At 45.0% G+C, this 288,358-nt stretch overlaps 3 protein-coding genes across 11 annotated transcripts in view; 1 reads left to right on the forward strand and 2 right to left on the reverse strand.

The window, feature by feature from the left end:
• Positions 1 to 452: 452 nt before the first annotated feature.
• On the reverse strand, positions 453 to 48,841 carry PCARE (photoreceptor cilium actin regulator). Its single transcript, XM_068232759.1, has 2 exons — positions 44,987 to 48,841; positions 453 to 3,621 (listed from the first exon to the last, which is right to left on the reverse strand). The coding sequence occupies exons 1-2, from the start codon at positions 48,631 to 48,633 to the stop codon at positions 3,498 to 3,500; spliced, it is 3,771 nt and encodes a 1,256-aa protein (XP_068088860.1). The 5' UTR covers positions 48,634 to 48,841; the 3' UTR covers positions 453 to 3,497.
• An 11,363-nt stretch (positions 48,842 to 60,204) lies between these two features.
• Positions 60,205 to 206,250, forward strand: CLIP4 (CAP-Gly domain containing linker protein family member 4). The gene is given in 16 exon segments (XM_068232760.1): positions 60,205 to 60,374; positions 95,955 to 96,109; positions 109,196 to 109,335; positions 111,031 to 111,109; positions 111,112 to 111,123; positions 111,456 to 111,617; positions 117,931 to 118,049; positions 126,939 to 127,175; positions 143,232 to 143,367; positions 144,994 to 145,140; positions 147,606 to 147,689; positions 164,026 to 164,160; positions 178,178 to 178,301; positions 179,168 to 179,232; positions 187,466 to 187,541; positions 199,243 to 206,250. Coding segments are annotated over 15 exon segments (1,980 nt in total). The 5' UTR covers positions 60,205 to 60,374; positions 95,955 to 95,970; the 3' UTR covers positions 199,568 to 206,250.
• A 36,318-nt stretch (positions 206,251 to 242,568) lies between these two features.
• Positions 242,569 to 288,358, reverse strand: part of ALK (ALK receptor tyrosine kinase) — a 942,963-nt gene continuing 897,173 nt past the window's right edge. For all 9 annotated transcript variants that reach the window (XM_068232762.1, XM_068232763.1, XM_068232765.1 and 6 more), the window contains 9 exons: positions 284,723 to 284,813; positions 277,448 to 277,512; positions 274,133 to 274,262; positions 266,983 to 267,080; positions 265,607 to 265,699; positions 264,721 to 264,822; positions 261,850 to 261,984; positions 259,122 to 259,212; positions 242,569 to 243,510 (listed from right to left, as the gene is read on the reverse strand). In XM_068232762.1, coding sequence (XP_068088863.1) covers positions 242,815 to 243,510; positions 259,122 to 259,212; positions 261,850 to 261,984; positions 264,721 to 264,822; positions 265,607 to 265,699; positions 266,983 to 267,080; positions 274,133 to 274,262; positions 277,448 to 277,512; positions 284,723 to 284,813 — 1,501 coding nt within the window. In that variant the 3' untranslated portion in view covers positions 242,569 to 242,814. The remainder of the gene's footprint in view (positions 243,511 to 259,121; positions 259,213 to 261,849; positions 261,985 to 264,720; positions 264,823 to 265,606; positions 265,700 to 266,982; positions 267,081 to 274,132; positions 274,263 to 277,447; positions 277,513 to 284,722; positions 284,814 to 288,358) is intronic.

Below are 288,358 nucleotides of genomic sequence, written 5' to 3' on the forward strand. Positions count from 1 at the left end.
ACATTTTTTTTTTTTCCCTTTTAGCCCATTTATCCCACAAAACCATCTCCAGCTACTTGGACTGAACATGCAATGGCTGGGTCACATCAGGAACATCAATGCGTCAAAACTCCTGAAAACAATTAGATGATAATAATTCTGGCTTGCATGCCAATTTAATCCAGCTTATACTTGATTACTTTAGAACAGAGGCGTCAAAGCAGATTGAAATGATTAAAAACGGCTTAAAAAGGGAGGTAGCAGTGGACTTACCTCTCTGACTAGATGTAGATAGTCAGCATCCAGTAGGAAAATTCTTTAATCATATACTCCAGAAAATGCAATGAGTTTCGTGGGCATTCACCTACTTTATCTGGCAATAAGTAGGAGCAACTGATTTGTAACTGTAAGGTGGCAAAAGCGCCTCCAGCTTAGAGTTACAAATCAGTTGCTCCTACTCATTGTCTGATGAAGCAGGTACATGCCCACGAAACGTGTTGCATTTTCTGGAGAATGTGATTAAAATAATCAAGTATTCCTAAGTCCATCCTTGGTGGAAGGGTGTTACCCCTATTTTTTTACTTCTACAGAGAGCGACATTTTAACCCGAGTGAGGTTGGGCTTAATCTCACCACCTGCCATTACAGGGTTGCCTTAGTGGTAACCAACCTTTGTGAGTACTCATTTCATCTATTACAAGAATTATCACCTGTGCTAGCATACTACACTATCAGGGGCTCTCAATTATATTTTATGTTTTTCAAGCTTAGACTTGGTCCAATTCAAATCGTCAAGGATTATATCTGATTGAACCAATTTCAAGGAAACAATCACATGGCATTGCTTCCTGTGAGAAAAAGCTTTCTACCCGCTTCTTATGGCCGCCACATCACTTTTGGAGGGGCATTTGTTTTACTAAAAGAAAATAGAAGCCTGTGCTTTAAAATGAGCTAATATTTTGCCTTAAAGTGAATGGGAACCGCATTTAAAAAAAAAAAGAAGCAAATACTTACCTAAGGAGAGGGAAGGCTCTGGGTCATATAGAACCTTCTGTCTCCGCTCTCGGTGCCCTCTATCCTGTGCTGGCTCCCCCCCATTTCAATCCACCACCGAAAGGGTATTTGGAAGTCTTCAGGAGCCGTGTCCTCCCGAAGACGTGCGGCTCCATACTGCACAGGCGTGAGCGTGCAAGAGAGCGTGCTTGTGCAGGCGCAGTACAGGGTCGCCCTTCTTCAGGAGCACTTGGGCTCGCCGAAGACTTCTGAAGCCTCCTTCGGCCGGGTAAAGCAGTATTTGACTAATTTAGCCAAATACTGCTACCGAGCGAGCCAGCAGTGGAACGAGGGAACCAGGAGAGCGGGAAGGCTCTATAGGACCCGGAGCCTTCCCTCTCCTTGGGTAAGTATCTGTCTCATTTTTTTAAATGCGGTTCCCATCCCATTCCCTTTAATGCTACTAAGGAGCACCAACAACGTCTAATGGTCGTCCAGTGCAAAAAGCTGTAAGTGGTTCTCATTTGCACATATCCAAACGGCTAGTTCCAGGAATTTGGAACCTCATTGGTATAATGGTCTCTTCTCAGCTATCACCTCTTTCAAGTACATGAAGAGCCAAGGTGAGGCGGCACAATGTCAATTCATTGTGTGTTGAGTGCTTGGCCTTGAAGGTTGTCAGCCACCAAATCAAAGATGGAATACAAATAATGGTCAGTACAACAAGGTACTCCGGTTAAATAGGCTACGGTTTACGTTTTTTTACTATTTTCTGTGCACCATCTTGGTGTGTTGACCATTACGTGGATTCCATGGTTTATGCCGTTTCGAATAAAGCGGACCCAAACCAAACATTTTTTTATTTCAAAATATTTAGTTGCACCACTCTGACGCATTTCAGCGCATGCTTTTCACCCTTCTCTTTGCATAACTAGGGTTATACAGGTGGCAGCCATTAGCAATTCCTCCTTTGCCGGACACCTCCTACTCCACCAGTCTGCCTTATTCTGTCCCGGCAATATGAAAGAAAGGGAGGGGTTCCTCCAATAAATGTAAAATATTTAATATTTGTCATCATGCAGCTAAAAAAGGCTGCTATTTATCATTATAAGTTAGAAAATAGATTTTATTTCTGAAATCTTGTATTTTTAATTTGGGTCCACTTTAACAAACCAAAGCCTATTTCATCGGACTACTTTGGTGTGCTGACAATTACGTGGCGAAGGAAGAAGCGCTGCATTTCACAGCTAGAGTGGACTGACTCGCTAACGGCACCTGTCCATCAAAACTTAAAGGGAACCCGAGGTGAGCGTGATATGGAGGCTGCCACATTTATTTCCTTTTAAACAATACCAGTCGCCTGGCAGTCCTTCTGATCCTCTGCCTCTAATACTTTTAGCCATGACCCTGAACAAGCATGCAGCAGATCAGGTTCTCTGACTCAGCTGAGTCAGGTTTTAGGCTAGGTCCACACTAGACACAGTTGCAGGACGGACACTGCAGTCCGGATCAGGGGAAGATTAGGGGAAGTACCCACTGTACTGCAAACTGATGAAAGTGCATCAGTTTTGCATCAGTTTCCGTTTCGGTTTTTCCCTGACAGAAAACGTCTCCATCAGTAGGAAGGAGTGGGAGGATTTTTTTGGGCCAATCATAAAGCTCAGGCTATCCGTTTTAACATCCGTTTTTTGCCTGTGGAGCTGGAGATGCGTTTTCTCATTGCTTTCACTACCCCTGCGTGTAACCGTGGTCCTGATCCGTTGCGTGAAAATGCAGCAGATCCGGACCTTCCGTTCAGGTTTTGAAAACGGGTCCCCGCAAACGCAGACGGATCCGTTTTTTACTTGGGTGAGGCTGGCTGCTATTTTGAACATTAGTATCCGGGACTCCGTTTTTCATCAGGTTTGAAAAACGCAGCCACGGATACGTTTCCGGACCTAGTGTGGACCAGGTCTAACTGGATTAGCCATATGCTTGTTCCAGGGATTTGACTCAGACACTACGCATGCCAGCAGTTCATGAGGAATGTCAGGCAACTGGTATTGTTTACAAGGAAATACATATGGCAGCCTTCATATCACTCTCACCTCGGGTTCCCTTTAATAACAAAGACTTGAATAAAGTATACAGGCAAGTCTTCTAGGCCTGTTTCCAGTCATTACTGGCGTGTATCAGGGCCACCCGACTCATCAAAATGGGATTGGTACCAATAGCTGGGCGATCTGGAACCCCAACTGTTGACACGTGAAATTCCAGGCAAGGTATTCTCAATGTCATTCGTTGTAAGCTTTCTAAAGAAGACCCACTAAGAAAGCACATGTGGCTGCCTCCTGTGACCTGCGATAATTGCACACCTTCAGATTCAGGTTGTGGTAGAAAGATGTCCATGTGACAGTAGGGATGACTCCTGGATGGCATTATGAGCCCGCTGATTCAGTTCCTGTATCCCCCAGACTCTGGCTCTTTACCACTTGTTAACAGTCGCTTTGCTTTCCACTATTGCCAGGGGAGTAGATGATTAGCGCGTCATTGAAGGCCTTGTCCCACCACGCACAGCTCGGAGGGGGAGACTCTCTGGCTGGAGGCTTTTGGATCAGCTAAGCCTGGGCTGCTCGCCGATTGGCTGTCTTTCTGCGTAGATTCGCTGGCCCTGAAACGAGAAAAGAGGCTTATGCTGAGACGTTAACGAGAAATGACTTTATTATGCTAAGCATGCTGCGATAATCGCTTTATTAGACATATACTGGGACACAACTAATCCTCAGACTGCTAAATTTATGCAAACGCTTCTTGATTTTGTTTTTTCCTCCAAGCCTAAAAAAAACATCCACCATTCATTTCAAGTAATCAATGGTTCACGAAAGAGAATCATTTTTTTGTTAACAATAAGAAAACGTAGCATTCCTCTGCATGAAACAACAAGGCGTGATCTGACTGCCAACCTTTCTTTTTACAGCAGACTGTCCCTGTACGGACATAGATGCTCAACACAACAATGATAAATCCACAGCTTTTGAAAATGAAGATACGAGGGTGTATCATAAAGTTTTAATTAGCACCCTTAAAAAGAAACCGTAACCAAGAATTGAACTTTATCCCAATCAGTAGCTGATACCCCCTTTCCCATGAAAAATCACTTCCTTTTCTCAAACGCATCATCAGTATAGGTGGTATTGTGGTGAAACCCCTCCAATAGGTTGATGTCAGGACCATGGTTTAAATTAGCCCCTTACCTCCCACACTCCCCAATAGTTACACAATCATTTTTTGTAAATATATATATATATATATATATATATATTTATATATATATATATATATATATAATTAAAAAGATACATAAATAGTTACCTTAGGGACTGAACTTTTTTAATATGTATATCAAAATGGTATATTATTATTATTTTTTAAATTATGGGCTGGTAATAAGTGATGGACGCAAGACTGAAAAAATGCACCTTTATTTAAATAAAATATCGGTGCCATACATTGTGATAGGGACATAATTAAAATGGTGTAATAGCCAGGACAAATGGGCAAATAAAATACATGGGTTTTATTTATGGTAGCATGTATTATTTTTAAACTATAATGGTCGAAAACTGAGAAATACAGATTTTTTTAATATTTCTATTAAAATGGATTTATAATAAAATAATTCTTAGCAAAATGTACCACCCACAAAAAGCCTAAATAGTGGCGGAAAAAAAACAAGATATAGATCAATTCATTATGATAAGTAGTGATAAAGTTATGAATGGGAGGTGAAAGTTGCTCGGATGCAGAAGGTTAAACAACACTGAAGTTGTTAAAGTGTACCTGAGATGGTAAAGAAAAAAATATATATATACATACCTGGGGCTTCCTCCAGTCCCCTCCAGCCTGATTGCTCCCACGCTATCCTCCTCAGCCAACTGGATCATCCACATTTGGCCCCGGAAAATCATCCAGCCGGGGCCAGCCGGTGCAGGTGCAGTCCTGCACCGCACGCTCCCCCGTCCCCGGGAGTGTGAGGGGGACGCAAGCACGGCCAGGCCATGCCTATGCAGTATGCCCCGGATAGGAGGACTTTCTGGGGCCAATTGCCGAGGATCCAGGCAGCACAGAAGGATGGCAAGGGAGGGATCAGCATTGAGGGGGTTGGAGGACACCCCAGGTATATATAATTTTGTTCTACTGCCCCATCTCAGGTTTACATTAAGCAATTTGTTCATTCTGAAGTGCTCTTCTGATTGATCTGAAGTGTGATTGTAATGTGAGGTCCTATTTCATAACTAACGCTTTCAAATAAGTATTAAATACCATGAAAATATGAGTAGACTAGCTGCATGTGCCTTATCAATATGAAACATTTTTAGAGGACCAGCTCTGACAACCAGCCTTACAGGAGCACAAATACAAATCACAGGGCCCCCCAGCAAAACTTTAATGTTTACAACCCTTCTTTTGCTGTTTCTTGGTGCCCCTCACATCCTTGGATGATGGATCCCATCCTACCATGGTCATATAACAAGTGTGGCCATCCGGATCTTCACACCCATAACAAGTGTAGCCACAAAAACACCTGATCTGGAGTATCAGAAACAGGGAAGGTTAGTAGATGGGCCTCGCACACCTCTAGGGCCCTCTTCAGTCGCAGAGGCTGTTCTCCTTTAGCTATGGCCCTGCAGCCAGGGGCATAACTAGATTTAGTAGGGCCCCCCTGCAAAAATGATAGCATAGGGCCCCCTTTGTCCCCGAACCCCACGAATTGGGAGCCGGCAAATGGCAGCAGAGAGTGTTCTGCAGTGAAGCAGCCTCTGGAAGCAGGAAATGATGACATACACTCCTGCACATGTTTTTGTGAGTGAATGGGGAGGTTTCTTTGCTAATTGGCTGCACTTGCAGTTGGAGAGAGGGAGGAGGAGGCCCCCCAAAACCTTAGGCCCCCCTGCGATGGCAGGGGTTGCAGGGGTGATTGCTACGCCCATGCCTGCAGCCTTATCGTACACAGCCAGAGATGGCAAGATGTAATCCGACAGCAAAGGATTATGGGAGCAGACATGAAAGGCTCTCCTTACTTGCCCTCAGGAACAGCTGAGATGAACTGCATTGCCATTATAAGTGCACTGACACAGCCTCGTACTGTAAAGCCTGGTACACACCATGCAATTTTCACTTCAGATCCTATTCGAGCTAGCTATTAGATTGATATTCAGATAGGACATCAATCACATTCAGAAGAAAGTTAGGATACCCACATATGCAATTTATTTAAAAATTTCAATCAGATCTCTGATTGTTCTGATATCAATCAAAAACGTATCAAAAGGACATACACATGGAACAATAGCCAGTATGTCGATTGATATTCTCCAACATGTCTCATCTGCTTCCGATCGAGAAACTGATCGATTTTGTGTGTTTGTTCACTTCAAGAGTGGTCAAGTAGTGTCTCCATCCCAGCTTGAAGTAATAAGATGAAAGTGGAAGATATCATAGGGGTGGTCGAATTATTCATAAAATAAAATTATTCAATATAGTGGATATAGCTAAATTATTTACAATCTCCTGAAGATCTCCTCCTGCTATTCTAAAAGGCAATTATTCACTAGAATTATCAAAGACAAGTTAAATATATTTTGCCTGCATATTTGTTTCAATAAAAACTACTGGAAATTAAAGTATTTCTGAACACATATACATTGATATTAAATGATAAGGTTACTGTGCAAAAGTATATGAAGCAATGAACATACTAATAATTACAAAGAGAAGTCATAAACTGTCTTTAAAAAAAACAATGCATACAGAATTCTTTATTACTTTTGGTATTTACGTATAAAGCTGTCTGCCAACGGCCGCTATGTATTTCCCCCGCAGAATATTCTGGCGTGCGCTGAGCTGCCGAATAGATCAGCTGTTTATTTTGTGACAAATCAACTGCTATCCTATTTGACAATAGACTTTTCTGACGGGGAAATACAGAGCGGCCGTTAGTAGACAGATCAGGTAAGTTCGATGCTGCGATTGGCAGGCTCATATACGCACATGTTCACTTTCAGTAATCGGGCGCCTGGCTGGTCATATGGCAATGGGAGTCGTAGCTGATCAGCTACTATATAGAACACAGAGTAGGGACACCAAGAGCCAAATATAGTGTAGTATGTATTGGTAGTTGAAATGAAGTATGATAGAGTAATAAGCTATACTCACAAAGCAGGCTTACCTCAAAGGCAACCACCTTATAGGCAGGAGGGGAGATTAGACCTGACCCCACTCAGGATTAAGAAGTTGCTCTCCGCAGATGAGGTAAAAAGGGGGTAACACCCCTCCACCAGGGGTGGACTTGACATATGTATGGATACAGAGGCGCCAAAAGGATAAAATAATCTAAAAAGTTTAAAACATGAGGAGGCAGTGGTGGACTTACCTCCTCCAAGAAGACACAAAAATTGCCAATGTGTTTGTCAAATACAACAAGTTTTTTTACATACTCCATGGGACAATGCAACACGTTTCACAGGTTTGATCCCGCTTCATCAGGCAACAACAACGGAGCAATAGGATATGTGGTCAGTAGAAGAGCCTGGCTCTTCTACTGACCACATATGCTATTGTTCTGTTGTTGCCTCCTCATGTTTTAAACTTTTTAGATAATTGTATCCTTTTGGTGCCTCTGTATCCATACTAAGCTACTATATAGAGTTTAATGGTTGTGGGCCTACATGAAAAGGGCGCCGGTAAAAAAGGGCGCCTGGTGGAGCCCATATATATACCAACTTCGGCTACAAAAAAGGCACCTGGTGTAGCCCATATAAACTTCGGCTACAAAAAAGACGCTTGTTGTAGCCCATATAAAAACTTCGGCTACAAAAAAAACAAGGCGGCTGGTGTAGCCCATATAAAAACTTCGGCTACAAAAAAACTCCGGGATGTGTTAATTACTATTCCCCCTCCAGGCCGCCATGGATAGTGGGGGAATGAAATAATTCGGCTTCCAGCGCTTGTAGCCCATATACAAACTTCGGCTACAAAAAAAAGTCAATAATATGGGCTACAGAGGGGCACCTTACTGTAGCCGGAAAAAATATGGGCTACAAAGGGGAGCCCGCTTGTAGCCGAAAACCTTGTAACCGAAAAAATATGGGCTACAAAGGGGAGCCCACTTGTAGCCTATATCAAAACTCGGGCGCCCTTTTCTACACCTTGTAGCCCATATTTCCAGAAATAACATTGATGTCTATGGCGGCGCCCTTTTCATACAGGCAGCTCGTGCGCCCTTTTCAACCGATCCCATGGTTGTAGCCAATAATTGTCAATCAGCTACAGCTACAAATTTTGGTTTGACGAAAATCCAGTTGGATCAATTGTGCCCATTAACAGAGAGTATTTATAACCAATCCAATCACAGCCGATCAGAATTATTTGATTGCTCGTACGATTTTTTGCTAGAAATTGGTCTGTTAGTGGTCACCGTAATGGTGGCCACTAATGACCCAATCTTTTTCATCCAATCTTACCATTTCTATGTAATAGAAGGATTCTATGTATTAGAAGCCTAACTCAATATATCCACTCAATTTACCCTTATACTACATTGATTTGGTAAAATTGGATGAAAAAGATTGGATCATTAGTGGCCACCATTAGACTAAAGGTGGCCACTAACAGTCCAATTTGTAGTGAAAAATCATTTGAGCGATCAGATAATTCTGATCGGAAGAAAAATGGTTCACTACACCATCAACGAACCAATCTTTGCTTCCTATCTATCACAACCAACAAGAAAATCCAAATTTTGATTTGATGAAAATCCAATCGAACGACTATTTTTATAATAGTTTGTAATCAATTGTTCCCATCAACGGAGATTATTTACAACCAATCCGATCACAATTTCTGAGCGCTCTAACGATTTTTCACTACAAATTGGACTGTTAATGGCCACCTTAATGAGTTCCACTGAGGAACAGTTCATATCATCACTTGACATGCACTGTGAATCACAGCAGAAAACAGCTCAGTGCTATATAAATGCATAATAATAAATAATATGTTTCTAATTAGTATGCCTGCCAGACTGTTAACGAACCAACCCTACTATTGCCACATAACACTGATTCTTTGCTCACTACACTGGTTATGCAAATCCATGTAAAATTTAGGTTCTAGCTATCTGAAGGATTTGTTGCAGCTGCACCACACCGGCCACTACCTCAGCTCAGTAGGATCTTATAATCCAGTCACTCCCATAGTACTCTAAACCTTTTAAACCAAAGCCTTCTGTCATGCTGCTCTGAACCAATGGAACTCACTACCATACCCAATCAGGACAGCTCCATCCGAGTTCAGCGACAGTTGGGCCTTGCAGACATTAGTCTTTGTTGCACACTGCTGAAAGGCCTCTGACAGTCATACACAATGAGCTTGGCCAAACTGCATGTGCTGTCCCACGGAAAGGAGAGCAAGAACCAAACAATTACATAAACAAAACACAACCCAGTCAATTGCTATGTGCCTAAGTAAACTCCAATGCAGAGTATGGGGGATGCCTATACACACAAACTGTCACAGAAGATTGATTTGTCCAGTAAAAGTTGTAATTAAAGTCTGTATGGCACATCATTTGCCAGTAGTATGATCGAGAGGAGCCCAGGTCCAAAATCTGCACTACAACCCTCAGGTTTGTAACCACAAAATTCACTGAAAACATGAGTCCTGCCTTAAAGCCGCTTAATGAATACTATGAAACAAGATGTTGTTAAAGGGAATCTGAAGTGAGAAGCTCAGATAATAGTTTCCTTCTAAATAATTTACATTGCCTGGTTGTCCCTGCAGATCCTCTGCCTCTATTCCTTATAGCCATAGACCCTGAACAAGCATGCAGATCAGGTGCTCTAAATGAAGTCTGACTGGATTAGCTGCATGCTTGTTTCATGTGTGTGATTCAGACACCACTGCAGCCAAAGAAGTCAGCAGGACTGCCAAGCAACTGGTATTATTTAAAAGGAAATAAATATGGCAGCCTCCATACCCCCCTCCTTTCAGATTCCCTTTAATGTGTACCTGAGATGAATGCTTAAAAGGATTTTTACTAACCTGGGCTCCTTCCAGCCCCCTGTAGTCTATCTGCTCACTCGCCCTATCCTCAATGGCGGTGCTGTCAGCCCTGTAAAGTCAGCTATTTGGCTCAGTTGCCTATTACAGCATGCACACCACTGATGGAGGAGGCGTGCAGCCCGGAACAGCGCATGCGCAGTGGTCTGCAACTCAGCTGGATCATGGATTTTCCAGCGGCACAAGATATGGGACTGGACAGCCACAGAGGGAGTAGATGGATTACAGTGGGCTGGAGGAAGCCTCATGTAAGTAAAAATCCTTTTATCCATTCATCTCAGGTTTATGTTAAAGGAACACTGGGCACCTGTTAATAACACAATTTGCACTTACCTGGGGCTTCCTCCAGCCCGCCATAGGTCACAAGATCCCCCGGCATCCTCCTGGCTCCTCTCCCGGTCCCGCTGGTGGTTCCATTAATCGGTGACTTTGGCTTGAAGTTGCCAGTATGAGTCCCCACCGTGCACGCTATGCGTCATCACTCCGGCCCGCGTGAAAATCCTCCGTACTCTAAACCGCGCCTGCGCAAGACTCTTAGGCCGGCATGATGACGTGTAGCGGCCAGCGTGATGACGCGTAGCGTGCACGGAGGGGACGCGTACTGGCAACTTCAGGCCAAAAGCCGCCTGCGAGACCTGGAGAGGAGCCGGGAGGATTACGGGGGACCTCGCAGCCCACAGTGGGCTGGAGGAAGCCCCAGGAAAGTGAAAATTGTGTTTTTAAAAGGTGCTCAGTGTCCCTTTAAATACAGCTTTGAAAAATATATTGAAAAGTTATATCAGCAGTGTGTAAAGCGTTAATATCCCATAAGTCAATATGCCCTTGTCGAGGTGTTGGCTGCTTCTCTCTGGCAAGGAATAAGATCTATCATCACAAGTTACAACAGGCTGCTGAGAAGAGAGAGGAGTGGTGCACACACAGCACGGATCCTGGAACTGAGTGCGACAACAAAAACAACATCCACTCTTCTCCAAGAATAATCCCTGTTCTTCATGAAGAAGAATAAACCCTCGCGGGGAGAGGCACACGCACCCACCTCGCAAGAAACGCCCAACGCCTATCACTGTTCACCAAAAACAAAAGTGTATTGAAGGAAGCACAAAAGCTTCAGCATTATTATTGTGCTTCAGAATAGCAGCTGTCAATTGTCGCTAATTCCCTGGACAATCACGGTTGTTTGTTTTTAATGGAAACTATCATGCATCTTCCGTGAGTACTTATTTTTAGTTGCTATAGCAAAGTTTATCCAAAAATAACTTATTAAAAATAAGTTTTCATGTTTGTGTGTGCTTGCCGTTCTATAGCTTTATGATGTTATTATAATGAGTCATAAGTCATCCTTCTGGTGGTTATTTGTACGCAGAATGCGTTTAAAATTTTACCTGTAAAGTACTTGTGCCGAAAATGGAGGGATGACCCCAAATCACTTGGTTTGGCAAGATGGGAGTATGCTGTGTTTGTGTCTTTTGTGTGGCTGAAGGACAAATATATTATATTGTACTGCTGCATCACCCCGATATTCAAACTGCAAAGGGGAAGGCACAGACAAAATCTCTGTGAGAAGATTGCAGCCTATAGCACAAATGTACTATTATGCAGAAAGTGGCTAGTGTCCGTGCTCCTGACAAATGATGGTCATGTCTAGCCTGGGGTACTCATGGAGAAGCATGTGATCAGTTTGGTCAGGTGAGGTGATAGATATGTAAGTCTCTGATTTGCTAGTCATGATCATGTACTCTGGGAGGAGAATTCCCAATGGCTAAACAGCCTAGGCTAAGCATCACTGGGAGGGTGGGGCTACATACCAATATATACTGTAGATAAAGAAGGTGTTTCTGATGCTGAAACCAGGAACATTACCGTAAAAGATTGTATCCTGAATTAATGTACTGCATTCTGCTATATGTAACTACACGGCCTATTTAAACATATATTAATATAGTTGGGCATGTATTTATTGGAAAAAAAATTTATCCAATAACATCTGCATGTAGCAAAAGTAAGTGAATCCTTAGGACTATGATGCAATAACAACCAATAGGGAGATGATGAGAGAGAGATGCTGATCAGACATATAAGACACAGGTCACTCATTATGGAAAACGTATTTGAAACCGCACATAGTGCTTCCCAAAGCACAATCGCAGTGCAGTGGGAGCAATGTGCATTTTACCACAGCGCTGAAAAAAAAAATACAGGCGCTGCTGCTTTTTTTCGCACATCACGTGCGATTCCCTATTGCCAAGTCAGCTGCTCTCAGCTGGTTGTTGGCCAGCAGTGCAGATTGGTCCATGGAAAGATGCTGCAGTTTTTCCACTCAAATGTGACCTCTGCCTACGCTCATACACATGTCCAAACAATCTGCCCAACTATCTTTCAGACATGGCCTCAATTCACGGAGCTTTATCAAACACTTTATCGAGCGTTGGATAATTTACCTCACGAGTAAAATCTAATTTTGAATTCACTAAGGTGTTATAGATTAACCAAATGTTTTATTAATAAAACGTTCAAGAAATCTACTTTACTCATGAGGTAAAGTATCAAACCTTCGATAAAGTGTTTGATGAAGATTAGTGAATTGAGGCCTTGGTCTGTTGGGCGTGTGTACGGCTGGCAAACAACCAGACGACCAACTGATAACAGGTTTTTTGCTAGATCCAACCAGTGGATTAACCTGCCCATCTATCATGCAAGTTGAAACAAGTGTACAAGTCTTTTGAACAACTTTATTGTTTTTCAATGCAGACATGTTGTGACGTTTGTATGTTGTAAAGTTTGTCATTTAGCTTGCACGCATAGTATTTAACCATTTCTGCTGCCCGGACGTGAAGCTCACGTCCGGGCGGCTGCTCTGCTGCGGTGCCGCACTTTCGCGCACTCCCACGCGAGATCGCAGGCGCGCCCCCGTGGTGTCCCCGTGTAGCCCTGGGATCTGTGAATGGGAACATGGTTCCCGATCACCGATCCGTGTCCCCAGCAGAAAAACCGAAGCGCTCTTACAAGAGGCTTCAGTCTACACGTAAAAATTTCCGCATCCCCCTTGTGCTTCCGCTTAGAGAGAAGCACAAGGAGGGACAAAAAAACTCATCTTGTCGCCAAATAGTAAAACTACATCTACATATTTTTTACATTACAATTTACACATATAATGATATTAAAAAATTAACTGTTTATTTCCCACACCAAAATTTTACTCAAATAAAATTTTAAATGGAAAAAAAAAAAATTACAATTAAAAAAAAAAAAAAAAGACATAAATAGTTACCTAAGGGTCTAAACTTTTTAAATATGCATTTGAAGGGAGTATACTACGAACATTTTTTAAATTATAAGCTTGTAAATAGTCATGGACGCAAAACGGAAAAAAATGCACCTTTATTTACAAATAAAATATTGGCACCATACATTGTGATAGGGACAAAATTTAAATGGTGTCATAACCGAGACAAACGGGCAAATAAAATACGTAGGTTTTAATTATGGTAGCGTGGATTATTTTAAAGCTATAATGGCCAAAAACTGAGAAATAAGGATTTTTTTCCATTTTTTCTTATAAATCCTGTTAAAATGCATTTATAAAAAAATAATGTAACAACCCAAAATGTACCACCCAAAGAAAGCCTAATTAGTGGCGGAAAAAGATATAGATCAATAAATTGCGAATTAATGGGAGGTGAAAATTGCTCTGATGCATAAGGTGAAAAATCCCCACAGGCTGAAATCGTTGAAGGGGTTCCGTGGGGGACAGTGTGTGTGTGTGTGTGGGGTTGAAAATAAAAACGCACACTTAACTGGGGCTTCTATCGGCTTCCTGCAGCTGTAATGACCCACGCCGTCCTCCAACGATGCTCCATTCCCCGCTGCCGGTCCCGGTCTGATATATAGTGCTCGCTCCTGCGCGCGTCATCGGGAGCTTTCTGCACAGGTGCAGTACAAAGTTTTCTTGTACTGCGCCTGCGCAGTAAGCTCCTAATGATGCGCACAGGAGTGAGCCCGCGCAGCCACAGTCTAATTAGACGGTGGATTAGAGCGGGACCAGCGGCGGGGAACAGAGCATCATTGGAGGATGGCGTGGGGCATTACAGCTGCAGGGGACCAATAGAAGTAAGTGTCTGTTTCTATTTTCAACACCCCCTCCCCCCACAGAACTCCTTTAAGTGGTGTGTGTGTGTGTGTGTGTGTGTGTGTGTGTGTGTGTGTGTGTGTGTGTGTGTGTGTGTGTGTGTGTGTGTGTGTGTGTGTGTGTGTGTGTGTGTGTGTGTGTGTGTGTGTTACCTGTTGTGTAAACAATTGCTGTTGGTCATCTTGTGCAGTTGGTTGGACGTGTGTATGAGCCTTAATACAGTTACAGATGTGTATCACAACCCAAACAAAGGGGGTGTCTGAGGCAGAGAGAGAGGTTTGGCAGGGCGAACAGGTTCGCAAACCAAATACACCATCCTCTTTTCTGTCACTGCTCTGATGTCACTGACCCCTGATCATAAAGAGCTGAATCGGTGGGCTAGGTTGGACTGGCCATCTAGCTCTCTACAGTCCAGGCAGTCACTGCCGTGGAAGCATAAAAAGCTGGGCGAGTCTGCCCAGAAAAGGATTAAGACAAAATGGATTCCTAGGCAACATAGCAGTTTTTGCCCACCACTGATGGTCACCTGGCTTTTTTTTTGTGAGATTGCCCTAGGCAACTTCCTAGGTTTACTTTGTGGGTGATCCGTCTCTGAGAATGCCCATCCAGCTCTCTATGGCCCGGAAGCTGTAATGTCAGCGCAGTGCCAGAAGAGAGGATGCGCGGATGGGTTGGCCAAAGCTCCAGGAGTTCAGGATGGGAGAAAGGAGGAAGAAGTAACCCAGGTCACCAGCCAGCAATATTGCGGTTTGGTGGGCAAATCCTCATTCGAGTCGGGATTTGCAGGTTCTCAAACCTCTGTTTGCTAGCTTGTGGGTTTGTAAGTCAGCCAGCACAAGTAGACCACTTCATCAGGTTTACCTGGCGAACCATACCTCGTCAGGTTCACACAACACTATTCTGTGAACCTCAACAGTTGTTGAAGCCCAATGCTAGTCTGAGTATCCCCTTGTAGTTGGAAAAGGATACAAGACTATTTCTAAACAGTTTGGACACCATTAACCGACCATCAAATGGAGGAAAATTTAGGCTGCTGTTACTAAACCCAGAAGTGGTCAACCATCAGACAACTCCACCTGCAAGCCGTGTAATAGTGTGAGAGCCTACAAAACAGTAACCTATATTCAGCTGAGGGCCTGGCTCACACTAATGGATGTCAATGTTCATGAATTCACACAATGTACAAAGGTACATTGCAGGCCTCAGATGAATTCCAATTCATATGGGGAATCGCAGACCAGGATGAAGATCCATCCAACCTCACAGAATCAAAAGCAGTATAGACAGATCCAGTCTGGACTCGACCCTTAAAGTGGGAACAATTCTCCAATCTTTCTTGTATATTTTTATTGTGGTTACACAGGATACAAGACCAGCACAACATTTTGGGGCACACGTCTATTGACAAGTGCTTGGCCAACTGGTGCACAGTTTACAAATATATAGATCATGGTAAAGCAGACACACCCACATCGACGATTAGTGGGTGGGCATAAACTTAGTTTAAAATATTAACTTTTTCAGAGTAGAGAACAGCATAGAGAACAGCAAAAATAAATTAATTACAGAAAACATTTTAGACTAAAGTCCTCGTTCAGGCCATTTGGTTATTGCAGCTCCAGCCTCTCCATCCACCACGCCTCTCGCCTAAGCAAGGTGATCATCTGATCCCTGCCGCCCTGACATTGCACTGCTGCGTACTGCATCTAGTCTGAACATCAAGACAAATAACATTTATATTGCACTTTCCTCCTGGTGGACTCAAAGTGCTTGAGCTGCAGCCACTAGGATGCGCTCATTAGGCAGTAGCACTGTTAGGGAGTCTAGCCCAAGGACTCCTTACTGAATAGGTGGTAGCTTACTGGACAGGAAGAGCAAAGATTCAAAATCTAGTCTCCTGTGTCAGAGGCAGAGCCCAGGGATCCAAGCAGCTCTTGGCTTCAAATAGCTGCAAGGGCTGCCATTGTTCAGAAGCTCAACCCCTGCTGTTTTACAACTGCTGTTATCCAGGCTAGGTGTGACATTCTTCAACTGTAACTGATGTTTTCTGTTTGAAGTACAATGGGGGTTTGTTTGTGGTCAATTAAGTCTAAAGAGGTGATTTCTTATCTGTTTTCACCATCTCCTGCTCAGGGACTGCAGGTCCAGGACCACGGACAAAGTGGCTAATTTAACTCTTAAGCAGGCCATACACTGGCCCGATTTGCGCCCGTTTCGACAGCAGATTCGATCACTGGGATCGAATCTGCTGCCAATCGTTCACGCTACACGCCGAATTTCGATCCATTTCGTCCGATCCCGTCGATCGTGCCGTGCGGAAAATAACCGTCGATCGCCCGCGGGTAAAGAGCGCATCGCTAGCGGCGTTCGAGTGCCCGACGACCGACGCAATAGAGCCCGCATACATTACCTGCTCCGCCGGCGCGACTGCAGTCTCCCGGTCACCGCTGCTCTGTCTGCGCTCTGGTCTCCAGGTCCGGCATGCCTCACTTCTTCTAGCCCGGCAGGAAGTTTAAACAGTAGAGGGCGCTCTACTGTTTAAACTTCCTGCCGGGCTAGAAGAAGTGAGGCATGCCGGACCTGGAGACCAGAGCGCAGACGGAGCAGCGGTGACCGGGAGACTGCAGTCGCGCCGGCGGAGCAGGTAATGTATGCGGGCGGGCGGGGGCAGCAGCAGCAGCAGTACCACCACAACAGATTGTGAACGGTTTCAGGCTGAAATCGGTTCACAATCTGTTTGCTGTAAAGGTAGCCATACGATCCCTCTCTGATCAGATTCGATCAGAGAGGGATCTATCTGTTGGTCGAATCTGATGGCAAATCGACCAGTGTATGGCTACCTTAAAGGTAGCCATACACTGGTCGATTTGCCATTAGATCGACCAGCTGACAGATCCCTAACTGATCGAATCTGATCAGAGAGGGATCGTATGGCTGCCTTTACTGCAAACAGATTGTGAATCGATTTCAGCCTGAAACCGATCACAATCTGTTAAGCTACTCCTGCCGCCTTTCCCCCCCCCCCCCCCCCCGTATACATTTCCTGATGCTGGCTCCCGGGCATCTTCTCCGCGCTGCACGGCTCTGTTCCGGCTCCATCCCGGCGCTTCCTGTGTCACTCCGTAACCAGGAAGTTCAAATAGAGCGCCCTCTATTTGAACTTCCTGGTCACGGAGTGACACAGGAAGCGCCGGGATGGAGCCGGAACAGAGCCGTGCAGCGCGGAGAAGATGCCCGGGAGCCAGCTTCAGGTAATGTATACCTGATCAGATCGTCCGCCGCTAGCGACGCGCTCCCTACCCGCGGGCGATCGAGGGTAATTTCCCGCACAGCGCGATCGGCGGGTGCGTTTACCGCGAACGATTGGCATCCCAGGATCGAATCTGCTGTCGAAACGGCCGCGAATCGGGCCAGTGTATGGCCACCTTTAGATGTAAAAAAATGAGGTAAACTTAAAGTTTTTTTTTAATAATAAACCACATTTTTAGAATGCATTTTTAATTTGCTATAGAGCTGCCCTGGGTGTTAAAAATGATGCCCGGTTCACTTTAACCATTACACTATCCAGCCACAGTCTATGCATGTTTGATGTTCTTGCTGATCACACCCCATACGCGTTGGCGAATTGCGCACGGCAATGTATTGTGTGAACGAGGCCTTAGGAATCCGGTGATATTATAGGTCACAACTCACAGCTAACTGGATCTTCTTTGTCTTACTAAAACTCAGGTGAGGAGTGCAAATGTTTAGCACCTAAAAGCAACATTTTATAATTTGCGGGCACTTTTACAGGATCACTTATTGTCTACAAACAATCTTTAGTCTTCTCGAATGCAAGCAATTCAGGCCCAAATAACGCCGCGCAGTATTTAGATCACCAGCAATACTATTAGTTGATTGGAGATGCCCTTGTTCCATGCATGAGGGACTTCAAAACGACTTTATGAAAGTCCCCTCTGATCTCCTATCCTGCCGTCGATGAAAATAGCCCACAAATACATCACGTTGATCTTCGGAGATGATTAAGTCATCGTCCCCAGACGCATCTTCCTTCCACCTCTCGCCCTCCAATCTCCTGATTGACTTTGAAAGCAAATTAGCCGAGCAATAAAATGGTCGCTCATTTTTACGGCAAGAGTTCCAGGTAGCATAAAGTTTGTCGGGAGCCAATACTTTGATTCACAAACGTACTAAAACGCTGTTGAGGAATGGGAGAGGCCAATACGTTTTTATTGTCTCATTTGCATATCAAAGCAACGGAGAGGCGGGTGGTCATTTGTCAAAATTATTGGCAGAGCTTAAAGGGAGGTCTCGGCTGTAAACAAAAGAGTGACGCTGATAAATAATAGCACATCAATAATTAGATGCCATTATTCACATCACTGCATAACAGGATATTCTCACAGAATAACTGATCAGCAGAATTTGCTTTTAAAGTGCACCTGAATGCAGAAATTCCTCTCTGGTCTAAAAGATAAGTAACAGCATAATAACCTTTAAAGAAAAACATTTACTTGTTACAGCTGATACAAATCCTGCAGTAAATCTGCAGTGCGTCTACTTCCTGCTTTTATGGAAGCAGACAAAGGGTTAACCTCCTGTGCTTACAAATTAGCTGCTCTACCAAGGCTGCCGAGATTCCTGATCTGACACAGCTGAGATATCAAATTACACTTGTAATTAGACACAGATGAGGAGGAATTCGACAGGCTAAACTCTCTAAATGGGTGGATTTCTTATGTTTTCCTTCTGTCCTGTGCAAGAGTTGAAGTCCTCTTTAAAGGAAACCAGAGACGCCAGAAAAAAGATTTTATACATACCTGGGGCTTCCTTCAGCCCCATACACACGGATCGCTCCCACGCCGCCGTCCACCGTTTCCTGTATCCGCCGGTACCGGGTCCCGTCACTTCCGGCGGACGCGGCCAATTGTCTGCATCACAGGGGCTCCCGGCATACCCTTATGTGTGCAGCTGCATACTGCGCAGCCGCATGCGTAAGGATATGGAGGGAGCCCCTGTTATGCGGACAATTGGCCGCGTCCGCCGGAAGTGACGGGACCCGGTACCGGCGGATCCAGGATGCGGAGGATGGCGGCGTGGGAGCGATCCAGGCTTATGGGGCTGGAAGAAGCCCCAGGTATGTATGAAATCTTTTATTATTTTTCCATCTCTGGCGTCTCTGGTTCCCTTTAAAGGGAAACTGAACCAAGTGAAATGATTTGAAATAAACATAGGATAACAACAATAACAATAATATTTATATAGCGCTTTTCTCCCTGGGGACTCAAAGCGCTGTGACCCTGCATTATGCAGTCTCAAAGGCTAGGGAAAAGAGGTGAGTTTTTAGCCTTTTTTTAAAGCTGTCCAGAGAAGGAGCCTCTCGTACTGATTGTGGAAGTGAGTTCCATAGAGTATGTATTTGCATATGAATGTTACATACTTGCCTCTCTGTCAGTTCCTCTCAGAAGCTCACCATTTTCTTCTAACAACGATTCATTCCAATTCCGACTAGATCTAGCCAGAAGCTGAAAGTTTAGGTTCCTTTTACACTTAGGTCTTGTTCACATCAGGGCAGTTTCTGTGCGCTTTTCACAGCGCATTGCCATGTGCGTTCAGCAACGTATTGATTTTCCCGTGTGAATAAATGCAGGGCTGTGGAGTCAGAGTCGGAGCAATTTTGGGTGCCTGGAGTCGGAGTTGGGAAAAATGCACCGACTCCGACTCCTAATGAATTTAAACTGTAATTAAAATAGAAAATATGATAAAATGTTCTATTTCTCAGATAATAGTCATCATAAATAATTTATACATACAGTAATAGCTGTGCTTAGTCCACAAACATGAAATAAACCAATCAAAATGAGTTACTTGTGCTGCTTCAATAAAGCAGTCCCCGTATTTTTAAAGTCAGATATACACATCTGATTGTGACTGTATATATGTGTACCCAGGAATCTGTTATATATACTAAATAACATCTATGCTGTAAGAATAAAGCCTGATGTGTAGCTGTGTCACTAATAGAGATGGTCAATAAGATGGAAATAATTCTGCGTTGATTCTGATTTATGCAAATGTATGCACTCTCTTTGCTCATGAAATCAAATAATTTCATGTTGGTAAAATTTGGTTTGGTGACTACAAATTAAATGGTACCTGAGAAGGATGAAAAGAAAAGTTTTATACATACCTGGGGCTTCTTCCAGCCCCCTTCAGGCTAATCAGTCCCTCGCTGTCCAGCTCCACCACCTGAATCTTCTGCTATGAGTCCTGGTAATTCAGCCAGTCAGCGGTGTCCGGCCGCATGCCGCTTCCACAGCCAGGAGCGTTCTGCACCTGCGCAATAGTGCTGCGCAGGTGTAGTACCCTCCCGGCGGCGGAGTGTGTGCATGCGCACTACGCCAGACTGGCTCAAGTACCTGGACTCATAGCAGAAGATCCAGGTGGCGGAGGAGGACAGCAAGGGACTGATTAGCCTGAAGGGGGCTGGAGGAAGCCCCAGGTATGTATAAAACTTTAATTTCATCTGTTTCAGGTTTACTTTGTTACACAGTAGTACTATATTTTACATATGCACTCTCCACAGAGCTGCAGGGAATCCACTGAGAATGTTGTGCACATTGAACACAGAGGTGTTGTCTACCACTAATAAACCTGGTTCATATTGTGCATGAAGAATGTGTAATAGAGGAAGAATCCCCTCATTCTCCTGCAGAGTACCTGCACATCACTCTTACATGTACCCACAGTTACATTGCCTAGGGCCTGATAGATGTTCTTTGTTCCGGCCCGTACCTTTTACAAGTACTCTTACCAAGGACTAGTTTTAGTCTGACTAAAGGGAATAAATATGGCAGTCTACATATGCTTCTCACTTCAGTTGTCTTTTAAAATTCCTAAGCGTTGGCAGTTAAGAGACGAATTTCATGTTACATACTTTCAATCAACAAGATTGTAATATGCAAATTAGAGGAGTCGGAGTCGAGGAGTCGGAGTCAGTGGAATCCTAAACTGACAAGTCGGAGTTGGTGGATTTTTGTACTGACTCCACAGCCCTGATTAAATGGAGCTGGTTCACAACTATGCGCTGCGCAGCGTTACAAAAACCTAGGGTTGCATGCATCTCTGTGCGTTGAGCTGTAAAGCGCACTTAAATGCAAGTGAATGGGTACGCTTTTTTAGCGCATAGAAGCGGATGCGTTTTTTACCCCTAATTGGAAAAAAAATACATTTACATATAAAAACAAAGCTTTATTGACAACTGCTACTGCTACAATAAGCAAAACGTGCTTTAAAGAAGCACAGCGCAACGCGAAGAAATGAGCACTAAAGCGCATGCGTTTTTTACCACGCGCTTTCACACGTTTCTCAGCGCAGCAGATGTGAACGAGGCCTTAATCAGTTGCTTTCAGCTATAACTGAAAGGACAACTGATTTCCAAAGTAATCCCCATGTTTTCCTATGGCTCAGTTCTCACTATTCAGGTTTTAACTGAAAGCTTTTTCACACTGCACTGCTATGGAGAAAAAAAAACAAAACACAACACATTCCAATGCATTAAGTGTAAAAGGGCACTCAGGGCCTTTTTTTCACCATAAAAGTTGTTATCAGTTATAACTGAAAGGACAGCTGATGTGCAAGGTAATATCCATGTTTCCCTAAGCCTCAATTTGGCAATATGACAGGTTAACGGAGTGCTGACCCGGAAGCTGTTACATGGTGATTGCCATTTTTAAAATGGAGGATGGAGAATTCCATCTATAACAGTGTACAAGAGGAAAGGAGAAACAGATTGATGAGTAGACTACGGTGGCGGTAAGTATGACGTGTTCATGTTTATTTTGACTTATATTTTTAAGTTCAGGTTTGTTTTAAGAAATGTTTTTCACTGATATGAGTAAAAACCGTAATCTCCCAACTCCAACATTAATAACAATCACTTTTTGCTGAGCCATCAATTTACGTAATTGTATCTCTCCGGTGGACAGGATTATGTAAACTGGGAAAGTTAAAAGGATTGGCATGACTGCACTTGCGCATCCCACTTGTTCCCATCCAGACATCAATCTAAACGCAGTCACGATATTGACACAAGCTCCTGTACTGCTCAATTGCTGGGCGTGTGGCTTCTACAAGCAGCAGACCTTGTTACATGCCTAAGAACATACAGAATGTTTACATCAATAAATCATGAGTTCAGTTTCCATGAAAAAATTACACAACTCCTTACAGATGAAAAGATTTCAGAGGAGTGACATATAGCAGCAGGGCTGCCGCCATACGCCCAAATTAGCAGGGGGGAAAACATGTAAGGCTTTGTTAGCAAAGTTGCATTTTATACCAGTAACTGAGGGAATGGTTATTGAACCTGAAACGGAAAGGGTACCAGATAAAGCAAACATCATAAAAATGGCAACATAAACTCCAAATAAACAGAGACTAAATGTAAACACAGCAAATAATAGGACAAGTCTTGACAGGTACACAAATGTATATAATACAAGAGATGTTGGCAAACAATGAGTTTGACTGCTCCTCTCCTAAGGTAACTAGATTGTGTATATTATGTTTAGGAGAAAGGCAAAAGAAGCCCTTAATAGGGTGGACCACCATACCCAGGGCAGGTGCCTACAGGCGCCTGATGAGGGAAAGGCGGCTCACTCCCCTAGCACCTCCCTCTTTCCCTATGCAGAGTCCTGAGCTTAGTGTAAATGATAGGTTACTCACCCAGGTCTCAGCATTACACTGACCAGACAGAGTCACCTCTAGCTACTTAACCTCTCTGGCGTTCAATTTCCCCAGGATTTCTGAGCAAAATTGATCCAATTAACTATAACCTTTTTTCCCCCTGTAACTTGCCAAAATGTGTCGAGCAAGGGTCTAGTATACAGTGCAGGAGAGTATTGACGTGTATGCACATCGATACTGTTCACAGTATGTGTTGTATGGACGTCTAGTTGCAAAAACAACCCAACACCCTGGACTGACTTCAAAAGTATCAGTGAGGAAGAGATCTCAGACATCCTCCGACGCCTCCGCCAGACAACCTGTGACCTGGACCCTGGACCAACTAAACATATGCTGAAATGCCCTGACCTGCTTGGTCCAGCATTTCACAAAATAGTAAATTGCTCTCTACCTCTCTAAAAGAAGGAATCATCAAGTCCCTTCTTAAAAAAACCTTCCATGGATCCAGATGCTATGAGCAGCTACATACCTGTCTCCAACCTCCCCTTCTTAGGTAAAGTTATTGAAAAGGCTGTTTATCTGCAACTTGAAACCAGGCTGTCCATAAACAACATCCTGGACCCTCGACAATATGGCTTTAAGAAACACCACAGCTGTGAAACAGCCCTTATCCAAGTCTGCAACGATATGCTCATGGCAAGGGACAGAGGGGAAGCTCCATCCTAATCTTGTTGGACCTCTCAGCGGCTTTTGATACAGTTGACCACGAAATCCTGCTTAACAGACTGCAGGAGTACTGTGGCATCAGTGGATCAGTCCTCCAGTGGTTCAGATCATTCCTGACTGACAGAACACAGAGAGTATCCGTAGGTCCTATAATGTCCAAACCTGCACCTCTACAATTTGGAGTGCCACAAGGATCAATCTTATCCCCTCTGCTGTTTGCAATCTACATGTTGCCACTCGGTACACTTATCCAACGACATGGCCTGACGTACCACTGCTACGCCGATGACACACAGCTATACCTGTCCTTCAAACCTGGTGGAACAGACCCTACCCCAAAAATAAACTCTTGCTTAGCTGAGCTACAGGCATGGATGAATGATAACTGGTTGAAACTGAATGCTGACAAAACTGAGGTCCTGTTTGTCCAAAGCCAGCACTCGCCATCAAAACAGCTCTATCCTAAAGCAACACCAATCAGGATTGGGAATTCAGACATAAACAGCTCCAACCTTGTGCGCAGCCTTGGCGTACTATTCGATGGGGAATTGAGTTTCAGAAACCAAATTTCATCTGTTGTTAAATCTTCCTACTTTCATCTGAAGAACATTGCAAAGATTAAACATCTGATTCCCCCAGAGGATCTTCCAATCCTAGTCCACGCCTTCATCACATCACGGCTGGACTACTGCAATGCCCTTTATGCTGGCCTCCCCAAAAAGGACCTGTGTCGCCTGCAATTAGTGCAGAATGCTGCTGCCAGATTGCTAACAAACCAGCCTCGCCACTGTCACATTAAACCGATCCTTCGCTCACTGCACTGGCTACTAGTAGAATGGAGAATACTCTTCAAGATTGGACTGCTGACATTCAAATCTCCTGCACAGCCTGGGCCCTGGATACATGAAGGACTTGCTGAAGCTGCACCACACCTCTCACAACCTCAGATCAGCAAGTTCTATAAACTTGGTCACTCCCAGAGTGCACCTCTAAAAATCTGGAGATAGAGCCTTCTGTCATGCTGCCCCTACTCTTTGGAACTCCCTGCCACACCCAGTAAAGACAGCACCATCCCTGGAGCTATTCAAATCCAGACTGAAAAGCCACCTGTTTAGCCTGGCATTTCCAGACTTATAAAATTCTTCCTCTGTACCACGATGGTCGAAGCCATGCTTATGCGCTTTGAGTCCCACGGGAGAAAAGCACTTTACAAATGTTATTTGTTGTTGTTGTTATTACCGTCAATACCGCTAGGGAGGTTGTAACTGAGGGTACCTCTGGCTATCTAATGCTAAGAGACACCTGTAGCTACCTATGATGGCCAAGGGAAGTAAGGGAGAAGTGATAACTGGGACAGCCAGCACACGTGTGGTTTGGTTTGTAGGTTCATGGAGGGTGAAATCTAGGATGCCAGGGCATCTGTGTCTATAGACTCCTTTGAGGTAACTCCAGGCTTGACCACATCCCAATCAAATACTAACTATATAATAAGAGGGATAATATAGTTCTCAGAATACCACAAAAGTAGATTACAGTAATTGGGGTAACTACAAGGAAGCAGCCCCTGCGACTGCAGGGGGGCCAGAGATGTGAGGGGATCCCCAACTACTAACCTTCCCTTCCTCCCATAGAGGGGGCTGTAAGAAAGGTTTTGTTTACTTTATTACATGAAAAATACAAAAAGTCTTTCTTGCTCAGAATTCAAACAATTATTCATGAAAATCAGAAAATGTAAATCATTCAATATAACAGGTTCTTCATAAAGCAGGTATAGTACAGTGTCTAGGCTTGAAGTAATTTGTATATTATGAAAGGACACCTGTGACTTTAATAAAAAACAAAAGAACCCCAGATACTTACCTCAGGAAGGGGAAGCCTCTGGATCCCAATGATGCCCCACAGCGACAATATTTACATGCACCTCCCTGCACAGGTGCACTAGTGAGCGACTTGCCATTTGGGCTCCAGCGGAAATAGCCAAGCCCAATCGGGTCTGCTCTACGCAGGTGTGGGCCATCTGTGCCTGTACAGTAGAGCGGACCCGATCAGGCTTGGCTATATCTGCAGGAGCTTGAGGGGACACTAATACTGTGCCTGAACGAGGCTCCCGACCAGAGGCGGGACAAGGTCCTCCAGCACCCAAGGCTGAGACACCAAAGTGCGCCCCTCTATCCCTCCCACCCCAGCCGTCACACACTGATTACTATGAAACTAAGAGGTGCCCCAGGGCCCTCAACCTCCCCAACACCTTAATATCTAGTTATCTGGCTTGCTGTCACTGCTATGTATCCCCTTTTCTTATTTATTTCTGCTTCAAACACAATTGGGAATGACAGCTGAATGAATTCTGCGCCCCTTCCTACACTGCGCCCTGAGGCTGGAGCCTCTCCAGCCTATGCCTCGGCCCGGCCCTGCCGGGGCCCTCTTCATTTTCTCCCAGCCATGGGCGACCACATTCACAGAGTGGCCATGCGTGAGTAAGGTCCGTGTATGCAGAGCCGGGACAAGGTCCTCCAGCACCCAAGGCTGAGACACCAAAGTGTGTCCCCCCATCCCTCCACCTCAGCCGTCACACACTGATTGCTATTAGACTTATGCTGGGTACACACGTTGCGATTTCCCGCTCGATCCGTGGGATCGATTTGATTATCTCCAACATGTTCGATCGGGTTTCGATGGATACAGCCGTCAATTTTGCATACTTAATATGCAAAATTGACGGCTGTATCCATCGAAACCCGATCGAACATGTTGGAGATAATCGAATCGATCCCGCAGATCGAGCAAGAAATCGCAACGTGTATCCAGCATTTAAGGCGGCCACACACCATACAATTTTTTAAATATCTGTTCAATTTAAAGAGAATCTGTACTCTAATATTCTTACAACAAAAAGCATACCATTCTATTCATTATTTTCTCCTGTGCCCCTCTGTGCTGTTTCTGCCACTCTCTGCTGCAATCCTGGCTTGTAATTAACAGTTTTAGGCAGTGTTTACAAACAAACTAACCAGCTTCTAATAGGCTCAGCTAAGCATAGTGTATGAGTCATTCAGAGTATGCAGGGGGCCTGCAGAGGGTGTGTATCGCTTCTACCAATCACAAGCAGCCCTGCACATTCCACACAATCAAGCTTTAGCCCGACAAACAGGACAGAGGAAAGATACATTGATTTATTACAGAGACAGTGCAGTTAGGAAAGACTGCAGTAAGCCAGAGCAGATTAGAACAGGCATAGGAACTTATAGGATAGAAGAACTAAGGCTGAAAAATTTGTTACAGAGTCTCTTTAAGAATTGCAATCAATTTTTCTGACTGATTGTAACATTTCAAAAATCTGACCAATGTACCACACACCTATGTTCAATTTTTCCCCAATTATGATAAAAAATGATTGGAAACTCTGACAAAATTGCTAGGGTGTGTATATTAATAAATTGACAATCCAACACACACCATACAATCTGTAGAAAGATTGAAGAAAAATATCTGGCATTCCGGATCAATAAAAATCGAAGAAAACGGGAAATCCGATCGGATTTTTCAATCGAATTAAAAAAAAAAAAAACTTTAAATTTTTTCGGGAGATCCGATTGTTTTTATCTAATTGCCGTAAAATCGAATCATTTTATTGTATCGTGTGTGGCCACCTTAAGAGGTGCCTCAGAGCCCCCAACCCCCATAACACCTTAATCTCTAGTTATCTGGCTTGCAGTCACTGGCATGTATCCCATTTCCTTATTTCTCTCTGCTTCCAATACAATAGGAGAATGATAGCTGAGTGAGTTGTGCACCCCCTCCTGCACTGCGCCCTGAGGCTAGAGCCTCTCTCACCTCTGCCTTGGCCTGGCCCTGCTCCCGACAAGTGGATCTTCATGGGTCCCAGTGCTGGACCCCCTCTGGTGAGGAGGATGGGGGAAGCCTCTTTAGGATCCAGAAGCTTCCCCCTCCCGAGGTAAGTACCCCCCAGGGGCACTTTTTTCCCTTCAGGTACACTGTAACCAAGGACTGAACTTCATCCCAATCAGTAGTTGATACCCCCTTTTACGAGAAATCTTTACTTTTTCTTGAATAAATCATCAGGGGGGTCTTATGGCTGATATTGTGGTAAAAACGCTCCCACAGTGTGATGTCCTGACCATGGTCCTGACAGTTTCCTGTCTGTGAACCTCATTGCATTCTGGGAAATAATGGATTTTTTTCCAGCTGCTAAGCAAGCAGCATCTCCCTCTGTGCATAGAACTCTCAGTAATGAACATTCTGCACAGATCACCTGGCAGAACTAAAGACGTCACCACCAGTGATACATTTCAGAATGTAAATCAGGGAGAGGAAAGATTTTACAAGGGGCAAACACTGACTAAATAATCTGTAAATGAATATCGAAAACAATAAGCAATTTTATTCATTATGTTATTTTCACCACAGTTCCTCTCTAAACTGTCCAAAGTTGATTGGAAGTTTATCGATCAGCTTTTGGGAGACAATAGATCATAAATAGATTTGACCAAAATGATGGAATATGCTGGATATGTTGACTTAATACTAAATACACACATATACATACATATATATATATATATATACTGTACATATATGATGCTCTGATTACTTTACAGACAGCAGGACATTTTTAGCATATGTGGGCTTATTTTGGGCAGTCTTAAGGTGGCCATACAGGATTCAGAAAAATCGAACCAATATACCATACACTTATTATCGATTTTTTCAAAAATATCAAACACACTGAATAAAAAATTTCATTTTCTACATTTTTTGATTTTGATTCCCCCCAAAATTATTTTCAATCTTATATGATCGTTCATTTTTTATTGAAAAATCTGGAAAAAGTGATTGACACTATACAATCAAATCGATTGATTTTCCATTTTTTTTTCTTTTTATAAAACCAAAATTGTATATGTAATTGAAAAGATTTATTTAGATCGGGAAAATTATTATTTTTTTAATTTGACTACATTTTTACCCTAAAGGTGCGTACACACATGCGACTATAGTCGTTTGGAACGATCGTTCCCCGATCATTACTAACGACGATCGTTACAAAAAAAGAGCCAACGACCATTAAGGCAAACGACGAACGAGACAAATCGCTACAACACAGAGTTCTGTCCTGGCGGATTTTTTTAACCGACGATCGTTTGCAAAAGTAGTACAACGTTACGAAACGGTCATTAGTTTATAAATGCACATGCGCACTTCCTATTATTGACAACAACGGACGTTTCAGCGATGTAACTTTCCTGAAATAAATGGTTGCGCCTCACTTTCAGCAAAATTAACAATGCCACACTTGCTCTTTGCTTTCTCGAAAGATGAGATGCCATTGCTGCACTGGTAACGTATACAAAACGTCAAACAACACCTAACCCAAATGCAGCAACCTCTAAAGTTAGGAAAATCCTTCTATAATGGTGCCTTTGCATCATTTTCTGAAATCTACCGAGCGTTCGGGTAACGTTCGTTATCGTCATATCCGTCGCATGACCCACGCACTTTCCTGTATACTTATTCCCTCTATATCCGGATTGTTCGTTAATGAACGATCAGATCGTTACACATATTCTGACCTGTCGTTAGCTCGTGTCGGTTGCCATCCAATTAAACGATTGTTCGTCGTTCAGTACGAACGATCGTAGTCGTATGTGTGTACGTAGCTTAAGATATGTGTCATCCTAAGGTAACTTCCTGGTCATCAGTTCAGTCTCTCACCTTGGTGTGACCGTAACTACACTTTTTCAAGATGTGTACATGCACAAGTGTGTTCGGACCCATCACACCCAGGCCTTATATACTGTGGTTGTCATTCTGCAACTTGACAGCCGATCGCTGTCATTGGCTGGCGGGGGGAGGGAGGGCAGGGAAAAATAATTAAAAAATACACACATTTATTTAAAAATGTTTTAAAAAACAAACAAACATGGCAGCAGCGATCAGAGCCCACTAACAGAAAGCTCTGTTGGCAGACAGAAAAGGGGGGGAGGGGAATCACTTTTGTGCTGAGTCGTACGGCCCTGCAGCGAGGCCTTAACACTGCAGTGGCCTGAATTGTAAAAAATAGCCCGGTCACTTGGGGGAGGGGAGGGGTGTAAGCCTATGGTCCTGAAGTGGTTAAGATTCCCCCATGAGGAGTTGGACTAATCCAAAACCAGTCAGCTCTCTGACTTCTGTCAGATTATTCTGGCCTACTATACATAACAGCAAAATAGGAAAAAAGTAACGTATAGTGCATTTTACTCTGGGACAAATGCACATTCTACATATGTGCAAACACATTTTAAATTAAATATATTTTCGAGATAGTTGCCCTTTAATTAGTGTACAGTTATAAGGGGTGATAATTAGGAGTTGCCTCTTCATTTTTATTTATTTAGTGGCCCAAAAGATTTTATACATTTATGTTTTAAAGGACAACTGAAGTGAGAGGTATATATGGAGGCTGCCATAAAGGGTGCTCGGATACCCTCAATCACAAATTTGACTCCGCCCATCTTACGAATTGACTCGTGATCACGAGTAGAAAGGGATATCCGACTCGAGTGCTGTTTTGAGTCGAATAACGACATGTAATCACGAGTCGGTATTTGTGACTGAAAACCCGCCGAATTTAACGGTTTATAGCAAAGCCGCCTTACATGTTAGAAACACCAAACACCAGATATGTTAAGAACAGTGGGAACAAGAGGAGCATTTTGTTTTTCAAAAAGACATTATAGTTTTTGAGAAAATCGATTTTAAAGTTTCAAAGGAAAAAAGTATACGTGTAAATGCGGTAAATACATTAACTGTCATTTACCGCATTTAAATGTATACTTTTTTCCTTTGAAAGGTTAAAATCGATTTTATCAAAAATGATAAGGTCTTTTTGACAAAAAAAATGTCCTCTTGTTCCCACTGTTCTTCTTAAAGGACTTACGAGGTGAAAATACACTTCTGAGAAAAACAATTATATCTATCCTACGTCTCCTAAAAATGACTTTGTTAGATATCCCACAGTTTTATTTTATATTTAAATCTAGTTTTTAAGTCTTTACTGTTTCATTGTCTCTGCTCAATGACACCTTCATTGAGTATGCCAGAGCTCAAATCTATGAATTATTGACCCTTTTTATCTCTTTCCTGCTCTTAAAAGCCATTTACTGACAGAAAAACGTTTTATGGCTGTAATTACTTATCAGTGAGGGTTATGCTATAGTCTGACCCGGTCCCGACCCAGACAGAAACTGTCACTTGCATACTTGATGTTTAACTTTCTCAGGCAGAGAAAGAAAAAAAGGAACACAGACTAGTTATTTTTGTGCACGGCACTGTACATACCCATGTCTATCTCATCATGTCACATTTCACCTCGTAAGTCCTTTAAAGAGACTCCGTAACAAAAATTGCATCCTGTTTTTTATCATCCTACAAGTTCCAAAAGCTATTCTAATGTGTTCTGGCTTACTGCAGCACTTTGTACTATCACAGTCTCTGTAATAAATCAACTTATCTCTCACTTGTCAGACTTGTCAGCCTGTGTCTGGAAGGCTGCCAAGTTCTTCAGTGTTGTGGTTCTGTGATGCATATCCCCCCTCCTGGCCCCTCTCTGCACACTGCTGTGTGTTATTTAGATTAGAGCAGCTTCTCTCTTCTCTCTTATCTTTTACAAGCTGGATAAATCGTCCTCTGAGCTGGCTGGGCTTTCACATAGTGAGGAATTACAGACAAGGGCAAAGCTGTTTGCAGGAAGAAAAGAGCAGCCTGAAACTTCAGTGCATGAGAGATGCAGGGGGAAAGAAACACACAAATGATCTCTTGAGATTCAAAAGGAATGCTGTATACAGCCTGCTTGTGTATGGATGTATTTTCTATGTATGGACATACTGTACATCAACCTACTTCCTGTTTTGGTGGCCATTTTGTTTGTTTATAAACAAACTTTTTAAAACTGTTTTTAACCACTTTAAATGCGGCGGGGAGCGGCGAAATTGTGACAGAGGGTAATAGGAGATGTCCCCTAACGCACTGGTATGTTTACTTTTGTGTGATTTTAACATTACAGATTCTCTTTAACATATCTGGCAAATTTGGTGTTTCTAGCATGTAAGGGGGCTTTGCTATTAACCGTTAAAATCGGCGGGTTTTTAATCACGAATACCGACTAGTGATCACGAGTAACTTGTGATCAGGAGTTGGGTAACGAGTGCAATCAGGAGTGCATTAGTGATCGGCATTCGTGTTCGAGAGCCGATCACTAATGCCGATTACGACCTCGTGATTGCAAAAAACTACTCGTGATCACAAGGTCGTGACGAGCATCTCTGTTTAAAGGGAACCAGAGACGAAGCACTCTTGTGTATTTTACCATATATATCAGTAAGAACATTAGAGAAAACACTTACCCTGCTCTCTGTTTCATCCTCACTGCTAAAAGTGTCTGTTATCAGCTGTGATAAGACTCCTGGACTGAGCATTCAGTCTGGCTTTGCAGGGAATAATTATAGCTGAGTCATTATAGCAGAGCCACAAGGGGGCAGGCTTGGGCTTGAAAAGACACCAGAGAAGACAGACTCAGCTATAATCTTTCCGTAGCAAAGCTAGATTGAGTGCTCAGTCAGGGATTCTTATCAGAGTTGATAACAGTCATATTAAACAGAGAACAATGAAACAAAGAGCAGATTAGGTGTTTACTGTCATGTTCCCACTGATTTATAAGGTAAAATACAAGAGGGTGCTTCATCCCTGGTTCTCTTTAAAGGTGGCCATACACTGGTCGATCTGCCAACAGATTCGACCAACAGACAGATCCCTCTCTGATCGAATCTGATCAGAGAGTGATCGTTTGGCTACCTTTACTGCAAACAGATTGTGAATCGATATCAGCCTGAAACCGATCACAATCTGTGTAGCTACCACTGCTGCCGCCCCCCCCCCCCCCCATACATTACCTGCTCCGGCCGGCACGAGACCCCGATGTCTTCTTCTCTGCTACGGCTACTGAACTTCCTGTCCAGGGGAAGTTTAAACAGTAATGGGTGCTCTACTGTTTAAACTTCCTGCCAGGACAGGAAGTTTTGTGTAGCTCTGGAGCCCGAAGCCGAGAAGAAGACCAGGGGACTCGCGCCGGCTGGAGCAGGTAATGTATTACCAATGTATTGCGTCAGTCGTCGGGCATTCGAACGCCGCTAACGACGCACTCCCGACCCGCCGGCGAGTGAGAAAAATCTTCCGCACGGATGGGTCGACGGGAATCGACGGGAACGATCGATTTTGGACGGAAATCGATCATTCTGTCAGCTGTGTGCGCGGCGATTTCACAGCAGGATTCTGTTGATCCTCTGCCTCTAATGCTTTTTAGCCATAGACCCTTAACAAGAATTATTGTCAGATCTGACAAGATTAGCTCCATTTGTGGTTCAGACACTACTGATGCTAGAATGATCAGCAGGACTGCCAGGAAACTGGTATTGCTTATAGGGAAAAATTATGGCAGCTTCCATATCCCTCTCACTTCAGTTATCCTTTAAATGTCTGATGAGCACAGGAAGTCTGTGCCCTGATTTTGCCTTCCTCATTGTACGTAAGAATGGCTTTTGGTTCCTCTGCAACATTTTTCTGCTTGCAGTTATCATTTAAACAGTTCTGGTGTGCAAATCAAACTAGTTACTATTGGCAACAAGCATAAATGTTTTCACAAGGCCCTCTCTCTCACTTGGACAGCGGGTGTATGGGAGCAGGAAGGGAAGCAGGAAATGTGTGTGCTCGGTAGCGGTGGAAGTTTGAGCATCACCATAGGGGCCCATTGACGTATCTGTAAAAATGTTATCTGTAAAAATGTCCCTTTAATTCACCAGCAAGCAAAACAATACTCAAAATAATTTTCATAGTACGTTCTCTCCTACGTTTTGGTACTTTTTCAGTTGCCAAGTGCTGAAAAGTTATTTTAACCAGTTTGTCCTCCTTGACGTAGTTCTACGTCAAGGAGGACATGTGCGCTCCTGCGGCCGATCGCACGCGTACATGCGCGCTCCCGACCGCGGATCGTTAGCCCAGGAATCAATGAATCGGGCCATGGTGCCCGATCACTGATTCCTCTCCGCCACAGAAAAAGCGACAGCTTCTCTCGTAAGTTTCGCTTTTTCTGCCGCGTATGTCCCTCTAAGCGTACATTGTACGCTTAGAGTGACGTCATGTAAAAAAACCCAAAAAGTAAAACTACATCTTAATTTAAAAAAATAAATAAAAATACACATATATTTACCCCAAACAAATACTATTTACATCCCACCCTCGCAAAAATACCCACATAAAATGTTTAATAATAAAAAAAAAAACATTACAATAAAAAAAAAAAAAAAAATTTACCTAAGGGTCTAAACTTTTTAAATACCTATGTAAAGATGAAATATTTCTATATTTTTTTTTATAAGCTTGTAAATAGTGATGGATGCAAAACGGAAAAAATGCTCTTTTATTTCCAAATAAAATATTGTCGCCATACATTGTGATAGGGACATAATTTAAATGGTGAAAAAAAACGGGACAAATGGGCAAATACAATACGTGGGTTTTAATTATAGAGGCATGTATTATTTTAAAACTATAATGGGCGAAAACTGAGAAATAATGAATTTTTTCAGTGTTTTTCTTATTCTTACTGTTAAAATGTATTTACAGTAAGGTAGCTCTTAACAAAATGTACCACCCAAAGAAAGCCTAATTGGTGGCGGAAAAAACAAGATATAGATCAGTTCATTGTGATAAGTAGTGATAAAGTTATAGGCTAATGAACGGGAGGTGAACATTGCTCGGATGCATAAAGTGAAAACGACTGAGGTTAAATAGATGATTAAACATTATCTCCAATGAGAAAACTCAGGAGAAAAAGTTAATTGCATATGGGCCATTGTGTGTTTTTAGAATCTGTGAATAAGACCAGTGGCGTTCCCACTATAGGGCGCAGGGGGTGTGGCGCACCGGGTGACAGACAGCCAGGGGGGTGTCGCCACGACCCCCCACAGCAGCAGAGCAGGAGGGGGAAGCAGCGCTAGAAGGAGGGGCAGTGGGGGCAGCGGTGGGGATGGGGGCAAATATCCCCCCCTCCCTCACCTGGGACCCCTCCTTCTGCCTCTCTCCCCCTCCATTTAGCGGTGGCAAGTGCCGGCTCGGCGGTGGGGAAACAAGCAGAGAATTACCCACCACTTCCGCGATCCAAGCGTTGGCAGCGTCATGTCGTCACAGATCTCCGCCTTCAAAGCCGCCCACTGTGCTTGCTGATTAGCGGAAGCACAGTGGGCGGCATTGAAGGCGGAGATCTGTGACGACATGACGCTGCCAGCGCTTGGAACGTGGAAGTGGTGAGTAATTCTGCGCATGTCTCCCCGCCGCCGAGCCCGTACTTGCCACAGCTAATCTATGGAGGGGGAGAGAGGCAGAAGGAGGGGTCCCAGGTGAGGGAGGGGGGGGGATATTTCCCCCCTCCCCACCGCTGCCCCTCCTTCTAGCGCTGCTTCCCCCCTCCTGGGGCATCTATACTGGGGGCAACTGTACTAGCTATACTGGGGGCAACTAAACTAGCTATACTGGGGGCAACTAAACTAGCTAACTAGCTAAACTGGGGGCAACTAAACTAGCTATACTGGGGGCAACTAAACTAGCTATACTGGGGGCAACTAAACTAGCTATACTGGGGGCAGCTATACTGGGGGCAGCTATACTAGCTATACTGGGGGCAACTATACTAGCTATACTGGGGGCAACTATACTAGCTATACTGGGGGCAACTATACTAGCTATACTGGGGGCAACTATACTGGGGGCAGCTATATTAGCTATACTGGGGGCAGCTATACTGGGGGCAACTAAACTAGCTATACTGGGGGCAACTAAACTAGCTATACTGGGGGGCAGCTATACTGGGGGCAATTATACCAGCTATACTGGGGGCAACTAAACTAGCTATACTGGGGGCAACTAAACTAGCTACACTGGGGGCAGCTATACTAGCTATACTGTGGGCAACTATACTAGCTATACTGGGGGCAACTATACCAGCTATACTGGGGGCAACTATACCAGCTATACTGGGGGCAACTATACCAGCTATACTGGGGGCAAGTATACTGGGGGCAGCTATACTAGCTATACTGGGGGCAACTAAACTAGCTATACTGGGGCAACTAAACTAGCTATACTGGGGGGCAGCTATACTGGGGGGCAATTATACCAGCTATACTGGGAGCAACTATATTAGCTATACCGGGGGCAACTATACTAGCTATACTAGGGGCAGCTATACTAGCTATACTTGGGGCAGCTATACTGGGGGCAACTATACTAACTATGCTGGGGGCAACTATACTAGCTATACTGGGGGCAGCTATACTAGCTATACTTGGGGCAGCTATACTAGCTATACTTGGGGCAGCTATACTGGGGGCAACTAAACTAGCTATACTGGGGGCAGCTATACTGGGGGCAACTATACTAGCTATACTGGGGGCAACTATACTAGCTATACTGGGGGCAACTATACTGGGGGCAGCTATACTAGCTATATTGGGGGCAGCTATACTGGGGGCAACTAAACTAGCTATACTGGGGGCAACTAAACTAGCTATACTGGGGGCAACTATACCAGCTATACTGGGGGCAACTAAACTAGCTATACTGGGGGAAACTAAACTTGCTATACTAGGGGCAGCTATACTAGCTATACTGTGGGCAACTATACTAGCTATACTGGGGGCAACTATACCAGCTATACTGGGGGCAACTATACCAGCTATACTGGGGGCAACTATACTGGGGGCAGCTATACTAGCTATACTGGGGGCAGCTATACTGGGGGCAACTAAACTAGCTATACTGGGGGGCAGCTATACTAGGGGCAACTATACTAGCTATACTGGGGGCAACTATACCAGCTATACTGGGGGCAACTATACCAGCTATACTGGGGGCAACTATACTAGCTATACTGGGGCAACTATACTAGCTATACTGGGGCAATTATACTAGCAACTATACTCACTTCATTAGGGGCAACTAGTTTCACTGGGGGCAACTATACTAGCTTCACTGGGGGCAGCTATACTGGGGTAAACTACTAGCTATACTGGGGCAACTATACTAGCTAATACTTTAAATTACAGTTAGCTCTGCCCTCATCCGGTCATGACCACGCCCATTTTTGCCACAAAGCACGTCACAGGTTGTGGCCACACCCATTTTTTTTAGGGGTGTGTGTGTCTTTTAATGCCCTAGGTACGCCACTGAATAGGACTATACTGAAGTACCGTATACACACAAACGTGGGTACTGCAATAGGTGACCAATTGATATACAGACAGGGGAACAAACCAAACCCCGCTTGAGTTAAAACAGTCACTCTTTGAGGGATGGGCTGGGGACACAACCCTCTAACAAGAAGAGTACAGATGCGTCAAAGGATATAAAATAGTTAAAAATGCTCTAAAAGAGGCAGTTGGTGGACTTCATGAATGTTAGTCACAGAAATATCCAAAATTAATTTATTCTTAAACAGGAACTTTAACCCAGGATTTAATCTAACCCCAAACAGTAGCCAATACCCCCTTTCAAATTAGAAATCTTTACCTTTTCTCCAATAGATCATCAGTGGGGTCTGTATGGCTGATATTGTGGTTAGTGATGAGCAGAAATTATGCTCGTGCGCATCGTAATTGTAATGCGAAATTTCGAGGGAATAGCATAATTAATTTTGTAGTTTATTGTTCCTAATCGTAATTACGCATGTAATCGTAATTTACACGTAATTTTGTGCCGAGTTTGGCGGTGAATAGCAAAGCCCCCATACATGCTATTGCTACCAAAATTGCTACATATGTTAAGAAGAATAGTGGGTACAAGTTACAAAAAGAATTGTTCAAAAAGACCTTGTAGTTTTTGAGAAAATCGATTTTAAATATACAAAAATAATTGTTTTTAAACTAATTTTTCTGGGTTTAAAAAACATTTTTCTTGGCATATTTAAAATCGATTTTCTCAAAAACTACAATGTCTTTTTGAAAAATTATTTTTTATTCTTGTATTCACTATTCTTCTTAACATATGTAGCAATTTTGGTAGCAATAGCATGTATGGGGGTTGTGCTATTCACTGCCACACTCGGCACAAAATTACATGTAAAATACGCGTATATTTATGTGCAATTACGAATGATTATACAAAGTCAACTGAATTACGAAATATGTAATTACATATATATGCGTAATTGTGAAAATGTACACGTAATTTTGCGTAATAGTAATTAGCAGATTATGACTAGGGTCCACCCCCCCCCCCCCCCCAGTGTGATGTCATGACTATGGTCCTCACAGTTTTCTGTCTGTGAACCTTGTTGCATTGTTGAAAACAATGGCTTTTTCCAACTGCCAAGCAAGCAGTATCTCCCTCTGTGTATAGAACTCTCAGTAACAAACATTCCGCACAGATCACATGACAGGACAAAAGATGTCACCACCTTTGATAAATTTCAGAATGTAAATCAGGAAGAGGAAAGGTTTTGCAAAGGGCAAACACTGACTAAATAATTTATAAATACTGTAAAAAATAAGCCATTTTATTCACAATGTTATATTCACTACAGTTCCTCTTTAAATTCATGAAGGAAAGACAAGGGATACTCAAAACTGTGTATATCCCCCCCCCCCTTTTTTTTTTTTTACCCTAAATTAAGGTCTACCACTACGGCTCAGTATTCTTCTTGTTTTGAAACTCTGACATTGAGGTGATATATGAATTCTGCTGCCATGACATTACTCTGAAGCAACCTTTATGCAATGCTGCACAACCCTAAAGTCAGATTTGCTACTGCAGAGATCTCTTTCATGGTGGCCATACATGGTACCATTTTTTCATACAATCTTACCATTTCTATGTAGTATAAGGGTAATTTAAGTGAATATACTGAAAGGATAATTTAGGCAGTTCCCTTATATTACATAGAAATGGTAAGATTGTATAAAAAATTGTACCATGTATGGCTACCATAAGGCTCCCTGCACACTGCAAATCCATTTTGCGATTCCGATTTGCAATTTCAATTTTACCTGAATGCAATCAACAGAAAAACGGAGGAAAAAACGCAGCATGCAGTAACTATTAAAAATCGGAATCGGATGTAAAAAACGATTAAAAATCAAAATCGGAATCGCATGCAGTGTACAGGGAGCCACAGTGTTTTTCTTTGTCATTAGAGATGGCCCGAAGGGTTCACCGGTGAATCGATTGGCGCAAACTTTGGTGGTTCGCGTTCCTGGCGAACCGCGAACTATATGCGAGTTCAACCCGCCCCCATACTACATCATTAGGCTCAATTTTGACCCTCTACATCACAGTCAGCAGACACAAAGTAGCCAATCAGGCTGCATTCCCTCCTGGAGCCCCCCACCTTATAAAAGGCAGGCAGCGTCGGCCATTTCCTTCACTCGTGTGGCTGTATTAATTAGAGAAGGGAGAGCTTGCTGCAGAGAGACATAGAGAACGCTTAGTTAGGCTCTTGTTAGCTTGCTCCTTGCTGATACTTATTGCTAAAAAGCACCTCTCAACAGCTCTTTTGAGAGCTAATCTTGTTCTTGTGATCTATTTTTTTTTCTGTGTCCCCCACTAACACTTGCATATACAGCCCTGTCAGTCAGTCGCAGCTGGCCCTTGTCTCCTTGCTAATTCCTACTGTGCCACTGCCAGGCCCAGCACATTCAGTGACTACCTTTTCACTGCACGTGTGTGACGGCAGCTACACATTTGTAATACCAATCACTGCATACCTGTTCATGTTTACTGCACCTGCGTGACAGAAGCACGCAGTGTTATATATCAGTCACTGCACCTGTTCACGGTACCTGTGTGTGTGACAGCTGCACATTTGTAATACCAATCACTGCACCTGCGTGACAGAAGCACGCAGTGTTATATACCAGTCACTGCACCTGTTCACGGTACCTGTGTGTGTGACAGCTGCACATTTGCAATACCAATCACTGCATACCTGTTCATGTTTACTGCAGCTGCGTGACAGAAGCATACAGTGTTCTATACCAGTCACTGCACCTGTTCACGGTACCTGTGTGTGTGACAGCTGCACATTGTATTGATACCAGTCACTGCATACCTGTTCAGTGCACCTACGTGACCGCACGCAGTGTTATATTATATACCAGTCACTTCATACCTGTTCACGGTACCTGTGTGTGTGACAGCTGCACATTTGTAATACCAGTCCGTGCATACCTGTTCACTGCAACTGTGTAACCGCACATTGTTGTACCAGCAGTCACTGCAACCTGTTCATTGCACCTGTGTAACCGCACATTGTATCAGTCAAGTCAGTGCATACCTTTCACTTCATCCCCCCCAATATGGACAAAACAAGAGGCAGGCCACCTGGCAGGTCTGTTCGATGTAGCGCTGTCGTGATTTTGTGCGGCCCTCGACCAAAGTACAGTGTTCAGAAGAAGGCACGTGCCATCAACCCCCAATATTGTCAGGACGTAGTTGACTATTTAACACAGAACACCTCATCTTCCTCACGGAAGTGTGACATATCTTTCTCCTCCTGCTCTGATTCTGGCACCCTACTTAACACTCCGTCGGCAGTCATCACCAAAGTGCCATCACCCCAGGGGGGCTCAGCGGTGTGGAAATTTTTTTGTGTGTCTGCCTCAGATGAGAGCAATGCCATCTGTACACTGAGCCGTGGAAAGACCAAGACCCGCGTAGGGACAACTACCTTACGAAGGCACATGATTACCAAAGCCCAAACTGCAATGGGATGACCACCTGAGGAAAAGATGCACAAAAAAGCAAAGCCACACACCGCAGTGTAAGATACCATCACGCAATTATTTATAAAAAAAGGCGATACCCAAACTGTACCGTGATGTTGAAAGGCAAGTGGTGTCATCTCTGGCACACAGCATTGGGTCAAGGGTCCATCTGACCACGGATGCATGGTCTGCAAAGAACGGTCAGGCCTGCCTGAAGACTAAGTCAGTCCCCACACACAGCATCTCTGCTTGCATGCCGTGTGACTGCCTGCCCCAAGACTAACTTGGTCCCCACACAGCATCTCTGCCTGCAGGCCGCTTGACTGCCTTCTCTGTCACCACCAACAGGGTCCAGGACTCCAGGTGGATTCCTGAATTTTTAAGGCCGCTGCTAGCAGCGGCCACTATAATAATTTTTCTGGTGCGTGTACATGCCTGCCTAATTTTTATGGCTGCACTGCGGCTGCAAAAACAAAACAAAAGGCATGTACATGTGCCAATTCCCCTTCGTGATCGTTACCTTGCCGCGGTGAAGGGGCTTGCGTATCACAATGAAGCAATGAACGGCTAAATGAGTATGTTGGGGGGCACACCTCACCCAAGAAGATAGAAAATAAGGTCGTTGCTTCATTGTGGACAGACCAAATTCGATCAACTGGACACTCAGTCACTGTTGTTCTGTCATTCAGCTACCCTTAGCCCGACACCATATGGGCTTGAAAACCGCCATTGCCTGCACTCTCGCCATGGTGCGCACCAGTCCAGCATGTTTGCGGTGCGTTACACAGTGAGTTTAGTCTGTCAGTGTGAAGCAGTACACTAATTACACTACCTGATTGATGTATACACATGCAATGTGATTTCTGCTCTTAAAACACTGCTGTGCGTCAAATCCTGATTTTTCCCCGGGACTTTTATCCCACTCCGCCATGCCGGGGCTAATTAACCATTTCAGCCCGCAGGTATTTTTCACTTTAAGCATCAGAGCAATTTTCACCTCCCATTCATTCACCAATAACTTTACCACTACTTATCACAATGAATTGATCTATATCTTGTTTTTTCCACCACCAATTAGGCTTTCCTTGGGTGGTACATTTTGCTAAAAATTATTTTTTCTAAATGCATCTTAACAGGAATATTAAGAAAAAAATGGAAACAAATCATTATTTCTCAGTTTTTGGCCATTATAGCTTTAAAATAATACATGCTACCATAATTAAACCTATGTATTTTATTTGCCCATTTGTCCCGGTTATTACACCATTTAAATTATGTCCCTATCACAATGTATGGCGCCAACATTTTATTTGGAAATAAAGGTGCACTTTTTCAGTTTTGCGTCCATCACTATTTACAAGCTTATAATTTTAAAAATGTTCGGACCAGGGTGTAGCAATAGGGGGTGCAGAGGTTGCGACCGCATTGGGGCCCTTGGGCCAGTGAGGCCCTCCCTCAACTGCAGTATTAGCTCTCTATTGGTCCTGTGCACATAATAATCCCTTCTATAGATACTTTGAATAGTGGTAATCATGAAACAACTGCTCCCCATTCCCTTCTAGCACCTCTGACGCTGTTGTTGCTATTTTTTGGTGCGCTGTATCAATTATGTATAGAGTGCTTGAGGGGGGCCCCGATGTAAAATTTGCATCGGTGCCCACAGCGCCTTAGCTACGTCACTGTGCACTGTTGCAATATACCCTCTTCACATGCATATTAAAAAAGTAGGTGACAATACTCTGAAGCAACCAGAGTAGGTAACTATTTATGTTTTTTTTCATAAAACATTTTATTTGGGTCATTTTTGGTGTGGGAGGTAAACAGTTAATTTTAAATGTAATAATGTGGGTTTATTTTATTAAAAAAGATGACCACAGTGAGATTTTTTTTTTTTTTAGTCCTGGAAGCGAAGAGCTTGCTTCCAGGAAGCATATAGAGGACAGTAAACTTTTTTTTTTGGGCAGAAATTTTTTTTCTGCCGGGGGCATAGATCAATGAAAGGGAACAATGTTCCCATTCTTTGATCTCCGGGCTACCGGGGGGCTGCACGGGCGGGAGCGCGCACCAGCTCTACAGCAGCTGCTTAGACGTGACAATCACGTCCAGGCGGTATAAATGGTTAAAGGATTCCCGAGGTGACATGATGAAATAGACATGGGTATGTACAGTGCCTAGCACACATATAACTATGCTGTGTTCCTTTTTTTTCCTTTCTCTTTCTGAAAGAAATTCCAACTGTAAAACACTTTCCTAGCAGAAAATGGCTTCTGAGAGCAGGAAAGAGATAAAAAGAATCAATAGTTCATAGATTTTAGCTCTGGCATACTTCCATGAATGTGTCATTGAGCAAAAAAAAATAAAAACTTAAAAAGTAGATTTTAACATAAAATAAAACTGAGAAATATCTTAAAAAGTCACTTTTAGGAGAAGGAAGATAGATACAATTGTTTATTTCATTAGTTTATTTTCGCCTTGGGTGTCCTTTAAGGAAAGTTCATTGGCTGTTGTCTGTGTCCTGGCGGTGGGGGGTTGCAGTTTGTTTCACTTCCTGTTCTTGGTGACCCTTTCACTCACTAAGACAATTTAGGGAAATCTCCCTAAGCAGAGTCATATGAATAGTAAAATGCCGGTAAGCACTTAAAGCAAACCTAAAGTGAGCAGGTTAGATAAATACCTATATAGAAGGAAGGTTGTGGATACCAAGGAGCCTTCCTGGTCCCCATCATTCTAGTGCTGTCTCTAGTTGACTGTGTCTTTGGTACTCCTCTGCAGTCTTCTGAAGTAGTGCATCCCAGAGTGTTTCCAAAGACAGGCGCATCTGTTCTGCGCATACGCAAGAGTTGACTTGCGCATGCTTAACATGACTATGCTAGTTTTCACAAGCAAAAGTACTTCCAAAGCCTGCATGAGGAGTGCCGAAGAGGTATTTGACTTTGCTGGAACGAAGGCACGGTCTGAGGACCAGGAAGGCTCTATGATAGCTATAGCCTTCCCTCGACTTAGGTAAATATCTTGCCTGAAGTTAGTTTAATTAAGTTGGGAATATTTTATCCAAGCAGGAACCATATTCATATATAATATATCCAACATTTCAGGAACGTATAGTAAATATGGGTCCAGACAAGGACTCGCACTAACATGCCAGTGATGTACACCATGCACATGTAATAGACACTGAAAACAATTTGCACCCTTTCTTCAAAGTGAAAACAATCTGCACCCTTCCTTGTAAGGGAATAAATAGGCTCAATTGAGAAGAGTGCTAAAGAGGTATGGTATGGTCCAGTTAAACAAAACATTTTGCCTTGCCTTGAATCTGCTTGAATGAAAATTTAGACAACTGAAATGCTTACTGTCCTTTAACTATTTGTATGATTCATTGATGCGGTCCAATTATCAGTTCAGAGCCCCCACTCCAGGCCTAGACTCGGGATAGTTCAAGTCTACTTACATAAATCTCTCAAACAAAATGCAGATATACTGTAAATAAAAGCATTACAGAACTACTCTGTGGCGTAGCTAGAGATCATTGGGGCCCTACAGCAAAACTTTCACGGGGCCCTCAGATGTAGGCACTCTTAAATAATGCCACCTGCTTCTACCTTATGGATATGAGTTAAGGTGGCCATACACTGGTCGATTTGCCATCAGATTCGACCAACAGATAGATCCCTCTCTGAGCGAATCTGATCACAGAGGGATTGTATGGCCACCTTTACTGCAAACAGATTGTGAATCGATTTCAGCATGAAAACGATCACAATCTGTGGAGCTACCGCCCCCCCCCCCCCCTCTCATACATTACCTGTTCCAGCCGGCGCGAGTCCCCGCTGTCTTCTTCTCCGCTCCGGATCCGCTCCGCTCACTGAACTTCCTGTCCATGGGAAGTTTAAACAGTAGAGGGCGCTCCACTGTTTAAACTTCCTGCCGGGACAGGAAGTTCTGTGTAGCTCTGGAGCCCGAAGCGGAGAAGAAACGGTCTGGAGCCCGAAGCGGAGAAGAAGACCAGGGGACTCGCGCCGGCTGGAGCAGGTAATGTATTACTGCTGTATTGCGCCGGTCGTCGGGCATGCGAACGCCGCTAACGACGCACTCCCGACCCGCCGGCGACTGAGAAAAATCTTCCGCACGGATGGGTCGACGGGAATCGACGGGAACGATCGATTTCGGACGGACATCAATCATTCTGTTATCGGTGTGCGCGGAGATTTCACAGTCGTTTCGATCACTATGATCGAAACGGCTGTATATCGGCGGGAAAATCGTTAGGTGTATGGGCCCCTTTAATTGGGCAATTTACATTCTCACGCAATCAACACTGCTCATAGTTCATGAGCACTGAGACAAAGTTTGAGGGTGGAGAAACACAAGAAAGTCAATGGTGAATACAATAAGTACCACCTGGGCCCCTTATGCTTCAGAGCCCCATAGCAGATGCTATGGCTGCTATGGCTATTGCTACGCCCCTGGAACTACTATCCCTTCCCCCTAGACATTTTTTTTACAAGAATTCCACTTTAACCAATTAATAATCTTTAGTTAATGGACAAGATAAGCTTATTTCTTACCCAGATTGTTGCTGGAGAGCAGATTCACTGAGAGAAGAAGTAGAGGCTGATGTTGGAAAGGTCGGAATACGTAGCTGGACCCTTGGCCTTCGGTCAGAATAACATCTTCGAACAAAAGGTTGAGGATTTGCTGCACTCATGGCAACTCTTCTCTGCTGGTCACTGCACTTGAGGCTTGATAAATTGTGTCTTAGTACAGAAACCGAAGCTGGCTTAGAAACAACGTCCAAACTATTTGTGCATGGTGGTGATGAAGGTTTTGCTTCAAATAAGGATGTAGATGATGGGCAAAATATTGATTGTGCATTGCCAATCATTTTTGGAGAAGATGGTGGGTCATCAGAACTGCGCCTTAATCCTCTATGCGAAAAGGATGGAGAATGTGGGGGAGAAGGTGTATAATGAGAAGGGGGACTAGGTTCCCGTCGGCTGCTTGGTGGACTTGGTACTTTACGCTGGCTAGGTGGACTTTGCTGTTTCCGTGTCTGAGGAGGACTTGGCAGGTTGCGCTGACTTGGTGGACTTTGTTCTCTTCGCAGTTGAGGAGGGCTTGGAAGCTTTCGTTGGGGTGGAGTACTTGAATTCTTGGTATGACTTGGGGGACTGGGCACCCGAGAACTTGTAGGACTGGTGTTTTTCTTAACTGGTGGGGGACTAGGCTGTACCTGAAAACGAGATTTCATTACAGCCCTATTCATTGGAGGGCTTGCTAATTTTCTTTCAATTGGTGGGGAGGAAGTCATGGCCCTGGTTGGGGAAGGTCTCCTCTGTGTCGTTGGACTTTTTTCATTTCGCTGTACTGTATGTGGACCTTGCTTTGCTTTCATTAATGATGAAGGACACTGCTCCCCAGAATCAGCACGAGGGACTGACTTCACTATTTCACCATCACTTGGGTTCTGTAAAGGGATTATTTTATGTGACTGTTTGTACAAGTGAGCCACCTCATCTATTTCATGTTTTCTCAAACAATCCAGTCCCTGCTCATTTTCTCTGTTTTGTTGGCCAGGCTGCAAAGAAAATTTTCTAATGCCGACAACTGACTCTTTTTTACTAGAAGTCTTAACCGTGGGCCTGTATGTTTCTGTACTATTTTTGTTTGGTAATAAGTCTTTAATAATTATTGATGCTTTTATTTTTGAAGTTGAGGGTGTATTCCTTATTGGACCAGGTAAAGTGTTCTCTTTTTCATAATCATCTCTTAGAAGCAAGTTAAAGGAATCATCCATGAGGATTTCAAGAGGCGGAGGAGGCAAGTTCTCCAAGTCCTCAACTCCTGATTCACTTGTTTCAGTCTTGTTAGGATCTTGAGATGAGAACGAGAGTAGAGAGGCGATATTTGTACTTGTAGTTGTTTGATTTGCATCGGCTTCTGATAAATTAGCAACTTTATTACTTAAAGGTGGTAATCCTCTATAGGCAGGAATTGTGGGAGGTAGAACAGGAACTCCAAATTTTCGAACACATCGAAGAGGCCCCAACATTTTCCCACTTGAGCTTTTGACTGTGACATCTTCTGGGCTAAATGCCTGAATAAGCTTCCGCACTGACTGCCTAGGAGAAATAATACCCTCTAACCTTGGCTGTACAAAAGCAGATTCGTCTTTGGTGTCCTCAGCATGTTTAGCGAATGCAACAGTTGTTTTATAGTCTTGGTAAATAGAGTCTTTGGCTGCATCATTATCCTGTTTCTTTAAAGAAATTTTTTCCTGACTAGGTAATATATTAAAACTTTTATCAAGGCAGGCCTTCAGTTTGTTGGTTGGAGTAGCACTTGAACCCAAACATCCTGTATGCACAAAGGATTTAATATTGCAGTTTTGTGATTGTTCTTTCTTTCTTGAGCCATCTGAAGAATAAAATTGTTCAAGCTTCTTGTTCAATTCCTTTTGTGTTCTCTGAAGTTCCAAGAGAGTGGGATCTTCAGCTTGACTTTTAAGTGATTCTGCAGACCTAGACCTTCTGTGCCTAGAGGTTCTCCTGTTGCTCCCATCTGCTGTACTAGGCCGTAACCCTTCTGAGTTCACTTCCTCTCTAGTCCACACATCACTGTTTGATTTGCCAGGGACAAATTTGATTTTTTCACTTATGGCTTCTTTCATCTTTAGTGACATTTCCTCATTTTCTGGATTTTCTATCCATTTGGGTGAGTGTTTATAGCCATACGTTCCTGCTGGAGAGGTTAGAGGCCTCTGAGGTAAGGTAATCTGACTTCCAAAACTGTTGTCTTCACTTGCCTCATAGCTGTCATCACTGCTTGTTGACTCTTCTGGGTCTTGATCGTGATTGCTATCTTGTTCTAGTGTTGCAGTGGTCCCCAGTGAGCTTGTGGAGAGGCTGCTGGTGAAGCTGATTTGCTTGCTAACTCTTGGATTTTCTGACTTTGTCCGAGACAGGTCATTATCTTTTTCTTTTCTGTCAGACCCAGTCTTCAAATCTCCAGAAGAATCTGCCACACTGCTTTTAAGTATTGATTGTTGTTGTGCTGTTATCCCTTCACTTCTAGCCAAACTCTGCTGTCGACATGTGTCAACACTTGCCCGTCTTTCCATTTTATCAGGAGTCCTCCATCCTCGCATGGATTCGTTGTCCCCCCCAAGTCCACTGTCCTCAGAATACAGAGTTATATCATTTGGCTGGGACTCTGTTGAACCAGTTGCAGAGTTTTCCAAGGCTTTAATAATTTTCAGCAGGTTTTCATCGTGGTGCTCTTTTTCCTTCAGCTTCTCCTGAAAACAGTTGACAGCTGACTGTAGAAAGCTGCAGATGTCCTGCAAGGCATTTGTGGTTAGAGTAGATACAGTGCAGTTTACAGATTGCATTCTGTTTACTGTATACTGTAGCAACTGTTGCAGTAAATCTGGATGTTCTGAAGGGTCATCTTTTCCGCATGGCCAAGTGAGGTTGCTCCCTGCGTCTCTCAGAAAATGTTCTCCATCTTTACCAATTTCTCCTAAACACTTGTTGATCTCATCAAATCTCAGGGCCATGAAGCTGGTCATCTGCTGCATGATAAGCTGGGTCTGTGCTGCCTGATTGGCCATAGATATGATACCATCATATTTTGAAAGATTGGGGTTCAAGAAGGCATAAGCGTCCTGATGAGCCTTAACCAGAATTTCTGGGAAGTCAACTTTCTTTTCTGTTTCTTGAAAAACAGTGTCATTGTGTTTTGCACCCCTGCTACGTTTTCCAGACTTACGGCTTTTTGACTTTCTGCCTCTCCTGGGATTGCCGTCTTGTTGTCCCTCTGGTTGCAGATCTCGTTCTGAGCCAGTGGAGCTGTACTTCCTAGCTGTTCTTTTCTTTTGGCGTGCCATGCTGACCGTTCCTTCATCAGTTGTTCTGTGAGTTTCTTTCCTTCTTTGGTCTTCTGAAAAAGACCCACTCCTGGAAACTCCACCACTGACATCTGAGTAAGCCTTCTCCCGATGATAAGTTTCATTTTCTGACTCTTGCAATCTGCTTGTCTGTTTAGGCTCACCACCGACATTTCGACAACTTTTATTTTCGTTACTAGCCGAAGGAACTGTAATTCCATTGGTATCCTGGCTGGGTGGAAGCAGGGCTTTGTTTCTCTTCAAAGGCTTAGCTGTGTTCTTTGCGAGAATTTGAACAATGCCATTATGAGAAGGTGTGCAGCCCATCCTGAGATTCTAAAACAAAAAGAAGGCTAGATTATAAGTAGACAGTCCATGAAGTATGCTTTTTCTTGTTGACCCTCCATCTTTCCTAGCTCTTTAGAGGTTGAAATCTTCAGTATCCTGTCCTCCTCTATAGCGGAATACTGTTTTCAGCAGTTTTGCAAGTCGGTATAGCAGCTCGACAGCATAAAGCTCTATGTGTTTCTCCCTACCATTGACAGATGTCAAGTGCAAATAGGATTTACAGCTTACTAGATTAACTATACTTTATCTGGAGAGCAACAATATATAATTGGAAGAAACACTCTGAGGCACAGGATTCCAACGCTTGTTGCTGGGAAGTGTTTCAGAAGGAGAAATCAAAGCGTGTCGCGTCACAACCTCAAAGGAAAACACAATTTATGTCTAATAAAACTGACATTTTCATAGGGATGCTTTGTTAAATGTTAAAATGAGGGATTTGTAACTTGAACACAAAGTCTTTCAGAGACCAGAGTAAATCATTTAAAAGGATGTGGTTGTTTATTTAGCATTATTGATTTTCCATGAATATTCAAAAATATAAATCAATAAAGGTACAAATCTTAGTTACGTTACAAATGATTACAAAAAATGAACAAATTGATTGTATGTCTGTATGTATGAAAGTATGTGTGTGTCTGTGAAGAGAAAATGGCAGAAAGACCCACTCCCGCCTAAAACTCCTTACATAAAGAAATGGGCTGGCCCCACAGTGTGTCCCAATGCTATCTATGATTGGTTTGTTCAAACAATGCTGTAGTCTCTATTTGCTGACTTCCATACCTAGCTGCTTCAGCTAACTCCTCATATATCACAAAGAGAGCACATGTTTCAATCCGGTTGAAACTGGTATTCCAACAGCCTCATTGTAACGCTATGGCTTGAGACATAATGGGATACAGCTGTCTTACCAACTTCTGACTGGGGGGGGATGGTTAGGCATAGAATTCCTGAGAGCAGGACTATAGAATTTCCACTCCAGCCTTGTACGCCTATGCTAGATAATAGAAGATTTCTTTCAATAAGTCTTATCAATATCACATATATAATTTATCTATAGCTTTGACATCTCAATCGCGTCACATCCAATATAGATAATTATTCTTCCCATCATAGCTGGGCCCAAGCCACTCAGAGAATCCTAATCATCACATATTTAGATTGCTCAGAGATTAAACCATCAAAACTACTTATTACATTTCCCCCTTTATAGAAGTAAAATCATATATTAAAATTACTTTCACTTCTATAAATACCTTTTATATATTTTAATCATTATCAAAATTTTTGTTAAAATATAACAGTCATATTCTGTCATCTTTCATTAATAATCACCTTCAAATTTTGCTACCTCTAAATTTTTAGACAAATTAATAACTTTTATTTAAACTAATTGCATGTATATGCTCTTCATACATCCCTTGTGTACGAACTCAGAGGAGAAAAAAAAAAAACCCTTAACCTCTTCCTTGCTAGACTTAACTTTAACAGCAACTTCTTCTGTACTCTCATGTGTAATTGAAACAGTGTGTGTTAACCCTTTCACATCCTGTTGTATAGGGAATTTTACCTTTGACAAAAACGGTAGATTCTTCTTAAAATTAAACTAATACCCTTAAACTAAACATGCAAGCATGATGACAAATCTAAACTTTGAATTTCATTACTTTTTCTTCCATTTTAAAATGATCATAAAACCCTGTTTATAAAAACAATCATAATAATGTATATAATTAACTGGATTACCTAATAATGTTACATAATAATCAGATGTATTGCCTTACAACTACTAATATCATTAAAATATTATTCATTCATCTTGGTGGAATTCATATCACTTATCCATCCCAAATCAATATGAATTAATGTATACCTGTATTCTTCAATTATGTCATACCTCCTTAAAAAGTTTGTATTACTGTTTGGAAATATCTATAAAATATGTGCAGTTTGAAGTTTCAAACATATCCTAATCAAATATGGTTTCCATTATTAATCAAAATCAAAAATATTAAATCATAAAAATGTGTCATTTAAGGACATAATACTGATGCAATGTGTATAATGATACCTTCTCATCATCTGATTTACATTAACAGTTTATTATGCTATCTAACTAGCCCTTTGCTTTCTGACAAGCCTTTTGCTTTCTGACAAGCCTTATTATCTTTAAATCAGATTTCAAAGTTTCTTAATACAACCCATTAATTATATCAATGATCTTTGCACCATCTAAAATTCCTTTTCTAATATTTTGATCAAACTCTCAAAATAACTTTGCATACCAGATATATTATGGAAACCCCTTTCTATCAAAAATATCAATTTCCAAACATTAATCAAAAATTTACCTTAATATTATTTTTAAAAATGAAAGGATCTATAAGCTATTGGATAAAAAAACTTTCCTTAAAAACCTTTTCTGTTCTTATCAATATTTTCCCTAAACTTTTCATTACTTCATGAAAATATCACATAAAATCTAATTCTGTTCTGTAACAAATAAAACAAACAATTAAACTCAAAACACCAAAAATGTCTTTTTCATGTGTGTCCAATTAAAAATTATATGTGTGTAAAGAGATTAGATTCTCAGTTCAGTTCATGAAAAGTGGGGAGGGAAAAGAAAAAAAAACTCTTCATGTCTTCAAGCACTTCTGTTCATTCCTTTATCAATGGAAGCATGGAATCTCCTCTCAATAGGCTCGTTAGCATGTGAAAGCCTCGTAATTTTCGCCATTTCTGCATGTGACCTTTTAGTCAATCAATCTTTAGAGATACATCTATAATTAGAAAAATATGGTATCAATGATCTTATTTCAAGAAAATAACTTTAAACTTTTGTTCCCCCTTTGAACAAACAAACTCATATGACATTGTCTAAATTGCAATCCTTTGATGAGGACACAAACCATGAACTTTAATAAATCTCGTTTATCTAATAAACATAACCTTAGACAAACCTGAGATAAAACCCAATAAAATAAAAAAAAAACACAATGTCATCTAAAAAATATCCTTCACACTTTAATTGTGAGGACAACAAAGTTATATTCTCTTATGTAAATGTGTAACAGCATGTTAATATGTGTGTGTGCGTTTATATAACATGCTAATCTCATGTGTATATGTCATTATTAGTATACCTGCTGTGTGTGTGTGCAAGTTGCAAGTAACTAAATGATACCCTTACATTTCTTTCACAATGATATCTCAAAAATGATCAATACATTATTTATAACAACTTCTGACGTATTTTTACTCATGCAGTTTGAGTGACAGCTAATGGCTTCAGATTACAGGACTCCAGCTGTTCTTAATTAACCCTACTCTCGCTTAACATAGATGCCACTGTTTCTCATACAAACAGAGGAAAGCATTTCCTAAACAGCTTCTGCTGAAACATTTCTATGTCACTAAAACTTAACTAGAAACCTTTCTTTAATTTTTACTTTAAAATGACCTCATCTTACTAAAATACATTGCAACTGATGTAACCAATTGCTAGTATCCAAAATAAACTCAAGGAAACATGAAATCCACTTTCCTATAAATAACTGATACTCGAATTACTTTTAAATCCAATATCCCATTCAATATTGTACCTCAATTTTCATCAATTTACAGAAAGGAAGGAAATCACCACCATCTCTGATTCTCTTCACATACTTCCCAGGAAACAAAATTTAATAATTAAGGAGATAGAATACATGTGTACACCAAATCATAAAAGGGGAATAAAAAACATTATCACATAAACACATATAGAATAAACAAACAATAACTTTTATCAGAGTTCTGCTTTAACCTGTTGTCCTTTAAACGTTTAATTTTTAAATTTCCTTGAATTTGAATATATTGTGTACAGTCTAAAATATCAGTGCATACATTACTGTATCAATAATCTACAGCAATGACCAAAATATACAATTTTATTTCAGATATTTGATACACCAACACCAAGTCCCTTGTATACCAATAATTTGAACTGGCACAACTGATTTCACACCTCTGACCGGAAAAGATATGAAACCACCTGTCACCATTCATCAATCATATTTTTATAAATTCCCATTTCTCCTCCGGTAAAGAAAAACAGATCTTTACAAAAAATAATGCATATATAAGTATAAGGATATACTTATTCATGACAAATCACTTATGGGACTGAGCATTCAGCACATATATATCCTGATCATATTTCCAATCATCACTCACATTAGACTGAACACACATATTGTCTTTTAAAATACCTTTACCTTATAAAGTGTCAAAATCATCTAAAAGTAATAACTATAGTCATGACCTACCAAATTTATTTATACCTTACAGATCAAATTCTCATGTGATTGATGCAATCGTTATTTGCAACAATTCAGCTTTATTTTAATCAAAATTAATTCAAATCTCTTTATTTCACAATAAACTCACTAAGAATAACCTCCTGACTAAACCTATAACTTAAAAAAACTTATTTTATCAACTTTTGTGTAAATCGATTGTCGAAATATATATCTGTCATCTATGGACACCAGCAATCACATCTTACTTATGAATGCTTACCCCTTATCACCATATCCTCATCAATCCTCTAATACAGAAACAGATATGTCTATCATTAAACTATGGTGATTAATTCTCCTATGCAACCTTATAATAAGCTCATTTTAATTAATTAATTTTTTTTTTTAATATCAATTATTATATTAATGACTATATTTATACTTTTTATCAAAACTCAAACCGAAAAAATAGGACAACAACTCTGAAACTTGAATGAAATTTTCATAACATATATAGCTTGCAATACAAATACTTTTATGTGACATCTGCAATGATTTTACACTCCTACTAGAATAGCTGTTATATGATACTACTGCTGCTGCAAAGAAAATGTCATTTTGGTAACCACACTTTTAAATACCCAGAAACATTTTTATTTTTCCTGGCTTTCAGGATTACTGCGCTTCTAATAAACCATTATTACAGATATATTTCCTTTTTATATAAACTGTCACTTATTCATGGTTTACACATTTTCTTTTACACAAGTGGCCAATTAGCATAAATACCAAAACCCTTACTTTACTTATAGAAGCTAATATGCTAAATCTACTCCTATGATCCAATTACACTATCAAAAGCTTCAATTTAAACCATTTTTTCCCAAATTTAGCTTGCAGCTCTGTGAACAAAAATATCTGCCTCTTTAAATAAACATCATTAAGGAAGTCTGCATCCTGTCTGCTACCACTAAAGCATTTTACATAGGAATGAGAAGAACATTCCTTTTGCCTGCTATTCATTTTAGCAACCTTTAAGTAACTATTTCCCTAACTAACTAACAAATATTCTTTATTTCTTTAACAACTTCGGACAACGCAATCTGACTCTTAAAACTTTTAACCAATTCAACAGGAAATAAAACATAGTCACCTTATGCAAACAGACTTCTGGTATCACCCACATCTTAAGGAGGACCATGATCTCCTCTCGTCTGGTCTCGTCTCTTGCTTCAGGCTCAATCGCAAAAAATAGTTTCAAAAATACCCAGCTTCCTTTCTCATTCCCCCGTTTTGAAACGAGCTTGTGATCTATGGCTGAGTTAATTCTTCATGAAACATTTACGACTGGTTGGCTAGCCAAAATGTTAAATGTTAAAATGAGGGATTTGTAACTTGAACACAAAGTCTTTCAGAGACCAGAGTAAATCATTTAAAAGGATGTGGTTGTTTATTTAGCATTATTGATTTTCCATGAATATTCAAAAATATAAATCAATAAAGGTACAAATCTTAGTTACGTTACAAATGATTACAAAAAATGAACAAATTGATTGTATGTCTGTATGTATGAAAGTATGTGTGTGTCTGTGAAGAGAAAATGGCAGAAAGACCCACTCCCGCCTAAAACTCCTTACATAAAGAAATGGGCTGGCCCCACAGTGTGTCCCAATGCTATCTATGATTGGTTTGTTCAAACAATGCTGTAGTCTCTATTTGCTGACTTCCATACCTAGCTGCTTCAGCTAACTCCTCATATATCACAAAGAGAGCACATGTTTCAATCCGGTTGAAACTGGTATTCCAACAGCCTCATTGTAACGCTATGGCTTGAGACATAATGGGATACAGCTGTCTTACCAACTTCTGACTGGGGGGGGATGGTTAGGCATAGAATTCCTGAGAGCAGGACTATAGAATTTCCACTCCAGCCTTGTACGCCTATGCTAGATAATAGAAGATTTCTTTCAATAAGTCTTATCAATATCACATATATAATTTATCTATAGCTTTGACATCTCAATCGCGTCACATCCAATATAGATAATTATTCTTCCCATCATAGCTGGGCCCAAGCCACTCAGAGAATCCTAATCATCACATATTTAGATTGCTCAGAGATTAAACCATCAAAACTACTTATTACATGCTTATAAAACAAAAGCAATTTACCGTCTTGATAGCTAGTGGGACTCCTCTTGATGCAAATAAATCTCTAAAGTCTAAAAGGTACCATTTGTGTTTTGAGCTGTGAGAATCATACAAACGAAATGTAGCGAAACTAAAAGTAGCCAATAACCAGCAAATAGGTCAGCATCGTTTTAAAATTCCTCATCATACACAAACAATACGACTTGAGATTTAGCTATAAAACAGAGCTCTGCAAAACGTCAAAGTAATGGACACGTAATAACATTTTTAGGTTATATTTTTTTAGACCCTCTTGTTGAAATATCCAACATGGTGATCACAAAAATAAAACAGAAAGCATGGTCACTATAAATCTTAATGAAAAGTGGTTAAATGACCTAACCTTGTAGTAATCCAATGTTCCCAAATTACTTTGGGGAGGATTTGAAACTTTTCTAAGGTAAAGGTTTGTTCACACGCCCAACAAGTCCACCTGATTGTAATTTGAATTTGGCCTGTTGGACGACAATTGGGCATGTGTACGCGTGGCAAATGACTAGGCAAGCGACTGATAACTGGCAGTTTGCCCAATCTATCTGATGGATCGCCTTGTACAACTGTCGGGCTGATACTGTGCTGATATTGTGCAGTTGGCCGAGTGTGAACAAATAGTTTTTGGGACGTGCGCCTGTTTTGAATGTGGCCATGTCATGCAGTTCGTTGTTTCGCTTACAAGCGCAGTATGTAACTGAGTTGGCTGTTTAGTTGCTTGTTGCATGGGAAATAGTAAATGCTTTGCCATACGGTAGGTCATGTTGTGATGTTGGTCGTGCACTTTGTTGGACATGTGTACGCACTTTAACCCCCTTGGTGGTCTGATTCTTTCTGGATTTTAGGGTCTAAAAGCGGTGCAATTTTTTAGCATGTTTTTAGACCATAAAGCCTGGAAAAAAAAATCACACCACAGGGAGATCTGCAGCAGCCCCAGCACCCACTCACCTTCCTGGGATCCAGCGCTGCAGTTCTCCCTCCGTCCTCCGGGTGGTGCTGTAACCCTATAATGAGATTGCCGACAGGGATCTCACCTGGGGGAAGCAGAGCCTCGGAGGAGAGGAAGAAGAATGGCGGCCGACATCGGGATCCCCCGGGAGGTGATATAAATGCCCGCTGCGCGCATTGCTTTGCATAGACCTCCTGGCGGCTACCACGAGTTCAGCTCGGAATAACCGCTCCTAGCTTTTTTTTTTCCCCCCCGAGCTGGACTTGTGATAGCCGCTAAGGAGGTTAAAAGAAGACCCTTTTATTTTATGTTTATAGTCCACCCTGGGTTATCGTAATCACTTAGGCCCCTTTTCCACAGGAGGCTGAAGGTAATTCATCCCCTTGGGCCTGGTTCACACTGGCATGGATGAAAAACTGATCCGTGTAAAAACCGATGGAACAGATCAGTTTTTAAATCAATTTTCCATCCATGACCCTCCGAGCGGTCAATGCGACGGACGCGTTGTTCTGGAAATATCGCTGCAGACCAAAACTTGCGGTCTGTTTGGCGGAACGAGCCAGGCGGATGGATCCATTTGGAAGGAGCAATGCAAACAGATTGATTAACTACTTAAGGACCATAGGTTTAAACCCCCCTAGTGAACAGGGTATTTTTTTACAATCTAGTGCTCTGCAGCTTTAAAAGCTCGCTGCAGAGCCATATAACTTCGCACACAAATCAATCTCCCCCCTTTTGTTGCCACCAACAGAGCTTTCTGTTGGTGGCATCTGATTGCTGCTGCAACCAGGGCCGAGCCTGGGCGGGTGCTGCGGGTGCAAGGCACCCAGGCGCCTGCCTCTGAGAGGCGCCGCCCCCGGCCCCGCTCTCCCCCTGTGGCCGCCGCCGCTTCAAGCTCCCTCCCTCTAGCCGCCGCGTCAGACCTCGATCAGGCGGGTGGGCGCTAGGACCTAGCACGCCGCACTGATATGCGGAAGTGACATCACTTCCGCATATAGAGCGGGTGCGTCCGGCGCCCTTTTCCTGGTCGGGTTGCCCGCTGATTGAGGTCTGACTGAAGCTGCTGAAAGGTGAGGGGGGAGCGGAGGAGGGAGCGGCGGCGGCGGGGCGCGCTCCTGTCACTCACTAGCTATCCTGGGCACAGATACCACCTGGCTACCTATCCTGGGCGCACATACCCCCTGGCTACCTATCCTGGGCGCACATACCCCCTGGCTACCTATCCTGGGTGCACATACCCCCTGGCTACCTATCCTGGGCGCACATACCCCCTGGCTACCTATCCTGGGCGCACATACCCCCTGGCTACCTATCCTGGGCGCACATACCCCCTGGCTACCTATCCTGGGCGCACATACCCCCTGGCTACCTATCCTGGGCACAGATACCACCTGGCTACCTATCCTGGGCGCACATACCCCCTGGCTACCTATCCTGGGCACAGATACCCCCTGGCTACCTATCCTGGGCACAGATACCACCTGGCTACCTATCCTGGGCGCACATACCCCCTGGCTACCTATCCTGGGCGCACATACCCCCTGGCTACCTATCCTGGGCGCACATACCCCCTGGCTACCTATCCTGGGCGCACATACCCCCTGGCTACCTATCCTGGGCGCACATACCCCCTGGCTACCTATCCTGGGCGCACATACCCCCTGGCTACCTATCCTGGGCGCACATACCCCCTGGCTACCTATCCTGGGCGCATATACCCCCTGGCTACCTATCCTGGGCGCATATACCCCCTGGCTACCTATCCTGGGCGCATATACCCCCTGGCTACCTATCCTGGGCGCATATACCCCCTGGCTACCTATCCTGGGCGCATATACCCCCTGGCTACCTATCCTGGGCGCATATACCCCCTGGCTACCTATCCTGGGGACATATATCCCTGGCTATATATTCTGGGGACACTGTCTGTTTGTCATTATGTGCATTTACTGGTGAAAATCTCTCTTATTATGTGCATTTGCTGGTGAAAAGCTGTCTTCTTATGTGCATTTGCTGGTGAAAAGCTGTCTTCTTATGTGCATTTGCTGGTGAAAAGCGGTCTCTTGTTATGTGCATTTGCTGGTGAAAAGCGGTCTCTTGTTATGTGCATTTGCTGGTGAAAAGCGGTCTCTTGTTATGTGCATTTGCTGGTGAAAAGCGGTCTCTTGTTATGTGCATTTGCTGGTGTAAAAAGCGGTCTCTTGTTATGTGCATTTGCTGGTGAAAAGCGGTCTCTTATGTGCATTTGCTGGTGAAAAGCGGTCTCTTGTTATGTGCATTTACATGGGGAAAAGCTGTCTCTTGTTATGTGCATTTACATGGGGAAAAGCTGTCTCTTATGTGCATTTAGTGGGGAAATTTTGTCAGTAAAAATAATCTTTTGTCAGTAAATTTTTAGGTATTTGTCAGTAAAAAAATAACGTGAAAGGTTGGCAACACTGGCAGGCTGCGCGGCGCAACGGGAAAGATACAGGCAGCCCACCTCACGCTTGGGCTTGGCGGGGGGAGGAGCCTACGACAGAGAGAGTAGGGTGGCCGCAGGCAGCCATAAATACGCAGTGTGTGACTGCGTCGCACTCGCAGAGCCTCTCAGCCTGAGTCAGTCCAGAGACTAGCAGACTCGCAGGAAGCCAAAGCCAGCCAGGAGCAAGCCCATGGAAGAGGGGTAGGAATGGGGTATCACATGCATGCGGAAAGAGGTGGAAGGTGTGGGTGTGATTAGGCAGGACACTGGTGTGGTTATGTGGTTGGGCGCGGTAAATTTAACCACTCCCATAGGCGCCAGAGAAAATCTTGCACCCAGGTGCCAGGCACCCCAGGCTCGCCCCTGGCTGCAACCTTTTTTTTATTACCATTAATTTAAACTTTTTTCTTTTTTATAAAAATTACATTTTTTTTATTCCTACCCTCCCTCCCGTGGAAAGCCAATCAGCGTGATCGTTCCTCAAAGGCATCAGCCTATAAGAGGCGATCGCTTGTAAGCCTTTGCTGGGGACAGCTCAGTGATAGAGCTGTCCCTCGTACAGCGCTGCTCTAGATCGCAGCGCTGTACAACCGTTAGAAACATTTAATTTTATCGTGGGCTAGCAGGCTGTCATTTAGCAGGGATGCGCGCACAATCCCTTGCTAAACACCCCCCAGGACTTGATGCCATTCGGCGTTACGCGATCCTGGGGGAGCCACCTTGCGGTCGCCGATCACGTTAGGCAGTTGTAAGGTGGTTAGCATAGGATCCATTCACCTCTGAGTCCGTTCCATTGCGGTCCACGTTTACACTTAATCAGTTGCTCTCCATTATAACTGAAAGGACAACTGATTTTCAAAATAATGCCCATGAAAGTGAATGGGTCAACTGCGCATTTTGGGAAAAAACATGTGTTCGCGGACCGCACTGGTCCACAACGCATGCAGTGTGAACATCAGACAGTGCAGTCTATGCACTTATGATGTCATGTGTGTCTGCCTCCCGCATGCGTTGCTGAAATACGAACGGCAACCAGTGGTGTGGCTAAAGAGCTGTGGGCCCCAATGCAAGTTATACATGGTGCCCCCCAAGCACTCTATATAGAATAATTGATAAGGCTTACCAAAATCTGCCAATGGCAACTACAGTGTCAGAGGTGCAAAAAAGGGAATAAGGAACAGTTTGTTAATGATTACCACTATTTAAAGCATCTATAGAAAGATTATTATGAGCACAGGAGCATACTGAAGTTGAGGGAGGGCCCTTATGCAGTCGCAACCTCTGCAAACCCTATTGCTACGCCCCTGACGGTAACGGGTGTAATGTGAACGAGGTCATACAAACTAATGCGAACTGTCAAAAACTAACAGGGCTCAATGAACCTTTTAAGTGTGAACCCAGCCTTACTGTCACATATATGATGTACAGCCCTCCATACTCTCCTCTGAGGTCTCTTTGCATGCAAGCTGTTTACATTCCTGTACCTGATACACTATATGCTACTCTCCTCTGAGTGTCCCCCCTCACATACACTATACAGCTGTATTCCTGTCACATCCACCCCCTTATACTCCCCTCTGACATACACATGCACACACAGCCCTATCCCTGGCATGCAGTATCCGCCCCGCCCCCCGCACTGTCTCAGTCCACACACACCACACGCAGCACGCAGGGATTCCAAGCGGGAAAGCCGCCGCCTGACACTGAGAGGACAAGATAAGGCAGCGATGATGAGTAGATGACGTCGTAGACGCGGGTCTGCCCACGCTGACGTCAGGGCGAGGGGGCGGCGCAGATTGGGGTTCGCTTCACAGACGGATGGGGAGCCCCGGAGACGCTGCGTGTGAGTGACGGTGGCCGGTGAGTGCTTAGGGCAAGGGGGGGAAGAGGTGCAGCGCACACATAGGGCCCGGTCACACTGAGGGGAGGCAGCGGAGCTCCCATAGTGCTGTCACCCCGCACTGACAGCAGCGCTCGTCCACACGTGTGTGTATGATATGTGTATGTGCATGATATGTGTATGTGCTGCTGTCATGTCATGTGTGCGCTGTATGCACGTGTGTCACATATCTATAGCAGGCAGCACAGTACCTGCGTGGTGAGGCGCATTGTCCTGCATGCCGGGCTCTATTGTCTGTGGAGCTCCTCCATCAGGTCTGTCTCTCTCTGTATAGTCTATGTGAAGCAGCTGGCCAGGCGTACGTTAAAAAGGGGCGCTGGGAAAAAAGGGCGCCGGGTTTTTAACGATAAGCATGGATAACGTTTAAAAATGTATTGTACTTTATTTCGTTTAAAAATAATGTTTTTTAAAGTTATAAATCATTAAATAATGTGCATTAAATCGGCAATTGTAAAAACGTTAATCTTTCGTTTAAATAGTGAAACGTATAATAACGTTTAAAAAAAAAATACTAAGTAACCCTCCCTGTACCTACCCCTAACCCCTAGACCCCCCTGTTGATGCCTAAACCTAAGACCCCCCCTGTTGGTGCCTAAGTAACCCTCCCTGTACCTACCCCTAACCCCTAGACCCCCCTGTTAGTGCCTAAACCTAAGACCCCCCTGTTGGTGCCTAAACCTAAGACCCCCCTGTTGGTGCCTAAACCTAAGACCCCCCTGTTGGTGCCTAAACCTAAGACCCCCCTGTTGGTGCCTAAACCTAAGACCCCCCTGTTGGTGCCTAAACCTAAGACCCCCCTGTTGGTGCCTAAACCTAAGACCCCCCCTGTTGGTGCCTAAACCTAAGACCCCCCCTGTTGGTGCCTAAACCTAAGACCCCCCCTGTTGGTGCCTAAACCTAAGACCCCCCCTGTTGGTGCCTAAACCTAAGACCCCCCCTGTTGGTGCCTAAACCTAAGACCCCCCCTGTTGGTGCCTAAACCTAAGACCCCCCCTGTTGGTGCCTAAACCTAAGACCCCCCCTTTTGGTGCCTAAACCTAAGACCCCCCCTTTTGGTGCCTAAACCTAAGACCCCCCTGTTGGTGCCTAAACCTAAGACCCCCCCTGTTGGTGCCTAAACCAGACCGTCGGGTCTGCTCTACTGCGCAGGCGCAAGTTTACGCGCCTGCGCAGTAGAGCGGACCCGACTGAGATCGGGTATTTCCGTCTACTTCGGAGCCGAAAGCAGCCACAGCGCCCCCGCTGGAGCCAGCAAAGGTAAATATTGAATTTACAGACAGGTCTGTCGCCGGCTGTTCGGAGGGCTGCAGCGAGACCCCTGTTGGACAGAGGACGGCGTGGGAAGCCTCATTAGGATCCGGAGGCTTCCCCCACCCGAGGTGAGTACCCCCCAGTGGATGTTTTTGATGTTACAGAGTCTTTTTAATTATCCGGGGCTTCCTCCAGCCCCCTAGTTTAAACAGATTTTTGCTGCTGTCAACCTGTTAAAGTGAACCTAAACCAAAGTGTAAAAAAAAAAAAAAAAAAAAAAAAAAAAAAAAAAAAAAAATTCACTTACCTGGGGCTTCTACCAGCCCCCTGCAGACGTCCTGTGCCTGCGCCGTCACTCACTGATCCTCCAGTCCACGGCAGCAGCGAGGTTTCATTTTCCCCTGACTAGCCAGTTGATGGCCACTGCACCTGCGTGGTCCTGGATACGCGTGTCCTCGTTCGCGCTCCCGTTGCCTGGAGCATCCTGCGCAGGTGCAGTATGAGATTTCTTCATTCGGCGCAAGCGCAGGATGCTCCCAGCGACAGTAGCCTGAATGAGGATGGGCGGAGTCAGGCCCGTGCTGTGGCCATCAACTGGCCAGTTGTGGAAAAACAAAACTTAACTGCTGCAGGGGACCGGATGATCAGTAAGTACCGGCGTGGGCACAGGACATCTGCAAGGGGCTGGTGGAAGCCCCAGGTAAATGAAACTTTTTTTTCTTTTTTTTTTCTTTTTTTACAGTCTGCAAGTGGCTGAGTTGCATACTACGGTGCATGTCCCAGCCAAGTGCCTTCTCTAGCAGGGCTGGTGTGGTTTAAGATTTTGCGACCCAACAGATTTTGCAACTTGCCATACAACGCATGCGCACTGTACAGATTGTTCATAACTGCTCATGCGTGGCTTTTATTGATCCCAGCTGTAATTATTTGCAACCTCTTGCACCGAACCAATATTTTGTAGTCTCTTTTTTTTTTTTTTTTGCCAGGTTTACAACTGAAGGGGCGTGGTTAAGGTAAGCTAGGGTTAAGCATGGGCAGGGGGGTTGTTCGGTTAAGGCATTGGTTTGGGGGGGGGGGGGAGGGGGAAATGGACAGGGTTAGGCATAGGTAAGGGAGTGTTCTTTGTCAGAATAAGGCCCAGTGCACACCGAGCGGTTTTTGGAGCGATCCGCCGGCCGCATCCGCCTATAAAAACGCTTGGCTAATGTATTGCAATGGGATGGTGCACACCGGCGGTTTGAGGTTTTTGCCAAGCCGCAAACGTGCCTCCTGCTGCGCGTTTGCGGTTTGCTAAAAAACCTCAAACCGCCGGTGTGCACCACACATTGAAATACAATAGCCAAGCGTTTTCACTGGCTGATGCGGCTGGTGGATCGCATACAAAATCCGCTTGGTGTGCACCCGGCCAAATATCTGCTCTCTGCTCCCAAAACCGCTAGCGTTTTGACTATCTGCTAGCGGTTTTGGTGTGCACTGGGCCTAAGGTTAGGTTGCTTTTTTTGATGCTAATAGCCAAGTCAGTGGTTAGGTTGCACTTTGATAGAAGTACCTATAAATTATTTAAACTGGTTGCAGAATCTGACAAAGTTGCAAAAATGTTCACCACACTGGGACATGCACAGTTCATATGGACATGTAAGTGTGTATGTGCAGAACACGCCTAGCTATGCAATATGTCAGCACACCAGTTTTCCAATATGTCACGCTCTTTATTGAGCCATAAAGTCCACGAGATTAGCCGACAATTGTTTCGGGGGCCTCGCAGGGTCCCCCTTTATCAAGGCATGTGGCTTGAGAAAAGAGGGACCCTGCAAGGCCCCCGAAACAATTCTTGGCTAATCTCATGGACTTTATGGTTCAATAAAGAGCATGACTTATTGGAAAACTGGTGTACTGATATATTGGATAATCTGGACTTTGCAGGTGGCATAGCCTATGCCACTATATCAAGCACCCAACTATACATATGGTGTGCCCACTCATTTCACACGTCACTCCCAGCTATGGGAACGTGATCGAGGAGGCACTCAGACCAGACCTTGCATGTGCAGTAGAAGATTTGGGAGGGGAGTGGGAAAACACAGTGGAAGCTGATACTTATGGTAAGCTGAAACAGCACATCTACTTTAGGGGAGCTAGCAGGAAACCTCATAGTTCTCCTATTACTGCACCCTCTTACAGCACCAAGCATTGTGATTGGCCAAGTATTGTGGGGGCGTACTATACGCCAGGGCTGTGGCGGGGCAATTTTGGGCACCCGGAGTCGGAGTTGGAGTCGTGGTTTCAGAAACTGAGGAGTTGGAGTCGCATTATTTTTGTACAAAATCCACAGCCATGTTAAGTATTAGACTAAGGAGTCGGAGTCTGAGCAATTTTGGGTACCCAGAGTCGTGGTTTCAGAAACTGAGGAGTCTGAGTCGGAGTTGGAGTCGGAAGATTTTTGTACTGACTCTGCTATAAGCTATTGGATACCTAGCAGTTTGAGAGGGTACTTTCCACCCAATCACGGTAGCTGAATTTCCCTATGAAGATTCCTGCTGGGTCCACTGAAGTAGACTAGTGCCGCTGAACGAAGCCTTAGATAAATAAGACAACTTTTGCCTGCACCTTTTAAAGCGTGCCAAACGTATATTGTTTGTTTTCAGGCCACCTCAAACACTTATCAGATCTGCCAAAAGTCTATTGCCTCTGTTGAAGGGGGGGGGGGGGGGGGGAGGGATGTATGGAGGCTAATATTTCCTTTTAAACAATGCACAATGCCTGGCTGTCCTGCTGATCCTCTGCCTCTAATCATTTTTAGCCATAGCCCCTGAACAAGCATATGCAGATCAGATGTTTCTGACAAATGCTTGTTTCAGGTGTGTCATCCAGACACGACTGCAGCCAAAGAGATCAGCAGAGCTGCCAGGCAACTGGTATTGTTTATAAGGAAATACATACGGCAGCCTCCATATCACTCTCACCTCAGGTTCCTTTGAAGGGTTATTAATCCAGTGCTATAAATTCCAGTGTTTATACAGTCTGTAAAGATGGCTATTGTGATGTTATAAATTCCAGGTTGCATGCATATTTAATGCAAATTATATGAACCTTGGAATTGGGCCAATAAAAATAAACTGTACATTTGTTTGACCCAGTTCCAAGCGGTGTACAATTAGCATTATATTTGCAGGCAATATGTAATTTGCATCTAATTGACCATCCCTAGCGGGAACTGAAGCCTGACAGCAGCGCTGCTCTCTCCGATGACTGAGTACAGGCTCATTTCCATGGACAGTTGATCTGTGAGCTCAGCAAGCAGTTACTGGGCAGCAGCAAGCAGTTTTTAGAGTTTGAGAGGCTTTTGACTGCCCATCAACTGCTCGTGGAAATGAGACCTAAGGGCCCTTTTCCACGGACTCTTGATAGGCAGTGAAATGCTTCTCAAACTCTCACAAATGCTTGCTGCTGCCTGGTAACTGCTCACTACTGCTTGCTGAGCAAACAGCTCAACTGCTCGTGGAGAAAGGCCCTAAAAATTGTACGTGGGTGTGGCAGACTAAAGCCTCGTACACACTTGATTAAAGTCGACTGAGGTAATAATAACCGCCTCAGCCGATAATCAAGTCCTGTGTACAGTGGCTCCTGATCAACGACACAGAAGCGATCCGCTCAGCGGACCAACTCGCCCCCTCGACCGATGAGTCCTTTGAAGTTGGCGCTCTCCCGCCTGCCACATGACGTCACCTGCACGCCGCTCCGCCGCCTCCCAGATAGCAACACAGCGCATCTTCAGCTACACAGCTGCCTCGCGTCTGTGCAGCCTGGTCCGGCGATATCTCTCAAGGGGATCGGGTCCCGATCTCCGACGGGCAAATTTGCTCAAAGGTATGTAGGCTCCTGACAGCAGAGAGGAGAAAGTGCATTCAACAGATTATCATCATGCTCTGTCTGTGAGCTGAATATACATAAACAGCTGTCAGTCCTACATTTTTACAGTATGCTGGGGGGGGGGGGGGGGGGATTGCTGTGCTATTACAAAACACACAGAAAATTGCTTCACAAATCACACAGCAATGCATTTTGTGTGCAGTACATAGACTTTTTTATTATATGGGATTTTAAGCAATACCAGTTGCCGGGCAGCCCTGCTGGTCTATTTCTCTGCAGTAGTATCTGAATAAAACCAGAAACAAGCATGCAGCTAGTCTTGTCAGATCTGACTTTAAAGTCTGAACCACTGAAACACCTGATCTGCTGTATGCTTGTTCAGGGGCTATGGCTAATAGTATTAGAGGCAGAGGATCAGCAGGGCTGCCAGGCAACTGGTATTGCTTAAAAGGAAATAAACATGACAGCCTCCATATTGCTCTCTCTTCAGTTCCCCTTTAAACTCAAAACAAGAATATTGGACTACAGCGCAGTCCAGTCTTAAGATTTTAGGGGGGTCGCTGTAAGGGCCCAGTGCATGTGCTTTGGACTGCATTTTGGGTCGCTTGGGATTGGGGAATTGCTATGCCACTGGCTTTCTCATACCAAATTCATGTTTCTGTACTTACAGAATCACAAACTGAATTGTGCTTAATTTCAGTGCAATTGCATATTGTTGTATTTAGCTATTATATGGGACCTTCCAAGTGCACCAAATATGCATAAAATAAAATCTTTCCTGATTGTCCTGTACTGTGTGCATTGGGAAGCAGTCCCAAAGGGGCCCATAGACATCAGCCACAGAGCAGGGGGGAATGCATATGGCCCGAATCTGTGAGTTGGAGTTTGACAAGCGTCATCCTAATGTTGCATATATGAAGACACCTTGCACACCACTGATCAATGGTTGCCATTGGAATACACCTTGACTCACTTGTCTACTGAAGGAGTGTTGCCATTTGTTCCTGCACTTGTTTGCCATGTATGAGGTTGTTTGCAGATGGAAAGGTGGGTGAGATTCTTTGATTATCCACAAATAAAAGATTGGACTCTATGGGCAGGTTAAAGTCTGTTCAGACGTCAGAAATGTGATGGACAAAACAGTAATTTGTGATTGTTTCGGCTGACAGTTGATGCCTTTAATGGTAGCCCCATCTGACTCACTGGTGACTGGCTGGCAGTTAATCACTGCTCCATTTTTTTTTCTTAGCAGTTTTGTCCCCAAGCAGTCGGGGAACTATTGCATCTATTCCCCTTTATGCTGGTAGCACACTTGTCCATGCAGAAAACCATACGGTTTTCTGGCATGTTTGTTTCTGAGGTGTTTTTATTTTTTTATTTCCCCCTCATTTGTGTTTTTCATGCTTTTGCATGCATGTTTCTCAGGCTCCATAGGAAAGCATTGTTTGCGAATTGCATACAGTATGCTGGGGGGGGGGGGGGGAGGGTGTTGGTGGTGGGGGGGAAATTGCTATGCCATTACAAACGCACAGTAAATTGCTTCACAAATCACACAGCAATGCATTTTGTGTGCAGTCCATAGACTTTTATTATATGGGATTTTGTGTGTGTTTTCCAGTATGCGGCAAAACGCATGTGGCTTTCTCATGAGTGTGCTGCAGAACGGATGCAGAAAGACTGAATCCAATGAATGCCTATGGCAAAATCTGCAGCAGAAAAATAGCATTTAGTGGAAACAGGCCCCCATAGATATTCATAGGAGTCAGTTTTTCTGCATCCAATCTGCGTGTAGTGGAAACAGGCCCTTACTAGGCAGCAGTGAGCAGTTATCAGCAGGGCTGTGATGTTGGAGTCGGGGCAATTTTGGGCACCCGGAGTTGTCGTAGTCATTGATTTCATAAACGTCGGAGTCGGATGATTTTTGTACAAAGTCCACAGCCCTGTTAGGTATTAGGCTAAGGAGTCGGAGCCATTTTAAGCACCCGGAGTCGGAGTTGGAGTCGTGGTTTCATAAACTGAGGAGTCGGAGTTGGAGTTGGAAGATTTTTGTCCCCACTCCACAGCCCTGGTTATCAGGCAGCAGTGAGCAGTTGTGAGAGTTTGAGAGGCATTTCACTGCCTATCAACTGTCTGTGGAAAAGAGGCCCTAGGCCCAGTGCACACCAAAAAGCGCTAGTGTAATCGTAAACGCTCAGCCCTTTTTGAAGTGTTGTTTCTAGGCATGTGCCTAGTGATTTTCTAATCCAGCCTAGAGATTTTTGGAGCGTTTTGATGTAGTTTTTTTTCAGGGCTGTGGAGGTGGTACAAAAATCATCCAATTCAACTCTGACTCCGACTCCTCAGTTTATGAAACCTTTGACTCCGGGTACCCAAAATGGCTCAGACTCGGACTCCTTAGTCTAATACTTACCAGGGCTGTGGATTTTCCTATACTTAACGCTGAGGCTGAATCGCCTCAGAAATCAGTAAAAATGCTGCAAGACCCAAGTTTGCGTTTGCGGGAAAAAACTAATCACGCTCTGGTGTGCACCACCCCATTGAAAAACATTAGCCAAGAGCTTTTCAAAGCGCAAGCATTTTTAAAAACGCTCAGAACCGCTCTTGGTGTGCACTAGCCCTTAGAGAGTCAACTGGAAGGCCAAAAATTCCCGCTTGCATTTAAATCCTTTTGCTAATTGTAAGTGGCCTTGAATTGGGCTTGTAAAAATCAACAAGAGCTGAGATTCCAAGCTGCGTTCAATTTGCGTAGGACCCAAAGCACATAAACTTGTCTCAGATCAGTACATTGTGATGTGTTACAAAGGAAACAGTTATGTGATCATAAATGCCAGACTAAACAGGTGGATTTCAGTTTTTTGAATGGGAACCGATCTCTAAAGTCAGATACTCGCCTAAGGAGAGGGAGGCTCTGGGTCCCATGGAGCATCCCCTCTCCTCTCCTGGTCCCCGCTGTTGTGCTGGCTCCCCCGTAGCGGTATTCGTCCGTTTCGGTCAAATACTGCAGTTTCCCCGCCGAAGGGAGGCTTCGGGAGCCGAGTGCTCCTGAAGACTGGCCGCTCTACACTGCGCGAGCGCTCTCTATGACTCATTCGCACGTGCGCAGTATGGAGCCGCCTGTCTTCGGGAGGACTCGGCTCCCAAAGAAGTCCCTGCGGCTGGGGATTTGAACGGGGGAGCCAGCGTAGCACCGAGGGCACCGGGAAAGGAGAGGGAAGGCTCATTAGGACCGAGCCTTCCATCTCCTTAGGTGAGTATCTGACTTTTTTTTATTTAATAATACAATACAATAACATTTCTATAGCGCTTTTCTCCCATAGGACTCAAAGCGCTTAGGCTCTCTCAGATTCAGTAATTAGTAGGATGAAGTATTCACACAACAAAAGTTATATTTCTGCAAATGCCAAACTGAACAGGTGGGTTTTCAGTCTGGATTTAAACACGTCCAGGGATGGAGCTGTCCTGATCTGTTGAGGTAAGGAGTTCCAAAACGTAGGGGCAGCATGACAGAAGGCTCTGGGACCAAAAGTTTCCAAGTGGACTCTGGGTATGACTAGATTATTAGAACCTGTTGATCTGAGAATGCGGGGATTGCTACGCAGCTGCAACATATCTTTCATGTATCCAGGGCCTAAATTATTCAGGGATTTAAATGTCAGTAGGCCGATCTTGAATAGGACCCTCCATTCTATAGGTAGCCAGTGAAGGGAGTGCAGGACTGGCGTTATGTGGCAGTGACGGGGTTGGTTGGTTAGCAGTCTGGCAGCAGTATTCTGTATCAGCTGTAGTCGGTACAAGACCTTTTTTGGAAGGCCAGTGTAGAGAGCATTGCAGTAGTCCAGTCGAGATGTGATGAAGGCGTGGACTAAGGTTGGCAGATCTTCTGGGGGTATGAGGTGCTTGATTTTTGCAATGTTCTTCAGGTGAAAATAGGATGATTTCACCACAGCAGAGATTTGAGTTCTAAAGTTTAAATCCCAATCAATTAGAACTCCCAGGCTACGCACATGATCAGAGCTGCGCAGATCCGTGCCTCCTATTCCCAGTGGTGAACACTGCAAGTTAAGTTGTTTTGTTATCATGCTCTGCCCTCCTATCAGAAGGACTTCAGTTTTGTCTGCATTTAGTTTCAGCCAGTTGTCATTCATCCATTGCTGTAGTTCACGTAAGCAGGCGTTTATAGTTAGAGTTGGGTCTGTCACACCAGGCTTGAAGGAAAGATATAGTTGAGTGTCGTCTGCATAGCAGTGGTATGTCAGGCCATGTTTTTGGATTAGTTTTCCCAGCGGTAACATGTAAATCGTGAAAAGCAGGGGAGAGAGGATTGAGCCCTGGGGCACCCCATACCTAAGTGATACAGGGGTGGACAGGAAGGGCCCCATAGACACTTTGTGGGTTCTGCCACTCAAGAAGGATTGGAACCACTGAAGAACTATGCCATCAATGCCGCAGTATTCCTGTAGCCTGTTTATCAAGATGTCATGGTCAACTGTATCAAAGGCTGCAGAAAGGTCTAGCAGTATGAGGATGGAGCACTCTCCTCTGTCTCTTGCCTTGAGCAGGTGGTTGCATATTTGGATGAGGGCTGTTTCAGTGCTGTGGTGTTTCCTGAAGCCAGACTGGAATGGGTCATAACTGTTGTTTTGTAGGATTTTGGCTTCTAACTGGAGGTAAACAGCTTTTTCAATTAGCTTGCCCAGAAAGGGAAGGTTAGAGACAGGTCTGTAGCTGGTCATTGCATCTGGGTCCAAGGAGGGTTTTTTGAGGAGAGGCCTGATGATTGCTTCCTTCAGTAAAGCAGGAAATATCCCTGATTTTAAGGAACAGTTAACAATTTTTAGGAATACCGGTACGAACAGGTCGGGGCAGTTCAACATGAACTGTGTTGGGCCAGGATCTAGGTCACAGGTAGTTAGGCGGACGTGAAGGAGGATGCTTGATGTGACTTCTTCATCAATTTCTTTGAAGTTTGACCAAGGTGTTACATTGTCTCTGCTAATGGTCTTCGGCGCTATATTAGGCTCAGATGCTGTAAGTTGGATGGCGGACCTTATAGCGGAGACTTTGTCTGTGAAGAAATGGGCAAATTGGTCACAGAGGTCCTTTGAAGACTCGATGTTAAGTTTTTGACATGCCGGGTTGCAGAGTTTTTTTCCACTGTGCGGAACAGTTGGGCTGGTTTGTTAACTGCATTTGCAATTTCTTGTGATAGAAAGGATGATTTTTTTCCCGTGATTACCTTTTGGTAGCTCTTCAAGTGGAGGATTAAGGCATGTTTGTCTTCTGGGGACTGAGATTTGCGCCACAGTCTCTCAAGTTTTCGGCCTTGTCTTTTCAGCTCTTTTATAGCGTTATCAAACCACTGTGCATGATGGTGTGGAGTAAGATATTTGGTGTGGGTTCCCATTAGTTTTAAACATGTCCAGGGTTGGAGCTGTCTTGATTAAGTTTATCAAGGCATACCACAAGGTAGGTGCAGCATGACAGAAGGCTTTGGCTCTAAAGGCTTTTAGTTGAACTTTGGGGGTGGTCAAGTTATTAATTCCTTTTGATCTCAGGTTGTGGGAGGTGCGACGTAGTTGCGACAAATCATTCAGGTATCTGGGGCCTAGGCTGCGTAGGGATTTGAATGTTAGCTGGCTAAATTTGGAAATGGTTTCTCCATTTTATGGGTAGCCAGTGTAGTGAGCAAAGGATTGGTGTGTTTGTGTCTTTTGTGGCAGCATTCTGTACTAGCTGCAGGCAGTGTATGTCTGTCTTTGGAAGGCCTGCATGGAGGGCATTGCAGTAATTCAGCCGTGATGTGATGAAGGCGTAAACCAGGGTTGGAAGATCCTCTGAAGGAATGAGGTGCTTTTTGCAATATTCCTTAGGTGAAATAAGGAATGTTTCACAACAGCTGAAATCTGATTCCTGAGGGCCGTTTCACACTAAGGCGGTGCGCACCCCACTGCAGCCTAATGTTAATCTATGAGGGAGTTCACACTCACAACGTTGCAGTACGCTGCACTTGAAGTGCCCTACATAACGCTTGTCCATACCTACGTTACCGCAGGGCTCCTGCGGTGACCAGCATCAAGCTGGAAGTCGTGTAAGTCTATGGTAACGCGCGTTCATTTTACAACCCCGCCGCAGTTTTCAACATCACGCATGCGTGGAAGCGTATTTTAGAAATACGCTTCCGCGCACATCATCGATTGCCAAACCGGAAGTGAGCGTCGCTTCCTGTTTTTGACCGGAAGCCGGACAGAGATTACCTCGTACTAAGGTGGTAATCCCTGAAGGCCTATTTTTGGCGGTGTGGCCGCTTCACCGCCGATCTGCTGTATGAAGCTGGCCTGAAGTTTAATTTCCCATCAATCAGTAAACCCAGGGTGCACACAGTGTTGGAGCTTGTAAGGTCTGAGTACTCTACCCTCAGTGGTGCTGACTGTGTCTGTAGCTGCTTTGCTGATAGACGCTGACCTCCAATGACAAGAACCTCAGTTTTGTCAGAGTTTAGTTTAAGCTATCTTATTGACCATCTCTTCTCCCTGTCCCTCCTCTGTAGTACTCAGCGTGCGTTGTAGGTGCTTCAGGCCAGGCAGCTGTGCAGTGTGGGAGCAGGACATACACATCCAGCTGCTGCTTATTAAGGTCCATTGTAGTGGAGTACAGTAATATATTTAGAGCATACACTATTCCAAAGAGAGGTGTATCCAAGTCTGTGAAAGAAATACTCACCCCGTGAATTGCTTGCTAAATACTGTATTTGTTCTTTTAGGCAAGGTTAACACTTGGGGGGGGAAACCTGGCATTTTTTTTCGTGTTAAAATGGGTATGCAAATTTTAAAACCTTTTGCGTGACGCACCTCCCCCTTCACCACCTAATGAAAGTCTTAAACTGAAAGGTCCTTAAAAAAAAAAAAAAGCCCCCTGCAGCTGACATGTTCCCACAACGTGACATACCGATCTTCCGTTACCCCGCTGCGGCTCACTTTCACTATTTGCAGGTGTTGTCCACTACTTCTGCGCAACCTGGGCCGCGCACATCCTCGTTCACGCTCCCATCGCCGGGAGTGTGCTGCATAGGCACAGTAGAGATTTTCTCGGACTGTGTGCAGGATACTCCTGCACCCGGGAACGCATATGATACACATGGCCAGGGCGCAGTGCACGTCGACGACATCGACTTCCACTAGACAAAAGTGAGCCGTTGCAGGGTAACGTAGGATCGGTATGTCAGGGCGTGGGCACAGGTCGGCTGCAGGGGTCTGGCGGCAGCCTAAGGTAAGTAAAACTTTTTTTTTTTTTTTTTTTTTTTTTTGACCTTTCAGTTCCGCTTTTAAGCGTTGAATTTTTAAAAGTGTGAACCCTGCCTTACTGTTTTGCACTGGCTTAGCTGTTCTGGATGTAAGCCTGGTTTCAGGGGCATAAAGAGATAATTTGCATATTCAGTAGGGATGCATTGTGGGAGACCACAGTTGATTGCTTAACGCTGAATTATTGCAAATACCTTCTGTTTCAAGAAGGCAAATTACAATTAGCATTGCTTTTTTGTAGGAGGGTTTTTTGGTGTATTTTAGCCCCTTATACTTTCCTAGTGGTTCTGGGTCATCATGAGCTATCTGGGTACAGTATTCCTTAGTACTGTCCCCAGCCCTATCCCATAGAGCCACATCAATCCCTACCATCATGTACTGATGAGGACCAGAAAGTCTGAAATAGGCTGTCTGCATATTGGGTAGATCTGGCTCTGTAAAACTTATAAGCTATAAAGCAGTGGCTCTGGATGTAAGCCTGGCTTCATGGGAAACCACAGTTGCTGGCTTAAAAGGACCCTGAGTACTTGTTAAAAATGAAATATTGACTTGCCTGGGGCTTCCTCCAGCCCACCGTAGGCCGCAGGGTCCCCTGGCTCCTCCCCCGGAAGCGGGAAGCAAGCCTGACGCCTTTGGGCCGAAGTCGTCTGATGACGGAGCCGCCAACGGGACCGGGAGAGGAGCCAGGAGGATGCCGGGGGGACCTGGAGGAAGCCTCAGGTAAGTCAATATTTTATTAACAAGTGCTCAGGCTCCCTTTTTAAAGCTGAATTATTACAAATGCCTTCTGTTTTAAAAAGGCAAATTACACTGAGCATTGCTATATCAGCTGATGCACTTTGAAAAACGAAGTGTGCGGTTTAATAGCATGAACTGAAAAGTATAACTGTAGCTCAGCTCCAGGTTACTTACCCCCCCCCCCCCCCCCCCCCCCCATTCCCCAAGATTCATGGGGTAGATTCCCTAAACTGCGGTAAGCAAAATAACATGCATAAAGTCTAAGGGCCCGTTTTCATTACACGTGGTGCGATGCGCCTACATAGACGCAAGTGAAAACTGTCCCTTAAAGCTGGGTTCCCAATACAGCGGATGCATAATGGTGACTACATGTTTGCACTGTTCAGTTCTGCATCCTGTGTTCTGTTCACACTTCCCAATTTTAGTTTGGGATTACTTTAAAATGTACCTGAGGCATCAGAAAGTTTAAAAAAGTAAATGCCTAAGGAGAGGGAAACCTCTGGATCCTATAGAGGCTTCCTAAGCCATCCTCTGGTCCCCTGTTGCCGAGCGCGGACCCCCTGTAGATTACAGACAAGGGCTTGTCTGTAATCAGTTTGGAGCCTTGATCTTCTTCAGGCATACTCTGCTTACTGCTTAGGCACGGCCGGAAAAGGAGCACGGCCTTGATGTTGGGGTCCCTTTGGGAAGCCAGAGGACATTGTGGGAAGCCTCCTATAGGATCCAGAGGCTCTTTTTATGTAAGTACTTTAACTTTGTGAAGCCTCATTTTCTCTTTAAGTGGTGTTATGCCACACAGCCCTCTGTACAAGTCCCTTTATCGCCTGACCCAGGGGAGATCTCACTGGTATTAGCTGCCAAAAATGGCCATTCTGTTTTTGTCTTTGGCCCTTTGAGACGGTTTAGTCACTAATGGACTAGGCAAAGTGCTTCTGCATGGAATCTGAAACGCCACTTGTTTATCTCTTTTGCCTGATCCTCAAGTTCAGTATAACAGCAAATGGATAGTTTGCTGAATTGATTTACCTTAAATTTATAGTTTCATATTCTGTGCGGCAAAGAGTATCTAGAATAAATCCGCTCCCAGCCTCCCAAACGTTCTGCTCTTTATTGTAGTTTTCAGTAGAGATGGTCACTGAGAAATGTAATAAAAATTATTTGCAGCTTGAACTAGGTCCGATCAAATGCACTTAAAGCAGACCCAAACCAAACATTTTTTTTTATTCAAAATATTTAGTTGCACCACTCTGACACATACAAAGATGAACAGTCCTTCAAGCCTATGAGCCATTTCAGTGCATGCTTTTCACCCTTCTCTTTTCATAACTAGTGCTATACAGGTGGCAGCCATTACTTCTGAGCTTAGTAGGTGGTTTTAGATCATGGATGTGTTTGTTATCAGGTACCCTTCCTCACAGGGGCGTCGTCTATGTGAAATCTCACACAAGCTGAGATCACCTCCCCTGTGACATCATCAGTAGCAGCCTGTGTTTTATTTTTGTTTTTTATCTCTTTCACCAGTCTGCCGGATTCTGTCCCGGCAATATGAAAGGAAGGGAGGGGTTCCTCCAATAAATGTAAAATATTTTATATCTGTCATCATGCAGCTGAAAAAAGGCTGCTATTTATTATTATAATTTAGAAAATAGATATTATTCCTGAAATCTTGTATTTTTAATTTGGGTCCACTTTAAAGGACACCTGAACTGAGAGGGATATGGAGGCTGTTTCCTTTAACCGCTCTGCGACTGCCTAACGCAGGATGGTGGCCGCAGAGTGGCTTCCTCGATCAGGCCAGGTGGCATGATCTTGCAAGGAACGAGATTAGATGGGAGCTTGCACGGGCGCCCGTTGGTAAACAGAGCCGGCACCAGTCATCAGGGCTGCCAGCCCGCGATCGTAATTTTTTTTTTTTTCTCAATTACATGGGGAAAATCATTTGTACAGCATTGCGATCTTCCACAGTGCTGTGTACAGGGGACAGCCTTGTCACTTAATCAAGTCAAGGAGTATAGGGTCTACCGGCACTACAAGACTTGTAGCCGTATCGCTAGAGGTAGGAAGTGACAGATATTCAAACGCCACCTTGATTAAAGGAACTGCGTGCTCATGATGTTGCTAGCAAGTACCGTATATACATCACAGATCATCAGAAGAAAGAAAAAGTTCCATCATGCGTATATCTATCTATCTCTCTCTCTCTCTCTCTTGCATTCAAAGAGGTAGGTACAAAAGTCATGTGCGGACAACTAGTGCTTTTATAATAATTGCATGAGATGGATGTCCTACCATATCAGAGGGTGGCGGTGGTGGGTGCAGGGCAAAAGCGGTAGCCTAAAGGCCGTTTCGCAATGCGGAGCTTCTTCCGTGGCTGATCCACCTTTTGTACCTACCTCTTTGAATGCAAGATATACAGGTCCTTCTAAAAAAATTAGCATATTGTGATAAAGTTCATTATTTTCTGTAATGTACTGATAAACAGACTTTCATATATTTTAGATTCATTACACACAACTGAAGTAGTTCAAGCCTTTTATTGTTTTAATATTGATGATTTTGGCATACAGCTCATGAAAACCCAAAATTCCTATCTCAAAAAATTAGCATATCATGAAAAGGTTCTCTAAACGAGCTATTAACCTAATAATCATCTGAATCAACTAATTAACTCTAAACACCTGCAAAAGATTCCTGAGGCTTTTAAAAACTCCCAGCCTGATTCATTACTCAAAACCGCAATCATGGGTAAGACTGCAGACCTGACTGCTGTCCAGAAGGCCATCATTGACACCCTCAAGCAAGAGGGTAAGACGCAGAGTCAATCTTCAAATCATTATGTTCAGTTATGCACTCAATACTTGGTCGGGAATACTTTTGCAGAAATGACTGCTTCAATGTGGCCTTGCATGGAGGCATTCAGCCTGTGGCACTGCTCAGGTGTTATGGAAGCCCAGGATGCTTCGATGGCGGACTTAAACTCATCTAGAGTGTTGGGTCTTGCGTCCCTCAACTTTCTCTTCACAATATCCCACAGATTCTCTATGGGGTTCAGGTCAGGAGAGTTGGCAGGCCAATTGAGCACAGTAATAACATGGTCAGATAACCATTTACCAGTGGTTTTGGCACTGTAAGCAGGTGACAGGTCGTGCTGAAAAATGAAATCTTCATCTCCATAAAGCTTTTCAGCAGATGAAAGCATGAAGTGCTCCAAAATCTCCTGATAGCTAGCTGCATTGACCCTGCCCTTGATAAAACACAGTGGACCAACACCAGCAGCTGACATGGCACCCCAGACCATCACTGACTGTGGGTACTTGACACTGGACTTCAGGCATTTTGGCATTTCCCTCTCCCCAGTCTTCCTCCAGACTCTGGCACCTTGATTTGGAATGCAAAAGTTGCTTTCATCCGAAAAAAGTACTTTGGACCACTGAGCAACAGTCCAGTGCTGCTTCTCTGTAGCCCAGGTCAGGCGCTTCTGCCGCTGTTTCTGGTTCAAAAGTGGCTTAACCTGGGGAATGCGGCACCTGTAGCCCATTTCCTGCACACGCCTGTACACGGTGGCTCTGGATGTTTCTACTCCAGACTCAGTCCACTGCTTCCGCAGGTCCCTCAAGGTCTGGAATTGGTCCTTCTCCACAATCTTCCTCAGGCTCCGGTCAGCTCTTCTCGTTGTGCAGCGTTTTCTGACACACTTTTTCCTTCCCACAGACTTCCCACTGAGGTGCCTTGATGCAGCACTCTGGGAACAGCCTATTTGTTCAGTAATGTCTTTCTGTGTCTTACCCTCTTGTTTGAGGGTGTCAATGATGGCCTTCTGGACAGCAGTCAGGTCGGCAGTCTTACCCATGATTACAGTTTTGAGTAATGAACCAGGCTGGGAGTTTTTAAAAGCCTCAGGAATCTTTGGCAGGTGTTTAGAGTTAATTAGTTGATTCAGATGCTTAGGTTAATAGCTCGTTTAGAGAACCTTTTCATGATATGCTAATTTTTTGGGATAGGAATTTTGGGTTTTCATGAGCTGTATGCTAAAATCATCAATCTTAAAACAATAAAGGGCTTGAACTACTTCAGTTGTGTGTAATGAATCTAAAATATATGAAAGTCTAATGTTTATCAGTACATTACAGAAAATAATGAACTTTATCACAATAGGCTAATTTTTTGAGAAGGTCCTGTATAAACATGTTGTGATTCATATCACACTGAAAACAGCCTTGTCACTTAACTGTCCCATGGAAGGGCTCACAATCTAATCCCTACCATAGACATATGTCTATGTATGTATCACATGGTGTATGTAACGAAGTCTAGGGGCAATTTAGGGAGGGAGGGAAATAATAATTACCGTATATACTTGCATACAAGCCGAATTTTTGACCCCCAAAAAGGGGGTCAAAAGTTGGGGGGTCGGCTTGTATGCGAGTCTCTATTGTGGTGGTGGTCCGCGGCGCCCCCTGCCCGCTCGCTCCCTCCCTCCCGCTCGCTCCCTCCCTCCGCGGCCGCTGCTGCTATTACCTCTTCAGCCGGCGTCCGCTTCCTCTACTGCGGGTGCCCCTCTCGCTCTGCTCGCCGTGTATCACAGCAGCAGAGCCGGGCGCGCTGCTGTGATACACGGCGAGCAGAGCGAGAGGGGCACCCGCAGTAGAGAAAGCGGCCGCCGGCTGAAGAGGTAATAGCAGCGGCGGCCGCCAAGGGAGCTGCGGGCGGGCGGCGGGCGGACGGGGGATCTGGCTAAACTGGGCACTATACTGGCTAAACTGGACACTTTACTGGCTATACTGGGCAGTTTACTAGCTATACTGGGCACTATACTGGCTAAACTGGGCACTATACTGGCTAAACTGGACACTTTACTGGCTATACTGGGCAGTTTACTAGCTATACTGGGCACTATACTGGCTAAACTGGGCACTATACTGGCTAAACTGGGCACTATACTGGCTAAACTGGGCACTATACTGGCTAAACTGGACACTATACTGGCTATACTGGGCAGTTTACTAGCTATACTGGGCATTATACTGGCTAAACTGGGCACTATACTGGCTAAACTGGACACTTTACTGGCTATACTGGGCATTATACTGGCTAAACTGGGCACTATACTGGCTAAACTGGGCACTATACTGGCTAAACTGGACACTTTACTGGCTATACTGGGCACTATACTGGCTAAACTGGGCACTATACTGGCTAAACTGGACACTTTACTGGCTATACTGGGCATTATACTGGCTAAACTGGGCACTATACTGGCTAAACTGGGCACTATACTGGCTAAACTGGGCACTATACTGGCTAAACTGGGCACTATACTGGCTAAACTGGGCACTATACTGGCTAAACTGGACACTTTACTGGCTATACTGGGCAGTACTGGCTATACTGGGCAGTTTACTAGCTATACTGGGCACTATACTGGCTAAACTGGGCACTATACTGGCTATACTGGGCACTATACTTGCTATACTGGACACTTTACTGGCTATACTGGGCATTATACTGGCTAAACTGGGCACTATACTTGCTATACTGGACACTTTACTGGCTAAACTGGGCACTATACTGGCTAAACTGGGCACTATACTGGCTAAACTGGGCACTATACTGGCTAAACTGGGCACTATACTGGCTAAACTGGGCACTATACTTGCTATACTGGACACTTTACTGGCTATACTGGGCAGTTTACTAGCTATACTGGGCACTATACTGGCTATACTGGGCACTATACTAGCTATACTGGGCACTTTACTAGCTATACTGAGGCACTACCTACCCATACTGGGCACTATACTAGCTATACTGGGACACACTGGGGGGATCATGCGGCCTGCACCAATCCAGCATTTCCTACCCCCGGCTTATATGGGGGTCAATCATTTTTCCCTGTTTTTTTAGGTAAAAGTTGGGGGGGTCGGCTTATATGCGGGTCGGCTTATATGCGAGTATATACGGTATTATTTATTATTATTTTTTTTTATATCTGGTATTTTTTTTAATTAACAATAAAAGAAAATGCAGCAGCAATTGGAGACCACCAAAAGAAAGCCCTATTGGTGAGAACAAAAGGGGGTAAAATTTAATTTGGTTGATAAAGTTGTATGGCTGAGCAATAAACTGTGTAAGTTGTGAAGTGCTGAATTGTAAAAAATTGCCCGGTCACTAGGGGGGTATAAACGTGGTTAAACAATACCAGTTGCTTGGCAGTTCTGCAGCTCTTTCTGGTCAGTAGTCTTTGAATCACATACCTGAAAACAAACCTGCAGCTAGTCCAGTCAGACAGTCAGAAACCTCTAACCTTCATTCTTGTTCAGGGGCTGTGGCAAAAGATTAGAGGCAGAGGATCAGCAGAATAGCCAGGCGACTGGTATTGTTCAAAATTAAATATGTCAGCCTCCATATACCTCTAACTTAAAGAGAACCCGAGGTGGGATTTAATTATGTTACTGGGGCACAGAGGCTGGCTGTGCACACTAAGACCAGCCTCCGTTGCCCCATGGTGTTCCTCCATGTCCCCCCTGCACGCCGCTATACCCCCTGCAGTGCTGGCCAGGGCTTTGGAGTCGGAGTCGGGGCAATTTTGGGCACCCGGAGTTGGAGTCAGAGTCGTGGTTTCAGAAACTGAGGAGTCTGAGTCGGGAGTCGGAGTTGCATGATTTTTGTACAAAATCCACAGCCCTGTTAAGTATTAGACTAAGGAGTCGGAGTCTGAGCAATTTTGGGTACCTGGAGTCGGAGTCGTGGTTTCAGAAACTGAGGAGTCGGAAGATTTTTGTACCGACTCCACAGCCCTGGTGCTGGCGACACACAGCGTGTCGCCAGCACAATGTTTACCTAAGCGCTGTCAGTCAGCGCCGCTCCCCCGCCTCCTCCGCATCGCCGCTACCCGCCCGCGTCACTTCCCTCCTATCAGCGGGAGGGAAGGGACACGGGCGGGTGCGCTGATGTGGGGGAGCGGCGCTGACAGACAGCGCTTAGGTAAACATTGTGCTGGCGACATGCTGCGTGTCGCCAGCACTGCAGGGGGTATATCGGCGCGCAGGGGGGTCCTGGAGGCACACCATGGGGCAACGGAGGCTGGTCTTAGTGTGCACAACCAGCCTCTGTGCCCCAGTAACATAGTTAAATCCCACCTCGGGTTCTCTTTAATGCTGGATACACACCATGCCTTTCCGCGTTCGATGCGGCCGTCGATACGCCAGTGTTCTCCCCAGAATTTTTTTCCAGCCGGGTGGCATGAAATAGTAGCCGGGTGGCATGAAAAAGTAGCCGGGTGGGGCGAGTTGAAAATGCAGGGCAACTGTGCTTACAGCATAGGAGGAGGTGAGCCAATGACAGCCGGGTGGTCACCAAATCTAGCCGGGTGGAGCACCCGGCAAAAACAGCCTGGGGAGAACACTGTACGCGTCGATTCGATTATTTCCGACATGTCCGATTCAAGCTTCGATGGATTGTTAGGTCGATTTGCCATACTTTACATGGCATTCGACCTAAAAATCATCGAAATTCGTTAGGAAATAATCGAATCGACGGCCGCGTGCGACGCGGAAACTCATGGTGTGTATCCAGCATAAGGTTCCCTTTAACCCAGGATTGAACTTCATCCCAATCAGTAGCTGATAACCCCCCCCCCCCCCTTTCTACACGAGAAATTTTACCTTTTCTCAGATAATTGTGGATGTCTGTGTGGCTGGTATTGGGGTGAAACACCTCCCACAGTGTGATGTCAGGACCACGGTCCTGGCAGTCTGCTGTCTGTGAATGTTGCATTGTGAGAATTCACTGTTTTTTCCAACTTCCAAGTAAACTAATATTCCATACAGATCACCTGGCACAACTAAGGATGTGGCCACTTGTTATGTCAGAATGTAAATCGGGGAGAGGAAAGATTTTATAATGGGCAAACGCTGAGTAAATAATCTATGAATGAAAATTGTAACAAATAAGCAATTGTATTCATTGTTATTTCATTACAGTTCCTCTTTAAATTATCTACACAATTTTCTTTTTTTGGACTTGAGATGTTCCTTATTGCATTAATGAAATACTGTAATGGGAAAAGGGGAGGGAAGAGTTGAACTTACCTGTGGCTTCTAATGGTTCCCCGCAGACGGTCTGTGCCTGCACAGCCACTCACCGATGCTCCGGTCCTCGCTGCCAGTTACTTCCAGAAATTGCGACTTTAAAGTTGCAGATCCACATGCCTTACATGCGCCGGTGCAGTTCGCTCCTGTGACGTCAGCAGGAGCAAAGAGAGGGCCGCGCAGTGACAGTGAAGTGGCGGCAGGGACCAGAGCGTCGGCAAGTGACTGCGTGGGCTCAGAACTTCTGCTGGGGACCATTAGAATCTTCAGATAAGTTCAACCAGTTTTCCCCCTGTGTCCCTACAGTAATCCTATGAGGGCCCATTCACACTCAAGCTTTTGAAAGCGCTAGTGTAATTAAACCTTATGGGCCCGTTCTTACTTGGGTGATTTGCGCAAATTTTTTTTATAACAAAATCTTCTTTAACATATCAGCCCTACCTAAACCGCTGCATCCCCACGGCTGTAATCTATCTAAATTAAACCCCCCCCCCCACTCTCCCTCCCTCTCCCCTGCAAAATCCTTGACTTTCCAGGTTGTGGATTTTGCTGCCCTCAACTCTTCGGTGTGAGGCAGAGCTATGAGCTGCAGCCCTGCCTCACACGCGTCTGTCAGCAGTGGATCTCCGCCTCTCCCCCACCCCTCTCAGCAAAGGAAGACTTGAGATAGGCGGGGGAGAGGCGGCGATCCGGGCTGACAGACACGCTGAGAGGCAGAGCTGCGGCTCATAGCTCTGCCTCTCACGGAAGCGCTGCCCGGATTGCCCCCCGGGGAGTTTGGGGGGATGCGGCGGTTTATGTAGGACTAATATATTGTGGATTTTGTAATAAAAAACTGATTTTTTAGAGACTTCAAAGTCTCTCTTTAAATGTCCTTTGACGTGATTATTTTATTATATTATTTAGTATTTATATAATGCTGACATCTAATGCAGCGCTGTATAGAGTATATTGCCACCTAACTATCCCTCAGAGGGGCTCACCATCTAATTCCTACCATAGTCGTATGTCTATGTATGTATCATGTAGTGTTTGTATCGTAGTCTAGAGCCAATTTTAGGGGGAAGCCAATTAACTTATCTGTATGTTTTTGGGATGTAGGAGGAAACTTGAGTACCCGGAGGAAACACACACAGACACAACATACAAACTCCATGCAGATTGTGCCCCGGGTGGGATTTGAACCAGGGTCCCAGTGCTGCAAGGCAAGAGCGCTAACCACTACACCACCGTGCTGCCCATGATGTTTTAAAGGAGAACTGTAGTGAGGGATATGGAGGCTGCATATTTATTTCCATTTAAGCAATACCAGTTGCCTGGCTGTCCTGCTGATCCTCTGCCTCTAATACTTTCAGCCATAGACCCTGAACAAGCATGCAGCAGATCAGGTGTTTTTGGAAATCTTGACAGATCTGACAAGATTAGCTGCATGCTTGTTTCTGGTGTGATTCAGACACTTCTTCAGCCAAATAGATCAGCAGGGCTGCCAGGCAACTGGTATTGCTTAACAGACAATAAATATGACAGCCTCCATATACCTCTCACTATGGTTCTCCTTTAAAGCAAATGTACATACGTGAGAATATGCGAGATGCTCAACTGAGACAGATGAGAATGATCTAGCAAAGGAGCTCCCTGTAGTTTTATAATTTAAGTTAGGTATTCGGTGGACTGCATGCCGCGTTTGTATTGGCTGCAGGTTATCTGTCCGCTCCTCGGCCTCCGTTTTTTATTGTAGAGCGAGTCATTTTGCAGACATCTGGGCCATGCTGTAATCATCTATATACAGAGTGTGATTAATCCATCCCAACCTCCGCTAAAGATGATCTCACTTCGGAGTATGGCATCCCATTATTACCCATCTGTTCCTGACACATGGCGTCTGACACAATGCAGCGGAGATATTATGCCACAGATTACGCCTCTGCCTTCTTACATTACGTCATGGTCCAGGCCCCATAACTTGCTGGGACATGTAGTTTATGAGGACCTACAGCTGAATACAAGCTTGTAGTAAACATGAACTTGTTACCCTGCAACGCTTGATCCCTCAGCTCACTGCATACTTATCCTGGGGCATTGGTTTAAAATACTGCAGGCAGAGGATCAGCAGGACAGCCAGGCAAGATGTATTGTTTAAAAGGATTTGGCTATGGCAGCCTCCATGTCCCTGTCTCTATGGGGTGACATTTAGGCCTGTTCCCCACTGGGCATCACTCCTGTGCTTGAAAGTGAATCCCAGGACGATATGCGGCGCGGTTTGTCTGGTGTTTGGAAACGCTGTTGTCAGGCTTGTCTGGTCAATGACTATAGGTCAGGCTGTATGCCCAGATGATTGACCTATAGCCCAGCCCGTAACACCTGCACAAAACTCCTACCTAATACAATTCTACAATACCCTGCAGGCAGATGTACCATACAGATTGACAGATAGTATTCACCAAGCAAAGAATAATGCCTAGTACACACCATACAATTTTCTGTAAGATTTTCTGTTAAGGCTCGTACACACGTCGGTTTTCACAAATGATCCGTCGTTTGGACTTCCAAATGACCGATCGTCAAATCCGCCAAGCGAATTGCTCAAGTCCAGTCTTATCAGCAGAACGACAGACTGTACACACGCCCGATTTGATGTCCAAACGACCGGTCGTTTGTGAAAATCTGACGTGTGTATGTACCTTTAGATTTACCTGCCAGATAATTTCCAACATGTTGGAAATTATCTATCTAACCATCTATCTGCCTAGCAATTAAGCATTGTTCTACTCAGCAGGAGATAACCAGAAGACAATGCACCAGAGATGATGACCAGTCTCTATAGAAAATAATCTAATTACAAAAAATCTAACAGAAAATTGTATGGTGTGTACTAGGCATAAGCAGTGTAAACTCAGATCTAGTCATGTGAGGCCTGGTGTTTGGAGACAGTCCAGATGATAGCCAGGGGATGACAGGCTGGTGGTAGATAGGTTGTAGGTAGTTACACACTTTCCTGAAGACGTGGTCAGTACAATCCGAGCCAGTCCAGGCAGAGTTCATAAGAATAGTCCTTTAAATGAGCAGTGGTCGATCCAGGCAGCAATCGGGGAATCCAGGAACAAGGCAGAGTCAGCAACGGGTAATCCAAACCGAGAATGTGGTCAGGAACAAACAGGAGTCTGCAACAGGAGATAAATCTGAAAATAAGCTTGGTCAAGATGCAGACAAAGTCGGCACAAAATCAGCAGTTGTGAGCGCAGTCTCAGCAACAAGCCTAGCAGAGACTATCGCAGGCGATGACAGAGGGCGCTCACCTAACTTTTATACTAGGACTAACCAATCAACTAAAAGGAATCCAAAAGCATTCAATCATCCTGCGGCGTGTCAGCAAGTCAGCTGACACGCCGTGCATACACGCTGTCGCTGTTTACAGCGGCGGAAAAAGTTAATCTTTATTGGTTCCATGTAAAAAATATGGCCAACGTTTCGGAGCCACGTAGGACCCCTTTATCAAGGCAATATTTGCTCGGAGGCAAAGATCTGTCTGCTGCTGTGCAAAAGTTCCTGCAAAGTAAGTGGGAGTCTGGCTCCTCTAATGCTGGGATTACACGATACGTTTTTTGCGTTCGATTTGGCGCACAATCTATTAGCCATTCGATTTTCTGCTTGATTCTCTTATCTTTTATCTTTTTTCCATTGACTTTTATAAGTAATCGAGTGGAACATCGGACATGTCGGAATTTTATCATCGAAGGCATCTATTGGAACGATTCTTACAAAAGTATCGTGTAATCCCAGCATAACACTCGCTGACAGCGATGTGTCTTCCATGAAACCCTTCCATCCTTCATTCTGGTGACCTTCTTTCAATCTCATATCCAGGCCATAATAATAGTTATAGTATTTCTATGGCACTTTTGAGTTCTGGGGACTCAAAGCCCTTGCGAGCTTCCTTTTGAAATTCTTCCACATCTTCTGCGCCATACTTCAAGCCTTGAAATCTTCAAACACGCGCTTGACTCATATCTGGCCTCTGTAAGCAGATGGACAAAGGCAGCAGCAAGAACACATCACCACTCAGCCAATGCGGAGGATGGATTCACACAAAAACACGCGTTCTTCTATAACCAAGCAGACAAACAATAATACATATCTCAATTAACACGTATCACTTACTGGGTACTGCATCAATGGTTAAAGGAAAAAGAAAGGAAGCATTAAAAACTTGGAATTCTTAAAGGATAACTAAAGTGAGAGGGGATATGGAGGCTGTCATATTAATTTCCTTTTTAACCATACCATTTGCCTGGCTTCCTGCTGATCTCTGACACAATTTAGTCAAAAAACCTGATCTGCATTGTTGATCAGGGTCTGTGGCTAAAAGAATCAAGAGGCAGAGGACCAGCAGAATAGCCAGGTAATCTGCATTGGAAATACTGTATATCTACAAGGAAATATGTCAGCCTTCATATTCCTCTCACTTCAGGTGTGCTTTAACCATGTATTACATTAATAGCTGCAAACCCTAACGGACATAAAATCATACCAGACATTCATAGAAATCCTAAAATTCATTTCAATTATTTTAGTGAACTGCATTTAACACAAATACCTTCAGTTTATTACTGCCTATAATAAGTACATTAAAATACCTTTTCAGAAAGTCCCTAAATAAGATAAATATTATAGGCACCCACACACATAAAATATACAGCTATGTAAATGCTACCCTTTGCTACAAAAACATATTACAGTAAATAGTATGACATTGCCCAGAAGCAGAAAATTAAGTGTATAAATTCAAAGCCCACAGACCACAATGTTGGCCCATGCTGACATAATGGCAGCTCTAAGTCGGGTCAGATTGGATGGTGGCGTTTCCAAGCTTTGGAGTGCTCTTTTGCCTTCGTCCCACACATGCTCACAGGGCTGTGGAGTTGGTCCAAAAATCCACCGACTCCGACTCCTCAGTTTAGGATTCCTCCGACTCCACGACTCCGACTCCTCTAATTTGCATATTACAATTTTGTTGATTAAAAGTATGTAACATGAAATTCGTCTCTTAACTGCCAACGCTTAGGAATTTTACAAGACAACTGAAGTGAGAAGGATATGTAGACTACTATATTTATTCCCTTTAGACTAAAACTAGTCCTTGGTAAGAGTACTTGTAAAAGGTACAAACCGGAACAAAGAACATCTATCAGGCCCTAGGCAATGTAAGTGTGGGTACATCTAAGAATGATGTGCAGGTGCTCTGCAGGGGAATAAGGTGATTCTTCCTCTATTACACATTCTTCATGCACAATCTGAACCAGGTTTATGGGCGATAGACAACACCTTTGTGTTCAATGTGCACAACATTCTCAGTGGATTCCCTGCAGCTCTGTGGGGAGTGCATATGTAGAGTATAGTACTACTGTGTAACAAAGTAAACCTGAGACAGATGAAATTAAAGTTTTATACATACCTGGGGCTTCCTCCAGCCGCCTTCAGGATAATCAGTCCCTCGTTGTCCTCCTCCACCACCTGGATCTTCTGCTATGAGTCCAAGTACTTGAGCCAGTCAGGCGTAGTGTGCATGCACACACTCCGCCGCCAGGAGCATACTACACCTGTGCAGCACTATTGCGCAGGTGCAGAATGTTCCTGGCTGTGGGAGCGGCATGCGGCCGGACAGCGCTGACTGGCTGAATTACCAGGACTCATAGCAGAAGATCCAGGAGGTGGAGGACAGCGAGGGACTGATTAGCCTGAAGGGGGCTGGAGGAAGCCCCAGGTATGTATAAAACTTTACTTTTCATCCGTCTCAGTTACCCTTTAATTTGTAATTACCAAACCAAATTTTAATAACATATCAAATTATTTGCTTTCATCAGCAAAGGGAGTGCATACATTTGCATAAATCAGCATCAATGCAGAATTATTTCCATCTCGTTGACCATCTCTATTAGTGACACAGCTACACATCAGGCTTTATTCTTACAGCATAGATGTTTTTTAGTATATATGTTACGGCCAGAACCCGAAGTTTGGCCACTTCGGGTTCTGGCCGGCCAATGCGCGAAGTGGCCGCTGCGCTGCGGCCAATGTTAGAAATGAATTGATTCCTCTGAGGTTAATGTATCTTCTGCGCCGCAGCGCAGCGGCCAAACGTATAACAACTTCGTTAATTTATTGCAATTCAGCCGGCGGCAATGTAACAATTCAAGCCGCCGGCTATTTCTCTGCCTCTCTCTCCTCCTCTTATGGGCAGCCGGCGGGGACATGCGTGTCCCCGAGAGTCGTTCGTGGCGCCAGGGCAGCAGAGCGGGGAGGCTGCAGACATCGCTTCTGCCAGCACCCGCTCTGCAAGAACGGCAGGATAACCCTGCCGCGACGAACGGCTCCGGAGGGGGGACACGCGTGTCCCCGCCGGCTGCCCATAGAAGAGCGAGAGAGGCGGGGGGAAGGAGGAGAGAGAGGCGGGGGGGGGGGGGGGGGGGAAAGGAGAGAGAGAGGCAGAGAAAAAGCCGGCGGCTTGAATTGTTACATTGCCGCCGGCGGAATTGCAATAAATTAACGAAGTTGTTATACGTTTGGCCGCTGCGCTGCGGCGCAGAAGATGCATTAACCTCAGAGGAATCAATCCATTTCTAACATTGGCCGCAGCGCAGCGGCCACTTCGCGCATTGGCCGGCCAGAACTAGAAGTGGCCAAACTTCGGGTTCTGGCCGTAACATATATGAGATTCCTGTGTACACATCATATATATACAGTCACAATCAGATATGTATATCTGACCTTAAAAATACGGGGACTGCTTTATTGAAGCAGCACAAGTAACTAATTTTGATTGGTTTATTTTATTTTTGTGGACTAAGCACAGCTATTACTGTATATATACTGTATATATACATTATTTTTAATGACTATTATCTTAGAAATAGAAAATTTTATCATATTTTCTATTTTAATTACAGTTACAAATTCATTAGGAGTCGGAGTCGGTGCATTTTTTCCCGACTCCGACTCCAGGCACCCAAAATTGCCCGACTCCATGACTCCGACTCCACGACTGGGACTCCACAGCCCTATGATGCTCAATAGGATTGAGGTCAAGGGACTGAGCTGGCCATGGAAGCAGGTTAATTTCTGACTGATGTTCCTCAAACCATTCATTATGAGACCGAGCGCGGTGGAGAGAGGCGTCTTTTCCTATTTTTTTTTTTTTAATTTTTTTTTGTGAGGCCAAAGGCACTCTTGATGGTCTCCTGCTGCTAAAGCCCTTCCTTTGCAAAGTTAGGCTTGTTGTGTGTTGGGATATGCATTGTGATGCACTTGCATTGAATTCAGCTGTAATGTGTAATGTTGCCCTTCTGTTGCTGTGGACTATCCGTGATATCTTTTTCGACCAGACTAGTCCTTATCGCTTGAAGTTTTTTTTTTTTTTTCGTTCTCAACTGCCACTTTCTAAACACCCGAGATACTGTTGGGTGAGAAAATCCTAAAAGAGTACTTGTTTTAGAGATCCTAGCATCAGCTGTCCTTTCACCGTCGAACATCCCTCATTCAAAGACACTTAAATCTTTCGTCTTACCCATTTTGACATTAATTTCCTCAATAGATAAATTTAAATTTCTTAAAGGAGTTATCAGCCAAGTTAATGAAAATGAGGTTTACTCACCTGGGGCTCTCTCCAGCCCCTTGCAGCCGACTGTCCCATGCTAACCACTCCGCTCCTCGCCGTTTCCCCGGTCTCAGTATTCAGGCCGACCGCAGGGTCGGCCTTACTGCGGCTGTGCGAAACGCTGCTGTCAATCACGGCGTAAGGCCGACTCCCGCGGTCGGCCTGAATACTGAGACGGGGGAACGGCGGGGAGCGGAGCAGTCGGCGTGAGACGGTCGGCTGCAAGGGGCTGGAGAGAGCCCCAGGTGAGTAAACCTCATTTTCATTAATTTGGCTGATAACTCCTTTAAAGAGAACCCGAGGTGTGTTTAGAGAATGTTATGTGCATACAGAGGCTGGATCTGCCTATACAGCCCAGCCTCTGTTGCTATCCCAAACCCCAGTAAGGTCCCCCTGCACTCTGCAATCCCTCATAAATCACAGCCGTACTGTGAGGCTGTGTTTACATCTGTAGTGTCAGTCTCAGCTGCTCCCCCGCCTCCTGCATAGCTCCGGTCCCTGCCCCCGTCCCTTCCCTCCAATCAGCAGGGAGGGAAGGGATGCAGGCGGGGACCGGAGTTCTGCAGGAGGCGGGGAGAGCAGCAGACTGACACTATAGAGATAAACACAGCCAGCTCTGACAAGCTGCTTGTCAGCAGCGCTGGCTGTGATTTATGAGGGATTGCAGAGTGCAGGGGGACTTTAGGGGGGTTTGGGATAGCAACAGAGGCTGGGCTGTATAGGCAGATCCAGCCTCTGTATGCAGATAATATTCTTTAAACCCACCTCGGGTTCTCTTTAAAGCGGAATGAAACCCAGCATTTCTTCTTTACTTTTTTTTGTTTGTTTTGTTACTAGAACAGCATTTAATAAGTTACACAGGACCTGTGCAGAGAAATCTGGACGCATCCGAAGTTGAGATAATGTTATCTTGTGTTTACTTAATTGTATCAAGTGAGGAATGTGACACATTCTCTGACTGTGCAGAAGCTCCTGGACACAGAGAGAGAGACACTGAAAGCATTTCTGTCTTCAATACAACATGAATATAAACCGTTATGAATAAAATGCAAAGGCAGCTCTAAAAGCAAAAACTGTACTTTTGGGAACTTGTAGTTTCTAAATGAATAATACTTATGCACAAATGCAAATATGCTAACGGTATGGCATATAAAAAGTAGAAAAACCTGTTTTTATTGAATATTATGTCAGGGTTTTATACCGCTTTAAGCTGAGCGTTCCTTATAGAAAATACATTAGGCAGGGTTCCTATTTAATGTTATATGTGTGTCCTGTCTGTCCATCCCAAAATAGTTTTCTGCTAATTTCCTTGCACCTGAAAATAGCAATCTACTCACCTAGCAGGTGACGCTCAGCCTCCAGCCTTGTTCCCCATCTTTATTGCAGCAGGTACTGCCAAAAAAATCTCCCACGCTGATGAGCAGGGCTATGGGAAAATGGCTACACAAGTAGACTTCAGTGCTGGGCTTCTGACGCCATTTTCCCATAGCCCTTGTGCTGTAATCCACAGACTTCCACAGCCTGGAGGTGAGCTGCAGCCGGGAAACTGGGGCAGTGTCTGTTGGATACCTCAGCGCCTGTTTATTTGCATGGGGGGCACAGAGGAGACTCAGAGACACCGTGCGGGCACGAGAGACACAGTGCGGGCATGAGAGACACAGTGTGTGCACAAAGAGGGAGAGGGGTACAGGCGGAACAAAGCTTGACTCCAAGGAAATCGTGAATCAAAGCAAAATAGCAATTTCAGACAGAAATCACTCAATTCAATTTTTTGCTAAAATCGTTCAGGCCTACTATGCAGGGCCTAAACTAAAGGTGCCCATACATCTAGCAATGATGGGCAGATTCTACCAAAAGACAGATCTCTCTGACCGAATCTGATTAGAGAGAGACCTGTCAGCTGCCCATATACCACAAGCCGATTCCTGATCAGTTTCAGCATGAATTCTTTTGTGTATATAGTGTATAATTGTACCCCCCTGTGTACATTTATACCTGTCCTAAGTCGTACCCATCTGTCTTCCGCTTCCCACTCCTCCATTTGCGCCTCACACACCGGGATTTGTGAAGTGCAAATGGAAAAGGAGGAAGCGGAAGACGGATGGGCACCGCAGGGTGTGCGACTTAGGACAGGTCATGTATAAATGCACACATTGGGGTACATTTATACACTAGGGGGGAAAAACGCCGGGGATTTCATCACTTGTTCCAATATCGCTCGTCGTCACAGCTGCGTATTAAAACGACCATGACGGCCTGACATATTGCAGTATGTCCGGTCAATACGGTTTCAGCTGCACCAGCGTTTTGATGCTTGTATTTGTTATATTGGATATGTCCTAAATAAAGCCTTGGAATCCTGGACAGGTGCGGACCGTCCTTTCCTGTATGTCCGGTCTATACATGCTACCAATGTCTGCTTTTAGGCGCACTGATTTTCAGATTTTTCATCTGATCCTATACAGGGCTGTGGAGTCGGCGTTTGAGTCGGAGTCGAGGGGTCGGGGCAATTTTGGGCACCCGGAGTTGGAGTCGGAGTCGTTGATTTCATAAACTGAGGTGTCGGAGTCAGGAGTCGGGAGTCGGGTGACTTTTGTACAAATCCCACAGCCCTGTTAAGTATTAGACTAAGAAGTCTGAGTCGGGGCCATTTTGGGTACCCGGAGTTGGAGTCGGAGTCGTGATTTCATAAACTAAGGAGTTGGAGTCAGAAGATTTTTGTACCGACTCCACAGCCCTGATTCTATAACATGGCTACAGTATTTAAAGCAGGGGCGCCTCTAGGCATAGGCAGTACAGGCCATTGCCTGGAGTGCCATTGGTCCTGGGGGGCGCCATATTGCTGGATTAAGCCCCACCCACAAATTAAGCCACACCCCTGGACTAAGCACCACCCCGTGAGTCTTCTTTTACTTGCTTCTGCTGCATCTACTTAGTGTAAGTTGCAGGCAGCTGCCACCTCTGTGCCTTGTGCATCCTTCTTTCCCCCTTTGTGCCTCCTTTTGTGCCTCCTTTTGTGCCTCCTTCTGTCTCCTTGTGCCTCCTTCTGTCCCCCTGTGCCACCTCTGCCTCCTTCTGTACCCCTTTGTGCCTCATTCTGTCCCCCATTTGCCTTTGTATGCTACCTTTGCCCCCCTGTTCCTCTTTCAGTCCCACTCTGCCCCTTCTGTCTTCCTGTGCCTCCTTCTGTCTCCCTTTGTGCCTCCTTCACTTTCCCTGTGGCTCTTCAGTCCCCATGTGCCACCTCTGTCCACTGCGCCCCTGTGCCTCCTTCTGTGCCCCTTTGTGCTTTATTCTGTCTCCCTGTGGCTCTTTCTGTCCCCACTGCCTCCTTCTGTCTCCCTGTGCCTCCCTATAGCCCCCTCTGCCGTCTTTTGTCCCCCTTTTGTGCCTGTTTCTGTCCCCATTTGTGCATACTTCTGTCCCCCTTTGTTCCTCCTACTGTCTCCCTGTGCTTCTTTCTGCCCTCCTTTGTGCTTTTTTTCTGTCCTCCATTGTGCCTCCTTCTGTCTCCTTTGTGCCCCCTTCTGTCCCCTGTGTGCCTCCTTCTTTCCTCCTGTGCCTCAATACATCCTTATTGTGCTACCTCCTGCCCCACTTTGTGCCTCCTTCTGCCCCACTTTTGTGCCTCCTTCGGGCCATCATGCCTTCTTCTTTCCCCTGTACCTCTTTCTGTCCTCCTTTGTGTCTTATTCTGTCCCCCATTGTGCTTCCTTTTGTCCCCCATTGTGCCTCATTCTGTCCCCTTGTGTGCCTCCTTCTGTCCCCTTGTGCCCTGCCTATGTGTATTTTCTGGTGAAACGCTGGTCGCATTGCTCATCTTCTGGTGAAATGCTGCTGCAATAAGTGTAATTTATCATGAAACGGTGCCGCATTACGTTATTTTCTGGTGAAACATTGCCGCATTACAATTAGTTTCCGGTGAAACGCTGCCACATTACGATTATTTTCTAGTGAAACGCTGCCACATTACCATTATTTCCTGGTAAAACGCTGTCGCATTATGATTATTTTCTTGGGGGGTGCCATGGGGAGCGGGGGGGGGGGGGGGGGGAGGGGAAGGGCGCCACAGGTTTTCTCGCCTTGAGTGACAAAATGGCTAGAGGCGCCCCTGATTTAAAGGAACACTGAATAGACAAAAAAAAAATACTGAACTTACCTGGGGCTTCCTCCAGGCCCATGTAGCCCGTGAGGTATCTCGGCATCCTCTTGGTCCCCTCTGTCTTCCCGCTGACTGCTCCGTTAACTGCTCGATCCGGTTTGGAGCTGTGCACAACTGCGCATGCACGGTCCACCTATGTGCCCGTTATAGCGGTGAGCGGTTTGCACAGTTCTCGAAATTATGTACCGCACATGCACAGAATGCTCACAACAGGCGCGCGATCGAGACGGTGGGTAGCACATGCGCAGTTGTGCATGACTCCTGGCTGCGCAAGTAACAGAGCTGCCAGTGGGTGAATGGAGGTAACTCAGAGGACATCGGGGGACCTCATGGACTGGGGGGGGGGGAGCTGGAGGAATCCCCAGGTAAGATCAGTATTGCATTTTTTACATCTGTAAAGTGTCATTTTAATATAAATGATGAAATTGGCTCCAAAACTCCGGTTTACTGGAATTTTTTTTTTTTTTGGGCTGTCTTCCTTCTGCCTCCTTCACTCTTTGTCAATCCGTTTTAATCCTCCTGCTGGCTATCGTCTGATTGCAGAGTGGTAGGATAGTCTGGCATATCATGTGACAAATAAGCGCTGGACTTGGCCTCATTACAGCGTTCTGACACTCCGCAGTCTTGTCAGGGAACACAATCCGCTCTGTTTATTACGTGAAACTCCTGGGCCCCCCTGTGGCCGAGACTTGTAACAGAATCTCATTGCAGGATCTTGTTACGATGATGTTTGTTGCCTGCGGCAAGTTTTTGACAAGTGATGACTACACAGATCTTCTGTTTATAGCAAGACAACAAAACCGTATTTTTGGCATCGTGCAGAACTCATACTGTGGCCTTCAGTTCTGTGTTGCTTTATTCAGTGGAAATTTTGATGAGCGACTTGATACCTGACATTTGACACTTACTGATTATTTTAGAATGTTTAAAAAAAATTGAAAATAACAGGAGGAAGAGTTTGTTGTTCTAAAACATTACTTATTAAAAAAGCCCGTCTTCCGGGACATTTCTTAATACAGATAGTCTCTGGTTAAAGAATGAGATTGGAACTGTAGGTTTATTCTTAACTTGAATGTGTACATATGTTGAAACACTGTGTCACCTGTGTCCCTTATTGCCCCTGTGCCTCCAGAGCTCCCCTCTGTGCCAGCTATGTCTCCTTGTCTCTTCTCTGAGCTGCTAGTGGGTGAGGCAGTGATCCTCTACACATCTATGACTAATTATAACCTTGTCTGAAAAGGTGGGTTTTAAGACCTCTTGGCTCAGAGCGTGACAAACTGTGGGAAAGAGTTCCAGGAGAGAGGTGACACTCTTCAGAAGTCTTGCATGAGAGACTGAGAGGAAATAACCAGGCTACACCACAGAAAGGTTTTATGAGAGGTGCAAAGGATCCGGGAGGGATGGTATCTGGAGATTAAGGAAGAAATGTACAGGAGGGGTAACGTTGAAGTGGATTTTTTTTTGGGGGGGGGGTAATTGGCAGCCAGTTGCAGGATTGGCAGAGAGGGGTGGCATCAGAGGAGAGCTGGATGAGATGGGCAGCAGAGGTAATTAGGGAATGGAGGTGCCAGTCTTGTTGTAGGGTGTTGCAGCTCTTTCTGCTCCTCAGCTCAGTACAGCTGTTTGCTAATGTTTACTAAATGTATCTAACAAAGGGATGTGAACAAAAGATGATGACAAACAAACCAAAAAATAATCTTTTGTGATGCGGCCAGAAGCTGTCCACTGAAGCAAGGAGCTTTCCACTAAAAAACAAAGTGCTGTGTTGAACTGTTTGGATGCTGTTTTTAGTGGTATTAGATTTTACACTGTAAATAATCTTTTAAATCAGAGGAAATGCTGCGTTTCATACCACTTTAACGTCCATCGGCCCGAAGCCGCCCACTATGGAAAACCGTCTGGCAGCGTACCTAGTGTGACCTGGCCCTTACTCAGGTTGATTCTCTAACTGATTAGCAAAAGCCAGCTATAAGTAATGACAGTCAGAGCAAGCGAAGGCAGTATTTCAGAGTGTTGGAGGAAACTTGTGCATACATTGTGATATCCTAGAAACTCCATTGGAACGGTATCGTGGTTTGGTCCAAACTCTAGAATCAAGTGTTGCTGTGTAGCCATAGCAGCTACTCTGCACCATACAGATGTTACACAACTAGGCAAGCATTTATACTATGCCTGGCACTTGTAAGAGATCATCCTGACCTTAAAATAGTTCCTGAAGTTGAATATTTAGTGAGGAAGCTGGAGGGAAGCGGGAGAGGCCAGAAGTGCTGAGTTTGCTGTCAGTTTGTGTGCTCATCCTGGAAACGCCGCAGGAGTGATGACAAGTGTACGGCACAGCTGCAGCCGGGAGGGGGTGTAGGCGGTGTTCTGCATTAGTGTTCGGTGAGAACCTTTATCTGAGAAGTGACTGTTGTGCAGATGTTTTATCATCATTTGTTGAAGAGTTCCTTGTGTGTGTTTCAGGTGGTTCACGTAGAAGATGACCATTGAGGACCTGTCGATCGGGTACCTTGAGGGACACTCCTTTCTGCTCCAGCACCGTTTTCAGGCTTGTTACGTGGACCCCAGCCGGCCGGTGACGTTCTCTGTAGCTGCAGCGCCAATGCCGACTGACTGTGGTGAGTATGGGAACCATCGCCAATAGGGTTATGGGAGTTACACCGAACAGCATCACTGTAACAAACAACTCCACCCAAAGTTTTTTCATTTGGGTTGTGTGACGGCAGCCATTGATCTTTTCTGAATTCTTAACCACTTCACCTTGAAGTAGTTTTCCCCTTAAAAAAACAGAGCAATTTTCACCTGTCAGCACTCCTTCCATTAATTTGCCTATAACTTTATTACTACTTATCACAATAAAAGCAATCTATATCTTGTTTTTTTCGCCAGCAATTAGGCTTTCTTTGGGGGTACTTTTTGCTAAGAATTATTTTATTGTAATAGTGTTTCATCAGGAAGAAATTGTTTTAAAATACATGCTAACGTAATTAAAACCCACACATTTTATTTGCCCATTTGTGACTGTTATTGCAACGTTTAAAATGTTTCCCTAGTACAATGAATGGCACCAATATTTCATTTGGAAATAAAGGTGCATTTTTTCAGTTTTGCGTCCATCCCTGATTATAAGCCCATAATTTATAACGTAATAGTAATATACCCTATTGACATACATATTAACAAAGTTAAAGAGACACTGAAGCGAAAAAAAACTGATATGATTTATATGTGTAGTACAGCTAAGAAATAAAACATTAAGATCAGATACATCAGTCTAATTGTTTCCAGTACAGGAAGAGTTAAGAAACTCCAGTTGTTATCTCTATACAAAAAAGCCATTATCTCTACCACTTTCAAAAGTAGTGGAGAGGGCTGTTTTCTGACTTTTTATTATCTCAACTGTTACTTAACTATTTACTTTTCCTCTGGCAGAGGAGAGTTCATTAGTTCACAGACTGCTCTGAAAGAATCATTTTGAATGCTGAGTGTTGAGTAATCTGCACATATTAGAGAATGATGCAATGTTAGAAAAAAACACTATATACCTGAAAATAAAAATATGAGAATATTTTCTTTGCTGCTAATCTTCTAGTAATTATTCATAGTACACAACCAATTCATTATATCATATATATTTTTTTCGCTTCAGTGTCTCTTTAAGTCCCTAAGTTAACTATTAACCACTTCCCGACCGCCTAACGCACAGAGGCGGCCGGGAAGTGGAGCCCTGAAGGACCGGCTCACCCACAGAGGCGGCGGTCCTTCTAAGGGCATGGGCGGAGCGATCGCGTCATCCGTGACGCGATCCTCCACCCGGGATCGTTACTCGGGCATTTTGTCTCCGCTCGCCGGCCACTTAGCAGAGCCGGCGAGCGGAGGAATCCGCATAATTGCCCAATCAGGGAGTATAAGGCACTTTGTTAGGTAAACAAAGTGCCTTATACGTGCTTCCTCCTCGCCTCGTGGTCTCATTGTTGCAGAGACCACTAGCGAGGAGGAAGCACATTGTAAGTAGCCAGCACACGTGTTTTTTTTGCCCACAGAGTCCCTGATCTCCCACCCCAGGCCTCATACCCCCCCTGATCACCCCAGCAGACCCCTGCCCAGCACCCTTGCACCCCTGCAAAACCCCCACCCCCCCACCTGCCACTAACTAGCGACGCTGCCCTTTAGTTTAGGTCCCTAACTGCCTCCTAATCACCCCTGATTCCCCACCCCCTACCTTTAGATCACCCCCAGACCCCATTCCAGACTACACCCCTGTATACTGTATACATCTGTATACAGCTACCTTATCCCCTGATCCCCCTCTGATCCCCCTCTGATCCCCCTCTGATCACCTGTCTATCACCTGTCCATCACCCCTTAGCACCCCCACCCATCAGAGCAGACCCTAACTGCCCCGCGGGGGTAACCGATCACCTGCCCAGGCCCTCGATTGCCCTCATACCCCCCTTCTGATTACATCCCCTGCTCTTTGTTTACATCTGTCCTCCCCAGCGATCACTAACTGATCTGCGATCAGTAACCCCCTGTGTCTGCCTCTCATCAGATCAGGACTCAGTCTGCCCCGTGCAGGCTCCTGATCAACCCCCCACCCCCTCAAATCGCCCTCAGACCCCCCCCCCCCCCCCTAATCACCGTCCAAGTGCATTGTATTTGACTGTGCTGCGCTTGTATTCGATTGTGCTGCGCTTGTATTCGATTGTGCTGTAATTGTATTTGATTGTCCCGTGATCGGCTTCGATTGCCCCGTGATTGTTTGATTGCCTGAGACCCCACTTCCTACCACACCCAACTCCACCCTCCCCCCCCCACCACCTTCCGAGTGCATCAGATTTGCTTGTGCTGTGATTGGAGTCGATTGTGCTGTAATTGTATTTGATTGTCCCGTGATCGACTTCGATTGCCCCGTGATTGTTTGATTGCCTGAGACCCCACTTCCCACCACACCCAACCCCCCCTCTCCCCCCCCCCCCCCCCCCACCTTCCGAGTGCATCAGATTTGCTTGTGCTGTGATTGGAGTCGATTGTGCTGTAATTGTATTTGATTGTCCCGTGATCGACTTCGATTGCCCCGTGATTGTTTGATTGCCTGAGACCCCACTTCCCGCCACACCCAATCCCACCCTCCCCCCATCACCTTCCGAGTGCATCAGATTTGATTGTGCTGTGATTGGATTCGATTGTGCTGTAATTGTATTTGATTGTCCCGTGATTGTTTGATTGCCTCTGAGACCCCACTTCCCACCAACCCCAATACCTCTCAAATACTCCCTTTTTGCTAGGTAGGTGCTCTTTTTTTCTGGGTAGTCTCGGAGGAAAACCCCATAAATTTAGTAATCCACAATGGCAAGAAGGGGGCTTTCCGATGATGAGGTATACAGGTACATGGACCAGTCGGATGAGTTCTTTTGGGAAGAATCATCCGTCGAATCTCCCGGGTCCGAATTTGAACCTGTAGAAAGCAGTGGTTCCTTGACCGAAAGTGATGACGAGGCTATGGTCCCGGCTAGAGCCAGGCGTACCAGACCCCAAGTCGTTAGACCGCAGGTGGCGCAGGATCCGCCTCAAGGGCAGCAGGGTGGTGCTAGCGCTGATGATAGTTTTCTTGGTGAGGCAGGCACCAGCAGCGCAGCATCTCCTGGACTACCTGAAACTGGTACGGTGGCAAGTGCAGTAGTACCCCCATCGCAGCCACCAAGAAGAAGACGGGCCCGTAGTACCCATAGACTCCCAGAGGTGCTGGCACAACCAGATTGGCAATCCCCTGATTCCGCCGCACCCGTAGTGCCCCCTTTCACCGCCCAGTCTGGAGTCCAGGTGGTGACAGCTCATCTAGGAACGGCCCTAGACTTTTTGCAGCTGTTCATCACCCAGGTTCTCCTGGACTTAATTGTGGTTGAGACCAACCGTAAAGCCACACAATTCATCACCGAGCACCCGGAGAGCATGTATGCCCAGCCTTTCGGGTGGAAACCAGTCCAAGTTTCCGACATTAAAATCTTTTTGGCCCTTATCCTTCACTTGGGACTAATGAAACAGAATGTACTGCGGTCGTATTGGTCTACGAACCCAGTAAATCATGTTCCCTTGTACCCTGCTGCCATGTCCAGGACACGATTTGAGTCCATCCTGCGCTTCCTGCACTTCAACGACGACAAAACCTGTCATGAAAAGGGCCACCCTGCTTATGACCGGCTCCACAAAATTCGGCCCCTCATAGACCACCTGTCATCAACATTTGCAGATGCTTATATCCCTGAACAGAACATCTGCGTAGACGAGTCCCTCTTACGCTTAACTGGGCGCCTTGGCATCAAACAGTACATCCCAAGCAAGCGCGCCCGGTATGGGGTGAAACTGTATAAGCTCTGTGAAAGGGCCACAGGCTATACATGTCGTTTTAGGGTCTATGAGGGAAAAGACTCAAAATTGGAGCCGGTCGGATGCCCTGACTACCTGGGGAGCAGGTTGTGTGGGACTTGGTGTCACCCTTGTTCCAGAAGGGGTACCATCTTTTTGTGGACAATTATTACACAAGTGTGGCCCTCTTTCAGCACTTAAAGTTAGAAGGAATCCGATGCTGTGGCACTGCGCGGCCTAGTCGCCAGGGCTTCCCCCAACGGCTCGTTACCACCAGACTTGAACGGGGGCAGAGGGCTGCCTTGCGTACTGAAGACCTGCTCGCGGTGAAATGGAGGGACAAGAGGGACGTTTACTTTCTGTCCACCATTCACACAGACACGACAGTCCAAATTCAACGGGCAACTAAGGTCAATGAAAAGCCCCTTGTCGTCCACGAATATAATGTCAACATGGGAGGGGTGGACTTCAATGACCAGAGGTTAGCACCCTATTTAATTTCCCGGAAAACAAGACGCTGGTATAAGAAAGTGTCTTTTTATCTGATTCAATTGGCAGTTTACAACAGCTTTGTTCTCTACAGTAAGGCTGGGAGAACTGGATCTTTCCTTCAATTTCAGGAACAGATCGTTCTGGACATCCTGTATCCAGGAGGTGCCAGCCCCCCCCCCCCCCCCCCCCAGATGCAACTAGCCGACTGCATGGAAGGCATTACGCCTATCAGCTTCCGTGTGCCCCAGGTCAACGCATCCGAAGAAAACGTTGCCGTGTCTGCAGCAGGGCTGGAACAAGGACTGACACCGTTTATTATTGTTCCCGCTGTCCTGACCAGCCTGGCCTATGTGTAGGGCCGTGTTTTGAGAGGTACCACGAGCAGGTACACTATTAGAACCTAGGGAACTCCAGACACAGGAGTAGGCACACACTCAGTGGTCTTTCGCACATTGTCGCAGGGAGAGGAGAGGTAAGCTTGAAAACCAAACGGGTAAGCATAAAAGTGGCAAGAAGGATCGGTTTCCATGCTTGATATTGCTGATCTGTCCTGGGTTGGCGATATAAGACGGCATGTTTGAATTTCCCTCGAGTGTGGACACCCCCGGTTTATATGTGATTTGGGCCTATGATGATGCTTTAATGCCACACAGAGTCCTCTCTATTGGCAGGCATATTGCTGTATCCTACAGGCATAATGCTGTATACTAAAGTTCTGAGGCCCAGTCACATAAGTTGGTGGCTCACCCTGAGTGCAGGGTGGCACGGGGTGTCTCTCTCCTGAGGTTATCACTGCCATTGATGTGGAGGAAGATCTGCCATTGATGTGGAGCAAGGTATGTTTGCCGTTCATTTTTCCTTTCAGCCCAGAGTGCATTACCCGTATACCCAATATAAGGAGTATAGCAGAAACTCCTAATACTGGCCATACATGTAATGATTGCAGAGACCCTAAAATGCCAGGACAGACTTCACAAATGACCCCATTTTGGAAAGAGGACACCCTAAAGTATTATGTGAGGTGCACGGTGAGTTCATAAAAGATTTTAGTTTTTGTCACAAGTTAGCAGAATTTTTTTTTTATTTTTTTTTCTAACAAAGTGTCATTTTCCGTTTACTTGTGACAAAAAATAAGATTTTCAATGACCTCACCATTACCCTCATGGAATACCTTGTTGTGTATTCTTTCCAAAATGGGGTCATTTGTGGGGTTTGTTAACTGTCCTGGCAAGTGGGCGGGGTGCTAAATTGTGAGCACCCCTGTAAAGCCTAAAGGTACTCATTGGACTCTGGGCCCCTTAGCGCAGTTAGGGTGCAAAAAAGTGCCACACATGTGGTATCGCCGTACTCGGGAGAAGTAGTACAATGTGTTTTGGGGTGTATTTTTACACATACCCATGCTGGGTGGGAGAAATACCTCTGTAAATGACAATCTTTTGATTTTTTTACACACAATTGTCCATTTACAGAGTTATTTCTCCCACCCAGCATGGGTATGTGTAAAAATACACCCCAAAACACATTGTACTACTTCTCCCGAGTACGGCAATACCACATGTGTGGCACTTTTTTGCACCCTAACTGCGCTAAAGGGCCCAAAGTCCAATGAGTACCTTTAGGATTTCACAGGTCATTTTGCGGAATTTGATTTCCAGACTACTCCTCACGGTTTAGGGCCCCTAAAATGCCAGGGCAGTATAGGAACCCCACAAATGACCCCATTTTAGAAAGAAGACACCCCAAGGTATTCCGTTAGGAGTATGGTGAGTTCATAGAAGATTTTATTTTTTGTCACAAGTTAGCGGAAAATTGATTTTTGTTTTTTTCACAAAGTGTCATTTTCCACTAACTTGTGACAAAAAATAAAATCTTCTATGAACTCACCATACTCCTAACGGAATACCTTGGGGTGTCTTCTTTCTAAAATGGGGTCATTTGTGGGGTTCCTATACTGCCCTGGCATTTTAGGGGCCCTAAACCGTGAGGAGTAGTCTGGAAATCAAATTCCGCAAAATGACCTGTGAAATCCTAAAGGTACTCATTGGACTTTGGGCCCTTTAGCGCAGTTAGGGTGCAAAAAAGTGCCACACATGTGGTATCGCCGTACTCGGGAGAAGTAGTACAATGTGTTTTGGGGTGTATTTTTACACATACCCATGCTGGGTGGGAGAAATACCTCTGTAAATGGACAATTATGTGTAAAAAAAATTAAAAAATTGTCATTTACAGAGATATTTCTCCCACCCAGCATGGGTATGTGTAAAAATACACCCCAAAACACATTATACTACTTCTCCTGAGTACGGCAATACCACATGTGTGGCACTTTTTTGCAGCCTAACTGCGCTAAGGGGTCCAAAGTCCAATGAGCACCTTTAGGCTTTACAGGGGTGCTTACAATTTAGCACCCCCCAAAATGTCAGGACAGTAAACACACCCCACAAATGACCCCATTTTGGAAAGTAGACCCTTCAAGGTATTCAGAGAGGGGCATGGTGAGTCTGTGGCAGATTTCATTTTTTTTTTGGTGCAAGTTAGAAGAAATGGAAACTTTTTTTTTTTTTTTTCTCACAAAGTGTCATTTCCGCTTACTTGTGACAAAAAAATAATATCTTCTATGAACTCACTATGCCTCTCAGTGAATACTTTGGGATGTCTTCTTTCCAAAATGGGGTCATTTGGGGGGTATTTATACTCTCCTGGAATTCTAGCCCCTCATGAAACATGACAGGGGGTCAGAAAAGTCATAGATGCTTGAAAATGGGAATATTCACTTTTTGCACCATAGTTTGTAAACGCCATAACTTTTACCCAAACCAATAAATATACGCTGAATGGGTTTTTTTTTAATCAAAAACATGTTTGTCCACATTTTTCGCGCTGCATGTATACAGAAATTTTACTTTATTTGAAAACTGTCAGCACAGAAAGTTGGCAAAAAATGATTTTTTAAAATTCATGTCTTTTTTGCTGAATATAATAAAAAGTAAAAATCGCAGGAGCAATCAAATAGCACCAAAAGAAAGCTTTATTAGTGACAAGAAAAGGAGCCAAAATTCATTTAGGTGGTAGGTTGTATGAGCGAGCAATAAACCGTGAAAGCTGCAGTGGTCTGAATGGAAAAAAAGTGGCCGGTCCTTAAGGGGTAGAAAGCCCTAGGTCCTCAAGTGGTTAATGTATTTTATTTTTTGCCAACTTTTGGGGAGTGTGGGAGGTCAGGGGTTAATTTATAAAGGAAACATGTGGTATAATGTCCTTTTTTATTGAAAAGAAAAAATAATGCTGATGTAATTTTACTATTTGGCCACAAGATGTCCACGCAGGTTTTTTCTGTATGTGTACAATTAGTACGTAACCCAGAAGCACTGCGTGGACGGGTTTTGTGAATGATGGCGCTGTCTAATAGCCGGTTGTGGTCATTCACACGGGGACTTAGATCAATGAATGAGAACTGTGTTCCCGAGCGGGAATGCACGGAGGGAGGGATGTAGTAGCTACTTCCCTGCACATAATTATGGCATTTAGCAGGGACGTAGTTAACCGTCCCGGGGGAGGGAAGTGGTTAACGGATACCCGAGATTACATGAGATAGACATGTATGTACAGTGCCTAGCACACAAATAACTGTTCCATTTTTTTTTCTCGGCCTGAAAGAGTTAAACATCAGGTATGTAAGTGGCAGTTCCTGTCCTGAGTCAGGACTGGGTCAGACTACAGTGTGACTCTCACTGATAAGAAATTACAGCTATAAAACACTTTCCTAGCGGAATTTACTATACAATCTGCTCATAGTATTCAATATCTGTTGAACCTAATACTACATGCAGATGATCAAAGTTAAAGCTGTGTACCAGGCTTAAGAGACACTGTAACATCAAAAGTTCCCCTGGGGGGTACTCACCTCGGGAGGGGGAAGCCTCAGGATCCCAATGAGGCTTTCCACGCCGTCCTCTGTCCCACGGGGGTCTCGCTGCAGCCCTCCGAACAGCGGCCCGACAGATCCGACAGCCTGTTCAATATTTACCTTTCCAGGCTTCAGTTGCGGCTTTCGGCTTCAAAGTAGACGGAAATGCGCAGGAGCAGACCCAACGGCGATCGGGTATTTCTGCCTATTTCGGAGCCGAGAGCCGCCACAGCGCCTGCGCAGGAGCCTGGAAGGTAAATATTTACATCGACGCTGTTCGGAGGGCTGCAGCGAGACCCCCGAGGGACAGAGGATGGTGTGGGAAGCCTCATTGAGACCCTGAGGCTTCCTCCTCCCGAGGGGAGTACCCCCAGGGGAACTTTTTAATGTTACAAGTTTTCTTTAAGTACTTTTTTTTTTTTTTTTTTCTAGTGTTGATGTTCGAATTTGCCATATAGAATTAAGAACACCAGGATACTGCCAAACACCACGCTTCAGCTTCATGGCGTGTTTCTTGTGGCACCGATGCTTCATTGTTCCAAAGTTGGTAACATATGAAATGCGCCGTGAAGCGTAAGTAAAGGCCCCCTGACCCTGTCCACATCTACTGCTATAAAAAAAACCTATATTGTTTTCCGCTGCAAAATGCTGTGTGAATTGATCACAACAACAGCCCCAAGTTGTGATGCAGGCCAGAGAACTCAGGAGCAGCAGTAGACACAATAGAGCCTGGCTTGTAATTCCCTAGGGCAGTGGTGTCAAACGCAATCATGTAAAGGGCCAAAATCTTAAAACATTGTCAAAGTTGCGGGCCAAATTCTTTATTTAAGAGCATCTGTAAGAAAAAAAAAATGTCCCATGGGTACTTACCTGGGGAGGGGTAAGCCTCTGGATTCTAATGAGGCTTCCCTCGTCCTCCTCCATCCCAGCGCTGTCAGCCGCCGAAGATGCGCCGGGGCTCCAGGATCATAACTATCCTGTGTGAGCCTTGCGCTGGCGCTCAGGTGGATATAGCCGAGCCCGATTGGATCCGCTGTACTGTACAGTAGAGTGGATCTGATTCGGCGTGTCTATGCCTGCCTGAGCCTGAAGGAAAACTGCGACTTGTTATGATCCTGGAGCACCGGCGCATCTTCAGCAGCTGGCAACGCTGGGATGAAGGATGACGGGGAAGCCTCATTGGCTTTCCCCTCCCCAGGTAAGCACCCATGGGGCAATTTTTTTTTTTTTTTTTGCTTACGGATCCTCTTTATTGAACAGTCTCAAATGAATGTAACTAGAGTGACCGTGGGTGCTCCTGCTGCTCCCTTCTGCAGAGTAACACAGTGGAACAGGTTTAAAGTGAACCTTAAGTCAGAAAAAAATGAGTTTTACTCACCTTGGGCTTCTACCAGCCCCTGCAGCAGTCCTGTGCCCTCGCAGCCACTCACTAATTCCTTTGGTCCCCTGCTGTCAGCTAGTTTCGTTTTTGCCGACAGGCCCGTCAGGACTGGCCATGCGTAGCTTTTTCCGCATTCCTGACTGTAATTAGCGCTATTGCGGGTCACAACGCGTACAAAAATACGCGTTGCCACATTACGAATGCATAGATATGTGGCAACGCGTATTTTTGTACGCGTTGCGGCCCGCAATAGCGCTAATTACAGTCAGGAATGCGTAAAAAGCTACGCATGGCCAGTCCTGACGGGCCTGTCGGCAAAAACGAAACTAGCTGGCAGCGGGGGACCAGAGGATTAGTGAGTGGCTGCGAGGGCACAGGACTGCTGCAGGGGGCTGGTAGAAGCCCCAGGTGAGTAAAACTCATTTTTTTTTTCTGACTTAAGTGTCTCTTTAAGATTTACCTGCTCCAGTGCTGCTTTGGGTCTCCTCTAATCTTCCTCATAGACACAATGTTTACGCTGGATACCTCTGGCTCTAAATGCAAGTCACATGATCGGGAGCTGGAGGAAATGAGTATGCAGCTGCTGGGAAGAAAAGAAGAGACTCGGATGTATTGCTGGAGCAGATAAATATTACACTGCTCTGCTATGTGGGGAAAGGCTGCCAGGCGGAAAGGTGTGTAGGTGCGTGTTTTATCAGCTTCTGGGGAAGGGGATTTGGATCCCAGGAAGGTGCCCCATGCTAATTTTGCAGGGGAGTCTTGTGGATTGTTGCTGCACCCAGGCTTAAACTGACAAAATTTCATTCAGAAACACCGTCACCAGTGTGCTCCTCCAGACTACTGTTCTTTTACTGCTTACAGTAGTGCACATTGAAGCTCTCAAGGGGCACATAAAACGACAAGGAGGGCCGCATTCGGCCCGTGGGCCTTGTGTTTGACGCCTGTGCTCTAGAGATATCTAGCTTTTAAACTCAGACATTGATTAATCTACCTCTATTCTGGCAAGGAAATCCTCAAATCTTGCACTGTTGGTTGGGTCTGATGGCGAGTGAGTGGCTGTTTCATACCCCACTTACTAATAGGGTTGCTGCAGTATGACGGTATACCGGGGTTTGTGCATGGTAATCATACCATGCACAATCTTGTTTTTACTGGTTTTCAAGGGGCGATGCGACGTAGCGGCGGGGATATGATGTAGCGGCAGGCACATAAACAATGGTGGGAATAAATAAATACTCCCTTGCCAGCAGGTCCAGCATGCTGTACTGGCTTCATTCTACTTCCTGTTCTTGCGTCCCATTTCTTTGAAACAGCACCCCCCAGACACTATTACAAGGAGATGATACGCAAGAACAGGAAGAAGAATGAAGCAGTACAGCGTGCAGGACCTGCCGGCAAGGGAGTATTTGTACCTCCTGGCTACCTGTGCTTCTGCCACCTACTACCGGCTACACCTATCCCTGGCTACCTATGCTGCAGCCACCTACTACCGGCTACACCTATCCCTGGCTACCTATGCTGTGGCCACCTACTACCGGCTACATCTATCCCTGGCTGCCTATGCTGCTGCCACCTACTACCAGCTACACCTATCCCTGGCTACCTATGCTGCGGCCACCTACTACTGGCTACACCTATCCCTGGCTACCTATGCTGCGGCCACCTACTACTGGCTACACCTATCCCTGGCTACCTATGCTGCGGCCACCTACTACCGGCTACATCTATCCCTGGCTACCTATGCTGCGGCCACCTACTACTGGCTACACCTATCCCTGGCTACCTATGCTGCGGCCACCTACTACCGGCTACATCTATCCCTGGCTACCTATGCTGCTGCCACCTACTACCGGCTACATCTATCCCTGGCTACCTATGCTGTGGCCACCTACTACCGGTTACATCTATCCCTGGCTACCTATGCTGCGGCCACCTACTACCGGTTACACCTATCCCTGGCTACCTATGCTGCGGCCACCTACTACAGGCTACATCTATCCCTGGCTACCTATGCTGCGGCAACCTACTACCGGCTACATCTATCCCTGGCTACCTATGCTGCGGCCACCTACTACTGGCTACATCTATCCCTGGCTACCTATGCTGCGGCCACCTACTACCGGCTACATCCATCCCTGACTACCTATGCTGCGGCCACCTACTACTGGCTACATCTATCCCTAGCCATCTACTACCGGCTACATCCATCCCTGGCTTCCTATGCTGCGACCACCTACTACTGGCAACATCTATCCCTGGCTACCTGTGCTGCGGCCACCTACTACCGGCTACATCTATCCCTGGCTACCTATGCTGCGGCCACCTACTACCGGTTACATCTATCCCTGGCTACCTATGCTGCGGCCACTTACTATCGGTTACATCTATCCCTGGCTACCTATGCTGCGGCCACCTACTACCGGTTACATCTATCCCTGGCTACCTATGCTGCGGCCACCTACTACCGGTTACATCTATCCCTGGCTACCTATGCTGCGGCCTCCTACTACCAGCTACACCTATACCTGGCTACCTATACTGTGACCACCTACTACTGGATACACCTATCCCTGGCTACCTCTGCTGCGGCCACCTACTACTGGCTACACCTATTCCTGGCTACCTATGCTGCAGCCACCTACTACCGGCTACATCTATCCCTGGCCATCTACTACCGGTTACATCTATCCCTGGCTACCTATGCTGCGGCCACCTACTACCGGTTACATCTATCCCTGGCTACCTATGCTGCGGCCACCTACTACCAGCTACACCTATCCCTGGCTACCTATACTGTGGCCACCTACTACTGGATACACCTATCCCTGGCTACCTATGCTGCGGCCACCTACTACTGGCTACACCTATCCCTGGCTACCTATGCTGCGGCCACCTACTACTGGCTACACCTATCCCTGGCTACCTATGCTGCAGCCACCTACTACTGGCTACACCTATCTCTAATGCCACTAGGACTTTTGCAGGAGCAAGGTGAGCCTTCTTACAGTTTTACCCGGCGCCCCAAATATCCCGGCGGCTTAATCATATTTATGCTAAGGGAGTGAGGCACATTATTTAATGTAGGGGGGGGGTCCAAATAATTTTATAATTCCGTATAATGTAATACCATCATACCGTCGTATTTTTTTTAGACTGTTAGCATACTGTATAATTTCATACCGTTGCAACCCTACTTACTAAGGTATGGAGTATTAGCCTTGATATTTAGGGCTAGTTCCCATTGCTTAGTTACGCAGCAGAATAAGGGCTCTTTTCCAGGGGCAGGTGAATTGGGTGCTCAGCAAGCAGTTACCAGTGTTTTCAACATCTCGTGAAAAAGAGCCGCAATTCTGCATGCCAACTCGCTGCCTATACAATGCCGTGGGCCTATTCAAAGTACTTCTTTTTAATGGATTGCATTATTTTAACTCTCTGCAGGTAGGCTTTGTATTAGTCTATGGCCAGTCTCCATTGCATTTCACACTCATAACTAGATTATTCAACTGACCACTGTGAATCCAGCCTTAGACTTTCTGTGTATTCTGTTTTTGTCTTTTACAGAATTCTCCTTTTTTGATCCGAACGATGCGTCATGTCAGGATATTTTGTTTGATCCGAACACCACAGTGTCAGAACTGTTTGCCATCTTGAGGCAATGGGTTCCCCAGGTCCAGCAGAGCATAGATGTCATTGGGAATGAGGTCAGTGCGGATCGTGTGTGTGTACAGTAGGAGGGTCTGTTTACAGTATGTGTATATACTTTTGGTTTGGTAGACAAGCAGCATTGTTGCTGTGCAAAAACTTCCATGATCTCTAGGCTCTCCAGACACCTCCAGGCTCCTTATTGCCTCAGTCCTCCCCTCCATCATGCCGCAGAAGAGTTTGTTGGGAATTTCGTTGGACGCATTCAGGCCATCCGTATGCTCGCCCGCACGTCTGTGTGTAGCAGCTGTCGCTGGGATTGACCTGGCCATGCACAGTTCCAATTGCTTGTAAACTGCACACAGCTGCGCACTGAGTGGACAGCACATGCGTCAGGTCCCAACTGGTCCCAGTTCCAGCTACAAACTGGGACTACGGTGGCAAAATGGAAAGGAGGCTGGACACAAAAAGGAGCCCAAATGTGTCTGGAGAGCCCATAGATCGAGGTAAGTAGGAATTTCAGATTTCTCAGGAATACATACTTTGAACTATTATAAGATTTTGGATAAGTATGCCTTTTTTTTTTTTTGTCTGATGAAATACAAGTCACCTTATTTATACAGCATTTTCTGAGGCTTAGTAGTCGTACAGCACACTTGAAGCAAACCTGAACTGAGAGTTATATGTAGGTTGCCGTATTTATTTCCTTTTAAACAATGCCAGTTGCCTGGCTGTCCTGCTAACCTCTTTGCCTGCAGTAATGCCTGAATCGCTCACTTGGAAGAAGCATGCAGCTAATTCAGTCAGTCTTCAGTCAGAGCAACTGAGCCTCATGCTTGTTCAGGGTCCATGAATAAACATATTTGAGGCAGGGAGTCAGCAGTACAGCCAGGCAATGTGCATTGGTTAAAAGGAAATAAATGTGTCAGCCTCCATATCGCTCACACCTCAGATTCCCTTTAACCTGCTCATACATTGGCCACTTACAGCCTGATATGCCATGTTGATTGACCTCAAGGTACACTGTATGCTCATGTCTAATCGAGTAAATGATCGTGTTGGGCATTAAAGTATACACACCATACTGATTGCCAGAAACAGATATCAAGCTCCTAATCGGTCTCTTGTTCTGGTCTACTTGAGTTGACCAAGTGAGAAACCTCATTGGGAAATTCCTCTAACATTATTGGTTGGCCAGAAACCTATAAAACGTTTGTTTTGAATAGGTTGTAGTAATTACGCCCATACTCTTCTGCCAATTTCAAAGCTTCAAGTTGTAGAGGGTGTTGTACTTGGAGAACTGTTTCCTTTGAGGTTTTCCTCAAGTAGACTAGCGCTGTATCTGTATCTGTTTCTCGATTGGAAGCAAATTGGACAGGCTGGAAAATATCAAATGAAACGCCAGTAGAAATATACGCAGGCCTCCTTATCCCTCTCACTTTAGGTGTCTTTTTAAACTGTCTCCAAAGATGGCCAGATTAGATTGTAGATGCAACTCACCTGATTGTGTGATAATCTCTCAGGTTTGTTCCCCTTGCAGGCACCTGAGGAATGGTGGGTAGACCCAACACTTTGTGCCCGTCAGTCTTGGTATATTTCCGTTATAGAAGCAGACAGAGCTTGTTGTCTGAGCCGTGCATTAGATGTTTTCCATGTAGACTTATCCTGACCAGCAGGTCGGAGAGGTTCAAATCGATCACCCTGCTTCTTCCATTTTATTTTTCTGACCCGAAATCACATTCTTCTTGTTGCAGATTTTGAAGAGGGGCTGTAATGTTAATGATCGAGATGGTCTGACGGACATGACTCTCCTGCATTATACCTGCAAGTCCGGGCGCAGGGCATCGGTGAGCACATCTCTTGTTTAGCTGACTGGCAGGAGCTACCACTGATGTCACCAGGAGTGCACGGTGCAGGCCCAGTTTGTCTGTGCCTGCATCATGCGCTCCTGGTGTCATCAGGTGAAGCGAGGACACGGCAACGCAGGCGCAGTGGTTTTCAGACTTTAAAGTCTGAAATCCCCCCCCCCCCCCACCCACAGTATCCCTTTAAAAAGGATTTTTTTTTTTTGCCTTCCTCTGGATCGACAGGGATATAGGAGGGTGTTGGCCAGTGTTGTACCTTTTTTTTTTTTTACTCAAATAACTATGTTCTTTGACATGTGTGGCTCCTCTCACAGGGGATGCAGAAACTGCCGCTAAGTTTGCCGCCTGCCTGATTGAAATAGGGGCAGATGTGAGCTTAAGAAGCCGCTGGACTAACATGAACGCATTGCACTACGCAGCCTACTTCGATGTTCCCGAGCTGATACACCTCATCCTGAAGGCCTCTAAGCCAAAAGGTAAGAGGTGGTCAAAGGAGTTATAGAAGCCTTGTCTCTCTTTAGTAATACTAGTTATTCAAACCACTTTTGAATTATCTGTTTTTGCTTGCCTATAACCTTCAGCTCTGTGTTACGTGGAGCAAGTTTAAATTAAGTTTAGGAAGGTGTTTTTACACTTTCTACTCTGTTACCACTGATAAGCAGCTTCTCCAAGGTAGAGCCCAGCTAGCCTATGGTCTTCATTGATAATACTGTTGTCCTTTGAGCTGGTAACCAAGCAACCTTGTGCTGTTTGAATGAGTCAGCGATAAGCAAAAGTCAGACTATTTCCTACAGGAAAATGTTCACTTTTCTGCAGCCTGTAACTTCTAAAGGACAAATGCTTTAATTTTTTTTCTTTAAAATACAAAGTATAACTTTAGCCATATACCCTTTGCTTTCCCCTTTTTTTTTTTTTTTTTTGATAATTGTATCAAACCTTTTGCCACACATTTCTGCTCTTCTGATATATGTATGTATGTATGTATGTATGTATGTATGTATGTATATATGTATAGGCGTGTGTATATATAATTCTCCCCCCCCCCCCCCCTTTTGGCTGTAATCAGTCGATTAACTCAATTTTGCAAGATGAAAATTTTGACTATTGGTGGCAGATCAGGAACTCGTTACTGGCAGCATTCAGTTCGATGGCCAACAAAGCTGCGCTCACCTGTCCACGTTGCGATTCTGGTCTCTTCTCTCCCCACTGGCTGCTTCTTCCGCTCTTCACTTCCATGTCTCCCAGGCGCCTGTATGAGGTCAAAAAACTTAGTGGCCTCTAAAGGTGGCCCTACACTGGTCGATTTGCCATCAGATCGACCAACAGATAGATCCCTCTCTGATCTGATCAGAGAGGGATTGTATGACTGCCTTTACTGCAAACAGATTGTGAATCGATTTCAGCATGAAACCGATTAACCATCTGTGGACCTGCTGCTGATGCCGCCCCCCTCGCCAGCTATACATTACCTGCTCCGGCTGGCGCGAGTCCCCTGCTCTCTGCAGTCTCTTCTCCGGTCTGGGCTCCTCCAGCTTCACATTACTTCCTGTTGGGGGACATTTAAACATTCTACTGGGCGCTCTACTGTTTAAACTTCCTGCCGGGACAGGAAGAAGTGAAGCCTGCTGGACTCGGAGCCCAGCGCGGAGACAGAGCAGCGGTGACCAGGGGACTCGTGCCGGCGGAACAGGTAATGTATTGCGTTGGTCATCGGGCATTTGAACGCCGCTTATCGATGCACTCCCGAACCGCCAGCGATCGAGCGAAATCTTCCACATGGACAGGAACGACTGGAACGATCTATTTCGGTCGGAAATTGATAGTTCGGTCAGCGTTTGTGCGGCGATTTCACAGTGATCGAATCTGCTGTATATCGGCGGGAAAATCGGTAAGTGTATGGGCCCCTTGAGTGTCACGGAAGGTAGGTGCCACAGTGCCCCTAGTGTTTTACCTCTGCATTGTGCCACACGTGCTCTGGGACTCGGGAGTGAAGAAGCAGCCAGCGGGGGGAGAAGAGACTGTGACTGCACGGCAGAGAGGTGAGCTTTGCCTACGCCACGGGTGTCAAACTCAAATACAAAGTGGGGCGAAATTGTACACTGGAACCTAGTTGCGGGCCAACCTCCATGTCTACTGGCCACATTCCTCCCTTATAAAGTTCCCAGGTGTCTAATGGACCCCCTTCAGCCCCTATAAAGTTCCCTGTTGTCTAGTGGTCCTCCCTCCACTATACAGTTCCTTGGTGTCTAGAAGCCCCCACCCTCCCCTATACAGTTCCCTAGTGTTTAGTTCAGGGATGCCCAATGGGTAGATCACATGGGACTTTATAGTAGATCTCAACCGCACTATGTTTTCGATTCTGTATGTACAATTCTGCTCCTAAAATTGTACATAGGTAGATAATTTTGACTTGCTAATTTAAGTAGCTCACAAGTCAAAGTGTGGGCACCTCTGGTTTAGTTATTTCCCCCATATGGCTTCCCTGGTGTTCTAGCGCATCACCTCCAATATAGCTTACCTGGTGGTCTAGAGTGGGCCAATCATAATGTAAAGTGGGGAAACAACTTGAGGGCCAAATTTAATGGCTTGGAGGGCTAGATTTGGCCCGCGGGCCGGAGTTTGACGTGTATGGCCAAACACAGCGACAGCATGGCAAAAGGTAGGAAGGAGAGGGGGGTTGGGAGATTTAATGCTGAAATTGTAAATCTGGGTACAGTGTGTGGAGAGATTCAAGCAGATAGATCCCTCTGTGATCAGATAATGATCAGAGAGGGTTTTATCTGCTTGCCATATTGACCAGTGTATTGACAGCTTCAGTTACTACCTTTTAAAGGGAACCTGTACTGAGTAAAATTATTTAAAAATAAACACATGAGGTAACTTCAAATGAACATTACATAGTTACCTTGCCATCACTTCCTCTCAGAAGCTCACCGTTTTCTTCTGACAATAATCCCTTCCAGTTCTGACAACATTTTGTCAGAACTGAAATATATCAGTTACTGTCAGTTACAGCTGAGAGGACAACTGATGTGCCAAGTAATGTCTGTTTCCTTATTGCTCAAGTGGACGATGTTACAGTTTAACAGTGTGCTGACCAGGAAGCTGTTATGGGGTAATGGCCATTTTCAAAATGGAGGACGGATAATTCCCTTGATCACAGTGGACAAATGGGACGTAGGAGAGGAGAAAAAGATTGGGGAGTAGCCTACACAGGAGGTAAGTATGACGTGTGTATGTGTAATTTGACTTTTAATTTTCAGTTCAGGTTTTCTTTAAACTCGCGTCCATAAATAACTGTTAACATCTCAACCTCGTTCTATAACTAATGCTGGATACACACCATGAGTTTCCGCGTCGAATGCGTCAATCGATACGCGTCGATTCGATTATTTCCGAGCATTTCCGAACGAATTTGGATAATTTTTAGGTCGATTGCCATGTAAAGTATGGCAAATCGACCTAACGATCCATCGAAGCTTGAATCGGACATGTCGGAAATAATCGAATCGACGTGTATCGACTGACACATCAAACGCGGAAACGCATGGTGTGTATCCAGCATAAGAAAGGTCCTCTTACCCAGGGGCATAAATTAAATAGGTTGGGGCCCCTCAGCACAGTTTGACAGGCTGCAGCCCCTCCCTGAACCCCAAACCACCCACTGCCTCCACTAGGGATGCTTACTGAGATGTAAACAATTTCGAGTTGATGCAGTATTGTGAAAATTTTATATGCAAATTTATGCAGCTTGAAAATGAACGAATCAAATTTTACCTCCGCAGGATTCTATTTTCAAGCTGTCTAAGTTTGCATACAAAATCTGCATAATTCTGCATCAACCCCAAATTATTTGCATCTAATTGACCATTCCTAGCCAACACCACTACTCAAAACAAATTCATAGGCTTGGAACCCACTAGCAGGAGGTTATTAAGTGCTTGTGATTTGAAAAGCTTTGCTAGTGTAATGCTATGGGTGTAATCCCACTTGAGCGATGTGATTTTATAAAGATCCCCCATAGCATTGCATTAGCAAGAGCTTTTTGGTTTGGGTGCACAAGGAGGAGTGGTCTGAAAGTAGCCTACTGAGATAAACATGCATTTATCTATAGTAATAATTATATTTACAACGTTCCTCTTTTTTAATGTTATTGTTGCAGGAGTTAATAACCCAGTGCAATAAATCTGTCTCTTTCCATCGCATTGGATTTCAGCTCTTTTCATTGCTGAGAGGGCAGAGTAGAGATGGCCAATAAGATGTCGATAACCCTGGCTTGGAAGCAAATATAATGAAAACTGTAGGCAACTGAGCCAAACTAATTCACTTCCTGTTGATTCTCATTGGCATAATTCCAAGCTGAGTACAATCTGCATCAAATTTGAATGCAAGGTGTAATTATTTGCATCCTCATTTTAGAGTTCAGTAAGCCATTGCACATTTCTGGGAACTGGCCAACTCTACAACAAGCAGGAGTAGAGATCAGGGGCATATCAGGTGTCGCGAGGGGGTTAGGGGGCACTGCTCCTGTACTTATAGGGAACCTAAACTGAGAAGAATATGGATTCATCCTTTTAAAATAATACCAGTTGCCTGACTCTCCTGCTGATCCTGTGTCTCTAATACTTTTAGCCACAGCCCCTGAACAAGCATACAGATGAGGTGCTCTGACTGAAGTCAGACTGGATTAGCTTCATGCTTGTTTTAGGTGTGTGATTCAGCCACTACTGCAGCCAAAGAGATCAACAGGGCTGCCAGGCAACTGGTATTGTTTAAAAGGAAACACCCATATCCCTCTCAGTTTAGGTTCCCATTAAAGTAAACCCAAGATGAGAAGTATATGGAGGCTGTCACATCTATTTCCTTTTTAACAAAACTAGTTGCCAGGGAGCCCTGCTGGTCTATTTGGCTGCAGTAGTGTCTGAATCACACACCAGAAACAAGCATGCAGCTAATCTGTCAGATCTGACAATAATGTCAGAAATAGCTGATCTGCTGCATGCTTGTTCAGGGGCTATGGCGGAAAGTATTAGAGGCAGAGGATCAGCAGGACAGCCAGGCAACTGGTATTGCTTGGAAGTTAATATGGCAGCCTTCATATTCCTCTCACCTCAGGTTCACTTTAAAGGACAACTGTAGCGAGAAGAATATGGAGGCTGTCATATTGATTTCCTTTGAAACATTACCAGTTGCCTGGCTATCTTGCTAATCCTCTGCCTATAATACTCCTAGCCATAGACCCTGAACAAGCATGCAGTAGATCCGGTGTTTCTGACATTGTCAGATCTGACAAGATTAGCTGCATGCTTGTTTCTGATGTAATTCAGATCCTACTGCAGCCAAATTGATCTGCATGACAGCCAGGCAACTGGTATTGCTTAAATGGAAATACATATGGCATCCTCCATATACCTCTCACTACAGTTCTCCTCTAAGAGGGATATGGAGGCTTCTATGTTTGTTTCTTTTTAAACAATGCACATTGCCTGGCTCATATGCAGATCCTCTGCCTCAAATATTTGCACAAACCTTGCACAAGCATGCATATCAGATGTTTCTGACTCAAGTGTGACAGAATTAGCCACATCCTTGTTTCAGGTGTGTGAGTCACACAGTACTGCAGCCAAAGAGATCACCAGGACAGCCAAGCAACTGGTATTGTTTAACTACTTGCCGACCGCTCCACGCCAAATGGCAGCCCCAGGACCGCTCCACGCCGATTGGCGTGAACGGCTCTCTATGGGGCTAGCAGGAGATCGCAGCGCTGTACTGGGGACAGCCGTGTGACACGGCTGTCCCCTCTGTTACTGCGGAAGTGATCCTGCCTATGACAGCCGATCATGCTGATTGGCTGGCGGGGGGGAAATAAAAAAATATATATATTATAAAAATAATAAAATAAATATTTATTTTAAAAAAATAAACACTGGGGGAACAATCAGACCCCACCATCAGAGAGCTCTGTTGGTGGGGAGAAAGGGGGGATCACTTGTGTGCTGTGTTGTGCGGCCCTGCAGCTTGGCCTTAAAGCTGCAGTGGCCAATTTCAACAAAAAATGGCATGGTCTTTAGGGGGGTTTAACACTCTGGTCCTCAAGTGGTTAAATGGAAATAAATATGGCAGCCTACATATACTACTCGCTTCAGGTTCCCTTTGAGATGCAGAGCGGCAGGGCAATACATTACCTGCATCTGGTGGGAGGGACAAATCTTCTTCAGCGTTACCAGCGCCATGCCCATCTTATAGGCCCAGCAGACGGGTTACTTCCCTGGTGGAAACTGATCTGCAAACCCACATTTTATTTTTCTATGTGTGTAATAGATAACAGGGACTTTCTGCCTTGATAAAGTCACTTCTTAAGATTCATTTATTTATCTACTCATTTTATTAAGGTCTTGAATGCGGCTGTAATTGCAGCACTGGAGTTGAGCAGTGAGGAGTCGGCTTTGATGCTTTAGTTTCAGAGGAAAGGCAGCGAGGGGGAATCTGCGAGGATTCTGGATTGAAAAGTTCAGACCTGTTTTGGTGCCCTCAGGCATCCTCTGAACTTTTTCAGCAATGCTCAGAGATTATTGTGATTCCCTCTATGCTCCGCCACGTTTAATGCTCAGCGTGGCTGCGTGTCAGAGAGGAGTCTCGCGCGGGTGGCCGCTGTGACCGGTTAAGTTTCCCCGCATGTTATCCGGCCAGGAATAAATGTTTTGTGGTTTTTCAGTGTGAAGAGATAAAGTTGACATTTTCCCTGGAATTTGCCCTCCAGCCCCTGTGTGACATCTCTGCTTCTTTCAGACGTGGATGCCACCTGCAGCGACTTTGATTTTGGAACGGCGTTGCACATCGCAGCCTCCAACCTCTGCATGGGAGCAGTGAGAGCCCTGCTGGAGAATCGTGCTAATCCTGTCTTCCGGGTGAGTGAGCACGCAGATGGAATAGTAAACGTTACCGCAGTAGATGGCGAGGAATATGCAGCGCTTATTTTTATGACCTTGTGACAACTTGTCCTTTTAGAATGTAGCTCCTTCATGATAAGTACCACAGAAGTGCATGCTGTGGTCTCCTGATTGTATGGATTCCTTCCCCCCTCCCCCCCCCCCCTTCCCTTTTTTGCAAATCATGCAGAAGAAACAAAGGTAAAACTTTCCTCTGTAATATGGAAAAGTACATAACTTTTACTAGGAATAAAAAGTTACGCCTAAAATACTTACAGCCCTGTTTCTAATGTCAATAGGACCCCAAGTGAAAAATGGTCAGTACAGAAAAGTAATTCAGTTTCCCATTCTCAGGACCCGACTGGTTTTGCCCTTCTGGCATCGTCAGGGGTATCTATGTCTTGAACTATTTTCGCGATCGAAATCGCGGCCGCGGCAATTTCGATCGCGAAAATAGCGAAAACTAAAAGGCGTAGGGCGACTATTTATGTATCATTGGAAAGAGGAGAAAGAACTTTAAAATATGCATTTTTCCATAGTTTCTGCACTGCTCGGAGTCCCTTTAAAGAGACACTGAAGCGAAAAAATATATATGATATATTGAATTGATTGTGTACTATGAATAATTACTAGAAGTTTAGCAGCAAAGAAAATATCCTCATATTTTTATTTTCAGGTATATAGTGTTTTTTCTAACATTGCATGATTCTCTAATATGTGCAGATTACACAACATTCAGCATTCAAAATGATTCTTTCAGAGCAGTCTGTGAACTGACCTCTCCTCTAGCAGAGAAAAAGTAATTAGTTCACTTACAGTTGAGATAATAAAAGTCAGATAACAGCCCTCTCCATGACTTTGAAAGTAGTAGAGCTTAATGGCTTTTTTGCATAGAGATAACAACTAGAGTTTCTTAAAGCTGGCCATACACTGGCCCGATTTACCGCCGTTTCAACAGCAGATTCGATCACTGGGATCGAATCTGCTGCCAATCGTTCGCGCTACACGCCGAATTTCGATTCATTTCGTCCGATCCCGTCGATCGCGCCGTGCGGAAAATTACCGTCGATCGCCCGCGGGTAAAGAGCGCATCGCTAGCGGCGTTCGAGTGCCCGACGACCGACGCAATAGAGAGGCAATACATTACCTGCTCCGCCGGCGCGACTGCCCCCGCTTGTCTCCGCTCTTCTCCGCTCTGGTCTCCGGCATGCCTTCACTTATTCCTGCCCGGCAGGAAGTTTAAACAGTAGAGGGCGCTCTACTGTTTAAACTTCCTGCCGGGCAGGAAGAAGTGAAGCATGCCGGGGCCGGAGACCAGAGCGGAGAAGAGCGGAGAGAGACCCGGGAGTCGCGCCGGCGGAGCAGGTAATGTATGGGGGGGGGGGGGGGGGAGCGGCGGCGGCAGCGGCAGCAGCACCACCAACACAACAGATTGTGATCGGTTTCAGGCTGAAATCGGTTCACAATCTGTTTGCAGTAAGGTAGCCATACGATCCCTCTCTGATCAGATTCGATCAGAGAGGGATCTATCTCTTGGTCGAATCTGATGGCAAATCGACCAGTGTATGGCCACCTTAACTCTTCCTGTACTGGAAACAATTAGACTGATATATGTGATCTTAATGTTTTATTTCTTAGCTGTACTACACATACAAATCATAATATCATCATTTTTTTTTCGCTTCAGTGTCTCTTTAAGTTGAATGAGTTAAACCTTTGGAAACCTTTTAATAAATAAATTGATAGTAGGGTTCATAAACATTAGTGGTTTGTAGAGATGGTCCCAGAGATGCTAACATTTCTAGATTGCATGCGGAGTTAGTGCAAGTCGTATGAGACTTGGGCTATTCCTATGCACTTCAAATTAATTTCGCCCACAGAGGTCGGAGTATGATTGGTGACCGTATGGGACTGACTCCTGTGCAGAGGTGTCACTAGCTTAGAGGCTAGCGAGTCTCCAGCTTCCCTGTATAGGGAACTCGGTCAATACAGAGCAGGAGATTTGGGCGCAGCCGGCGCCACCATAGACTGTCATAGGAATTACGGCTATAGCTTCGCACAGTGAGTAGCTTCGGCGCTGTCAGAAGACGGAGCTGTAGTCACTTTTAAAACACTGTAATTAGGCCATCAGCAATTGCTAGAAGCCGAATTACATCCTTACCCACCATCTACGTGGACCTGGAGGGGGTATAGTAATAAACGCCGCCAGGTCTTGTGCAGCAGCATATTAAAGCCATATATCGGCTGTATCCTGTGCCCAATTCTCCTGGTGGCGATTTCATACGTACGCCTAGTATAGGGTGAGGGGCAACAATGCAGTCAGTTGAATGTCAGTAAAGATACGCATGCCAGATTAAGGCAACATCAGAGGGGCTCCAGAACGGGTGCATGATTATTGCCTTTGGTGGTCTCTGAAGGTTCTTTGTACCGCAGCCGGAAAGTAACACTGCGCATTATAGCTGCGGTACGGCCGAAGGAAGAAAAAAATTACCATGCGACTTCTGGGAGTCACAGCGTAATGCAGTGCAGCTTGTGTGTTACTTCTGCAGCGCCCGGAGAACTTGCGCCACAACGCAAACAGTGTAGCTCATCGACTTTAAAGGCCACTGCAATGAGCTGCAGTGGGGGAGAGTCCCGGGACGTGGTAAGTGTAAAAGGGGCCTAAAGGGTACCTGAAGTGAGAGGGCTATTGAGGCTGACCTATTTATTTCAGTTTAAACAATACCAGTTGCCCTGGGAGTCGTGCTGATCCTCTGCCTGTAAGGCCTGATTCACACAGGCATTAAAAGCAGTCAGTTTAGCAAAACTAATCAGATCCTAACAGATGTGAATGGATCATTAATCAGTAGGATCTGCTCACCTGTTCCACCGAACAAAGTGCAAGTTTGCAGCTGCTGCGATTAATCCAGATCGATGGATACACTGCATTGATCGAATGCAAATGGGAGGGTCACGGATGAAAAACTGAAGGCCAATAAAAACTGATCCGTTCTTTACACAGATCAGTTTTTGATAAGAGCCCGAGGTGGGCTCATAAAAAAAAAAATGCTACCTGATCCAGGGGGCTGAACATATCAGGTAGCAGCTACAACTGGTGCACCCCGACACTCCTGTGGGCTGCATTGGCCCACTTTCACTTTGGTTACCTCTGGGTCACGACGCTGGAAAGAGAGATTGATTTTCTCCCAGCGTGCAGGGAGGTGGGGGAAGCAGCTGGGGGCGTGGCCAGGGAGAGAGGGCTGCCCAATGGCTGCTCTGGAAACCCTGCAGGAATGCCCCTGGCGGGCGTTTTGCACAGGGAATCCCTCTCCTCTGTTTACCCTCTGAGATGACGATAAATATGGTCACTATTTGTTTTGTGGGGGGGGGGGGGGGGAGGCAGTGATCGGCAGTGTGGGGACACAGAGGCATGTCATGAGGCAGAGAACATGCCTCTGTGTCCCGTTTGCTCCCCCAAGAAACCGACCTCAGTTTCTCTTTAAAGGAACCCTATCAAACCAAGTGTTCTAAAATTTGCAGAGGTATGAATCTCTGCAGTCTGACATGCTAAGAACAGTGTATTGAAGCAGAGTTATATGAAAACAAAAGCCTATCAGGTATCACACACAATTACAAATGTTTATGTTGCACATAAGATACATTTCCTCTGCTCTCTGTGAGAGAAAGCTTTGCCAGTCTCTGACTGAGCTCTCTGCACACACAGGCCCATATGCAATTCACATTTTCACCTGAGTTTTCTCCTAGGAGATAATTTTTCAACTTCAATTTAAAATAACTTTCCAGCACTTTTCAACTAAAAAAGTACCAAAAAGTTGGAGTAAAAGGACTATCAGAATTATTTTGTGTATGTTCTTGCTTTCTGGTAGCTTAAAAGGCATTTTATTGATAAGTTTGAAAATAACACCTAGGAGAAAACTCAGGAGAAAAAGTTAATTGCATATGGGCCACAGGATTAACAGATGCACTGCGAGGAAATACCCCCCCCCCCCCCAAATGGTTCACTCTGGGGTCAGAAATACAGCAGAATGTAAAAGGAATTAGATAACCATAAACAAAGAGATAAGGATTCATCAAATGTATACACCAGTACTTAGCAGCACTTCCCCAACATTTCCTATCTCAATTGAAAAAAACAAGTTAATTGATAGTGTTCCTTTAAGTTTGACTGGATTAGCTGTGTGGTTGTTTCAGGTGTGCAGGACTGCCAGGCAACAGGTATTGTTAAAAGGAAATAAATATGACAGCCTCCATATCCCTGTCACTACAGGTTTCCTTTAACTTTCATAAGTGCCATCGTAAACAGGGCCCTGAATCAGTAGATTTACAGAAGCTGGCCATACACTAGAAAATATTTAAGCAAACCGATTATAAGTTAATACTTCAGATACAAATGGTCAGCGAGATGCTAATAATTCTGAGTTGTTGCAAATATTTCATGCACACTATGCAATTTTGAATTTGGGCAGCCGGAAATCAGCAGAAAGTACATTTGAATGCAATTCCAAGCGGCATGCACTTTGCATGCTCATGTGAGCTTGTATTATTAGGATCTTCTTGTTCATCTCTAGTTACTACAGCTGCCACTAGAGGGCAGCATTAGTCAGCATGTGACATGTTCTCAGAGAAGATGCAGCTAGACCGCCTCCACTCTTCAAGAATGAAGACGAGAGCCACCAGGATTTCACACAACCCCTCCCACACAGGCAGTTACTACTTCAAGCTCCTCCCATTGGGCCGCTGCTACAGAACAGGGATGCTCTCTGACCTCATTCACGAGTGATTACTCGTGATTCAAATGAGGTTTAATTACAGCAGGTGTGCGTGGGGGTGAAAGGGTTATTTACCCATAAATCTGCGACCTCCCTGCACTCGAAAGCGGTCCATGCGTCCTATTACCGTAGTTGTGTCCAAAGCCTCGCTGCCATTACTTCCTCCTTCAAGCCCCTTTCAAGCACCCCTGTGCAGTACTGCTCCTTATATGGTAGTTGTTTTTGAGTTCTCCCCTTCTGTGTAAATCTCCCACGTGCAGGGGCATTTCTAGCCCTTTTGTCACACCAGGTAAGCAGTCCTGTGTCCGTCCACACACACACACACACACACACACACACACACACACACACACACACACACACACACACACACACACACACACACACACACACACACACACACACACACACACACACACACACACACACACACACCCCTAAAAATCATGTGCCATATAGGGTGGATGCATAATACAGGGAGTCCCTGAGATGCAAACAACTCGCTGTTCATGTCGCATTTTGTTGCTCACCCCCTTCCTGCACTACCCGACAGGAGGCACAAGGGGACAAAAGCAGGCACAAACACCTGTCGGGGCTTAGTTTGGGAGGTGAAGCTTAGTTTGGGGGCAGGGCCTAATCTGGGGCGTGGCATCCCCCAGGACTAATGGCACTCCAAGTAGTGGCCTGGAATGCCTATGCCTAAAACGTCCCTGCCCATATGTGTCATATGCGTTACTGCCATTGCCATGTGAACCACAAATCATTCCGGGTATGACAATTGTCGTACTTGGCTAATAAAGCAGATTCTGCTATGGACATGGCTATATCTCTATGAACAGATCTGCAAATAGAAAATATTCTTTGATCTGATTCCAAAGTTATCAGAGATGGAAAGGGGGAAAAAAGGCACAGGAGCCCTTGCGGATCATCGTTTTTCGTCCCCGCAGGGGGGCATGAAGATGCGGTTAATCGACCCTGAAAGTTGCATGTGGCTTCCAGGGTCGCCTAGAACGACGGGGTAAATATGCATCGGAACGCCGTGTTCGCATAAATGACGGTAAACGGCCGATATAAATACTCCCGTTCACTTGAATGGGAGCATTGTATCTGACGCCCGCGGTAATCGCCGCCAAGCGTCCGTGTAAACTGGCCCTGATTCAGACACTACTGCAGCCAAAGAGATCAGCACGACAGCCGGGCAACTGGTTTTGTTTAAAGGGATATAAATATGGCAGCCTCCATACACCTCTCACTTCAGGTGTCCTTTAAAGCGGATCCAAGATGAAAACCTAACTATAATAAGTAACTTGTCTATATATGTTATCTAAAGTGTAGATAGTTTACACAGCATATCTATCTGCAAACAGCTTCAACAGTTTATGAATATTTATTCCTGTGATACAATGAGGGCAGCCATGTTCTGTTTGTCACATTGTCACAGGCTGAGAGCTGGAGATGCTATCAGCTTGCCTGTGTGTAAATTCAGTCCCCTCTCCTCCTCCCCTCTGCCTCTGAAATCAATGGCTAGTAACACCTCCCCCCTCTCCCTGCCTAGACTGAGCTCCTGTAAGCTCTTGCTACTGTCTGAAAATGCCAAGGCACTGTGAAAAGCTGTGGGCGAGGCTTGTTTAGTTTATAGGGAATTGGAGTATTAAAACAAAACAAAAGTATTTGGCTTGAGGAATGCCCTATAATCTATATGAAAGGAACACAATTATGCAATGAGTAAAAGTTTCTCGGATCCACTTTAAGTTCCCTGACTGTTTGTACAGGGAGGATGATAAATCAACCCTATATACTGATGATAAATGGTGTCGAAGGGATGATTGTAACCGTTTGATCTCTCTCATCCCACTTACTCTACGGCTAAGAGTATTAGAGGCAGAGGATCAGCAGGACAGACAGGCAATGTGCATTGTTTACAAGGAAATAAAATGTCAGCCTCCATATCCCTTTTCTACCTGGACTTGCCTTGTGTCTCAGAAGTGCCTCGCCCAGAGCTGTGCATGTGTTCTGTGTGGTTTATCAGTGGTCTGATTAGAGTCAGTGTGTACCTTCGTGCGAACGCCTCAGTCAACAGGAAGCCTGAACAGGAAATTGCCTTCTGTCTGTACGTTGTCTTCATAAACTATGTGCTCTAATTCACATATCTAGATGAAATAACAGACTAAATGGCTGAAAAGGAAAAATGTATAAGTGAAGATGGAGATATGACCTGAGCTTGTCATCCTTATACTAGTGGCTGGAGAGTCTAGCAGTGGCTGGATAGTGCACTGGTTAAGGCCCCTGACTCTGACACAGGCGACCTGGGTTTGAATCTCAGCTCTTTCCGTTCAGTAAGCCAGCACCAGACAAGGAGTCTGCTGGGCAAACCACAGCCCGCGTATGTTGCAAACGAATTCCTCTCTCCCCCCTCTGCTCCATTGCAAAGTTGCAAGTGGGCGATAAGAGTGGGTTAAAACTCACCTGTTCGCTGATTTCTGATGTCGCATCTCCATGGCAACAGTGTGCCACGTGACATGCCATCGTATTACATGCTGGCCCAACCTAATGGCGTGTCATGTGATGTGTGTCGCATGACACCCTGTGGCCATGGAGACCCGACACAGGACGCGGTGAGTAGGTGAGAGTTAACCCTCCGTTTTCTTCAGCTCGCGTCTCTGCAGGGAAGAAAGTTTGCCCAGCCCTGGGCAAGACTCCCTAACACTGCTACTGCCTACAGAGCATGCCCTAGTGGCGCTTCGAGTCTGCCGGGAAAAAAACGTGATCTAAATATTATTTGTCTTGTCATAGGAGAAAGCTAAATTAGTCATGATTGATGTTGCCCTAACACCATCATTCCAAATTCATACATTTTAGGGTGCACTTATATTACCTGCCAGCCCTCCCCTTTCATTGGTGATGCAAGATCTAAATAAAATGATAGAGAAGCCGAAGTACTTTCGTTTTGCTTTTATCACTGCTCCTTATCCACAAATAGCAATACGGCTCTTCTTAGTGAACTCTCGACATTACACTGCTATCCACCCCGCAGGATTCTCCGCCCACCCCCATTGATTTCCCCCCCCCCTCCCCATGCGAGGATGGAGGAGAATGATGCCCTGCCGCACCTTCATATCCACCCACCTAGCTCAAGATAAACTATTAAAACAGGGCTGTCAAGCTCAAGTGTACAAAGTGGGCCAAAACTGAATGCTGGGACCAAGGCGCAGACCAACCTCAATGTCTAGTGGCCTCTTTACCTTATAAAGTTCCCTAGTGTTTTATGCCCTTCCACCTCCCTCCCCTACACAGTTCCTGGTGTTTAGTTGTCCTCCCTTCCTCCCCTATACACTTCTCTGGTGTCTAGTGGCCTTCTACATCCTCCATACGGTCCTGGTGTCTAGTGCTTCTCCTCCCTCCCCAATATGGCTTCCCTGGTGAGTTAGGGCTTCACCTCCAATATAGCTTCCTGGGCTATAGAGGGCTAAACATAATGCAAAGTGGGGAAACCTCTTGCAGGCCAAATTTTGATGGCTCTGCAGGGCAGAGTTGGCCCTCCGGCCAGAGTTTGGCATGTATGTACTAGAAGGGGCAGCAGAAGTCGTAACCCCAAAATGTATCTATTTAGGTTACTTTGTAATATTTTACATGTGTGTTATCTCAGCAAGGGAGAGAACACTGAATCGTATACATATTCATTCATATACGTCTGGGAGCCCTGTCCCTCAGTGCACAGCTTCCATAACCTGCTCCTTAGCATGGTGCATCCAATTAGATGGCACCGCAGAGAACACCTTTGAATGCAGCAGGAATTGTGAAGCACACAGAATAATCTTAGCAGTCAGAGGGCAATGGGGATAGCCATTTGGGTACAGAATGGCTGCATATTGATTTAGTCCACTTTAAAACATTTAGGCAATTGTGTTGGATTCTTTTGTGATTGTTTGTTTAAAATCCACGTGGGTGGCCAGCTGCTAGCAGTGACGGTTTAGTGGCTAGGATGGAGTTGGCTGTGGGACATAGCCACAGGCTGCCGGTTGTACAGAAATATTTGGAAGACTATTTTTCCTCCTTGACAAATTGGCTTTACTTTTTCTCACGATCTGTCGTCTCGCAGGACGATAAAGGACGCACGCCAGCGGACGTTGTTCCCGATCCCGTGGATATGCCTCTGGAAATGGCCGATGCTGCAGCCGTAGCCAAGGAAGTCAAACAGGTCCTCTTGGACAGCATGCCTGAGTCATGTGACCACTCGGCCGTCACCGCCCCCAGCCTAGACGCCGTGCTCAGAAGCACTCCCCGCCGCCCGGCTGCACTGAAGCTGGGAGACAGAGTCCTCATAGCCGGACAGAAGGTAATTACCATCCATCTGTTTCTTTATTACACTCTGTCAGTGTCCTGGTCTCACTTTAACCTGCAGAATTTAAACAAACCTGTCAGGTGCCGTTAATAAATTAGCGGCGTATTAAATAAAACTATCCTTGAGGCTATATCTGTTATAATTCATATTTAAATACTGATTTCTTTTGGCTGGTAAAAGGCTTTAAAAAGTAATTAAATGCAGGGCGGGGGGTTCCATCACAACAGTTAGTGTGTCACAGCCTGAATTTAAATGCATTTTCAGTGCAACTTCCCTCAGCTCATTCTATATAAAGAAAGGTGGACAGTTCCTTCCAGGCAGAGCCCATCCATTATCCTCCATTATTCCCCAAGAGGACTCTTATCAATTGGACCTGTCTGCAGTCAACTCTCCGAAAAATTCGGAGTCTGAATACTGACAAGTCGATTCCCACCTGTTTGGGGCTCCGTGAAGCTGGCCCCTCTACAATCAGAACAATCAAAAATTACATCACGCTTGGTTAGTGCTACGTCTGTGCCCATTTGTGCTGCAAAAATGAAGGTTTGTGCTGCTTTCGTTTAGAAGATAATGGCACTTATTTTCTCCAAAACAATAACATTACCCAGCCCCCATACAATAACCTACAGACATGAAATGTATGTTTGGATAGGACTGTGTCTATGCTTATTTGTGTGAAAGTGGAATGCGAAAGTTTGGGTAACCTTGTTAATCGTCATGATTTTTCCTTATAAATCGTTGGTTGTTATGATAAAAAAAGTCAGTTAAATATATCATATAGGAGACACACAGTGATATTTGAGAAGTGAAATGAAGTTTATTGGATTTGCAGAAAGTGTGTAATGATTGTTTAAATAAAATTAGACGTCCATAAATTTGGACACCGTTGTCGTGTTATGGAGTCCAGAACCTTTAGAACTAATTATTAAAACTCAAATTGGGTTGGTAAGCTCAGTGACCCTTGACCTACATACACAGATGAATCCAATTATGAGAGAGTATTTAAGGGAGTCAATTGTAAGTTTCCCTCCTTTTTTTTAAATTTACTTTTAATTTTCTCTGAAGAGTAGCAACGTGTGGGTCTCAAAACAACTCTCAAATGACCTAAAGACAAAGATTGTTCACATGCATGGATCAGGGCAAAGATGCAAAAAGCTGTCTCAGAGATTTCAGCTGTCTGTTTCCACAGTTAGGAACGTATTGAGGAAATTGAAGACCTAAGGCTCAAAGTGGCAGACCAAGAAAAATCTTGGATAAACAAAAGCGACAAATGGTGAGAACAGTCAGTTAACCCACAGACCAGCATCAAAGACCTAGAACATCCTGTTGCTGCAGATGGAGCCACTGTGCGTCGATCAACCATTCAGTGCACTTTACACAAGGAGATGCTGTATACAAGAGTGATGCAGAGGAAGCCTTTTCTCAGCCCACCGCACGAACAGAGCCGCTTGAGGCATGCTGAAGCACATTTTGACAAGCCAGCTTCATTTTGGACTAAGTTGCTGTGGACTGATGAATCTGAAATTGAGTTATTTGGGCATACAACAGGCGTTATGCATGGAGGAAAAACGCCACATTCCAAGAAAAACACCTGTTACCTACAGTAAAATATGGTGGTGGTGCTTCCATCATGCTGTGTGGCCAGTGCAGAGACTGGGAGTCTTGTCAAAGTTGAGGGACACATGGTTTCCACTCAGTATCAGCAGATTCTGGAGATCTATGTCCAGGAATCGGTGACAAAGCTGAAGCTGCCCAAGGGTTGGATCTTTCAACAAGACAACGATCCTAAACACTGCTCAAAATCCACTAAGGCATTCATGCAGAGGAACAAGTACAACTTTCTGGAATGGCCATCTCAGTCCCCAGACCTGAATATAATTGAAAATCCCAGCTGTCCATGCTCGGAAGCCATCAAACCTGAATGAGCTAGAGATGTTTTGTAAAGCGGAATGGTCCAAAATACCTTCAACCTGGATCCAGACTCTCATTGGAACCTACGGGAAGCGTTTAGAGGCTGTAATTTGTGCAAAAGGAGGATCTACTAAATATTGGTTTCATTTCTTTTTTGTGGTGCCCACATTTATGCACCTGCCGAATTTTGTTTAACCCTCCTGGCGGTTTGCAAAAAAATCGCCAGGGGGCAGCAAATCTTTTTTTTTAAATTTTTTTTTTTTTTTTTTTCATGTAGCGAGACAAAGTCTCGCTACATGATAGCCGCTGCTCAGCGGCATCCCCCCAGCCCCTCCGATCGCCGCCGGCGATCGGAGATCCGGAGATCCCGTTGAAAGAACGGGATCTCCTGGAGGGCTTCCCCCGTCGCCATGGCGACGGGCGGGATGACGTCACCGACGTCATCAACGTCGTGACGTCAGAGGGGACTCCGATCTGCCCCATAGCGCTGCCTGGCACTGATTGGCCAGGCAGCGCACGGGGTCTGGGGGGGGGGGCGGCCGCGGCGAGAGGAATTGCGGCGGATCGGCGGGTAGCGGCGGCGATCGGGCACTGCACGCAGCTAGCAAAGTGCTAGCTGCGTGCAGCAAAAAAAAAATTATGCAAATCGGCCCAGCGGGGCCTGAGCGGTGCCTTCCGGCGGCATAGCCCGAACTCAGTTCGGGCTTACCGCCAGGAAGGTTAAACAATTATTACACATGTTCTGTAAAATCAATAAACTTATTTTCACTTCTCAAATATCAATGTGTGTGTTTCCTATATGATATATTTAACTGACATATTTTTATTCTAACAAACAACAATTTATAATGGAAAATCATGATGATTAACCAGATTGCCCAAACTTTCGCATCCCGCTGTATCTTTTATACAGTAGTCTTTGAGATATTCAAGTTTTTTTAAAGGTCAAAAGTTTACGCAGCCTTTGCAATGTTGTTGTTGTTGGGGGGGGGGGGGGGGGCTGAGTGAACTTTTGACCTTTTATAAAAACTTGAATATCTCAAAAACTATTGAAGAATAGAGTGATGATTTTGTAGCACAAATAAGCACAGACACAGCACTACCCACCCATACCAGTTTCATGCCTGTAGGTTGTTGTATGGGGGCACAAACGTAGCACTAACCAGGCATGATGGAATTTTTTGTTGATTGTAGGGGAGTCCGCTTCACTGAGCTTTTGTTGGTTTCTGCGTTGCCAAAAACATACCGAATATGTCAACAGATCCACTGATAAAAAATAGTCTGTGCTTCCACTTGCTATATATTTTTTTTTAACTATAATTTTTATTGAAAAGAATTTTTGTGATACACGAATTCACACACATAGAAGCAAAATACGTAACATAAAATAACACATTATCACAATTAAAGAGTAAACTTAATGCTCAAAGATTGGCGTCAACATAATAATAACAACATAATAAATAAAATATGGCGTAGCAGGTTACATGTCCATATGAAGACAGAGTGAAAAAACATGTGGCTTATCATCTCAGTCAGAAGTAGGTAAATCAGCTTGAGGGTGGTTGGCCTAAGGGAAATCTTAACATCCAAGGATCCCAAATTTGATCAAAGATGAGCATAGTAGACTTGAGCGTATGAGTAATCTGCTCCATACGATAAATCCACCAGATTTTATGAAGCAGCCAGGATGAAGGGGGTATGGGACCTTTCCAATATTTAGCAATGAGACATCTATTGGCCACGCAAATTAAAGATACAAGCTTGTTCTGATGTGAATTGAGACCTGGGCAATCTCTACTTAACAGCGCAGTGCCAATATTTTTAGATACCGGAAAACCGAGTCAAGGTAATCTGGTGAAAGCAGTCATCCCAAGTCTTGGAGATAGCAGGGCAACTCCACCAACAATGAATCCTATCCGCATTACTTCCACTTGCTATTTTTAACCGATCTGCTGTGTACGTTGCGTTGCATGAAACGGAAAGTCCCGACCTGCAGCATTTTGTTAGGCAAGGCATACACTGCGGGTGGCGACAGAAGCAATGCAAGCTTATGGGAAGGGCTAATGTCCGTACCTACTAGATTCTATACCACATCCATTTTTCTGTCACTTCTGCCTTATGTCACAGTTCTCTGTCATCTTTTACATTCATCTGTATTTGTCGCCTGGGTCCCGCTGCCGCACGGATTGATGTCACCAACAAGCACCACAATACGATTGGGAGACCCGACAGCAGCCTAATAAACAGCTGAGGGCTCCCTATTGGACATGAAATGGGCCAATGGGAGTTCTCATAGATCTAGTGTCCATCCATTTGTGTATTTATAAAGCTGCATCTGTACATCTGATTCTTGAAGCTGTCACATAGGCCAAGGGTACCTGACCTTCCTGTAAACAAAGGTGTGTTTTTTTTTTTGTTTTTAAGATCTGGTAAGTCTGTACCTACAGCTTGTGTACTTACAGTAGCTTTACAAAGCCTAAAATCTGCTGTATGCCTGTAACTCCAGGCTCCAAAGTTTCTTAAATAGGCACTGTAGTGACACACAGAATGCAGTAAATTATTCAGGATAACCACTTTTATGGTAATTTTTCCTGGTTTCAGCATCACCCCTGCTGTATCTATGTATTGCTATATATTCTGGGTGTTTCAAGTCCTACCCCATAGCCATATTAATCTATGCCATGCATTGATGATGATCAATCAATCCGAAACAGTCTGTATGCATGTTTGATTGAGTCTCTGTACAAATAACAAGCTGACACATCATGGCATTCCAGCGGTTGTGGAGGTGTGTTTAAGCGGAACTGAAACTTAAAAAATAAGTGTTTCACTTACCTGGGGTTTCTGCCAGCCCCGTGCAGCCGACCTGTGCCCGCGCAGCCACTCACAGATGCTCTGTTCCCCCGCCACGGCTCACTTTCACTTTGAGCAGTTGAAGCGCAATGCGCGGACTGATTCGCATTGCTGAAAAGTGGACAGAAGTGCCTTTGTGTGTTCAGGCCCCCACTAATGGTTTCTGAGAGTGCTGCAGGACACAGACATGTCACTTAGTGCGTACGTGAGCTTAGCTTAGTGTATGACGTGTGCGGTGGCTGTAGAATCGGACAATTCATGTGAGGTCTAATGACCGGACATCTGAAGGCCGCTGACTGATGCCCTTCACAAACCGTGCACCTTAATGTTGCCGTCATCCATATCGCGCCTGCAATTTGCTGCCAGCGCTGCATTATTTCACTTTATTTTTTTGTGTGCTGATTGTCTTTTTGGCTTTTCTTGTTTTGTGATTGATGTGTTTTCATAAACTCTCAGCAATTAACATGTCAGCGTGTGACACGCAAATTATAGCGGAATATTTCTGGCCATCGTCATGATCTTGCGGGAGATGATGCATAATTTGCTGAAGGCAATTAAAGCAGATGATGATGGAGATGAGATGAATTGCTCCAGTAAATGGCGTGCAAAGGATTCGCAACACGTCTGTTACACAGAATGGCCAGCAGGGGGCTCCCTTGCTCGTCAGTTGAATTTTTTTTTCATTTCTGCTTGTATTGTTGTTCTACTGTCCTATCCACTTCCACTGATGGAAACTAAGGCAGGACAGTGTAACTGCAAGCATTCGGGCTCTTTCAGACAAATTGCTGGCAACAGATGTGTGTTACGCAAGCGCTACAGTGCAGGCATAACACAACGCACTCTGCACTTTGATGTGTTCATTTGTGTTCATAGCTTGAAGAATGGCTACATTACATGTTAGTTATCGCGCACCTTACCTAGAGATGCCATATAGAAAGTGTGCTAGAGCCAGGGCTGTGGAGTCTGCACAAAAATCATCCGACTCCTCAGTTTATGAAACCACGACTCACACTCCAGGTACCAAAAATTCTCTGACTCCTCAACTCCGACTCCACAGCCCTGGTTAGAACAGCATGTTCCATTACAACTCGGAGCTGTGAACAGGACCATACTATTGTTGGCTAAAAAATCTGACAGGCCAATTTCCCCCCACCCATCCCCCCCAAAATGTGCCCCCCCATCCCTTACAAAAAGTGCCAATGTCACCGCCTGTGCCTTGCAGTGTCCCGGCAGGTGCATAGTGTGCTGCGGAGAGTGCTTCAGCGTATGTAGCTACCCTGTACTTGCTCCAGCTTGCTTCCTCTAGTGTCCTGTGCAGCTTCTTAGCTGGCCACTAGAGCTCCAGGCTCACTGTCATGTGGCTGCAGCGAGGGCTCCAGGCTCACTGTCATGTGATTGCAGCGAGGGCTCCAGGCTCACTGTCATGTGACTGCAGCGAGGGCTCCAGGCTCACTGTCATGTGACTGCAGTGAGGGCTCCAGGCCCGCCGTCATGTGACTGCAATGATTCTGGAGCTCTATTGGCCAGTTCAAAAAGATGCTGGGAACACTAGAGGATGCCAGCTGGAGGAAGGACAAGTAGCTATAAGTACTGTAGCACACTTTGCATTACCCTCTGCATACGGGGACCTCCTCCCCCCCCCCCCCCCTCCCCCAGCATGTCACCTGTGCATAGTCCTCACTTCGGGTGTCTAAAAGTCGGCCTATCCACGGTGATGTGTGGCATTTTACATTGTGTGTGTGTGTGAGAGAGAGAGAGAGAGAGAGAGAGAGAATGGTGGATCTATTTTTGAAAACAACTGTCTGTCTGCGTCCAGGAGTTGCTGGTACATGAATTCTCCTCTGTCCTTTAGACCGACATATGAGGGCAGTCTGAGGGAAAACTTTTTGGCCTGCTTGGATGAGTTATGGGGCGTTGGAGAACGTGCTACTCTCCTCTGTCACAGTGTAATCTGATCTCACAGCAGCGGGCTGTAAATTGAACTTGAGGTTCTGCTGGCTGTTCAGAATTTGTAATCCACTGCAGGCAGCTGGGAATTATAAAATATTAATATGTAATATTAATGTCATATCTCATGAAAGCTGATTAGGGTAAAAAAAAAATTGAAATAATAAAGTGGAGTCGTGTTTAAGGTGTACCTCCGACCACAGAAATCAGCAACGTGGCCAGGCTAAAATCATGCAGCCTATTACCGGGGGGAGCTAGGCGGTTAGTATGAATAGTTACTGAGATTCTTAGTCTGAGTTCATGCAGATTTTATGTTCATTTTATGCAAATATATGCAGATAGGTAATGAATAAATTGAATGTAGAGACCATTCACACAAGGCATTAGCTGTGATCAGGGTAATGAGAGGGGCTAGTGCTAAAAGATGACAGCTCTGTGCCGTCATGTGATCAGGGTAATGGGAGGGTCCAACACTAAAGATGACAGCTCTGTGCTGTCATGTGATCAGGGTAATTGGAGGCGTTGGTACTAAATAAGTGACAACTATGCTGTAATGGGAGGGGCCAGTGTTAAAAGATGTCAGCAGTGTGCGGTCATGGGATCAAGGTAAAAGTGGAATTTTCTATACCCTTTTTTTGATATAAAAAAAAATGGTACTACTTGTTTTTTTATTTGTAATGCAGCCACTAAGTGGTTCAAAACGTGGGTAACCTGCCTGTGCTGCTTTAACCACATAAAAACGGTGTACATGCAACTATCGGACTATTTACAGCCCTAAATAGATGTATGTACGTCAGAAAAAGTTAGGCATTTGCTTGCTCCAGTGCAGATGAAAGGGGGAGAGGAATAGCATGTACTATACTGTACACAATGGCACCATATCTGGAGAGGCTACACCATCACAAAGACAGACCCTGAGTCTGTACCGTCTGAGCGCCCAAAGCCTGGAAATAGAGACAGGGCGGCACAGACAAACATGGAAGCCCCGGGAGGAGAGACTGTGCAGACAATGTGACCAGGAGGATGAGACTCACTTCCTGCTACACTGTAGCAAATACGCACCTGTGAGGACCGCGCGCTTCCAGAGACTCTCCGCCCACATTCAGGATTTTACTTCCACAGATGAGAGGAAACTACATCCTACTGGGGGAGGAGGAAACAACCGTGCAAATAACTGCCCGATATGTCACAGCCTGCCACCAACTGAAAGGAACATGATACCGCATGGACTGTATAACCCCATACTCCCCTCCCTATGGACTGTATACCCCCAATACCCCCTATGGACTGTATATCCCAGTCTCCCACACTGTCCCTTACACCCTCCACACACCTATGGACTATATACCCCAACCTCCTATAGCCTTCCCTTATTCCCACAATCCCCCTCCCCATGTTAATGTTTTGTTTTGCTTTGGCAATGCTAAATGTATTTGGTCCTGCCAATAAAGCATTTTTGGAATTGGATTACTGTGGAGAGGGGAGGAGCATGTACTGTACTATGGGCAGGGGGAGAGGAACAGCCTTTACAATGTGGAGGGGGGGGGGGGATGTACTGTACTATGGAGAGGGGGGAAGCAAGTAATGGACTACAGGAAGGGGGAGGGAAGGATGTTCTGTATTTTTAGAGAGGAAAATGGGAGAGGTGCACCATGTACTGTGCTATGGAAATGGGAGCAGCATGTACTGTACTATGCAGAGAAAATAAGAGGAGCAACATTTATGGTAATGGAGAACAAAGGGGGAGAGGAGCAGCATCAACTATATTATGGAGCAGAAAGTTGGAGAGGAGCAGCATGTAGTGTACTTTAGGGGGGGGGGGGGGGGGAGAGAAACAGCTCGTTCTATTCTATAGAGAGGATAGGAGCAGCATGTACTGTACTATGGGAGGGGTAGAGGAGCAGCTTGTACTGTACTATGGGAGGGAAAGAGGAGCAGCATGTACTGTACTATGGGAGGGGAAGAGGAGCAACGTGTACTGTACTATGGGAGGGGAAGAGGAGCAGCCTGTACTGTACTATGGGAGGGAAGAGGAGCAGCATGTACTGTACTATGGGAGGGGTAGAGGAGCAGCTTGTACTGTACTATGGGAGGGAAAGAGGAGCAGCATGTACTGTACTATGGGAGGGGAAGAGGAGCAACGTGTACTGTACTATGGGAGGGGAAGAGGAGCAGCCTGTACTGTACTATGGGAGGGAAGAGGAGCAGCATGTACTGTACTATGGGAGGGGTAGAGGAGCAGCTTGTACTGTACTATGGGAGGGGAAGAGGAGCAGCATGTACTGTACTATGGGAGGGTAAGAGGAGCAGCATGTACTGTACTATGGGAGGGGAAGAGGAGCAGCATGTACTGTACTATGGGAGGGGAAGAGGAGCAGCATGTACTGTACTATGGGAGGGGCAGAGGAGCAGCTTGTACTGTACTATGGGAGGGAAAGAGGAGCAGCATGTACTGTACTATGGGAGGGGAAGAGGAGCAGCATGTACTGTACTATGGGAGGGTAAGAGGAGCAGCATGTACTGTACTATGGGAGGGGAAGAGGAGCAGCATGTACTGTACTATGGGAGGGGAAGAGGAGCAGCTTGTACTGTACTATGGGAGGGAAAGAGGAGCAGCATGTACTGTACTGTGGGAGGGGAAGAGGAGCAGCTTGTACTGTACTATGGGAGGGAAAGAGGAGCAGCATGTACTGTACTGTGGGAGGGGAAGAGGAGCAACGTGTACTGTACTATGGGAGGGGAAGAGGAGCAGCCTGTACTGTACTATGGGAGGGAAGAGGAGCAGCATGTACTGTACTATGGGAGGGGTAGAGGAGCAGCATGTACTGTACTATGGGAGGGGAAGAGGAGCAGCATGTACTGTACTATGGGAGGGGAAGAGGAGCAGCATGTACTGTACTATGGGAGGGGTAGAGGAGCAGCTTGTACTGTACTATGGGAGGGGAAGAGGAGCAGCATGTACTGTACTATGGGAGGGTAAGAGGAGCAGCATGTACTGTACTATGGGAGGGGAAGAGGAGCAGCATGTACTGTACTATGGGAGGGTAAGAGGAGCAGCATGTACTGTACTATGGGAGGGGAAGAGGAGCAGCATGTACTGTACTATGGGAGGGGAAGAGGAGCAGCATGTACTGTACTATGGGAGGGGAAGAGGAGCAGCATGTACTGTACTATGGAGAGGGGAAGAGGAGCAGCATGTACTGTACTATGGGAGGGGAAGAGGAGCAGCATGTACTGTACTATGGGAGGGGAAGAGGAGCAGCATGTACTGTACTATGGGAGGGGAAGAGGAGCAGCATGTACTGTACTATGGGAGGGAAAGAGGAGCAGCCTGTACTGTACTATGGGAGGGGAAGAGGAGCAGCATGTACTGTGCTATGGGAGGGGAAGAGGAGCAGCATGTACTGTACTATGGAGAGGGGAAGAGGAGCAGCATGTACTGTACTATGGGAGGGGAAGAGGAGCAGCATGTACTGTACTATGGGAGGGGAAGAGGAGCAGCATGTACTGTACTATGGGAGGGGAAGAGGAGCAGCATGTACTGTACTATGGGAGGGGAAGAGGAGCAGCATGTACTGTGCTATGGGAGGGGAAGAGGAGCAGCATGTACTGTACTATGGAGAGGGGAAGATGAGCAGCATGTACTGTACTATGGGAGGGGAAGAGGAGCAGCATGTACTGTACTATGGGGAGGGGAAGAGGAGCAGCATGTACTGTACTATGGGAGGGGAAGAGGAGCAGCATGTACTGTACTATGGAAGGGGAAGAGGAGCAGCATGTACTGTACTATGGGAGGGAAAGAGGAGCAGCATGTACTGTACTATGGGAGGGGAAGAGGAGCAGCATGTACTGTGCTATGGGAGGGGAAGAGGAGCAGCATGTACTGTACTATGGAGAGGGGAAGAGGAACAGCATGTACTGTACTATGGGAGGGGAAGAGGAGCAGCATGTACTGTACTGTGAGAGGAGAAGAGGAGCAGCGTATACTGTACTAAGGGAGGGGAAGAGGAGCAGCATGTACTGTACTATGGGAGGGGAAGAGGAGCAGCATGTACTGTACTATGGGAGGGGAAGAGGAGCAGCCTGTACTGTACTATGGGAGGGGAAGAGGAGCAGCATGTACTGTACTATGGGAGGGGAAGAGGAGCAGCATGTACTGTACTATGGGAGGGGAAGAGGAGCAGCATGTACTGTACTATGGGAGGGAAAGAGGAGCAGCATGTACTGTACTATGGGAGGGGAAGAGGAGCAGCATGTACTGTACTATGGGAGGGAAAGAGGAGCAGCATGTACTGTACTATGGAGAGGGGAAGAGGAGCAGCATGTACTGTGCTATGGGAGGGGAAGAGGAGCAGCATGTACTGTACTATGGGAGGGGAAGAGGAGCAGCATGTACTGTGCTATGGGAGGGGAAGAGGAGCAGCATGTACTGTACTATGGAGAGGGGAAGATGAGCAGCATGTACTGTACTATGGGAGGGGAAGAGGAGCAGCATGTACTGTACTATGGGGAGGGGAAGAGGAGCAGCATGTACTGTACTATGGGAGGGGAAGAGGAGCAGCATGTACTGTACTATGGGAGGGGAAGAGGAGCAGCATGTACTGTACTATGGGAGGGAAAGAGGAGCAGCATGTACTGTACTATGGGAGGGGAAGAGGAGCAGCATGTACTGTGCTATGGGAGGGGAAGAGGAGCAGCATGTACTGTACTATGGAGAGGGGAAGAGGAACAGCATGTACTGTACTATGGGAGGGGAAGAGGAGCAGCATGTACTGTACTGTGAGAGGAGAAGAGGAGCAGCGTATACTGTACTAAGGGAGGGGAAGAGGAGCAGCATGTACTGTACTATGGGAGGGGAAGAGGAGCAGCATGTACTGTACTATGGGAGGGGAAGAGGAGCAGCCTGTACTGTACTATGGGAGGGGAAGAGGAGCAGCATGTACTGTACTATGGGAGGGGAAGAGGAGCAGCATGTACTGTACTATGGGAGGGGAAGAGGAGCAGCATGTACTGTACTATGGGAGGGGAAGAGGAGCAGCATGTACTGTACTATGGGAGGGAAAGAGGAGCAGCATGTACTGTACTATGGGAGGGGAAGAGGAGCAGCATGTACTGTGCTATGGGAGGGAAAGAGGAGCAGCATGTACTGTACTATGGAGAGGGGAAGAGGAGCAGCATGTACTGTGCTATGGGAGGGGAAGAGGAGCAGCATGTACTGTACTATGGGAGTGGAAGAGGAGCAGCATGTACTGTACTATGGGAGGGGTAGAGGAGCAGCCTGTACTGTACTATGGAGAGGGGAAGAGGAGCAGCATGTACTGTACTATGGGAGTAGAGGAGCAGCATGTACTGTACTATGGAGAGGGGAAGAGGAGCAGCATGTACTGTACTATGGAGAGGGGAAGAGGAGCAGCATGTACTGTGCTATGGGAGGGGAAGAGGAGCAGCATGTACTGTACTATGGGAAGGGAAGAGGAGCAACATGTACTGTACTATGGGAGGAGAAGAGGAGCAGCATGTACTGTGCTATGGGAGGGGAAGAGGAGCAACATGTACTGTACTATGGGAGGGGAAGAGGAGCAGCATGTACTGTACTATGGGAGGGGAAGAGGAGCAGCATGTACTGTACTATGGGAGGGGAAGAGGAGCAGCATGTACTGTGCTATGGGAGGGGAAGAGGAGCAGCATGTACTGTACTATGGAGAGGGGAAGATGAGCAGCATGTACTGTACTATGGGAGGGGAAGAGGAGCAGCATGTACTGTACTATGGGGAGGGGAAGAGGAGCAGCATGTACTGTACTATGGGAGGGGAAGAGGAGCAGCATGTACTGTACTATGGGAGGGGAAGAGGAGCAGCATGTACTGTACTATGGGAGGGAAAGAGGAGCAGCATGTACTGTACTATGGGAGGGGAAGAGGAGCAGCATGTACTGTGCTATGGGAGGGGAAGAGGAGCAGCATGTACTGTACTATGGAGAGGGGAAGAGGAACAGCATGTACTGTACTATGGGAGGGGAAGAGGAGCAGCATGTACTGTACTGTGAGAGGAGAAGAGGAGCAGCGTATACTGTACTAAGGGAGGGGAAGAGGAGCAGCATGTACTGTACTATGGGAGGGGAAGAGGAGCAGCATGTACTGTACTATGGGAGGGGAAGAGGAGCAGCCTGTACTGTACTATGGGAGGGGAAGAGGAGCAGCATGTACTGTACTATGGGAGGGGAAGAGGAGCAGCATGTACTGTACTATGGGAGGGGAAGAGGAGCAGCATGTACTGTACTATGGGAGGGGAAGAGGAGCAGCATGTACTGTACTATGGGAGGGAAAGAGGAGCAGCATGTACTGTACTATGGGAGGGGAAGAGGAGCAGCATGTACTGTACTATGGGAGGGAAAGAGGAGCAGCATGTACTGTACTATGGAGAGGGGAAGAGGAGCAGCATGTACTGTGCTATGGGAGGGGAAGAGGAGCAGCATGTACTGTACTATGGGAGTGGAAGAGGAGCAGCATGTACTGTACTATGGGAGGGGTAGAGGAGCAGCCTGTACTGTACTATGGAGAGGGGAAGAGGAGCAGCATGTACTGTACTATGGGAGTAGAGGAGCAGCATGTACTGTACTATGGAGAGGGGAAGAGGAGCAGCATGTACTGTACTATGGAGAGGGGAAGAGGAGCAGCATGTACTGTGCTATGGGAGGGGAAGAGGAGCAGCATGTACTGTACTATGGGAAGGGAAGAGGAGCAACATGTACTGTACTATGGGAGGAGAAGAGGAGCAGCATGTACTGTGCTATGGGAGGGGAAGAGGAGCAACATGTACTGTACTATGGGAGTAGAGGAGCAGCATGTACTGTGCTATGGGAGGGGAAGAGGGACAGCATGTACTGTACTATGGGAGTAGAGGAGCAGCATGTACTGTACTATGGAGAGGGGAAGAGGAGCAGCATGTACTGTACTATGGAGAGGGGAAGAGGAGCAGCATGTACTGTACTATGGGAGTAGAGGAGCAGCATGTACTGTACTATGGAGAGGGGAAGAGGAGCAGCATGTACTGTACTATGGAGAGGGGAAGAGGAGCAGCATGTACTGTACTATGGGAGGGGAAGAGGAGCAACGTGTACTGTACTATGGGAGGGGAAGAGGAGCAGCATGTACTGTGCTATGGGAGGGGAAGAGGAGCAGCATGTACTGTACTATGGGAGGGGAAGAGGAGCAGCATGTACTGTACTATGGGAGTAGAGGAGCAGCATGTACTGTGCTATGGGAGGGGAAGAGGAGCAGCATGTACTGTACTATGGGAGGGGAAGAGGAGCAACATGTACTGTGCTATGGGAGGGGAAGAGGAGCAGCCTGTACTGTACTATGGGAGGGGAAGAGGAGCAGCTTGTACTGTACTATGGGAGGGGAAGAGGAGCAGCCTGTCCTGTACTATGGGAGAAGAGGAGCAGCATGTACTGTGCTATGGGGAGTGGAAGGGGAGCAGCATGTACTGTACTATAGGAGGGGTAGAGGAACAACATGTACTGTACTATGGAAGGGGGAGAGGAGCAGCATGTACTGTACTGTGGAGAAGGAGAATGAAACCCTCACACTATGCAATCCATGGAAACCGCCAACACTATATTACAACTCACCCCAACAACCCCTACCCCAGCAGGTGAGACCTCAGCAGGCTTCGGGCATCAGTCAGTCAGTTCTTAAGTAACTGCATAGAGAGGCAGAATTCTCCAGACTTTAACGAGGATGTCGAATATGCCATATCCTGTCTTTAATGACGCTCTCCATTTTGCATTTTTGCAGAAAGTAATTTGGAAAGATGTGGAAATTTCTTGGCGTCTCTAATGTTTGATAATGTGAGCGGCCGTGCTCCTCTCCATATGCCCGGCCAGTGCATTAACCATACTTTGCATATCAGGCAAATTTCCTCTCCAGTCTCTCGCGCTGGCTGCCCGTCTTGCTCCAGCTGTCCGCGCCGTCTGGGCCTGGGGGCTGCGCGGTGTAATCGCACTCAGGGGATCGCTCTTTTCTTCACATAATGAGCCTCCCAGAAAAGCCACCAGCTCATGGATTCTGCTGCCGCGACAATCTCTATTTAATCTTCTGTAAATGGATTTACGTTGCGCGTAGATTAACCTCCGGGGTGCCAGAAGTGTGACAGGCGCGTACCCCAGCGAGCCATGGTCATCCTGTTCCAAGATGGACGCAGGGGTGGAGAGGCACCGTGGCGGAGCGGGAGCAATTAGGTTCCATAATAATTGCCGATCGGCTTGGTTGGACCCCCGGTGGAACTAAAAAGTTTTGCTGAAGTTGCACTGGATTTTATAGAGTGTTACTAGTTACAGATGGGGCAGTCTTGCTCTCTGTCGCCAAACAGAAATTCAGCAGTCTCTCACTTGGAATAGTCATTTTTTTCCTGATAATTTAATGCACAAAAATGCTGTGTGTCGCCTTGCCCCCATTCTTCCTCTAATCCCTAGATACTCTGCATTTGTTACACGTACTCCTTGGGGTACTGGGGGGGGTGCAAAGACGATAAATTATACTTTGATCTAAAGCTGAATACTCACCTAGTGACACAGGACAATGGATCACAGTCCCTGGGGATCTCGTTGCCGTGCACGCCAAATGTCGTTTGTGTGGTCGTGCGCCTGTACCGACGTTGCGAGATTGTGGAAACGATTGCTCGTTGTTCAAAAAAGTCAACAGTCATCAAAAATCATGTAGTGGGTATGGGCCTTCAGGGAGGAACTGTAGTGAAGAAATAATGTAATAAATAAAATTGGATTAAGCACTGTACAGAAGTGCTGCTTGGCTCCTGTTAGAAACTCTGTTCTTTGAAGCAGCTTAAGGTCAATACAAATTGTGCCTGGTGGCTGTAGTGGGCATGAGAACCAAAATACACCAGAAAACCTAACTAATGATGAGCAAAATGCATCATATAAATGATATACAGCAATACACTGTACAAAATCAGGGTACTAGGCCAGAAGCAGGTAACACAGGAACAGTCAGAACTCAGCATCATACAGAAGCCTTGTGATTAAATATTCTGGTAAAGGTTTATAGAAAAGGAGGTGCATAATTAATCCTCAGGCTAATGAGGAGCACCTGCTGATAGAGAGGTGTAAGTTCAGTGATTGCTTGGATCAGTTGTAATTCCCAGTTTCAACTGCGGCCGGTATCAGGACAAGCTCCTGAAACTGGGAATGAGTCCACTGTAGGTCACTTGCTGGTGAGTGGGACAAGCTCACTACAGACAAGGTACACACTGGCACCAGCATATGAAACCAGATATTGCACTGTTCCTGACAACACCTTTGCTTTCTCTTCCTTCTCTCTAGGTTGGCACTCTGAGGTTCTGCGGACAAACGCAGTTTGCGGCTGGCCAGTGGGCGGGAGTGGAGATAGACGAATCGGAAGGAAAGAATGATGGAAGTGTGGCCGGAGTGCAGTATTTTAAATGTCCAGCTAAACACGGTAAGAGTGTGTTTTGTCTGCTGGTTGGTCGATCTGCTGATGTTAGAGGGCCAGAAGGAGCCTGCATGATGCAGCAAAACCTGGACTAGGTTCTTTTAAGGAAACTTGTAGGGAAAGAATTGCCCTAAATAGGTATTTACCCGAGTAAAGGGAAACCTCTAGATAATCCAGATTCTTCCCTCATCTTCCTCCTCTTTGCTTTTCCAGCACTGAGTGTATGACCCTCGACAAGGGCTTGTAGACGGAGCTCGGCCACACTGCACAATCAGCTCTTGCCTGCGAACTAGCACAGAGCCGAACGGGCTTGGCTTCTTACGCTGAGCAGTGAGCCATTGTGCACCGCGCAGTGTGGCCGCCCTCGTAGAGGGATACTAGAAGGTCCCTGTGCTGGGATGGAGGAAGCCTCTAGAGGGTCTACTACAGGCTTACCCGCCTACCCAGGTAAATGTCTTTTTTGCCCATGTCATCGGGAGCATACTGCGCAGTACTTTCTACCAATCGAGGGTTGGCGATCCTTACAGGCTGCCAGCAGGACCCTGGAGAAGACCAGAGCCATGGCGAGTGACACAAATGACTTTTAGGGTCTGGAAGAAGCCCTAGGTAGGTAAAACCACATTCAATTTGTGGCCTGGAAGTCCTTTTAATCCTTAACCAACAATTTATTTAGTGGTTTGTAACTGCTCCAGGCCAGTTTTATTCATGTAGGTTGAGAATTTTGTTGGGTTTTCAATCTAGAAAGGCCACGAGAGATGGATAGCGGAGTAGTACACACAGGTATAGGCAGGGCATACATATAGAAGCACCACAAGGTAAATAGGGCACCAGATGTTGCCAATATTCTACTATTGCTTTACCTTACCCTAAACTACACACTTACAGCTCCCCCAACCTGCGCCTAACACATTCCATTCCACCACTACCTATGTTCAACACCAACTGCCCCTACCTGCCATTAACGCTGACCTATCCCCTACCTAAGTCTAATACTAACCTAGCCCTACCTACACCTAACACTTACCCCTACAGTGTTTTCCCCAGATTTTTTTTCCAGCTGGGTGGCATGAAAAAGTAGCCGGGTGGGGCAAGATGAGAGAATGCAGGGTCAGATCTTCTGTGTGAAACTCTTGCTTACAGCATAGGAGGAGGTGAGCTGATACCAGCCGTGTGGAGCCTGGGGAAAACACTGCCCTCCCCCCACAACTGTGCCTAACACTAACCTACGCCCTACATATGTCAAACAACACCCTACACCTAATACTAACCTCTCTTCTACCTATGCCTAACTATCTGTACAGCACTGGGGTCCCCAACTGCACCATAGCAATCATATACAAATGTTACAGACACACAGGCTAGTGATAATGGTATTGCACATTCCAACAAGTGATGAAATAGGGTAAGTATGGTATCATTTTAACCAGAATAAGCCAAATATATTTTTCACTTTGATGTTATAAGGGAACAGTGGTGCACCTGCAACCCCTGTGCGCTCCCGCGCAGCCGATGGACGCAGGGAAGATCATGATTTACACGGGTCTCTCGCGTATATTTGCAACACTGATATGAGTTCCTGAGCTGCATTTCTGAGAAGATAAAACACAAAAACGCTCTGTATACCCTCATCAGGTATTTTTGCGCCGCTGTCTAAGATCCGACGAGCCACAGAAACGATGAGGACTTTCATCAGAAGCTCATCCAACACCAAAACCTCCCCGACCATCAAATGTCCTCCCAAGATTGACCTGAGCCGCGTGACCTCCAAAATTAACACAGGTATGCCTGATCGCGGTGCTGTGCCTATTGTATAGATTCAGGAATGGCTCAGAACGGGAAAGGGGTTAGGATTCAAACCAGTACAGTATAATACATTAGTAAGAACGAAGCAGCACACAAGTAGAGTAATCGTGCTGTATTGAGTACTACAACCACAATAACAAACATTTGTAAAGCTCTTTTCTCCCGTAGGACTCAAAGCGCATAAGCATGGCTCAGACCAGTAATTGGTTGATTGATAAATTGTGGTACAGAGGAAGAATTATACAAGTCTGCAAATGCCAGGCTAAATAGGTGGCTCTCAGGGCTGGTAAACACCAGAGTGTTCTGGAGCATTTGTTAAAACGCTTGCAGGGGGAAAACCGCTTGGCTAATGAAAATGAATGGGTTGGTGCACACCAGAGCCGTTTACTTTTTTTTCCACAAACGCAAACTCGGGGCTGCAGCATTTTTTAGATTTCTGAGGCATTTCTGCCTCAATGTTAAAGTATAGGAAAGTGGAAAACCGCTCTGAAAGGCCAGATCAGAGCGGTTTTCCAGGCATTTTTGTTACAGAAGCTGTTCAGTAACAGCTGTACTGTAACAATATTTGAAATCTGCTACACAAAAATGCTCCAAAAACCGCTAGGCATGTTTAGAAAACCTCTCTAAACATGCCTATAATCGCTCTGAAATCTGCTTCAAAAACCTCTAGCATTTTGCAGATCTGCTAGAGGTTTTTGGTGTGCACTGGCCCTCAGTCTGCATTTTAATAACTCCAGGGATGGGGCGGTCTTTACTTGGGTGTGGCAGGGAGTTCTAAATATGTCCAAGGGAGTGCACTACTAGTTTGGGGTGGAGCTCTTAATCAGGTGCAACTTCCTTTCTGTTGCCAAGCCTTAAAGGACTGTAGGCTGTCATTCTACAACTTGAAGCCAGGCTCTCAGCAAACCTCCTAGACTCTCTACAGTCTGGCTAGAAAGAAACCCCACATCTTTGAAACAGCCCTCACCCAGGTCTGCAACAATCTGCTCATGAAAAAGGAACAGAGGGGCAATGCTCCATCCTGTTGGATCTCTCAGGAGCTTTTTGATACAGTTGACCATGAAATCTTGCTCAACAGATTGCATGAATACTGTGGTATCAGTGGTTCAGTCATCCAGTGGTTCAGATCCTTCTTGATTGACAGAACACAGATGGTGTCCCTAGGACCTGTCCTGTCCAACCCTGCACCTCTAAAATTTGAAGTGCCACAAGGCTCAATCCTATCCCCTGTTCTATTTACCATCTACATGATACCACTTGCTACAATTATCCAACAACATGGCCTAACCTACCAGTGCTATGCTGATGACACCAGCTCAGCTACTATATACTTGTTCTTCTAACCTGGTGGAACAGACCCTACTCCAAAATTTTTGCTTAGCTGAGCTACAAGAGTGGATGAATGGCAACTGGCTGAAACTGAATGCTGACAAAACTGAGTTCCTTGTATTCCAAGGCCAACGCTTGGCATCAAAACAGCTCTTCTCTAAATCAACACCAAAAAAGGATAGGGAATTCAGACATGAAAGATCTGACCTTGTCTGGAACCTTGATGTGCTAATCGATGGGGAATTGAGCTTTAGAAACCAAATCTTGGCTGTAGTCAAATAATTCCTACTCTCATCTGTGGAACATTGCCAAAATTAAACTTCTCATTCACAGCCTCAGATCAGCAGAATCCATAAACTTGGTCACTCCCAGAGCAAACCTCAAAACCTTTGGAGCCAGAGCTTTTCTATCATACTGCCTCTACCCTTTGGAATTCCCTACCACGCTCAGTCAAGACAGCCCCATCCCTGGAGATATTCAAATCCAGACTGAAAAGCCGACTGTTTAGCCTGGCGTTTGCGGACTTGTAGAATTCTTCCTCTGTACAAAAATGAACCCATCAACAAGTTTCTGGTCTGAGCCATGTCTATGAGCTTTGAATCCTACGGGAGAAAATGTTGTTGCTGTGATAAAAATAACATAATGAATGAAATGGCTTACCGTATTTTGTAGAATATGTGACGGGCACCGGGAATTTGGGCACCGCCATAGGCTGTTATGTGAATTATGGTTACTATAGTGGTGCTTAGAGGGTAATTTGGGTGCCGGCAAGAGACGGAGCCCAAATTACGAGAAATAAAATGCAATTCGACCGCCAGCAATAGCATGTCTAAAAATCTAAGTGGATTTGGAAAAGTCTGAAATACCGAATGCTGTATTTTACCGACCTGTTTATTTATTTAATTTATTTTTTACGGAACAGCCCTTAGTAAGTTGAGACCACAGAATACATACATTGCTGTGAAAAACAGGCACCAGTATTGTATACCTGGTTAAGTGTGTAAAAGGTGTACTGGTCCTCATTGCCATATGTCTTATAGCTCATTTCCTTGTTAAACGCATGCACATCACACCCGCTTGTCTTCAATCAATCTTATTTGCTTTCATTACAGGTCGTGCTGCATCTAAGAAAAGTCCCACATCTCCATCTGTACCGAATAATGAGGAAACTTTCAGTTCTACATCCACAAAGAAAGGTGATGCCTCCATAGCGTGTGCGAGAAATGCAGCGGCACACTGATTCAGAGATGGCGGAGTGCGCTGGCCCCGTGCACTTCCTGTGTGACGCTTGTGGGTCACATTGAGCGGGGAGATGGAAGAGTTTCTCTCTGCTCCACTGACCTATGACTGTGTTTTCCTCTATTTCCCAGAGGCCCATAGATCTTATCTAGTTTCTCCCTGTTATTAGAGAGATGCATTCCGATTGTCCACGATAAAAGCTCGTATCTGATCACGTAATCTCTTCAAAAAGGTTCGGGTAGAAACGTCTTCAGTCATGCAGCTTGAATATAGCTCATGTGAAGAAGTTTGGGTTCTTGGTAAAATGCAACTGAACTGACCTGCAAGGGTTATAACACTGAAGGCGCTCAGAGGTGCAAAGTTCATTGAACTCTCGGACTGTGGCAAAAGACCATCCTTTTGCGCTCAGACATGAAACCTCCAATGCTGGTTACACGCAATTCAGTTTCCTGTCCCATCAACGAGTAATCGGGACAATTATTTTTGACATGTTCAATCTGTTTCTGGTTGATAAAGGTATTGATTTTGCAAAGTTATTGGAAAATCAATCCCGTTATTGATTGGGAGCAGTTTGGACAGGAAGTTGTAGCATGTGTACATGTCCAATTTACCCCTCGATCGGATGGGAAATTAAATAGTGTGTATTAGCATTACTCAGACTTGACCCTGCACCTTTCTCAATTCTTAGCAATATTGTGTCTGCTTTAAGGTGGGCAATTTACTGGTTGATGTGGCCAACGGGATAGATCCCTCTCACATCATGATCTGACCAGAGAAGGATCCATATGATGGAATCCCTCCACAATCAACATAATACATTTCAGCATGAAATCCATTGAAAATCTGTGTGGGCTGCATGCCGGGCCCCCCATCTATATCTTCCACCCTGGGCCGCGCAGAGTGTAGGCAGCGGAGCTGTCCGCTGGTGTCTTTTCTACACTGGCTTTTCTAAACCTGTCCTTTGTCTTTTCTACCCCGCTGATCACTTCTCCCTCTTTGTTCTCTGCCTCGGGGGGAGCTTTGGGTCCTGTGTCTAAATTTTAGAGGCAGGGATGCTCTTAAATCTGATGAAATCCGAATGCCTATCATTCCGAATGCCTTTCATCTGGACTTCATCAAGGTAATTAAACACATGTGCGTGTGTGTGTTGGAGGGGTTAATCTTACTCATCAGACTTCTTCTTTGAACTGTCCCACGGCGCCTCCCACGATGCGTTCCAAGCCGCGGTCATGAGCTTACAAACACCACCTCCTTCCGGGTTGAAGGAGGAAGTGTTTGTAGTCACATGACGCGCTTGGAATGCATCGTGGAAGGGGCCATCAGACGGATCAAAGAAGATGTCTGATGGGTAAGATTAACCCCCCCCCCCCCCTTGCCCACCTGCACAAGTGCTTTAATTACCTTGATGAAGTCCGAATAAAAACTATTCGGATTTCATCCGGTGATCATCACTGCTAGAGGCCAACCAGCAGGGGTACCATGGCATGTACCTTACATGGCCAGTAGAGGCCTCTAGTATTTGAGATGTGGCACACTTGCAAACAGTTTTAAGTTGATGCAGGATTATGCTAATTTTATATGCAAATGTACGCAGCTTGAAAATGGACCAATCGAATTTTACCTCAACAGGATTGGATTTTGTTCATTTTCAAGCTATTTGCATACAACATTTGCATAATGCTGCATCAACTTGAAATGATTTGCATCTCATTGACCATCCCTAACACAGTGCTCCCTGGGAGAAGAGAAGGGGACAACCGCCTGCCAGTGGAAATGAGACACAGGAGAAAGCTTTGGTGGACAAGTGAATGATCTCTCCTTCTGCGTTGGTCATTGCAAATTGAAAGCCAGTGGTGGCGCTCTCCTGACCCAGCTGCCAATCGAGTGAAATCTTCCCTCGCGGACAACCGAACCCGAGAGGGGTATGGAGGCTGACCTATATGGTGTTCGAATTCGGGACCACGTGGTTTGGAACCCAACTAGCTGCCGTTTCAACACCAGACAGCAGAATGGGGTGCTCTACTTCCTCCTTCCAGCTGCTGTCCGGTGCTGAAATGATCTGCTTGCTTGTTCAGTGTCTATGACTAAAAGTATTAGAGGCAGTGGCAGGCTCTTTGAGTCCGCCAGGAGAAAAGCACATTATAAATGTTCTGTGTCTGTCTGGATCAGCCGGACAGCCAGGCAACCTGCATTGTTTCAAAGCAAACAAATATGGCAGCCCCTATGAGCCCAGGTCAGAGGAATACCGGGGTGAAAATAAACTGAGATAAACAATTGTACTTCCCTGATATCCCCCAGCTTTTTTTTAGGCTTACTTGATATAGCACCGCTGTATCCTGTATCTACACCCCTGTGTCCTTCAGCACCAGGCACGTAAATACACTTACTTCGCTGTTTAGAGCGGAACACTCTCACACCCACGTAAAGTAGATTTATTTGAGCTGCTGGCCCTTTTTATCTATCTCCTGCTCTCAGAAGCTTTTCTCGGAGGAGTTTTATGGCTGTAATTCCTAATCAGTGAGGGTTACAATAGTCAGGCTGGGACATGACTGGAGAGAAACTGCCACTTGCATACTTGAATGTTAACTATTTCATGTTTCTCATCAGTTTATTTTCACCTCAGTATTGCTTTAATAATGATATATGGTAACTTGTGTAGCACCGATTTTTGCAACTATTTCTAACAACGATAAAGTTGCATTTTTAAACCCCCAAATGTTCTTATTTATCAATGCTAGTGCAAAGGAAAGGAAAATGGATGCTAATGGCATATAGTACAGTTTCCATTGCACCTTTATTGATTATTGTATGTCCTAAAGTGTGTTAGTTATCCATTTTCCTGTATAAAGGAGATGTATGTTTTATAGCATCATTTTGTGATCCTCTTCTTCATTTCCATGCATGTGTGGCTCTCATTGTCCCGTCTAGATCCTCCTCCATTCTCTTTCGGATCCAGCAGCTTTTGCTCCTCTTCCTCCTCCTCATCCTCCTTCCTGGAAACCAAGCCACCCCTTCCATCAAATGTTCTGGACAGGTGGCGATATGCAGCGCAAAGGGCTGGTAATGATCCTAATTGAGTTTACTATTCTCTGCACTGGCACTTAGTGTTGCCATAGATCTGCCACTGTCTGCACTGGCACTTGGTGTTTCCTTAGGTATGTCACTGTCTACACTGGCATTTTGTGTTGCCTTGGGTCTGCACTTGTTGTTGCCTTAGGTATGTCACTGTCTGCACTGGCTCTTGGTGTTTCTGTGGATTTGCACTGGCACTTAATACTGTTGTAATTATGTCACTCTCTTCAATAGAATTTGGTGTTGCCGTAGGTATTTTACTGTCTGCACTGGCACTTGCTGTTGCAGTGGGTCTGCCACTGTCTGTGCTGGCAATTGGTGTTGCCATGGGTCTGTCACTGTCTGCACTGGCTCTTGGTGTTTCCTTGGATCTGCACTGGCACTTGATTCTGTCGTAATCATGTCACTCCCTTCAATGGCATTTGGTGTTGCCGTAGGTATTTCACTGTCTGCACTGGCACTTGGTGTTGCCAAAGATCTGCCACTGTCTACACTGTCTCTTAGTGTTTCCATGGATCTGCGCTGGCACTTGATATTCTTGCAAGTATGTTGCTCCCTTCTCTGGGACTTGGTGTTGCCTACATTGGCACTTTGTGTTGCTGGGGGTCCGCCACTTGGTGTTGCCATAGTTATGTCAGTGTCTGCAGTGGCACTTGGTGTTGCCATGGGTCTGTCGCTGTCTGCACTGGCACATGGTGTTGTCATGGGTGGTGACCTAAATTAATTTATCCGTTATTATTTGTATGCCTTAAATAGAATTGAAAAAAATTGTATTCCTATGTAAATTTATGTGAACATTTAATCATTCTCTACAGTAAATTTCCCTCCATAAACTTAATTGTATTACGCTTAACTAACACTGAAATCCTTGTTTCTTTCCATGAAACTACATCCTCCGCAGTAGCGCCTGTGTATTACCATTGATTACTCTTCTTCAGCGTGTGTTCCCGGGGGCCTGTGTGATAAGAACAGTTGGACTCCTGGGCACATTATTTGCCAAGGCACAAACACCTAAACGTAGCCTAAACTTAGGAATTTCATTTATATTTTTTTTTACATTCTCATGACTTTCTGTTGACAGGAAATTGTCAATGAGATGCAAATTTTGCCAACTTTTGTGCTAATCTCGCAGCTTGAAAATGGATCAGTCAGATCCACTGGCTTCACTCCATTGGTCAATTTTCAAGCTGCATAAAATCTGCATCAACTTGGAATTATTTGCACCTCTGTGCCCATCCATACCAAATAAATAAGTAAAACAAATACTTATTTTGCTTGATTTAAGCGGCTCTCCAGTTTTGATCATGTATCCTGAAAGGAGCTAAAGCCACTTTTCTATCTCTGCTTTTTTTTTTTTTTTTTACAACAGATTTGCATTAGTTAGCAATGCACAAAGTTGTGTATTCATGACAGTACACTTTTACTGGAGAAAAAAACTGTTAGGCTAGAAACCCACTAGGAGAGTTTTGTAAGCGTGAGTGATTTGAAAAAGCTCTTGGTAATGCAATGCTATGGGGGATTTTTATGAAATCACATCTCTCAAGTGGGATCACACCCATAGCATTACATTAGCTAGAGCTTTTCAAATCACAAAGCGCTCAGAAAAGCTCTCCTAGTGGGTTTCTAGCCTTAGACTATTTCCCACAGATCACCTAACTCCTCCCACGTCCTTCTGCTACTGTTAAGATGAACTCTTTTGTGGCTACCACTGCAGCAGTTACATAATTAAATCCTGTGCTGCAATGCCGGACGCAAAGTGTTACTCTGTAAGCAGCGGTGGTAGTAGCTGGACAAGGTGGTTCTGCGCTCCGTATTGAGAGCTGCTGACTAGGTGTGGAACACTCCCTCTCCTGCCAGCATCATGCTTTCTGGATGGATCTCGGGGTCATGTGACATGCTTTTCCAAATGGAATGTCTCTGGAATGGCTGCATCAAATCTGAAAATTGAGTAATGGCAAAGGCTCCTATACAGGGGACAGTATTTGTTCTGCATAGGAGCAGACTACTCAGAGTTGCTTTTTCAATCTCAAATGCGTTTTGCAATTTTCACTTTGTTGGTCTCAATAAAAACACAGGAAAAATGCAGCAAAACTACAGCTGCCTTTTTATAAAATCATAAATGCATTCCCTTGATTCCAATTGTAACTTTATTGTACTTGCTTTTGGAAAATTGCAAGCCTTTTCAAAAACAAAATGGAACGCAGCCGGTGTGAAAGGGCTTCACAATGAGTCAGCCATGGTCTGTGCTGGCCCTTAGTGTGATAGTGGGTCAGCTATGGGCTGTGCTGGTACGTGGTGTTATAGTGGATCAGCTGTGGGCTGTGCTGGCACTTGGTGTTATAGTGAGTCAGCTATGGGCTGTGCTGGCACTTGGTGTTATAGTGGATCAGCTATGGTCTGTGCTGGCACTTGGTGTTATAGTGGGTCAGCTATGGTCTGTACTGGCACTTGGTGTTATAGTGGATCAGCTATGGTCTGTGCTGGCACTTGGTGTTATAGTGAGTCAGCTATGGGCTGTGCTGGTACGTGGTGTTATAGTGGGTCAGCTATGGTCTGTACTGGCACTTGGTGTTATAGTGGATCAGCTATGGTCTGTACTGGCACTTGGTGTTATAGTGAGTCAGCTATGGTCTGTGCTGGTACGTGGTGTTATAGTGAGTGAGCTATGGGCTGTGCTGGCACTTGGTGTTATAGTGGATCAGCTATGGGCTGTGCTGGCCCTTAGTGTGATAGTGGGTCAGCTATGGGCTGTGCTGGTACGTGGTGTTATAGTGGGTTAGTTATGGTCTGTGCTGGCACTTGGTGTTATAGTCAGTGGATAGGCTATGGTCTGTGCTGGCACTTGGTGTTATAGTGGGTCAGCTATGGTCTGTGCTGGTACGTGGTGTTATAGTGGGTCAGCTATGGTCTGTGCTGGCACTTGGTTTTATAGTGGGTCAGCTATGGTCTGTGCTGGTACGTGGTGTTATAGTGGGTCAGCTATGGTCTGTGCTGGTACTTGGTGTTATAGTGAGTCAGCTATGGTCTGTGCTGGTACGTGGTGTTATAGTGGGTCAGCTATGGTCTGTGCTGGCACTTGGTGTTATAGTGGGTCAGCGATGGTCTAGCTGGCACTTGGTGTTATAGTGGGTCAGCTATGGTCTGTGCTGGTACTTGGTGTTATAGTGGGTCAGCTATGGTCTGTGCTGGTACGTGGTGTTATAGTGAGTCAGCTATGATCTGTGCTGGCACTTGGTGTTATAGTGGGTTAGCTATGGGCTGTGCTGGCACTTGGTGTTATAGTGGGTCAGCTATGGGCTGTGCTGGCACTTGGCGTTATAGTGGGTCAGCTATGGTCTGTGCTGCACTTGGTGTTATAGTGGGTTAGCTATGGTCTGTGCTGGTGCTTGGTGTTATAGTAGATAGGCTATGGTCTGTGCTGGCACTTGGTGTTATAGTGGGTCAGCTATGGTCTGTGCTGGTACGTGGTGTTCTAGTGGGTCAGCTATGGTCTGTGCTGGCACTTGGTGTTATAGTGGGTCAGCTATGGTCTGTGCTGGTACGTGGTGTTATAGTGGGTCAGCTATGGTCTGTGCTGGCACTTGGTGTTATAGTGGGTCAGCTATGGTCTGTGCTGGTACGTGGTGTTATAGTGGGTCAGCTATGGTCTGTGCTGGTACGTGGTGTTATGGTGAGTCAGCTATGGTCTGTGCTGGCACTTGGTGTTATAGTGGGTCAGCTATGGTCTAGCTGGCACTTGGTGTTATAGTGGGTCAGCTATGGTCTGTGCTGGTACGTGGTGTTATAGTGGGTCAGCTATGGTCTGTGCTGGCACTTGGTGTTATAGTGGGTCAGCTATGGTCTAGCTGGCACTTGGTGTTATAGTGGGTCAGCTATGGTCTGTGCTGGCACTTGGTGTTATAGTGGGTCAGCTATGGTCTAGCTGGCACTTGGTGTTATAGTGGGTCAGCTATGGTCTGTGCTGGTACTTGGTGTTATAGTGGGTCAGCTATGGTCTGTGCTGGTATGTGGTGTTATAGTGAGTCAGCTATGATCTGTGCTGGCACTTGGTGTTATAGTGGGTCAGCTGTGGTCTGTGCTGGCACTTGGTGTTATAGTGGGTTAGCTATGGGCTGTGCTGGCACTTGGTGTTATAGTGGGTCAGCTATGGGCTGTGCTGGCACTTGGTGTTATAGTGGGTCAGCTATGGTCTGTGCTGGCACTTGGTGTTATAGTGGGTCAGCTATGGTCTGTGCTGGCACTTGGTGTTATAGTGGGTCAGCTATGGTCTGTGCTGGCACTTGGTGTGATAGTGGGTCAGCTATGGGCTGTGCTGGCACTTGGTGTTATAGTGGGTCAGCTATGGTCTGTGCTGGCACTTGGTGTTATAGTGGGTCAGCTATGGTCTGTGCTGGCACTTGGTGTTATAGTGGGTTAGCTATGGGCTGTGCTGGCACTTGGTGTTATAGTGGGTCAGCTATGGGCTGTGCTGGCACTTGGTGTGATAGTGGGTCAGCTATGGGCTGTGCTGGTACGTGGTGTTATAGTGGGTTAGCTATGGTCTGTGCTGGCACTTGGTGTTATAGTGGATAGGCTATGGTCTGTGCTGGCACTTGGTGTTATAGTGGGTCAGCTATGGTCTGTGCTGGTACGTGGTGTTATAGTGGGTCAGCTATGGGCTGTGCTGGCACTTGGTGTTATAGTGGGTCAGCTATGGTCTGTGCTGGCACTTGGTGTTATAGTGGGTTAGCTATGGGCTGTGCTGGCACTTGGTGTTATAGTGGGTCAGCTATGGGCTGTGCTGGCACTTGGTGTTATAGTGGGTTAGCCATGGTCTGTGCTGGTACGTGGTGTTATAGTGGGTCAGCTATGGTCTGTGCTGGCACTTGGTGTTATAGTGGGTCAGCTATGGTCTGTGCTGGTACGTGGTGTTATAGTGGATCAGCTATGGTCTGTGCTGGTACGTGGTGTTATAGTGGATCAGCTATGGTCTGTGCTGGCAGTTGGTGTTATAGTGGGTCAGCTATGGTCTGTGCTGGCACTTGGTGTTATAGTGGATCAGCTATGGTCTGTGCTGGTATGTGGTGTTATAGTGGGTCAGCTATGGTCTGTGCTGGTACGTGGTGTTATAGTGGGTCAGCTATGGTCTGTGCTGGTACGTGGTGTTATAGTGGGTCAGCTATGGTCTGTGCTGGTACGTGGTGTTATGGTGAGTCAGCTATGGTCTGTGCTGGTACGTGGTGTTATAGTGGGTCAGCTATGGTCTGTGCTGGCACTTGGTGTTATAGTGGGTCAGCTATGGTCTAGCTGGCACTTGGTGTTATAGTGGGTCAGCTATGGTCTGTGCTGGCACTTGGTGTTATACTGGGTCAGCTATGGTCTAGCTGGCACTTGGTGTTATAGTGGGTCAGCTATGGTCTGTGCTGGTACTTGGTGTTATAGTGGGTCAGCTATGGTCTGTGCTGGTATGTGGTGTTATAGTGAGTCAGCTATGGTCTGTGCTGGTACGTGGTGTTATAGTGGGTCAGCTATGATCTGTGCTGGCACTTGGTGTTATAGTGGGTCAGCTGTGGTCTGTGCTGGCACTTGGTGTTATAGTGGGTTAGCTATGGGCTGTGCTGGCACTTGGTGTTATAGTGGGTCAGCTATGGGCTGTGCTGGCACTTGGTGTTATAGTGGGTCAGCTATGGTCTGTGCTGGCACTTGGTGTTATAGTGGGTCAGCTATGGTCTGTGCTGGCACTTGGTGTTATAGTGGGTCAGCTATGGTCTGTGCTGGCACTTGGTGTTATAGTGGGTCAGCTATGGTCTGTGCTGGCACTTGGTGTTATAGTGAGTCAGCTATGGGCTGTGCTGGCACTTGGTGTGATAGTGGGTCAGCTATGGGCTGTGCTGGTACGTGGTGTTATAGTGGGTTAGCTATGGTCTGTGCTGGCACTTGGTGTTATAGTGGATAGGCTATGGTCTGTGCTGGCACTTGGTGTTATAGTGGGTCAGCTATGGTCTGTGCTGGTACGTGGTGTTATAGTGGGTCAGCTATGGGCTGTGCTGGCACTTGGTGTTATAGTGGGTCAGCTATGGTCTGTGCTGGCACTTGGTGTTATAGTGGGTTAGCTATGGGCTGTGCTGGCACTTGGTGTTATAGTGGGTCAGCTATGGGCTGTGCTGGCACTTAGTGTTATAGTGGGTTAGCCATGGTCTGTGCTGGTACGTGGTGTTATAGTGGGTCAGCTATGGTCTGTGCTGGCACTTGGTGTTATAGTGGGTCAGCTATGGTCTGTGCTGGTACGTGGTGTTATAGTGGATCAGCTATGGTCTGTGCTGGTACGTGGTGTTATATTGGATCAGCTATGGTCTGTGCTGGCACTTGGTGTTATAGTGGGTCAGCTATGGTCTGTGCTGGTACTTGGTGTTATAGTGAGTCAGCTATGGTCTGTGCTGGCACTTGGTGTTCTAGTGGGTCAGCTATGGTCTGTGCTGGCAGTTGGTGTTATAGTGGGTCAGCTATGGTCTGTGCTGGCACTTGGTGTTATAGTGGATCAGCTATGGTCTGTGCTGGTATGTGGTGTTATAGTGGGTCAGCTATGGTCTGTGCTGGTACGTGGTGTTATAGTGGGTCAGCTATGGTCTGTGCTGGTACTTGGTGTTATAGTGAGTCAGCTATGGTCTGTGCTGGTACGTGGTGTTGTAGTGGGTCAGCTATGGTCTGTGCTGGCACTTGGTATTATAGTGGGTCAGCTATGGTCTGTGCTGGCACTTGGTGTTATAGTGGGTTAGCTATGGGCTGTGCTGGCACTTGGTGTTATAGTGAGTCAGCTATGGTCTGTGCTGGCACTTGGTGTTATAGTGGATCAGCTATGGGCTGTGCTGGCACTTGGTGTTATAGTGGGTCAGCTATGGTCTGTGCTGGCACTTGGTGTTATAGTGGGTTAGCTATGGGCTGTGCTGGCACTTGGTGTTATAGTGGGTCAGCTATGGGCTGTGCTGGCACTTGGTGTTATAGTGGATCAGCTATGGGCTGTGCTGGCACTTGGTGTTATAGTGGGTCAGCTATGGTCTGTGCTGGCACTTGGTGTTATAGTGGGTCAGATATGGTCTGTGCTGCACTTGGTGTTATAGTGGGTTAGCTATGGTCTGTGCTGGCACTTGGTGTTATAGTGGATAGGCTATGGTCTGTGCTGGCACTTGGTGTTATAGTGGGTCAGCTATGGTCTGTGCTGGTACGTGGTGTTACAGTGGGTCAGCTATGGTCTGTGCTGGTACGTGGTGTTATAGTGAGTCAGCTATGGTCTGTGCTGGTATGTGGTGTTATAGTGGGTCAGCTATGGTCTGTGCTGGCACTTGGTGTTTTAGTGGGTCAGCTATGGTCTAGCTGGCACTTGGTGTTATAGTGGGTCAGCTATGGTCTGTGCTGGTACTTGGTGTTATAGTGGGTCAGCTATGGTCTGTGCTGGTACGTGGTGTTATAGTGAGTCAGCTATGGTCTGTGCTGGTACGTGGTGTTATAGTGGGTCAGCTATGATCTGTGCTGGCACTTGGTGTTATAGTGGGTCAGCTATGGTCTGTGCTGGCACTTGTGTTATAGTGGATTAGCTATGGGCTGTGCTGGCACTTGGTGTTATAGTGGGTCAGCTATGGGCTGTGCTGGCACTTGGTGTTATAGTGGGTCAGCTATGGTCTGTGCTGGCACTTGGTGTTATAGTGGGTCAGCTATGGTCTGTGCTGGCACTTGGTGTTATAGTGGGTCAGCTATGGTCTGTGCTGGCACTTGGTGTTATAGTGGGTCAGCTATGGTCTGTGCTGGTACGTGGTATTATAGTGGATTAGCTATGGGCTGTGCTGGCACTTGGTGTTCTAGTGGGTCAGCCATGGTCTGTGCTGGCACTTGGTGTTCTAGTGGATCAGCTGTGGTCTGTGCTGGCACTTGGTGTTATAGTGGGTCAGCCATGGTCTGTGCTGGCACTTGGTGTTATAGTGGATCAGCTATGGGCTGTGCTGGCACTTGGTGTTATAGTGGATCAGCCATTGTCTGTGCTGGTATGTGGTGTTATAGTGAGTTAGCCATGGTCTGTGCTGGTACGTGGTGTTATAGTGGGTTAGCCATGGTCTGTGCTGGTATGTGGTGTTATAATGCGTCAGCTATGGTCTGTGCTGGCACTTGGTGTTATAATGGGTCAGCTATGGTCTGTGCTGGCACTTGGTGTTATAGTGGATCAGCTATGGTCTGTGCTGGCACTTGGTGTTATAGTGGATCAGCTATGGTCTGTGCTGGCACTTGGTGTTATAGTGGATCAGCTATGGTCTGTGCTGGTACGTGGTGTTATAGTGGGTCAGCTATGGTCTGTGCTGGTACGTGGTGTTATAGTGGGTTAGCTATGGTCTGTGCTGGCACTTGGTGTTATAGTGGGTCAGCTATGGTCTGTGCTGGTACTTGGTGTTATAGTGGATCAGCCATTGTCTGTGCTGGTACGTGGTGTTATAGTGAATCAGCCATTGTCTGTGCTGGTACGTGGTGTTATAGTGGGTCAGCTATGGTCTGTGCTGGCACTTGGTGTTATAGTGGGTCAGCTATGGGCTGTGCTGGCACTTGGTGTTATAGTGGGTCAGCTATGGGCTGTGCTGGCACTTGGTGTTATAGTGGATCAGCTATGGGCTGTGCTGGCACTTGGTGTTATAGTGGATCAGCTATTGGCTGTGCTGGCACTTGGTGTTATAGTAGGTCAGCTATGGTCTGTGCTGGTACGTGGTGTTATAGTGGGTCAGCTATGGTCTGTGCTGGCACTTTGTGTTATAGTGGATCAGCTATGGTCTGTGCTGGTACTTGGTGTTATAGTGGGTCAGCTATGGTCTGTGCTGGCACTTGGTGTTATAGTGGATCAGCTATGGTCTGTGCTGGCACTTGGTGTTATAGTGGGTCAGCTATGGTCTGTGCTGGCACTTGGTGTTATAGTGGCTCAGCCATGGTCTGTGCTGGTATGTGGTGTTATAGTGAGTCAGCTATGGTCTGTGCTGGCACTTGGTGTTATAGTGGCTCAGCCATGGTCTGTGCTGGTATGTGGTGTTATAGTGGATCAGCTATGGTCTGTGCTGGCACTTGGTGTTATAGTGGGTCAGCTATGGTCTGTGCTGGCACTTGGTGTTATAGTGGCTCAGCCATGGTCTGTGCTGGTATGTGGTGTTATAGTGAGTCAGCTATGGTCTGTGCTGGCACTTGGTGTTATAGTGGCTCAGCCATGGTCTGTGCTGGTATGTGGTGTTATAGTGGGTTAGCCATGGCCTGTGCTTGTATGTGGTGTTATAGTGGGTTAGCCATGGTCTGTGCTGGTATGTGGTGTTATAGTGGGTTAGCCATGGTCTGTGCTGGCACTTGGTGTTATAGTGAGTCAGCTATGGTCTGTGCTGGCTGGGTGCTGAGGGGTCAGAGGCAATTTTGGTTGCTCTCTTTCTGCACCTGCTAGTGTAAAGATCCTGCAGGGAAGGTAAGCTACAGCCAATTTATCCTTTCCGCTGATCGGATGTTGTGCTGCAGCCTCCCCTTTTCTAATGCTGTGCAGGAGCCGAACCATACAGTCATAGATGATGTTATGGTGGATTCGATGATTGCAGTGTAGAACTGCACCAAGTGAGTCAGCCATGGTCTGTGCTGGTACGTGGTGTTATAGTGGGTCAGCTATGGGCTGTGCTGGCACTTGGTGTTATAGTGGATCAGCTATGGTCTGTGCTGGCACTTGGTGTTATAGTGAGTCAGCTATGGTCTGTGCTGGCACTTGGTGTTATAGTGGGTCAGCTATGGTCTGTGCTGGCACTTGGTGTTATAGTGGGTCAGCTATGGTCTGTGCTGGCACTTGGTGTTATAGTGGGTTAGCCATGGTCTGTGCTGGTACGTGGTGTTATAGTGGGTCAGCTATGGTCTGTGCTGGCACTTGGTGTTATAGTGGATCAGCTATGGTCTGTGCTGGCACTTGGTGTTATAGTGGGTCAGCTATGGTCTGTGCTGGCACTTGGTGTTATAGTGGGTTAGCCATGGTCTGTGCTGGTACGTGGTGTTATAGTGGGTCAGCTATGGTCTGTGCTGGCACTTGGTGTTATAGTGGGTCAGCTATGGTCTGTGCTGGCACTTGGTGTTATAGTGGATCAGCTATGGTCTGTGCTGGCACTTGGTGTTATAGTGGATCAGCTATGGTCTGTGCTGGCACTTGGTGTTATAGTGGGTCAGCTATGGTCTGTGCTGGCACTTGGTGTTATAGTGGGTCAGCTATGGTCTGTGCTGGCACTTGGTGTTATAGTGGGTCAGCTATGGTCTGTGCTGGCACTTGGTGTTATAGTGGGTCAGCTATGGTCTGTGCTGGCACTTGGTGTTATAGTGGGTCAGCTATGGTCTGTGCTGGCACTTGGTGTTATAGTGGGTCAGCTATGGTCTGTGCTGGCACTTGGTGTTATAGTGGGTCAGCTATGGTCTGTGCTGGCACTTGGTGTTATAGTGGGTCAGCTATGGTCTGTGCTGGCACTTGGTGTTATAGTGGGTCAGCTATGGTCTGTGCTGGCACTTGGTGTTATAGTGAGTCAGCTGTGGTCTGTGCTGGCACTTGGTGTTATAGTGGGTTAGCTATGGTCTGTGCTGGCACTTGGTGTTATAGTGGGTCAGCTATGGTCTGTACTGGCACTTGGTGTTATAGTGGGTTAGCTATGGTCTGTGCTGGCACTTGTGTTATAGTGGATCAGCCATTGTCTGTGCTGGTATGTGGTGTTATAGTGGATCAGCTATGGTCTGTGCTGGCACTTGGTGTTCTAGTGGATCAGCCATTGTCTGTGCTGGTACATGGTGTTATAGTGGGTTAGCCATGGTCTGTGCTGGTATGTGGTGTTATAGTGGGTCAGCTATGGTCTGTGCTGGCACTTGGTGTTATAGTGAATCAGCCATTGTCTGTGCTGGTATGTGGTGTTATAGTGGGTCAACTATGGTCTGTGCTGGTGCTTGGTGTTATAGTAGATAGGCTATGGTCTGTGCTGGCACTTGGTGTTATAGTGGATCAGCTATGGTCTGTGCTGGCACTTGGTGTTATAGTGGGTCAGCTATGGTCTGTGCTGGCACTTGGTGTTATTGTGGGTCAGCTATGGTCTGTGCTGGTATGTGGTGTTATAGTGGATCAGCTATGGTCTGTGCTGGCGCTTGGTGTTATAGTGGATCAGCTATGGGCTGTGCTGGCCCTTGGTGTTATAGTGGGTCAGCTATGGTCTGTGCTGGTACGTGGTGTTATAGTGGGTCAGCTATGGTCTGTGCTGGCACTTGGTGTTATAGTGGATCAGCTATGGTCTGTGCTGGCACTTGGTGTGATAGTGGGTCAGCTATGGTCTGTGCTGGTACGTGGTGTTAATGTGGGTCAGGTATGGTCTGTGCTGGCACTTGGTGTTATAGTGGGTCAGCTATGGTCTGAGCTGGTACGTGGTGTTAATGTGGGTCACGAAGTAGCTTGAGTGTGTTTCTAGACTCTTCTCATTCTTACATTGTTAGAAGTTGTGTAATTTGCTATCCAGTCCTGGATTCTATCCACATAAGTACTTAATGTAGTTGAACCCAGGAGAAAGTTCATTATTCTTCTGAAAAGCACAGTTCTTGAGTTTTTTTTTAAGCTTTCTAAGTGGTGCTTCAGCCGAAAGACCTCTTTGAGTGAGTGTATGATTGATGCATCTTTAAACCACATGTGTACTTTCCGCACATCCTTCACATAAGGCTTTCACAGTGCATCTAATTCTTAATAACACTCTCCGCACTGTATTTTTTCCAGTCACGCTACCTGAGGGACACACAAATTAAAACTTTAAAAGTGGCCATACACTTATAGAATTGCAGCAGATTAGACCATCTGATTTCTGTCAGATGCCTGTCAGGTCGAATCTGACCGGAATCTATCTGATGTGTGCCACACACTAGGAACAGATTTCCAATAGATTTCGGGATGAAATCCATTGGAAAGCGCTCGAAATGCCTTATTGGGCCGTTGTTGTTATTGTTGATTTAAAAAGCGCCAACATATTCCGTGGCGCTGTACAAAGTAAGAAACACACATGGGGTACATAATACAGACAATGGTGTACACCAATATACAAGATACATAATGAGTGACAAAATACAAAAAATGATACAAAATGCAAAATATAGAAGTGATAATGACAGTGATAAAAGTAACATGATAAAATGTATAATGATTTCCAAGACACAAAAGAGGGAGAGAGCCCTGCCCTTGCGGGCTTACAATCTAAAGGGAATGGGGGGAAACAAGAGGAGGGGTAGTATACAACAAATATATAGAGGCAGTGTGTTTTAGGATACCTAGTAGGAGTGCAGTTTGGTCTTGGGATAAAGAGAAGTAGCCTAAGGTAGTGCAGATGCTGAAAGCGACCAGTGTATGAGCTCCTTTACTTTAAAGTTCCACTTACAGACTTTACAGACAAGCAGAAATCGCTAGTAAAGTGCTCCAGTGTGAATGAGGCCTTATATTAGTGACACATTTCAATCTATGGGTTACATGACCAGTGGCTTGTATTTATGTTTTTTTTTTTGGGGGGGGGAGGGGGCTCTATCCCCTTCTGTAATACCTACTTGTAGGTGGTTGTATAGCCATGCTGCCACTTACCCTTCTTTTGTAAAAGAGGGTGGGGCTCACTCTTCCACAATATTTTCTAAGAAAAGTCACGGCTGGTCTAAGAAAGGGGACGGCTGGACTGTAAATCCTCCCCATCCATCCCCTTACCTGTATATGAAGGATAACTGGAGTGTCTGGATAGCACAGCCAATGGAGACTCTGTAGGATCCTGATGCTTTGCGATATGGTCACTGCTGAAACTTAGAAGTGGTTTACAGGAAGACAAAATTATTCTCAGTTTTGGCTACTTTTTGTTTCAAAAAGTTGAAACTTTTAAGTTCTGTCGTTGGACATTAACCTTGGCTTTTCACTTTTAAATTGATCACTTGGCGGTCTTTGCTGCAATGGATTTTTTTTCTGCATCACCACAAATTCATTTGACTTTCCTAGTTTACATCTTCACTGCAAAGATCCAACTTGTAGGACCCTCAATCAAGCAAAGATGAGCTGAAACTGACCTAGCAATGCTTCAGATTGGCTGGTGCATTTGGCTCCTCCTCATTGCTTTCCGCAGGACAGACTGTGACGTGCTATCAGCATTAATAAATGGTGGTAATGATTCAGGCTGGGTTCTGATTGATCTTTTCTTGTCATTGCAGTTGCACAGAAACCAGCATCGCCTACAGGATGCCCCCCTTCAGAGCAGCCTGAATTCCAGCCAGGTGACCGCGTTCTTGTGGTTGGCCAGAGAGTTGGCACTGTGCGGTTTTATGGAAAAACGAGCTTTGCTCCAGGTATGCCAGATGATGTAATACGTTTTTTTAATGGACATCTGAAGTGAGAGGTATATAGAAGCTGCCATTTTAAAGCGGATCCCAGATGAAAAACTATAACAAGTAACTTGTCTATATAAAATCTAGCTGCAAACAGCTTTAATAGAATATGATCATTTCTTCCTGTGATACAATGATAGCAGCCGTGTTGTTTGTAAACATTACACAGAGGCAGGCTTATCTGCATCTTGAGCAAAAAACCTAATACCCCCTCCTCCTCCCCCCTCCCCCTCTGCCTCTGAAATCTCTGGCTAGTAATACCTCCCCCTCCTCCTGCCCAGACTGAGCTCCCATGAGCCCTTGCTACTGTCTGAAAGTGCCTTGGCTCTCTGAAAACCTGTGGGCGTGGCTTGTTTAGTTTATATGGAATTAGAGTATGAAAACAAAAAAGTATTTGGCTTGAGGAATGCCCTATAAATAATAGGAAAGGAACACAATTATGCAATGTGTAAAAGTTCATCTCGGATCCATTTTAACTTCATTTTAAACAATACATAGTTACCTGGCAGCCTGCTGATCCTTTATTCATCACTAGTGTGTGAATCACACCCCTAAAACAATCATGTGGTTATCCAGTCAGACTTCAGTCAGAAACCTCTGATCTGCATGCTTGTTCAGGGTCAATGGCTTAAAGTATTAGAGGCAAATAATAAGCAGAACAGCCAGGCAATCTGCAAAAAAGGAAATGATTATGGCAGCCTTCATATCCCTCTGAGTTCAGCTGTCCTTTAAAGGCAAACCAAAGTGAAAGGGATATGGAGGGCGACATGTTTATTTCTTTTTAAAGAGGATCTTTAACAAAAGATTGAACTTCATCCCACTCAGTAGCTGATACCCCCTGTTACATGAGAAAGATTTACCTTTTTTCAAAAACCTCATTGGGGGGATGGGGTCTGTGTGGCTGATATTGTGGTGTAACCCCTCCCACAGTGTGATGTCATTACTATGGTCCTGACAGTTTGTTGTCTGTAAACCTCGTTGCATTGTGAGAAATAACCGCTTTTTCCATCTGCCAAGCAAGCAATTCTATCCCGTGCATAGAACTCTTAGTAATGAACATTCCGTGCAGATCACCTGGCAGAACTAAAAATGTCTCTACCAGTGATCAATTTCAAAGTGTGAGTCAAGGAGAGGAAAGATTTTACAATGGGCAAACGCTGACTAAATCATTTCTAAATTAGTATTGTAAAAAATAAGCAATTTTATTCTTTTCACTACAGTTCATCTTTAAATAATGCACATTGGCTGGCTGTCCTGCTGATCCTCTGCCTTTAATACTTTGAGCCATATACCCTGAACAAGCATGCAGATCAAATGCATGCTTGTTTCAGGTATGCGATTCAGACACTATTGACCAGAAACCTCAGCAGATCTGCCAGGCACCTGGTATTGTTTAAAAGGTAATAAAAATGGCAACTTCCATAGGTCTCATACCTCAGGTTTCTTTTAAGTAGTGCTCCATAAAATAAACTTGTGGCAGGGTCTGACACACTGCCCGCTAATGCTAAACTTTGTGCAGCCTAGCTCCGGAGTCTGCAGGGAGTTGTACCACGCCTTTGTAGTGGAAGTACTTCCTGGTGCAGGGAGAAGTGGTGAAGCTGTAGCCACGCCCACACACTAGTCTCTGCGGAGCCCTATATATTGAACTTTGTAAGCTCAGTCACACTTTCATAACCTGTGTAGAGCTGGCCCGAACGGTTTGCCGGCGAACTTCCGGTGGTTCGCGTTCGCCATCTAAGGCGAACTTTTCCGGAAGTTCGATTCGCCCCCATAATGCACTATTAGGGTCAACTTTGACCCTCTACATCAGTCAGCAGGCACATTGTAGCCAATTAGGCTACACTCCCTCCTGGAGCCACTCCCCCCTTATAAAAGGCAGGTCATTACACTCACTCGTGTGCCTGCACTAATTAGAGAAGGGACAGCTGCTGTAGACTCTCTCATAGGGAAAGATCAGTTAAGGTGGGTACACACGTCAGATAAGTCTTTGGAAAATGAAAGATCACAGACCAATTTTACCCCCTTTCATGTAGTATGAGAGCCAAACCTACACAGTCTATTCTATGGAGCTGAACTCCCCATCAGATAAAAATCTTTGCAAGATGCTGCACACAAAGACCGCTGTACACATGCAACAGATCAGTATCTGCAAAAGATCTGTTCCTGCAAAAGATCCATTCCTGCAAAACGCATTCATAGTCTATGATATCTGCAGATCTCATACACACCTTGTTTAACGGACAATTATCTGTAGATCAGATCCACCAGGTTGGATCTTCAGATCGGCAGATAATTGTCTGATCTGCAGATGAATGTCCATTAAACAAGGTGAGTATGGGATCTGCAGATATCATAGACTATGCATTTTGCAGGAATGGATCTTTTGCAGGAACAGATCTTTTGCAGATACTGATCTGTTGAATGTGTACAGCATCTTTGTGTGCAGCATCTTGCAAAGATTTTTATCTGGGCAGTTCAGCTCCATAGAATAGACTGTGTAGAGTATGGCTCTCATACTACATGAAAGAGGGTAAAATTGGTCTGTGATCTTTCATTTTCCAAAGACTTTTATCTGACGTCTGTACGCACCTTTAGGCTCTTGTAGGCTTGTTAGCTTGCTCCTTGCTGATGATTTCTTATTGCTAAAATAGCACCCCACAACAGCTCTTTTGAGAGCTGATCTTGTTCTTGTAATCTTCTTTTTTTTTTTTTTTTTTTTTTTTCATGTGTTGCATAGACAGCCTTGCTAATTCATACTGTGTGTGTGCCAGTGCCAGCCAGGCCCAGCACATTCAGTGACTACCTGTGTGTGTGACAGGTGCACATTGTAATACCCAGTACTGCATATACCTACCTGTTGTGTTCAGTGCACCCACCTACCTACGTGAGTGCACGCAGTGTGATATACCACTCCATGCATACCTGTTAACGGCACCTGTGTGACTGCACATTGTATTAGCCATTACCCGTGGTCACTCGCTATGGCAGACTTGCCCTCCATAAAAGATTCTCGTTACAGGTAATAGTCTATCAGTGTCATCTACAGCAGGGCCTCAAGTCCTCCTGTATTGTTATTTTTGGTCACTACCTCGGGACGTGCATGCCATACCTGCTGCCTTCCTTGGATGTGTGTGGTAGCCGGTCCTGCTCCTTTGCCCACAGCGTGCCTTGGATGTGCGGTGGTGGTAGCCAGTTCTCATTCTCCCACTCCGGGCCGGAATCGAACCCTGATTCCCCAGCCATTACACGTGGTCACTCGCAATGGCAGACTTGCCCTCTATAACAGATTCTCGTTACAGGCAGTGAACAGCCAGCAGAAAAAGTAATTTAAAAAAAATAGATGTAAGCTTTAACAATGGTAGCGAAAGAACCATCGAAAGTTGATAAGGCAGACAGACATTACCTGACATCACTGAGTGAGGAAGAGCAATCTCGCCATGGTGCGTAACCAGTCCAGCACGGCAGTCACTACGCAAACAGCTGTGTTGCGGTGCGTTACACAGTGAGTTTGGTGTGTCAGTGTGAAGCAGTACACTAATTACACTCCCTGATTGATGTATACACATGCAAGATGTTTTAAAGCGCTTTAGACCTGCAAATTAGCATTCAATGTGATTTCTGCCCTTAAAATGCTGCTTTGCGTCCAATCCAGATTTTTCCCCGGGACTTTTGGCATCTATCCCACTCTGCCATTCCCCCCTCCAGGTGTTAGTCCCCTTAAAACATCTTGTCCATCACTTTTGTGGCTAGCATCATTTTTTCTAGTTTTCAAAGTTCGCCTCCCCATTGAAGTCTATTGCGGTTTGCGAAAGTTTGCGCGAACCGAACCTTCGCGGGGGTTCGCAAACTGAAAATCGGAGGTTAGGGCCATCTCTAAACCTGTGTGAAGGACCTCGCATGTTTTGTATCTTTGATGATGCTAGTAAACTTTGAATAACCCTTTTTGTGATCTGAAGATTAATTGGAAAATGGCAATAAATAATGTAGGCTAAAGGGACCCTTTGATTCAGGGGGCATTATATCAGACCTTGATAAGACTGCTTATTTATGACTTATTCAGAGCTTTTTGCCTTCTCTGTCTAATGAACCCGTCTGTGTCGTCCCCTTAATGAAATAACAATAAGTGAATTAAATATTGATCTTCTCCATCTCCCATTGAACATGTTATAGGAGCGGTGATTGGGGGTCTGTGGCGCTGCACTGACTTCCTGTCTCTTCACATGTTCCTCACACCTTGGAGTTACTCTTGCATGCAGTCCAATTCCTTTAAGCTCTCTGTCACCTCTTAGTGAATTAGCGAGTGTGGTTGCTACTTGAGGGTAAATGGGCAACAAACCAGGTGGGGGTATGTTATATAAAACTGTACACAAAAAAACGAATGTAAAAAGTACGCCGAGTTGTCCAGAATAATTAGTCAGATGCTTAGTTTTATTTAAAGCAGACCTGAAATCGAAACAAAATTAGGAGATAAACAATCGGATCTATAATCCTGGCATCCCAGAGTCTTAAAAAAAAAGCCAAAAATCTAAGCTTAACATTCTTATCGTCTGACCAGAAAAAAATCTTTAACTTTACTACTCAATTTTTTAACTACGGCTTTTTTTGTGTTTATTTTCCCCACCATCCCTGTACTTAGTTATCAGTGAAAGTTATGAACTCTTAAAGGGAACATTTAGCAAGAAGTATATAGAGGCTGCCATATTTATTTCCTTTTAAACTACCGGTTTCCTGGCAGATCTATTTGGCTGCAGTAGTGTCTTAATCACACCAGAAACAAGCATGCAGCTAATCCTGTTAGACTTCAGTCAGAAACCTCTGATCTGCATGCTTGTTCAGGGGTAATAGGTAAAAGTATTAGGCAGGGGATCAGCAGGACAGCCAGGAAATAAATATGGCAGCCTCCATATCCTACTCCGTTCAGGTGTGCTTTAAATGATACTGAAGCCGAAAGAAGGAGAAACGGGAGTGGGGGAAGCTATGCTGATGCCTCCTACTACCCCAGTTCTCCTCTGCCCCCCTCCTTTCTTACCTAAAGACCCCTGGCAGCCTCTTCCGGGTCGCAGGGTGTCGGTATCACTGCACCTGCGCTGTCCCGGCTGCATGCATTTTCCAGCTTGTCTGTGGCCAGGAGTACTCTGTGTATGCGCATAACATTACGATTTGTCATGTGCCAAAACACTCGCGGTCACGTGCATTCAGCCAGGCCAAGCGGGCGCAGTGATCCCAACTCCCGTGGACCCGGATGAGGGTCCCAGGAGTCTTTAGGTAAGAAAGGACATGGGCAGAGGAGAATGGGGGTCGGGGGCAGGGTTGGAGGGTGGTGAGTAGTGGACGTCAGCACAGATTCCCCTGGCCTGTCTGCTCCTCCCATTTTTCCTACTATTTTCGGCTCTGGTATCATTTTAAAGAGGAACTCCAGTGAAAATAATGTAATAAAAAAGTGCTTCGTTTTTACAATAAGTATGTATAAATGATTTTGTTTGCTCATTGTAAAAATCTTCCCTCTCCCTGATTTACATTCTGACATTTATCTCATGGTGACATTTTTACTGCTGGCAGGTGATGTCAGTGGAAGTAGATGATGCTTGCTTTTTTTGGCAGTTGGAAACGGCTGTAAACAGCTATTTCCCACAATGCAATGAGGTTCACAGACCGGGAACTGCCAGGACCATGGCCCTCAGTTTCCTGTGGGAGGGGCTTCACCACAATATCCGCCATACAGAGCCCCCTGATGATCCGTTTGAGAAAAGGAAAAGATTTCATCAGCTACTGATTGGGATAAGGTTCAATTCTTGGTCACGGTTTCTCTTTAAGCAAAGCACCTAAGGCCAGATGGATCAGGGATCTCCGCCAACGAACAGTCTTTCTCCAACCCATTAGACCGTATCTGCAAGCATAATTCATGGAAACAAACAATTGTGGCAACGAACTTGGATCAGCAGGACAGCCAGGCAGGTCTGCATTGTTTAAAAGGGAATAAATGTGTCAGCCTTCATATCCCTCTCACTTCTGGTGTGCCCTAAGGTAACCTAACTTCTCCATATTAACTCCAGTTTTCTTTGTCATTCTGTTTAGACGATCAGCCTCATTATTGTATACTAGCCGACCCCCGTCGTAGCATACGCCGCATCTTCGATCTATCTAATAGAGTACGTGCCTCAACCTTGAAGCAAGAAGAATAAAGGTGGGTACACACATCAGATAAAAGTCTTTGGAAAATCACAGACCAATTTTACCCCCTTCATGTAGTATGAGAGCCATACCTACACAGTCTTTTCTATGGAGCTGAACTCCCCATCAGATAGAAATCTTTGCAAGATGATGCACACAAAGATGCTGTACACATGCAACAGATCAGTATCTGCAAAAGATCAGTTCCTGTAAAAGATCCGTTCCTGCAAAATGCATTCATAGTCTATATCTGCAGATCATCATACCCACCTTGTTTAATGGACAATCATCCTCAGATCAGATCCACCAGGATGGATCTTTGGATCTGCAGATGATTGTCTGATCTGAAGATGAATGTCCGTCACACAAGGTGTGTATTATGCTGGACATACATGGTACGTTTTCTACCGTGTAATCGAGCCGCTGGCTCCCGCTCGTCCCTGCGAGCGCTTTCTTATTTTCCACTCATTTCTTCTTTTGTCCTGCCCGCCGGTATCGAGCGCAGAATCGATCCGGTAGTATCAATCAAATAGAGAAAGGTGACCATGCACAGGAGGCTAAATCAGAACACAGAGGGAGTGCAATCAGCCAGACAACATGAAGTCCAGTGTACACAAAAAGAGCAAGAGGCCTTGCACATCCCTAAATAAAACTTTTGAGTTAATTTGAAAAAGTTAAAAGGCATACATTACTATTCCAAATGCATGGCAGAGAGAGGTACAGGCAGGTGGGGAGGTAGACAGCCGTTTCGTGCCGTCACATACATTGGCGCATCGTCAGGACAGTCCTGACGATGCGCCACTGTATGTGACGGCGCGAAACGGCTGTCGACCTCCCTACCTGCCTGTACCTCTCTCTGCCATGTATGCCTTTTAACTTTTTCAAATAAACTCAAAAGTTTTATTTAGGGATATGCAAGGCCTCTTTCTCTTTTTGTGTACGCAGAATCGATCCGGTGGGGTATCGGACACGTCGGAAATTATCAATCGAGCCATCAGCGGCTCGATTACATGGTAGAAAACATACCGTGTATGCCCAGCATGAGATCTGCAGATATCATAGACTATGAATGCATTTTGCAGAAACTGATTTTTTTTTTGCAGAAACAGATCTTTTGCAGATACTGATCTGTTGCATGTGTACAGCATCTTTGTGTGCAGCAAAAAATTTTATCTGATGGGGAGTTCAGCTCAATAGAATAAACTGTGTAGGTATGGCTCTCATACTACATGGAAGGGGGTAACATTGGTCTGTGATCTTTCATTTTCCAAAGACTTTTATCTGATGTGTGTACCCACCTTTAGGCTTTCCATTAGAAAATGTGTGCATGCTCAAACACCAAGTTTAACCCTAGCAAGTCTGGCTTTCCAAATCTGGCCTAATTGGCTATTCATGAGGCAATACTCATGCAAATATGCACAAAGCGGTCGCCCTGCGGGAATTAGTTCATGCTACATTAGCACTATCCAGGAGCGCCACGGGGAGGCTTCCCAATACCCCCTTTTTATACAACCCGGGGGAACCACGGGGTCCCAGGCTCACTCACTGCCTGGGAACCACAGCTGCATCCCCCGGAGGGGGAGGCTAGGTGCCGCAGGCGCCCCCCCCAAGCATGGCCTGCGCTGGGGAGAGCCGTCCGCACCCACCTCCCAATATTAAAAACAGGCACTTACTTTAACGTCCATTGCGTTCTGCTTCATGCGCACTAACTTGGGCCCCCCACATGAGAAAGGAGTGAAGCATGGGTCACCCCGAGCTTTAGAGCTCAGGGCTGGCTCACATACAACACTCCATGGACAGGCGCAGACAACTCGCTGCAGGGCTCACACCATCGGAGCAAGCCATTCACAACCTGCCTCCAAAGGATACAACTGCAAAAAATGCTTTCCATGAGAAAAATTATGAGTGCTCAAACACCAAGTTTAACTCTAGCAAGTCTGGCTTTGCAAATCTGGCCTAATTGGCTATTCATGAGCCAATGCTCATGCAAATATGCATTTGTTTTTGCATGCCAAACTATGCAGGGTCAAAAAACCAATACTGCAAAGCGGTCGCCCTGCGGGAATAAGTTCATGCTACATTAGCACTATCCAGGAGCGCCACAGGGAGAATTCCCAATGCCCCCCTTTTTATACAACCGGGGGGACCGCGGGGTCCTAGGCTCTCTCACTGCCTGGGAACCGCAGCGGCACCCCGGAGGGGGAGGCTGGGTGGTGCAGCCAACCCAACCCCCCCCCCCCCCCCAAGTGTGGCCAGCGCCAGGGAAAGCAGTCCACAGCCACCTCTTGATATTGAAAACAGGCACTTACCTTAACGTCCATTGCGTTCTGCTACATGCGCATTAATTTTCTCATGGAAAGCATTTTTTGCAGTTTGTATCCTTTGGAGGCAGGTGGTGGATGGCTTGCTCCGGTGGTGTGAGCCCTGGAGTTAGTTGTCCTCCCCCCCGGAGTGTTGTATGTGAGCCAGCCCTGAGCTCTAAAGCTCGGGGTGACCCATGCTTCACTCCTTTCTCATGTGGTGCCCCCAAGTTAATGCGCATGTAGCAGAACGCAATGGACGTTAAGGTAAGTGCCTGTTTTTAATATTGGGAGGTGGGTGCGGACAGCTCTCCCCAGCGCTGCCCACGCTTGGGGGCGGGGTCGCCTGCGCCACCTAGCCTCCCCCTCCGGGGTGCTGCTGTGGTTCCCAGGCAGTGAGAGAGCCTGGGACACCGCGGTCCCCCCGGTTGTATAAAAAGGGGGCATTGGGAATCCTCCCTGTGGCGCTCCTGGATAGTGCTAATGTAGCATGTAGCAGTGTTACTTGCGAATTTTCGCCTAAGTCATTTTCACATCGAAAATCCCGTTTTCGGCGAATTTTCACGAAAATCTTCAGAAATATTTGCATTTTCGACCAGCATCGAAAATTCATTGTATGCGGATGCTTATGCCCTTATGCGCAAAAATGTCCACAATAATCCGCATGGAAATTCAGTCTATGCGGACGTTTATACGGAAAAATGTCCACAATAATGCGCAAGAAACTTCTCTGAATGCGGACGCTAATGCCCTTATGCGGAAAATGTCCGCAATAATACGCAAGTAACGCGAAAATGACTGGCATTAGGCGAAAAATAACGCGAAAAAAATTAGATGGAAAATTTGCCTGTCAAAACAAAATTAGGCGAAAATTCGGTAAAATTTTGCATTTTCGCTCATTGCTGGCATGCAGCAGGGCGACCGCTTTATTGGTTTTTTGACCCTGCATAGTTTGGCATGCAAAAGCAAATTTGCATGAGCATTGCCTCATGAATAGCCAATTAGGCCAGATATGCAAAGCCAGACTTGCTAGGGTAGGCCTCTTTTCCACGGACAGTTGATAGGCAGTAAAATGCCTCTCAAACTCTTAACAACTGCTTACTGCTGCCTGGTAACTGCTTACTGCTGCCTGGTAACTGCTTACTGCTGCCTGGTAACTGCTTACTGCTGCCTGGTAACTGCTTACTGCTGCCTGGTAACTGCTTACTGCTGCCTGGTAACTGCTTACTGCTGCCTGGTAACTGCTTACTGCTGCCTGGTAACTGCTTACTGCTGCCTGGTAACGGCTTACTGCTGCCTGGTAACGGCTTACTGCTGCCTGGTAACGGCTTACTGCTGCCTGGTAACGGCTTACTGCTGCCTGGTAACGGCTTACTGCTGCCTGGTAACGGCTTACTGCTGCCTGGTAACGGCTTACTGCTGCCTGGTAACGGCTTACTGCTGCCTGGTAACGGCTTACTGCTGCCTGGTAACGGCTTACTGCTGCCTGGTAACTGCTTACTGCTGCCTGGTAACTGCTTACTGCTGCCTGGTAACTGCTTACTGCTGCCTGGTAACTGCTTACTGCTGCCTGGTAACTGCTTACTGCTGCCTGGTAACTGCTTACTGCTGCCTGGTAACTGCTTACTGCTGCCTGGTAACTGCTTACTGCTGCCTGGTAACTGCTTACTGCTGCCTGGTAACTGCTTACTGCTGCCTGGTAACTGCTTACTGCTGCCTGGTAACTGCTTACTGCTGCCTGGTAACTGCTTACTGCTGCCTGGTAACTGCTTACTGCTGCCTGGTAACGGCTTACTGCTGCCTGGTAACTGCTTACTGCTGCCTGGTAACGGCTTACTGCTGCCTGGTAACGGCTTACTGCTGCCTGGTAACGGCTTACTGCTGCCTGGTAACGGCTTACTGCTGCCTGGTAACGGCTTACTGCTGCCTGGTAACGGCTTACTGCTGCCTGGTAACGGCTTACTGCTGCCTGGTAACGGCTTACTGCTGCCTGGTAACGGCTTACTGCTGCCTGGTAACGGCTTACTGCTGCCTGGTAACTGCTTACTGCTGCCTGGTAACTGCTTACTGCCTGGTAACTGCTTACTGCTGCCTGGTAACTGCTTACTGCTGCCTGGTAACTGCTTACTGCTGCCTGGTAACTGCTTACTGCTGCCTGGTAACTGCTTACTGCTGCCTGGTAACTGCTTACTGCTGCCTGGTAACTGCTTGCTGAGCACACAGCTCAACAGTCCTTGGAAAAGAAGCCTTAAACTTGTTGTTTGAGCACGCATACATTTTCTCATGCAAAGTACTTCTTCTTGCTTGAAGGTTGAGGCACGCCCTGGGGGCAGGGCACTACTTCTTCTTCTTGCTCGAAGTTTGATGCACTTACTCTATTATATATATAGATAGCTATATGTTGTTTGTTCTTATTTTGTCATGTCGTTTCTCTCTCTGGTGCATTTTTCTGGCTTGTTTTTCATTATATTCATGCTTCCAACTGGGATGCTTTGTTTACTGTTTAAAGGACAACAGGAATGGGAGAGGTGTGGATGCAGCCATTGCAGATTTCCCTTTCATGTCCTGTCCATCGAGCTTTTTTTTTTCCCCTGATCTCCGTTTTTTCTGATTAAATGAAAGCTACACTAATATGTTTGACTAGAAACTGTAGTCAGAAGAACGTAATGAAGAAAAAAAAAATGTAAACAAAACATTCATTTGTAAATGATTTAGTCAGTGCTCCTCTCCCTGATTTGCTTTCTATTTATCACATGTGGTGGCATCTTTAGTCCTGTCAGGTGATCTCTGAGGAATGTTCCTTTACTGAGAGTTCTTAAAGGATAGCCGAGCTGAAACCTATTGTAAAAACGGAGGGAGCGGGCATGTATATGAAGCAGTTTTCATGCCTTCCGCTTCTCCCTTCTCCCGTTCTCTGTCCCCCTCCATTCCCCCTCTCCCAAAGGCCTCCTGCACCTGCTTCCAGGTCGAGCATTAGTGTGCAGGTGCCAGCTCAGCTGTGCCCATCCTTGATTGTGCATTGGAAGCATTTTGCGCATGTGCACGCCGTAGCCAAAGACATCAGCAAGGTGGCCAGTATACGTAATCTTTAAACAAACAAAAAATATGGCAGCCGCCATATCCCTTTCACTTCAGGTGTCCTTTAAAAGAATTTAAAAGCCTATTTTTAGTGCTTAACACAAAGGAGGAGAAGGAAGATGAGATGCCATCTTTAACTGTATTTTTAGGAAGATTAATCTTTCCCTGACTGAACTGTGAGCAGCTCAGAGCAGGTAACATTTTATCTTAACCGTATAATACGTGGGTATTTAATTAGGGGGATTTGGGAGGTCACTGCACGAGCCTGTATAATCTCATTAGCGGCGTCGGACGGCAGAGCGCGCCTCTGCTGGGTTTAACATTCTCGAGGCTGATTTAATTAAAAGACAGTGTTTCAGTTTTATCACATCTCCTCCGCTCCTCACACGTGTCGCCTGAAATGATCTCTATCCCGGGAGTGCAGGAATTACGCGCAGTAGATGTTTGCATGTCCTGTAATTCATTGTCATGAGACCCGCACAATCTGCCAGTTGGATTTGTGCTGGTGAGAATGGCATCGGGCCCCATTCACAAAGTATGAGGTGACATTGTGTCCTCATGAGACTCGCGCAATCTGCCAGTTGGAGTTGTGCTGGAGAGACTGGCATTGGGCTGTATTCAGGAAGTATGAGGTGACGGCATGAGACTCGTGCAATCTTCCAGTTGGAGTTGTGCTGGAGAGACTGGCATTGGGCTGTATTCAGGAAGTATGAGGTGACGGCATGAGACTCGTGCAATCTTCCAGTTGGAGTTGTGCTGGAGAGACTGGCATTGGGCTGTATTCAGGAAGTATGAGGTGACGGCATGAGACACGTGCAATCTTCCAGTTGGAGTTGTGCTGGAGAGACTGGCATTGGGCTGTATTCAGGAAGTATGAGGTGACGGCATGAGACACGTGCAATCTTCCAGTTGGAGTTGTGCTGGTGAGAATGGCATTGGGAGGTATTCAGGAAGTACGAGGTGACAGCATGAGACACGTGCAATCTGCCAGTAGGAGTTGTGCTTAGATGACTGGCATTGGGCCGTATTCAGGAAGTATGAGGTGATGCATGAGACACGTGCAATCTGCCAGTTCGAGTTGTGCTGGAGAGACTGGCATTGGGCTGTATTCAGGAAGTATGAGGTGATGCATGAGACTCGTGCAAGCTTCCAGTTGGAGTAGTGCTGGAGAGACTGGCATTGGTCCCCACTCATGAAGTATGAGGTGACGTTATGTCCTCATGAGACTTGTGTGATCTCCCATTTGGAGTTATGCTGGCGAGACTTTCATCTGGCCCTACGCACGTAGTATAAGGTGACGTCATGTTGTCAAGAGACTTGTGCAATCTGCCAGTTGGAGTTGTGTTGGCGAGACTGGCATCGGTCCCCATTCATGAAGTATGAGGTGACGTCAACAAATCGGTTAATACCAGAACCATTGATTTGTGCGCCGGTGCTCTGCTGTACATCGGCACTTAAGCTCTGGGGCACCATTGTTAATTGGCAATGACAGTTCCAAAACACAGACCCTGAAGATTCCGGCAGGACATGGGGGTTGAATCTGCCTTTGGCCTTGAAGACTGCATACACGTGGAAAGGCTGCGGGGAAGCTCGGGCACAGGTGAAGCCGAATGATGACACTCCTTCAACTAAATGTTCTGATTTTTTGTCAAATATATTGTCCTACTTTAACCCCATTCCCAAATTTCCCCACCACCTTTCTTTTTGTTATTTGGGCTCCAGCTCAAATTACACAATGAGTGCCGCAGTTATTATTATTATTATTATTATTATTATTATTATTACTTGGTACTTTTATAGCGCTTGCATCTTACGTACCGCTGTACAGAGTATATATTGTCTCGTTACTTACAGTGCTGCCCATAATTATTGGGGGAATGTAAATGCAGAATGTAAATCGGGGCGAGGAAAGATTATCGTGGACAAAAACAAAATAATTTATAAATAGATATTGTAAAAAACAATTAGCAATTTCATTCATGATGTTGTTTTCACTACAGTTACTCTTTAACTCAATTCCCAGGTACACCTCTTATACCTGGACTCCATTCTTAACATATTATCTCTTCTTCTTCAATCCATAATCTCCTTTAGATCTTCTGTATTCACAATAGCAGCAGGTCAGGCTGGGGTCACACTTGCTAAAAATTGTGCGTGTTTTCTACAACACAAAAACACGCATAATGTAATCTCAGTGCAGTATTCCGCAACGGGGCAAAAAAAACAACAAACCCCCCCGGCATTGCTGCCTTTTATCACACGGGGCATGTGATTCCCGTCCTCAAGTGTGACCCTTCTCTCAGGGTTTGGGTAAATTACTGCCTGCAATGGGAAAACGCCCAATAGATTTCTCAGCACTGTAAGAAGTCGGCTGAAATTGACTGAGAGAGACCTGAATAATCAGGTATTTATAATTTTTTTTGTTGCAGGTAATTGGTGTGGCATTGAACTGGATAAACCACATGGCAAGAACGATGGATCTATTTCTGGTGTTCAGTATTTTACTTGCCCTCCTAAACACGGGGTATTTGCCCCTCCATCTCGAGTTCAGAGGTGAGCGATAAACAGTCTGTTTTCTTGCTGCTTCTTCTTTGTTTACTTATCCTGTACACCTTGTTCCAGAAGTATTCTGCCACTCTATCCTGCTCTAGTTATATTTGGCATGAGTATCTCCTAATAGGAGGATTGTCCTGCTGGTCTTATACTTCGGTGATCAACATGTATGTCTTGTCCTCTAGGCCATTATTTTAAGTGTCTTGTCCTTGAGGGATGGTCCTGAGGGTCTTGTCCTTGGGGGTTTGTCCTGAGGGTCTTTTCCTCTGGGCAATAATCTCCCGAGTGTCTTGTCCTTGGGGATTGTCCTAAGGGTCTCATCCTTGGGTGGGTGGGGGATCATCCTGAGGGTCATGTTCTCAGGGTGATCAACCTGAGGGTGTTCTCCTCTGGGAGATCATCCTGAGGGCCTTGTCCTAGCGATAATGGTCCTGTCTTGCCCTCAGAGTGATCTAGAAGCAGTGTTCCCCAACCCTGTCCTCAAGGCCCACCAGCAGTGCATGTTTTGTGGAAATCCACAGAGGTAGTTAATTAGGTCTGGTGAGACACTAATTACCCCACCTGTGATTGTGTGTGGTTTCCTGCAAAACGTACTGTTGGTGGGCCTTGAGGACAGGGTTGGGGAACTCTGATCTAGAGGGTCTTGCTCTCTGGCCGATCATTCGGAGAGTCTTGTACTTGGGCCGATCGTCCTGAGGTTCTAAAAGTGTAAAGGCTTGTTACTTTAATACTTGTCTGCTTTTGTTGTGATACTGTTTTTCTCTTTATAGTTTGTATACGATTTGCATTTATACTCATAAATACCCCACTTTGCAGTTCTTTTTGTAGCGCTATACATGCCATATTCTGATTGTTTTGTTCCACAGACTCTCCGGATCACTCGAGTCCCTGTCTGAGATTCCAGCGAGCAAGCTGAACCATTCATTTCCAGGTGTGTGTAATTAGCATTCATTGTAAATATGATTTCACATTTCTCACTCATTAGTGTATATTTAGCAGATACTGTATTATACCGTGTACCATAATTGTTGCATATAGAGGCATTTTTACATTTTTTTTTTCTTTTTCCCCTTCCGCTTTGTTCACTTCCTCTGTGAGCGACAGTAATTGTGTGTGCTTGTGTGCGTACCTTTAAGGTGCCCATACACTTGTCAAATTTCATTATTATGATCGAATCTGCCAGAGATTAGTGCTGTCACATGGCAGCCCGATTGTAATTTCCAGTTTAAATCGATCAAAACTATTGATTATCCCCCCTCCCCCCCATTTAAGGTGTGATTCCCTGGGCCTGTGCAGAGCGTTGGCAGCAGAGCGCACTCTCACCTGTCCATCGACATGCTCCTCCAGTGTCCTCCCTCCATCCCTGCTGGGGCGCCTCTACCCCGTGACAACGCATTGTGTGTTATGTGACTAAATACATGGCCGCCGGTGAACATGCTCCACTGATAACACTCTGAAAGTTCCCGGGGGGAGGGCTAGATGGGGGCCCGGCCAATGGCCCTGTATGGTGGCTCCATAGATTTTTATTAACTAGTTATTTATTATTAACTAGTTAGTTAAGCTAGTGGGAGTAGACCAAAAGCATACTAACAAACTAGATTTTTGTTTTACTTGTATACATAGACTTTACTCTATTAGGTATGGTCATTGAAACACTAATAATTCCTAATTAATATGCAGTTTATACTAAATTTAAACAACTGAAGTGAGAAGAATATTGAGGCTGCCATATTTATTTCCTTTTAAACAATACCAGTTGCCTGGCAGCCTGCTGATCTATTTGGCTTCAGTAGTGTCTGAAGCACACCAGAAACGAGCATGCAGCTAATCTTGTCAGATCTGACAATAATGTCAGAAACCCCTGATCTGCTGCTTGCTTGTTTCAGGGTCTGTCGCTAAAAGTAGTAGAGGCAGAGGATAAGCTGGATAGCCAGGCAACTGGTATTGTTTAAAAGGAAATAAATATGGCAGCCTCTATATCCCTTATGGTACAGTAGTCCTTTAAGCACATTTGCACAGCTTTGAGGACCAATCAATGCAGCAGCTGCATAAATATAAAACATGCATCAGCCAGGAATTGGCATCTTATAGACAGTTCCTGTTCTCTGTGTAATTACGCTGCTCGGATAATATCTGAAGAAAAAGATATACCGTATTTCGCGCCGTATAAGACGCTCCGGAATATAAGACGCACCCAGGTTTAGAGGTCACAAACCAGGGAAAAAATATATATATATATACTAAACCTGGTGCGTCCATATTCCAGGAGCGTCTTATACATGTTCTCCCCCAAATGGTGTCCGCCTGTGTCCCCATGTCCCCTCCTGTGTCCCTTATGTGCCCTCTTGTGTCCCTTATGTGTTCTCCTGTTTACCTTTATGTGTTCTCATGTATCCTTTGTGTTCTCCTGTGTCTCTTAATGCGACCTCCTGTGTCCCATATGTGTGTACCTGTGTCCCTTTATGTGTCCTATATGTGTGTACCTGTGTCGCTTTACTGTATGTGTCCCATATGTGTGTACCTGTGTCCCTTTCTGTTTCCTCCTGTGTCCCATATGTGTGGCCATTCCCTGGTGCCAAGTGGGTGGTCGTATCTCTCCTCATGTCTCTGATGCCTGTGTACAAGTGTATCAGTAATGTTCAGGCAGCCGGATCACATACCGCATGGCCGCCGCCGCCGGGAACTGCCTCCTGTGTAATGCTGCTGGCGGCTCTTGTCCCGTGTGCCCGCTCGTTCTACTGCATCTCCGCTCCACCATTTGCCAGTGTAAATATCGGGCAGCTGGCTTCCCTATCGCCGCGAGGATTGCAGATCTTGTCCCCTGTGCGCGGCTGGCTCTATTGGAAGGCTCGTACTGATGACGCAATCAGAACGAGCCTTTCAATAGAGCCAGCCGCGCACAGGGGACAAGGTCTGCAATCCTCGCGGCGATAGGGAAGCCAGCTGCCCGATATTTACACTGGCAAATGGTGGAGCGGAGATGCAGTAGAACGAGCGGGCACACGGGACAAGAGCCGCCAGCAGCATTACACAGGAGGCAGTTCCCGGCGGCGGCGGCGGCGGCGGCGGCGGCCATGCGGTATGTGATCTGGCTGCCTGAACATTACTGATACACTTGTACACAGGCATCAGAGACATGGGGAGTGGGCACACACAGGCAGGGAATCCCCGACATGGCGGCGGTTCTTATCGGCGGGCGTTCGGAGGTCGGGGATTCCCTGCCTTTGCCGTATAAGACGCAGGGACTTTTTCTCCCCATTTTTGGAGGAGAAAAAGTGCGTCTTATATGGCGGAAAATACGGTACCAGTACTTTTTTAATATATTTTAATATATATTTTTTGTGTGCTTTGGGGAGGTGTAAGAACAAGCAAGACGCATGTTCTTCCCTGGGACGTAAGCCCGGTGTAGTGTGGCCGGATTGTATGGGGACAAGCACTTGGCTCAATTACAGGGGGAGGAGCTAGATGCCTGGGATTGTTATGCAGTTTGCAGCTGGAACGAGGCCAGCCGTCTCCTCTGCACTGAGCGGAGTTCCTCTGCAGCCTTGAGCCATTTTTCTTGGAGACATTCGTCACTAGTGGTTCAGCAGATCCTTTGTCACTGATGTCACATACATCTTGTATCAGGAAGGCCAGCTCACACGTATATAGCGGGTCCAGCAGAGAATCCTGAGCGTCATCACAGTGAGTAGCTTGTACTAGAATTGCCCAGCAAGGCCGGAATCTGATAAAGCGGACCTGTCCTGCATTGCAGTGTTTAAAGGGACTCTGAGCACCTCTCATGGGCATGCCTTTAAAGTGAACCAGAGACGATGCACCCTCATGTATTTTACCATATATATTAGTGGGAACATTAGAGAAAACACCTACCATGCTTTCTGTTTCATTCTCCACTGCACAGCTCGTTTCTTATCATACCTGATAAAATCCCCGACTGAACATTCAGTCTGGCTTTGCTGTAATGACTCAGCTATAATGATTCCTGAGCAGAGCCAGCAGGGGGCAGGCTTGGACTTGAAAAGGCATGACAGAACACAGACTCGGCTATAAAGATTAATGATCAAAGCCAGACTGAATGCTCAGTGGGGGATTTTATCAGGGCTGATAAGAAACAAGCTGTGCAGTGCAAAATGAAACCGAAAGCATGGTAGGTGTTTTCTCTAATGTTCCCATTGATATATATATAGTAAAATACATGAGGGTGCTTCGTCTCTGGTTCCCTTTAAGCCAGACGACTTCCAACAAAGTCATACTATGACCCTTCTGGAGGAGCCTCTTGCCATGGCCATGCGTGTCACTTCCTCTTCCTGCTTCATTCAGTGATGCACTTCTCTAACAGAGAAGACAGGGGTGACCCGGAAGTTATAAACTAGCCAAGATGGCAGCAGTGATTTTTAAATTGAAATCGAACAAAAACTATTAAGTGTAAAATTCAGGCATCAAATAAAAGAGGAGAGCACAAGCTACAGAAAGGTATGCATCTATAAGTACTTTGCAGTACTGGTTGGAGTCTTAAAGGCATGCCCATGAGAGGTGCTCGGAGTCCCTTTAATCTGACACTGACAGCATTTCTGTACTTTCCCCAAAGAAGAAACTCATCCGAGACGACTCTGTGCTAAACTTCAACAGTGTGCATTATTTTCTTTAACTTTTCGTACCTCAGAGCGCCAATTACTTGTTTCTTGCCCGTTGTTCCCCTCAATATAGCTGGGTCTGTACAGTGATTGTTTGCAGAAATGTTGCCCTAATGATCAACCAATGATCGTTAAAGCACACAAAAAGTGAGAGGGATATGGAGGCTACCATATTTATTTCCATTTAAACAATGCAGATTGCCTGGCTGTCCTGCTTTGCCTCTCCCTTCAGATGTGCTTTAAGCTGGGGCTTGTGTACAAGAGTTTAGAATGGACTGTTTTGTATGTTGAGCACAGGCCTACAGAAATGTGTCTGACACAGGGAGGCATCATTAATAAAACTATGAGCTATTTTCCTTCTAAACCCTGCCGCAATCTCCACCCAGCACTTTATTCCCCTTGCGCAGTACCAGAGGGGTGTGCTGGGAACATTGGGGGTCCAGCAAGCAGCCCCTGACTAGTACAGCTGTTAATGTCACAGATGTGCATTCTAGATTTTTACCCAGTTTAAAGATGCAAGGCAGTATTTGTTGAAGTACTCTTTAAGATCTACACAGGGAATGATGTGCAGAGGGACAATTTACAACAAGGAAGAAGGGAAAGTACACTTTAGAAGCAGAGGAAACTTTTCAGAAGCACAGAAGAATGTGTGTGGGGAGAGTCATTTATATTGATTGGGCACCTCCTAGTATCTTGATTCTGCTAGTATCTTGAAGTGCCACTAGTCCTTTAGGGCCTCAAGCCGCGAATCACGGGGGATTTCAGATGCTGAATTGCAGCCTTTTGAAATCAATCGGCTGCATATAAAATTGTGTGCGTACAAAAATGTATCTCTGCCTGCAGTTTTACACAGGCCGCATCTGAATCCCTGTAGCAGTACATGGCTATAGCGATAAACTTGCATGCTCTCCATCGTCCTCATCATCATCCTGCTCTTCAAGAGGATCTGTAACTTAAAACGCATCCTATGTTGAGCCACTGAATCCTAATGAGGCTTCCCCCGTCCTCCTAAGCCTCCGGGATCCAGCACTGGCAGCCCCCTGAACACTGGTGAGGTAAATATTTACCTACCATGATCCAGCGTAGGTGCATTAGCACCAATTGGGCTCAGGTTAAAATAGCAGAGTCTGATCCGGTCCACTCTACTCTGTACTGCGCAGGAGGCTTGCACCTGCACAGCAGAGCGGACTCGATCGGATTTCACTATTTCGACCTGAGCCTGTTCGGAAAGCTGCTACTGCATTTGCACTGGATCACGGTAGGTAAATATTGCCTGAGCCACAGCTGACATCCTTGTCGGCCTTGGTTTTGGGGGAGTCAGGGCTAGATTCGTATGGCTTCGGATAATGTGGGAAGCCTAATTCGGATCCAGAGGCTTCCTCCTCCTGAGGCAAGTACCCCTCAGGCTTGTTTTTAAGTTACAGATCCTCTTTCAGTCTACAAGGGGGCAGCACACAGATGGACCTGCCTGATAGCAATAGCAGTCCACAGCTCTTGAAGGCCTTACTACAAGAGGTGGCTGGTCTTTGGGCTCCTGGCCGGGTAAACATGTTCCTGCTGCACAGGAAGGAATAAAGGCACATTTGTGGCTGTACAAGTTCTCCTGCATCACTCTGGAATACCTGTGTATACAGAACATTGCCTCTGATAAAAATGAAAATTAGCATAACCATTTCCTATAATGACATCGCTGGCGCCAGCCCCGCTCCCCGCCTCCGTTCCGTGTCCCATAACGCGTTCCATCGTCCCCGGCAAACGTCTGGCAATTACTCCTAATGGCGACACTTAGCACAAATTGTAGTTTTTGTAAATTGGTTGCTTGATATGAAAAGTGAGAGAAGGCAACGGTATCATTTAGTCAGACGCGCCATTTGCGTCCGGACGTTTTCTGGCGATCTCGTACGACTCCGACAGTTAATTAAGAAGACGGTCAAGATATTGCTTTGTAAGCACGACAGAAGTTTCTGATTCCTTCCCAACGGGAAGATTAAGAGATGCAGGAAAATCTATGGCATGGAAAGGAAGGGATTATCCTCTCCATAATGGATGGAGATGCTTTATTGCACGAGTCGGGAGGAAGATAAAATTTGTTCAACGCAGTGGACTACATCTTAAACGGCAGTACGAGTACAACTGCACCCCTGGCGGGCCCCTGTCTTGTTTCAGTTAGTCACCTGCTTGCTAATTGTTTTATCGTATCTCCAAGTATAAAGTTAGTGTCTAACACCTAAAGTTAAAGAGGAACTTCACTGAATATAACTTAAAATGTAACCCGGAGCGTTTTTTGTAATACAAATGGGACACAGAAACATGTTCTTTGCTTAAAGGGACACTGTAGGGGGGTCGGGGGGAAAATGAGTTGAAGTGACGGAGAGTGGCACACAGAGTACACAGAGGCATGTCCCTAAAGGGACACTGTAGGGGGGTCGGGGGAAAAGGAGTTGAACTTACCCGGGGCTTCTAATGGTCCCCTGCAGACGTCCTGTGCCCGCGCAGCCACTCACCGATGCTCCAGCCCCGCCTCCGGTTCACTTCTGGAATTTCAGACTTTGTCTGAAAACCACTGCGCCTGCGTTGCCGTGTCCTTGCTTCCTCTGCTGTCTCCAGGAGCGCACGGCGCAGGCACAGACCATACTGGGCCTGCACAGTTCGCTCCTGGTGACATCAGCGGGATCGAGGACACGGCAACGCAGGCGCAGTGGTTTTCAGACTTTACAGTCATAAATTCCAGAAGTGAACTGGAGGCGGGGCTGGAGCATCGGTGAGTGGCTGCGTGGGCACAGGATTTCTGCGGGGTACCATTAGAAGCCCCGGGTAACTTCAACTCATTCTCCCCCGACCCCCTACAGTGTCCCTTTAGAGACATGCCTCTGTGTCCTCTGTCTGCCACTCTCCGTCAAGCCTTCTCTCCTCCTGCGGACCCCTGAAAATGCAGACAACAATGCCAACAAATGTCGCTAGATAACTAGGGGAAGGGGCGTCCCTAGCAGGAGAGGCGTTCCTGCAAAACGCCCCTTTCCCTCCTCCTGAAGACTTTTCCTCGCCTTTGTGCTCTTCTATCCCTCCCCTCCAAGTCTCTCCCCGCCTCTATCCCGCCCCACCCCCTCAGCTCTCCCGCCTCTGCTCTGTGAGAAGCAGAGAGGCGAGCTGCAACGTCATGACCCCGGGGTCACTAAAAAAATCAAACCTGACTGATTTCTGGCCACAGGAGCGGCGGTAAGAGGCTCTATATGATCTGACTTTTTTTTTACCTTTTATTCTTGGGCTCAGGATTGCTTTGATGAATAAAATTGCTTACTTTTTTACAATATTACTTTATAATGTATTTAGTGTTCACCCATTTTTAAATCTTTCCTCTCCCTGATTTACATGCTGAAATTTATCCCAGGTGGCAGATGCATCAGTTGTGGACTGTATGTTTATTCCAAAGTGAGCAGAAACCATGCTCTCCCTGAGTGCTCTGGGCAGAAGACCGCATAACTAAATATCTTAGGCTAAACATCACTGGGAGGGCAGAGCTTCATACCAATAGACAGTAATATATATTGATATAAGAAGTGTTTCAGATGCTGAAACTGAGTAAAATTAGGTATCCTGAATAACGTATTCTTCTATATGTCGTTGCAGTGCCTCCTTAAGTCCAGAAAAGTAGGAAACGCCTTTTAATATACCTTGACAGGCATTCTAATCTATTAAAACAAGTTTTACCTACCACATGTCTGTATTCATGTCAGTTATCTTGCTCTACATTACAATAATGCCGTCTAGGGGAAAGGACTAATGTTTGTAGCCAATAGGCAGCTCCAGCGCCAGCTTCATGTAGAGAATAGGGAGGGGTCTCTGGATTGCTGTATACAGTCAATCTTTCAACTCTGGCCTCTTTGTCATAAGGAACCATCCACTACTCTGCTCCCATAATACTTTGCAGTATAGCAACAGCACAGCTGCTGTAGGAATGTCCATTTTCTTCTTGTCTGACCCTGCTTCTCAAATTTTGAGTAGCCACACACCATTTTTATTTAATTAAGGAAACCTTATATTTATTTTATTTTGGACACACGGTCTTCTGATTTTTCTCCACATAATCACCTCCTTTATATTAGCATTTATCATATCTTTTAACAAGGTTTTCAATCCCTTAGTTGTAGTAGCTTCACACTCCTCACTTATGGGTAGGAGGAAATGGGTGGGCGGGACTTCATGTTAATGCTGCTGAACAAACAGTTACTGGCTTTCTGCAGTCATGTGACAAGCGGTGCAGGGAGAGAAGAGGTTAAACCTGACAGCTGCAAGTTACATTGCATAGAATACCTTGGGATGCACATAAAAGCAAAGTGCTGTTACTTTCTGAATGACCCTCGTGTACATTTCATATTTTTTTCCCCCCGCAATTGTTTACCTTCTACAGCATGGTGAGGAATAGAGGTAAAATCTGGTGATGCACTTTAATCTAGTTCACATTGAAAGTGTCTGAGAAATAAAAAGAGAAGCGGGAGATTGTTTAGTAACCACATCTCTTATTCTCTACAGGGTTTAAGAGGAGCTTCAGTTCCACATCTACCTCCGCCTTGCAGAAGGATGCTGATCGGAGACACTCGTTCGGCAGGTAATTACCGCCAGTTGATAATGCAGAATTACGTACATAGTAAACCAATTTCTAAAGCCCAATCTGCATGATACGATTCTTTGTGCGATTCGATTACGATTCTATTTACGATCCGATTAAATCCGTCATGTCCGATCGGGATTCGATTCAATTCGATTTGCCATTGCAAAACATTGGCTAATCGAATCCCGATCGGACATGTCTGATTTAATCGAATCGTAAATAGAATCGTAATCAAATCGCACAAAGAATCACGTAGATGGGGCTTAACAGTCAATGGTCCTGCTCCAAAGGGGTGGCTCCACTCCGCTATACGGAAGCACTAAAGTTTTATGTTGGTTAAGGCTACTTTCACACCAAGACGTTGCGTTTTAGGGATCGTTATGGTCGCATAACGTGGCTCTATGTGCAGCTCACTCTGGCGTCCGTGATGCCGTGATGCGTACTCTTGGACGCATGCGGCATCACGTGGCCCCGCCAGCCAATCGCCGCACAGAGCGGCGCTCCAGGAAGTAAACACTGCACGTCACACCGTGCAGTAAATATTAATTAGCCATGTGCCTGGCCGAGGAGGAGGGAAGACCTCCTCCTCCAACACTACTGAGCATGTGCAAACAGTCTAACGCGGCTTAGCCGCTTACAACGTACAGCACGCAGCACTTTTAATGTACGTGCTGCGTTACAATGTAACGCAACGTGGGCACTGTGAACAGCCCATTGATTTTTCATTACTGTGCGGTGGGGCTGCGTTACAGGCTGCACTAGCGTGCGCCTCTAACGTCTCACTGTGAAAGCAGCCTAAATGTTTGATTCAAATTTCTGGGCGACAGCCTGCATATTTGAATATTTTGACTGCATTGCATGCATTCATTCTGATTAATCTCCCCTCTTTCCTATACCTAAAGGTTCCCATACACTGTGTGATATTCCCCAGCAGATTCAAATCCGTCCAAGGATTGATGATGCAGACTGTGATCAAATCTGCCAAGAATTAATGCCCCAACTTGGCCGCCCATTCATAATGTCCACATTACAGGTCGGGCAAGACCGTTTTGGTGGTGATTGAAAAGAGGGCGGTATCAATGTGGGGGCCTAGAGCCAGTGATGTGTCCCCCCAGGTCTCCCACCTTGCTAATACTGCTGACCCTGGGCCCCTGCAGTGTCCAGGTAGTCCCTAACTTACAAACACACCGATATGAACGCCCGCCGATCCACCGCGATGACATCACGAAGTCGGGGCCTACCTCTTGTGACCCCGTTCCTTAAAGGATACCCGAAGGGAACATGTGACATGAGAAAGACATGTGTATATGTACAGTGCCTAGTACACAAATAACTAGGCTGTGTTCCTTTTTTGTTCCTTTCTCTGTCTGAAAGAGTTAATCAGCTATGTAAATTGCAGTTCCTATCTGAGTCAGGACTGGGTCAGACTACAGTGTGACCCTCTCTAATGAGAAACACTTGTCAAGCAGAAAATGGCTTCTGAGAGCAGGAAGCCATACACTTATACATTTGCAGCAGATTCGACCATCAGATAGATTTTTGTCAGATGCCTGTCAGGTCGAATCTGACAGGAATCTATCTGATGTGTGCCACACACTAGGAACAGATTTCCAATAGATTTCAGAATGATCTAAATGCATTATTGGACCATTAGATCCAATGCAACTATGAGCCTTCGATCTGCTGCCAGCACTAAATCGACCTAGATTTTCCATCCAGTCAGATGGATCAAATCAATCGAAATCTGATGCAAATTCGATCAGCTGATTGCATAGAATCCATTTCTGATCAATCGATTCAGTAGAATCAAATAATCGATCGATCGATGGCTGAAATTGACCACTGTAGTTGCCCCTCTTAGACCGGGGGCATCGTTGTTTGTACTAAGGTGCTTGACTCCGCCAATTAAAGCCATTGTTTAGCCACCCAATTTTTCAGGCTCCCATTGCATTGCATCTTCAATCCCCAGGGAGGATTCTCATTGCATCACAGATGAGTCATGGACCAATTAGAATCCTTCTTGCTGGGAGGATTCCCATTGGTCTTTTTCAATCCATTGGGAGCCTGATGCTTCTGCTGGGACTCCGATCTATAGCCCAGTGCTCATCCACTGCAGTGGAGCAGAGTGACTGACAGCAGCGGCAGAAGACCAGAATGTCGGCGGCAACGTATTATCAGCAACAACCGTGGAATGGATACACAATAGTGAGTAGTGGCTAGTGGGAATATGGACACCCGACGGGGTGCAGTGTATACACAACATTGTTTATCCGGCATAGTGGTGGGAACTCCCAGCGGTTGAAACCTCACACATCTTCTAAGCTGAATTTACTTTTAAGGAACTATTGAAAACTTCATATTTTTTCCAATTATGAATTTCACTTTGAAAATGACTTTCAGGCTGACTTTACACTAATGACTCATCCTTGCTGAAAACTTACGATATATTCCTTTTTCACTTCAAATTCATCCCGTGAAGTCCTGTGACCTTTTGCCACATCTACAGAGCCCTCTAAATCTCTCCACTGTCCCATTCTCCGAACCCGCGACATTCTTGTAGTAAAACGATTGGCGGCTGCGATACGTCGCTACCTTTCAGTCGTGTTTTGTGTTTGCATCGTGTAGCGACCCTTCCTAATCATTCTGTAGGAAAAGAGCTCTTAAGATCTCTTCGGCTCTGAGGAATTGTAATGAACGGGGTTTGAAAGCTCCAGGTCTTTTTTCTTCCTTCTGATGAAAGGGTCAGATGGCCTCTTCCTTTTCATGTGTGGTGCCTTCATTAGAGAAGATCACAGCGGCTATCTGCCGGAGACCTTTGAGGCGGCGGGGAAAGGGTGGCATTGATGACGAAGAGAAGAGGTTGATTGTCAACTGCACTGACTGTTTGTTTCTCGCTGTTTTAGCACCCCGTTGTTTACTGCGGTATGCCCTCCCCCATTTGTTTGTGTGCTTAAGTACCACATTTTAATGACAAAACAGCAATGGCACGCTCCCTGTTATGGGGTCACCTGTTCAAACAAACTACGGAGCGCGTCCCGAAGGGCATAAAAGCACCCTCCGCCCTCATCTTGTGCCGAAGCCGCAGACTGCAACAAATTCACCACAGCGGGAGGCTCTTTTAATGATCCCACTTTGTGTTCGTTCAATGCTTTTAGCGGAGCACGTCCTTTCGGGCGAGTTAATGAACAGCGGACCGCACGGCGAATTCCACCAGATGAAGGGCTTTTCAGTTCCTGGAGCCCTCCTATCTCTGCCGCCGCCGAGTCATTCTTCAGGCTGTTCAAACTTCATTGATGACTAGTTTTTATCCGCCGTGCTTTTTACCCACTTCTAAGTGGAACATTTTTTCTTTTTTTTTTTTTTCCTAGGAGCTTTTAGCAGTTAAGTAATGGTACAAAGTCGCGCTCGTTTTTCTGAACATGTTAAAGTAAAACTAAAGCGTTTATTTTCGCTTTTTTAATGTCATTTTTTTTTCTAAGTCCTGAATTATATTTTGTAGTGCACTTTCTTCCTCAAAGGTTTCACACACACACAAAATATTTATTTCATGGAATCTGTGAGGCTTAGTTTACGAAAATAATTCTAGGCCAGAGATCACCGGACGTCGCAGGTTATCTTGGAAAGCTTAGCAGGTTTCATTTAGAATGGCCTGTTGGCATATCCTCCAACCTTTCTGCAACAAATGCATGCCCCCCAGGCCACGCCCTTCTTACCGAGTGATCATTGCCATGTAAAGCTGAATGCTCCCCTCACAAGGCAGGAAGATGGATCCCAGTGACATCTCGCGGCGAGCGTTCCTTAATCCATCTTCCTGTCGGCGGGTATATGCGATGGCACACGATGGCCATGAGCGAGAGTTCAAGCAATCGCTGTACTTTGTGCAGGAGTCGTCCATGACCTTAAAGATCCTATCCACCGTCATGGTGGTTGTCGCCACACGGCACCAAACATCATTCGCGTAATCGCACGCCCGTGTACCCATGTTACAAGATTGTGGAAATGATTGCTCATCGCTCAAAAAAATCATTGGTCATTGTAAAAATCGCATAGTGGGTACAGGTCATAAAGGTGGACATACACTAGGCACTGTGGCCAACAGATCAATCCCTTTCAGATCATTATCTGATCAGAGAGGGATCTCTCTGATCAAATCTCTCCACACAGCTTTTCAATGTCAGCTTGAAATTTCATAGAAAATCTGTGCGTGCCTTCCTCTGCTGGGTCTTCCCATTTATGTCCCCCAACTTCAGGCTATTCAAAGTGTAGGCAGAGGAGCTTACAATCACCTGTCCACCAGGGCATGTTTTCTCTTTACTGCCGTCTCTGCTCCAGAACCAGGACAAGGTCCTCCAGCACCCAAGGCTGAGACACCAAAGTGCGCCCCTCCATCCCTCCCACCCCAGCCGTCACACACTGATTGCTATGAGACTAAGAGGCGCCCCAAGACCCCAACCCCCCCCCCCCCCAACACCTTAATCTCTAGTTATCTGGTTTGCAGTCACTGCCATGTATCCCCTTTTTCTTATTTCTCTCTGCTTTAAACACAATAGGGGAAGTATAGCTGAGTGAGTTGTGCGCGGCGCCCCTCCTACACTGCGCCCTGAGGCTGGAGCCTCTCTCGCCTCAGCCTGGCCCTGCTCTTCTCTCCTGTGCACCTGTGTCTAGTGACCAAACACTAGAGCCGCCATGGCACGTACCATACATGACCACTAGAGGCCACTAGTGTTTGTCACATGACGTACAGCTGCCTGGGAGAGAAGAGACTGGGAAGAGCGCTCGGTAGTGGAGAGAAGACACGAGAGGAAGCACCGGCAGATGGGTGAGAGTAAGCTCTGCTAGTGCATCAGTTGTCCTGAAATTGAATGCCGCTAGCGAAGAGTTCCCATCCCTCCACTGATGGGGCTCGATTCACTAAAGTGTGATAACTGCTATCACATCAGTTATCACGCGTGCTGCCACGCACAAAGGTTAGCTTGCAAACAGCGATACGCCGTGTGATAAGTGAAGGCTTGCACACGATCATGTGCGCTATTCACGTGAAAAGCGCACGTAATTGCGTGCAAACCTATGCTTATCTCGCAAAGTAACGCTGTTTGCGTGCTAACCTTTGCGCGCGGCAGCACGCGTGATAACTGATGTGATAGCAGTTATCACACTTTAGTGAATCAAGCCCATAGAGTGATATCTTCCATCTGACATGATAGACCAAATCGATTTCAGGCTAAAACTGACCGATAGTGAATAGTTAGTGTTGCCAGCTTTAGCTTGCCTGTCAGTCTCATTTTTATGATGCCCTCTAGTGGTGCCTTTCATTACATGCACCACTGCAGGGGTTCATAGAGAGACTGCGTCAGGCAAGCTAAAGCTGACTGCATGGATCAGTAAGTGCATGCTGTGCACCACTCTGCATATGCTGGGGAGATGGGGAGGAAGTTGTGGCAGCCAAAATACATGCATATACCCCAGGGGGTGGGTGGGGCTGAGAGTGGTGGTGAACAGCTGTAATGCATACATACACCCCACCACATAATTCCATATAGGGTGGAGGGGGGGGGGGTGCAGGCACACCATGTCGCCCACGTGCCCTCTGCTCGCCTGGAATTTGCCTGCAAGGGGGCTCAATTGACATGTTCCACTGCTTAATTGCTATCCTTAACTATCGAATGGGACTTTACTAGCCAAGTGCTGCAAAAAGTGTGGTTTAGATTGTGTTAATAGCACATAGCAGCCGTTTACCTTTCAACGTCCTTCTATTTTGCCATGACGGACAAATATACTAGTTAAATACTTAGCTATTTGCCCTAGTAAAGGCACTTTTTTTCTTTTTTTACAAGATGCATTTCAATAGCACTTGCATCTTCTGCAGAGCTTTATAGAATGCATAGTTAATATAAATATATATATATATATATATATATATATATATATATATATATATATATATATAGCACACATTAAGTGCTAGGAGCAATTTCTTTCTTCACACAGCTATGCATCCTAACATTTCCAGATACAGAAAGTGACATCCTTGCAGGTTTGGACCATTTTCCAATGCAGGGAGTTGCTACCAACTCCTCAATGTATACTCTAGCAACCTTCCTGAAAGAATCTTATTCAGGTGGTGGTAAGGGCCAATTTCCACTACACGTGGATTCTGGATGCAGAAAAATGACTCCAATAAATGCCTTTGGGAAAATCTGCATCAGAAAAATCGCGTTTATTGGATGGAGTCAGTTTTTCTGCATCCAGAATCTGCGTGTAGTGGAAACGGGCCCTAAGGGGTCTCGGACTGTTCAGTAAGGCATTATCGGTGTGTCTTTATCAGTGCGTCTCCCTCTCCCAGCATGGACAGTACAGGGCAGCCAGAGCCTTGGGATTTACATGCTGCAGAGAAGTATAACCTCACAAGCAGTCAGTCAGGAGTGGTGTGTATACACATCTCCCTGACTGCTGGTTATATTACAGAAACAAGTCACCTGTTACCTTCTCCTCTTTGGACTCCTGCATGCTGTGCGGGGAACACCGTGAGATTTGTGAGCTAGTCTTGAGTCAGGTCTATAAATTTCAATTTATCTTTATTCTTTTCCCAAAACAGTAAAAATGTATGAAAAATTGTGATTGTCATGGAAGAGCTGTGAGAAAAGAAACCGCAATCATTTGGGTGTGTAGGTCCTTGCAGTCAAGCCTGGGGGTCTCTCTTTTCTTCATAGCTGTTAGCAGAGTTCTTTTCATGAGAGCCAAGTATGCTCTCTGATAAGACCTGTTTGTGTAACTTGATCAAAAGAAGTTCCTTCATGGGCCAGTGACACCTAAAAGTGGCCATACACTGGTCGATTACCATCACATCGACCAACAGATAGATCCCTCTCTGATCGAATCTGATCAGAGAGGGATCGTATGGCTGCCTTTACTGCAAACACCGATTTCAGCATGAGACCGATCACAATCTGTGGAGCTGCCGCCGCCCACACACATTACCTGATCTGGCCGGTGTGAGTCCCCTGGTCTCCGCTGTCTTCATCTCCGTGCACGGCTTCAGCTTCGCTGAACTTCCTGCCGGGGAAGTTTAAACAGTAGAGGGCACTCTACTGTTTAAAATTCCTGTCCGGACAGGAAGAAGTGAAGCCAGCCGGAACCCAGCGGAGAAGGACAGCGGGGACACGCGCCGGCCGGATCAGGTAATGTATTACCGCTAGCTTTGGTCGTCGGGCATTCGAACGCCGCTATCGACGCACTCCCGACCCGCCGGCGATCGAGGTAAATCTTCCGCACGGACGGATTGACGGGAATCTAATTCAGACGGAAATCGATCGTTCTGTCAGGGTTTGCGGAAATATTTCACAGCAGATTCGATCACAGTGATTGAATCTGCTGTATATTGGTGGGAAAATCGTTAGGTGTATGGGCCCCTTAAGTGTGAAGACTTCCTGTAAGGACAGGATAAACCCAGCAGGAGATCAAGCTTCTCGACTCCGTTGGAGGCAGAGCGAAAATAAATGTTGTGTATGATTTTTGGGTGTCTAAGGAATACCGTGCCCAGGACAGTTATGGGAGTTAGATCATTTGATTCGTAGTGTTTTGATGGACATTTTGATACCAGTCTTGGGGGGCCAGGGATAAGCCACAACAAAGTATTAAACCTCTCAGGTACTAAACATAATATGGTCGTCAAGTCTTGTGTCATAGGAATATGGCATTTCAAGTTTTTAAATTACAGCGTTTTATAAGTTTAAACCTAAATCTCTCTCCAAGAACATGAACTGTAATTGGTTTGTCAACCAGAGGGGCTGGCTTGGTTCCACCCCAAAACTAGCTTCAATAAAATCAAGTTACAGGCAGAGAGGAGGAGTCCTCCAAATTCCATTGTCACAAAGGCATGCTGTTGCTCTGAGGACCGAGCAGCAGCCAGTTTTGTTTGAACTTTGCTCTGGAAACAAAAGAACTTAATGTGCATACTCAGGACATTTTCACCTGAACCTAAGTATCCGTTCATCTCTTCCCTTACTTTTATTTTTATACTGCTCTACTATTGTCTCTATAATTATTGATTTTAATGATTTTCTGTATATATTATTTATATTGCATTTATAATAAAATACTTCTAAAAGTAATCTATCTTTAGGCTACTCCTACTATTCAGCCACACACACAGAAAGAATCCTAGCCTTCCGAAGAGTCTCTACTACTGTTGATAGCTAGATAAAATAATGTGTTTTAACCGTTTTATTTGCAGATATTAGTATTAGTGAGGCTAGGTTTCCTGCCCTTCTGCAGGAGTGGTGGTAGTTCTATAGCCTGAAATAGTGTGTAATTTGTGTTACTGTAACTCCCAAGCTCCCCTGCTGCCACAATTCCAGTGGTTTCTGCGCACCGATTGCGACCACAGATTGCATGGTCTGTGTGCTGGAACCGATTGGAAGACATTGTGCGGTCTGGCCACTAGGGGCGTGTGACAGTGATTATTGGGGCAAAAGATGTGTGACGAGCCTTTGGACCTTGGTGAGCTGTGTGAGGAGTGAAAGATGGTAAAGCAGAGAGAAGAGAGTTCTGTTAAGAAATGGAGTGCCCCTGGCACTTAGTGGTCATGTGTACCTTAATAATATAGTATAGTAGAATATTAAAAAAAAAAAAAAAGTTGTGTTTATTGATAGTTGTCCTTTTAGTCCCCACCAAGTCACTCCTGTGAACAAGCAGCAGATTTGCAATAGACATGCCACTTGCATCAATGCCAACAGTTAGGGCCTGTTTCCACTACACGCAGATTCTGCATGCAGAAAACTGACTCCAATGAATGCCTATGGGAAATCTGCATTAGAAGAATTGCGTTCAGTGGAAACAGGCCCATAGACATTCATTGGAGTCAGTTTTCTGCATGCAGAATCTGCGTGTAGTGGAAACAGGCCCTTAAAGTAACTAGAAACCTTAGCACAGGCTAATTACATTTATTAAGTGTCTCCTGACTGGGATTACAGAGTATTTATACCTGCTGCATTTCCTACCCCCGGCTAATACGCAGGTCAGTAATAGCTTCATGTTTTTAAAGGTAAAAGTTGGGATGGTCGGCTTATACTCGGATATATACGATAAGCCCATGTTGTTTAAATCTTGCCCGGCGGCGGAAATAAATGCATCCAAGCAGATTAAATGGTTCTGTCTCTTAAGGTGGCCACACACCATACAATTTTTTAAAATATCTGTTCAATTTAAGAATTGCAATCAATTTTTCTGACTGATTGTAACATTTCAAAAATGACCAATGTACCACACACCTATGTTCAATTTTTCCCCCAATTATGATAAAAATGATTGGAAACTCACACAATTGCTAGGGTGTGTATATTAATAAATTAACAATCCAACACACACCATACAATCTTTAGTAGAAATTGAAGAGAAATATCTGGCATTCCGGATCGATTTAAATCGAAAAAAAAGGGAAAACCGATCGGATTTTTCAGTCGAATGAAAAAAAAAGCTTTTGATATTTTTGAGAGATACGATTGTTTTTATCGAATTACTGTAAAATCGGATCATTTTATTGTATCATGTGTGGCCACCTTTATGCTGACTGTACACAATACAATCTTTTAAAACCATTACAACAAACTAACGATTCAATCAGAGTGATCAAAAGTTAAATTGTAATCCCTTGTATGCGTGCCCAGAGGCAAAACGATTTTTTAACAACCTTTTGTAATGATTCAACTGACTAATATAAAAAAAGCAAGATTGTGGATGGAATATTTGATTACATGATCTGTTCAGTTCCATCTATGAATTGATCATTGATGGGAATGTCTGATTTGTATTATGTATCCCCAGATATAGTAGTTATGTTGGAGGCAAAGTTGGGACATAAAGGGCTGCTTTGTACAATTCTTCCTAGTTGAGATGGTCATACACTTATAGCTAGCCACCAGATTTGACCATCGGATAGATCCCTGTCAGGTCTCAAATCAGAGATGGATCTGTTACTGCCAACCAAAAGGCAGACTTCTTTAATAGATTTCAGCTCAAACTCTGTGTTAAGGTGCCAGCACATCACTCGATATTGCAGCCAGATAAATAATTTTATCAAATTGGAAGACAATTGGTGCTGCAACTCGGCTGTCCGATCCATACTGTTGTCGATTTCCATCCGAAATTGGTCGAAATAATGAATTGGACATGCTGGAAAATCTGCCACACGTGCTTGATTAGGTGCGTGGTGGTAAACCGCATTTGATATTGCGAAGACCCCCAGCCCCCCCCCCATGTAAAAGTGTTGAGTTCAAACCCCACCCCTTGTGCCCTGTCTCAGTCTCACATTTCCCCTGCTGTGACTTCTAGCCTCTTTCAGTGTCTGCGAGTGCCTGAACCATTTCCACTGGTGCATGTGACGTCATTACACACACTTTGTGCCATGTGGTACAGGACCTCGCAATGATGCCAAACACTGGAAGATGACAGGTGAGACTTTACTGAGCACAGGCACTGGGGAGACACCTTTACACTTAGTGGGGTAGGGGGGCAGGGTGCACCAGGCGGGTGCTGAAATACTCTCTGATCAGAGCAGAATCTGTCACATAGTCAATATGGCTACCTTTAGTTCTGTCACTTGGGGGCTGCGCTTACACCTTGGGTAAAAAAAAAACAAAAAAAAAAAAAACTCTTTGCCCTTCTCTTTCATACACATTTTGTACATATACACATGGGTGCGCACACATCTATTCACACGCAGTGTTAGTATGCTCTGCTGTACATGAACTACACACAGTCTGAAGATTTTGTATGTACAAGTAAAGCTGAATACTTAGTTTGTGACCAGGTAGATGGATCCCAGCGACGTTCCTCCACAACGAGCGCTCCCCGATCCATCTTTCTGTTGACTGGTACACACGACTGGCAAGAAACAGGAAGTCAACGAACGCCGAACTTTGCGCAGATCCGCCATGACTGTTATCTCTTTGCATCACTAATCATTGATCATGTAATCGTGCACCTGTACCCACAGTGCAAGATCACAGAAACGATCGGGCGTCGCTCGATTTTGCCACTCAGACAAATCGCGAGGTGGGTACAGGCCTTAAAGGGGAACTCCAGTGAAAATAATGTAATAAAGTGCTTAATTTTTACAATAATTATGTATAAATGATTTAGTCAGTGTTTGCCTATTGTAAAATCTTTTAAATCCCTGATTTATATTCTGACATTTATTACATGGTGACCTTTTTACTGTTGGCAGGTGATGTAGCTGCTGCATGCTTTTTTGGCAGTTGGAAACAGCTGTAAACAGCTATTTCCCACAATGCAACAAGGTTCACAGATAGAAAACTGCCAGGAGTACCACGGTCCTCAGAGTTTCTTGTGGGAGGGGTTTCACCACAATATCAGTCATACAGCGCCCTCTGATGGTCTGTTTGTGAAAAGGAAAGCTGAAAACTCTTACATTCAGGTCCATAGACTGTGTGTGTGTGTGTGTGTGTGTGTGTGTGTATATATAACATAAGCTACCTTCTCTTCACCTGACCGGTTTTGCATTAAGCCTCGATAGGATCCCCCCTCAGTCTTTTGCAATGGATTCATTGCATGGTGGAGTATTGAAAGACCGTTTTAGAAGACTTTCTTAACTTTGAACTGCTTTTTTGACATGAAATCGATGAGCAGGTTTTTTTTTAACTTCTGCTTTTTTTTTTAATCCCCTTCGTCATGTGACCAGGCACAGGAAGCCAGCCCTGCGGCGGAGTTGGAGTAGCACAAGCTCCACCAGCACCAGCGATGGAGGCGTCAAACTGCACAAGGGCTCCCAAGTTCTCCTGACCAGCTCCAACGAGATGGCCATCATCCGGTACATCGGCCCCACTGACTTTGCCCCTGGAGTTTGGCTGGGCCTGGAACTTCGTTCTGCCAAGGGCAAGAATGACGGATGTATTGGAGACAAGCGCTATTTTCACTGTAAGCCAAACCATGGCGTTCTGGTCAGACCGGGTCGGGTCACTTACAGGGGAATCAATGGATCCAAGCTTGTGGATGAGATCTCCTGACCCAAATCTCCCTCCTTTCCCCCGAGGGTTCACAGATAGAGGATGGAAGATTGATGGCTTATATACTGTTCAGTTGTTCTATATGTTTGTTCACTGATTTCTCTTTGCTCTTACCCTTTTATGTGTTTTATCTGTCAGGAATGTTATTTAAAGCAAACCTTTAGTGGGGGGAAAAAAAAAAAAACTTGCATACTCTCCTATGGAGAGGGAAGACTCTATCCTACAGAGCCTTCTTGGTCGTCTCTCTGTGTCGTTTCTAGCGCTGTCACCATTCAAATTTACCACCTCCAGGAGCCCTGTACAGAGCCGCTCGTCTTCGAAAGTACTTGGGGATGCGATTGCTTTCTAAGATCCCCAAAGGCGTCATGGACCAGTTGGTCAAATACGCGCACAACGGAGGTGCCGGCGCTGGAATGAGGACACCGTGAGAGGACTGGGAAGGCTCTATAGAATCCAGAGCCGTCCCTTACCATAGGAGAGTATGTGACTTTTTTTTGTTTGTTTTTGTTTTTTGGGGGTTTTTTTTTTTGCCAAATACTAACCCAGATGGTTTATAGCTGACCTTGCGGGGCATGTTTGCCTTGTTGCACTTCTGCACTTATCTTGAGGAAATAGATCGTTTTACTTTGAGAGGAAACTGCATGTCAGAAAGATCCGTTTTCTATGGATTTAAGCTATAAATATGCCAATGACGTTTTCACGTCAGTCTTTCATCGCTTCTTCTATAGTGAAGGTCAATGAGACGCTAAAGATTTCTTCTAACATATAGATTGTACGTAGCTTGGAATTGGGACATTCTGAATCAGCAGAGAGTCCATTTTCACGCCGTATACAACTTGCACTCAGTTTGTGTGCAAAACAGAAATGTAAGCATCTTTTTCACCATCTGTTTTTTTTCCGTCATCTCTTCCCGACACTTTTATTGGCTCTTTAATGTGTTGGATGCGTCCCCCCTATTGAATAGCTACTCCAACTCCTTTTTCTTTCAGTCTGCATGTTTTAAAGGTATTTGCAGAACTACTGATCACTTTGACATACAGTTTTCACCAAAGGCAATCTTTTGATGCATATTTTCTCCTGTATTCAATCAGTTTTTTTTATGACCAGTTTGCATTGATTATTTGATATAACTGCTACTTGTATCTTATCCCATAGGCTGAGTGTGGCAGTGAACTGTTGATATTCTATTTCCTCTACTGGCAACAGCACAGCATCGTTGGAAAGTTAAGAGTCTTGACTTCTTTTTGCATCTGGCCCCGGGTCGGTGTGATGCACTGTTCCGGAGTTAGGAGGTTTAGAATGAGAGGTGTCACCTCCACCTGGCTGAAGAGAGCGCATTTAGAGGAGTGCAGGATGACATGATCATCCTGGACGAACCCGACACAATGATTAGCAGTGCACCCAATGGGTCGTCTTCCTCCTCTTTAGCATGTGTCTTCACAAGTCTCGAGTGCCCGGGATCGCTCATTAGAGGAAGAAAGGGCAGCCCAGCTTTGCCCCCTCATCTCCTCTCTGCGTGTCTTACTGGCCCAGGCTGGAGACTCAATTCCACTAAACATGCTCAGGGGTCACTCTTCCTTCAAAACCCCCCTTACTTTGGAATGGGGCATCACACTAACTCAGGACCTGGTGCAACGGAAAGCCCAGGACTCTCAGCTTTGCAAAAATGCTTTGATTTTCCCAGGGAAGTAAACAGAATTTTAACAGCGGCTGTTCAAACTCTATCGCTATAATAATGCAGAAGTACCATATAAGCAATACAGAGGCCATGATTTGGACACACGGACTTATTTTAAGCCACCTAATAACAAGAAGCACTTTTGGAATCAGATGCACTTTTCTTCCCGTCATCCAAGCCTTTTCTTACATGACCTTTCCTTATTTCTGCCGCTGAGATTTTGTAAATATGTGGAGCAGACGATGTGTTGTCCATGGCAACCAATGAAATTGCACTTTAAATTTTAGTTTTGCAGGTTATGCTACAACAACAACAAAAATCCATCCAATTGTTTGTCACAGAGTGTCACTGTTCCTGTTGCCATGACGATTATTACCCAGACTCTACCCTGGTCGGTACCTTTCGTCTGTGTGTTTTTGACCATTTGAGCCTTGAAAGAATCTGCAGGTTATACAAGGTTCTCTTTGTAAGGCAGTAGTCTTGCCCTGTGTATGGTTTGGTTATTTTTATGCCCAACAAGCTAATCAGTGACCTGTCTTAAAGGACCACCATCGCGAAAGCTTAAAAATGTAAATTACATGTGTGTGCATATGTACGTTTGTTCCAGGGTAAAATGCACTATAAATCACTTTTTCCTATGTCACTGTAACAGGCGACATTAAAAATATGACAGATTTTGGACTAGTCCATTTCCTCATGGGGGATTCTCTTGGTTGTTTTTATTTTCAACAGCACTTCCAGAATAGCAGTTTCTCAGGCCAACTGCCAAAGTAACATGGAAGCAAGTAGGGAAGCTGGTTGGCATCTTTCTATAGATCCTTAGAGTGCTTTTATACAAAAAGATCTTGCAATTCCCCCTGTAAGGAGATGGACTAGTCCAAAACCTGTCAGATTTGTACAGCCTACTGTAAGCAACAGGAACCTAGGAGAAGAGTAATTTATGGTCCATTGTACTTGGGGAGAAATTCTTCTTGTAAATATGTATTTTGAATTTGAAATTTTTTCTTGATGGTGATCTTTTGAATTTAGCACGGAGTTTCAACACTACACTCTGCAGATGGCCAACATATGCATGACACCCTCTGTTGACTAGAATCCGTTCCAGGGGATGGGATTTGTGGCCAAGAAAGATCTCTCATAATAAAAGTTCTTCCCTATAACAGATAAATGGCTGGTATAGCGAATATCCGTAAGTGTAACCTTCCCTCTTACTCTGAGCTTAAAGCGCACCTGAACTGGCACTTGCCATGGTGAGGTGAATATGGGTGTACTAGTTCTACTAGTATTCTGCCTGAGGTCACTTTGTAATTTTGTTTTTGTTTTTTTTGCATTACGAGGTTTGAAAAAAAATAAAAATAGTGCTTTTATCTATGCAAACGAGGAGGTGGAATGCAGTCGCAGCTCTCCTAAAGCCAAGCCAAAATACAGCTGATAACAGGACAGGGCTGTAAAGTTTAAACCGCTACTATTTCTTGTGTCTTGCAGCTGACAAAAGCAGATCCTTACATCGCACTGTCATGGCTTTCTTCCATCTGTATGCCGCCTCATTAAAGAATTTAATTAGATTAAAAACCAGTGCCTCAATAGTTGTATTTTGCTTCAAAGGCAACCAAATCTCAATTGGGAAAGGCCGTCGTTTTTATAGATCCAGTTGGCGAAGTCTAGTAGCAGTGAGAGATTAGATTGGGTTTGAATAGCATCGAGTGGAACAATGCTGTTGGTAGTTCAGATCACTTATGCACCCATTTCTGCTGAAATCTGATTGAATTCAAGTGGTGCAAGCCTTTAACAATTGTTTCTTTCCTGCATACATAGATTGAAAGGGTGCTATCTTAAGTCAGCCTGAACCACTGGTGTCCCGTTTGTATAAATGTGGTGGAGGCACTTGCCTTGGTGACGTCAGCTGGGTAGAGATGGGCTGATGCGTTGTGATAATAAGCATTTATCCGACACCATTGCTGTGCCCACTTCTAAAAGATAATCTGTAATGAAAAAAAAAAGTGCCCCGGTGGTACTTTCCTGGGGAGGAGGAAGCCTCTGGATCCCAATGAGGCTTCCCCTATATTCCTGTGTAGCTCCGATCCAACGCTGAACCCCCAACCCCCAAAAACAAGGTTATCGGTGGATGCACACAGGCGCAGCGGAGCCTACAGCACGCAGCCATATTTACCTTAGGGATTCCGCGCAGTATCATCTTCTCCCTTGGTCTTCGTCGGAAATGCCCAAGCGAGACACCTGCGCAGTAGAGCAGACCCGACCGGGCTCTATTTCTGCCTGGAGCCTGAGGGAGAAGATGGTACTGCGCTGGCGCTGCTGCTGTCCGGGGGTCCCAGCGCTGGATCGGGGCTTCTGCGGAGGACTGGAGGAAGCCTCATTAGGATCCAGAGTCTTAACCCCTCTCGAGGTAAGTACCTCCCAGGGCTCTTTTTTTTTTTTTTTATGATACAGTTCCTCTTTAAAGAACTTTAACAGGTTTGAACTTTGTTAGTGGTTTTGACTCCCAAAGCTGATTTAGGAACTTTGGTGGACACACTTTGGTGGTATCGTTAGTCTGATGAAAAAATGTAATGATGTTTTGATTTTGAACTTCTTGTGAAGACGGTTCTTGTCGTGTTGCTCGCTGTCCCTGATGTCGTTTTTATGATTCTGGTGTTAATTCTTTCTCAGACTTAAAGCTGCTCTGCTAATTCTTACTCAGGAATGCTCAGCAATTTATTTAACGTGAACCTGAGGTGAGAGTGATACGGAGGCTGCCATATTTCTCTTCTACGCAAAGCATTTCAGGAGTTTTGTCATCATCTGCCCGACGCCGATTCTGCACAGGTTGCTTCCAGTTTACTGCCACGCTTCCATGCCCCCTGAGGGGGTGATAAACGCTGCACGCCGGGAAGCACTGCTGAAAGCTGACCAATACTTTTCTGAATGTTTGAAGTAAAGGATTTGCTTGAGACGCCGGGGCTGTTGCAGGCGACGGGTTAAAGAGGCCCGTCTAAACCAAGCCTAACTGATTTTTTTTTTTTTTGTAAAGCCAAAATAATTAAAAATCGTACTTAACCAAGGAGAGGAAAGCCTCTGGACCCTAATGACGCTAGCCTCAGTTCCCTCTCGCGGCCCCTCCAAAGACTACCGACAGTTGCATGTCAATGTGATTTGGGCCGCACTGGGCTTCTGGCACAAGTGCAGCCGAGTCTGCGCAGCAGCATGAAGCCACTTGTGCAGGCGCAGTACGGCCACGCATGTGCCAGAAGAGGAGAACAGCTCCGATCAGATTATCGACATGCCATTGTGGGTAGTCTTTGGAGGAGCGCAAGAGGTATCTGGACAGGACAGCGAGGAAAGCCTTATTAGGATCCAGAGGCTTCCCTCTCCTTAGGCAAGTATATAATTTTTTTCGTTTGGGTACACTTTAAAAGAAAACACATAGATGAGTGGTTGCTGTGGATTTTTTTCTTTTTTTCACAATACCGAGAAGTCTATATGTGACTAAACAAGCATCCACCCTAAACTGAAATACTATAGTTGAAATGACTTTTTTTTACTCTTTGTCCTATTTTGCCAGATTAATGCTTGCTACAGCAGCACTGGCGGCACATGGCGATACTAAGCGCGACCGTTCTTATCGTGCTTCTGAAGTTCTCTTGTTTGGAGCACTTTACCTGCTGCTCGCGGCCCTCCTTTCGTCACCCTGTGTCGGAACAGATGCCTCTCCGGCGCACTTATCTGCTTTACTATTCAGCTGAGAACGGTCCAAAGCTTTTAGTCCCGTCTAAATGGACCGTCAGCCGATGACACTTCTGTACTCCCGTCTCTTTTTAACTGACTGAGGCTGGCTAATGACACCCGGTGCTAAAAGCACTTCAACACTTTACCGCGCCGGAATGAAAGTTACTTCTGACAGAATGCAAAGTGTTCTCTAACGCAGGTGGCCAACTCTTACCTCTTCATCCAGGTAGTTCCAGCTAAAGTTTTCTGTCCGCTTCCTCCTTCCCCCGGAGAGAGCGTGGAGATCGGGATCCCTGCGTCCTCGGTGGAGGGATTTCCCCTCCTTTCTTGCCCCAGAGACGGATCTGTAATGAACACAAGGGCCCTTATTCAATTCGCTTTCTCTCCTTAGTTTCCACCTTGGTGATATTTTCACGATGTATCAATAAAATGCCTTTTAAGCCACCAGCAAGCAAGAAAAATACTCCGAATAATTTTGACAGTAATTTTTCAGTTGCAGAGTGCTGAAAACGTATTTTAAACAGGAAATGGTGAACTGCCCACCCAACATTCTGGGGGGCCCGGGAGCAGGGGGTTGGCTGTCTACTACATAGTGAGCGGCAGCGTTATACTTTACCTTCTCCAGGCATCCATACAGGCCTCTCTTCAGTTTACAAGTGCCGAGCAGCCAGCCAATCATCATGCTGCTTCTGTCCCCATCACATGACCTGAAACTAAAGCCCCCATAGTGATTGGCTGGCTGTACAGCATTTGCAAAGCATTTGAAGAGGGAGTGAAGCGAGAACCTGTATAACACTGTGCATTATGTTCAGGATCCCTTCCCCCTTTTCTCCCAGCCCAGTGATGGAGATGGTAGGGCGGTGCAACAGATCTTTAACAGTGGAGCCCTGCCTGATGTGGTTATGCCCCTGGTCTTAATGCCGTATTATGCTACATTTGCATTGCAGTATCCATTTCCTCGAGTTGAGCTTTTTGTTTCTGTTACTTTATCAATTTACTGTATTATCACCGGCACCCTCCATTATTTGTGTTTGCGGTTTAATTGGTGCTGATCTCCGCCCATTCTTTTTTTCCCCTACGAGTCTTGTGCTCATTTTTATGCCAGAAATGCTGCGGTTTTCTTTTTTAGGGTTGTGGAATGGGTAATGCGTAAAACTGACGATATGAATGTGAAAACCTCAGACGCAAGCTTTTTATGCCTTCTGTATATTTGTATTTACCTGTTAAATAAAGTTTTTTTGGTTAAGGGTACATTGTTCTATAATAAAATTTTTGAAGGTGACCTTTGGTTTTTGTGCAATCATTTCATTATAATTCATTCATGCAGCTCTGATACTTTTTTTTCCCCCCACAGCTGTTTCTAGACGAAATTGAATAATTCATGTCATTAAAACAAATCCAGCTTCTTAAAATTACTGCCGGCTTGCCGTCTATTTTGGAAAAAGATTTCTGGCTTACCTTGTGAAGGATGGTATCATAAAGGTGAGATTCGGAGAGAAGATTGGGCGTTGGCCTCCGGTGATGCGGACATTTGTGGGGCAGTGGCATTTGGGGGGGATTTGGGGCATTTGGTGATGGCAGACATTTGGGGACACTTGGGGGCGCAGCGGCATTTGGGGGCTTTGGCCAAGCAGTCTTTGGGGCAGTCGTTGTATTGGGGTTGGAAGCTGAAACTGATGAGGTGGTGATGGACGATGAGATGCAATGATCCTTGTGCCCCGATTTTATGCAAATTGTATCACGCACGGAATTGGGACAATCGCATGCATTTCTTTTCAATTTTAATTGGCCCAACTCTAATTAGCTACGCAAATCTAGCGTGTGTCTAGAAACCCTCTTGATGCTCCCTAAAGATCCAACATGCTGGAGCTTTAGCAATGTCTGACTGACTCCTGTGTGCATTCTCTCCCCCCACACACTCACCAGCTGATCGACCCTTCCCCATAGTCACCTGAGCATGCTGAATCTTTAGCGATGTTTGTCTGACCCCTAAATGAATGATCTTCCCCAAACCTCTGTAGGTAGACAACCCCCCCCCCCACACACACACACACACGCACGCACACACACACTCACACTCTGACAGAATCTTCAACGTCCAAAGCCCAACCAACCCATGATTGTATTTCCCCCTCACCTGCCATAGGACCCCCATAGTCACCTGAGCATGCTGGATCTTTGGCAATTTCGGACACCTTAATGCTTTAACCCCCTAAAAAAACCTGTCGGTAGACCCACACTGGCCAAATACCCAGGGATGTCAAACACCCAACGGACCATTGCCCCTCACACCTTTCATTAGACCCCCTTACCCCTACATTAACCTAAGAATGCTGGATCTTTAGTGATGTCTGACTGACCCCTGGGTACATTGTCTTCCACCCCTCATATCTCATTTCGGTAGATCTCCCCCCCCCCCCCCCCTGCTTTTATCTTCAAGTGACATCCCACGCTTAACCGACCCATGATTGCATTGCCCCCCTCACCTATCACAGCTCCAACGCAAAATCACCTGAGCATGCTGGATCTTTACTAATGTCTGACAAACCTCTGAGTGCATTGTCTCTCCCCCCCCCCCCCCTTATTCACCTGTCATTAGATTCACACACACTGACTGATGGAAGTCACTCCATCAGGTGCCACCCATCGTCCATTCATCCTTTTTATTAGTAACCAGCTGTTTCAGCCTCAGGCTATCTCCTGAAGAATAGCCCTGATCCCTCCTTTGTGTGTACAAGGCTTTAGAGTCATACTAATTTTCATGCAAGCTGCAATTCATTAGCACATCTCACTGGCTTTCTCTATTCAAACAAGGCTTGCTCTGGGCACATTTACTGCTCTTCCAAATTTTCTCTCCCCCCCCCCCCCCCCCCAAAAGCATCAAAGAGTTTTTAATGTAGTTTCCCATGCAGCTGATTTTACTTCCTCAGGACCTTCCTTGAGTCAGTGACAAGTTGTGCATCGTAGTTTTTTTTTACTGAAAATAAAGTTGAAATCCTATATTGCGCAGATATTCTAATTAGTAAGGTAAGTGCCCTCCTGTTCATCTGAATCCTGTTGTTTTATATGTTGATATATAGCCATCTTCTATAAAATTCAGCATCTTTTTCAAGTCTTCTGGAATTTCTTTTGGCTGAGGTACGTTTTGCTGCTTGTTGAGACTTTTTAGGGGCTTTTACATTGCTGGAGAGGATCCTTCTATGACTGATGGCTGGTAGCAAGCAAGTTGGAGTGTGCAGAGTCTAATCTAACATACTGAAATGTTGATCTCTTCTATACAAAAACATTATAGTCAATCAGCCACTGACCTCTTCTGCAGCACTTTACAGAGTACATAGTCATGTCGCTGACTGTCCTCAGAGGAGCTCACAATCTAATCCCTACCATAATCTAGTGTCCGACCAGATTAATTATGTATTTATATAGCAGTGACCTCTTCTGCATCACTTTACAGAGTACATAGTCATGTCACTAGCTGTCCTCGGAGCAATTCATTATCTAATCCCTAGTCCTATGCCTAATAACAAAGGTCTGCAAAAAAAACTTTTTTCTGAGAGCTGTTTTGGTAATTCCACGTAATCTCTGTTTTTTGGTGCGCTGAATCCGAAAATGAACTCCCATTTTGTGATAGGACATCACGTTTCCTGACAATTTATGTAACTAGGTTGACTAAGGCAATACCGCAAAATAAATGGTAATAAATGTTTTTTTTATTGCAATTCATGAAATTCCTTGTTTGATCTGAAATGAGTTCACCTACACACAGTAAGGCCTCTTGCACACTGCAAGTGATTCCGATTCCGATTCCGCTTTTTAATCAGTTTTTACATCCGAGTCGGAATCTGAATCGGATGTAAAAACTGGTTAAAAAGCGGAATCTGAATCGGAATCACTTGCAGTGTGCAAGAGGCCTAAACTCGATTCTTCTTCCCAGTGAGGCTCCTTTTGGTGCATTTACGCTTGTGAGTATCATCTGGAATGTCTCTCTGAAGCATCCCACAGTAGTCTGCTATCATTAAAAGGCTCTATTTTCCCTGGTATCTCCTTTCCATCTCTTTAATGTCTTGGTGGAATGTTCACCTTGTTCTTCACTCACAGCTTCTAAATGATTCAAATAAGAAAGAGGGACACTTGAGCAACACTGCTGGTCACGCATATCATAAAGAACATTTTTATTCGAACCACACTGGTCCCTTCTATCCTGGTTCATTGTCCTTCATATTAACATCTGAAAATAAGAAATCTATTCGATTAAAGGATAACAGGATCAATTAAAGTCTTATTAGATTAGTCAATTGAACACCTATTTCAATAGATAAAATACATAGATCTGTACATGAGTCCTGAAAGAGGGACAAATGAGGAAGAAATAGGGACAGAGGGACTGGGTTCCCAAAGAGGGTCTGTCCCTCCAAAAGAGGGACAGTTGGGAGCTATGGAAGTAGTCAATGTGGGACTGATGAAAATCCACTTTAAAACTCTTTAGGCAACCTAAAGCTTGAAATTCTTTCTTTTTGTAGTGAGGATCTTTGTTATTGACTAAAAATGTCTGTATGACTTGCGTCGCTCAGGAGGTTTTGCAGCTTTTGAGTCCCCCAGGGTTAATATAAAGATTGCATGGCTGCAAAACCTTTAGCTAGCACTAGGCTAGCTAGTATAGGTAGCAGGCACTCGTCGATCGCCCCCGCCCCGATCAACCTGATCCAGCCACTTAATACATTACCCTTCCTGGCTCCAGCGATTGACGCAGCCTCTCCAGACAGCTCTGCTCTTCCCTATGGGGAGGATCGTACATGACGTCACCGTCCATCATGGCATCATGCGCAGACCCGATCCTCCCCATAGAGAGATCGGAGCTGTGCAGGGAGTGTGTTGTGCAGAGCAGCCAATCGTTGGAATAATGTATTAAGTGGATGGATCAGGTGAACGGGGGGTGCAGGCTACGCATACATGCTAGCTAAAGGTTTTGCAGCCATGCAATCTTTTCCATTAACGCTGGGGGACTCCTGAGGCCAGTGAGCCGTATGCCAGACACAGTGTCAGGCATACCGCTAAGGAGGTTATATGCAATCCACCCTTCTTTTTGAGGATCCAAAAATGTGATACATGTGAAGACAATTTTGTATGACGTCTAGGAGCTTTTTTTTTCAATATCTTATTTTTCAACACCTCAAAATACATGGAAATTTAATGAAAATAATCAAACCACTTTTAAGTTGTAGACCTGTGTAATCTAAAGGTACTAATTATTAATACCAGCTTTATTGCACAATTTAAACACTCTTATGTAATGTGAGGGACTACCCAAATATATTATTATTATTATTATTGATTTTATAAAGTGCCAACATATTCCGTGGTATATTCATTAAGTTTTCCCTTCTACTATGTAGATTTAGAAGGATTGTACAATTAAAATGGTAACATTAATTGGGCACCTTAGTTTGGGTAAGAATTACTTTGTCAGTGTGTCTTTAGGATGAACACAAACTAACCCTACAAGATTCATGCGGATGGTATCCTGTTGAAGGTTTGAGTTTGGTACTATAGCATCACATTAAGGGCCCTTTTCCACTAGCGCGTTTGCGCTAGCGGAATCGCAAAATCGCAAACCGCTAGCGATTTTACAATCGCTAGGGTTTACTAAATAACATAGGAATCGCGGTAGGGTATTTCCACTACCGCGATTCGTTTTTGCCTGAAACGCGATCGCGGCGCGGAGCGATATTTGCCGCGATTTTGGTATGCAGTGCATAGCATAGCAAAATCGCGTCCGCAAACGTCGGGAAATCGCCGGTAATTTTTTAGCTTTGCGATTCAGCAATCGCTAGCGTTCAGCGTGAACGCTAGCGACTGCTAGTGGAAAAGGGCCCTTACAAGGTGTTACTGTTCACTCCATTTGTCTAAATAATATGGAGACTAGAAACCATTCAAGCAGACCCGAACTCTAAAGGCCTGATGCACACCAAAAACCGCTAGCAGATCCGCAAAATGCTAGCAGATTTTGAAACGCTTTTTCTTTTTCTGTAGCGTTTCAGCTAGCATTTTGCGGTTTTGTGAAGCGTTTTTGGTGTAGTAGATTTCATGTATTGTTACAGTAAAGCTGTTACTGAACAGCTACTGTAACAAAAAACGCCTGGCAAACCGCTCTGAAGTGCCGTTTTTCAGAGCGGTTTGCGTTTTTCCTATACTTAACATTGAGGCAGAAACGCATCCGCAATCCAAAATCTGCAGCAGCCCGGGAGTATGCGTTTCTGCAAAACGCCTCCCGCTCTGGTGTGCACCAGCCCATTGAAATACATTACCCTAGCGTATCCGCACCTGCAAGCGGATCGCAAACCGCAGCAGAACCGCTCTGGTGTGCACTAGGCCATAGTTGCTTAGGAAATTCGATGTGCTTTGCTCTGTTTAGCCAGATCAAAATGTCCTATCAGTAGCTGTGAATAGACCGGTAAGATTGGGAGCTCTTCTGGGATCTCCATCCTGCAGAGGCTCTCTGTTCAGAAGTAAACACTGAGGCTTAAGCCTTTCAGTTCCCCTGGAAAGTGAATTGAAGTTAAAACTCAACCTCCCTGGCATTATCATGATTTCCGGATTTTAGTGTGTGAAAGTTGTGCAATTTTTTTCACACGCTTTTGGACCCTAAAAATCATACCGCTAGCTAGATCTGTGGCAGCTATGCACATTACTCACCTCCCATGGATCCAGCCGGGATTACTGCTCTGAGCTGCGGATTTCCAGCCCAAGCCAGACTCTGGATTACTGGTAAGGAGGTTAAAGGTGGTTGTTTTTTTTTGTTTTGGTTTTTTTTTGCATTTCCATAAATTGTAATGAATATTTTTTCCCATAAAGGTAATCATCCTGTGGCTAAACATTTAGAGCAGAGAGGAAGTTCTGAGTTTAGTTCCACTGTAACAGTTACATAAGCAAAAGCAGTGGACATCCACAATGAGGCAAGTACTGTACTTTTCACTTGTTTTTAAACCGTTCTCACATCTCATCATATGTCCAATAAATCCTTCAGTATCTATTAATGTAATTTAAATGCAGCCAAATTGCATGGGTAGTAACCCCACGTGTGTCAAGCACTTACACGCGGGAGTGTTACTGGGAGGCAGAGCACCGCAATATGTCTTGTCTGAGCACGACTGCTGCCCCACTCAGATCTGACTCCATGTGGGAGTCCCTCTGTCCAACACCGGTATGGAGCACTAACAAGTGCACGGCCCATGCAGTAGAGGAGCTGACAGGCGGTGAATTCACCAACTGTCAGCTGCCCCTCTGAAAGAGGCCTTAGAATGGCGGGAAATGTAGTTTAATCTGCATACAGTATATGTTCTAAAATATTTATTTTCCTCCCAAATATGAACCTGATGCCCAAGTGGTTAAACCCTCACAGTGATCTTGTTATATGCTGGTTCCCTTTCACTTACCGTAACCTCCACATTAAAGAGGAACTGTAGTGAAAATAGCATAATTAATAAAATTGCTTATTTTTTCTATAATAATTTATAAAACATTTAGTCCCTGTTTGCCCATTAACATTTTTTTCCTCACTCTGATTCAGATTCTGAAGTTTATCACGGGTGGTGACATCTTTAGTCCTGTCAGGTGCATCACTACAGAATGTTTGTTTCTGAGAATTCCAAAGCCAGTGAAAACAATGCCTGGTCTCACAGAATACTCTGACAGGAGAATTCCACATAATAAACAGCCTAGGCTAAACATCACTGGGAGGGGGGGGGGGGTTACATACCAACATACAGCAGTATATAGCTATAGGAAGTGTTTCTGATGCTAAAACCAGGAAAATACTGTAAAAGTGGCTATCCTGAATAATTTACTACATTCTACTATATGTCACTGTTAAAGGAAACCTGAGGTGAGAGGGATCTGGAGGCTGCCATGTTTATATCCTCCTTAACAATGCCAGTTGCCTGGAAGCCCTGTTGATCTTCTGGCATAAGTAGTGTCTGAGTCAAAGCCCTGGGACAAGCATATGGTTAATCCAGTAAAACCTGCGTCAGAGTACCTGATGTGCTGCATGCTTGTTCAGAGTCTATGGCTTAAAGTATTAGAGACAGATGATCAGCAGGACTGCCAGGCAACTCATGTTGCATGGCAGTTTAACCTCTTTGCCGGTTATCCCGAGCTCAGTTCGGGGTAGCCTGCGTAGGAGGATTTCTCAGGCCCTGCTGGGCCGATTTGCATAATTTTTTTTTTATTGCACGCAACTAGCACTTTGCTAGCTGCGTGCATATTACGATCACCGCCGCTCACTGCCGATTCGCCGCTACCCGCCGCGCCGACCCCCCCCCCCCCATCCAGACCCCTTGCGCAGCCTGGCCAATCAGTGCCAGGCAGCGCTGAGGGGTGGATCGGGATTCCCTCTGACGTCCCGACGTCCATGACGTCGGTGATGTCATCCCGCCATGGCGACCGGGGAAGCCCAGCAGGGAATCCCGTTCTGAACGGGATTTCCTGCTTACTCTGATCGCCGGAGGCGATCGGAGTGGGTGGGAAGATGCCGCTGCTTAGCGGCTATCATGTAGCGAGCCCTGGGCTCGCTACATGAATTAAAAAAAAGAATAAAAAAAAAAAGTGCTGCGCTGCCCCCTTGCCGCAGGAATTGGACCGGCAAGGGGGTTAAGAAATAAATATGGCAGCCTCCATATCCCTCTCACCTCGGGTTCCCTTTAAAGAGAAACCGTAACCAAGAATTGAACTTCATCCCAATCAGTAGCAGTGAAAACTCCAACTACAAATGTCAGCGCCTCACAGCACTGAGGTCCTGACATCGCACTGTGGGAGCCTTGTTGCATTGTGGGAAATAACAGCTGTTTACAACTGCCAAAAAAGCAAGCAGCAGCTACTTCCCCTGACATCACATGCCAGCAGTAAAAATGTAAATCAGGGAGAGGAAAGATTTTACAATGAGCAAACACTGACTAAATCATTTATACATCATTATTGTAAAAATAAAGCACTTTTTTATTACATTATTTTCACTGGAGTTCCTCTATAAGTAGCACAGACAAGTATTGGGACGGTCTGTAAATGATTTGCCTTTTTTTTTTACTCCAGGGTAGGATTGTGTGTGTGTGTGTGTGTGTGTGTGTGTGTGTGTGTGTGTGTGTGTGTGTGTGTGTGTGTGTATGTGTGTGTGTGTGTGTGTGTATGTGTGTGTGTGTATGTGTGATATGTATGTGTGTGTGTTATATATATATATATATGTATGTGTGTGTGTGTGTGTTATGTGAGTGTGTGTTATATGTGTGTGTGTGTCTCTTATGTTTGTGTGTTATGTGAGTGTGTTATGTGTGTATGTGAGTGTGTATGTGAGTGTGTTATATATGTGTGTGTGTGTGTGTGTTATATGTGTGTGTTGTGTGTGTTATGTGTATGTGAGTGTGTGATGTGTGTGTGTTATGTGTGTGTGTGTTGTGTGTGTGTGTGTGTGTGTGTTGTGTGTGTGTTATGAGTGTGTGTGGTGTGTGTGTGTGTGTGTGTTTTGTGTGTGTTTAGTGTGTGTGTGTTTTGTGAGTGTGTTATGTGAGTGTGTTATGTGAGTGTGTTATGTGAGTGTGTTATGTGAGTGTGTTATGTGTGTGTGTGTTTGTGTGTGTTTTGTGTGTGTGATATGTGTGTGTGTGTGTGTGTGTGTGTGTGTGTGTGTGTGTGTGTGTGTGTGTGTGTGTGTGTGTGTGTGTGTGTGTGTGTGTTGTGTGTGTTGTGTGTTATGTGTGTGTGTGTTATGTATGTGTGTGTGTGTGTGTGTTGTTTTGTGTGTGTGTTTTGTGTGAGTGTGTTTGGTGTAGAGCTGCTTATTTTATAGATGGTGAAGATTTTCATTGTGCGTCATTTGACGGTTTCTCATGGGGGGATTTGTGCTGCCATCATTCTTTATGAGGTGATAAAGGGAAAACTTATATAGATGTATTGCAGAGAATTAATATAATTCATTGCTGTCCTCCAAGCTGTGAATGCCTTAGTAATGCTGGCGGTATTTACAGCCGTAATGCCAAATCCAAGCAGTCCCATCTCTGTATGAAACAAGAGATATCTGACAATGCGCACACAGAAAGGGTTAATATTACTGATTGCACACGGTTATATCAGCGAAGCATGAGCGCGATGTGCTCGTAGCGCGACTGATGTACTCCACTAGCGGGGTAGTAGGGGCTGCACTAATGGAGTGCAGCAGTCGTGCTATAAGCGCATCTTGCAGCACTTGCGCACGCTACACTGATATAATCGCACTCTATGGCCCATAGGCAATTAAAAGGGCCCATACACTGGTTGATTTCAGCCATCGATTTATCCATGGATTATACCAAATCGATCAGAAATTCTTTCAGATTTATTGATTTGCGTCCGATTTTGATCGACTTGAGCTATCTGAGGGGATGGAAAATGTACGGTAGGTCGATTTCCTGCTGGCAGCAGATCGATGGCCCATAGAGTTGCATTGGATCTAATGGTTCAATAATGCATTTAGATCGATTTCCAATAGATTTTATTCTGAAATCTATTGGAAATCTGTTCCTAGTGTGTGGCACACATCAGATTCCTGTCAATCTGATGCAAATCTATAAGTGTATGGCCACCCTAACTTTTTCTCCCGAGTTTTCACCTAGGAGATAATTTTTCAACTATTTTTTAAAATAACTTTTTAGTGCTTTGCAATTGAAAAAGTACCAAAACTCAGAAATAAAAGTAATATCAATATTGCTGCTAATCGCCCATGATGGGCAGCAATCGCAGTAGTGAGATCACTGCCATATAGTTAGTATTGCGCTAGCGCTCGCCAGAGATTAGCTGGAATCACTTCATCGACCCAGTGAGAATGGGCCCTTCAGGGCCGCAGGGATTGCTATGGCGTGCCGGAGAGACAGCTTGAGAGAGACCTGGCGTGGCCTGAATAAGGTATTGTTCCATCCTTAAGAGGCACAGACTTTTAACCCCATTTTTGGGGGTGGAAAAGTGCATTCTATTGAGCGAAAAACACAGTATGAACTTGTTTGTTATGAAGTTGCTCATCAAATGGTTTGTTTGTTGAATGACGGCACACAGCCAATTCTATATCCTCCTCATCAGCCCTCATTCCGGCCGGGCTTTTATTAGCAATAAGCTGAAAACTTCGGCTCGCTAGCAGGCACTCATCTGAAGTAATGGGGATGTTCTGTGGCCAGAGCATAAAGGACTGTGGGAAGACCTGAACGCTAGCAGGGAAAAGGCATAATGAAGGGGATGCAATTGTGAGCGGCTGAAGTACATCGCTGCTGACGCTGTCCTAAAAGCCCCGGTTAATGTCAGAATCCAGAATGTTCTGCACATCAAGAATGTCATCCTTTGTGTGTTTGTCATAACAACCGTCTGTAAATATTCAGTGTTTGCTTTCTGAGAAATTCTGCTTGGTTTTACAAGGCTGTTTATCCCTTTATTATTCTTATTATTGATTTTATAAAGCGCCAACATATTCCATGGGGCGCTGTACGAATATGGGTAAAAAAAAATGCAGGCAATGGTATACACAGAATACAGATGCTGGTACACAATACTCTTAAAGGTGGCCATACATGGTACAATTTTTCATTTTTTTTCGATTAGATAATTTAGTTCGATTATCCTGTTAGATCGAAAATAAAGATTTTTACAGCATGTCCGATCAGATTTTTCACGAAAAACGGGATCATCGTATTTCTTGATCGAAAAAATTTTTTTTTCAACTGTCATTCGATTCGATCATTTAGATCGAATAACGGGAAAATCGAACGTTTTTATTGTATCGTGTATGAGCACCATAAAGCGGACCCAAACCAAACATTTTTTTAATTCAGAATATTTAGTTGCACACTCTGACACATACAAAGTTAAATAAACACTCCTTCAAGCCTATGATCATTTCAGTGCATGCTTTTAACCCTTCTCTTTTCATAACTAGGGTTATCCAGGTGGCAGCCATTACTTCTGAGCTTAGTAGGAGGTTTTAGATCATGGGTGTGTTTGTCATCCGCTACCCTCCCTCACAGGGGCGTCGTCTATGTGAAATCTCACACAAGTTAAGATCAGTAGCAGCTTGTGTTTTGTTTTTTATCCCCTCCACCAGTCTGCCGGATTCTGTCTCGGCAATATGAAAGTAGGGGAGGGGTTCCTTCAATATATGTAAAATATTTTATATTTTGTCATCATGCAGCTGAATAAAGGCTGCTATTTATTATTATAAGTTAGAAAATAGATTTATTTCTGAAATATTGTATTTTTAATTTGGGTCCCCCTTAACTCTGCCCATACATGGTGCAATTTTTCTTTTTTTTTCTTTTTTTTTTTATTACCTAATTTAGTTAGATTATTCCGTTAGATCGAATATAAAGATTTTTCCAACATGTCTGATCGGATTTTTATAGAAAAAAAAAACCTAAATAATCACTAGTTTTTCTTTACTGGAAAAAAGATTATTTTCAACTTTAATTCAGTTTGATGGTTTTGGTTGATAAAACGGGAAAATCAAATGTTTTTATTGTACCGTGTATGGGCACCATATCTTGCAAAGCCCTCCATAATCTCTCTCCCCTGTACATCTCCTTGCTAATTTCCAGAGACCAACCTCACTGCAATCTCAGATCTACACAAGCTTCTTCTGTCCTCCTCTAACATCCCCTCCTTGCAGTCACATGTACTTCGCCTCTCCTCTGGAATCCTCTGCCACAACACATCTGTCACTCTCCAACCCTTGATCTCTTTAAACATGCCCTTAAAGGAGGCTTCCTCCAACTGACTTTGTGCTGATTGTTCCCACCCCGTCGGCCTCCGCCTCCTGGTTTGCCCGGTAGAAGCACCGTTAGCTTGGCCAGTCGGGGTGAACTGCGCATGCACGGCTGCGTGCCCCACCATGTTTTGTGCCTGAGCAGTACTACTGCGCAGGTGCAGAATGCTCCCAGCCCGCGGGAGTGCAACCGCGGTGTGCGTGCGTGGACTGCGCCGACTGGCCAAGCTAAAAGGGCTGAGCAAACCAGGAGGAGGACGGCGTGGGAGTGTTTGTCACGGAGGGGGCTGGAGGAAGCCCCAGGAATGTATAAAACTTCTACCCTTCACCTTAGACCACTTCCCCTTTTGACATCTGGCCAAGTTGTACTCCTACTAGATAACCTATAACACACTGTCTCTAGGTATGGCTATTGTATACCACCCCACATCTTGCTCCCCCCATTTCTTTGCTTGCAAGGGCAGAGCTCTCTCACCCTTTGTGTCTTGGAACGTGTTACACATTTATTCATATTCATTTTGTCACTGTAATTTCCAATACTGTATTTTGTACCAACTCTGTATTTTGTATATTGGTGTATAACATTGTCTGTATTTTGTGCCCCATGCTTCTTTCTTACTTTGTACAGTGCCACGGAATAAGTTGGCGCTTTAAAAATCAATGATAATACAGAATTGGTAGACATAGTAATTACAGTGAAAACTGTAACATGAACAAAATGTATAACAAAATCCAAGACACAAAAGGGTGAGAGAGTCCTGCCCTTGGAAGTTCACAATCTAAAGGAATAGGGAGGAAATGAGGTGGGATAAAATGTGTACTGACAAGCAGCGCACTTTTAGGTTAAATTTAGGAAGGGACACAACTTGACCAGAAGTTGAAGTGCACTTGGGGTGCGTACACATCATTTTGATTGGCCAATGATTAGCCAATTTTACCACTTATGTGTAATATGAGGGCTTAACTACACAATCTAGTCATAGTATTCCAAATCTCATTACTCTCATACTACATGGTAAAATTGGTCAATTTAAATGGGATGTGCACCCTTACACCTGGTATACACCATGCAAATACCATGCATATTTTGTGTAAATCGATAATTTCCAACAGGTCTCATCTAATTTGCGACCCCTTTTTTTTTTTTTTTAATTTTTTTTTCTTTTATCAATTTTGTACAGAAGTGATTGGAAAATCAAGCAGAAAAAAAGATGGGAAAACATCAGACCTGATGTAAATTATTGATTTGACCTGATATCTGATAAGAAATTGCATGGTGTGTACCAGGCATAAAAGGCTACAAGATTTGGAGAGTGACTGATGTGTTTTGGAAGGGAATTCGAGAGAAGAGGTTGAGGCTCATGAGAAATCTTGTATATGTGAATGCATAGAGGTGGTTCTTTAGGAGGACAGAAGAAAGTAGTGTACAGAACAGAGATTTTTTTTTTTTGAGTGGTATCTGGTAACTAGTGGGGAGATGTATAGGGGAGAATGATTGTTGGGAGATATGTAGGTTAGAGTTAAAGTACCCCTAAATTGAAGGGGGGCTTGTTGTCTCTGCGCTTTTTCACTGTGCATGAGTGGTTAAAAACTCACACATGCGCAGTACAGAATCGCTTGGCGCTGCTCAGGACCTTCCAGGAGGCAGGGAAGAGAAGAGGACCAGACACAGGAAACGGGAGAAATCCAGAAGACAGCGCGCAGCATCAGGAGACAAGGGAGGAGGTAATCTAGACAAAACATATAATGTCAACATTGAACTAATGTTATTTTACAGCAAGGTCAGGGGTACTTTTAACTACTGGCAGGCATGAAAGAAAAACTAGACAGCACCAGCTGCCATTATTTATAACCGCACCTACTAGCACTGAGATAGGCTAATAGGTTGTTGTTGTTTTTTTATAGCTATACATATCCACAGAGGGAGATACTGGTTGCTAGGTAGTTGGAAGCAGCTGTTATTCCCCACAATGGAATGATGTTCACAGACAGAAAACTGTCAGGACCATTGTCATGACATCACACTGTGGGAGGGGTTTCTCTACAAGATCAGCCATACAGACCCCCTGATGATCTATTTGAGAAAAGGTAAGATTTCTTGTGGGAAAGGGGGTATCAGCTACTGATTGGGATGAAGTTAAATCCTGTGTTAAAGTTACTCTTTAAACCCCCTTGGAGAACTGAAGTTATAGGGTTATTAACATCCATTGTTATGGAAGGTAGAAAAGCAGCTAGAGATTGTTTCTTTTCACTCTCCTATCCATAATCTTATTATAATTTATAACAATTTCAGACATGCTGAAATTTTTTGTACGTTTACAGCTCATTGAAAGTGCTTCATGTCTCCAGAAAAGTCATCCAATGAGAAGTAATTGTCCCGGGTATACCTGCTCACCGATGATATGTTATCAAGCCAAGCGAGATAAAGCATTGCTTATGCTACAAAGATATTCTACAATGGTGTAGACACGTTTGTTAGCATGCCTGGAAAATACAAATAATTGGATTAGTGTGATTCTTCAAATTAGCCATTTTCTGGAAGAAGTATCCCAAATTCCCAATTGTGCAATCTTACTCATTCCACTGACTTAAATGTAGGAAAGCGGTCACTCTGCCACTTGGTGATATTATGGGCTCTATTTACAAAAGCGTGCAAAGTGTTAGCACCCTGTGAAAAGGCCCTTAGCACGCCTAAAGGGCTTTAGGTCGCGCTAAATTTCGCGCGCTAAGTTACCGTGCGCAAAGTTTAGCGATGCGCGCGGAATGGCCGAAAACTGCGCACGAGGTGCGCCTATAACGTCGCATCGGGTGCGACTGAAACGCCGCACGGTGCAACGATTCGGGAGCACCCGGTGCGACGTTATAGGTGCTGTGTTCCGCGCGCACTGCTAAACTTTGCGTGCGATGAGTAAAAGCTGTGGGCGTGCTAACTACTTAGCACTGTAGTTAGCACCCCAAAGCCTTTAGGTGTGCTAACTGTGTTAGCACGCTTTTGTGAATCGAGGCGTATGTGTCTAAACCGAACATCTAAATAGAGAGTGGTCTGTGGAAATCAGAAAGAACATTTATAGACCAGCATCATAAAGGGAAGCTGAAGTGAGAGACAACTATAAATTGGCGTACCAATAGGGGGGCCGCTGGTGTGCGGCACCAGGAAGAGAGGGATGCCATCACTAGGGGCTGGCACTGTGCCCCGAATGTCAGGCAGGGTCGCTGCTAGTAGTGTACATCACAAGTCCACAATCCAGCGCGGAATCTCACTGCTCTCCTGCTGCTTAGCATCCTGTCACCATGGTTACTTCCAACTGGCAACTCTTAGGGTGATGTCATCCTGAGAGGCGCTGGCTAGAAATACCCATGGTGACCGGACACTTAGTGGCAGGAGAGCAGTGAGATTTGGCACTGGATCCTGGACATGGGAGTTACACTACTAGCAACTCAGTTCACGGAGCAGGCGAGCAGCTATACTGGACTGGCGGGAGAGAGGCCATATCTTGGTTTATGGGGGGATGGGACATCTGGTTACCTGTGCTCGAGGGGAGGGAAACTGGGAGGCGGCAGGACATCTGACTACCTACACTGGCCTGGAGGGGACATCTGGTTACCTATGCTGGGAGTTGGGGGCGCAATCACTGACCATATTTACCGCCTCCTTGTAGTATGAGTGTTTACCTACATTGGTCAGGAATTGGCCAATCAAAACTGAATGTTTGTACCAGGCTTTACTGTAGCTGGATAGTGTACTGGTCAAGGCCTCTGACACAGAAGACCTGGTTCAGTAAGCCAAAACCTATTCAGTAAGGAGTCCTTTGACAAGACCCCCTAGCACGGCTACTGCCAACTGAGTGAGCAATATTGGCCTCAATTCACAGATTTCACAGATCAATAGATTTATTGATCATTTCATCGATATATCTATAACACTTTAGTGAATTCAAAATTAGATTTTACCCATGAGGTAAATTATCAAACGTTTGATATAGTGTTTGATAAAGCTCCGTGAATTGAGGCCATTGTCTTGTCTTATCTCATTAGATGTGAATGAGCTCACTGATTTCCATGGCCTGTTAGTCCTAATGCATTTCTGCAGAGCAATGTGGAGAAATGGAAACCGTGTGGACAGGGGAGTGACTACTTAATATAGAGCCTATGGCAAACAATGAAATTGCGCTCCGCCCCCTCCATCCCATGCCCCCCCCCCCCCCCCCCCCCCGGTCAAAGCCCAGGGGCCCTTTTAAAATAACATCCTTTCTCGTGTACATGTGTTATGGTTGCCTGTGTTTCTTGGCTCGGGATATTGCTGAAGTTCCTGTTTTGGAAATATCTTATCTCCTCTCTGTCCTCTCTTCTTACACAAAGCCAAGTGTGCCCTACATACATAAAGTAGCCGTGTTCCCTATATAACAGAACTAATCTGCTCTGAGTGATGGGGAGACATGGGGGCAGGCATGGCGCCCATGGTTCTGTGGCGCCCATGGCACGTTCCGTGCCTGCACCACTATAGATACGCCTCTGAATGCTGACGAGGCCAGAAAGATCTTATAACATAAATGTATTTCTGGGTCTGGGGTGATGAAGGGGTCCTGTGGACTGCACTGGCTGTAAGTCTGTATGTAATGCTGGGAATCGCTGCAGAGACTTGCGCCTCAGGGTTGGCTGTGGGGAATGCTATGCTCCACTTTCCTCTGTACTTTATGCTGACTTTTTCTTTCCTTCTTACTTAGGTAGGTTTTGCATTTATTTATGTATTTTTGTCGTGTTGGGATTGTCAGAGGCGATTATGAATAGTGAGATACAGGTTTCAATTCGCTAAGACATGTAGTAGTTTTACATTTTTTTTTTATTTTTTTTTTTATTTTTTTTTTAATGTCACGAAGATTCTCACACATGCAGTAAGGGCCCATTTCCACTATCGCGAATTCGCATGCGTTTTTCGCATGCAAATTCGCATAGCAATACAAGTGAATGGGACTGTTTCCACTTGTCAGGATTCCTTTGCGTTTTTCTGTGCAGAAAAAATTCGCATGGCAGAGCCATCAGAATTCGCATGCCGCTATGGAAATTGCATACAATGTATTTAATAGGAAATTCGCATGCGGTTTGGGTATGCGAATTTGCATAGAAACAATGGAAAATCACACCGGCACTGCCATGGTTAAATTCGCATACATCGTCATCCATGCGAATTCGCATGAAAATTTGCATAGACCCGCATGCGAAATTCGCATCCGCATGCGAATTTTTACCGCGGCGATTCCCACCGCACAAGTGGAAATGCAGCCTAATAGTTTGGTAATTTACAGAAAAACTGCCTCACAGTTCACTAAGATTTCTGCCTCATTGCACCCTTAATAGACACAGGGTCCTCTAGAGTGGATAGGGCCTTCCAGAGCTGGAACAGAGATGTGCCTGATCTGGAGGAGACAGAATGGAGGGATCTGTTAGAAGCCACGGGCGAGTATTTGATATCCACGAAGGATAGACTCATCCAGATGAAATTCTTATATAGAATTTATTATACCCCTACTCGTATGGCTCTGATGTTCCCAAATAGAACGGAAGAGTGTCCTAGATGCGGTGTCTCGCCTGGAAATTTTATTCATATGATGTGGGGATGTTCTCACAGACATATTGGGAAGGAGTTAATAACTTGCTTCAAAAAGTGTTTGAGCAACATATCTCCCTTGATCCTAAGGGCCCGTTCACACTGCACGCGTTTCCAGCCGCGTTTTGGAAACGCGTGCAGGTGGCCAAAACGCACGACATCAGACATTGCATAGAGTGCAATGTCTGATGTTCACACTGCATGCGTTCCGGACCTGTGCGGTCCGGGAACGCATGCTGCACGCAGATTTTGCAAAAACGCGTGGCTGTCCCATTCACTTTTCAGTGATGGGATCAGCCACGCAACGCACACAAACGCGGATGGCCATGCGTTCGTACGCGTTGCGGTCCGCACGCGTTCCGCACGCATGGCCATCCGCATTTCTGATCTGAACGGGCCCTAAGACACACTTGTTAGGAATCTCTGGTAAAATTCTAAAATCTAGAAGTTTGATACTTCTATGGGACATGTTGAGCTACTATGCGCGGAAAACCATCATTCTACACTGGAAACAACATAACGCACCAACAGTGGCGGAATGGGTTAAGATTATTAACACGGCGCTGCCGCTTTATAAATTGACTTATATCCAACATAATTGCCCGCTAAAATTCGATAGAATATGGATCCCATGGGTAGAATACCTCAGGGAACATGGTGTAGACTACGAGGCATAAGTCTAACATTGATATTCATTGCTTCATACATACCACAATCGAAGATATAGCTACAGGACAAGGCACGAGAGTCAAGGGAGGGTTGGGTGGGGGGTGGTTTGGTTGGTTATGGGATGTTCTGTTGTATTCCTTTTATGTTTATGTGCAAAAGACAATAAAACTTATTCGGAAAAAAAAATTCTGCCTCATGAGGTATCATGTGATATTTCATTCAGGTCTTGTTCAGTGATCAAAATAATTCTGCACCTCACTGTGCATACAAGTCTATGGGCCTGTTCACAGTACTGCAACAGATCGCATTATTCTAACTCACTGCATACAGGTTTTCTATTAACCGTTTCAGCCGCACGGACGTGCGTCTCACATCCGTGGCTGGTGCTGCTGTAGCTGCAGAGATGTGAGACTCATGTCCGTGCAGTCTGCGGGGCTGCACTGCAACCGTCCGGGCGGAAGCCCACGATCGCAATGGTCCCTGTGACAGGGAGGATGGCAGGGGACAGAAGTCCCCTGAGCCAATCCGTGCTTGCGCGGCAAGAATGATCATGCCACCACGCTGCCTCCCGCTCGCTCATTCCCACCGCTCCCACCACATATCGTTGAATGAATGGGAACGAAGTTCCCATTCATTAATTTCCCCTCTAGGTCCACGTGATTGCAGCCATCAATGAGATGCCTGCGTCACTTCTGAAGTAACACAGACACGCATTACTTCCTATTTAGCGTACTTATTGTACACGAATAGGAAATAATGTGCAAGGACATCTTGTGGCCAAATAGTCAAATTACACCTACAGACTTTAGGGAATAATTTTTTTTTTAATATGTATGTCAAAGTATATTAACGCTATTATTAAATTGTGGGCTTGTAACTAGTGATGTATGTAAAACTGAAAAAAATGCATTTTTATTTACAAATAAAATATTGTTACCATACATTGTACTAGGGATATAATTTAAATGTTGCAATAACCAGGACAAATGGGCAAATAAAATATGTGGATTTTAATTACGGTAGCATGTACTATTTTAAAACTATATCATCTTTTCAATTTTTTTTTCTTATTATTCCCATTAAAATGCATTTAGAATAAAATAATTCTTCGCAAAATGTACCACCCAACGAAAGCCTAATTGGCGCAAAAAAACAAGGTATAGATTATTTCCTTGTGATAAATAGTGATAACGTTATTGGGGAATGAATGGGAGAAGCTCTGAAATGTGAAAACAACCCGTGGGCTGAAATGGTTAAAGTCTATGGTCCGCCTCCATCTCAGTCATTATAACGTGAGTTATGCAATTGACCACTATGAACCTAGCCTCAGTATTTGATGGATATTTGCACTGCAGGGAAAATGCATGAAAGGTGTCATATAGATAGCATTGTTTTTAATACACTGACAAGTAAAGTGCAAGTCCAAGCTGCATAAAATTAACATAAAATGTGAATCAGCTCACAACTATTAGCATCTTCTTAACTATTTTAACCACTTCACCACTGAGGGGTTTTACCCCTGAAACACCAGAGCAATTTTCACCTTTCAGCGCTCCTTCCATTCCTTCGTCTATAACTTCATCATTACTTATCACAATGAAATGAACTAGATCTTGTTTTTTTCGCCACCAATTAGGCTTTCTTTAGGTGGGGCATTATGCCAATAATTATTTTATTCTAAATGTGGTTTAACCACTTGAGGATTCAGCCTTTACCCCCCCCCCCTCCTTAAGGACCAGCGTGTTATATTATGATCTGTGCTGGGTGCCCCCAGCACAGATCAGGTTGCAGGCAGAGCGATCAGATCGCCCCCCCCTTTTTCCCCTCCCTATGGGGATGATGTGCAGGGGGGGTCTGATCGCTCCTGTCTGCCTGGGTGTTGCGGGGGGGGGGCACCTCAAAGCCCCCCTCCACGGCGAAATTCCCCCCCTCCCTCTCACCCCTGGTGATCGGGGCTGCACAGGACGCTATCCGTCCTGTGCAGCCTGTGACAGGCTGTCCTCTGTCACATGGCTGTAGCAGCAGCGCCGTTCAATGTAAACAAAGGAGACAAACGTCTCCTGCGCGAGCGGCCTTTCCTGATTAATTAGGGAGGCACCTGGCGACGCAGATGTGCGTTGCTGGTCCTCCAGCTACCACTTTGCCGCCACACGGTATGAGTGTGCGGTCGGCAAGTGGTTAATGGGAAAATAGGAAATCATGTGGGAAAAAAAAAACATTATTTTTCAGTTTTCGGCCATTATAGTTTTTAAATAATGCATGCTACTGTAATTAAAACCCATTAAATGTATTTGTCCATTCGTCCCGGTTATAAAACCATTTAAACTATGTCCCTATCACAATGTTTGGCGCCAATATTTTATTTGGAAATAAAGGTGCATTTTTTTCAGTTTTGCATCCATCCTTAATAACAAGCCCATAGTTTACAAAGTAGTAGTGTTATACCCTCTTGACATAAATATTTAAAAAGTTCAGTCCCTAAGTAGTTTTTTTTTTTATTATTGTAATTTTTTTTTTTTTACTTACAAAAAATAAATAAAAATTGGGGAGTGTGGGAGGTAATGAGTTAATTTATAATTTAAAACTAATGTATTTGTATATGAAAAATGCTTTAGGGTGTAGTTTTACTATTTGGCCACAAGGTGGCCACAGTAACTTTTTGCTCATGCGACCTGCAAGCGTAGGAAGTACGCTTGCAGGAAGAGTTACGAGGCTGGGAAACTTTTTTTTTTCACAATGATCGATGCTTCTCATAGAAGCAGCTGATCATTGCGGGGGGCTTAGATCAACGAACGGGAACGTTTTTTCCCGTTCATTGATCTCCGAGCACGGACAGCGGCGGGAGCTGCGGATATCTCCGTCCCTGGTGGTGAAAGGATGGAAAAAGGGACGAAGATATCTGCACCTGTGGGGGTAAAGTGGTTAATTACTATGCAATAATATTGTGAGATTGTGGAAATATGTTTTTTATATTAACTTTTCTTATTTGCCTGAAGTTTCATTAGTTTCCTCCCATTTACTGTATAACCTTCTGAATGGCTGTCTGTTATGCTGGGAATACACGGTTCGGTTCTGCTGTGCGTTTCTCCTCTCGATCGTTTTTGCTGCTCGATGCTGCAGACGATTCTCTTATCTTCCGCTTGTTTTTCTTATTTTTTCCATCCACTTCTATCAGAAATCGAGCGGCAAAAGAATCGAAAGGGAGATCGGACATGGCGGAAATTATCTATCGAAGTATCTAATCACCAAAATAAGAACGGTGTATTCCCAGCATTAGTTACCGACAGCTCCAGGCTGGAGATACCAAACATCTCACTTGCTTTACCGCATGCTCTAATCTTTGTGAATTAACTTTTATTGAGTTATTTACAGTATCTCTGTAATTTACATCACTAGTCGGTAATTTTAGTTTTCCATGCCATAGCAGCCTTAGCAGTCGGAGCCTCTGGAGGGGAGAAGGTGTCAGGCTGGCCGGCGAGGACGCGCTGAGTGGCGGGTGCAGGCACTCCTGTTTCCTCCCTCATTCCAAAAACAACGTGTAATGATGCAATAGGCATGTGTGGTGTAAGACCCGCCCACTCCCCCTGCGAGGCGAGCTCCATCAACATCGGGAGAGTGCGCTGCTGGCCACAGCGCGTGCGGACTAAGTCGCCTGGGTGTAAAGCGGAAGGGCAACTCCGCTGCTAAGGGAAAATACATTTATTGTACAGCATATTAAAATGGTGATGGTTATACTGACACTAAAGTGTGTTAAATAGTATAAGCAGAGCAGATCACCATCCAGCAAAATAACAGCAGAAACAAAGTCCCATCATCTGAAATCTGCTATGCAGATATTGTGCATACAAATACTGGTGTACATGTGTATTTCTGACACTGTGATGGCTGCTGGACTACCCTCTGCTGGTGGGGAGGCTCTATAGTATACATACTCAGGCTCAGCAAATAATAATCACTCATATATCTGTAGTCCCTTTGTTCCCTATTGATAACCTCTGACAGCTATTGGTTGAGCTCTGCTCGCTCTCTTCTGTTAAAAAAGTGTTACTTAGAGAGAGGCACTGTAGTGACAGATAGAATGCAGTAAATTATTCAGGATATCTACTTTTCTGTTAATTATCCTGGTTTCAGAAACCCTTCCAGTATCTATATATTGCTGTATGTTGGTATGTAGCCGCCTTACACTGTGGCTTAGCTTACGCTATTTATTACGTGGCATTCTCCCCCCAGAGCATTCTGGGAAACCAGATATATTTTGTACTGACTTTGGAACTCTCCATAAACAAAGCATAGATCACCTGTGAGGGCTAAATATGTTGCCACCTGTGATACATTTCAGAATGTAAATGGGTCTTTCCAATGGGTAAACACTAATTAAATAATGTATAAATAAATATTGTAAAAAAAAAAAAAAATCATTATTCTCAGTGCAGTTCCCCTTTAAAAAAAATGGCTGGTGGAAAATCTGCTTGATTACGAATATTACGTACTGTGAATGTTTGGGGAGACGAGAGAAAATGATTAATATTTTCATTACTTTGCAAATAAGGCAACACAGTCGGGTTTAGCGCATTTATTAACCTCCATGCTTATCGCACATTGAACACTGAATTACAATACAAATACGGTATGAATACAAAATACATGATATATTTATAGATATTGTACATATATAATCCATGTTTATTAGATAGTAATATCCCTGATGGTCTCAGGCCCTTATAAATAGTTGCATAAAATGTTTATTATGGAGCAGGGCGTCGTCATAGCGTCTGTACAGAATGACGGTGATTGGTTGGAAAGGGGGTAGCCCCGCCCCTAAGTGCTTCTGACGACTTCCGGGTTACATCAACGATTAGTGTCCTTTTCCGATGATATACGGTGAATTCCGCTACATAAGTTGGTCTTTGGGTATTTCAGATATAAATAGTGAAGTCTTCTGTACAACGTATGGAAATGAATAACAAAAACCCAATCTTAAATAAAACGACATTTTATAATACAAAACAATAGTTATGTATTTTGATGCTATTTTTAAATAACTTTTCATTTCCAACCTGGTGCTAGTCTAGTTTAGGGGACCCAAAAACTGTATGCAGCTTGAAAACAGAACAAGTCCCACCAAGATTTAAAGTGATTGGTCGACTTTCAAGCCGCATATGTTTGTATTCAAAATGTACATAATCCTGCATGAGCTCAGGAATATTTGCATCTCATTGATTATCCCTAGACAGCACCCTCTAGAACTGCTAGATTTGAGATAGGTTGTAATAAACTAGGCCCACACTATTCAGCCAATCACAACGCTTTTTGCTGTAGAGGGTGCTGTAATTAGGAAAACTTTTCCCAATGAGGTTTCCTGCTGGGTCCCCTAAATTAGACTAGTTCCCCAACATGCACCTAGATAAATCTTTTTTGCAATCATAACAGGCGTTCCATTTCTTGATGGAACATACCATAATCCTCATCTCCTTCTCTTGTAGTAGTCTTACTGCCTCTCCCAGACGCTTGCACACAACTTAGGGTAGATAAGATCAGGTAACCGGCACTCTCAGCAATGTGATCTGGTTTATTTCACTCGGGGTTTTCTCTCTGGTGAGACGCTTTTTTTTTATGACTAAAAGCCTGGTACACACATCAATTTTGATAGACCAATGATGGCCCAATTGTACCACCTTCGTGTAGTATGAGGGTTTAGCTACACAATCTGCTCATAGTATTCACAATCTGTTGACCCTTATACTACATGGAGGTGGTAAAATTGACCATTGTCCAATCAAAATTGAAGGGGTGTACCCTGCTTTAGTGCATACACACATCCAATTTTGATTGTTCAAAGACTGACCAATTTTACCTCCACCATGCTTTCTGTCCAGCCCTGACTGTTCCCATGATTATAAGTCGCCAAGGAGTTGCCCTTCCCTAGCCTGTCCTATAGGCAGATGTTGGTAGCCGAGGAGGAGCTGCAGATCTATGAATTGGCACAACAGGTATTTCCTTTTTTACTTTGCAAATGTTTATGCAACTTTTTTTTTATATTTTTTTTATTTTTTTTAGGCAGAATTAATTTTTTCGGGAGGATTTATGCATTGGTTAAAGTGCTGTCTCGGTTCCGTTTGGGGACGTTTCTTATTTTCCTTTCTCCGGTATATAAAAGCAGGAAGTGCAGGGAATTCTCACCCGATTGATCACAATCCACAATAAAAACTTAAATTGGCGTGGGTTAAGTTGGAACTCCACATTCATTGAAAAAACTCAGTGTATCCAATAAGAAATTACATATTTGTTATATGAAAAAATAATATTTCTGCTGGTTTCCATCTTTACTGTTTCTCTGTGATGCCAAAAGTGTCACTTACTGTATTTTTGGACTATAAGACTCAATTTTTCTCCCCCAAAGGGAAAAAGTCACAGCGTCTTATATTTCAAATGCAGGGAGTTCCTAACTTGTGAATGCCTGCCAATACAAATCTCCAACCTGCTGCAATGTTGGGGGCCCTCTGTACTGTGCCCATGCAGAGGAGGACACAAGGGTACTCCCCCCCCCCCCCCCTAACATATGTGGGTACTCCCCCCCCCCCCCCCCCCCTTTAACATATGTCCCTACCCTCTCCCCTTCTCCAGTATTGAAACTTGGCTGGATTGAGCTGCATCTAATGCACCTTGCTTGGAGCTGCATATGCCTGTTATAAGTAGACTGCAACCAAAATTGGGCTTTAAGTTCACAGAGGAGACTAGCGGGCAGGCTCATTTCCGGACTCCTAAGTGTCTTATGTCCTTTTTCCACTGACTGCTGAACTGCATGCTTGTCCGGTGGTTCAGCCTCCCGACCACCAGCTCCGCCCAGCTACAATTTCATGCAGCCAAATGGCAGCATTTGTAACACCGCACATGTCATTTAACAAGCGGTGGTGTTAACCGGTGGGGAAAAAAATGACTTATTGGCCTCAGCATGGCCTTGCTCGGGTGGTGTCCCCTTTTATAACACCCATACCGAGCACTAGCAAGCACCCGGCTGGTGCACAGAAGTGACTGACAGGTGGTGAATACATCACCTTCAGCCTCCTGTGGAGACAGGGGTCTTAAAGTACCCCTGACTCAAGATCTAAATAATCCAATGAAGTCCATGGTGGCCTAGATTTCCTCATCCTGAGTGTGCTGCTCCTGCTTATTGCCCTTGTTCCCTGTATTCAGTCCTCTTCGTATTTGACAGTACTCTCCAGCCGTAGACAAGACAAGACAAATAACATTTATATCGCGCTTTTCTCCTGGCGGACTCAAAGCGCCAGAGCAGCAGCCACTAGGGCACGCTCTATAGGCAGTAGCAGTGTTGGGGAGACTTGCCAAAGGTCTCCTACTGAATTAGGTGCTGGCTTACTGAACAGGCAGAGCCGAGATTCGAACCCTGGTCTCCCGTGTCAGAGGCAGAGCCCTTAACCATTACACCACCCAGCCACCAGCCAATCCCCCAATCTGCACTGTGTGATTGAGAACTGCACAGGTGCAGCACCGAGTAATGCAAGCACAGCTAAATAAAGTACTCAACTGCAAGTGCTTTCTTGCACCATGGGCTTCAATCAATAGATTTTCCTGAATCAGGGATCCTTAAAAGTTATTCCTGAATCAACATTGTTAATAAAATACTTCCCTCTTTAGTAGTAGCAGCACAAAGCCCATACTTCTTCTAGCTGCACCTTCCTGGCTTCTCAGACCAACCCAGCACAATTCTTGGTTTTGAGCAGGACCTGCATTTGGGCCATGAACTGCACAAGGCCCCGCTCTCTCTCTCTACTATATGTTTGGGCATTGTTTAGGGTCTGAGCTTGAGGACACCTCCACATCCAGCCTAGGTCTCCTTGTTCAGCGTACAGGGCTGAGGATGCAGCATTGCTGCACATGATTGTGTGCGGTCGAACCATTCCAATGTGCAGTTCAGGTTAGGAGTAATAAGAGCAGCCCTCAGGCTAGTTGGGGCTGCATGTCTTAAACAGAAACAGTCTGTCTTGCTACATGGCCAAGTCCACTCAGCCAGCTGAGGTACCCTATTTTGGGTGTCATGCTGTCTAATTCTGTGATGTGGGGATTTATGCTGACACCACGCTTAATGATATTTGGGGGACATCCTGGTTGTTGCGCAATCAGACATGCTAAGAGGTATTGGTCAGTCATGCAAAGGTTGTGCCAGGTGCAAACGATGGATCAATGTGGTGTATCAAACCAGTAAACAAGAGGTTGCTTGGAATAGATTGGTCACTAAATGCATTATAAACATTGCTTTGCTGTTCCCAACCAATCAACTTTGTGTGACTGCCTGAAAAGTTGGGGAGAGATTGTGTGCAATGAGTAGTATGTGTAATTATGTGATTTGGGGGGGGGGGGGACGCTCTACTTGATTGGGAAAGGGTAGGAGGCGCCCGTGGACGTGTATCGGTAGTTCTTAGGGGTACTATAGCAGTTGAAGTAAGGTACTAAATTCCTACCTTTATAGTAGTGAGACTCACACGTAAGGTAATGATAATGGCGCTCAGGAGAGAGGTGATACTTCAGGCACACCTATAGACCTGAGGAAGCGGCTGTGGCTGTAAAACGCATTGTCATTTGTGGCCTAATAAAATTTGAGAAGCTTTTCCCACTACCTTACGTGTGAGTCTCACTACTATAAGGTAGGAATTTAGTACCTTACTTCAACTGCTATAGTACCCATAAGAACTACCGATACACGTCCACGGGTGCCTCCTACCCTTTCCCAGTTTCCTTCACCCCTGTACAGGCGAGTGCACACTCTGAAGCTTTCCCAGTGGCCTATCTTTTGCCTGGAGCTGCGACCTACCCCGCTATCGGAAGCGAGGCCGAGTGAGGACGGTACTACCTCACATGCTAGAAGAGAGATTGCTTATTGAGCAACCCAATATTGTGAGTATATTTCTTTTCGCTACACATATACTCTGGTGTCCCTTTAATACACCAGATCGGGTTCCCGGTCTCCCTGTGCTTTTTTGTTTCCTACAAGAGCTCTGCTTGTTATTTCTATTGAAGGTCTCATTTTTTAATATGTTTGCCCAGTGACCCATTTTATCTAGTACCAGCCCTGGATGTAGGGACAGAATGCTTCATCCACCTTTACAGCTTTATGTATCAGTTTTCTTCTTTATCACTAGGGCTGAGTGTTCAGAATCGTGTTCTGAAGGCTTCAAATCAATACCCAAATCTTTACATATGTGGACTCAGCTGTAAAGGACGACGTATTGGAGACCTAGAAAGCGACGTGGAGTGCAGCGGGCAGAGGTGGCGACAAGGTTGAGTTATATGTAGGGATATGAGACAGTGTTGATGCAAACAATAGTCAGCTGCCAAAGGATTCCAATCCACAATGGAGAATCGAGTCAGGCTTCATTCATAACATTGTGGGAGGGGCTGCAATTTATTTAAAACAACTAATAGTACTATAAAAACAAAACTCATTACATTATGGGTCTATGCATACTGGACCCCTTTACATAAAATTCCATCAACAATATTGCACTAATTCGAGTGAAGTGCTCAATGCAATATTACCAGTTGATGTAGAGAGAGCTCGTTCTCCTTTTCTAGGATGATGCGATTTTTAAGCCAAGGGGTCCAGTATGCATGGACCAACAATGTGAGTTTCGGCGTTTGGTGAAGCACTGTGACAACCAAGGGTGAGTTAACATCCCCCCACCCACCAATGTAAAGATTCAGGTTATGATCCAATGCATTCAGAAAGCCATTTAGAATTTGAAGGCTCTTCCATATTTATCGCTACCATCTGAGTTTATCAGCAGCTACCCAGTCTGACTTGTTTTGATTGGCTCCCAGATTTTTTTTCTTCCTCACCTAACTGCTTATCACTCGGAGTTTGAAGATATAGGCAAATAATGACACCCATTGGTTTCAGTGTTTACTTATTCCTGAATCAACATTGTTAATAAACTACTTCCCTCTTTTGTCGTAGCAGCACAAAGCCCATACTTATGGGTACAGCAATAGATATAGCAGGGGTCTACGAAACTCAGGAGTAGTGGTGGATGACCATTTCTTCATAAACTGTCGCTCTTAGTTTGTTGTGTTCCTTCACCTTGTGACTTCTGTACACATGTAATTAAAGGACCTGACCCGATGCAAAGCTACCAAGGTAAGCATAGAGGTAAGTTCATGCTGGAGCCACATACCACTGCATGTTGTCTGTTCCTCTCCTCGTTACCCCTAGTCCCAGTAATCCCTCCTTGAAAAATCAGACTTTTGGCTAAGGTTAGTCTTCATCCAACGACTCAGAGCAATTTTGGGCACCTGGAGTCAGAAGTTTTGTAAACTGACTCCTTGACTCCAACTTCACAGTAATGGCCTCTCGAAGCTTGTCCAAGCTCATGTCTGTAACTTTTTTGATACTACCTAGCTATCTTATTCTGTAATGTCCCCTCCTCCTTATGTTGCTTCAGGTACCGTTTAAAGGAAACCAGAGACGAAGCACCCTCATGTATTTTACCATATATATCAGTGGGAACATTAGAGAAAACATCTACCATGCTTTCTGTTACATTCTGCACTGCACAGCTTGTTTCTTATCAGCCCTGATAAAATCCCCGACTGAGCATTCAGTCTGGCTTTGCTCAGTAATCTTTATAGCTGAGTCTGTGTTCTGTCATGCCTTTTCAAGTCCAAGCCTGCCCCTGCTGGCTCTGCTCAGGAATCATTATAGCTGAGTCATAGCAAAGCCAGACTGAATGCTCAGTCGGGGATTTTATCAGGGCTGATAACAAGCAAGCTGAGCAGTGAAGAATGAAACAGAGAGCAGGGTAGGTGTTTTCTCTAATGTCCCCACTAATATATATGGTAAAATACATGAGGGTGCTTCATCTCTGGTTCACTTTAAATCCAGCAGTACAATCAAGGACAGCAGTGCATGTTGTGCAGAGCGGTATGGCTGGGAAAATGAATGAATACAAACAAGTGCTTGCAGGAAAGCTGTGCTGACTATATCAGCATCCCACCACTTTGAATAGTTTAGAGTTCTTCATAGTTCACAAGGTAGACCTCTATCTATATTTACAGTACCGTTTTCAGGCGGTATTCAGTTACTGCATTTGATTGGTCTATTTCAAAGCTGTATACATTTGCATTGGATTAGCATAAAATTGGCATCAGCTTAGGGTTATTTGTATCTCATTTAACCATCCCTGTAAGGCCACCGCGTTCACTGAATCAGGCACACTTTCATTATTTATTGCAAAAGCTAAAACAATGCAATGCACAAAACTTTTGTACATTACACATACTACATACCATGTGTGTCACCATGGAAGCAGTGACACCTAGGCAGAAGCAAGTGAGACTCCAGAAGGTGGGGCGCTGGGAAGTCTACAGATGCGGGAAGGGGGTGCTGATATCATACCTCCCTCTCTATGGGCACCTCTTCTGTGTGCCCTGCAGCATGGAGCATAGCAGCGCTGCTTGTGAATGAATCTCGCTTAATCATGATGCGTCCATGCTTCTCAGCAGCTGACCGCTCACTCTACTTCCTGTCTTCTTGTGTAATTACATGCAATGGCAACTGCAGGGGGACATGGAGGGGGGGGGGGGGGGATTGTCAATGGACCACGGAAAAGGTGAGAGCAAAGATGTCAACCCCTCTCCCTGAAAATTACCACTAAACCGCCAAGCTATATGGGGAAAGGGGTACCACCAGACCCGTGCAAGGATGTCACATGGCGGGGTTCTACTAGCTCACTGAGGATGTCACATGGGAGTACTACGCCACTCCCCTTACAAAAATTGTCTGTCTGGGTGTCAAATTCTGTGCATGCCTACTGTATGCTTAAAGAAAAGACACAAGTTGTGTAGCGCTGATGCTCGTCAACATATTTGAACAAAAAGTAAAAACTCACTTTAAAGCCAAGCAGGGCACAGAAGACCCCCGTAATGGCTGTGGTAGGTGTGCAGATGTGGAAACTCCTTCACAGAACTCTCATCAGCTCAGACCCTCCAAGTGACAGAAGAAACTAGTATGGCCTGATTTTAAATCCTAGAGTTGGTAACTAAATGGACTCAATCACCCCAGCCAAGTCAGTTTCATTTGTATTACTAACACCAGCCCAGCTAGGAGGCTTCCTCAGAAGCCTTACTTAAAAGGCTGAAGGTCCCCAAGGATGTCTGAGCATCAGGAGGAGGTAGAACACTGCCTGAGGTTGGGAATTTTAATAAAAGACTTAGAAGAGTCACTGGAGGCAAAATGGGATTCAGCGTTACCGGCCTTCCTTCTTCTCCGTACCTTCGGGGAAGAGAGAAAGCAGAGTGAAGGCTCTTTGAGGACAATGCTCCTCTGCAAGTTCTTTGTCTTTAGGCAAGAAGAGAACATCTGGCACGAGAAGTATCCCGCTCAGGCCTGGCTATTTCCCCACAGACAAAATAACTCCAGAGAACTCGGAGATCGGCCATATTTCAGAATCAGACATGCTCAAAAAGTAATACTATTATGTGATTGGCCCTCTATGAGTCATGTTCAACAGGAAGCCCTCTTTCTTTCCGGAGAAAAGCTCCATTTGTTTCTCTAACTTTAGTAACTGAAATAGGAGGGAGATTAGTCCCATCTGCCACGATGTTTACAACAATGTTGGACTTAAAAAGAAAATGAAAAGGTTATCCCAGAATACCCACCTTATGTAAATGTTATAGACTGCCAAAGACGCCATTTGACCTTTCTAGTTATGGATCAGGTCTTCTATCTCCTGTCACTGCGCTTTTTGTCTTCAAAGAATTTTTAATCTTTTTTTGGCCAGATTACTCAAGATGATCTGTTCTTAATTATTTTTAACTCTCTGGACATAAGTGAACCTTACGGAGTCATGAGGCACATCAGTGAGAGGAGAGAACTATGAAAAAACTATTTGCCAAAATTAAGCTATGAAATCCATCCGGAGGTGAAATATTGAGATCAATGCCGGCAAAACAGCAACGGATGTGAGTCAGAAGCTAATAATTTCAAGTCAATGCAAAGTTTATGCAGTTTAGAAATTAATCAATCAAATGCAGCAGGGGCGTAACTAGGGGGGAGCAGCCAACCCAACTACTAACCTTCCCTTCCTCTGATACTCCAGGTCAGGTATTTTTGTGGCTATGCATGTTATGGGTGTGAAGCTTTATGATGGCCACACTTGTTTTATGACCCTTGTAGGATGGGCACTTGTGTGTGAGGGTCCCCAATATGAGGCAAAGGAAAGGTTGTGAACATTAAAGTGTACCTGAGGTGACATGATGAAATAAACGTGTATGTACAGTACAAAACATTAACAGTTTTACTTGCTTTATGTTGCTGCAAGAAAGTTAATTTCTAGGCATGGAAGCTGTCACAGGCAAAGCTTCTGACTCGTTGTATCCTTGTTGGGAACATAATAAACCTCACTGGTAAGCAAAGTACAACCATAAATGTTTTCCTGGCAGAATACAACTTCTGAGTGCAGGGAGAGATAAAATACATGAATTATTGACATTTTTCTAAATCTTTAGAGAAAGTAAAATATTCAACCTACTGTCCTCTGCCGCCAGCTAGTTTCATTTCGCCGACTCTGAGTTGGCAGGCCACTGTGCCTGGGCAGGACGCTGTTGCAGATGGCAACACGTGCAATGATACGTGTTGCCAGGGATACGCAGGCACAGTGGACCGCTGACTCAGTGAACAAAAATGAAACCAGCTGGCGGCGGAGGAACAAAGGATCATTGCGGACCGCCGAAGGCACAGGACAGCTGCAGGGGACTAGTAGAAGACCCAGGTAAGTGAAACCTTTTTTTTTTTTTTTTTTTTTTAAGGTGACTTAAAGAGGAGCTGTCAGCCATACTATCTCAGGAAAAAAAATATATAGATACATAATATAATATATAAAGTAGATAAATACTTGCTTTACTTACATAACATATGGATTGCACTGTCCACGTTATGATTCCTGCAAATTTTATAAAGGAAAAGTAGAGAATCCTATTCTAGACAGTTTCCATATTTACTGTGACTATTTGAAGCCAGTCATGATGTAATATCAACCCTTAGTCTTCTCTGCCTGATTTGCCCGCCCTTCACTATAGAAAGTGCATTGTTTCACCCTGAGAAATTTTGGCTGATCAGAGAGGAACAGAGGTGTGGGAGGGGAAAACAGGAGGGAAAGAGGCTTCAGCCAATCAGGCTGCATTAGTTAAGTCTGAGGGGAAGTAGAGAAGCAAAAAAGGACAACCCAGCATGCCCTGCAACTTCTCTTTTGTGTACGAAATATGAGTCATGTAAACCAGGGAATGATAATTTATCAACAAGAGAAGTAATAGTGATTTTTACTTTTGGATTAGCATCCTTATTACTTCTTTACTAGATAAAAATAAATAATTGATTTTATGCCTGACAATTACTCTTTAAAGAGACTCTGTAACAACATTTTCAGCCTTATTTCTTCTATCCTATAAGTTCCTATACCTGTTGTAATGTGGTCTATCTTACTGCAGCCTTTTCTAGTTGCACAGTGGCTGTATTATCTCTGTTATATAATCTAATCTTTCCTTTGTCGGCTCAGGCAGGAATGTGCTCCTCTGCTGTGATAGGTAGAAGTTATACACACCCTCTCCACGCCCCCTCCAGACTATGTATGAGTCACAGACAGAGCTTCTCTGAGCCTGTCACATTCTGGTTAGCAGCCATGTTTTTTGTTTGTAAACACTGCCTAAAACTGGCAATTACAAGCCAGGATTGCAGCAGGGACTGGCAGAAACAGCACAGAGGGGCCCAGGAGAACATAATGAATAGAATGGAATGCTTTTTATTGTAAGAATTTTAGAGTACAAATTCTCTTTAAGTATCACTTTAAGGGACACCATCAATGTTTGGCTGGGTGGGGGCCCATGAGTTATAGTTACACCCCTGAAATGCAGCAAGTTAAGCAAAAGCAAAGGATCATTAGCATCTAATGAACCATCCATGCAGCTGGGCTTATGTATGGATTTAAAGTGAGATTCCATGTTCATTAACACCAAAGCAATCTAGATTCTGGTCTATAGATTACATAGAATTTTCCCCAAGCATTAATAAGAGATCAGAACAGTCATGCAAGCAGCACAATGCCTACTCAGATTTCTAGGTTTGCCATATTCCTGATTCATGCAGGTGATAATCTCAGGCTGGTAATTCCTCCTGCTTTGTGCAGCTAATTACTCATGCAGGAACTAGTGTGTTGCCTAGACGGCTATAATCTAGAGAGTGCACTAAAATCTACAGACTGCCTGGTGGGAAAATATTACTGTATGAGTTTATAGGTCCTTTAGACCTGGCTGCAAACTGAAGTGGAATAACCTAAATGACTTGGATAGAACTGGTACATAGCATAGCAATGGTTTTAACATACGTGATATATTACTTAAATAGTTAAATTATTATTATTACTATGTTGCAGTACATATCAAAGACCCATTGCCCTACTTTAATTGCTTTGTCTGAGGACTGACTCTGTAGTTCATGGTCACAGCTGATGGGGGCGTTCTGTGATCAGCTGCTGGCGTGTGAAATACTTGGTCACATGGTGTGTCACGCACCAATGACTGGTTCATATTGGCCACTTAGACTCCAGATCTCAGTGTGAGTCTTGCCAACTAGGACAGCTGCTGTCAGTCTCCCAGCTGGTGAGTATCCCGGTCAATGAGATGCAAATACTGAGTTGATGTAGTATTTTGTAAATTTATGCAGCTTGAAAATGGACCAATGGAATTCTACCTTGGCAGGATTCAATTGGTCCATTTTCAAGCAGCATGCATTTGCATAATCTTGAATCGACTTGGAATTATGTGCCTCTCATTGGCTATCCCGACTCCCCTCCCACTAGATATGAATACAATGTTACAAACAATCCTAAATACATTAAGGTTTGAGTTCTCAGTGGCCCTAGGGGCCAAAACTATGAGGAGGAAGAGGGGAAGTGGTTATTTGGCCACTCCCTCCTACTGAATGGGAAGGATGATGGTAAATTGGCAACATCCTCCCCTCCCAGAGGGCAGAGCTGCTCCACTGGGCCCAGAAAGAGGGAAACATTGAAGAGTAGCATTCTGTTTAACGTATCAATACCTCGTACGTCTAGTGGAAGGGGGAGGAAGTAGAGATGGATTAAGGTGCAATGAGGCCCTAGGCATGGTAGCAACTTTGGCCTATCCCTGATTGCCACCTGGCTTTTATTGGTTATATTTGATGGAGGTTAGCATCAACCAGGCCCATTGTCTTTCTCCAGGCCCCAGACACCTGCCTTAGGTGCCTTGTGCATGATTTGGCTCTGGGAGGGGGAGGCTGTGGTCTTGAACATAAGTTCTCCTGGAATTGTAACTAGATAACTGTAGGTAGCTACACACTCTGAGGAGCTAAGAGAGCAGATTTACCATATGCAAGACTTTGGGCGATATGGCTCAACACTGAGCTCTGCAGTTATACTCAAAGGGACACATATAAATCCTCAGTAAGCCTGTACAGTTATATGAACATTTAACATTCCTGCAACAAGATTTAGTCACCATGGGGTCATTTTAGGTCATGGCCAAAGACAAGCAATGACCAGACTTTGACTTTTATTGGGTAAGTGCAATCATTAACGAACGCATCCCATTTAAGCCTCCACTTATCAGAATATCAACCCAATACACCTTTGTACCATATAATATATTGCTCACAAATTGATATGGTCAATGAGGTGCCATATTTCTGGCTTGCATACAAAGTTCATGCAAAATGTATGCAATGAGCTCAGAAGGGAACTAATCAAACAAACTTGTGATTGCTTTTGACTGGTCCATTTCACAACTGCATACAATTTGCATGTAAACTAGAATTATTAGCATCACACTGACCATCTCTATAATGATAAATTCAAATTATACTACAATCTCGGCCAACGATCTGTGGTGTGCCTCTCTCTGTTTCCTCTGGCAATCTGTCATAGGAGAAGTGAATTGAAGTGTGGCAGGATAGGCAACTGGGCAGAGTTCAGTTGCCTCTGAATTGTTGCCCAAAACATGGCATTATGATGATTTTCCGTAATGTATGCCATTTGTTAATGAGTTGAATCAGGATGAAGGAGGCTAGGATTTGGAAATTGGTTACATACACCAGATTTCTAACAAATCTTCTGTTGGCCATGGTGAGTTCGCCGACAGAGCTTTACCAAGTTACTTCACCTGGATCATTTGATATTGTGTGCCAATTACATGTAGTGGTGTTAAGGGAGTGACTACAGCTCATGGACCCATCTCCTTAGCCTTTTCCACCCATAGTGACCTCCATACCAAGGAGCCCATCTGCTATAGGTCATATAACAAGTGTAGCCACCATGACTTCTCCATCCACAACACCACCTGCTCTTCAGGTGGGTGGAGCTGTACTGGAGAAAGGGAGAACAAGACATTGGGGCCCCCAGGAGGAGTTGTGGTGGGGGAGGCTTTATATGGAGGACTAAATGTGGGAAGGCAGTTTGAAACCACACCTTTCCTTAAAGAACTACTGATAGACATTATAGGAAAAATAAAAAAATATATATCTGAACAATACCACTTACGGTAAGATGTCGTCACCTGTTCAATGCTAATTGACTTGGGCTTGTCATACCAGACAAAATGGATGGCCACTGTTGCAAATCTAGCCCTCACTGTTACTTGTAGTAACCAGTAATAACATATCACCTGTTTACATCATTAAATTTAGGAAACAACTCTTTTCCCCACCGATTACTCTTTAAACCAAAACCTGATCGGTCAGCAGGCCTCACATTGTTATCGCTCGATAGTAGTAAGATGTGTAATTTTTTTCAAAGTACTGACCAATGTGAAGCCTATGAAACTTACAAAACAGTTTATGGGAAACCGTTAAAATTTTGGCGTTGGTGATACAAAATGGTTCCTATTGCAGACTTTCTATTTCGGCAATCTCCATTTCCATGCAACAACATTTTTTGTCTTTTATCTCAATCACCAAGTAGAAGCACAGCTCACAGCTCTGCTGCTCAGCATTGTCAACACGCTTGATTTGATCACACCTCGTTGGCATCTTTAGCACTGGAATCTTTAAAGAGAACCCGAGGTGGGTTTGAAGAATATTATCTGCATACAGAGGCTGGATCTGCCTATACTGCCCAGCCTCTGTTGCTATCCCAAACCCCCCTAAGGTCCCCCTGCACTGTGCAATCCCTCATAAATCACAGCCACACTGCTGACAAACAGCTTGTCAGAGCTGGCTGTGTTTATCTCTATAGTGTCAGTCTGCTACTCTCCCCGCCTCCTGCAGAACTCCAGTCCCCGCCTGCATCCCTTCCCTCCCTGCTGATTGGAGGGAAGGGACAGGGGCAGGGACCGGAGCTATGCAGGAGGCGGGGGAGCAGCTGAGAATGACACAGATGTAAACACAGCCTCACAGCATGGCTGTGATTTATGAGGGATTGCAGAGTTCAGGGGGACCTTAGTGGGGTTTGGGATAGCAACAGAGGCTGGGCTGTATAGGCAGATCTAGCCTCTGTATGCAGATAACATTCTTTAAACACACCTCGGGTTCTCTTTAAACACTGGCATACCAGTAAGAAATAAATAATTGCAAACTTATGTCTTGGTTATGCAAAAATCAAGAAAGAATGCCATAGACCACTGTGACCTGCAGAGTCGACCCAGATCCTGACAGACAACAGAACATTGAGAATAAAACATTTTGGCACATGTTGAAATGTATCTATTGGCATCCTTTCTACCAGTGAGGTTTCAGTGTCAACTCTCCCCATTGTTTGTAGTTACAGGATTTAGACTGTTTCCTGGCTCGTATTGCTCTTGCTCCGAGGAATAATGTCTTTATGTTTGGTGGGACAAGTTGGTGCCACTGGTGTTTCTACCGGCAAGCCTTGTTGCTGGTATCCGTAATTAACTTTTCCACAAGGAAAGTGGCGAAGCCTAAACAAAGGCACTTCCTGAACATTTGAAGTCAGTGTGGATGGCTCTAGTAAAACAGAAGAACCTGGTAGTCTACTGACTGGAACCCTGGGGGCAACCGGACAGGCTACCTCAGTAAGTGTGTTCTTTTTTTCGGGAACTAAATTCTCCGGGGGAGAAATGGGTTTGTCTACAGTTTTACCTGTAAACCATGAACCGTAGGTGGGATTCCAAAGATTTGTTGGTTTGTTTCTTGAGCCTTTATTGTTGTGAAGCTCTGCTGTTGGGTTGGGTTGAGAGAAGACAATGTTGTCGTGGCCTCCATCAGAGACTGGCCTAGGTTCCGCCTGCTTTTGTGGTTCAGCGTGGACCTTATTGGGCACTTTTCGGACAGGAGGTACAGGAGGGGGAGAGTGGAGCTTGCGTCTGGCTTCTTTTCCCGGCTTCTCGGGAGTCACCAGTATTGGTGGAATCACATCTGGATCTTCTGGCCTTGTTTGAACTTTTTCTTCTTCCTCAACTAAAGGTCCATATTCTATAGGAAGGGGTGTGTTTATGACATCAGGATCCTAGAAGATGAAACATAATGCAGTTTAGCAATTATTTGGTCAACACATTGCCATGCAGTGCAGCAACTTAATTGATTTAACAGGCCTATAAAGTCACCACGACATTCTACGCCAAGCTCTACTTTTATGGCCATCATTGTTTTGGAGAAGGATAAAGATACTGGCCCAACATGGCTTTTCTCCACTTTCTGTCCTGTCCCATGCTCTCTTACAGGAAATGGGAAACATGGGGCAGTGCAGTCTTATCCCTTCTCTCAAATAAAATAAATGCACTGAACCATCTTGCTGTGATGTCTGTATTCTTTGCCCAAAATTTCTCCCTGCTAGAGCTATGTTGGTGTAGACCAGCAGGACCATCCAAGATGATGAAACAGGGCAGCAGTTATGACTGCTGTCCCTCCACTCTTTCCCATAATGCTCCGCTAGTGCAGAAACAGAGTTGGCATCATGAAGCATTACATAGCATGAGGTGTTTCTTAAAGCATACCTGAACTAAGAGGAAAACGGAGGCTGACATATTTATTTCCTTTTAAACAATGCCAATTGCCTGGCTGTTCTGTGTATTCTCTGCCTCTAATACTTAGCCATAGACTCTGGACAAACATGCAGGTCAGGTGTTTCTGACTGAAGTCTAACTGCATTAGCTGCATGCTTGTTTCAGGTGTGTGATTTAGGAACTACTGCAGCCAAAGAGATCAGCAGGACAGCCAAGGCAACTGCTATTGTTTAAATGGAAATAAATATGGCAGCCTCCATATTCCTCTTAAAGAGGAACTCCAGTAAAAATAATGTAATTAAAAAAATGCTTCATTTTTACAATAATTATGTATAAATGATTTAGTCAGTGTTTGTCCATTGTAAAATCTTGTAAATCCCTGATTTACATTCTGACATTTATTACATGGTGCCATTTTTACTGTGGGCAGGTGATGTAGCTGCTGCATGCTTTTTTGGCAGTTGGAAACAGCTGTAAACATCTATTTCCCACAATGCAGCAAGGTTCACAGACAGGAAACTGCCAGGAGTACCTCGGTACTCAGAGCTTCTTGTGGGAGGGGTTTCACCACAATATCAGCCATACAGCGCCCCCTGATGATCTGTTTGTGAAAAGGAATAGATTTCTCATGTAAAAGGGGGTATCAGCTACTGATTGGGATAAAGTTCAATTCTTAGTTGGAGTTTCTCTTTAAGCTGTACTTTAAATTTCATTGCGAGATATCAGGGTTAAAGCGGACCTGAACTCAGAACTTCCTCTCTGCTCTAAAAGATAAGCAACAGCATAATAACCTTTAAAGTAAAATATTTCTTTCTAACAGCTGATACAAATCCTGCAATAAATCTGCAGTGTGCCTACTTCCTGCTTTCATGAAAGCAGACAGAGTTAACATCCTGTGTTTACAAATGAACTGCTCTGCTGAGGCAGTCAGCTACTGAAACAGATGAGAAATCAAATTACAGTTGTGATTAGTCACTGGTAAGGGGGAAGTTGCCTAAACTCTCTAAATATATACAAGACACATTTCTGTTTTCCTTCTGTCCTGTGCAACAGTTCAGATCCACTTGGAAGGGTATCAGATGTAATGTGTAACGTTTAGCCAAACTTTCAGACAGGAAGAGGCCGGCTTCCCGCAATGTTCACTCCCATTCCCTCGTCTTCCCCGCCCCATTTATTGAACATTGTAAAGGTGGCCACTAACAGTCCAATTTCTAGCGAAAAATCGTTCGAGCGATCAGAAATTCTGATCGGAAGTGAAATATTGTAATACATCGTTCATTACACCATTAACAAACCAATCTTTGCTTCCTATCTATCACAACCAACAAGAAAATCCAAATTTTGGTTTGACGAAAATTCATTCGGGCGACATTTTTTTCACTCGTTCATAATCGATTGTGTCCACCAATGGAGATTATTTACAACCAATCCGATCAGAATTTCAGATCGCTCGAACGATTTTTCGCTAGAAATTGGACCGTTAGTGGCCACCTTAAGAAGAAGTATGTAATTTAAACTGCCAATCAAAATAGATAAGTGCAACAGACCGGTCCAATAGAAACTACAGATGACGCACATTTACAAAAAGGGCCCTCACTGGAGCTTGCAAGTAATGGTTTTTCATTTACAAAAATCGTTGGGCCACCCCAGCATGTCACGTTGCTTATCGCAGTTACATGCATGAACTCCGGTCTCCACTTTTACAGAGGGGGTTTTATTTATGAAATATTTGAAGAAGGAGCAGTAAAAACTAATTATTGAAATAATGAGGCTATGTGATTCTGAGAAGAAGCTATGGGCCTGTTTACGCCATCAATCACCGATATTTTATTAATAATTCAGATTGATCGCTGTACAAGCCATCCCGCCTCGGCAAATCATAACATTAGTGACTCTGACAAACTGTTGTCGGCGCAGTAATTGCCGGCTCGGCTTTGTGCCGCTTTTTAATTTTCTGATAAGCACATTCAATTTTTTCGGCAGCAGATATTTCTTTGTATTATTGACTGGGCGACAGCAAGAATTATCCTGCGGGGAGGAGGAGAAAGTGGAGGATAAAACGTAACCGCTGCATGACTGGGCACAAGCCACCAGCCTGAGGACGTTATATTTTATTTATTTTGTCTTATTAGGCTGATTAATGGCACAAGAATCTTCTTCAAACAGAGGGATCTGTATTTATTCCAAGTTATGGTCCCCTTTCCATTACATAAATATGCTGCTCTCCTTCCACAAAAAAACTTGACACATAGGAAGTCCTCAAGGGGTCCCTTGAGGACGTCACCTGGGAACGTCATTAAAAGCTTTAGTGGCCCCAAGGGGCAATGCTATTGTTTCCCTGAAATGGGGAACCTCCAGCACCCCTCCATAAAACACTACAGGCTCATCAGTAGATACAGTGGCTTGCAAAAGTATTCGGCCCCTTTGAAGTTTTCCACATTTTGTCACATTACTGCCACAAACATGAATCAATTTTATTGGAATTCCACATGAAAGACCAACACAAAGTGGTGCACACGTGAGAAGTGGAATGAAAATCATACATGATTCCAAACATTTTTTACAAATCAATAACTGCAAAGTGGGGTGTGCATAATTATTCAGCCCCCTTTGGTCTTAGTGTAGTCAGTTGCCCATAGACATTGCCTGATGAGTGCTAATGATTAAATAGAGTGCACCTGTGTGTAATCTAATGTCAGTACAAATACAGCTGCTCTGTGACGGCCTCAGAGGTTGTCTAAGAGAATATTGGGAGCAACAACACCATGAAGTCCAAAGAACACACCAGACAGGTCAGGGATAAAGTTATTGAGAAATTTAAAGCAGCCTTAGGCTACAAAAAGATTTCCAAAGCCTTGAAAATCCCACGGAGCACTGTTCAAGCGATCATTCAGAAATGGAAGGAGTATGGCACAACTGTACACCTACCAAGACAAGGCCGTCCACCTAAACTCACAGGCCGAACAAGGGGAGCGCTGATCAGAAATGCAGTTGAGAGGCCCATGGAAACTCTGGACGAGCTGCAGAGATCTACAGCTCAGGTGGGGGGGGGGGGGGGGGATCTGTCAATAGGACAACTATTAGTCATGCACTGCACAAAGTTGGCTCCTATGGAAGAGTGACAAGAAGAAAGCCATTGTTAACAGAAAAGCATAATAAGAAGTCCCGTTTGCAGTTTGCCACAAGCCATGTGGGGGACACAGCAAACGTGGAAGAAGGTGCTCTGGTCAGATGAGACCAAAATGGAACTTTTTGGCCAAAACGCTAGGTGTGGCAGAAAACTAACACTGCACATCACTCAGAACACACCATCCCCACTGTCAAATATGGTGGTGGCAGCATCATGCTCTGTGGTTGCTTCTCTTCAGCAGGGACAGGGAAGCTGGTCAAAGTTGATGGGAAGATGGATGGAGCCAAATACAGGGCAATCTTGGAAGAAAACCTCTTGGAGTCTGCAAGACTTGAGACTGGGGTGGAGGTTCACCTTCCAGCAGGACAATGACCCTAAAGATAAAGCCAGGGCAACAATGGAATGGTTTAAAACAAAACCTATCCATGTGTTAGAGTGGCACAGTCAAAGTACAGATCTAAATCCAATCGAGAATCTGTTGCAAGATCTGAAAACTGCTGTTCACAAACGCTATCCATCTAATCTGACTGAGCTGGAGCTGTTTTGCAAAGAAGAATGGGCAAGGATTTCAGTCTCTAGATGTGCAACGCTGGTAGAGACATACCCTAAAGACTGACAGCTGTAATTGCAGCAAAAGGTGGTTCTACAAAGTAATGACTCAGGGGGCTGAATAATTACGCACACCCCACTTTGCAGTTATTTATTTGTAAAAAAGGTTTGGAATCATGTATGATTTTTGTTCCACTTCTCACGTGTACACCACTTTGTATTGGTCTTTCACGTGGAATTCCAATAAAATTGATTCATGTTTGTGGCAGTAATGTGACAAAATGTGGAAAACTTCAATGGGGCCGAATACTTTTGCAAGCCACTGTAGCTGAGCAAACAAAGGGATTGTTTACTAAATTCACAGATGGCTCTATCATGTGAAACGCTGACCGTAGTACAGCTACGATGTATGAGCAGATCAACCAAGAGACAGATCTGTCTCCGATTGAATCTGATTGGAGAGAGATCTGTTGCCTGCCCATACACTGCAGACCGATTTCCCAGTCAATTTTAGCATGAAATCTCTCGGGAATCAACTTGTGACGCCACATCCGCCGCCTTGCTGCCCCTCTAATGTAAAATGTGCCCCACAAGTGCATAGACAACGCTGTCTGATGTCCCCATTCATGTGTCGAGATTCACTGCGGAATCGCAATGCATAGTTGATAATGGATTCCCCAAAAAAAGCATTGTGATTTTCATACATTCTAATGAAAGGAATCACGATGACATAGTTGAAAATTGCATTGAAATGGAAGTGTAATACGTTGACTTCTGTTGCCCAATGCATTTTAGGATGTGACCTAAAACTGTCGCGTGAACAGCAATTTTAACGGTATTTGTGCAAGTGACGTAGCATGGGCTGGGCACATAGTGCAACTCATATTGTGTACTCAAAATGCGCATATATTCAATAATGCCCAATAGAACGCACTTCCTGTCTAATTTGATTGGCCCAATGTCAAGCCGAATACAGTGTGCAGGCAAGACAGGAGTTACTATCTTCTTACTGACCATCTGTAGTGTAAATAACTGAAATATACTGCAGCCGCGGTTCCACGCTGGACATTAATGCGCACGGATAAAAGGAGTCACTCCGAGAGAGGAAGTTTTCGAGCTGTGTTGTTGAGAAACGCAGCAGATTTATGGGGATACTGGGAAATAAGCAATTATCCTGCCGCGTGTTGTAGCAATTGTCCTCAAAGGCCTCCGGCGGAAGCGTTAGCGGTGCTGTGGTTTGAGCTATCTCCCCAGCACAAGAGATGCGGGCCCATCACTTACACAACTCCTGTCTTGCCTTGACTTTTATAGCACGCGAGAACGCAGTCGCGCCAGACTCTGAAACCTTCATCCTCACTTTTTTCTTGTTTTTTTTGTCCGCCTGCCTCTCCCATTGTCTTTTTCTTTGTTTGAAAACTCTTTGTGTTGTCAGTCGGCAGCGCTGGTTAATTAAACAACGGATTATGACGCCGGAGGTTAATGAAATGCGGGCATTAATTGATTTATAATTGTCTGATCGCGACTCGCGTCTGCTGGCGGACGGCCCAGGCTCGGGATCGTTTAGTCTCGCATAATGTGTCAGGATCCTCTGCCGGAATGCAGAACGGCTCATGCGGCCGTCAGAAGGGGCGGGCGGCGGATTCCTTCAAGCAAAAAAAAAAAAAAAACGCTCTCTGCAGTTTTTGCAGCTTCTGAGGCACTTTCATGTGTCAATCCAATATTTTCGATCAATGGGATGAAAAGATTAAACGTAGGAATTACTCAGGGCGAGAAAAGTGCGTGCCTGTATGACCTACACGTCGGGGGCCATTAAACTATCCAGCCAGCCTGCGGAGGAGATACTGCCAAGTTATCAGTACAAAAAAAACAAGCATTTTTAAAGGATTCTTACGCTTTTTTTTTTCATGAATAATTAATTAAATTTAGGTTCTAGGAAGAAGGGAGATTTTGTTTCAGTTCAGCGCTGGTACTTCCTATCAAAGCACTGTGTAGGCAGAGCCGGATTAAGGCTAAATGGGGCACTAAGCAAAGTAACTGATTTGCCCCCCCCATCATGTCTTAATAGAATCAGAAGATGCAGCTGCACAGCAACATGCCACACACACCGGGGCAGCCGAGCTACTGGTTGCTATGGGCAACAGCCCGCTATCCTCTGTGGGTGCACAATGCAGGGAATAGCAGCGGCAAAATGCAGAGTGAGAGATGAATGGCTGGGACATTTGCACTCAGGGGCTGGGGCACCCCTGTGAAGAGGGCGCCAGATATCACAGCAGCAGCACATTCCCCCTGCATCTCCAGCCTGGCAATAGCAGAAAGCTCTGGACTCCGCCAAACCAGAAGCCGTTCCCCAGACAGAATTACATAACCACGCCCACCACCGAACAACCGATTTCCTCCCAAACTAGACAGCCACAATGCAGCCTCCATCCCAGTGAATATGATAGTCCAGCAGAGAAGGCAGCCGCAGCGGGGGAGAATAGAATGACAGCACCAGATGACTCACATTCACCTATTGCGATCCAAGCAATAAAGGTCCCGTCATCTGGAGCCCATCTATCTCCTCTAGAGTGCTGCCGCTCTGTTACTACTACTATTACTACTTCCTACTTCCTGTCTGATCTGAGAAACAGGAAGTTTAGAGTGAGCGGCTGCACTGTAGAAGAGACAGATGAGTTTCAGATGACGGGATCTCTATCGCTTGGATCATGGATAGGTGAGTGAGCGTTTGCCATCTGCTGCTATCATTCTTGCTGCAGCTGTGGTTCTCTGTGGGAAGGGAGGGTGGAGTGGGCAGCGGCACAGCGCACAGTAGCAGGAGGGGGACCTAGGAGGAGAGCCTGGCTCTGAAGACAATCAGCAGCGCACAGCATCATTTGACAAGACAAGACAAATAACATTTATATCGCGCTTTTCTCCTGGCGGACTCAAAGCTCCAGAGCTGCAGCCAGTAGGACGCACCCAATAGGCAGTAGCAGTGTTAGAGAAACTTGCCTAAGGTCTCCTACTGAATAGGTGCTGGCTTACTGAACAGGCAGAGCCGAGATTCGAATCCTGGTCTCCTGTGTCAGAGGCAGAGCCCTTAAAGGGACTCCAAACAGTGCCTGTGGGTATGCCTTTAAGCATACCCACAACTAATTAATTACATCCTCACACCTACCAGCATGATGTTTGTAATTATATCCCCCTGGGTTCTTTATATTTCATTGCATTGTGCTGAATCGAGCTGCCGACTTTGGAGAAAAGTCGTCCTGTGGCCGCGATTTCGATCGTGAAAATAACAAAAAGTAAAAGGCATAGGGCGGCGGTTTATATATCATTGGAAAGAGGAGAAAGAGAGCTTTAAAATGATATGCATCTTTCCATAGTTACTACACTGCTTAGAGTCCCTTTAACCATTATACCATCCAGCCACCGCTGACAGGATGGCGAGGGCTGGTTTATGTGCTGATGGGGCTCCTTTGACTCTGAATGGGGCCCCAAGCGACTGCTTTTGTTGCCTGGTCGGTAATCCGGCCCTGTGTGTAGGGACAAACTGGTGAATAGGAATAGTCCGTAAAGTACTAATGATTCTGAATTCATGCATGCAGATTTTATGCAAATGTAAGCAGCTAGGTAAAGGTAATTAACCAATCGACTGCTGCTGCTTCAGCTGGTTTGATTAGCTCATTTACAAACTGAATACACAAAGTTATAAACTGAAAAAGGTAAAGCTATTCGCAGCTATTTTTCTGTGTTTGCTCCATCGGGTGAAACCACGCCTCAAGGCTGACTTTAATAGCCTATCAAAGCTGTCCTTCACTGGAGGGGAGGTGTGGCTTCAGACTTGACTGGGAAAAAGGGGTGGGGAGGTTAGTGTCGGAGTTCAGTAAGCGCAGTGATTGCTGTAGAAGAGATGGATATCTATGAATTGGTGCAACTGATATTCAACTTTTATATTTTTACAAAATAAGTTTCTTAGAAATGTTATGCATAATTCATTTAAAAATAATGTTCTGTTTAAAATGACACAAATAATATTTTCATTAGTTTAAGATTTATCTTTATGGAAGATGTAAAACATAAAAAACTACCCCCACAGGCATGAGACAGTGGATACTTAAAAGGATACCATAGTTCTAAAAATATGGCAAAAATTATGCCCTGTGTGTGTGTATGGGAAGTGCATCAGAGGCTTTCTGCACTTCCCTTGCCCCAGCATCAGTCTTTGTTTCCCTACAAAGCAGCCCATTCCGAAGTCCTGGTTGGCACATGCGTATTATGTCTGCAGGCGTACACGCGCACTCCTGCGGGAAGACTTACCTATCACACGCACTGGGCTTTAGGTCGGCGGGGAGCACGGTTACAATGTGAAAGCTCTGGGCACTAGTCTAGTTTAAGGGACCCAGCAGGAGACCTCATAGTGAAAATCCGCTATGGGGCTGGGTGGACAGTGCACTCTCAAACTGCTAGGTTTCAGATAGATTGTAGTAAACTACTGTATTTTTATAGTTTGTGAATGGCGTATTGCTCCCTTTTTTTCCTCGGATTTTGACATTTTGCATCCTAGCCTTCCCTCCTTAACCACCGTGGCGTTCTAATGGCAGGTTTTTTGTTTTTTTTTCTGTCATGAAGCTAGCCTAGTGCAAGCTACATGACTTCCCCCATTGGCTCGGCTCCCCCGTCTACCTTATTTTTTCTCTGGCGATACTTGGGCGTCCGTGATCCCGCGATGAACGTGATTTCCTGTTTGGGCTTCTGTCGTCAACATGGCGACGATCGGACATGACAGCATGACGTCATCAACGTCATGCGGCGTTCCGATCCACCCCATAGCGCAACCTGGCGGTGATTGGCCAGGCTGCGCTATGCGTCTCGGGGGGGGGGCTTTCGCAGTGGGTAGCGGCGGATCGGCGGCGATCGGAGTTTTAAAAAAAAAAAAATAGTTAAAGACCGCTCCTAGCCGGAGCTATACACCCCGGCGTTCATGGACGAGCTAAGCTCGTCCATAACGCTAGTGTGGTTAATGGAGGTAAACTAATTAACATAAGACCTGTGCACTGGATTTTATTATATATATTTTTTTTTCCCTCTCCACGTATCTCCTTGTACGGGTTCCTGACATCAAGCGTGTCCTGCGCAGGCGCAGTAAGAGAAAACTTGTACTGCGCCTGCGCTGGACGCACTTGAGGGGAACGCGTACAAGGAGATGCGTGGAGAACTAGCTGGCGGCGGGGAAACGGAGGCTTGTTCAGAAGTGGCGAAGGGCACAGAACGGCTGCAGGGGGCTTGGGGAAGCCCCAGGTAAGTGAATTTTTTTTTCTTTTAAAGGATACCCGAAGTGACATGACATGATGAGATAGACATATGTATGTACAGTGCCTAGTACACAAATAAAAAGGCTGTGTTCCTTTTTTTTCTTTCTATGCCTGAAAAAGTTAAATATCAGGTATGTAATTGGCTGACTCAGTCCTGACTCAGACAGGAAGTGACTACAGTGTGACTCTCACTGACAAGAAATTCCCCCTTTTATCTCTTTCTTGCTCTCAGATGGCATTTTCTGCTAGGAGAGTGTTTTATAGTTGGAATTTCTTATCAGTGAGGGTTACACTGCAGTCACTTCCTGTCTGAGTCAGGAGTGCGTCAGCCACTTACATACCTGTTATTTAACTCTTTCAGACAAAGGGAAAAAAAGGAACACAGCACAGTTATTTGTGTGCTAGCCACTGTACATACACATGTCTATCTCATCATGTCACACGTCACTTCAGGTATAATTTAAAGAGAACCAGAGATGAAGCACCCTCTTGTATTTTACCTTATAAATCAGTGGGAACATGACAGTAAACACCTAATCTACTCTCTGTTTCATTGTTCTCTGTGTAATCTGACTGTTATCACCTCTGATAAGAATCCCCGACTGAGCACTCAGTCTAGCTTTACTATGGAAAGATTATAGCTGAGTCTGTCTTCTCTGGTGTCTGTTCAAGCCCAAGCCTGCCCCCTTGTGGCTCTGCTATAATTATTCCCTGCAAAGCCAGACTGAATGCTCAGTCTGGGATTCTTCTCACAGCTGATAACAGACACTTTTATCAGTGAGGATGAAACAGAGAGCAGGGTAAGTGTTTTCTCTAATGTTCTTACTGATATATATGGTAAAATACACAAGGGTGCTTCGTCTCTGGTTCCCTTTAACTACCTTGGTCTTTTGGATGTTTAGCATACGTCCCAAAGGCCGCATGTGCGTTCCCACGCCCGATTGCGCGGGTGCACGAACGCTTCCGGGCCGCGGTTCGTTAGCCAGGGAATCAATGAATCGGGACATGGTGCCTGATCATTGATCCCTTTCCCCGGCAGAAAAAGCAACGGCTTCTCTCGGAAGCCTTGCTCTTTCTGCCTCTTGGGTCCCCCCTATGTCCCTCTAAGCGTACATGTTACGCTTAGATTGACGTAATGTAAACAAACTCATGGTTGTCATCTTGTGGCCAAATAGTAAAACTACATCTACATTTAAAAAAAAATAAAAATAAACACATATTTACATAAAAAAATTACTATTTACATCCCACCCTCCCAAAAATACACAAATAAAATTTTTAATAAAAAAAAAAAAATACAATAAAAAAAGTAAATATTTACTTAAGGGTCTAAACTTTTTAAATATCCATGTAAAGATTAAATATTTCTTTTTTTTTTTTATTATTATTATAAGCTTGTAAATAGTGATGGATGCAAAACGGAAAAAATGCACTTTTATTGTCGCCATACGTTGTGATAGGGACACAATTTAAAAGGTGTAATACCCGGGAATATTAGGCAAATACAATACGTGGGTTTTAATTATGGAGGCATGTATTATTTTAAAACTATAATGGCCGAAAATGGAGAAATTATTTTTTTTCAGTTTATTGGTTTTTTTTTTCTTATTTTTCCTGGTAAAATGCATTTACAGTAAAGTAGCTCCTAGCAAAATGTACCACCCAAAGAAAGCCTAATTGGTAGTGGAAAAAACAAGATATAGATCAGTTCATTGTGATAAGTAGTGATAGTTATAGGTGAATGAATGGGAGATGAAAATTGCTCGGATGCATAAAGTGAAACATGATTGAGGGCTGAAGTGGTTAAGGCCAGTTAAGGTTCCTTTTAAGGGACCATTCAATTTTAAACGCATGTGTATCAGAAGTAAATTTCTCCCAGAGTAAAATGCACCATAAATTACTTTTCTCCTGTGTTCCTGTCAATTGCAATAAGCAGTAAGATCTGGGAGGTTTTGGACTAGCCCATCACCTCATGGAAGATTCTTTTGGTTTTCTTTACTTCCCAAATCACTTAGTGAACAGCAACTGATCAGTTCAACTACCAAAATGGTGTGCGAATTAGTAGGGAGACTGACCGACATCTTTGTACATATCTTTTCCAGGGATTGTTTTTGTTAAGAATAAAGAAAACCGTAAGAATTCCCCATAAGGAGATGGACTAGTCCAAAAATCTGTCAGATCTGTCTGATTTTTATTGCCTACTGTAGGCAACTGCAACATAGGAGAAAAGTAATTAATAGTGCATTTTACTCTGTATTGCACTGCCATTGCCCTGTATACCACAACCAATTCCGAGTGGCGCAGTTGGCGAATTAAGTTATTCTATCCTAAATGTACTTCCTGTACACATTTATTTACATTTTTGCGATAGTGGTCCCTAAATGTGAAAACTGCATAAGAATGTCATTGCATTGCCATGATATTGTTGGACTAAGTGTGAGAGGGTCCTAATCCTTTTAAGCTCTATGGAATACTCCGCAAGAATCTAAATCAAGTAAATAACTGTTAGTTGGATGAAACTTGTATGCCCATCTTTGACAATTCTCACTCTAGTAACCAGAAATCTGGTTGGACGGCACGGATACTGGAATCTGTACTTGATATTTTCTCTTCGGATTGCTGCATTGAAGAAGCCACATGGATGATTCTCACGCAGCACAAATATTAACTCTCAGAAAACAGAAAAGCTCCAAAATAAAGCAGAAGAATTTCAAGAGCTTTACGGGGCGTGAGAACCTGGCTCGTGATTGGGAGACACGGTGCTGAAATCCAGACTATTCAGGGGAGACCAGCGCTTCTGACAGGTGCTGAGAGCAGGTTTATCAGGACCTGCGGCTACAGGCTGAACCCACGCCCTTCACACTGACGGGCATCACCTAGAAATCCCGCCATTAATCTCTCATTCTGAGAGATCTGACATCTAGTGTACTGCGGCTAGCGAGAGAGGGAGTCCCAGAGCTTCCGGAACATACTGATGGGTCCAGCGGGATGGCTGTCTCCATTTACTTTGATACATCTGTTGTACCTCTTATAGTGTATTTATGAATGTTAAAGAAGCACTCCAGTCAGGTCTTATGTAAAGACCACAGGGTAGTTGAATACTCCTTTCTTGCCTCCAACGGGGGTTTTGCAAGAACCCGGCACTCCATTCTACAAATTGAAGGAAAAAGGGAAGGTGGGGTGGAAACCAATGTGGTGTGGTAAGGTTATGACACAGGTATTAAAAAGTACTTAAAGTAGGAAAGAGAGAGGGGAGGTCTCATGGTTAAATGCTTACCTGATCTGACGTACTTCACCCAGACAGGCGATCGTTCCTCCTCACTCAGAATTGTGGCTGTGGTGGGGTTTTCTCAAATTTTCACCAAGGCTCTGGGCAATCTCATCTAATTGGTGGGAGCTTCCCGAGTCGATTACATCAGATCAGGTAAGTATTTAACCCAAGACCCCCTTAATCTTGAGTCATGACAGGCTTTGTCTTTTTAAACCGGAAGTACTATTTGAGGCAATGTGAAATTATACTCACATTTGTGTGCCACCACCGTGGCAAAACTGTATTGGGGTTTTGAGAACAAACCTGACCCCAGTCAGGTTATAAAGTCACTCTCTGTAAATATTTACCTGTACTAATAGACAAAACAATATACAGTCCCCACAAGGTGGTATGATTATGGGTATGAGGTGCAAAAGTCACATAAAATTATTAAAAAACAGTTTACAAATAGAGGAGGTAAAGGTTAACCTACCTCCTCTTGGGGGGGGGGGGGGGGGGGGGAGGGATCAATGGTGATTAAATGAACAAAACCCTCATTGATTGCCACGCATTTCTCAGGACTAGGTTCCTGCTTCTTCAGGTGTATAAGGAGAGAAAAATCTCCAATGAGTCTTATTGGAGCAATTTTGCTCTCTTTATATGCCTGAAGAAGTGGTAATCTGGTCCCGCGAAATGCATTGCAATCTATGGGTTTTGTTCATTTGGATCAATAAAATTATAGTTCTTAAGCGCACCACTGAGTTTTCTCCACCCAGGAGGAGTGAAGTTTACCTTTACCTCCTATTTTTAAAAATGTTATTTCACTTTGGCGCCTTTGAACACATATATTCTACTAATCCAAGCTGCAGTTTCAGCCTCGGCCTCCAGGGAGGTGCATGCGCTATGAGGCGGCTATCATTATGATCAAATATGCCAGAGATCGATGCCGCAACATGGCTGCCCACTGGTAATTTTGATCAATTTCTGGCCTAAATCCCCTAAAAATATCATGGTGGAAAGATCTCGCTTGGAAGAGGGCGGTCAGGTGCGCAGCACTTGATTGACCAATGTACCCCTCCCCCAACACATCTAAAGTGTGCTCACCCAGACCTATAGAGAGTTCTGCAGCGGCGCAGACACTCCCCTGCCCTGTGACCCGGTGGCACTTACGTTTCATGACCAAATGCATGCCCTTGTGTCACGGGACACAGTCACCCCCATGGCCATGGAGGGGTACAGGTGTCCTGGTGGTGATGGAGAGAGGACACATGAGGAGTGTGTCAGCGGACAGGTCAGCTACGCTCCGCTGCCAATACTCTGCACAGCCCGGGGGTGGAGCACATAGATGGGGGAGACCTGGGGGCCTGACAAGCCGTGGCAGCTCCACAGATTTTCAAAAGATTCCAGACTGAAATCTGTGTGCAGTGTGTGGGCAGGCAATGGATTCCTCTCAGATCAGATTTCGATTAGAAAGGGATCTATCAGATGGCCATCTGCCAGTGTATGAGCACCTTTAGGCCTCTTTTCCATGGACTGTTGAACTGTGTGCTCAGCAAGCAGTTACCAGGCAGCAAGCGAGCAGTTACCAGGCAGCAGCAAGCAGTTGTGATATTGAGAGGCATTTCACAACTGCCCATGGAAAAGAGGCCTTACTTTCAACAAAGACTAACTGAAAAATAAAATCCATATACATATTTAAAGGGAACCTTAACTGAAAGGGATATGGATGTTTCCTTTTAAACAATACCAGTTCCCTGGCAGCCCTGCTGATCTCATTGGCTGCAATAGTGTCTGAATCACACACCTGAAACAAGCATGCAGCTAATCCAGTCTGACTTCAGTCAGAGCACCTGATCTGCATGTTTGTTAAGGGGCTGAGGCTAAAAGTATATAGGCTCATACACACATCAGACCATGGTCTTTGGAAAATGAAAGATCACAGACCAGTTTTACCCCCTTCCATGTAGTATGAGAGCCATACCTACACAGTCTTTTCTATGGAGCTGAACTTCCCATCAGAAAAAAAACTTTTCAAGATGCTGCACACACAGATGCTGTACAGACACAAAAGATCAGTAGCTGCAAAAGATCTGTTCCTGCCAAAAATCCAACCCTGCAAATTGCAATGATAGTCTATGAGATCTGCAGATCATCATACACACATGATTTAACTGACAGATCTGCAGATCTGAAAATCCAACCTGGTGGATCTGATCTGCAGATGAATGTCAGTTAAATCATGTGTGTACGATGATCTGCAGTTCTCATAGACTATCATTGCAATTTGCAGGGTTGGATTTTTGGCAGGAACAGATCTTTTGCAGCTACAGATCTTTTGTGTCTGTACAGCATCTGTGTGTGCAGCATCTTGCAAAGTTTTTTTTCTGATGGGGAGTTCAGCTCCATAGAATAGACTGTGTAGAGTATGGCTCTCATACTACATGGAAGGGGGTAAAACAGATCTGTGATCTTTCATTTTCAAAAGACTATGGTCTGATGTGTGTATGAGCCTTATGAATGCATTTTGCAGGAATGGATTTTTTGCAAGAACAGATCTTTTGCAGATAATGATCTTTTGAGTGTGTACGGGCATCTTTGTGTGCAGCATCTTGCAAAGATTTTATCTGATGTGGAGTGCAGCTCCATAGAATAGACGGTGTAGAGTATGGCTCTCATACTACATGGAATGGGGTATAATTGGTCTGTGATCTTGCATTTTCCAAAGACTTTTATCTCAAGTGTGTATGAAGCATATGAGACACAGGATCAGCAGGAGAGTCAGGCAAATGGTATTATTTTAAAAAGAAAAATCCATAACCTCAGTTTAGGTTCCCTTTAAATAAAGTGAGTTGTCATTTGCATGGTGCCCGGGGTGTACTCTGTGTGAGGTACCTGTGTGCAGTAGTCAATCCTCTCCAGGATCATTGAGAACTGTGGACGATCCTCGGGCTGGTGCTGCCAGCACTGCGTCATGATTCGGTAACTGGAAAACAAAAATAACTATCACAGAAGATTCCTACAGTCATTTCATAACTCCCAACTAGCAGTTCTGGTCTCTGCTATTGTTTCGGGCTATTAACCATCTTAGCGGTATGGACGAGCTCAGCTCGTCCATCACCGCCGATGGCTGCCGCTCAGGCCCTGCTGGGCCGATTTTGTTCAAATAAAGAGCAGCACACGCAGCCGGCACTTTGCCAGCCGCGTGTGCTGCCCGATCGCCGCCGCTCTGCGGCGATTTGCCGCGAGCAGCGGCGAAAGAGGGTCCCCCCAGCCGCCTGAGCCCAGCGTAGCCGGAACAAAAAGTTCCGGCCAGCGCTAAGGGCTGGATCGGAGGCGGCTGACGTCAGGACGTCGGCTGACGTCCATGACGTCACTCCGCTCGTCGCTATGGCGACGATCTAAACAAAACAAGGAAGGCCGCTCATTGCGGCCTTCCTTGTTTATTCTGGGCGCCGGAGGCGATCGGAAGAACGCCTCCGGAGCGCCCTCTAGTGGGCTTTCATGCAGCCAACTTTCAGTTGGCTGCATGAAATAGTTTTTTTTAAATTTAAAAAAAACCCTCCCGCAGCCGCCCTGGCGATCTTAATAGAACGCCAGGGTGGTTAAGGGCTGGTTCAGACGGGCATTTTTGTGGCGTTTAACGCGGCGTTTCAGACACAGCGTTTTTGGGGATCTACAGCCATCCCATGCAAGTGAATGGGAGCGTTTGGAGCTGGCTTTTGCAGGCTTTCTTGAAAGCCTGGCGGTAGATCCCGACATTGCATCTAGTCTCGAAAGCAACATGCTGCTTTCAGAGGCGGTAAACGCCACGAAACAATAGCAGAGACCAGAACTGCTAGCCTTGAACGCTTCCCAAAAGCCTTCAAAAGCTAGCGTTTAAAAGCTGGCGTTTGAACGCGACACAAAGCAAAAGCTCAGCACACGCCCGTGTGAACCAGCCCTAATTGTGAGATAAGTAGGACACTATAAGACATGCCCTGCCACAACTCTAACCACGCCCCCACCATGCACATTTGGAATCAAAAGATGTCTTTTTATCATTCAAACCATACTGGTCCTTTCTATCATCGTTCGTTTTTCTTCATTTTAACATTTGAAAATAAGAGATATATCAAATTTAATTGGTGGGAGTAAAGTTTAGAGTCAGATAAATACATTTTCAATAGAAAAATACATATACTCACATACAGTAGATCTGAACATCAGTCCTGATAGAGGGACAATTAAGGAGCAAAGAGGGACAGAGGGGCAGGGTACCCAAAGAGGGACTGTCCCCCAAAACCAAAACAGTTGATAACTACAGTACGTTATTGCCTACAATTCGACAAAGAGACAAATGTATCTCTAATCGAATCTGATTAGAGATAAATTGTTTTTTTTGTTGATTCTGCCCATACACTACAGGCTGAAACCTTCAGGGAGTCCGCACCACCGCTGACGTATAATGTGCACCCGTGTGTGCATTATACATTATCTGTCCTGTAGCAGCCTCTGCGCGGCGTCCATAATCCTCCGGGCGGCTCTCTGTACACGCCACTGGCGCATAGTGTCTGATGTCAGACGATATGTGCCGATGTCAGACGATATGCGCCAGTAGCGTGTACAGAGAGCTGCCCGGAGGTTACGGACACCGCGCGGAGGCTGCTACAGGACACGTAACGTATAAATGCACACACCGGCACATTTATACATAGCGATAGTGGCGGGGGTTTTGTCGTCGTCTTGGTTGGTCGAGTGTGTGGCGTTACGGTGGCAATTTCTGGAACGGAAAACGCCGCCGTACTGCCACACACCCGACCAACCACCTTCGGCCCAACATTTGCAGCATGCGCGATCGACCATGGGACCAATTTCCATCCTGAAATTGGCTGCTTTGTTGGTCGGGCATGCACTTTGTCACACTGATTTTCATCCAATTTGATTATAATAATCAAATTGGATGGTTGATCGGCTGCCAAGTCGCCTGATGTGTGGCCACCTTTAGTTTTTTTTTCCTCTAACTCACTCCCTAAGCCCCACTTCTCCACATCCCTCTCACACCTTAAAGGGAAGGTTCACACTGCACATAAAAAAAGAAACTGCACTCACCTGGGCCTTCTTCCAGCTCCTGGCAGTCGATCGGTGCCCTCGTAGCAGCTCCTCTCCCTCCCGGCGACCTCGCCAGGTCGGCTTCCAGATCCAGGTGAGTGCAGTTTTTTTTTATGTGCAGCGTGGATCTTCCCTTTAAGGACACCTGAACTGAAAGGTATATGGAGGCTGCCATATTTACTTCTTTTTTTTTTAAACAATACCAGTTGCCTGGCTGACCTGCTGATCTCTTTGGTTGCAGAAGTGACTGAATCACACCTGAAACAAGCATGCAGCTGATCTCGTCAGACTTCGCTCAGAAACACCTGACCTGCTGCATGCTTGTTCAGGGTCTCTGGCTAAAAAGAGGCAGAGGTTCAGCAGGACAGCCAGGCAATCCGCACTGTTTAAAAGGCAATAAAGAGGACAGCCTCCACATACCGGCCACTTCAGGTGTCCTTGCAGGTGCTTTGAAGAATCCTCTCAATACATTCAGAACATAATGCAGCTTTAACCATTCACACCATCCATAATGACATAAAGCTTTGCATACACGGGTCCGGGGCAGTTTTTCGGGGGATCCATCCTTCCTCCGCTTGTAACAAATTCCAGCACTTCCTGGTTACTTTTACTGGGGTACGGCATATATCCCAGAGAGAATATCTCCCACAGGAGGACCCCGAAAGACCTGCAAGGAAGAGAAGGTATAACAGCAATCAGATTACGCTCATTGTCAGGACAAGACTGCAGCTAGATAGCCAGATAGTGGACCACAAACACCAAAAACTACTGATATATAATGCTGCCACCGCTAATCTTGTACCTCAAACACCAAACCGCTACTGGTGAATACCGCTGCCACTGCTAATCTCATATGGGACTGCAGTACTGATTTAGTTTTTACAAACTGCACTTTTATGTATTCCGCTATTCTGTGGCAAAACTTAAAGAGAATCTGTACTGTAAAATTCTTACAATAAAAAGCATACCATTCTATTTGTTATGTTCTCCTAGGCCTCTCTGTGCTGTTTCTGACACTCCCTGCTGCAATCCTGGCTTGTAATTGCCATTTTTATGCAGTGTTTACAAATAAAAGACATAGCAAGTGATAAGCTGAGAGTAGCTCAGTGTGTGACTCATACAGAGTGTGCAGGGGGCCTGGAGAGGGTGTGTATAGCTTCTATCCAATCACAAGCAGCACAGCACATTCCAGCCTGACTGCCTTAGCCCGGCAGAGGAGAGAAGATTAGATCATATAACAGAGATAACACAGCCACTGTGCAACTAGGAAAGGCTGCAGTAATCCAGAGCACATTAGAACAGGTATAGGAACTTATAGGATAGAAGAAATAAAGGCTAAAAATGTTGTTACAGAGTCTCTAACAATCCTCACCGGAGTAATTTTTTGGTTGACAACCCATTTGTCACCCTAACATATCCAGAATGCTTCATAACCAAAAATAAACTACTCTATTGTTTAAAGGAAAATTGAGGTAACAAAATAAAACTATCTTTACTTACCTGGGGCTTCTTCCAGTCCCAACAAGTCACGTGTGTCCCTCTCCACAGCTCAGGTCCTCTCCCGTCTCCCACTGGAAGCCTCTGAAGAGTCTTGTGTGCCTGCGTCCGCGTCATCAGGAACGTACTGGGACGTAGCCGCGAGGGACACACATGACTTGTAGGGGCTGGAATTGCATGTAGTGTAAAAGTGCCCTCAGTCTTGCTATTCTATGGTATGTTGTTTCCCAACATATGCTTAGTGAGGGCTGTAATGTGAGTAGAACAGAGGCGCCAAAAGGATAAAAACACGATTTAAAATATTTAAAATTGCTTAGGAGGCAGTGGTGGACTTACCTCCCTCAAGCAGACACAAGGAAGCTGTGTAATTCAATAAAGGTAAATTTAATGGTACACTCCAGGGGTTAAGTACAACGCGTTTCGCAGGTCTACGCCCGCTTCATCAGGCAGTAAAAATAGGAGTACACAGCAGCGTAATGTCAGAGAAGCACCTGGCGCCAGGTGCTTCTCTGACATTACGCTGCTGTGTACTCCTATTTTTACTGCCTGATGAAGCGGGCGTAGACCTGCGAAACGCGTTGTACTTAACCCCTGGAGTGTACCATTAAATTTACCTTTATTGAATTACACAGCTTCCTTGTGTCTGCTTGAGGGAGGTAAGTCCACCACTGCCTCCTAAGCAATTTTAAATATTTTAAATCGTGTTTTTATCTTTTTGGCGCCTCTGTTCTACTCACATTACATTGTATATCCACCCTTGGTGGAGGGGGATACCCCTTTTTCTTCACGTCTACAGAGAGCGACTTCTTAAGCCTGAGTGGGGACAGGCTAATCTCCTCACCTGCCTATACAGTGGTTACCTGGAGGTAACCCTGGTTTGTGAGTATATATTTTACTCCTTCTCACTATACTAAATTGCCTAGACTTACTACACTATATTGGGCTCTCGGTTCTTTCCTTTTTTTATACCCTACTAGCTTAGTGAGGGCTGGTGCACACCTTTGAAAAGTGCTTGGCTAATGTATTTGAATGGGATGGATTACACCAAAGCGATGTGATTTTCTCCCAAACGCAAACGCGGGTCTTTCCGCATTTATGCTGATTTCTGAGGTGATTTAGCCTCAATGTTAAGTATAGGAAAGTGGAAAATCACTCTGAAAAGCGCTAGATCAGAGCAATTTTCCAAGCGTTTTTGTTACAGAAGCTGTTCAGTTAGAGCTCTGCTGTAACAAAACATAAAAAAAGCTACACCGAAACGCTCCAAAAATCGCTAGGCATGCTTAAAAATTCACTAGGCACATCCTAGAAAAATCACTTCAAAAAGCGCTGAGCATTTGCGATTACCCTGGCGCTTTTTGGTGTGCACTGGCCCTGAGTGAGTATTTAATATCAAACATTTTTTGGCAACAAAAAGACCACGGGTTGCATGGCTGCATCTGCCCATTATCTGTGGGAATAGGTCAGGAAGATCGCTCCTTGGTAGAGTTGCATAGGCTTAAAGTGAACCTGAGGTGAGAGAGATATGGAGGCTGCCACCATATCAGACACTCCAGAGCAGAAGAGACACCTAGGTTTAGAGGGCAAAAATCGGGGGAAAAAAATACATGCTACACCTGGTGCGTCCATGCTGCATTAGCACCATATATAACACCAGAAACAAGCATGCGGCTAAACTTGTCAGATCCAACAATAATGTCAAACACCTGATATGCTGCATGCTTGTTCAGGGGCTGTGGCTAAAAGTATTAGAGGCAGAGAATCAGCAGGACAGCCAGGTAACTGGAAATAAATATGGCAGCCTCCATATCTTTCTCACCTCGGGTTCACTTTACATTGGGATTTCCCATTTTGTAGTATTTTGTATGATTTTATCATGCTAAGCAGTGGCCATGCACATCTGACATACCAGGTGTCGGTCTTGGATGTGAATATCCCCTCCATGAAGGCCTCGGGGGGCATCCACTTCACTGGCAGCATGGCGCAGCCCCCCTTCCGGTAGTAACTGGCCCTGTGGATGAAACAATGGCCTTACATTCATATATGCAGAGATTATGGTTAGTGAGTGGGGACCGTTCAGTTATTTTACAATTCTATTTTCTGTACCTAACCTAAAAAAATGAAGCAAAATAAAATGAGGTTAGATTTAAAGTGACACTGAAACAAAAACTTATGATGTAATGAATTTTATGTGTAGTATGGATGATTAATGGAACATTAGTAGCAAAGAAAAAAGTCTCATTGTTATTTTCAGTTATATAGCTTTTTTTTCTATAACGTCATTCCATAACTTGCATCATTCTGTCATATTTGCAATTGCAAACAACACTCTGTATTTTAAGCTATGAAACAGAGCGGAGCTAATGACCCTTTGAACTTTCCTGCAGTAAAACCTTACAGTATCTGAAGCTGTTTTTCACTGTTTGTTTGATGTATAAATGCTTCAGAAAATAGGACTGTCCAACTTGGGTTGGAGAGCTCAGAGAAGTTATTTTGCATAGATAACAACAAAAGTTTTTTAATTCTTCCTGTACTGGAAACAATATGAGACTCTTTCCTTTGCTACTAATGTTCTCTTTCTTAGCTGTACTACACATACAATTCGTTATGCCATAAGTTTATTTTCACTTAAGATTCCCTTTAAGGACAAATCCTTTGTAGACTAGAGTTGCCATCTTTAGGTAATGATATTTGAGGAAATGGATAGCGACATTTGTATCCTTGGGATCCGATGACCTTTCTTCTTCCTCCTGTAAAGTTGTTTCAGATTGCTTCTTCCTGTAGAGGACAATTACCTGTATATGTCACGCGCCATTCCGAAGTCACCGATTTTGGCGACTCTGCCAGGGCCCTGACACGTCAGCAAGCAGTTTCTGGCCGCGATGTCCCTGAAATAAAGTGATTGATTGCTTTAGTAAGGTCATCCTGATCAATACTGCGCAGTACGCACCTTATTACTGGCCTCCCGCCTGACCCTGCTTCACCTAACGCCACTTTCTGCTGACAACCCGCAATCTGATTTAGGATCTCTGTTTTTTTGCTTAAAGTGATATTCGGACTTCATGTATTGCTACGACATACATAGGGGTAATTTTCCTGCATAGTATAATAAAAAAAATTACTTCCACACTTCTGCTTGAAGTGAGAGGGATATGGAGGCTGCCATATTTATTTCCATTTAAAGTGAACCAAAGACAAAGCACCCTCATGCATTTTACCATAAAAATCAGTGGGAACATTAGATACAACACCTGCCCTGCTATTTGTTTCATCCTCACTGCTAAAAGTGTCTGTTATCAGCTGTAATAAAAATACCGGACTGAGCATTCAGTCTGGCTTTGCAGGGAATAATTATAGCTGAGTCATTATAGCAGAGCCACAAGGGGGCAGGCTTGGTCTTGAAAAGACACCAGAGAAGACAGACTCAGCTATAATCATTCCATAGCAAAGCTAGACTGAGTGCTCAGTCGGGGATTCTTATCAGAGGTGATAACAGTCAGATTAAACAGAGAACAATGAAACAAAGAGCAGATTAGGTGTTTACTGTCATGTTCCCACTGATTTATAAGGTAAAATACACCTGGGTGCTTCATCTCTGGTTCTCTTTTTTAAGGTAGCACATACAATATAATAAACTGATCTAATTTTACGGTACTTTATTAGGGCGAGAAATATGAGTGAATTTCCTTTTTTTTTCTTCAATAAAAATAGATCGGGAGTGATGGATTTTTTCTGATCAATTTTTTTTTAATGAAAATTGAATGGTGTAGGGTTTATAGACCAAAGCATTTTTTTCAGAGCTTTCAAAAAAAAATTTTAATTTGGAAAAAAGTGAACATGTTTATGATACGTTGGTCAGATTTTTCAAATGTTACAATTAATTAGAAAAATTGATTATATTTCATACATTGAAATAAAGTGTAAAACAAAACTGTATGGTGTGGGGCCACTTTAAACATGATATAAAAAAAATCAAAAAGAAAGAAGCCCCATCTAAGTATAAATCCTCTAACTTTGCTCATCTTTAGGTACAGTTTAAAAGTGTTATAAGCAGTTAACCCCTTGCAGCACTGACTTGCTCAGGGGTTGAAGTGTGTACACTTTTGTTTATTTTCATTGCTTTGCGCACACTTCCTGTATTTCGCGTCTCTGCGACTTGCTGTCCGCTTACCTGTGAATGAAGTGGTTCTCCTCCAGGTACTGGCAGCCCTTTGCGATATCGCGGGCCACGTTCAGCAAGTCCGGCATGGCGAGAGAGGAAGGCTGGTTCTGCACACAGATAAAGATGAATGAAGTCAGTGATGTATGAGGCCAGCAGGCTCTCCTATCTGACAATAAACGCTTTGTAGGCTTATACTGTACAGAGCACTTGTTGGCAACTCGCTACAAAGAGGCCACAGGGGCATTCCGGACCCTTCTAATGAAACTGACAGCAGTTATGTTCAGGCAGAAGTACATGATGGGCTACACTCAAAGGAACGCTGGAATATGTATCCACCAGGAAGAAATCTAATAGTACGTCCTGCTCACTGGAATAATTTCAAATACTTTCAGTTTTAAGAAAGCAAATGTATATTTAGCATAGTTTCTATCTGTTTTTTTTTAGTTAGGTGGGATTCTTTGTCCCATGTTTTTGTCTGTAGCCGATGTAATGACACACCCTGCTGCCCATCATGCTTTGCTGATACATCATCACATTTCCTCATGCACAGCAGGATCCTTTTTCTCCTGCTACGTTATTGAGTTTTCTTATGCGCAAGCACAGAACATAGCCTATGCTGATAAGTGCTGCTGATATCTCTGCAGCTTCGCCTCCTACACTCCCCACATTTTTAGGTACAGTATATGGTGGACATGACCCTCCTTCCCAAGCTACATCTGTGCCAAGTTGCAGCCCCCCAGCACCGCTGGCTATTCATATATGGCATACAAACCTACCTTGTGAACCAGCGGGGCTCGGAGGTGGAAAATTGGCACAGATGAAGTTTGGGGGGGTTCCAACTGCCAAACAAGCAATGTCTCCTTCTGTGCATAGATCTTTCAGAAACAAATATTCAGCAGAGATCACCTGGCAGGACTAAATCTGTCGCCACCAGTGATACATTTCAGAATGTAAATCTGGGAGAGAAAAGATTTTACAATGGGCAAATACTGACTATGTAATCTATAAATGAATATTGTAAAAAAATATGCAATTTAATTAATTACTTTACTTAAGCAGCAGTAGGGCTTTAAGTAAAGTACTTAATTGACTTAAAGAGAACCCGAGGTGGGTTCTAAGACTGATATCTGCACACAGAGGCTGGGTCTACCTATACAGCCCAGCCTCTGTTGCTATGTAGTGTCCCCCCAGGCCCCCCCTACGCTCTGCTATGCCCCCATAAATCACAGCCGCGCTGTTGTCACGCAGCGTGTCGCAGCGGGCTGTGTTTACCTATGTAGTGTCACTCTCGCCGCTCCCCCGCCTACTGCATAGCTCTGGTCCCCGCCCGCGTCCCTTCTCTCCAATCAGCAGGGAGGGAAGGGACGCGGGTGGGCACCGGAGCTATGCAGGAGGCGGGGGGAGCAGCGAGAGTGACACTACATTGATAAAACACAGCCCGCTGCGTGTCAACAGCGTGGCTGTGATTTATGGGGGCATAGCAGAGCGCAGGGGGGGCCTGGGGGGACACTACATAGCAAAGGAGGCTGGGCTGTATAGGCAGACCCAGCCTCTGTGTGCGGATACCATTCTTAGAACCCACCTCGGGTTCTCTTTAAGCAGCAGTAGGGCAGCAAAATGTGACATAACACCGACTGTATGAAAAATAGAGGGCAGCGGGCCTAATTTGAAGCAAGCAGTTTTGCCACACTCCCTGGGGAAAGCTGTGCTGATATCTGGCACTAAAGTAAGCATCTTCCCTCAAAAGCCAACCTCTTTGTCATGATCTCCCTCAGAGAGATATACCCCCCACTTCCTGTCAGAACAGGAAATTGAGTCATTTTTTGTGTGGTTTGGATGCAAAAAGCAATAACAATCCAAATGTGGTTCTAAAAGCTGCAATACATTTTCCTCTGGATTGAGCCTTACGTACAAAATGGAAATATTGCACTTAGGCAGACTGGTCCTTTACTACTAATTTCCTTTATAACCTTCTGTTGCTGTTGGTGGCTGGAAAGCTCTCGTCTCCGATGGAAATGAGATCAGTAAGAGGAGAAAAACAACACAAAACAAAGAGGAGGAAGAGGGGAAAGAAACAAAGCAGAGAATCTGATTATGCCAGAAGACGTGCACTCGATAACACACGGAATTAGAGGCCATTTTCTTGTTCTTATTTCTCAGGCGACGGGCAGCCTTAATGGGCTTGAAAGTCACATAAAATGGAGGCTGTTGTGCTGAGGGCTATTTGTGAGAGTAATTGCGTCTGACAATGCCAGCCTGGCAGCCCCGCAGAAGATTAGGGGAGCGCGAGTGGTAATGCAGCCCGCGGGGTTCCGTCACGCTGCTGGGAACGGGAAGAATCTCTCTTCCAGGTCACACCGCCGTGCCGGACAGCTGCCAGTTCTCGGAGAGCGGCGTCTGTTGTCGGCGGCCAGAGACTCCCGAGGGGGAGCCGGGAATTATGTGGCTATTTGTGCAGATAACTGCCGTACCTGCACTCTATAAAATGGCACCAAACACAAAAACCCGTCTGTTATCGTTCGGCGGGCTTTCCATCTTCCCGCCGCCCATGTTCCGCTGGCACGCTGCAGATCTCCCGCAGGTTTTACTTTCATGCCCTCCGCGCCGTTTTTTGGCCACGTCTTTACCTAGAGAGCCGCAAGATGGCTTCAGCGGATGGAGCTGAACAAACGTAAAAGTCATAATTGAATCCAGCTGTGTTTTCATCAAAGCGAAACACCAGTTAATAAGATTATTATATATATTGTTATACTGAACATCTTACAGAGGCAGCGGCCCCCATTGCAATTGAGGGATGAATATAGATTGCTCCCTGAAAATTGGATAAGAGTATTGTGAGTCCCTGTTATTGACTCCAGATTCATGCATTGCGCCCCGTGTTGTATGACGCATCAGATGTGTGCTTGTCATGCATGTTACATGTGTCTATTGGAAAAAAGGAACATGGAAAGTTGGGTGCCCACTAATCCCAATAGTAAAATATCGGTATTAAATACAGATATTTTACTATGGTTAAACCTAACCCTACTCTCACACAGAACCCTCCGTCCCGACACCTAACCCTAAACAGCTCCCCACCCCTAACCCTATACTTCCCCCCCTCCCCCTGCACAAACTTCCTAACTGACCCATAACCCCCCCCCCCCAAACGCCTATCCCTAATAGCACCCACCGCAAAAGAAAAAAACAAAACCTTAATTTCTTGGGCCCCCCATAGGCACCTAATGAAATAGTAAGGACAGTAAGCTGTGGCAGTAAGGACGGAAAATTAACACTAAGCAGGGTTGAAAATCTATAACTATATATTATATATATAAAATCGGATGTATGTATGTATGTGTATGTATGTGTGTATGTATGTATGTATGTGTGTATGTATGTGTGTATGTGCCGCGATCACTCGAAAACGGCTTGACCGATTTGAACAAAACTTGGTACACAGATCCCTTACTACCTGGGATGATATGTTCTGGGGGTCTCGCGTCCCCCCCCCCCCCTGCACATCTGGGCTGGAGCTACAAACAGACAATCAGATTACACCCATTCATGTCGATGGAAAAAATGTTAAAGGCTGCCATTCTCACAGTAATCAAGCCAGGGTCCCCACACTTGGCACAGTTGGTCACTTGGTGACCGGGGTTACACATCCAGGAAAAGTGGGCGGAGCAAAAAACAGCCAATCAAATTTCAGCCATTCATTTTAAATGGGAACATGTAAACTGCAGCCATTCTTACACTGTTAATCGCAGGGTTCTCAAATTTGGCACACTGTGTCACTGGGTGAATGAGATTAAGATTCAGAAAAGTGGGTGGAGCTTACAACAGCCAATCAAAATTCACCTATTGATTTTCAAGGGGAATATTGAAACTGCTGTCATTCTTACACTGTTTATGGCAGAGGCTTCAAACTTGCACCAGTCAGTCATTGGGTGACTGGGGTTCAAATTCACCAAAAGGGGCGGAGCCACAAACAGACAATCAGATTTCCTTGCTGGATAAACTGCTTCCATTGTTACTTTAAACAACAATTATGGACAAGCACCATCTAAAATATTATGAGTAAATACTACTAAGAGGAATTAGCACATTCCTCTTAGTAGTATTTACTCATAATATGAGCAATTGGGCAATAATAACATGAAAAAACTAAGGAAAAGCGCCCAATATGCAGCACCAGACAACTCAAGGTATTTCCAAAAATTACAAAACTTTATTAGTAAATAGTAAACATATAAAACCATTAAAAATCACCAAAGGTGACAGCAGCGGTGTACATAATAATACAATATTCCACTTGTACAAAAATTACAATACCTACCATACAACCTCAATATGATACCATAGTGGACAACCCTCAATAGGATATATATATATATATATATATATATATATATATATATATATATATATATATATATATATATATACACATATACACAGTATATAGCAGCAGTAAAAGCCACATACTATGTAATGGTAATGGGTGCTGAAAAGCAGCTATCCAACTGGTCCCTATTGTATTAGAAAACAAGTGTCCGGTAGCTCGCTAGAGCAAGGAGAAAATCGCCAAAGGAGAGGTGCAAAAGATGTGAATAAAGTGAGAAGAAAGGCTCAGGACTTACATGATGGAGGTTGGAGGAACGTGTGCAGCACCGGCCACTCGCCTTAATACATCTCGCGGGCTCCACCTGCTTCAGAAAGAGGCCTCTTTCTTTCACTTGTTTTCTAATACAATAGGGACCAGTTGGATATCTGCTTTTCAGCACCCTGTCATTACATAGTATGTGGCTGTTACTGCTGCTCTATATATAATTTTAAAGGCACAATTTACATCACAATTGTTCAGTATCTATATGCATAAATGACACTGTAAAATGCTCAGTATTTTGTGGTAGAAGAGTTTTGCTTTTGTGGCTTATTCTATATAGTCATCCTCCTATTGAGGGTTGTCCACTATGGTATCATATTGAGGTTGTATGAGGTATTGTAACTGCTTCCATTCACATATTTTTGATGCCAGGAACCTAAAAGCTCACAAACTTGGTCATTGAGTGACTGTGTGTCAAGGTTACAAAAAGTGGGCGGAGCCAAAGCCAAATTTCACTGGTCAAATATAAACTGCAGCCATTCTTATACTGTTATTGGCAGGATTCTCAAACGTTGCCCAGATGGTCACTAGGTGACTGGGATTAATATTCAGGAAATGGGTGGAGCTTACAGCAGCCAATCAAAATTCACCTGTTGATTTTTATGGCGAATATTTAATTTGCTGCCATTCTTACACTGTTAATAGCAGATGCCTCACACCTGCTACAGTTGGTCACTGGGTGACTGGGGTTCAAATTCAGAAAGGGGCGGAGCCACAAACAGCCAATCAAATTTGCTTAATTTCAATGGGAATATACAAATTATCGATACCAAGGACCCCAAAGCTCATAAACTTGATAATTGAGTGACTGTATGTCAAGGTTAGAAAAAGTGGGCGGTGCCAACAACTAAATTTTTTTACATGGGAAAATATAAACTGCAACCATTCTTACACTGTTAAAGGCAGGGTTCCCAAACTTGACACAGTTGGCCACTGGCTGACTGATATTATTATTCAGAAAGTGGGAGGAGCCTACCACAGCCAATCAAAATTCACCTATTGATTTTTCAAAGGGAATATTTACATTGCTACCATTCTTACACTGTTAATGGCAGATGCCTCAAATCTGGTACAGTCAGTCACTGGGAGACTTGGGTCTACATTCTGTAAATGGGGCGGACCACAAACAGAGAATCACATTTGTTAGATTGATTTCAGCCATTCTGTTATTGGCAGAGTTCTCAAACTTGACACAGTTGGTCACTGGATGACTGGGATTCATATTCAGAAAACTGGATGGAGCCTACAACAGCCAATCAAAATTCAACTATTGATTTTCAAGGGGAATATTTCCATTGCTGTCATTCTTACACTATTAATGGCAGATGCCTCAAATCTTGTACAGTCAGTCACTGGGAGACTGGGGTTTACATTCTGTAAAGGGGGCAGGCCAAAAATAGCCAATCAGATTTGTTTAATTTAAATGGAAATAAACTTATTGATGCCAAGGACCCTAAAGCTTATAAACTTGGTCATTGAGTGACTGTATGTCAAGGTTACAAACAGTGGGCGGAGCCAAAAACAACTAACTTTTTACATGAGAAAATATAAACTGCAGCCATTCTTACACTGTTAAAGAGAACCCGAGGTGGGATTTAATTATGTTACTGGGGCACAGAGGCTGGTTGTGCACACTAAGACCAGCCTCTGTTGCCCCATGGTGTGCCTCCATGTCCCCCCTGCACGCCGCTATAGCCCCCGCAGTGCTGGCGACACGCAGCGCGTCGCCAGCACAATGTTTACCTAAGCGCTGTCTGTCAGCGCCGCTCCCCCGCCTCCTCAGCATCGTCACTTCCCTCCTATCAGCAGGAGGGAAGGGACACGGGCAGGTAGCGCTGATGCTGAGGAGGCGGGGGAGCGGCGCTGACAGACAGCGCTTAGGTAAACATTGTGCTGGCGACACGCTGCGTGTCGCCAGCACTGCGGGGGTATTTTTACACTGTTAATAGCAGATCCTTCAAACCTGCCACAGTTGGTCATTAGGTGACTCGGGTTCAAATGATGGAGAGGGGCGGAGTCACAAACAGCCAATCTGATTTGTTTAATTTCTATGGAAACATACAAATGATTGATGCCAAAGCTCACAAACTTGGTCATTGAGTAATTGTGTGTTAGGGTTAGAAAAAGTGGGTGGAGCCAACTCCAGCCAAATACATACCCAGGCAACGCCGGGTCAACAGCTAGTAAATAAATAAATAAATAACAGCAAAGGGCAGAAGTGATGTCACTTTTGGCAACACAGTAAATCTCATATCACATTTCCTGAATATGACAGTGAACACAAAAATCAACAGGATACGTAAGCTAAATAAGTAATTTCTTATTGATTGATTTTTATTTTTTGAGTTAATATGGAGCTCCCCCCTCCAATCCTAGAAGTTTCATAGGAGAGCCTATTCCTATTCACCGCTTATTACAACATTTTGTGGCGTTCTCCTTTCACGTTGGAATCCCAGCTGTTACACTGAATGGGCCGCAGCAGACAACAATCAGATCATATAATGCTCTCACCAGTCGGGGTCTCGTCTGCCTCAGGAAGGACTTCAGATCTCCCCCGGCCATCAGCTCAAGCAGGATGAAGCGGGGCAAGGCCTGCAGACTTACGCCGATGCAGCGCACAATGTTCTGGTGGTTGAATTTACTGCGGAAAAAAATGGAGATGTGTAAGCTGTCTTCTGGAAGACACGTAGCAACCGGCCAAACATGTAAACATAAAGGACACCTGAAACGGGAGGGAAATAGAGGCTGCTGATCCTCTCCCTCTGACACTTATAATGTAGTCCTACATTACTCAACTTTCCATTGAGCAATTAAGCTATCGAATTGGGCCATCAACTACAGTGGTGTTGATCAAAAGTCGATTGACTAGTGGCCCACACACTATAAGCGAGATCCTATGGAACTCTCTCCCACTGCCCATCAGGTTGAAGGAGGAAGCGTAGTAGTCACGTGACGTGGTTTGGAACGCAGCGTGGGACGGGTTAATGATGAAGGCTGCTGGCTAAGTTAACCCCCCACCCGCACACACCCTCTCAGGTGCAGTAATTAGAGGGTGAAATTCAAATGAAACTCATTCAGATTTCATCCGAATTTTATCCAGCGCTCTAACTTCAGTTGTCCTTTAAAGGCTATGTGTTGCCATAAATTGTTCCAGATTGTTCCCAGATCGGCAATGCAATTATAATCTCTCCCCGATTTTCCTCGGTAACTGCATTACAGATCAGGGAGCAATCTGAGGCTGATTTAATACATTTGTGCTAAAACACAATTACACCTTAATCTCCATTTAGGCTTTTGATGGACAGAATGATTATTCTCTGTCTTTCGCTGCCTAGTAGGTCAATGAGATGAAATGTTGATGCACATTGTACACGGCGGCTCCGAGTCACTCAGCTGACGCTCATCACGCAATGCGATACCGTGCTAATGTATCTCTATGGGCCGCCCGCCATTTCAGAAGCCCATTGTGATTTACAATCCATGTTTCCTTGCCACAAAAACCCACAAAGTATGTGCGAATCACACTCAGGGATCGTTCACACTGGAGGCGGTTTCGGCCTTTTTCACACGCGGGTGATTTTAAAATCGCCCCCCAAACGCTTGTGCAATGAATGTCTATGAGAAGGTTCATATCAGCACGGGTCATGTGCTGTGCGGTCAGCAAAGTGGGGCCTAAACCATTTTTGGGGTGATTCCACCTCAATGGAAAGTATTGTAGAAACGCAAGACGCTCACAAAATCGCTTTGTGCAGCGATTGCGTTCACGTTTTTAAGAATAAATGCATTGTATTTATTCCTTTCCAGGTCAAAGAGTTCACTTCCTGACTTGTGTTAGGGAGTATATTAAAAAAAAAACGCTTGGGAAAATAGCTTAGAAAAAGCGCTTTTCACAAAAACGGAACGCCCACCAAAGCGTTGGGAATCAAAAAAGAAATTGCTACAAAAAAACCCCAACGCGAACGCTAACGCAAGCGGAACGTAAGGTGAACGAGCCCTCAGTGTACATCAAATGGGACGCTTTTTGTTTCAGGCGCACTTATTTGCACTTTTATGCAAATGAGGCCCAGTTTCCTGCCTCCAGTCATTTGACTTCTATGCAAGGTGCTGCAAAAACAAACAAAAAACAAAACGCATTCACCAAATTTGTGATTTGAAACAAAGATGAGATTGACTCATTAAAGGGAAGGTTCAGGGAGGGTGGAGAAAAAATAAAAATCAATTTCCACTTACCTGGGGCTTCCTCCAGCCCGTGGCAGGCAGGAGGTGCCCTCGCCGCCGCTCCGCAGGCTCCCGGTGGTCTCCGGTGGCCGACCCGACCTGGCCAGGCCGGCTGCCAGGTCGGGCTCTTCTGCGCTCCAAGTCCTGGTACTTCTGCGTCCCACGCCGGCGCTCTGACGTCATCGGACGTCCGCCGGTTCTGCGCATGCGCAGTACAGCCCGGCGGACGTCCGATGACGTCAGAGCGCCGGCGTGGGACGCAGAAGTACCAGGACTTGGAGCGCAGAAGAGCCCGACCTGGCAGCCGGCCTGGCCAGGTCGGGTCGGCCACCGGAGACCAACGGGAGCCTGCGGAGCGGCGGCGAGGGCACCTCCTGCCTGCCACGGGCTGGAGGAAGCCCCAGGTAAGTGGAAATTGATTTTTATTTTTTCCCCCACCCTCCCTGAACCTTCCCTTTAACAGCTTCAATAGAGTTATCTTATTTGAGTTAAGTGCCCTGCTTTTGACCTCAGTCGGCAGAACTTGTGCTGTAAATTCTTGGAATGCTTTGATCTCTCTCTTCTAGCAGAAAATATAAAAACTGAAAGCAGAAGTCCTCTGTCTCACACTGCCCCCTAGCGACAAGTGGCCATAAATACACATTACAACAGTACTAATTAGAAGCAAGGAATGAAACAAATAAGAAATAAAAAATAAGCTAAGATAAATTAGCCTGGAGTACTTGTAAGCCTCTAAATAAATTGGTTGCTGCATAAATAAACTGATGGTAGGATTTAGAGGAACTTAAACTCAGCAGTAACCTTCATCCCAATCTATAGCTGATACCCCTTTACCATGATAAATCTATACCTTTTCTCTAATAGTGCATTGGGAACTTCTGTTTCACTGACATTGTGATGCAGCCCCTCCCACAGAGTGATGTCATGACCACGACAGTTTCCTGTCTGTGAACTTCATTGCATTGTGGGGAAAAAAAAACTTCTGGTGCCAAGCTAGCCTATCACATTGTTCATTTTTTCATACCTGCACACATTAAGTTACTGACCTGCAGGGTCATGGAGGACCAAACAACGTAAACAGATTACATGGAAAATAGGAATTATTCCTTCTAACTTCTGTTTTGTAACTTCTCACTTTGCAATGTCGATTTATTTTTTTGCTTAAAGGACACCTGAAGTGAGAACAATATGGAGGCTTCCATATTTATTTCCTCTTAAACAATACCAGTTGCCTGGGTGTTCTGCTGATCTATTTGGCTGCAGTAGTGTCTGAAGTACACCAGAAACAAGCATGCAGCTAATCCTGTCAGATCTGTCAATAATGTCAGAAACACCTGATCTGCTGCATGCTTGTTCAGGGTCTATGGTTAGAAGTATTAGAGGCAGAGGATCAGCAGGGCTGCCAGGCAACTGGTATCGCATGAAAGGAAATAAATATGGCAGCCTTCATATACCTCCGCTTCAGTTGTCCTTTAATACTATCTTTCCTCTTTAACCAATATGTCTTTTTAGGAATGAAAAAGCTAAATTGACCATCCCTTATCTAGACCTGAGCAGGGTAGTTTATTGATGAATTATGGAGTAGCAGTGTGTGTGTCCTCCTCTCACCTGATGATCAGAGCCTCCATCAGGAAATCCAGTTCATCCTGCTCTGAGCACACCTCGGGCAGAGTCTGCAAACAGAGGATAATCCCCATCATACCATATATCAGAGAGGGAGAGAAAAAGCAAGAGAGACTATTAAAGTTTCCGTGTATTTATACCCCAAGTGCATTTAACTTTAACATAGCATGAAACTCAATAATACATCTTTGCTCTAAAACATTAAACACAGCAAACAAACAGAAAATGTGAACATCCTGATATAATGTCACTAAAAGGCATGTCCGATGCTCGAAAAGTAGAGGTAAGTGCATTAGGGCATACCTACCAACTTTTTGAGACAACAGATAGATAAAGAGGAAAAAATGTAATTAAAAAAGTGCTTCATTTTTACAATAATTATGTATAAATGATTTAGTCAGTGTTTGTCCATTGTAAAATCTTTTAAATCCCTGATTTACATTCTGACATTTATTACATGGTGACATTTTTACTATTGGCAGGTGATGTAGCTGCTGCATGCTTTTTTGGCAGTTGAAAACAGCTGTAAACAGCTATTTCCCACAATGCAGCAAGGTTCACAGACAGGAAACTGACATGAGTACGTGCTCAGAGTTTCTTGTGGGAGGGGTTTCAACACAATATCAGCCATACAGCGCCCCCTGATGGTCTGTTTGTGAAAAGGAATAGATTTCTCATGTAAAAGGGGGTATCAGCTACTGATTGGGATAAAGTTCAATTCTTGGTCGGAGTTTCTCTTTAAAGCGGAACTGTAGTGAATATAACGTAATGAATGAAAGTCCTTTTTTAAATTTTTTTTTACAGTATTAATTTAGGGCTCATTCACACAAGGGGCGACTTTCTCAAGTGCAAGCGACTTTTCTCAAGCGCAGGTGATTTTTAAAATTGCCCACAAAACGCTTGTGCAATGAATCTCTATGAGAAGGTTCTTATCAGCGCGGTTCGTGTTCTGTGCGTTGAGCAAAGCGATGCCTGGACCATTTTTGGGGTGTTTTTGCTATAATGGAAGGTATAGGAAGAGCGATAAACGCTCACAAAACCGCTTTATGCAGCGATTGTGTTCACGTTTTTGAGAAAAAATTCAGTGTATTCATTCTTTATCGGGTCAAAGAGTTCACAGGGAGTGAATTAGAATACCGCTCTGGAAAAGTGCCTAGAAAAGCGTTTTTATCACAAACGCAGCGCGCAGTGGAGTGCCGAGAGGGGGGGGAGGGAGGGGGAGTGCACAAAAACGCAAAACGCTTGCATTTTCGATTTAAGCTGTGAATGCGGCCTTATAAATGATTTAGTAAATGTTTGCCCATTGTAAAATCTTTCCTCACCCTGATTTACATTCTGACATTTATCACATGGTGACATCTTTAGTTCTGCCAGGTGATCTCTGCGGAATATTTGTTTCTGAGTATACCGAAGCCAGCACAAAATATACAGTACCTGGTCTCCCAGAATACTCTGGAAGAAGAATTCCGCGTAGCTGAATAGCCTAGGCAGTGACATCACTGGGAGGGCGGTTTCTGACTATGAAACCAAGATAATTAAAGAGGACCTCCATAGTAAATAGAAAAATCCGACAGCCTGCAAGAAAAATACATTTATATTTACCCGAGAAGCCTTGTCTCGCGATGCCATCCTGAAGTCCCTGCATCACCTGACTTCTGGCGCCTGGCCCCGCCTCCTATCTCTCTTTACTACAGTAAATAGCTTGGAGTTTCTCTCCAGTGAGAGAGGAGGCGGGGCCAGGTGCCGGAAGTCAGGTGATGCAGGGACTTCTGGACGGCATCTCGGGACAAGGCTTCTCGGGTGAATATAACTCTCTTTCTTGCAGGCTGCCGGATTTTTCTATTTACTATGGAGGTCCTCTTTAACATAAAAGTGGGTTTCCTAAATAATTTACTGCATTCTAGTGCATCTTACTATGGTGCCTCTTTAAAGTGTCGCCTTTTGAATAGGAGGCTCCTCATCCCGGCGTTCTCTGTCCAGGCAGGATGGAAGAGAACAGGAACAGTACATCTCCTCTGCTATAAACCAGAGCTGTGTCATGGCTGCTGACTTGGCGTCTATAGAATTCAATAATCTATCGACAGGCCGAGGGCTTCAAAGCGAGCAGAAGTGCTGATGAACGGGATTACATGACGGGTAGTTAAAATTCAGGTACACCACAATGCTCTGTATCTGTTCTCCTCTAATCACCTGCCAGCTGGACTCAGAACAAAATTCACTTACTTAACAGGACTACGTGTTTCAAGGATAGCGGCACAAGGAAGCCCCTGAACAACATGGTGAATATACTGAACTGAATCGCTTATTTAACTCCACAAATGAGAGAATAAAATGCGGCAGCACACTATTGTTTACATAAGTGCAGCAGGACCTCATTCTTTACATAAAGCTGCCACATCAGAATCAGAATCAATTTTATTTCGCCAAGTAAGTTTGCACCTACAAGGAATTTGTCTTGGCAGTTGCATAACAAACACAAGCAAAAACAATACAAGGGCAGACCGTGTGTATATTACAAGTCAAGGATATTATAAGTATAGTGGCAGTAAGCAATCTGAGAATTGTTCATGTTTAGTTCTGTGCTGATTACTATCAAGTCCTAGCAGCTCTAACGTGGTTCAGCATTAAGTATGGCTACCGCTTGAGGAAAAAAGCTGTTCTTGTGTCTAGAGGTTTTGGTAGCGATTGACCAGAATCTTACTCCTGAAGGCATGCGCTTCAGGAGTAAACGTTGCCTGTGTCATTGGCCCCTTCCCCTATTCTGCTTTACTGCCTGTTCCACTAACATCATCGGTGCCATCACAAAAGGCAAATGTAAACCAATTGAATGGAAATTGGCCACAATAGCATCTGATATGGAGAAAGGACCCTTTTATCAGAGGGAAAGTATGCATTTGGGGTCCCTCACTCCCAAGCTCCCCTTGTGATTATGGGGGATGCTCCCTCAAGTTGCTCATCTGTTTGTGTTATTTTAAGACTGGACCTGATCAGGTGACTGTAGCAGTGAGACCGCCCACTTCACAGTTTCTCACAAAAAAATCACCAACATGTTCCTTTATTCTGAAAAATTGGAGTGGGCTCTGCACAATGCTGCCAGCCTGGCAGTGTGAGATTCACTACAGGAGGGGAAGACAAAATGATGACTTATCAGTGCACTGCTACTCCGCACTGTCCAATCAGCAGCCCGGGGAGGGGCTTAGCCCAGGCTGTGTTTCTCAGTTGCAGAGGAGAAAACTGTGGTCACAGGCAGGTCAGGATGCCCATACATTATGCAGCTTGAAAATGGACCAATCGAATGTTAACTCATCAGGATTTGATTGGTTCATTTTCAAGCTGCCTAAATCTGCATACAAAATTTGCATAATTCGGCATCAACTCTAAATTATTTACATTTCATTGTCCATCCCTATTCACCGCACTTTTAGAAATATTGGTTTGATTTTTTTATTCCCGTCGCTCTGTTTATTGCACATTTCTAGCAAACAGGAAGCACGATCCGCTGGCATCAGTCATTTGTCAGTTTACAAAAAAGTGACATAAAAGTTTGCCCAGGACGGCGGCGGAGCGTTCCCCGCCTGTCCACTAGAAACAAAGACATAAGTGGAACAAAGGGCCGGACACACGCCGCAGGCCTTTCTAACACAATCCACCCCGTGATTTAAGGCCTGGCTGACTATTTTATGATGTGGATGGAAGCCGCCGTGGCTGGGAGGGAGATTTCCGAGGCTTGTCAGAGCAGCAGAAGAAGAATAATGAGCAGAGCAGCATGCTGCTGTATTATACAGGATGATGGGCCAGTAACTAACTACAAAGCTGACAATCAGACTATTTCCTGCCTCCGCTCATGTCCTCCTCAGAGTCCGTCTGGGAGAGTAGCCTGCAGTCAGGTAAAAACATTCACCTTGAATTAGACTTTTGCATCCACCAGGATTTTTTTATTTCTTTTTTCATAATCTAAAGCCTTATTTTGTTGGCCAGTTGGAAAATAATATGATTTTCAAAATCTAGGCAGTTTCCTAACCTATTCATGGCCCCATTTCAGGCAAGGCCAAAGGCCATGGCCTAGGACACCAGGAAGGCAAGGGGCGGGCTGAGGGCAGCAGGGCGGCAGTAGCAGTTAGTCTGCTGAACATTTGTCCTGCTACACAGAGTTTGCACATAGAGCTGGGCGGCTACCCACAGCCGGATCTGGCACTTGGGGATGAAGGGGCAGCGATCGGCACTTACAGGGATCTCTGAGCTGCCTGTCACTCACCGAATATGCCACTTGCCAAGGAGCTTACAATCTAATCCTTGCTATCATGTCACTAACCATCCTCAGAGGAGCCTATAATGTAAATCCCTGCCGTCACTTAACTAACTGTCCTTAGATCCTTGCCGTGTTGGCGGGGAGTTTAGGATGCTATCTGACCGGGGCAGTTGGTGACAGTGGGCCTTGGGCAGTAAAAAGTACAAATCTGGCCCTGACCTATTGTTAAAAAAAATGGAGAATTGAACAAGGCTAATTTTCCAAGCAATTGTGTCAGTAGGGCTGGGAGCACGACTATCTGTTTTACGTGCGTTTTTCTGCACATGGCGAAAATGTGCACTGCATTGTAGTCACTGCATTGTAGTCAAAGGCCCACTTGGGAATTCCATGTCGTTCGTGTTTTTTTCCAGCAATTTTAAAGTGGCTTTTTTCCCCTGCACAAAGCATACATTGACAATGTTACAAGGTGTTCCGCCACATCTGAAAAAAATCACGAAAACGTGATCGCAGAGCGCAAGCAGAAACACGGAAACCTGGGAATCACAGAGAAAAAACACTTTGACCAGTGTGCTCCCTGCCCAGGAACGGATCTAGACCAAGTTGCGCCTGGGGCAAGGTCAGGTTTTGGCGCCTAAACTGCCATTCCCCATCCAAATTTTGCCGCCTTTTTAAAAATTCAACAAACTGCGCCTGGGGCAAGATACCCGCTTGCCTCCCCCCCTAGATCCGTCCCTTTTCCTGCCTAGGTGTAAGTTAAAAGTACTGCCTTCTGTCACTGGAATTTTCAAGTGATTACTATGACATATTTATATAGACAAGACTCATAACATCTCATAACATGTATATATATATATATATATATATATATATATATATATATATATATATACATACCCTCATCATATATATCTCATATCATAGATACCCCCCATAAACCCCATCACCAGTGAGAGAACACCATGGCCAGTCAGAGGGGAAGCTTTGGCATGCAACCAATCAGGCGGGGGTTGCTGGCACCAGACCAATCACAGCCGCCCGCTGCTCCTTTTGCTAAATGTGAGGGAGTGACCTATCAGATGTCACTGCTACTGATCTAGTGCAGTGATTGGCCCAATGACAGTACTGTGGTGCCGACTGTGAGACCATCGGCACCAGCAAAAGGAGCAGCGGGTGGCTGTGATTGGTCACGTGCCAAAGCTTTCCCTCTGACTGGCCATGGTGATCTCTCACCAGTGATGGGCTTTTACCATAGCATGCCTTGATAAGAGGCATATATCGACACCTCACCTGCTTATGATGTCATAGGGAAGGGCGGCCGGTGCCCCTGGTCAAATGAGGACGAGGAAGGCGGACAGAAGAACGGAGAGGAGGAAGGAGTCAGGTGGCCCAAACTGTATTGTCCAACGTCTCCCCCTAGATTTTGCCACCTGAATCATGTGATTCTGGTGGATTTGTGGTAGGTCCGCCCCTGGAGCATTGCCCAAGGACTCCTTACTGTTTTACATACCGACTTGAGACAGAATTCGAACCCTGGTCAAAGCTCAAATCCTACATCAAAGGCTACAGCCTTAACCAGTACACTATATAGCTGTCCACGAGTCAAAGTTCAGCTAGGAATACACTACTCGGTGGTCGGTCTGAAGGGCAGGATATTCAAGTGGTCGGATAAGACATAGGAAGTGATCTCTGGGGTAACGCTGGGTACACATGATACGTTTTTACGTTCGATAGATAATTTCTGACATGGCCGATATTACTTTCGATCGTTTTACTGCTTGAGTTCTCATAGAAGTGAATGGAAATTGATAAGAACAGATAAGAGAATTGAGCGGAAAAACGAATAAAAAATTTATTGAACGGCAGAATCGGCCGAAAAAAAATTGGTCTGTGATCTTTCATTTTCCAAAGACTTTTATCTGATGTGTGTACCTAACTTAACATGCCCGGGAACACAATCGATTTCCCATTGGGCTAATTTGTGCTAGCACCGCTGATGCACGCTGAAACGCCACCCCGTCACCCATGCGATGCTTTGCAATGTGCGCACAAATGCTGCAATATGCTGCATTCGCTAGTCTAGAGTATTTAGAGTTTCTTTTTTTGGATACGCGTTTGCAATTTTTCTGCAATTGAAAAAGTACCAAGAAGCAGGTGAAAAAGTACTGTGATAATTATACAGGTATTTTCTTGCTTGCTGGTGGCTTAAAAGTAATTTTATTGATAAAATGTGAAATTATTGCTAGGAGAAAACTTAGCTGAATTGTAAAAGGGCCAAGATCTTAGAACACACCGCTTACATCTGAACATCGGAAGGAGGAAGTACAGAAAACTTATTTGCAAATATAAATACTGGTGTTAAGGTGCCCTTTAACGGTACAATTTTTTCATCAGATGCGATCTTTTGACGCGATTTGAACGATCATAAATAATCAGAAGATTTTCGATTGTTCCCATGAACAGAACGATTTAGTAAGGCTTTACATTCCGATTAGATCATAAAATACAGCTTTCGAATCGATAATTTTTCATTTTCCGATAGACCAAAGAATCATTTCACACCGATTTGTGCCACGGCACAGTTTTCTATACAATTAGATCATAAAAAGTTTATCGAAAGAGCGAATCTGAAGTAAAAAAGTGTACCGTTATTGGGAACCTTAATTCAGATGCATTCATTACAACAGGACATCCAAAGGGTTCTTGCAGGGACCTTTGCTATTTGAATTAGGATGATAAAATGTATTGGCTAATATGAAATATGAGGAATTTAGACGACAGGTCTGCGCATTTCCAAAGGGTATGAATTTATCTGCAATCTTTATTAATAGATGGACCATTATTTATGATGAATACACAGGAAACAGAGAAAAAACAATGGAACAAAAAACCCACCACTACTTGTATAAACAGACCCCTCTGTGTCTGCGCTGCTTCCAATTCATCATCATATGTGTCTATACAAATCATGCCATTTGCCTTGACTGACATACATGATCTTTAGTTAAACTTACCTTCACAGCCACCTTCAGGGGAGTCGGGTCACTGGGACTGGCCAATACCTGACCCTCATAGACTTCTCCAAATGCCCCGTGGCCGAGACCTCTGCGGGGAGACACAGACAGGGTCACTTCCTGTGACATGTGCAGCCAAGAATAAAGTAATACATTGCTGAATGCAGCGTATATTTTACACTGCTCTGCCTAGCATACAGATCCATCCACCATACCTCCCTTAAAGGGAACCTAAACTGAGAGGGATATGGATGTTTCCTTTTACACAATACCAGTTGCCGGCAGTCCTGCTGATCTCATTGGCTGCAGTAGTGGCTGACTCACACACCTGAAACAAGCATGCAGCTAATCCAGTCTGACTTTAGTCAGAGCACCTGATCTGCATGCTTGTTCAGGGGGTGTGGCTAAAAGTATTAGAGACACAGGATCAGCAGGAGAGTCAGTCAACCGGTATTTTTTAAAAGGAAAAATCCATATCCTTCTCAGTTTAGGTTCCCTTTAATACATCTCGGATCTCATCTAGAGATACTCCCCAACACGCTCTATCCTCTCCTCTAACACTTTACGGATGTCACCTGCTCACTTGCGAAAGGGTTCAGGACTTCTCCAGAGAATCCCCTATTTTATGGAACTCACTCCCTTCTCCCATCAGGCTCGTTCCCACCTTCAACTCATTTAAACAGGCCTTTAAGACCCATCTGATCACAATTGCTTGGCTAACCTATCTTCATAGCTCCATCCATTTGCAATTTCTAGCGGGTCCCAGCCCTAATATGTAAAGCAGACCAGAACGCTTGCACAGCACACAATGAAAACTTTACATTCCACATATAAGTGCTGTAGATATCACTTGCAGTGTGCCCTGTGTGTTTGTTTAGCTACATCAGCATGTAATTAGGTTATCAGTAGCTGTAACTCACAGCACTTTTGAGGCTCTGGCTCAGCTCTTCCTCTGCAGGAGAGTGAGGCTTATCCCTGCACAGTTCATCCGTTTTTTATAGGATTTCTATACATTTTTTTTGAAGATTTTTATGCTGTGGGCGGCTAATCTTTTAGAGCAGAGAGGAAGTTCTGAGTTTAGATTCACTTTAAGGCTTTGTTCACATCTAAAATCGAAATCGCTGATGCCAGTGATTTTCAATCTTTTTGCACAATTTTTCCCCCCTCCCGGCGCTTACCTGCGCGCTTTGATTTTGTATCAAGCACTTTTCTAAGTGCTTTTGCAGAGTGATTCTGTTTGTTCACTTCCTGACGCGAGTTTGACCCTGAAAAGAATAAATACAATGTATTTATTCTTGAAAGCGCTGGGGAAATAAATATACGAAGCACTTTTTCAAGCACTTTGTGAATTCCCTAGACCTTCCATTGAGGCAAATCACCCCAAAAATGGTCCAGGCAGCTCTTTGGTGAGCGGATCGGAATCGAACCGCTCAGCTGTAAACACTCTCATAGGGAATCATTGCACAAGCGCATTTAGGCCAATTTTGAAAATCGCCGGCGCTTAAAAAGAGGCCAAATCGCCCCTAGTGTGAACAAGCCCTTAAAGGGGAACTTCAGCCTAAACAAACATACTGTCATCAAGTTACATTAGTTATGTTAATTAGAATAGATAGGTAATATAATCTCTTACCCACCCTGTTTTAAAAGAACAGGCAAATGTTTGTGATTCATGGGGGCTGCCATCTTTGTCATGGGTGCAGCCATCTTTTTGGTTGAAAGGAGGTGACAAGGAACAGGAGACACAGTTCCAACTATCCTGTGTCCTGATTACCCCTCCCAGCTGCACACACTAGGCTTCAAATGTCAAATTCAAAATGTAAAAAAAAAAAAATTGCACCAAAACAGCAGAATGAGAACAACAACATCAGAAATCCCATCATGCTTTGCACAGCATCAGGGGAAAAAAGCCCGGGCAGTTTTCTTCTGTGCAGCTCAAAATTAGGTTGTATAAGAGAAACTGAAGTTCTGATGCTGTGAAACTGTTAAAGAAACACCAAGCCTTTTCAGTGCTGCTGAGTCGATTTTTAGTCCGGATGTTCACTTTAAGCATTTTTCTTACGCAAGTGGAATTTCAGTTTGAACATTGCAAAAGAAGTTAATGTCTGCTATACCCAATAGGATATAATCAGTACAGATATCCGCTATGTTACTGTACCCCTGATTCATTCCCTCTGGAGTAAAAAAAAAAAAAAAATCTGTCTAACGTGATATAAGAGGGGTCACGCTTCTCCCCAAAGGTGAGATTTGTCATTACAGCCAATAAATAGAACACGGAGCGGAATGTAAGACCTGTATGACACACGTGAGATACACGCTATCAGCTCAACTCACTGAGGCATGTCCAGCTGTCCCTGAGGACTCGGCAGCCCTGGCCTGGATTCATGAAATGTTATCTGCTGCTAATTGGCATGTGCTGTCCTCACCTGGGTCAGATAACAGCGATCGCCTCTATAGATGGTGTAATTATTGTCTAATAAATTTAGGACAGTATCAGTTTATTAAAAAAAAGAAAAAAAAAAAAAAAGCTTCACAGGTTGCCACTGGAATCCTCTTCCACTCCTCTATGATGAAGCTGGTGGATCTCAGAGATTTTAAGCTTCTCAGCTTTCCATTTGGGGCTGCCCCACAGATGCTCAATAAGGTTTAGGTCTGGACACATGCCTGGCCAGTCCAGGTAAACCCTCAGTCTCTTTAACCCTCCTGGCGGTATGAAAAATTCCGCCAGGAGGCAGCGCGGCAGTTTTTTACTTTTTTTTAAATCATGTAGCGAGCCCAGGGCTCGCTACATGATAGCCGCTGCTCAGCGGCATCCCCCCGCCCTCTTCGATCGCCTTCGGCGATCTCCGATCAGGAAATCTCATTCAAGGAACGGGATTTCCTGGAGGGCTTCCCCCGTCGCCATGGCGACGGGGCGGGATGACGTCACCGGCGTCAGCGACGTCATTGGGAGTCCCGATCCACCCCTCGGCGCTGCCTGGCCAGGCAGCGCACGGGGTCTGGGGGGGTGGGGGCCCGCGCGCCGCAACGGATAGCAGCGATCGGGCGCGGGGCGGCGGCGATCAGTGTGCTGGCGCAGCTAGCAAAGTGCTAGCTGCGTCCAGCAAAAAAAAAAAAATTAAGAAAATCGGCCGAGCAGGGCCGGAGAAAACCTCCTGCGCTGCTTACCCCGAACTACGTTAACAAGGTAGTGGTCATCTTGGAGGTATGTTTGAGGTTGATATCATGCTGGAATACTGCTTTAAGTAGGGACAGCAGGGCCGGTGTTGTGTCTGATTACGCTGCCTGTGGATTTGCGCTGCCCCGCATGCGCAGTAGGAGACTGTGCGGTCACATTTCCTATTTCATAATGGTGCTGATGGTAACATAATAAATATCTCTGCTTCCACACATCCTACACTCCTCAAATTTACAGGGTAGGGAGGGGATCCCCCGAACTACCTCTATGCCAAATTGCAGCCCCCGAGCCCCACTGGTTCCCGAGATAGGTTTCTCTAATCTATCTCCTGAACCAGCGGGGCTAGGGGGCTGCAATTTGGCATAGAGGGGAATGTAAGACACCGCCGGCCAAGGTAACTGCAGCAGCGACCGCCGCGGGGGGGAAGTGGGGGCTGCTATACTTGGGCACTATACTGGGGC

The sequence above is a fragment of the Hyperolius riggenbachi genome, chromosome 4, assembly GCF_040937935.1.
Source record: "Hyperolius riggenbachi isolate aHypRig1 chromosome 4, aHypRig1.pri, whole genome shotgun sequence".
Taxonomy (NCBI): Eukaryota; Metazoa; Chordata; class Amphibia; order Anura; family Hyperoliidae; genus Hyperolius; species Hyperolius riggenbachi.

Coding starts and splice junctions, on each gene's coding strand:
- PCARE (XM_068232759.1), bottom strand. CDS start 48,633: ATGGGCTGCACACCTTCTCATAATGGCATTGTTCAAATTCTCGCAAAG. Junction 3,622..44,986: donor GCTCTCCAGCAACAATCTGG/GTAAGAAATAAG, acceptor TTCTCGTTTCAG/GGCCAGCGAATCTACGCAGA.